This window comes from Ixodes scapularis, unplaced genomic scaffold (genome assembly GCF_016920785.2).
Source record: "Ixodes scapularis isolate PalLabHiFi unplaced genomic scaffold, ASM1692078v2 PGA_scaffold13__105_contigs__length_92229423, whole genome shotgun sequence".
Lineage (NCBI taxonomy): Eukaryota > Metazoa > Arthropoda > Arachnida > Ixodida > Ixodidae > Ixodes > Ixodes scapularis.
In genome coordinates this window covers 25,659,050-25,887,262 of record NW_024609839.1, presented here as the reverse complement: position 1 = coordinate 25,887,262, position 228,213 = coordinate 25,659,050, and the positions used below count along the sequence as shown (strand labels likewise).

The 228,213-nt window shown below is 47.1% G+C and overlaps 3 protein-coding genes and 1 non-coding gene across 4 annotated transcripts; 1 reads left to right on the top strand and 3 right to left on the bottom strand.

Annotated features, from left to right (window-relative positions):
• Positions 1–6,902: 6,902 nt before the first annotated feature.
• Positions 6,903–34,132, bottom strand: LOC8034148 (protein ABHD18). The gene is made up of 12 exons (XM_029995790.4): positions 33,945–34,132; positions 31,721–31,825; positions 31,536–31,620; positions 28,422–28,522; positions 27,435–27,516; positions 26,308–26,392; positions 24,951–24,978; positions 24,680–24,818; positions 21,911–22,000; positions 21,680–21,784; positions 17,371–17,753; positions 6,903–7,633 (listed from the first exon to the last, which is right to left on the bottom strand). The coding sequence occupies exons 2-12, from the start codon at positions 31,813–31,815 to the stop codon at positions 7,489–7,491; spliced, it is 1,338 nt and encodes a 445-aa protein (XP_029851650.2). The 5' UTR covers positions 31,816–31,825; positions 33,945–34,132; the 3' UTR covers positions 6,903–7,488.
• Positions 33,487–33,646, bottom strand: LOC115333170. Its single transcript, XR_003920717.2, has one exon. It is a non-coding gene; the product is annotated as a small nucleolar RNA SNORA79 (small nucleolar RNA).
• A 227-nt stretch (positions 34,133–34,359) lies between the features above and the next one.
• LOC8034149 (ubiquitin-protein ligase E3A) lies at positions 34,360–80,088 on the top strand. Its single transcript, XM_029995789.4, has 17 exons — positions 34,360–34,615; positions 38,921–39,144; positions 41,198–41,356; positions 45,484–45,642; positions 48,380–48,562; positions 52,430–52,751; positions 54,798–54,950; positions 55,647–55,950; positions 57,537–57,704; positions 59,214–59,528; positions 61,424–61,568; positions 63,399–63,604; positions 65,059–65,226; positions 71,114–71,269; positions 72,944–73,017; positions 74,457–74,600; positions 77,619–80,088. Exons 1-17 carry the CDS (start codon positions 34,551–34,553, stop codon positions 77,737–77,739), a joined length of 3,066 nt encoding a protein of 1,021 aa, XP_029851649.2. The 5' UTR covers positions 34,360–34,550; the 3' UTR covers positions 77,740–80,088.
• Positions 80,089–80,640: 552 nt separating this feature from the next.
• Positions 80,641–187,462, bottom strand: LOC8037623 (multidrug resistance-associated protein 1). The gene is made up of 24 exons (XM_040207238.3): positions 187,440–187,462; positions 182,366–182,536; positions 180,117–180,294; positions 176,458–176,712; positions 174,693–174,758; positions 170,856–170,993; positions 167,573–167,719; positions 164,246–164,330; positions 159,946–160,139; positions 158,677–158,853; positions 156,793–156,960; positions 151,904–152,112; positions 147,806–147,884; positions 142,206–142,301; positions 122,588–122,832; positions 119,864–120,029; positions 110,018–110,217; positions 109,279–109,405; positions 108,643–108,744; positions 102,201–102,347; positions 101,580–101,738; positions 100,783–100,949; positions 99,975–100,169; positions 80,641–81,396 (listed from the first exon to the last, which is right to left on the bottom strand). Exons 1-24 carry the CDS (start codon positions 187,460–187,462, stop codon positions 81,294–81,296), a joined length of 3,597 nt encoding a protein of 1,198 aa, XP_040063172.3. The 3' UTR covers positions 80,641–81,293.
• Positions 187,463–228,213: the final 40,751 nt, after the last annotated feature.

The window sequence follows — 228,213 nt, the reverse complement described above, 5'->3', positions numbered from 1 at the left end:
ACACTGAGCGCGAACATGGCGACGCCCACGAGATGACCTGGGAGCGTAGTGTCGATACTCGTAAGGGGCTCTATCCAGACCAACAGCCCGGCTAATGGCCTTCACGACTAGTACAAGTCGTGGGGATCGTGGCCACGGGGGGGCTGGACATAGTACAGGGGAGGCCAAGGGAGATGAAGATGGGGACGGCACGGTATGGCGAAAGGTCGAGGTACCGCCTCCAGCTCGTCCAGCTGCGAGACGGTAAATCCTTCGTACCTTGCGTCGTGCAATATCCTTCAGGGCGGGGTCCGATCGGGCGCTGGCCAAAGGGGACGACCACGAACACAAGTACGAAATAAACGATTTGCTTCGCTCTTTATTGCACACACAGAACCAAACCACACAACAACTGGCAACGACGGCCATAAAACATGGCATATCGGAATCAACATCCAAACACACTTGCACCCAAAAGCAGCAAACTACAGCTGAAGTGTAAAGCATACAGCGTTTTTTTTTTTTTTATACATATATATTTACATATATTTTACAGACGTGCATGTACTGTCCAAGGCCTCTTATTTACACGATTCTGAATCGTCCCTTAAAAGCTGAGCGGTAGGAACATTCTAAAAAAATCGCCCCAAACAGAGCTGTCCATTTAGCTTTTGTAACCGCAATCGCCGCAAGTCGCTGCTTTGATGCGGCAGCGACGAGCACAAGATCAAGAAATGACAAGCAAGTGATTCCTCTGTTGCCTTTTCAAAGCTCAGCACTTGTGTGACTTAGTAAAATGGCGTTTGTAGATGGCGGCCGATAATTGAAGCACCCGACCAATGGCAGCAGAGGAATTTGTAAAACCTTTGAACCTGAGATGAATCGCACTAAAAAAAGCCTGTTGAGAAAAAAAGATACCAGAGAAGTTTGTATTGTCAAGGCTGGTTCACACAGATTCGTTCTACTGCCGTCAACTGCTTCATGTTCTCTTACAATGACTTGCAACAAGGGAACACTGGTATCATCTATCGAGTACCTCTGGAACACTTTCGATCTCCATACGTTTGTTTTCATTCATACCTCGTGCCCAAATAAAGGAAAATATTTTTACAGCGAAGGTGTTAAGCTGTAAAGGGCTAGTCTCCCCCGGATCGCGTCGACACAACACTCCGGACAGCTACTGCCATCTATGAGCGACGGCGGCAACCAGACAACCGGCTTAGAGAGAGATAGGTGGCTGAGTGGTCTAGCGCACACCAGAGCCCTATATGTAGAGTTTGGTCATTAATTCGTTGAGAATAGAGCAAAAATAGGGGCATGCCATTGGCCGAAATTGTTTTAATGACCTTGGGCGCAATGACTGACAGCTCCTGTGACCAACAACTAGCCACAAATATTACCCTAGCGGAAGCAATGGGCTTAACAAATAGCTCCGATCACAATTTCTAGGCAAGGAGGCATTCAAGTATTTCATTTCAGCACGCTAAAGTTGACATTTGCAACTCTTCCTAACTGAAAGGGCAACGCATGTGACGCTGGTTGTCGCACTGACTCTCAGAATGCACTCCATCTCTCTCTTGATTGCGGTCGCAGCCGCGGCAACAACCGAGTGGACGGTGAAAACCGTGAACACTGTTTTCGCCATCCAATCCCCGAATGCGCACACCACGTTTGCATTTTCACCTCATGTTTCAGAAAACGTTTCTCGTCAATGTCACCTTTCGTGCCTCAGTAAATGCGCTCGGCACTTTGGAACTTCCTATTTCCACCAATCTCTTACAAATATCCGTACAAGTACTTTCAGCATCATCCAGAAACAAAAAAATACCTGTGGCGCGGTGTGCGGCTCCTTCAAGGCCATCCCAGCGCATTCTTACTTTGCAGGATCATGACGGGGGGAATACTGTTAAACCTGGATGTAACGAACCTGCATACAACGAAATCCTCTATTTAACTAACATTTTCAATTTCCCGACGCGATCTTCATAGAAGCGCTTGTATTTGTGAACTCCATGTAACGAAGCGCTCGCGATGGGTAACCTTGATTTAACAAACTCGCTCCGCCGCAATCTCCATTTTTTTTTTTTTTTTTTTATAAGTGCCTATATTGAGTTACCTACAATGCAGATATATTCTTGTCCAATTGCCACCAAAGGCGTGCAGCCGACCAAAAGACGTCGGTAATGTCAGCGAGCAGGCACGGCGGAAACACGCCGTCGCGCTTTCCGGGCGCCGCCAGACCCACAGCCTTTCGACGTTGCTACACAAAAGCCACCACGAATAAAAGCCCGACTTTACTTGCTACAATTTTGCGACGCGACACTACTTCAGGGACACGAAGAGCAGCTGACAACGTCCGATTTGATCGTTGTTTCACGAGCACACATCGCCAGAGACATGTCCGCTAAAATGTCTCGCCGTCCCACAGAAAGACCCGCGAAAAAATGTGACTCACGAGACGTAGCAAACGGCGAGCAGAGACGAACGCAAAACAAACAGCTGCAAGCGAATCCAGCAGTCCCGAAAGTTGATGCCGACACCGACAGTCGTGTTGCTCGCCAGTGTCGCAGTTTGACACCAGGCGACGGTACGATCGATCTAGAGAATCTAGGGATCTTTTGAATATTTTTTTCCCGGGGACAAGTGAAGTCAGCCAGTGAGTTAGTATACAAGCACAGCATCGTTCCATCAACGTTCCACCTGAAGCATGAGCTCCACTACTAAGAAACGGAAAGTTCTGCCTCTTGAAGACAAAGCCGCTATCCTGGATGCGGTGTGCGAGGGTGAAAGAAAAAAGGACGTTGCAGCCCGTTTTGGCATCCCAGCGAGCTCCCTGTCAACAATTTTGGGCTCAAAAGATGCAATCTGGAATGCAATGGAAGCCGGCACAAGCTCCAAGAAAAGGCTGAAGTCGTCAACCTATGCAGACGTGGACAAAGCGGTATTCACGTGGTTCCTAGACATGCGTGTGCAAAACATTCCTATTAGTGGAGCAGTACTGCAGCAAAAAGCAAGGGATTATGCATGCATTTTAGGCTACAATGATTTCAGGGCAAGTAACGGCTGGTTACAACGATTTAAAAGTCGACAGGGAGTTGTCGGGAAAGTTATCAGCGGAGAATCCGCATCCATGGACCGAGATAGTGCTTTTTCCTGGGTGAATAATGAGCTACCGAAGATCTTGGATCGTTACGAAGCGGCTGGTCTGTAAAACGCCAACGAGATGGCCCTCTTTTTCCAGATGCTTCCGAGCCGCACGCTCACGTTAAAAGGAGACTGCTGTCATGGAGGCAAACAAAGCAAACTCCGGGTGACGGTTTTGCTTTGCACCAACAGTGACGGATCGGAAAAGCGCGTGCCGCTCGTTATTGGAAGTTCCTGGCCCAGGTGCTTTAAAGGAACATAAGGAATGATTCTAAAGTATTTGGCAAACTCGAAAGCGTGGATGATGCGGGACATTTTCTGTGAGTGGCTAAACGAGTTCAACGAAGCGGTGAGGAAGCAGGGCTGCCGGATGTGTTTATTTTTAGACAACTGTTGAGCACACCGTGTGGAAGGCCTCGTGTGATCGAACATTGAGTTGCAGTATTTTCCGACCAACTGCACGTAAATTAAGTCAAATTCGGGGGTTTTACGTGCCAAACCAACGACGGGCATCTGGCACGCCCCAGCGGAGGACTGAGGATTAATTTGGACCACCTGGGGATCTTTTCAACCGAAAGCTCGGTTACCACGGCGCCTCCTCCGCAATAAACCTCTGTTAGATCGAGGGCACCTCGGCCGGGATTCGAACCCGCCACATCAACCGCACGTCATTGATTCAGCCCCTCGACAAAGGCATCATCAACAGCGTAAAGTGCGCCTACCGATGTCGGCTGATTGCGCAACTGCTCCTGAACATTCGCCTCCACCGGGAGACTAAGGCTGACATCTTCTGAGCAATTGAGATGCTTGCGGCGTCTTGGCAAGAAATAAAAACGCAGACTATCGTCAATAGACCTTTTGCAAAATCCCCCATGCGCCCCGGCCCACGCGCGAGGATCAGTGGGAGAGACTGTCCCTTGGCTGGCCGCTCTGCCTTGATATTGCATTGCCTTGTCGCTTGCCTCCTCTTAATCCTCTGTCTTTCGATTCCATTACCTATTTTTATCTATATCAGTGTATTTTTTATTGCTTCTAAGTGTTTCTATTCTCTTCTGTGCACAATATTTCTCGTATATATATATAGTATTTGTGTCTTCATTTCGCCTTTTTTGACGGGAGTGCCGACGGACAACTTACCGCTTTGTGCGACATTCCCCGGGTGAGTGCTACCGTTGCTACCGATTCCTAAAGCACTGTTAGCTGTTCATTTTGGTTCATTTGACCCGCGTGCAGTCAAGAGGAGCCGTTTATAAACACCCACACACCTGTCATAGGGGTAGGCAGAGCTCTGAATCAACAATCGTGACGCGAGAGTTGAGTGCGCTGTAATTTGGCCGCCTGCGCTCGCTCCGTTGACTCGCACTCTAGCATATGCCTTCGAGTGCCCCTTACTTGACCAAGATACAGCATGCCGCTTTGTCACCGCGAACCATTTATCCGAATGTTTACGAAGCTGAGCCATATGCAACGCTGCGGCGCCTGACAACTGCGCGCTGCGGCGCGATCCCTTCACAAACGCCGTATGCACTTATGGCTTGTATGCACTTATGGTATGCCTTCTTAATCTATCTGCTAAAAGTTGTCAGTTGCAAACACCCTTTTTCAAGTGCAGAGATGTTCTGTCACCCAGGCAGTCACCTTGAAACTTGTAGTTCCTTGGATATTTTTATTTTTCGAGTCGAGATGTCAGCTGATGCTTGAGTCAAGATGGCAGCAACTGACAACCGCCGAGGAGACTGACCATGAGTGCATGCCAAAGGCGCATACAAGCCGCGACGTTGAACCGCCGGCGCTTGCTAAGGACTTGCGCCACTGCGTGCAGTTGTCAGGCGCCGCAGCATTGGATATGCCGAACGGTGTTACGGTTTCGCAGGCATTTAGACAAATGATTCGCGACGGTAAAGCGGCGTGCTGTATCTTGGTCAAGTTAAGCGGCACTTGAAGGCACACGCTACAGTGCGAGTCGACGGAGCGAGCACAAGCAGCCAAATCACAGCGCACTCGGCTCTTGCCTCGCGATTGTTGATTCAGAGCCCTGCCTACCCCTATGACATGTGCGCGGGCATTCATAAACGGCTCCTCTCGACTGCACGTGGGTCAAATAAACCAAAATGAACAGCTAACAGAGCGATAGGAATCGGTAGCCAAGGTAGTACTCACCTGGGGAACGACGCACGAAGCGACGTGTTGTCCGTCGGCACTCCCATCGAAAAAAGCAAAATAAAGACACAAATACTATGTATATACAAGAAATATCACGTGCAGAAGAGAATAGGAACACTTAGAAGCAATAGAAGATACAGTGGAATAGATAAAATAGGCAATGGAATCGAAAAACAGAGGATTAAGAGGAGAAAAGCGACAAGGCAGAGCGGCCAGGCGAGGGACAGTTTCTCCCACTATTCCTCGCGCGCGGGCCGGGGCGCTTGGGATAATTGCAAATCGCCTATCGCTTTAGGAAGGCCCAGATAGTCGAGGACATGCGTGTCACGACCAATGACAGTGAAGAGGAGCCGTCAAGCCTCCCCAATATCACTGAAGATTGGAGTGCGCTGTGCACGAACGGAGTGGTTCCTGACAGTGTCCAACTGAGTGACTTCTTATACGCGGACAACTGTGCCGTGTCTACCGAGGAAGCATCGGACCAAGCCGTGGTCGAGAGCATACGAGACGTCGACGACGATGGCGAATCATCGGAAACTACTGAACCGCCTGTGGTAGGTCTTGGACGCCATCGATGTATTACGCCGGGTCTCTGGCTCCCAGGACGACGACAGCACTCTGGTGTCCTTTGAGTGCTGCGTGCTGCCTTTGCTCATGCAAAGACACAATGCAAGCTTACAGACTACTTTTCCACTAAATAAATGACATGGGGAGTTTGCCCACGTGGACTTTTAATTTTCGCTTTCTTCCACGTGTCCTTTACGAGTTTTTCCGCGAAAACTGCATGTAACGAAATCTCCCATATAACGAATTATTGCAAACTTTTATCAATTTCGTTATATCCAGGTTTAACTGTATGCGGTGCTGGCAGTGGCGAAGCTTTCGCCGCTCCTCCCATTGACCGAACTCTCAATAAACTGTTCTGGTGCACACCAGCCACGCGGAGCAGAGCCATGTATGGAAAATGTTTGGTCAGTTTATGATCTCATCCGCCGTAACGTCCCTCTTTCGAGTGAGCCAATCAGCCTGCGGCACAGAGAGAGAGGCGTGAGTGCATGGGTGTGAAGTCTCGGCTGCTCCCAGCTGAGTGGAGAGGGCCGCCATTTTCATTCATTCAGCTGGCATGGGATTGACATTCAAGTTTCGGTTCTTTACTTTTATTTGGCAGGCTCTGGCAAGAAAATGATATAATGTTATTCTTCGGTGGCTTAGAAAGCAAACGAATTAAGTTTCTCCACGTTTGAACGCAAACTTTGAGTCAGGTGAAAATAAAATAAGCCCGTAGCAGATGACGCGTAGCCTCAACAGTGCTCCGCGCTGACAGTGTTGCATCAAAATGGCGCTCGTGTCCGCTTTGCTCCCTTCTTTCTCTCTCGCTCCTTCGGCGCTCTCCTCCCTTTCCTTCACTTGTCTCCTCGGTGCCTTCGTTGCCACACCCACTGGTCAAACTCTCCAAATATATCGCTCTGACGCGAAGCAAGAGCTCTTACTGCAGAACGCACGGCTTCTGGGTTCAATCCCCACCCCTGCCCGTTTCGATCTGGATGAGCACCGTACCGGCATGTGATTGAGTATCACTACTACGTGGTGCACGGTAAAGACCCCAGGCTGCTCGGCACAGCTGAGACACCAGACACCTATTGGGGCTGACTGACTTCTGGCTGTATAAACATACACACAACACAATCATTACTCGTAATAATTCTGACGTTATAAGCAACCACTTTTGTGGATAGTGCGTATGTTTGATATCGCAAATACTACCGCAAAACCTCAAACGAACGAAAGTATGTCTATGGGCAAAAAAAAGATGGATGCACTATGTCATGACCTGACAGAAGAAGAGAAATTGAAGCGTTTAACCGTGGCCCGCATTCTCCAGATCTCGGTCCTTGGACTCCCGCTACGGAATCGCCCGTAGACTTGGTCTGTTCATGTACATATTTCGGCTTGCCTCGGGAGTTTACAGTTGCGGGTGCTTTGTCCCTTTCTTTTCTGAACTGTTTAAAATCCAACAATATGTGGTCAATGTTGGGTGGCGTCCTTCCTTCGGTCTAGCGATACGCATTTCCAGGGCTACCCTCATGGACAGCTCCTGCGTGTTCACTTGCAAGCAGGTGCGAGGAAACTCGGCCAATGGCAGTCAAACGCAAATGTGCGAACCAGCCTTCATACCCGTGGTTGTGGATAAAGTCGACGTCGTCAGGCTCGCGAATTTTCGGCGCTTTTGTTTAGTTGAACGGGCGCCACAGAAACGGCGCCCTCCACGGCCGATTCTTGGCTCGGGAAAAGCGACCTTCCGTAGTACTTGGCGCTGGTCTTGGCGAGCGAGTCCACGATCGCTTTCCTGTAAGAAAGAAAACAGATGCAACAACTGCTAACGACTTAAAACGCGGGGCGTGGAGAGTTCCAAGCTTCTTGTTACCGCTCCATGGCCAACGAGGTTGTGGCATTGGCCGACAAGAATGCCGAAGACAAAGTGGGCACAAAGATATTAAGTGATGCCCCGAGTTTCTTCTGGCAAAAATTTTCATAGTTATTTGCTTCGAAATTGGTTTGATACATAAATATACACGCCCAAGCTAGTAGCCCAAATTACGAGTCACTATTTTTTTTTTTTTGCAAAGTTTTTGAATTTTTATTTTTGGTCCGATAGGCCTTACTGGCAGCACCAAAAATGCATGCCGAATGTTGCATATAATCGCGAGAAGTTTGTTGGTGTGGAACAAATGCTGGGGAAGCTTGTGCTGGCAAAACATACAAAAACGCGCAAAACACAGGGTCTTCTAGACTGCCTGCCCCACTCGCGAGTCATGCAAGATCCGACACCACCCCACTGGAGTGTGCAGGAAAATTCTAACGTTGGTTTTGGCTTAGCCTTTATTTGCCTTTTTCTCAATAACTTTTTAAAATTAGAGATGACGGATAGCGAAAAAAGTACTCCGCACAATGTGTTCGTCGGCAACCATTTGCGGCTCCGACTGTCCACATTTGGTGCCACTCGCTTTTCAAAATGGCGGATATAGTAATAGTGCGGGTCGAATATACATGCTGGTGTACCTGCTGCCGAGCCTGTTTTTTGTGCTGGCTTCGCTGAGGGACCAAAATTATTCCCGCATGTACGAGGAAGCTGGGGTGTCACGCATGCAGGTCACCTCTATCCAGAAAACAAAAAAGGATGTTTAGCGCAATATTTACGCCGGGCGACTCATTTTAAGTGAGGAACGAAACAAATTTCTATTTTGGAGTTAATGTCTCGATTTAAACATTAATTTCGGTTTCACTCCCAACTCAAGATGATGCATTTCACAATGTAATTACTGACTGAAAAAAAAATTGCCCGAGGCAAATATATTTTTTGGTGCACATGTCCAATCCAAAAACTTCAAAATGTTTTTTTTTAGAGTTCAATGTTTTTCTTTATTTTGTTTTTAAATAAGACAGGGTTTTTCATACACCTAGAAGTAACAGAAGATTGTTTTTGCTGGAAAAATCAGCCCCGATAATAATATTTTTTTTTAGTGTTCTTGGCTGCGTTTACTCACTAAAATCATTTTCTCGTAAAGTAATGAATTGCAAGCCCTTGGCGGGTTTTTGGTAGGGGTGCATGAATACTGCAATTTTCGAATATAAATCGAATACGAATATGGAAAAAAACTAACTTTGAATATTGAAGATGTGTGCAGCAATAAAAAATGGCGACAACCCTTGTTTATTGCAAAAAGGGTTGCTTACTGTGTTGAACCGTATCGTGTAGGTTGACTCACCGACGGCCTGCTTGCAGCGTCCTTTTCATATAATTCCGAATATTTGCACACCGCTCTTGAGCATTTAGATGGTTAATTGCTTTAGCATTATTCACAACACAAAAATAACAAAATGATCAAAATTTTACAAAATATTACCATGGGTGACGAGAATATGTTCACAAAACATAAATTAAGAAACACTGTTCTCACTACATTGACCCCCAAGACGGAATCCAAGACAGGCAACAAAAATGTTTTTTTTTTAAAGCAACGCTTCGTGCATGGAGCTGTTTATTACATCACGTGTTTTTGCCTATTTTGATAACAATGTTATTCATGTGCTAAAAAAAATTAGACCTTGCTGTAAAGACTACCGTAAATTTCAGAGAGAATGGCCACCCCCAATAGATCGCCCATCCAGTTTTACTGGCTAAATATCTAACATTAAAATTCCGAAACATTGTCCACCCCCCATTCCTGTCGGACATCATGCGATGCCTGAAAGGAATGCTTCAACTGCGCAATTTGCTGTACCGGCACGTCTGACAAGCGAGTTTATCGCGGGTTCCTGCATTTTTGTCTGAGATCTCCGCGCACGATATCAACGCCCATAACATGCGAGTTGTTCCCGCGTGTATGATGTGCCGTGAAATGCGAATCTGCTGTGTCCACAAACTGCGGTATTCGTATCCGTGACAAAGTTAGCAACGGAATCCTGTGTTTTCCCCCTGATCTGTGCGCGTGATCTCGATTCCACGCTAGTTGGTCCCGCGTGTATATTGCATCGGGATATGCGATTCTGCTGCGATATGCGGTGTTTGCTCCCTTAACATACGAGTTTGTAGCGGATTCCCGAGTTTTTTCCTGCGACCTGCGAGCACGATATCGGTTCCCGTGACAGGCAAGTTTGTAGTGGGTTCCCGCGTGTTTATTGCACCATAAAACTTGAATCTGCAGCGTCCGAGAATCGCGGTATTCATTCCCGTGAGATGCGAGTTCTCGGCGTGTTTCAGCGAGTCCTTCGCACGGTAAAACGTGAATCTGCTGTGTCTGCAACCTGCAGTATCCTTTCTTGTGACGCAGGAGTTTGTAGCGAATTCCCGTGTGTTTATCGCATCGTGAAACATGAATTTGTGGTGTTTGCGACCTGCGGTATCAGTTCCCGCGTCACAAGGTTTGTAGCCGGTGCCAGGGTGTTTATCAATAATTTCTGATAAAGTTTTGCTCTGGCATTCCATGTTTTTCACAATTTATCTCTTCAGTTTGGGGGGGGGGGGGGGGGGGGCGTTCTTTCGGAACTTTACGGTCTTATGGCTTTATTTAGTACTTTTGTGACTGTGGCGTTTATTGGGGGCCCACGCATTATCGCAATTTGTATTGATAATGATAAAATTAACAAATCTTAATACATAGTTTTTCATGCTCTATATTATAATTCCTGACTGATGATCTAATTTCAAATGTGCAAACAGCAATGGCAATTTATGCGAACAGCTATGGCAATCTAAAGGTGGCAAGTTATTTTCACGGGTGCCAATGTATAATTTTTAATTAACGAGTTATAAAGTAAAAAATAGTCTAAAATCAATGGAAACTCTCTAGCTAGAATTTCTGCAAAATGAAATCAACTGTGGGCAAAGCAGTGCTATCAAAGTCGCCACCCTTAAAAATCAACAAAACTTTGCCATCCTTTTGCCAATCTCGGCATTTCCCATTCAAAGGGACGCGCAGCTGCTTGCACGTATGTTGACTGTGGCATGTTTCGTTGGCATTGGAAAATGGTGAAACAATAAGGTTCAAACCCATACATGAGTCGCAGCAGTACATGAGAACAGCGAAGAGAGTTGTTTGCACTCAGAAATGGCTGTTCGTGAGCCACGATCGTGAGCAGTTTCGCCATGCCCTAGAACCGGGGGACCCTCGCTGGAGCACTTCCCGTTTCCACTGCGACGGGGCGAGCAACGAGCTGGAGGCGCGAATGGGGTCGTGCATTTTCCAAGTTTATCTTTGAACGAAATTGGAAGGTGTTTGTTGGAATTTACTTTTTACCACAAATTTGGAGTTCTGTGGAGCGTACTTTGTGGTACACAAAGTTCGGAGTTTTACGGGCTTAGCGTTTCGGAATTTCAAGTTTTACGAAAAAAATCGTCTTTGAATACGGAAATTAAAAGTTGCTTAAGTTTTTATCATGCAGTCGATATTTACAAAAATCGGCGGAAAAATTTTAAGTCATTTTTTGGGGGGGATGCTTACGAACAAAAATGAAAACAAAAGGAGAATCCTAAAAGTTGTCCGAGGATCCCACGAAAACACGCAAATCGGTCACATTCTTGCAACGAGCGTTCGGGACGTGAGCAGCAAAACGACTAAGGATTTCGACGGTGACAGACATATCCGCCTGACGCAATAAATTAGTTATCTCACAAATTGATTGCTTACACAAACTAATTGCTTACAAGCACTCCCTGGCAGTGTTCTCGGAGGGAAGGAAGCCTCTGGAATGAACCACACTATCACGTCGTCACATCCTTCTCCCAACCCACTAGATCTGACGCTCTCTTGGAAGAGTGCTCTAGAGCCCGCTAAAAGCACCACACGAATTCACCATCAAGGGACACATATCCTTGAGAGACAGTAGAGGAGCACCTCCCGGTCCTGCTGCAGTGCAGAAGCTTGTAAACAATGGTGCACATATGGAGGGGGGGTGTTTGTTACATACAGGTGTGGGACGGACCAAACTGGTTTTGGAGCAATTTTTGGAGCAGAACAATCTACATTTGAGAGCAATTCAGTGGCAGGAAAACCTGCATTTTGAAGCAACTTAGGAGCAGAAAAATCTATATTTTGGAGAACTAGGGATAACAAATAAGTTTTTTGGAGCACCTCAGGAGTGTGACATCATTTTAAGAAAGCATCTTAGCCAGTTATACCATGAGTTGCGATTCAAGCAAACTAGCTTTGTACTACAAGTGTTGGAAAGTACTGAGTAGACCTTTACCGTGAAATATCTGAAATTGCTCACAGAAAGGTACGAAGTGCGATGTATGATGCAATGCTATGATGGTTAGGATTTATGGATGCATCGATTGAATCAATTGCATGGACAGATGAATGGACAAATATTACTGAACCAAGGAATAGGGCAGCGGCTTACGCTACCTCGCAATGGAACACCCAAGGTTGTTGACCAAGAATTCACTTACTGCTAAATCTAGCGTCACCGTGGCCTTTAGCGCAGCGTGGTGCAATTTTGGTCGATTTCACGCTTTTGGAGCCACTGGGCGTAGGAAATCTTGAATGTATCAAATTGGTGCAATTGCCGCAGCTGCCTCACCCCTGCACATAGTTATGCATCAACGGATGACTCAGATCTTCCGAAACACTACTTTGATTGGGAAAACACTTCAATCAGAGGCAGGGACGGCCGAGAAACTTTGGGGGCTGGGGGGACCCCTCAAGGCTGCTGTGGGGAACCCCTGAGGGGTGCTTTGGGGAGCCCCTGAGGGGTGCTTTGGGGAGCCCCTGACGGGTACTGGGGGGGAACCCCTGAGGGGTGCTGTGAGGAGCCCCTGAGGGGTGCTGGGGGGAACGCCTAAAGGGTGCTGTGGGGAAAACCTAGGGGGTGCTGTGGCGAAACCTTGAAAGGTACGGTGGGGAGCCGGTAGCCCTGCGAGTTCCTGGGAACCCAGTTTTAAGGGGGGATACGGCCTCGAAATTCCAATTTTTTCCGAAAAAATGCATTTTCAAAAAATACTATATTTGGGTTCACTATGTTCTGAAGCATAGTTTCAGAAAGTTTTATTTATAAATGCGCAGTATTTATTTCGCAAAAAAATTATTTTCGGCAAGCTCGCCGCCGCGCGCAGCGACCCGCCGAGCGAGCAGACGGCGAAGTTCAGCATTTTCAAATTAGGCCTACTCCGCGCTCGTTTGACGCAGCCGAGATATCTTACCCTCGTTGGAAGCGCCGTTTCTTCTAGCTTCTGCCCATAGAAGCTTGCTACGTTTGAGACTATCTGTGTCCCGGGAGAACCCCGTACATACAAGCAGAAAAAACGTGGGAACTATGATACCAGCAATCCCATTGGTTGTGACCCGAAACAGGGCTCACGATTGGCCGCCTGCGTGCGCTATCGGCAGCTTCTTTCGCTTCTGATCGTATCGCTAGTTCGCCGCTGTTTAGATTCGTTTTCCCTCTTTGTTCCCGGTAGTTTTTCTGCCGAGAAATGCCTGCTTCCGAAGTTAGCACTCGCAGTAGGTTTGGCCGGCGTTCTCAACGGCGAAAACAAAAGGCCGGCGGAGACGGGGACCCGTCTCCGCCGGCACCATCGTCGCCGTCTCCGCCGCCGTCGTCACGATCTCCAAGCTCAACTGGTGCTTGGCGGACATCGGAGCCTACAGCTTCATCTCCGAATCGGATGTGCTGACCACGTTCGAGAGGAAGCTCAGCCTGCACGATTTCGACGCGGGGATTACGGACGACCCGGAGCTGACAGACGCTCCCGTTGAAAAGCCCCTGAACGGCTCCTCAATGTGTCCGCCATGCAGACTCTTGTTGCGATTTTACTCTGCCTCAAGTGCCACGGAAAACTACTGAGCTTGCAAGAAGAAATTGGCATCAACCTTCAGTTTGTTGTTAGCTGCTCGACTTGCGGAGACTTCGTCGCGACACCGCACTCACCATATCAATCGGCAAGTTTCGAGAGAACGAACTCGCGGTACGTCTAGGCGTCGTTGGAAAAGACTTTGGCATCAGTTTCACAAAGCTCACGAATCTCTTCAGGGGGCCTCAACGCACTGCCCTCCTCATGCTCATGTAGTTGAAGGTGCCACCAATGACTCGGGTAAATTTCGAGTTTCTGTCATCGTCCGAAAATAAAATAAAAAACAAGTTGAAACTTCAAACGCAGTTTTCTCAGTTTCACTTTTTGGCAGGAATTCTTGTTTTAGGAAAGCTATCGTTTGACATTCTGAATACAGAGGGACATCATTCAAGGTTTTCTGGGACTGAAATTTTCTGGGGAACAAGATAGACTACTTTACAGTTCAAAAAATCTACTCCTTCATAAAAAAAAAAAAAAAAAAAAAAATTTTAAACAACAATTTTACATTTTTTTTTAAATTTTGGGATGTTTTTATTTTTGTTATAATTGAATATTTTGCAATTTATTTTTTATCTAGGTTGCACTGTGGGTATTGTTCTTCACATTAAAGCAAAAAGTTTGCCACCAGCTAATTTTATTTTTCTACGATAGACTTCCTAATGAAGTGTCTTTTTTCTGAAGTGCGAGAACTGTAGCATACTGTAAAGTTGACCAATAATGTTATAACTTTGCAGATTATCCTTCCTCATAGTGCTGAAATAACCCTCAAAATTTGAACCAAACTGGGTGAAGGGTTCAAAAGTTGAGCCTCCCAGGCCATATCCCCCCTTAAAGGGGCCCTGCAAGGACTTTTTACTGTTTTTTAATTTGCACCGAACCTGAGCGCACTGAACGTAGTAACTTGGTGAAATTTTCCTTTCCGCGAAATTCGCTTTATTTTAAAAGTTATAGGCAATTTAGAATTACAAAAACAAGCAAAAAATAACCTCCTTCATGACGTCATAGGTCCTGGCTTGAGTGGCCGTGAACTAGAGGAGGAATAGTGAGCTCATCGAGCGCTCACGGCCGCCGCACTCCGTGTCGACGGTGCCAGAGGGCGCCACTAAAGCATGTTCTGGATAGGCTGTATGCAGCGGGCAGCCAAAGCGGCTTTCATTGCGTTTGCTAATTCGGCATGACACTTTATTGGCCACAAACGACAGCAAACACGGGGTAAAAATATGTTCAAAATGGGAGCCCACTTCGCGCTGCCATACCGCGAAACGGCCAAACCGCAAGACAAAGCCTCTCGCGGAAGGCCTTGGGAACGCTTGGAGCTGGTCGGATCCTCCTGTCCATACGACTGCAGCGCCACCGCGTACATCTGGGATTTTTCCGTGTCGGCGCCTTATCCCACTACTCTTTTCTAGCATGCGCCGCCTTTTCCGCCGCTTGGCGGCGGGTATGTTGACGGTTCATTTCTTGTTTCCGTACTTTATAAACTGCATTAATTTTTTTCACCTATAATATTGAACAAAAACTACTTTTATAAATAATTGAAACGGTTCGCACCACTTATATTTTGTATTTCGACCAAAAAGAAGTTTTTAGTGGCTCTGACCAGTAGTAAGCCCAGGACCAAAGACGTCACATTTTGCGCGCTTTCGGTACCGTGGGTCGCCCTCGTCGGTGGAGGAGGTTTTCGTGTCGTCCGGTTAAAATATGGCGCACTGATATTTAGCTACTCTTTCCATGCCTGCTGGCTTGCCCGAACCCCAAAAGACGTGGAAACCGCATAAAAGGTAGACGCTGAAATATGATTGCACACCCCCTAGGGGGCACACCCCCTAGGGGGTGTGCCCCCTTAAAACAGACCACGACGATCAAGAACGCAGGATCCACAAACACACGAGAAGAGCTACAACGGCCACGATTCTGCCGACCGAGCGAGCTCGGCAGAATATAGTAGGCCTAGCAGCAACATCGACTCGGCGCACCGTTGCTCCGGCGGTCCTTGGCCAAGACCGTCAGTCCATGACCGGCTGGCCTGCTGAATGGAATATGCCCGCGCGACCCTTGTGGACCCTTACCGGATGAGTAGTTTGATCCCTGAACTAAATTTCAGAGGTCAATATTTTCCTCTTGTCATCTCGATCTCCTTGTTTTCCGAGACAGCGGTGACGAACGCTGTCGTCGAAAAGGGACTCTCATTGATTCTATCTCCTTGTTTTGTGTGATATAGAGCTCAAATAAACGCCATTCGGATTACCTTCGCAATTCGGTGTGTACACTCTGTTATTACTATGCCATTTTTTTTACTCGACGCTACGTCACTGTCGAGCTATAGCAGTTCGTGGGAGCTACGCGATGTCGGTCTAACCTTTCTTTGCCGAGTGTCATGTCAGTATCGAGTTGCAATCGTAAAAGATCGGTCCAGAAGCGCTTACCGAAACGCGGTCTAACAGAGCGAATCCAGCACTTCGATCAAACGCGCGTGTCCGCTCCGAGTGTGAACAGGTATTTGCGTGGCTCTTGCTGACACCCTCGTAGTTCAAACATATCCTTTTTAACGTCGGCTCGCAGCTCGCGACTCGCAGCAACTAATACCGGCCGTGCCAGAAGCATGCTCGGGTCGTGTCGTGCAAAGAGCCGTAACGAGAACGAGCTCACTGTGGCCAACTACGCTTTGGCTTTCTCCGCCAAGGCTTTGCAAACGCGTTCAGGCCTAGGCGAATTCTGCCGGCACGCCGTATTGCCGCAGAACGGCGCTGCTATTATGCCGCAAGTGATGTCACGAGAACTTCCCCCCATCCACCAGATGAGAATTTGAAATTGTTTAATTATGTTTAAAATTAGTTCTCCTGTGTTTTACAGCGCAATATTTATATTTCCGAGGTGGTGCCTGTCCCTAGCCCATATTTATGCAACAAGATCGGCGCTAAAATTTCGTTTCACCACCCCTTTAAAACCGATGGTCTAAAGCAGGGTCTCAAACACATTTCAATGCAGAGGCCAGATAGCCCACCCCCTAAAGGCCGAAGGCCAACGAAAGCGGGGGGTGTTTAAAAGATTTTGAAGAGAAGGGAACTCGCAGCTTTGCCAGTGACCTCTTTAGCTTTGATTTGTTTATAGGACTTCTTTGGACCCTCACTTGCTGTGATAACAAAAATTAAATGACACTGCTCCGCCAACATGTTCACATTTTCAATAGGACAAGCGAGGAAGCACACTGTCTTTACCCTTGCTCAATTTACTCGGAAATTAAACAAGCTTATCAAGACTCTAAAAAACTGCTAATACGAGAGTTCTTGCTTTCCCAACGATTTTTACAACAGTCTGCGAAATTGCTTGTATTTTAATGGTGACATTTTTTTAAGGCAAGAATCTCAAGCTCATAGCTTTATTTGTGACAGCTGCTCCTGCCGACCAAGACTTCGCGAGCCGAGCTGCGTCTTTGCGTCTTTCAACAAAGAGCTCGCGCTTGCAGCAGCGGAATTGTTGTACAGCTGATTCCCATGACAAATAGCTAAGAAGTGCAGAAAATACTAAAGCAAAACCCAGGGCAAATAAACACAGCTTAGAAAAAACTATGTAATTATGTTTAAAAAAAAAAAAGAAAACAGAGCTACGTTTTGAGCGAAAAAAGGTAAGCAAAATGAGATGACTGTGGCGCACGCCATTTCTAGCGCTAGAGAAATGGGCCGCGTGTTTAAGACCCCTGGTCTAAAGAAATGTTGAAGACAGTTATTTACCTGAACACGTGCTGGCTGAAGAGGAAGGCGGCAACATGGCCGCAGTCGACGTAGCGCACCTCACAGCCGGGCCAGATCTCGGGCAGGGACTTGATCCCTTCCCGCGGCACGTAGGCGTCTTTGGTGGCCGCCACGCAGACCGCCAGGTCCGGGTCCACGGGCCGCGCAAAGTTTTCCAGGTGGGTGCACTCGTCCATGATGCCCCGCATGAAATTGAGCGCCTCCACGGGAGAACGGGCAGTCTCCGGCGCGGCGGAAGGAGACGATGACGGCGACGAGGATGGAGGCGATGAAGACTGCAGTTCCCTCGAGATCTTCCGGTAGCTCTCCATGGTGTGTGGGAAGTTGCGGGCAAACTGCTGACCGGCCTTGAACGCCGCATTCTGCGGAGAGATGACGCGTCACTTAGCTTGGGTAGGTTGTTTAAACAGAGAGCTCCGGCAGTTTTTTGAAAGCTACCCAAACTATAGACAGATTTTCGGAATACCCAGGCTCTCCTCCCCCTGGCACGCTATTTACTATCTCCGAATTCAGAATATTCGTAGAGAAAATAGAAAATAAAGGTCCTGCTAAAAAAACGGTATTCAAATTTTCACGAGTCTCCCATTGGGGCGACGTCACGTGTTGTATAACGTGCAAGTCAAGCGGGCAGCCTCAAAAAACACACTATTTCGTGCACATTTTGTTTTTGTTTTGCTGGCAAGAGCTTAACCAGCATTTATTCCACGCCATAACCTTTTTGCAACCCGTCCGGAACAAGCTGCGCTGCCCCCCTATTACCCCATACTACCAACATTCGATGGATGGATGGATGTTAATGGCTATAACCTTTGTAACGGGCGGTAGCTTGCGCCACCTAGTGCCTGACATCGCGTTTTTAGCATTGCCAGTAGAGCCTGCTACGGTTTCAATGCATATACGAGCTTTAATTCAATAGCATTTTCGCTTAATTCATACATATCTTCACTGCAGCGGGTCAGCCCGCTGCAATGCTTGGTCAGACCGCGATTATGCAAGCGGAATTGTGCTGACAACCTGCTTTCATTATTCGTGCTTGTCCTTTCTTAAATTTTTGTGAGGATGTTAAATTCCAGATTAATAAATATTTGCATATAGCAAGAAGATTTATAAACTCCCTCGATTAGGATAGCTTGATCTCTCTTTAGGATTAATTTTATGTTAAACTGTCATTTACATGCCACCCAACTGTAGGCATCAATCTTTCTGAGGCCACGGTTCATAGATATGGTTATATTAACTAACTGAGCTTGGAAGTGGACAAGCGGAAGGGTGTTAACAACCTTCACGAGTTCAGCTGAATTTTTTTATTTGAGCGTGGTACAACGGTAGTACAAGGCTCGGAAAAACTATTCGACTAGAAAACGTTAGACCAAAATCACTACTCGCTTCGAGCTTCATCAATGTTTTAAGTGCATGCCTGCTTATATACGTAGGCCTGCATAGAGGAAAGTGCAAAAAATCTGCTTGGTATGTGTAGCTAATCCTACAGCAAATCGCTACTTTGCCCGACATAATATTTAGATGAATTTCTGATAATTCAAAATTCTGATATTTCAAACAAAAGTACCGTATTTACTCGCGTAATGAACCCACCTTTTTTTCTAAAAAGTTAACATCAATTTGGGGGAAGAATTCATTACGCGAAAAAAAAAAAAAAAAGAAGTTGCGACAGATCTATAAGAATTGAAATTTCATATCACGATGTAGATAGGAAACGCGCTATTAATTGAAACCTTACTTTTTAAAAAAAGTAAAAGTGCATGCACAACATATATGTAACCTTTTTTTATTCATGTCACTAGCCGGCCATTTGTTGGTGCTCCTACTCGCAACTACTGTCACTCTCTTCACTGATGTCGCTTGCTGCTTCGTCGTCATCCTCGGCCCACAGTGTATCATCTTCTGTACCATCTAGGCTGTTTGAAATGCCAGTCTTTTTGAAGCTGCGGATGATCATGTCGCCGGGAATTTCGCTCCACACCTCCAGAATCCATCTGCAGAGCATGTCGACGGACGGCCTCCTTATTTTCCCTGCTGGAGTAAGGTTGTGGTTCCAGTCAGCCATCCATTCCGTGTACAGCCGCCGCACACTGTCCTTGAAAGGTTTGTTTATAGAGACATCAAGGGGCTGGAGCATAGACGTCAAGCCACCCGGGATCACGGCGATGTCTGTGCTAATTTCTTCCATTCGGCGCCGGACACTTTTCTCCAGATGGCTGCGGAAACTGTCGACGACAAGCAGTGACGGCAAAAGAAGAGCCCCCGGACGCCGTCCCCAACTGTCTTTAACCAGTCCAACATCAGCTCCGCGGACATCCAGCCCTTCTCCTGAGCACGGACATGAATGCCAGCGGGAAGAGAGTTCTTGGGAAGCGTCTTCTTGCAAACGACGAACGGCAGCAGCTTCCTGCCATCAGCTGTTATCGCCAACATCACTGTGCACCGTTGTTTTTCGGTGCCCGTCGTCTTCACAAGCACACTTTTCGCACCTTTCACTTCCACCGTGCTGCTTTGCAGCATGTCAAAGTTGAGAGGAGCCTGATCGGTGTTCCCAATCTGGGAGAGAAGGAACTCCTTTTCCTGCCGTATCCGAATGACAAACCGATGGAAACCTTGTATTTTGATTTCACAGTCCGCCGGCAGTCGTTGGCATAACGTCGTGCGCCTTCTAAGGCACAGCGCCCATTTCGGCGCATGAATCTCGTCGTCCAACCGCTGCTGGCTTTAAAATCGCAAGCAGGAATGCCGTGATTTCTGGCTGTGGCCCGCGCGTGGTTTTGAATCAACTCGTGGGACATTGCACAGCCTTCACTGCGGAGCCTCTTCACATAATCCAGAACTTCGTTCTCCACGAGAGGAAAGTTGCCTTGTTTTGGCCCTCGAAATGCGCGGCGATCCTTTTTTGTAGCGCGAAGCTCTTCCTCTTGTTTTCGCCAGTAACGTACACGCACTAGATCGACGCTGAAATGCCGTCCAGCCGCGCGGTTCCCATGCTCCAACGCATGCTCAATGACTTTTGTGCTTAAAACCAGCCGTATAGCTAGCGTACCGGCCCATCGTAGCTTTCGCAGAAGGTGTCCAAGTTCTCCGCAAAACAAAATCCACACGAAAACAGAAGCAGCGATGAAATGGCGGCAACTTTACGTTGTTTGTTACGGTACTTTCATTACATACCGCCGCGCTTGTATGGCGCTATAAGCAAGGAGCTTTCCGTTGCAATCGACAGATGGCGCTCCGCCACAAAGAGGCGCGATTTTTAAACTGTAACTTGCGTCGTTCGGGCTCGTGTCGCGGGAGACTGTTTAGCATGGTTCTTAGACGTTTTGGCATCGGTGCTTGATATATAACGATGTGACGTTACATTATTGCGATCGTCTACGGCACCGGCGATCGCACCATCATAAAGTGAACAAATATTACACACCAACTCTTGAATTGGGGTGCTCCCCCCCCACAAACACACACAAAAAAAAAAAAATATTTCCTCAAGGACAAAAGTAGGGGGTGGGTTCATTATGCGAGTGGGTTCACTACGCGAGTAAATACCGTATGCGGCTTCCTGGAGTGTCAATTAATGAGTCGACTGTATTGTGACTTGTGATCTGGTTTTAACTAGTTTAGATGTGCTTATCAATGTGTCAAACCAATTTTGAGGCAAATCAGCGAGTCAAAATTTTTTCGGAACTCCCCTTTGAGTCGAGGTGGTCAGACTTTTTAATGGAATGCGTTCAGGGCTAAAACTTCATAAAGAAGATCTCCCAAAAAAGGTGGTACACGATCATGCCGCTAAATTTGTCCCCTATAAGACTCCACGCTTGAGTATACCTCTATCTAAACATAGTGAAAACAGTGTTTACCATAAAATAGCAAGCCCATGCTGCAACGAGTGCCTACCCCTTTTTAAACATTTGAAATGTAAGCGGAGGACATATCAGGCACCCACCCCAGCAAAGTTCCGAGCCAACCTAAATGCTGCTCCATGTCAGACGCTCCTCCGAGCACGCCAGTGAAAAGCAGCTAACCTTTAAGCGCGCACACAGGTGCGAAGCAGTGAAGCTCTTGCGCACGCGCTGGAGCGAAGTGTGAAGGTAAGAAAGCCGGTGCAAAGTAGACGTGACGTAAACCTTAAAAATTAAAAACCACATTAAAAAAAAATTTTTTTTTCCTGTTTTTGAATTTAAGAAGCACCCATCCCCCATTTTTTTTGCGATTAGCTCAAACGTTTGAGCGAGCGCTCACTCTGTGTTTTACGGTAGTCCACCAGAACTATTGCCACCGGTCAACATACCTCTTCGGGTGAATGGATCATCTGTTCAATCTCTTCCCGAAACACGTGATCCGAGAAGTACTGGCTTTGCAGAAGCTCCCACGGGATGGCACCACTCATCACCCCCTGCAAAAGGACACCCCGACTTAGTATTTCCTCGTTCCAACTGCCCGCAGATACAGAAGTTGGAGCGAAAACCGAGCAGACCGCTACCGTTCGGTTCATCAACAAAAGGTGCACTCTTTCACTTGCCTGCGTGAAAACGCAAGATGCCGTCGTCCAACTGAGGCACGGGATGATGCCTAGAGGCTTGTGCCAGTTCGCACCGGCCAGCGACGCCATCTGTTGTTGGATACAAACCCTCTTGTGAAGTCGAAGAATGTGTATAGGGTAATGCAAACATTCTAGGATTATTTGCATTAAAAAAAATGGATCACAGCCATTGACAGGACGAAAATAGCGGGGCATCTCCTTCGAATGCGTGACCTCAGGCACACGTTCGTTGCCTTCTGCCGTGCTTCGGCAGCGCATGCACACTCAAGGCTCGCGACAAAATGAGGACGTCAAGACCTCCCTGCCGTTCTTCTCCTGTTAGCGACCACAGTAAATACCGCATCTACTCTCATAATGAATGTACAGTCCAACCTCGTTATAACGAAGTAGCATCGGGCCCGCAAATTCGTTCGTTATATTCAATATTTGTTATAAAAGTACTCAGAAAAATCGTCTGCCACAGGGTGTGGCAGATGATCTCGTGCCGGTTCTTAAAGCGCTGAAGCCAACCGCTACTTGCCCTGAAGTCATGATGCCCCAAGAGGCACGCTAAACTGACGGCTTTCGTTTGCAGAAGAGCACCAGACACCCGCAAGTTTCGCGCTCTCACGTCCTTGAACCAGGAGAACAAAGCCTCTTCCACACCGGGGTAATGAGAAGGCCTGTCACGCTTTCTGTCGCCTTTCAGAGTGCTGTTAAAGTAGGTCTCTTCAATCTTCTTCCTCGAACTTAAGAGAGTAGACAATGTGCTGGGTGGGATCTTGAAGTCCTCCGCAACATCTTTCTTCTTGCGGCCGCTGTCAACTGCTCTTAAAATTTTAACTTTCGTCTCGAGAGACAGAGCTTTGCGCTTCAACGTCGCCATTTTCTGCTCCCAGATTGACTGACTGCCGTCGCTGTCGCTTTGGCACTCTAAATTTTAGTGTTTGATGACGCTTATAGGTGGCGCCGCTGGTGCACCATCTTTTAGGGTTTATGCACCCGCTTCATAGGGCGCCAGTCACCTCCCAAAGTGCTCGTTCGAGCGTTGGCAACGTTCGGTATCTTGAAAATCGGCACTGAATTTAGGTACATTGCCTTTTTACATGGTAATTTATAGATTTTATTTCTTTTTGTTTTGGTATTGCACATATTTCGAGCCGTGCGCGGCCGAAAATAATTTCGCTATAACCGATACCGCGTAGGATTCCGTGGTTTCGGTTTCGTTTTAAAGGTCGAACTTCCATTGAAATAAAGCATAACCAACCAAAATTTATATTTACTTCGCTATATGCGATAATTCGGTATATCAGTGTTTGTAATAACGAGGTTGGACTGTACTCGCATAACGAACGCACCCCCCACAACGGGTACCAATATTTGGACTTTTCCCTCCCCTTGCGTAATGAACGCACCTCCAATCTTCGGCTCCGCGAGTCTCGAATTGCGCCCAACTTAGCTAGCCACCAAACCCACCAAGCCAATTTTCTTTTGCCGCCCAGCGGTCAGGCCAAGTCAAGCCAAGCCAAGCCGCCCTCGTAATGGCTGCAAGTGAGTTGTTGTGGAAGTGATCAACCGTGAAACCGGGCAGCACGCACACTTGACGAAGCTTGGGTCGAGGAATTGCCCAGCCCCAGACATTTTTCACCTATCAGATGCATTGATGTCAACAAACACACCGTCGTCTGAGGTCTGCTTTCAGACAGTGAAATTGTGAAAGATGTTAGGCCTAAGAACGGTTGCTTTGCTTTCCTTGCTGAGTGAGCTTCGTAGGGCGCTTTTCCTTCAGCAAAAAACACGCCAAAGCACCCTAAAAAGGTTCGGAATTTATAAAGCATGGTTACTGTGGCGTGCCCCCAACCAGCCGTGAGTGCGCCTTCGTCGGGAAAGACTCGCCGCAGTAGCTTGCTGTGTCATATTGGCACCTAATATGATATTTGCACGAAGTGTGTAAATGCAAAAATTTTACCCCGCATCATGAATGCACCCCCCAAATCAGTCAACTTTTCGGGAAAAAGAGTGTGTTCATCATGCGAGTAAATACGGTAAGCAGGAACAGCAAGAAAAAGTGAAAGGAACTTTTCCTAAAGTCAAATCAAACGGTACATTAATAACAGCGAAGCCTTACAAGTTGACATTGTCATAAAATGAAGCTAAAAAAATTCCAAGCACACCTAAGCACTTCTTATGAGCTGTGAATGCGAAAGCATTAATGTCCAACTGAATGCCGCCGAGTGCCGCAGCGCCGGCAGGGAGTGCGGCGTTGCACCGCACAGACTGCCCTGGCTCACTGGTGACTGCTGCGCTGCTGGGGGAGGCAGCGGTGGGAGTGCGAAGCCCGGTGCGGCGCATGCTGAAATCGCGTGTCCTCTCATCATCGTCCTAGCTGCGGGCACCAGTTGACAACGTTGGGCCTCAAAGCTTAACGCTATGCCTAATGCTAGGCTTAACATTAGGCCTACACGTCCCCCCTCCCGTTGCACCGCCAGCAGTTCAGCTGGCTCCTTAGCAACAATGACGCCATTGCTACGGAGGCACATGCACTCCGGCGGTGACATCACACTGCCTCACTGCGCAGGCGCGGCGAACCCCGCCGGCTCCACGGCTTCCGTGACGATGCATCTGCGTTGCTGTGCTTTTGGCCAATGGGAATTTAACTGCCGTTGCGCTGTTACAGACAACGCCGCCTTTGCTCCATGGGACAGTGAATGCTTTCAAATTAAAACACAACTGTTGCCGCCCAGAAAAGAACCAGCAGGAACAACTCACGTGACCACCCATGGAGATGCCCGTGATGCCCAGGGGTCCAAAACCCTCCCGCTCGCACCAGTGCAACAAGGCGAGCGATTCCAGCACCAAGCATCCACCCATCACAAAGATGTCCGAGACGCAGTGGAGATTGGAGCGCCTGCGGGCCGTCCGAAACGTTTCATTAAACAAGAGCTGCTCCGGTCGAAAACAAAAGTGTGCCTCCGTTCCAACACGCCAGAAAAGTTTCCATAATTTCAACGAACAGTTCAAAAATCCAGTGCATACTTACACCTGTTCCTTGGGCTTTCTTAGACCATTTTTTACCTGTCAAGGAGCCTAACCGGTGACACAGACACAAAGCTGTTTTTCCAGAAAATGCTCCATGCAATACACGTGAGGGATTTCTCACTCAGGTTGTACACACCTGAATTCTTCCCAGCACTTCTTGGACAACATACCGTCCGATCAAACTGCCCCTACTACAAGCAGATGAAATTCTGTGACTGATACGCCTGCCTTAAGTTAGTCGAAATGAAAAGACATCCAGCACATTTGTCTACGACCGAGACCATTCAATCGAGCAAAAGTTTGGTCAACATTGTGCCATTTTCTTAGTTATACCAGAGTCCTTCAATATGCTACTGGTCACAAAACTTCGGCCAAAATTTGGTACAGGGTCAAAAAACAAAAAAAGCACTAGGAGTGTCACTGTCCAACACTGCCTAGAGGACAAGGCTATAGTGCTGCCACTTTTGCATCACCAGCGAAGGCCAACGCTGGACTCATTGGAAACAAATGCTGCGTCAGTGCTCAGCTTCAAGTCAAGTACAGCTGAACGTTGACGCAATCGTCGTGTCCAATCTGTGCCCAGCGTTGGCCTTCGCTGATGACGCATCTCTATCGTTACTACAGCTTTGTTAGGTGTTACACTGTCTCGAAGAGGGCATTTTCATTTGGCCACTCCAAATTTGCAATTACAGCTAGTTTTTAGAAAACAATTTCTCGCACAACATTTTTTTTTTACGTCTGGAATTGAACACTGTATGCAAGCACCGGTCATTTTTTATTGATCTCTAATAACAGAACTTAGAAAAACGCTTATTTTGTTTGTTTCAAACAAAACTGTCTTTTTGCAAGGGAAAAAGAGCCAGACAATTGAGCATACAGGTTCACAGTGCCTCTACTTGATGGCGCCACTCGTGGCGCTGGAGTTTGATGGCGGTAGCGGTACCGTGGATTCATTATGAGACAAGAGGAGGAATGAAGAATGATTATTTTGGAGCATGTTGCAAAAAGGATGTCTGATCAGTTCACTGACTGTAGAACACTGAAGACACTTGCTTCAACAAGACGTCAGTGCGACGACGCATCACCAGATTCTATTGGTTGCTTGTTCAGAGTGGGTATGAAATTCCGATACCACTTTCTGGTTGCCAGACTTCCTCCAGCAGTGCTGGCTAGATTGGCAGCTCCTAGCCACCTCGTCGTCGCTAGCACCGCACTTGCTCGCGCACCAAACTCTTCCATAGCGTTAAGGAGAAGTTTCAAGAACAGTAGCATAATGAAAGCCTTTGTTTATACTCTGGTAAGATGCAGAAACAATTACTAAAATCTCACACATTCCACACAAGGGCATAAAAGGATATAAAATGGGTTCTCGAGGATTATCGATGCAATGCCGTGCTCCTTCAACAATGGCCTACATATTAGGGTCCGTCTTCTCCAGAAATGCTGCAAAACGTTAAAAAAGAGTCACACGGATCAAGCGTGATGCTCAATGCAATGCGGCACCTTTAGGACAACTAAGCGGAAGTTACTTTTAGAGCTGCAAAGCCCTCGACCCTCCTTTATTGTGCGCGACAACATGCACAATGCTTATACTCTGTAGCAGGTTATAGTAAATTTTTCAATGAGGTTAAGAGGGTGAGAGCAACTTCTATCAAACGAATAAATCGAAGCATTGAGCCCGAACCGTGACTTAGTTTTAAGCTCCTGCTTTATAGATAAAACCTTGCTCTTTTGGGTGCTCAACTTCAATGAAGGAAGACATCAAAGCTTCACGGCTCTGCGTATTTCCTGCGGTCTGGCAGTTTTCTACCCAATCCGCTAAGGCTACCTAATGATTCTGATAAACCATAGACAAGCAACTGTGGAGGTCTAGTCTGAGAAACCCAACTTCTGACACGTGCAACTCTTGGCATGCCTGTGCAACTTTAGATGAACCTTCCAGGCAGCACGCCAGAGAAACACATAACTTGGCACGAGTTTGGCAGTCCTAGGGGCCCTACTTGGAAATAAGGTTTTGCTCCGAGGTGTTAGTGGTAAAGCACTTTTCTCTGGTGTGCCACATAGTAATTGCCAAAGAGCCAGACATGAGCTAGACGCCACATATGAACCAAACAACCAGCAGCTAAGCAGAATTTTGGTGCTTCAATTTAGGCTCAAAATTGCTAGATGAAAACCAAATAATTAGAAGTGAAGCCTAATCCTGGTATTTCCTCGAGAACAAAGGCCAAAGGAAGCCGGGTGATAATCGAACAGCTGGGCAGTGAAGTCTTAATTCTGGCATTTGTTTGCCAATTTAGGGCCAAAATACACAAACTCTGCCCAAAAAACATCGAGCTTGGTTACACCTTGGCCTTCTGTGCTTTCAGGCCCCCTAAATTACCAAACACAAACAAAATTTTGGTCCCAAATAATTGTGCTACTAGGGCGGACGTAGAACTTCACAGGTGCAACTTTAGGAAAGTGCGACTGAACTCGTACGACTCACATGATCCCCGGTTCCCGCCAAGTGAATGCAGACGGGTCGTAAGGGCTCTGTGACCCACCGCCTGGGCAACAACACTTGAAACCTGGACCCGAGGGAACAAAGAAAAACGGGTTCAGCAACTCCACTCGTTTATCAAAACTGCCACCAAGTTGCGACGAGCCAAATACTCACAAACAAACAAGCGTGACGGGCTATTTCAACTTCTCATTGTCCTCCAAACTTGAGCGCACATTATTTGTGCGTTAAAGTTTGGAGCGATGGAAGCGGCATTTGACCTTCTGTAGCGGGTTTTGTAGCAGGCAGCCACTGACACTTTTGGGTCAGATGGCAACATATGTTAGCACGTCACTTGAAAATAGAAATGTGATTGCATCGCTAAATGAGTTCTATCTGGTAATGATTGAGGCTTCTTTGACACCGAAGCATATTAGTTATTATCTTTTGTGGGAAGAATAGATAGGACGCAAAGAGAACACACGGACTGGACAGGTTGCCGTCCGTTTTAATCATTGCGCCTTACCGACATGTCCAAGCTTCCATTTTGAAGAGACACCAAGCCTTCTTTTTTAAAAAAAAAACTCAGGTCAGAGCAGGTTCGGTTACAATGGGTATTAAAATTTGCTTAAAAATAAAGCATAGCGCAACGCGTCTGTTGAGATAAAGCCCCTCTTTCTCCCTCCCTCTTTTAAACTTTACAGTTAATTTAGCCCGTAGATATAATTCACGCAAAATTCCGGCACGAATTGGAACATCCACTAAAACATACATCAATAAAGATACGCCCCCCCCCCCCCCCCCCCCTTAACTTTATGAGCACCGAAATCGAGATTCTAATATCATAAACTTCAAGAACAACCACCCACAGATATTATAAAAACCTGCAGTCGTTTTGTCACCAGGCTTGATCTCCATAATCACTGCAATATTTCATTTTTGTTTATTTTCTTTTTTTTCTTCCGAAGGTTGGTCGTTACAAGTTGTGCTCACCATGCCTTGTGAGACTCCTTTGGCACGACTTCGGGGAGGTACTGCACTAAAGGACTTATCAGGTGACCTTCGAGGATACGGTAGCTGGTGTGCTCTTCCACCTGCGCCGTCAAAAAAGCAACAAGAACATTCGTACGAGAAAAAGGAAATAATGAGCTCCACGCTCGGCACCAAGCTGCCTCAAATTTCAACCGATACGGCGACCGACGAAACTACAAAGGCGCTCCCACGTAGGGTAACTCGGTGCTTATGGGTTAGTTTCATATTGCGAGACTGGACTTCAAATAGAATTTTAACATGTAAGGGACAGATTTGACTACAGATGTTGCAAATTTTGTTCAACCCAAGGTTACTCGGAGGTTCAACTGATTTGGAGAACCTTCAAAGTTGTAGCAAAGTTTGATGAAGTTTGATTTATGAACCGCATTGCCCGACTTTTACACAAGAAGTTCAAGTTTTAGGAAACAAAAAGAGCATGCCGTAAGCTCTCGTAAGGGCGTTCTCCCCCGAGAAGTTGCCCAACCAGTTTTTCTGGCCAAATATCTACAACACAAAAATTCCGAAATATCGCCAACTGCCTATTTTCGTCGGACGTCACGCAGCGTTTGACGGGAATCACATTAACCGCAGGATCTGCGGTGCTGGTATGTGTCACAAGAGTTTGTGCGGGTTCACGCGTTTTAGTCCGATATATTCGTTCGTGTGACACGCGGGTTGATCCAGCGTGTTTATTGCATCGTAAAATGCAATGGTCATTGAAGCACCCATACAATATTAAAACTATAAAATAAATATGACACCCATTTTTTGTGGCTTCTAAAAGGTTGCGAATATGCCGTTTGGAAGAAAAAAAAGTTGCACAGCAACATGACTTCGCCAACTCTCTCCCCCTCTGTACCTCCCCACTCCAGTTTCAATTTCGGCTTCGAGCAGTTGCATTATTTTTTTACTTTATTAAAAATATATGTGATGCTATACACTCCGTGCGACGCGACTGGCGCGCCGCCGCGCGGCCGGTACCGAAGGTAGGCAGTGAGAACCCCAGAGAAAACGAAACCGAAACCACGCTGCGTATGTTGGTACGCATTGAAGTCGGAGTGGTGCGGTTGCGCTGGGTTCACAGCATGAAGTGCTGCCTGTGCTGCGTCATTAAGTGCTTCAATAGTTATGCGTCGTATCTCGTGGAGACAAAGTTTCACAGTTTTTCACCTCGCCGATGTTTTTTGGGACAGCGACAACGATGGAGCCGTGCCGTACGACGCGAGAAATTTAATCTCCTGATCATGTCTGCCACTGTGTCGGCGCGGCTGACATATTCTACACTGCCGCTTGGCGCTCTGCGTTTGTTTTCGTACCAGTAACGCCTACATGTGTAAGCGCCGATGGGACGAACTGAAATGCCATCCCACACTTGCGGGTATGAAGTGCCAATTTCATTGGAGAAATGCCCTCCAAAGAAGTTTCGTCCCCATCGTACGTGTCGATGATATTTCCGGAGAAGTATGGCACGCAATCTGTACTTCATGAAGAAAGATTCGAACGGTAAAAAAAGTGACAAATATAAATCTAAAGAAAACAACAATGAAACTCGGAATCACTGGAGAATCAACGTTTGAGTATGGAAGTTTATGTGGTGCGCTTTCTTTCTGGATCAGCCTCCTTTTGGATGTGGAGACGCTGACGCCCCGAGTTCTGTAGACAACATTTTTTTTTCTTGGCTTTAGGGCCACCTATCGCAAAGTGGTTCGAACTGGAAGTACCGTCCACTGGTCCCTTCCTACCTGTAAAGTGTGCACCTCCCACGATCAGTGGTATTATCTTGACAGCCTTTGACGGTCAAAACTGGTTCCCATTTAGTTACGCCACCCAAACTAAATTTCAACCTGGTTTCGCTATGCCAACTCTTTTTGTTATAATAAGTGTTGTGCCAAGTGACGGTCATGCCAAAGTACCTGTACGCCGAAAATCAGCACCTCGCACAACAGGTTATTACACAACAGCTGACCGCAAAAGCCCTTGGCGGCCAAACCGTGTGTTGGCCGACAGCTTTGTTTTCTCGGCTTTGGAACCACCTTTCGTAAAGTTGTTTCACTTGGAAGTACAGTCCACTAGTCCCTTCCTACCTGTAAAGTCTCCACCTCCCACAACCAGTGGTATTCTGTTGACAGCCTTTTCATGGTCAAAGCCGGTTCCCATTGAGTTACGCCGCCCAAACCAAATTTTCACCTGGTTTCCCTTTGCCCCTTTTTTTTATGATAAGTGCTGTGTCATGTTACTGTCAAGTCCAAGCACCTGTGTGCTCAAATCTGCACTTTTCACAGCCCACTATAACGCAACATTTTGGGTCCAATATTGGATATCTCGTACAGCTTTATTTCTTTATTCGTTAGAAACATAACTTTCACACCTGCTGTCTTAAGAAACTTGGCACTCTTCGTGCACAAACTTAGTGAACATCTCACTCGCTTCTGAATATCATCGTTCCAGCAGTCCTAAGTTTACAGCGACGAGCGAAATAAATTTCCCACTCAGAGCAATTATGGTGGCGGCCGTCTTGTTTTACGGAAAATTGCTCCAACTCCTTTTTCGGCCGCAGCTAGAGAAATTACCCCTAATAACGACTCAAATTTAATATATAAGAAGTGGAGAACAGCTAAATGCCCTTCTGCCCCAGCACTCATGCAACGTCACCCTCAACTTATCGGCTTAAAAAGCAAAAGTTTCGTCCGTGCGCGCTTTCGCCGCCACAGCTTGGCATGCGAAAAGGCACCGCAGGCTGCTGAACGCGCCTCACAGTCGAACGCCAGCTCCTCCGCTAGTGGCGCTGCGCGCGTTTTTCAAAGCGCCCCCTATAGTTCCCGCACGGAGTGTATAGCAAAATATTGATTGCATAGCCCTCCGACACCATAATAAATTGCCTGGCCAAAAATAAATTTTGGGGGGAGTCAGTGTCTCTTTAAAAAATGCAGGGAGTTCCATTATCCCTTTAGAGCTAATCAGATTACAGCCTGGCCGACAAGAATTCCCAAGAATGATTCACGAAACAAGCCACTCCCTACATTTCTTAGTCTGTCAACGACTACAATTGAAAACTGTTTACAGAGGAATACGGACCTTGTCAATCACAATGGGGTAGTCGGAGGGAACCAGCTGACTGCAAGTGTCCCTAGCCTTCATCAGCTTCTTGAAATCAAAAATCCTGTTCAGACAAGAGCCAGTCAAAAGGTTTTTGTTATCAGCGTTATTATGATTATCACTACTGAAAATGTTTCTCACAATGGTCGGCAAGTGGTTCTTACCGTTTGATGTTGTCCGGCTTTCCCCAGCCCTTGATGAAGTATTTCGACAGGAGAGCCGACCTATAGACAGCATCGAAACGACTCGCGCTGGTCATCTCAGTTTTGCTGCGAAAACAGATTGCATGCAATGGTGAATTCAAACTAAAATCCATTAAAATATTAACTATGAGGCATGTTTAAACTGCGAGATGAAAACCTGCCCTCCCATATATTGCTGCAATGGTTTACAAGATAGTAAACACCGTAATGATAAACCAGAGACTGGAAACAAGAGACAGACAACTGCACATACTGGTTCAAAACACAGCTGCGTTTTGAGATTGTGTGTGTGGTTGTTCATACGTTTGTTCAACATCACGGGTTTATCATTACGGAATTAGTTCACCAGCTTGCCTGCATTTTTTTTTTTTTTCGCTTTAATAGTAAGACATTTTGATAAATCCGTCAACATAATACAAGACAGACAAAAACAAGATGGAGGGTCAGGAACAGTAGAAGAACATATCTAAAAATAGCCCATCCAAATGTTAAAACTTAAAAGCTCAATTCATATATGGCTTAAAGGGGCCCTGCAATCATATTTAAGCGTCTACCTTTTTTGCGGTTTCCACGTCTCTTGAAGTTCGGGCAAGCCAGCGGGCACGGAGAGAGTAACTAAATATCAGTGCGTCATATTTTAACCGGACGACGCGGAAACCTCCTCCACCGACGAGGGCGACCCGCTGTACTGAAAGCGCGCAAAATGTGACGTCTTTGGTCCTGGGCTTACTACTGGTCAGAGCCGCTAAAAGCTTCTTTTTAGTCGAAATGCAAAATATAAGTGTCGCGAACCGTTTCAATTACTTATAAAAGTAGTTTTTGTTCACTATTTTAGATGAGAAAAGAAACAAATGCAGTTTATAAAGTACGGAAACAAGAAATGACCCGTCGACATACCCGCCACCAAGCGGTGGAAAAGGCGGCGCATACTAGAAAGAAGTAGTGGGATCAGGCGCCGACACGGATAGGTCCCGGATGTACGCGGCAGCGCTGCGGTCGTATGGGCAGGAGGATCCGACCGGCTCTGAGCCTTTCGAAGGCCGTCGGCGAGATGCTTTGTCTTGCGGTTTGGCAACGCGAAGTGGCTCCCACTCTGAACTGATCTTTACCCTGTGTTTGCTGTCGTTTGTGGCCAATGAAGTGTCATGCCGAATTAGTGTTTAATCACGTAGCAAAGGCAATGAGAGCCGCTCTGGCTGCCCGCTGCATACAGCCTGTCCAGAACACGCTTTAGTGGCGCCCTCTCGCGCCGTCGACACGGAATGCGGCAGCTGTGAGCGCTCGCGATAAGCTCCCTACCCCCCTCTAGTTCACCGCCGCTCAAGCAACCAAGGACGTCATGAGGGAGGTTATTTTTTGCTTGTTTTCGTAATTTTGATTTGCCTATAACTTTTAAAATAAAGCGAACTTCAAGAAAATAAAAGTTACACTAAGTTACTACGTTCAGTGCGCTCAGGTTTGGTGCAAATTAAAAATTAGTAAAAAAGTGCTTGCAGGGCCCCTTTAATAATTCCGGGACCCGTCAACATAATACAAGTAAGACAAAAACAACATGGAGGGTCAGGAACAGTAGAAGAACGTATCTAAAAATAGCCCATCCAAATGTTAGAACTTAAAATTCATATATGGCTTAATAATTCCGGGACCCAACGTGAATGTAAAGCGTGCTCTATTGTTTACAAGACTTTTTTTTTTTTCTTAGCCGCGTGGAAATAAACACTATCAGCAAATGTCTGGATCCGCAAAACCAGAATCTACAATTGGTGCAGAAAGATAAAAAAATATCTTTCTTGAGTAGACCCTGGGTGAAAAAGATCCAAGTTTTCGTTTCCGATAGCGAAAAATCTGCTGCCGACTGCTTGGAGGCAACAAAGGAACATGCTATCGTGACAACTCCAAAAAGATCAACTATATATGTATTTATTATTATTTTTTTTTAACGTTATTTCAGGATTGTCACTACACGTCCAAATGGGAACGAATAGCTGGTTTGACCTTCGATCCATCGGTTTGTTATCGATAATAAGTACCTTCGATTTATCGGCTGATATCGATAATAAGTGACCCTAAATATTTAGAATATGAGCCCTATGAGATGTTGGAAGTTAGATAAGGCAACGAAATGTTTCACCGATTCGAAGCATCGTGGAAATTCCAGAAAAAACAAGCTCACGCCACAACTCACCGAGATACAGAAACGTGGAAGACTTTGGGAGCGTTTCGATTACGACTAGAAAGTTATATTACTGGCAAGACCTGTTACATTTGTCCAGATGTCCCGATGACGCCACGCCTTCACTTGCTGCGTTTGAGAGCGAAAAACTGAATAAATGAGGTAAACACCCGTAAACAACATTCGACATTCGATATGCAACAAAGAGAAAGGGTGTTTTTCTTTCTAACAAGCCACTCATTCTGAGTTCATACTTTTGTCAATTTCGGATAGTGCGCACCAAATATTTTTTATTTTCTACGCGCAAGATAAAAAAATAATGATATAAGTACAGCTATTTTTTTTATTTTTTAATTAAAATTTATAAATCTAACTCGTGAAGTTTTGGAATAAAATAAAAACGGATTTCGGAACCGCCTGGTCGCCTGCCGCCTGGTTGCTCGTCCGCTTACTTGTTTATTGTAGCGGGCCAGCAGGAACACATACACACACACACACACCACACTGTCACCGCGGTAGGTTGGTCGTTGGTGTCGAAGCTTTTGTATCAGATGCCCGCAAAACCAAGTGTCTTAATGAATTAAAAAGCGAGCAGAGTCCACGAAAACAGAACAATCTATGAATCCGAACAAGCTGCGGGACAGGGAGACTGGCCATGGCTCTGGGGCTCAGGAGACTTCGAAGTAAGTACTACCTTTAACGTTTAGGCCTAGGACACCGCGCAGATCATTTGCTCTTGAAAAACCTTTGCACCTGACATTGCAAAACGTCCGGTAGTTTTTGTTGTATGTTCGGTTGCACCGAGGCACTAAAGCAACGCTTCGGGATAGCAGCGCGGAAATGTTAAAAAAAGAAAAAAAAAAAAAAAAAAAAAAGGTGGTTGTGCTAAAGTTATCAGTGGAGGTCTTCGGTACTGAACATCCCCTCGGTATTTCGGCAGTGTCGTGAATCCCGGTAAACATTCGAGGTTTTCGCAGTTCATTTATTTTCTCGGCTTCGCCGAAGCGTGTGTAACTTCTAATTCCTAACCATTTTGGTGCCAGTACAAGCGCTTACGTACGCCCACATTTTTCTTTTTAACTACGCGAATTCCGAAATTTAAGTTTTCAAGACGCGTTCCAGTTCTCGTTTTCTTGTTCTATTTTTTTTTGTCACTTTTACTGCGAAGCAGTGTTTCGGTCGCCTAGTACAACATCTGCTCGTGGAGTCCTGTTGCTATTTCATTACAAGTCTGGCGTCCTTGTTGTAACATTTTTTTTTTTTTTTAACGCTGATAATCTTGGGGCAGCTTGAGTGAGTTAAATGTAACACGACCTTCTTCCAATTGAGAACGCTTAGGAAAATACGACCAGGGTTCGGCTCAAAAACCAGACTAGTTGCATTAAACGTCCTTCTGTTCAATTTGTCTTTGATTGAAAATGCTCAACTTAGTCTTCCCTTGATGAGGGCCAACAATCGCCTTAGCATTCTGCAACCATAAAAGTATATTATGTGTGTGCCGACCTCCTTCACAAATGTTTCCCACCAATTGACTTGACATCTTTCTGGGCGGGGGTTCCGCTAACCTAGTGGCGCAGTGATAACCACAAGTGACCCGGTCGCATCAAGATAGCTGCACACGAACATACGTGGCCCTGCTCATTGAGTTCCCCTCTTCATGCTTGCTAATGTGCCAATGTCTGGTTTTCTTGGTAGACTGTTTCCGTTACAGGCTGACAGTCTGGCTATTCAAAAAGAGTAAAGCTAAATGCACTACGTTGTGCACCTTGACCGGAAATGGCTATACGCACGACGCGGAGAGCTCGCGCCATTTGGGTTACCCTTTTCGGATGGCGTGTGTATCACTGGGGAGCGTGTTAAGGCAACCCCCTGCCTGCGTTCACGCCGCTTCGCGGCGACAGTGTGCGGCTGCTAATTACAAAACTAAAACTACTTGGCTCCCCTTACACGCTGCTTTGCACCGACCAGCCGGCAACCCAAACCCCGCTGGCACCTGGAAAGGGAGTCCCATACTATTTAGTTCAGCAAAGTTTTGTCAACAGCAATTTTTTTTTTTTTTTTTTTTTCAGTGTTAATTGTAAAGAGAAACGTTGTAAATATCGCCAAATGCTCAACAAATAAATGTTGTAGAAAAAAAAAAAAAAGAAAGAAAGAAGAAAGTAAGCCCACACTGTGGATTCAACCGGGGTCCGCTGCTTATGAAGCAGACGCCTTACCACTAAGCTACGCTACCGCTTCGGAAACTCGTAACCATTTGTTTTATACGAGCTTCGCGTAGTGCATAGCCATTTCCGGTCGAGGTGTACGACGTAGTGTGTACAGCTTTACTCATTCAAAAATTGAATTTTAGCAATATACTTTTCATTTTTTATTCGAGCAACAAAAGGTTTTTAAAAGCTTTGTCCCAGCACATACTTCTTGAACTTCTGTCACACTTTAACTGCACATGTTGGCAAGATGCCTAAGCATCATCGAAGGCAGAAAGTTTGCACTAAAATGGATCTTCTACCGCAGATTTTAATATTGCGAGAAACTATATAGTGAAGTCCAGTTACTATGGGAATTTCCGATCGTCTCGAAAATCGGTTGAAACGTGAGTCGTTCGTAAGAACCAGACAAAACTGCAAGTGTTTACCCAGTGCGTCCCCCAAAATTTTGCATATTGAGGACGAGATCTTTTGGTAGTGCAACCTGGCGGGCGCGCTCGTACGACGTAATGAATAGGATTCTAGCAGACGACGCAACAAGTAGTCGCACGGAGGGGGTTGCGTTTGCTCGCTTCTATGCCGATCGATATCGGTCTATTTATGTTTATAAAGGCGTATGAAGTTTCTGCAAGTTCTTACTGTAATACAGCTGAGTCACTTTGTTTGATTCAACCTTTAAAATGTTCAAAAACAAGCCTGGAGCTTGACATGACAGGTTAAGCCATGTGCATCAGGGCTGTTCTCGGCCTCTCCGATTCTTGTTTCGTTAGATCTTCGGAGGGTCGTGTAGAAAATTTTGTTTTTCCTTGCCAATGTGTAGGACGTGCTGTTGTATCGGCATGTGCGCATGCACACACAATGTTCTGTTGCATTGTGCTGCACACTTGTTTTGGCTAATGAAGCTTGCCAATACCGACGCTTATGTCCAAGTGTGATATGACATTTGCTGGCTAGCACTTGTATGGCAGCCTGCGGACCAAGTTTAAGTTTTTGTTGTTCTTTTGAGGTGGTCTGGTGTTTCCTTTCTCTTACATTGAATCTGCGGTAAAGCTATTTGCCAGATTGTGACTGCTCAAAGAAAAACTGAAATTCTCCAAACTTTATCAATTTCCAGGTTGGGCCTTACAAATTAAGGCAATTGGTTCATTTGTTTTCTCCAAATTTTCCTAGAAATTGATTATAAATTTAAACGCCCTTCACGAGGAGCGCACAAGAAGTTCTGTAGAATTATTTGGGTCTGCAAAAACAAACAAACTTTCGTAATCCACAGCAGGTGTCAAACTCGTGTTTGGGACGCTGAGGTGTAACCGACTTATTAGATATTACGGGCGTCGATTGCAGAAGTAGTTCAGCACGTCTCTCCTCGACCGGGTGATTAAACAGGAACTTGGTTGAAACAACCTCTGGAGCCAGCCACCGCCTCTTCCAGCCAGTTGTTTCGGAAAAGCATTTGTTCACTGGTTAACAAAATGCAAAAGGGAATCAACTTGAAATAATAAGAGACCAGCACTCACAGAAGGCAGTGGAACCAACAGGGCACACAAAGTTGCTTTCATTGAAGCGTTTACCAAACATGCGAGAGGTTCTCAAGTTTTCAGCCTGATTCACCATTCCTTTCTCATTTTTTTCTTCGTCGAGGTAATGAGAATTGTACCCTGTTTACCGTGGTATGTGTTTTAATGCGGTAAAATGCTGGATATGTTTTTCTTTGTTATCCAGTGCTTCCATACTGTCATAGCGAAAAGTATATGGAGCATTCACTGGCGGCCATAGCTGTGTGCGGGACTCCTGAGCGTGTGCTGGTGGCGAGCTTCCACAGTTCTTTTGCAGCATGCATTCCACACTTTCAGGAGTGCAGGTCTTAGCAACCTATTAATGTGAGCTCGTTCTGAGCATGCACTCTAAACAGCACCCACAAATATGGCATCCAGTGAATACTCTCTATACCACCATCCGTGAACTTTGACATTTAAACAGTAGCGGCAAAAATGCTTGCTTGGCTTGACTACTACTTGTGCCACGCCTTCGAGCAATAATAAAATGCCATACCACAAGTATCCTTTAATAAAAAAACACGGGAAATAGGTATCGTCAAATTACCCGAACACATGAAGTGAGCTGCGCCGTCTTCTGCTTTCCTACTTGCTACGTCAAACGATGATGGTGATAGCTAGAAAAGCAGCCCCTGTAGTTTGGGCACGCCGCCAATATAGTGTAGTATTCTTACATAAACTGGGTCCATATTAACGGGACATGACTGTACCTTTTTGATCTTTTTCAGCCATGCTTTAGTCTTCAAAGTAGCTGTGCATTTTTTCAATTGTTTATTCATGTGGGTGGGTAGGTGGGGGGAGGGCGCAATGCTAGTAGGTTTTGTCTGAGGAGATGTGGATGTGCACATAATTATTAGACCCGGAGCTTGAATCCTGGCTCTTCCGAATTTTTGTCTTTCAGTGGCTTTGTAACATTTATTCCATGTGATTTGTAGGTTTAGACTTCATCTCAAACATCTGTGCTGCAGACAAAGGCATGAGCATGTGGCTTTGGAAAGAGCCTCCTGTGCACAAGTTTTTGTACAAACAAAAGCATTCCGCTGGGCTAGAATCGCGCACCTGTGCCTTTGTCTCTACTGCAGACATTTGTGAGATGAAGCATAGTTCATCTGCCTCTTTCAACTATAATTATTTGGGAAAACATTGTACAAAACCGTGCCAGGACGGGGTAGGGATTGGCGTGCATTGCTTGGCGACACCCGTCGTAAATGTCTGTCGTCTGTCGCAGGAAGCTAGCTGTGAAGGAGCTGATAGAGCGCTACTACTACCAGCTGACGGACGGGTGCGGCCGCCAGAACTGCCCCAATCAGCACTGCGCGTCCAATGGCCGCCTGGGACCCCTGTCGCCCAATGATGCGGCGGCGCGCGCGCTGCAGCTCGTAGTTGCTAAGGCGGAGCTCTGCGTGGGAACAGCAAAGTTGTCGGCAGACCTGCACAACCGCCAGGCTCCCTGTGAGTGCATTCTCCACGTGGCTTTCTGGTGCCAGTACGTTGCCTGGGGTCCGATTTCGGTCAAGACGAGAGCGAGAGTGTTCTTGGTCTCTGATTGGACGTGATACCACAGCGTGCACGCAACCGACCAATGAAACATTTTCTCTCCGTTTGCGGGTTCAAAATTGTGCAAAATTTTGGCAAGGCTCACCAACTCCCAAGTACTAGTAAGAAAGATCTCGTGACCTCTCATGTGCTTTCAACTTTCAACTTTATTGTTTCCCTCCAGTGGAGAGGGGGAGGAAGAAAATAGGAGCAGACTGTTGTTGCTTGACTAAGTTCCTTCTCCCTAGCCGCAACAGGGTAAAAACTCTTATACGGAGTACTAAAATTTGAAAAAATGCTCGCACAGAAATTGAAAGCGTACTGACTAACATGACAAGGAGACCCCGACACAGAGCACTCGTCGTGGTAGCAGTTTGGCGAACATGACATAAAAAAACCGACACAGTTCACAGAAAATATCACTTTTCCTTGGTGCTCCTTCATCTACCGGTCACTGTCAGCTTGTATGTGGCAGCAGAAAAACTTTAGGCTTGCAAAAGGTGTGTGAGTTTTCAATGGCTTCCAACATGAAATAGCAGACAGTTACTATTTCTGCCCTCATCTGATCTCACTCTGCCACGGTGCTCATTTCGTAGCAGACGATCAACATTTTTTCGGTCCATTAGCAGATGACGTACAGTGTTTTCTGTTCTATTTGTCTGCGAATGGCGCTCAATTGCAGATGAACTGCATTCTTTGCTCATGTTAGCAGACAAATTGTCTACGAATGCTCTCTTTGCTCACTTCGCAAGAGGCAAATTAAATCTTGCTGTGACCAAAATCGGACCCCTGGAACTCGTCTTGGACTGGTGAATTTTGCCTCCTATACAGCCCATGCATCAAAAATATTCGCAAAGTGGCAGGAAATGATGTGGAGCCAGCATGTCATGTTGTCGGATGTTGCAGTCTCGGCAGAAGTTCCAACAAAAAAGACTCGCAAATGCAAGTGTCTCGATCGTCGTGGCGTCTAAGCTCGTTGCTGCCAAAGCTTTAGTGGTTTGTCGAGCTGAGAGTTAAACATAGAAGAATAGGCGTCTGCCGTATCTGTCGCCGTGCCACAGCCAGGATCACAGCAGGCAACACCATAACACCCCTGTGATATTGTGAGGCAGAAATCGAGGGGCCACGTTTGTGGACGCAGTACACCAGTTGGAGACGCGATTAGGCACCGTAGCAGCAGCACTGCTGGGCATGCGTAGAGCGTAAAAACTTCCATAATGACACCTGATGGAATGTGTTGGGCCAGCTGAATACAGATTGCACCACACTCAAAAAAATACACCATTCACACTGCAGGACTTGCAACTGTTTAATGCTCCACTTTTGCAAGTCCAGCAATGTAAATTTTTTTTTTTGTGTGGTGTAACCTTTGTTCATCTGGCCCATCGTAAGCAACAAACAAACTAGCTCAGCTTAAGCCCATGACCTGACAGCACCACAATTGAGCCGGGGTCAGAAACACTGTTTTCGACCTCACACGCGTTCTGCGTGCACTGTGGCACCAGTTTGTACGGAACAGCCGCCTTGATATTTTGACGGGATTGACCGAGTCTTCTATAGAAAAGCAAAGAAATGAAAGATGTGGTTGTGTTGTCCCTGTTTTAATTGTTTTATTCTTTCTTCATCCTTGAGAAAAGCATTGTGTGTGTCGCTGGAGAAAGCGTACGCTCCGAGGCCCGCCAAGCTAGAGAGTAATTTACACATTTGCATGTAAGTGCGATCGACTGCTTTGTAACTGCTCACGTTGAGAGAACACGCGCACACCGGTGCCAACTATTGGGCAACCCTGGTACCCTTTCGACCTGCATATATTTTCTGATTTTTAGTACAGGTAGTTTTTTTGGCTCAGAAATATGAAAAGAGGGGAGGGGGGGCTCATGTGTGGTTTAGTTTTCAGCCTAAATAGTGCAGGCTACTGCCTGTTAAAAAAAGGGTGCAGCAGTAAATATCCATTCGTCCATACATGCAGTCCGGTCCGGCACGTCGAGCACAGACGGCGCAACGAGTCGGGGCGGCAGCTTAGCCGTGCCGACGACAGCGGCGTCTTGCAACAGCACTCTTCCGGAGATGGATCTGGACGACGAGTGTACTTCACGTGCAAACGCCATACACATTAACTCAACAAAAGGTGAGGTACTGCGTTCATGCCAAAAAAAAGTGTCCTGGTCAGAACTATCCTGCTCCAAGCGTTGTAGCAACGTTGCTCGTTGGGAGTAGGAATGCCTTCGGTTCTTAGTGTCATGGTTACTCATATCGCGGCAAAACCAAAAACTGCATGTACACAACGCAAAGCTGTCCGTTTTTTTCTTTCGATTGCTATCGATCTACACACTCGGCCTCTCTACTGAAGGCCGAACAAACTTTCCGCCCATGAGCGCCAGGATAATTTTGACTTGGATGAAATTAGTTTTAGCTTGCTACGTGGTCATCACTTTAATAATATTCATAAGTGTGTTAGGTATGCAAACTACGACAATGCGACTAGAACAAAACACAACAAATTCACAATGCATCATCGCTTTAATGCAGACTCTTTTAGGAACTCTTTTTTTGTAAAATGTCGACAAAAAAAGGAGAGCGTAAACAAAAGCACAAACCAGAAAGCTGGTGGGATAAGGAGGTCGAGGCAGCCATAGCACGACGCCAAGAGGCATCTCGGGAGCACAGGGGGTCGTAGAAAAGGGAAGCCATTCCAGCAGAAGTTGCGTCCAGATGGGAGAACTTCTAGAAGAGAAAAAGGGAGGCATCATCTTTATTACAGGTCAAAATCGGGGGTGCAGGAGTACAGTAGTTGATGGAGATAAATAAGAAAGACAGGAATGCAGCGAGAATGTTCTGGAAGCAGATTAAAGCACAGGGGAGAAGATGGGTTATGGGGGAAGAGGCACGAGCATATATTAGGCGGTCAACCGAAGGGACTTTTTCACAGCTTGAGTAGAGGGAGTGTGGAGAGCTCGGAGCACTGACAGCAGCAGCGTGCAGAAAGAACAGAGTAGTGTAACATGGGAGGCAACCACAAGGGGAATGGGATAAGGCTGAAGGTGAGGTTCCACCAGGTACTGTGACAGGCCCAGATGACAGACCCACGAGACTCGTAAAGACCCTAGGTGGAACAAGCAAATCGAAGTTAGAGCATGTTATTGACCAAATAATTATTGGAGAAGGCATACCCAACGATCGAAAACTAGGCACAATGAGACATATATAAAGGCAAAGGAAACAAAGAAAACATCAAGTTATACTGCCCAATAGCAGTAACGTCAGTTGTATACAGATTGGCTATGCAGATAGCAAAGCAAAGGTTGGAGGAATGGGCGGAGGGAATGCCAATTCTGGGAGAGCTTCAAACAGGGTTCCAAAGAGACAGAAGGCGAGAAGATAACCTGTTCGTCATCACTCAATGTATAGAGATAGCAATGAAGAGCCAAAGCCCCTTTATGGTTATTCTTTCTGGACATCAGGGGAGCCTACAACAATATAAACCAGAAAGTCTCTGGGACCAGCTGAAGTGGTAGATGCAGATTTGGTTAGGTTTCTGCAACAGCTGTACACAGACAACGAGGTAGTTATAATGCGGGAAGCAGAAACTACATAACCAGCAGCAATATAAAGAGGGTTGAGACAGGGCTGCCCACTGTCACCCATGCTCCTCATGATATACCTAAGTGAAATGGAAAAGAAATTAAAGTGGAGCAATTTAGGTTTTGACGTACGTTACCTATATGGAAGGAGGGAGAAATGTATTACAAGTAATTCCGGGGCTAATGTACTCGGAAGATAAATTACTCAGGGCAAATGACCGTGATGCATTATAGGAACTAACTGGAATATCTGGAAAGGTAGGGGACAGCTTGGGCTTGAGTTTTAGTAGTGACAAGTCTGGAGTAATGACGTTCAACGACGAAAAGAGGGAACCCTTGAAAATACAAGAGAGCGAAATAGACCATGTAGAAAAATATGAATATCTGGGAGTCTGGCTCAGTGAGGAGAGAAAGTTTCTAGATGAACATGAGGAGAATAGAACTAGAAGTGGGAAAAGAAATTTGGGTATTATGAAACTCGAGGCATTATGGAACTATAATACATATGATGTGGTTAGGAGTAATGGTGCCAGGACTGTCTTTTGGCAATGGGGTACTATGCACGAGATCAGAGGTTCAATCAGGATTGCAAATTCGACAGAGAAGCGTAGGCAGGTTGGCACTGGGAGCACATGGAAAGACGCCAAATGAAAGCCTACAGGGGACATGGGCTGGTCGTCCTCTGGGAGCAGAGTGGCAGTTAGGAAATTTAAATTTGAAGATTTAAATATGAAGAAAGGTTAACTGAAATGGATGATACCCAGTGGGCACGAAAAGTGTTCAAGTATCTACTATACTCTAAACCAAACCTGTAAGCTGACAAATACCTGCACACTAGTGAGGGGGCTGAGCAGACTAGTTCTGTGAAAAAGGAAGCGAAAGAGAAAGAAAGGAATAAACGTTGAACAAAAATTTTCAATGTTATTTTGACGTTTGTGATGCCACTTCCTGATATTTTCAAAATCATTTTGATATCCCCCGTCAAAATATTTGTTTCTCCTTATTTTGACATCTCAAACTTAGAACTTTGGAGCTTGGGAGTTCGGACTGGAAAGTGATCGAAAGTGGTGTTCAAACAAATATCATCTTGCTTGCAGGCAGTGTCGCTGTTCAACATGCATTTTCTGGAAACAAATGGGGAGTCGACTGCAGTTTTTATGACCTTTTCAGTAGTGTGGAATGCAAAAAAACTGCTCAAAGTACATTATCAGCTATCAGGCCACACATAACATTCGCTTGGTTGTGCCCAACGTTGCAGAATGCGGCACCGTTGCTTTTCACGTTTTATTTAGCGTGTTTTATATATACAAAGGAGCTGAATGTCGTGTCATAAATTTTCAGTTGATTGGAAGATCTGCGTATCTCGTACAACCGCGCCGAAGGCTTCGTTCGTTTGCACCGGACAAGAAACATCAAGGAGGCAATGTTTGATTTCTCGCTGTAACGTAGAGTAGGCACTTACATTTGTTACGTATAGGCAGGAGAGACGGATATTCAGCTTGCCTTTGTTGTAGATTCAATATTTCAAGTTAGATGCGTGCTGAAATCGCATACGGGCGTGTCACGTCCAAAAGAGTAAACTGTCGAGCCAGCCCCTCACACATGCTGGATAAGACATTTCCACTGCCACGTATTTCTTTTTTTATGGGTCCGAAACTTGTTAGGCATGCAACACATGACTCCGTCAACATGTCAACACTACACTGACAACATTATCAGAAATTAAACAGAATAAAACCGCGAAACTTCTACCGTGGCTGCATTGTCGGGGGACGTTGAAATAATAAAGCCACTATTTTGATGTTCTACTGAAGTGACGTCGCGGACGTCGAAATGATTTTTAAGATGTTCTGATGTGATGTTGGACGTTGAAACAGTTTCTACCGTAGGAAAACGTAGGAGGAAAGAATGCAAGAAAAATCAGCTTTAACAATGCATAGGCCACAAAAGCATGACATGAGAAAGGAAAAGGTATTTTATAATTTACATGGAACTCTTTGGGCCGTTTGAGGTGAGAACGGAAGTTTTAAGAACATGGGGCTAAATTTCGAGAGATAGATACTTTATGTGCCGTGTGCCATAGTGAGACATTAGAACATTTGGTTTTGAAGTCTTTGCCCCACCCTTCCTGAAGGGATAATGGATCTGGCGGGGTTGCTGGGTTTTGCTGGTGAGGATGGAAGAATGGAGGAGAAAAGGATTTCAGTCGCAGAGAGGAGGTTCGAAAATTGATTGAAATTATCCAGGGAAAACTGAATCAAGTAAAACTAACTAGCATACCTGGGGACAGGTGGGACAGAAGAAAATTGGCAACTCCCTCGCCGGGGGCAGAACGTTTTGAGGTTTTTTTTTCTCTATCCTTTAAATGCCATCCTGGCGATATCCCACACTACCTGGCGATAGTTACAAAAGAGCAGAGAGGAGCCAATAAGAAGGGCGAGGAATAATATTTATGGCTTAATGGCTAGGTGGTGCAAGGTACCGCCTGTATAAAGGCTACAGCCATTAGCATCCATTTATAGTTACCAAACGAGGAAGGGTGGTTGTTTTATTTTTTTTTTGCCCGACCCCCAAAGATTGTTCATTATTTTTTGTACCACCTGTTAAAATTAAAAAGGGTGCAGAAAAAAATATCCATCCATCCGTCAGTCCGTCCATCCATCCATCCATCCAGGCCGATCCGGCACGTCGCGCGCAGACGGCGCAACGAGTAGAGGCACCAGCTTAACCGTGCCAACGACAGCGGCGACTTGCAACAGCGGTCTTCAGGAGATGGATCTGGACGACGAGTGCACTTCACGTGCAAGCCCCATACACGTTACCTCAACGAAAGGTAAGGTACTGCATTCGTACCAAAAAAAAGAAGCGCCCTAGTTAATACTGTTGTCATCCAAGCGTTGTAGCAACATTGCTCGTTTCGAATAGGAGTACCTTCGGTTTTCGGTGTCATGAATACTCTTATCGCGGCAAAACATTTATGAAATTGAATGCATACAATGCAAAGCTGTTTACCGAAGGCCGAAGAAACCTTCTGCCCGTGAGTGCCAGGATAATGTCGCCTTGGATGAAATTAGTTTTAGCTTCCTACGTGGTCATCACTTTAAGGGTATTTACGAATGTGTTAGTTTCATGCAAACTATAAGAAAGCAACTAAAACAAAACTCTTCAAAATCATTAGGTCTGTTCGATTCGGCCGGAAAGCTCTGAACTAGTTTTGCCCGAGTTCAGAGGAGTGCAGGAGTCGTGCAGCGGCGGCGCAGAACCAGTGCAGCCGCCGCGCTAGGACTGGCGCTGTGATCGGCTTTCCGAGCAGAAGCGCAGGGTGTCGTCTGCATCTGTTGGCTCTTGTTTCTCAACGCCAAGTTGTATGCTGCATTTAATTAGTCGCGGTTTGATGAGTCCATTCGTGTTTCCTTAGTTTTAAAGTATAATAACAGAATCTTTTCTGTGAATATTATTTATTCGAGTGTACTAAAACGTTTTCTGCACGAAATGTGTTTCTGTCTGCATTTTTAATGGCCGTTCGGTTCCTATCGTTTCCATAAGCGTTTGTGTCCTTCACATTCATTTAGCCATAGTAGATTCATTCCATGTCTCTAGAGTTTCGCATTGCGACGATAGGTTCATGGCATCAGGATGATTTTGCGTCGGGAGTCACTGGTGGTCACTGGCGGCGGTAGCGCGCGGTCGGTAGCGGTCACCTCAAAGACGAAGGCCTGACGATAGCGTTTTGGCCAAGACAGTTATCGACCTTAAAGGGGCACTGACACCCCAAAGGTCGTATTTATTTTTATTGTCTAAAACGATGCAAGTTGCAGTTATAGACACGCAAAAAAAAACGCATCGCGAAAAAAAATTTTCCCACGCGCGCGCGCGCCTTTTTATTTTTGGCGTTTGATTTTCCCGCCTCTCGCCTCCTCGCTTCTTTTGATCGGTGACGTCAAAAATCAGGAAATTTAGAAGCTTTGTAGGCGACATCTCTATAACATTTAATTACGGCAATCGTAAAACATGTTTTTTAACGCAATTGCGAACGCACTACGGCCCTTCTTTTTGAAATACCAAAAATCGGGAGTTCGTTGTGGTGCCGTCTCCTGGATTTGTATCCTCCAACGGAAAACAGGCGACACCGCTCAAAACCGGTCCGCCGGTTTTGAGCGGCAATCGCTCCTTTCCTCCTCGCTTTGGGTCGCCATGGCAACAACAGGGAGTGGTGAAAAAAAGTCGACTCTCAGGTCTCCGCGATTTTTGACGTCAAGGCACCGGCGCCGATCGCGCGGGAACTTCGAATTCGGCATTTGGAAATTGTTTTTTTACTTCACAAATACTGAACTCCCAAATTTCAAATTTTGAGGGTAATGTCCCGGCATCGTTTTCAATCGTTTCGGATAATAAAAAAAAATATGATTTTGATGTGTCAGTGCCCCTTTAACTTTGGCGTCAAGCTGAACCGTTTATTCTGGTTCTCAAAAAAGACCTGCGTGGAACTACCAAGCCAATGCCAATTCTCGGCGTTTTTCCCAGGCCCGTTAGTGGGCGTCCACACATACCAGCGGACAAAGCATGCAGTATTATGCTCAGCTACGGGGCATGCGAGGGCCAATGTACTAAATCCCAGACTTCTGCAAGTACCGGAGTCGTCAGTATGCATCCAAGAGCAACTGAAGGCGGGGACTATCAAGAGTGCAATACCTTCCCGTGTCTGTAAGGAAGAATGTTAACACTGTGGATCCCCACATAGCATCAAAAAGAAACAATTTACGTGAGCCAATATTTTAACACTTACCACAGGGAGTTAACCTACGCGAGCAGGTGCCTAAAACGCTTTCAGAATATCATAATCAAGCAAATTCCTACCCTCTGTTATGATCTCAATTCCGCGTCCACAGTGGGTACGTTATTATCATAAATGAGAGGAAATGCAACCTCCGTATCGGCTTAATTGTTAAACATCGCAGACATCTGAGCAAGAGCTGCGAAAAATGGCACTGCGAGCAGAGACGGACGAGGAGTGTTGTCTGCTTCTGTACGGACTCTGAACGCTGAACTGACTCCGGAGCCGGTGCAAGATTTTGAGGAACTGGGTCTGAACTCGTTCAGAGCTGGGATGAATCGAAGGCACCGGTGCAGCGGCCGTGCAACTTCCGGTTGAATCGAATGCACCAGTTCCTGCACTGCTGAACTAGTTCAGCCAGTTCAGGTGAATCGAACAGACCTATTATGTGTCGTCGCTTTAGTGTACTCATTTAGGAACGTTTTTTGTTAAATGTATCGACAAATAGAGCTTTCTCTCAACAAATGCTGTAGATAGTGTAAATATAGATAGTGCAAGTGCACATGCTTTTTTCGATAATACGCATTATGTTTAAAATGAATAAAAATAAATGATTTTCTAGGGCGAATCCTCTCGTGAATGTTTGGGCCGGCAATGTTTCAGATTTTACGACGAATGCAAGATCTTTGTTTCAATATTTGCGCTAATTGAAACAATCTTTCTGGGGCTAATTGCCACACTGTGGCCGTAAGCCGTTCTGTAAGCCTAAGGTCGAGGTCGTCCTTTTGCATTGCAGCCAAGCAGTCTGCTGCAAATTGCGGGGGCGTCGGCGCATCGTCAGCGCCACAGCCCGGCCTAGCGAATTCGCAGGACATGGAGATAGACCTGTACTGCACCTTCGCGCCAGCAACTCCAATCATCTGCAACCAGCAGACGCCTCCGGAAAGCAAAGAGTCTCCTTCACTTCAGCAGGATCGAGGTACGAAACAAGGACTGCTTTCTCAAGATCGTGGGTGTGGCACGAAATTCACCTCGATTATACGCCATTTCTATACAGTATAGACCACTTACAACGTAACCGCTTATAGTGCAGGACCGGGTATAACGCGGTTTTTTTAAACCACCGGTTCGCCTCCCATAGAACTCCATGTATTTACATACCGCTTAAAATGCAGGCGCGCGAAGGGAAATACCGGTTATAGTGCGGTTTCTGGCACAGCCCGCCGGTCGCGCCGACGACCGGAGCAGCGAGCGCGCTTCCCTGTGCGACACTAGATAACGGCGCTGACGGCGCGAGCAGCAAGCGGCACTCGCGTGGCAGTTGCTCCAGAGCCGAGTTGCTCGAAGAAGCGGGAAGAAGCGAAAGGCTTCAGTTGCCATAGCGACGGAGGGACGCACGCACGTGTCGTTCACGTGCGTGCGTCCCTCCGCTGCGTTGGAAACAAACAACCGCAGCGACAGACCAATCGCAGGTCGAGGAGAAGTGTTGCGCGCATTACATGCCGGTCGCGGGTCGGCTGCTCCTATCCGCAAACACGGCGTCGGTTGTGATCGTCGTCGTAGACGGCGTTCATCTCATCGTTCCGCGTAAAAGCGCTATCCTTGACTGTGAATTTTCATTGTGTGTCGCTAGATAACCCAGCACGTACTAGAAGGGAAGATCCACCTACTCGTGCGGCGATGTCGTGGCGGCGCTCTCAAGACGGCAGAAACGCCCGTGTCGTCGTGTTTGTTTACTTCGACTACAGTGGTGATTTCTAAGCATTCGTGTCCTCGAACATCGCCCGGATTTCTTATTTGGCGCATTTCATGCGTGCGCTCAAGTTCAAGGTATTACTGGCGCGTACCGTGTGAAGGATGCGAATTTTCACGCGTTTTCATCTCCGGAGAAAAGTGATTAGGGTTAGCAATCCTGAACGCTCTCAACGTCCGTCCGCAACCCGCGACGCCGTTAAAAGGTTGCGCCAGGCAAAAGCTGCTCATTTCTTTCAAAATGTGTAACACACTTGAGACAGAACTGTACTAGTCAGGTGAAATAACGACTTTCCTCAAACTAAGCTTTATTTTTTATCTAACATAAAATAAATTCTTTTCACAAGTGTAAGTTGTCTCATGGCATGTATTTTGGCCTGAAAAATTGATGTTTTGGTTATAGTGCGGTACCGCTTATAGTGCGGATTTTCTCGACTCCCGCGACATACGTTATATGCGGTCTACACTGTATTTACAAGTCCTCGGCCAAGCGTGCAATAACCACAGCCCCGCACACACACTTTCGTCGCTCCTGGAAGCGAGCAAATCGCAAGTCGTACGCACAAACACTGGAAATGGAACCATCCAGGAGTCCTTTTTTGGAAAGGTCCGTAGTTTCGGCATGCACTCCGTGATTTCCGCCGTGCTTTGGTCATGTGCATGCGCACAAGGTGCACGAGATGCCAAAGCATCGTCGAAGGCACGGCCGAAGCATTGTCGAAGGCAGGAGGCTGGAGGCAGGACAGCTGAAGCTCCTTGCTGTTGTTCTCGTCACCTTATCGGCGACTATGGAATCGTGCCACTGTGCCACGCTCCTACATGGGGCAGTCGGAACGGGAGCCTAAAATGCACAAATGGTACATGGGGACAAACTCTTCTGCTCAGTCGTAGTTCTCGAATGGATTCCTCAAAACACCCCCTAGGGGTGCCAGGGAGTTTGCATGTTCCTCAGGTACCCGAATTTCCTTTGTTATTCCCCTCACCAAGTGGAGGGCATCTCCAGTTTGGGCACATTTTAAACATGCAACGTCAGAGCTACCGTAATATCTGAATCATTGTCCACCCCTCTGATGCCTGAAATTCATCAAAAAAGTGGGGTGGGCCATGTCTCGGTGGGTAAGCGCAAAAAAAGTTTAGAAAAAGCTAAAAAGAAACGGCCATTGTTCTGTACTTAATTAGCGCGGCTGCGCGAGAGATACATTAAACTCAAAATTCAAATTAGTTTCATTGTTTTGTGCAGGAAATGCTCATGAAAGAATGTTTTACTATCAAAAAGTCCCCTGCTTGCATACGTGCGATGAACACTGCCGATCGGCATACAGCCCTAATGATTGTTGCGTAAAAGCTGATTTCAAAAATCGCTAAGTTCTCATTATTAAAAAAAAAAAAAAATTCTACAAGGAAATAAGAAGGTTAATTAGGTGCAACAAGCGGGCAAAAGAAGCGACGAAGAGTGATTCTGGAGAAACAGGAAAGCCGGCGATTGCGTTGGCAAATACGTTGGCATCGGGCCAAGTCTGGTGACTTTTCATTCACAAGGAGCAGGCTGCTCTTGTGCAACTTTATTTTTTGGTGCATACATATTTGCATCCGTGCGTGGCTGCTGTGTGGCGTGGATGGCACCACGAACACGGAGCTCGAAATGGGATGCTTTACAAATGTTTGTGTGTGGCATTCTAGCAAATCTTTATTTACCCTTTGGCTTTGTCTTGGGTATTCACGGTGACCTTATTTCGGTGCAGACCGGCTTTGACCTTACACTCCGGGGTTACATTCCAGGATATGGGGCGTAAGTCTGTACATAAACTTCTTGAGCGTTTTATTGTAAGGGGCGTACAGGTGAGGACAGGTGGGGAAAGACGGTGTCTTTCTTGGCGGCTAAGGGGAGAGTTCTTCGAGACCAGTCTTTATGCTCTTCGTCAAGTTTTCTGCACACCGTTGGCATAGGTTTTGCAGTGCTGCACGTCGGAAACGGAAAAGGGTTCGAGGAGGGGCCTCCACCCTTTCCTTCTCACACTAGGTGATGCTGATACAAGCCATAGAGAAGTGAAATGGGAAGTGCCTCTTTGTCTCTCCTTTTTCTCCATTTTATATCTCTCACGTTTTCTCGGAGCATCTTGGAATCTGTGTCAGCCCCGCCAGCGTTGCGCAGAAGGGTCGACCCGGCGCTTAATTTCACACCTCGATTCACGTTGACAGTCTCGCAGAACTCGCGCATTAGAGTAGCAAAAGTAGGAAGAGGTCCGACCCAAGAGGAAACGATTTGCATGGGTCCATTTTGGTCGTCAGTCCGACCTTAAAGTATGGCGCACAAAGCGCGCGTTCGACTGACGTGTTTAGCGTCCCATTCCTTCCACACCTCAAAAGTGGTCCTGAAGCGGCAACAAATCGCATTGTTTCGGCCAGCGCGTCGCATCGTCGGACGTCGCAGTCTTGGCGGTCAGTCGTAAAAGTTGGGGCGAAAAGTAGGAGCGGTCGCGACTCGCCATCGTCGTGGTGTCCCGGCTGCCAAAGCGTCTGCGAAGCCGAAACGCGACCCACGTCAGAACGGGGCGTTGGCTGCATCCGGTTCCGCCAGTGTTTCGGCGGGCATCGACAAAACACTTCTACGACGTCGTCGGGTGGAAGTTGAGGTACCTCGTAGGAGGACGCAGTAAACACACCGGTCGGAGACGCGTTCCAGACGCCGTACCCCACAGGCAAACTCCGATTGTCCGAGCCAATGCCGCCCTGAAGACGAGGTCCGCGCACGCCGGTCGTCGTGCCCGAGGCGGCAAATGCGCCAGAGCTCGACAAGAGCACGACGCAAAGCGACGGACGTGCGCATTGGCGTCTCAATGGGCCAGCGTCGCGCTCGTCGTGAGATGCCGCGTGGATTTGTTAGCGACGGCGTTTGGGAGGCCTCGTCTTCCATGGTCACCGGCAGTTTTTCCGCCTCAAGCGTGACCTGCCTACCTTCGACGACGCTTTGGCGGAAAAGCGCGGCGGAAAGCGCAAGGCGTGCGGGGGAGGCCGGGCATTCGAAAGACGCGCCCCGCCGTTTGGCGCAACCAGCGACATTGTTGGAGCTCCCGCCTCGCTCTGTCCTCTGCAGGGCGGCCGAAGCGGACGACGTCACGTGGTGCGCCCCGCGTCTGCCACATGCTCACGTACGAGCTGCTGCTGGAGCTGATGGAGGAGTGCGAGGCCCTGGGCAACTACACTCCCCTGATCCACGCCCTGGGCCAGGTGTACTCGCGGGTGGGCTGGCTCAAGCGCAGCTTCCCCAGGAGGCCCCAGGGGGAGCCCTCCGGGGGCGGCCTCACCAAGGAGGAGCTCAGGGCCATGGAGACGGACATGGACAAGGACGAGGACTGCCAGGAGGCCACGGAGGCGGCGGGCACCGGGAGCCCCGGCACCGACGACTTTGTGTCGCGGTGAGCGCCGACACGGTCGTTTAGCTAGAAAAAAAAAAGGTTCACGCGGTTTCTTTTTTTTTTTGCAAAAATGGACTACGCATTGCCAAACGCTTGTTCTGCGGCCAAACGTAGCCCCGGCAGTTCAAGCCAGGGGCCAAAGTTTCGGAACTAACCGTTATCTTATTCGAAAGTTATAAAATGATTTTCTGAAAACTTCAATGGGAAAATGGTAGCCGACGGAGTGCTCGAATGCACAGAGCTGAATGGCACCGGTTACTAAGAATGGGCTCCATTTCCCCCCTGAAATTTTCAAACAAATTGCGTAACTCTTGATTAAGAAGATGGTTAGTTCTTTAATTTTAGCATCTTGTTCGAACTGCCAGCGCCATGTTTGGGCAGACTGTGAACGTTTGGCGATGCATCATTTATTTTGCGATGAAAAAAACTTCAGTATTTTTTCAGACGTTCCGTACTTACAACATTTTCTGGACTGTAGGATCCTTGCACATGATATCACTTCCTAACATGCTACCAAGCAGCGTGTTCGAAAACTGTAAAATACAACGTCAATAGACCATCTGCCCCCTTATAATGACACTTTCCGCTATTTTCCCTATCCGCAAGCACATAAGTGATTCTTCCTTAGCATCTGTTTTTATGTTGGTAAAATGCGGAAGCAAGTGGATGGCTCGGTCAACGACGGAACTCAAGTACAATAGAAGACATATTTGGGACGCTTGCACCAAAGCTTGCTTTCTTTTTTTTGCCTGTCGACGTGCGAACTCGTTGAGTGCTGGCTCGTCTGAAGCCCAAATAAGGACGAATAGGTATAAAACAATGAATACCAGCAGACATTCTTTTATGTCCTGACAAGCTTTGCCTGGCACAGTCGATCGTGACGCGAAACAACTCGAGTGATCTGGAAAACACCACTTTTGGATCGTTGAAGAACAGGGTGGACATAGGACGAAAGTAGACGGATCTCACCGACGTGTATTCCGGCTTAGATTTCGAGCCGGAAGCAGCTTTGCACTATGGTCTCGTGCAAGCGTGCCATAGTTCACACCTTGAGAAATGCCTACTTCATTAGATCACAAACAAGCTTGTATCATACAGAAATCATCGTCAATATAATTTGTCATTCACGAAATTCGTTACACCTCGTCATTACCTAAAGCATAATTTTTCTATGGCGCCCGTTTCGCTTAAATTGGTGCTCCATAAAACATTAATAAGACCTAAGCTAGAGTGTGCAGCCTCCATCTGCGATCCCGGTCACAATACCCTCATCACTGCTTCGGAATCCATTCAAAATAAATCAAACCGTTTCATTCTATCAAACTATCACCGCACCGCCAGAGTCGTCAATGAAAAACAGTTTATCTTTGCCATCTGTTTCTCTTAGTTGATCACCAACACAAAGTTGGAGTCCCAAACTCGTTAACCAATACATTTCATTCATCTTTTCTGCCATGCACAGTTGAAGAGTGGAACCACGTTCCCGACTTGATTGTTCTATAACTGACTCTAAACTTTTTCGAAATGCCATTATACTACCATTTTTGCACTGACTTCTGACCTGTTCGTTTCACTTATCATTATGTGTTTACTGTATTGCTGATTTGTTACATCTTCCTTTCCTTCTATACGCTCTCCCCCTCTGTAATGCTTTGGGCCCTGAGGGTGCAATGAATAAATCAATAATGAAAGATCCAGGATAAAAATCATTGTATAGCCCTCACCCGTAGATAGTGTGCACCGCTCAAGATTCCGACTTTGAAACGTGTATAGTTAGGAAAATCCGGTATTGGTCACGGAACTCTAATCCAGTGCTGGTCTGGAAACTTCGGCAGTTTCCAGACCACCACAAGGAGTCCTGATCCATGTAGAAGTAAAAAACGTTAAAAGAAAAGCGTAAAAAATATGATTACTAGGTATCCTATATAGATGGGGTTTCCAGTCGCCCATCTTTTCGACTATGGCATGTTGGTTGTCAGAATTAGCAGCACATTGCGAGGCAACCTTACGGGTGAGTGAATGTCCGACTGGTTCGCACTGCCGCAGATTGAATGGCCCCGTGAACCAGGAGATCACGGTGGACGTAGAGTCGGTGCGGCTGGCGTACGACGCGCTCTTCTCGATCCCGGACCAGCCCTTCTCCAGCGCCCTGGTGCACGCCATCATGATCCTCTGCGAGAACCTTGAGATTGGACTCAGGTGAGCCGGTCCTTGCCACGCCTCCAAAAGGCGCCGCCCTGTCGGAGTCCCCCCTTGCTCTCGCTCGCCGAGGTCCGAGACAGGGCAAAGGAGCAAAGAGTTTTCAGTTCGAAAATGGGACAGGCTCAAGTTGGTCGGCGCTCTGGGTTCCGAATTTTGTAGAACCTGCCGGGGTATCGAATAATGCGTCTCGGATTGGCTGTTCTCCGTCGTGGGCAATTGTAGCAATGTGTTAAGAAAGGTCTGATGGATGAGAATTGCCCGTCTCCCACTCCCCTAAAGTCGCACGTTGACACGTTTCGATTCGGGGATCGGCTACTCATGATCATAATAGAACTGCGCCGTAGCACAAGTACCATGGACAACAATTGCCGGTCTCTGGCTCTTGTAAAGTTGCTCCTCTCAAAATCTGTCGTCCAAAGTGGAACATCTAAGGTTCGGCTTCTAGGATCCGCCGCCCGCAATCGCGGCCGACCATAACGAGAGAACGCTGCGACCACAAATTCCACGAGCAAGGTTCACCCGTCCTGCGAGCCGATCGGCGCCGAGATTGGCTTTCGGCACAGTCTTCCCACCTGTCATCGCAGCTACCGCCGTGCCGCATTGTAATAGAAGTAGCGCAGGCGAGAGCTGCTCATCTCGTGGCATGGGCCCCGATCAGCGCCGTGATAGACTCTTTCCACGATCTCCTCGCAGGTACCACGGTGCCTACCAGCGGAATCCCTCTCTGCTTAACGTGTTTGCCATCCTGCTGGAGCTTCCCCTGCTGGAGGGCCCCTTCTGCTCGGGCACGGTGCAGGCCCTCTGCCGGGCGTGCGCCCTGCTTCCCCTTGAGGCCCACGAGAGGTTGGCGCGCCACTGCGGCTACAACTGCCCTCCCCACCGGCTGCGCAACGTGCTGAACGCGCTGCACCAGGTGCTCACGACGCGAGTCATCGAGGGACACTTCAGCCGGGAGTTCGGGCCCGGGGACGACGAGGTCATCGTCGTGGCCACCAAGGTACTGCGGGGAGCGACCTAAATTACGAACTGCAAAAACATATTTTCGTGAAATCTTTGAATTTTAGGATTTGGTCTAAAAGGCTCTGAGGCTCTACCGGCAATGCTGGAAATGTGACGTCAAATATTACCGTATTTGCACATATATAACGCGACCACGAATGTAACACAAAAGCAAATTTTGATGCCCTCAAAAAAAAAAAAAAAAAAAAAAAATATTACTACAGTTGAATCTCAATTTAACGAAACCCGATTTTACGAGTTTCCCGATTTAACGAACAAATCCGGATTCCCCGCGCAGCCTATCCCGAAGAATGTCTTTCTCGACTTTACGAAGTTCCCGATTTAACGAAATAATTAGGGGGTCCCGGTGACTTCGCTAAATCGAGGTTCAACTGTATTACAACGCGAGGCCGCGTAAATTTCCCACAATCGGGGGCATAGCAGAAGTGAAAATGCATTGGAAATAGAAAAAAAAACAGTTTGTTTTGACTGCACTGCTCAGGTCCTTCCGTTTACAATCCACTTGGCAACTACGCAGAGATGCACAGCACTGCACCTCTTGTCTGGTAGTTCCTTTTTCTTCGGTGTGAGCTCCCGGCAGCCCACAAGCAAAGCAAAGCAGAAGGACCAACACACAAACACCAGACCACTCTGGAGCACAAACAAAAAAATGCACAAACAGAAAAAAGACTGCGGAGTTTGATACACGATCACACTTATTCTTGTTCTAATCCCTCCGCATAAACAAACACCGTGTTGCACAATTGCTTAAACACAGTCTGTGGTCTTGGCTTGGCTTGTGTTGACTGGACTTGGCCTGGCTTGGCTTAGCTTGAATTGGCCAATACCCGCATTCCCGAATGGCGCGTTGCATTTCTGTGGCGTGCGTGCGTTTTACAAACACAAAAGCGATAAAAATGTTTGTCTCTATTTGCCCCTTCACATAGTCCAATAGCTAATAAATTCCCTCGCACACCCCCCACTTCTTTTCCCATCCAATCTCCTACATCGAGCCGGAGAGATGGCTTTCTTCTCTGGCTTTCTCCAGACTCGCGCGCCTCTTGGCTGAACTCGACTCCGAATATAACGTGAGGTGTGTTTTGAAGCACGTAATTCCGAAAAAAAAAAAAACTTGAGTTATGTTCGTGCAATTACTGTAATAGGGGGGCAGTACAGCTTGTTCCCAACAAGTTGTGAGGAGTTTGATGGTGCGAAATGAATGTGGGGGACGCCTTACAGCGAGAGAGAAACGTGCAAAATACCACAATTTTTAGATAGCCTGCTTCACATGCAGGTTGTATACCAAGTGACGTCACCTCCCTGAAGAGTGCGGGAAAATTTGAATCTTGGTTTTGGCAATACCTTAACTTGACGTTTTCTCAATTGCAATTTTGAATTTAGAAATAATAAATAGCGTACCGGGGAGGGTAAAGCCTGGGTTTTCCGAAACAAAGTTTAGTCTAGGAAGCTAACAAAAACTGCCGGAGCTCCATTTTAGTATTTATCACAGGATTCGTGCATGGTTTCTGCCATCGGACTTCCCCGTGACCTGTGGTTTTGGTCCCCACTTTACCACCTGCACAGACGATGAAGATCTTGTTCATGGCCAGCGTGCTGGGAGGCCAGTTGGAACAGTCTGCCGACACGGTGGACGAGGATTGTACAGACAAGGACGAGAACCCTCTGCTGGCGGCCGACAGAGATCCCACGCACCCCAAGGAGGATCCTCTCTGCGAGCTCCTCGGTGTCAAGGTATGTCATCCTGACACATCCCGACTAGGGTTTTTTTTGTTTTACAGCGAAGCTGTTATGCGCTAGGGTCTGGGAAAAAAGCTCGAGGTACATCTAAGCATTTCTTATGAGTGTTGAATGCGAAAGCATGCAAGCCGCTCGTCCGTTCCCTTTGTCGTCTGCTCGTCCGCTCCCTTTGTCGTCTGCTGCGTACCAGCGCACGTGCGCTTCGGGATCTCGGAGGCCCCAATGGGAGCGGCCAATGGGAGCCCCGTCGATGCGCGCCAGCCAATGGAACCGAAGGCGCGCGGAAACTAGGAGCCGTTTTCGCGCTTCCAACTAATGACGCCAGCTCGCTCCATGAGACAGCTAATGCTTTCGCATTAAAATGCGTCCTCACATGCCGACAGAAAACTCTCCATTGGTTGTGGCAAGTATAAATAAATAAAAACATAAAGGGGGATCAACCAGCGTGAGTCAGCCTTCCCTGGCATTATTAGATAGTGAGGTCCTGATCCCTTGTTATCACCTCTAGGCATCATCCTTGAGGTCGTCCGAGAGGTTGTCTTAGACATTGTCCTAAATGTCATCCTAGACGTCATCCTTGGGGTCGTCCTAGACGATGTCGGAGAGGTTGTTTGAGAGGTTGTCCTCTCGGCGTTATCCTCGGAAGTCTGTCCCTGAAGTCGCCATAGACATCGTCCTCGAGGTCGTCCTAGAAGTCGTCCTCGGGGTTGCCATAGACATCGTCCTCGAGGTCATCCTAGAAGTCGTCCTCGAGGTCGTCCTAGAAGTTGTCCGAGAGGTAGTCCTCTAGGCGTCGTCCTAGAAGTCATTCTTGAGGTCTTTCTCGAGGTCGTCCTAGTCGTCCTTGGGGTCGTCCTAGACATCGTCCTCAAGGTCGTCTTTGAAGTCATTGTCGAGGTTGTTTGAGGTCGTCCAAGGTGTCGTTCTTGAGCTCGTCCTAGAAGGAGTCCTTGAGACCGTCCTAGATGTCCTTGAGGCAGGGATGGGCAAAATACATGCAAATATGTATTGAAATACAAATACAAAATACTTCATTAAAAATGTATTTAATTACAAATCTATTTACATTTCCAAAAAAGCATTTAAGTACACGATACAAATACAACGGCGAGATTCTAAATTAGCTGAACTCTCCCAATATACGGCTCCGACTGGAACAAGGTCCGTTCTGCATAGACGGTTGGGTCATTAGATCGAAATACAGCTGCCAATTATTTGTGCAATCGTTTCTTTTATTTTTACGGGGATCTAATTTTAGCCAGAGACGGCCTGGGCTGTTCTGCATACGACGGTTTGGTCTTTAGATTGGAATACAGCTGCCAATTATGTGTGCGCCAATTTTTATATCTTTACAGGGTTTTTATTTGAGCCAGTAACTATCTGGGTTGTTCTGCCTATGGCAGTTTTGGTCGTCAGACCAAAACACAGATGCTAACTATTTGTGCGACCTTTGTTTTTACGGGGAATTAATTTTGTCCCGTTAACGAGCCCCGTGGTCCCCAGGTGACGGACTGCCGCAAGCCGCTGATCCCGTTTGAGGAGTTCTACAACGAGCCGCTGAGCGAGCAGCTGGAGTCCGACCGGGGCTTTGTGCACTCCCGGGGGGCCTCCAAGGACGGGCAGTTCTCCTTCCTGAACCACGCCTTTGTGCTGACGCCGGCCGTCAAGGCCCTGGGCCTGTACTACGACAACCGGATACGCATGTACAGCGAGCGCCACCTGTCGGTCATCCAGATGCTGGTGGGCGGGGCCCCCGCCAACCCCTACCTGCGCCTCAACGTCCGCAGGGACCACCTCATCGACGACGCCCTCCACAAGGTGAGCGTGCGCTCGTCGCCGTGGTCGAGCGTGCGCTCGAAGAGCGCTTTTTGGCGCAGCGGGAAATGGCCACGCCCGTCGCTCTGAACGACATTACTAGATCAAATTCGGTCAATGAGCTTCCTAGAACGCCTGCGCCTTTTCGTGGTGTGTCTGCCTGGTGGTGCTCTTTACGCCATTCACCCGCACTACGAACGGGAGTGGCGTTGTGGGCGTTACCGAAAAAAATAAACAAAATACTGTAAAATGGAGAGGAAGCACCCGCTCAAAATTCGAAGATAGACGCGAAAAAATAGGGGATAGCATGTGAGGTCATCAATTTTTCATATGTATGTACTGCACGTGTTTTTTCCGATGTTTCAAATTTTGGAAGTGGGCGCTTGGTGCGGAATGGGCGGATGCACAGCACTCTACGGTGTGCTACTCGCTACTTGCAAACAAAGGGAATGCTTTACCGACTGACGTTGCCTCAAAATAACAGAAATGAGTTACCGATAAAAAGTAACGTGCGCTACTTTTGTTTTACTGTTGACTTTACAGGTATGCAGAAGTGCCGTATATTTCGAGAAACATTATGTCCATGCAGAAATTTGACATAATTACCTTAGCTTTTTTTACGAAAACCGAAATCTCGCGAGAGAGAACTAAAATAAATACGAGAAAAACAAATTTATATGACCTGGCTCTTGAAAACATGAAAAAAAAAAAAAAAAAATTAGATTTTTTTAACTTGCATAACTTGGTTAGTCATTACTCGAAACAAGTAGTGCCCGTATGTTGCCCGTTAACGTTTTAAAAATGTTACAAGTATGTTACTACATTACCATGAAGAATAGCATAAGTCTGTTATTCGTAATGCATTACCATTAACGCCAGACAGAAGTTGGATGCATCTAAATGGTTTTGGTGCACACGTCGAGAGAAGATACATGATAGAGTGCGTTATCCTGTATCTTCTCTCTTTTCTATATGTGTGCGCTAATACTGTTTAGATGTTCAATTATCCAGCTTTTTACGTTGGATGCACATCACCTGCGATGGAAAGTGACTGTATTGCAGTTTTAATGGGGAAGATAAAGTTTTTTGAAAAAGGGCATCGTTTGAAAACTGTTGCTCGTGGGAGCGGCACCGCAGGCGGCAATAGGATCTCCATCTTCCCGTACCTGCTCGTCTGTGGGCAATAAAGAGGACCGCTTCCCAATGACGGTCATTCGTAGAGCTTGCCAACGGACAGGTCTAAGAACATTAGTTTTGAACGCGTTCACTCTGCTACAAAATGTCTGATGATTAACTACGGAGGCTATGGGAGCTGGGAAGGGGTCTCATTCCAAAAATCTTTTCGGGACAAATGAGTGTAAGACTCGGTATCCTAATTTATGCTAATGGTCAATGCTTGGCAAATTATAGAAGGCTGAAATGAAAAGTCGCTGGTTTCAGTGTGGGTTGCTACATATACCTCTTGCGAAAAAGACGAACAAGAGACTTTATAGCAGAAGGAGAGGTTAGCCGAGGACCCATTGAGTTTCACTGAGGTTATGTTTGTGGCAGAATGAGTGTTACCCAGAATAAACGAGCTGCAACAGTTCCAAAGGAAGAAGCATACCCTAGTTTGGAATCAACGGGAGCTTTACGCGAGGTCAATCCCTTGCCTCGTCTTGCGAGACAAAAGCGTTCTTGGGTAACCCCGGGTGTGGTTGGCATGATTGACCAGATATGTGTGCAGGGAGACATTTCGGGGAATGTGGACACTCAAACATGTATAAGAATCAGCAGAAGACTAAGAGTAATTTCTAGGACTAATCGAACGAGTGCTTGTTTCCATGTTGGTGGGTAATTAATTGTATTGTTTTTTTTTATTCCATTCTGGTACACTAAGAGTGGTCGTTCTCGCACAGCTAGAGCTGGTGGCCATGGAGAGCCCATCCAGCCTCAAGAAGCAGCTGGTGGTGGAGTTTGAGGGCGAGCAAGGGATCGACGAAGGGGGCGTGTCCAAGGAGTTCTTCCAGTTGGTCGTGGAGGAGATATTCAATCCCGACATTGGTAGGTTTTCAATGTTTATTTGTAAGAGAAAGCGATAGTAGTTATTGGTATTTCTTTTTTTTTTTTTTTTAAGATTAGTGTGTTTTGGTGATCTGCTTCGGACAGACGCTAAAAAGGGTGAATGTCGGTGGGAAAGAACTTGTGAAAGGCTGAGAATTTTTGGTTTGTGTTTTTCCGTTCTTGTTTTAACCTAGTCTCGGGTTTTCTTTTTTTTTTATTATATAAGAATTTTAGTTTAAGTTGAAAAGGTTTACCATAATATCCCGAGTCATCGCCCACCCCCCTACCGCCTGAAATTCGTTAAAAAAGTGGGGTGGGCCATGTCTCGGTGGGTGAGCACAAACACTTGAAAAAAAAGCAGTAAAAACCGCCTGTTTTTCTCTGCGTATCTAGCGCTGATGCACAAGAGATACGTCAAACTCAAAACTCGATTTAGTTTCATTGTTTTATAGAAAAAAAATGCTCACGAAAGAATATTTTACTATAGCGAAGTCCGTTGCTTGCATACGCGCTAGAAACACCGCCGATCTGCATATAGCGCGAACGTTTGTTCCGTGAAAGAATGTCACCACTATGTTCTCCTAGTTAGTAAAAAAAAAAGAAAGAAAAGTCTACAAGAAAATAGAAAAACCGACCAGGCGCAACGAGCGAGCGAGCGGACCAAAGAAGCGACCAAGAGCAATGCTCGGAAAGCGGGAAAGCCGGCGGTCGCGTTGGCAAATACTTTGGCGTCGGGCCAAGTCGGGCACCTTGTCAATTGCAAGCCCTTGCGCAACTTTCTTGTTTGGTGCGTACATACGTGCGTCCGTGCACGGCGGGCTATCAATGCACGGTTGGGGCGCTCTGCAAACGTCTGTGTAGGACGTTCCAGCAAAGCTTTATTTACGCTTTGGCTTTGCCTAAAATATTGCACAAACGCGGTCGCGACGGGCGGGAAGAAGGAGCGGGTTCGCGGTGACCTTACTTCGGCGGAGACAGGCTTTGACCTAACTCTCTGCGGTTACATTAACAAACTCTTATTTTGTTATCTCCATCGTTTTCTTTTCGCACGGATACACGACCACTTTGGGGTCGCTCACGGAGGAAATGCGTAAACAAAAAGAAGTGTCTTTCCCTCCATCGTTTTACTTTGTCACGGACGTCCTCCAACTGTGAGGTCCGCGGCCGCGTCATTCGGGTAGGATGAGTGTTCGCGGATCGCAGAGTCCGCGCTGGGGTATTTGAAGGGGTGGGCGATGACTCGGTGTTTTTTCGGAAATCGATATTGGCCCAAAAAATGGGGTGGGCGATGGCTCGGGGATGGACGATGACTCGGGATATTACGGTAGTACTTTTGGCAGGAATTGATGTTTATAGGTATTTTTTTTTGTTTGAACCGAGTTTGTATTTTTGACACCAACGGATGTTTCTTCTGTGAAAACCGGAAAGTCTGCGGCCTAGGTATGAGTGACCGTTTCTCATAAATAGCACATGAATTTGATCTTGCAAATAATGTTTGTTTATTTTGGGCCGAAGGGTCTGAAACCTTCAGCCTAGTTATACGGGCTTCCTGGGCTACTTGTTAAGATTGTCCCTGCATGTTGTCTCGTCCATGGCAGTTACGAGCAGTCATTGTGCGCTGGGTCACATTCAAATGCAAAGCAATGCTACAAAAGCAATGTCTATTTTAAGAGGCAGAGCGCAAGGTATGTGTCCGAGTGCCAAAAGCCGCATTATTACGGCTCGTCACGACGGATGTTTCTAGCCGGGGAACCGGTCACACTCGCGAAGTGACCAAGCGGGGAACATGCGAATCATTGGGTCTGTCTTTCTCTCTCTGTCTGGCGGCAGCCATGTTCACGCTCAATGCGGAGACCCAGACGTACTGGTTCAACCCGACGTCGTTTGAGAGCGACGCGCAGTTCAAGTTGATCGGGATCATCCTGGGCCTGGCCATCTACAACAACGTCATCCTGGACGTCCACTTCCCCATGGTCGTCTACCGCAAGCTCATGGGGAGGAAGGGCACCTTCTACGACCTCAAGGACTGGAACCCTGTACGTCTTCCATTTTATCCCTTCTTTTTTTTTCTTCTTTTTTTGCGATTGTGTTGGGAGTTTGGTGGCGTTGCATAAACGGAAGTTTGCAAGTAAAAGAGTGACTGTCGAGTAAGTTGTTCCGGAAACCTTGCGAGTGGCGCGGCACTATTTTGTTTGAATGATAAAATTACGAAATTTGTACGGAGATTGAAAGGGTTACAGGCTTTCTGATATATGGCACCAGTGTGCCAATCCTTGGATGCCCAAAACTTTACTCGAAATACTGGAGACTTACAAACCTGGCGTGGTTTTAGAACTCGCATAATAAAAGAAACCTGGTCTCAAGAAAAAAAAAAAAATCTTTTATTCTTAAACAGGTAATAGAACATTGCTCGTGAGCAGCATTGCGCATTTGTAGCCCTACTTCACGCGGAATGACTGAAAGCTGTTACGAGTTAAGGGGGGACACTGTCTAGAGATTAAACTTTTGAACTACTCAAGTGATCCGAATGAAATTCGCAGGGGAGATGTAACGTCTGATGTAGGTGTACTGTGCAAACTTTTGGCTCTCTAGGACAACTTTATGTACCTGCATAAGATGTCTCACTCTTCGTCAAGAAATCTATGACATGCAGTGAAGCTATTAAGCACCATCTTGACTGCTAAAATATAAAGTGGGGGATGTGGGACTGGGGCTATCTAGATTTTTTTAACTCGAATGTAATTATTTCAGGAAGAGTTATTTCCTCAAAATATGAGACGCATATCCGTCCTATGTCAAGGTTTGAAAACGCAGTGTTTCTTTCAATGAGGACTTCAATTTAAAACAAAATAAAGTAGATAGCGCAATTCCCCAGTAAATTTCAGTTCGGAAACATCATGATTGTGGTATCGGAATAATTTTACCTTCGAACAAAAGATTCCTTTGTATGAAATTTGCAGCAAAAAGTGTAACTGAGAAAAATGCATTCGAACATTGAACTCCTTTACTTTGTTACTGCCTCACAATGTGTGGAAAATATTTTATATCGACGTAACTTTTTGGCATATGGTAATCGAATTCAGTGTAAGGGTATATAACTAGTCTCTAAAACCGAAAACCTCATAACTCAAAAATGATTTTTTTCAAAAAAATTTGAAAGGTGGGAGAAAGGTGTAGCCGGATCGACCGTGTTTGCACCCGTTCTTCTTTTCGCTGTACCGAGGCATGCAGTGCACACCATCCTACCTCACGTCCACCGCCCATCTTGGTTTTAGTGGACGAGCGATCAGTTTCGGAAGATGCATTTTGATCCTATGCCGCCAAGTGCTGCCCTGCCCTCGCAACAGACAGCGCCAAGCGCACGGAGGCGCACGTGGTGTTGCTCCTGGGCAATGCTGGACATTAAAGGTTAAGAGAGCGCAACGCACTTGATCACAATGTAATGCAAATGTGCGAAGCAGCATCGAGAGCAGAGGTCCCTGTGGTGCAGGCACTGGCTTCGGGCCTCCAGCAGCTCCTAGACTACAGTGGGGAGGACATGGAGGAGACCTTTGTGCAGAGCTTCCGCATCAGCTACCAGGACGTCTTTGGCTCGGTGCTCAGCCACGACCTGAGGGAAAACGGCGACTCCCTCCTGGTGAACCAGGACAACAAGTGGGTGAGTGCGGCCCTTCGGCATCCGGCAGCTCCGGCTGTTCTCTTGGCTTTCGGAAGCTGGCAGACCGTCGGAGCAGTTGGTCGTTTTGAAGGTAAACTAACATTTTGGAGCTCCGCATATCAAGTGTCGCATGCTATGGTGGAAGTTGAGCAGCTGCCAAGAGTATTCGAGATGACGGAAAGAGAAAACGGAAGAGAGAGGGGAGAGGACGCCGAAGACGCTTTGAAAAGTCTTCGCCAGCTGCCAAAAGCTTTTGAAGCAGCGAGGAAAAAAGAAATACCGTAATTGATTTTACTTTTTGGGGCTCATTGTTTTGCGAATTTCGCTAAGTGTCGGTTTTGTTGATTTTTCGTGGGTGCTCAATTTTATGATTGGGGGTGATATGCTATCGATTAGTTACAATGAAATAATAGGGATGCCACAAACTTTTTTCGAACCGAAGGTTCACAAAAATCAAGCGGTTCGAAATGCTTCGAATTTTCTAACTTTCCATATCGAGGAATTCTACGGAAGTCGAATTTTCGAACTTGTTAAACTAAGAAGTTCGACGCTTTTCAAAATTTCAAACTTATTACGCTGCAAAATTTGATGCTTGTCGAACTTTCGAACTTGATAGACTAAAAAATTCGATGATTTTCGAACTTTCAAACTTCTTGCACTAAAAAGCTCTAAGCTTTTCTAACTTTCAAACTTCCTACGCTAAGAAATTCACAAATTTTCGAACTTTCGAAGTTAATAATTTAAAGAATTTGAAAATTGTCGAACTTTCGATTCCTGAAAAGTTAAAAGTTCAACGAATTTCAAACTTTTAGGGTAAAAGTTCGAAGTTCATCGAACTTCGAAAGTCCGGCGGGGCGGTTTCATTTGGATTCAAGCAGCTTCGATTTTTTTTTTTTTTTTTTTGCGCATTTTTACATGCGGTGTTGCATTCCTTGCAAAAGACAATACCGTTTCTTTCAATCATCTGGCATGCTTGAGTTTAGAAAAATAGATTCCCGAAGGAGTGAGAAGGACGACGGTTTTTGACAATTGGCGTTTGCGCCATATGTGAAGCGCGCTATAGCCGAAGATATTTATGGTAGAGATGTTAAACTTTTTAAGGTATCTATGTATACAGAAGGGGACGAACACAACACAACGTCGTCCCCTTCTGTGTTCCTCCTCGACCTCATGTTGTGTCGGCGTTGAGACGTTGTGTTGTGTTCGTCCCCTTCTGTGTTCCTGAGTCTCGGGTTTTATTACCATGAATCATCACCAGCTCGCTTGTTTTTTAAGTAGTATTATTTCAGTTATCTATGTATAGCCTAGGTAAGTGTCGTCTTAAGATATGATTATTGTTGTTCAAGATGAGTTTCGAAGAAATATCCAAACATGTATCTACGGGCAATTATACCCTAAACTTGGAAATTTTTTTCATCTAAATTGTTTGCAATATCGCATTTAAATTAACACCGCAGACAGTACATTACATATCATTATGATCTGCAGAATACAAAATAATGTATTTATTGTTTTGTTTTGTTTTTTTACGTTGAGGAATAAATTAACTCATGGGGGAAGATTTCCGAAATTGTTCCATTCAGCACGTCATAAAATAAAAATAAAAAAAAATCATTTTATGTTTTTGGGACGTGTTTTTTTTAGCCTGTACACATTTTGGTAAGAGAAACTTGTTTCGTAGTTCTGGGTTGCTCAATATGCAAGAATATAACACTTCCGGCAAGTTCTTGATAGTTTTTTTTAGCTTTTTATTTTTGCATTTATTGTTATGTTTATTTATTTATTATTTTTTACCAGTGGCACAGTTATTTAGGTCGAAAAGTCGTAGCTTTGAACTTCCGAACCACCGAGCATGTGACGAGTATTGCCTTCTGACAACGAGTTTCTAACAATAACCATTTACGCTATCTTTTATCAAGTGAAGAGCGACAGTAGGTATACATATGCATAAATAATTTCAGATTAAAATAAGCTCAACCATGCCCTCTTACCCCGTATTGTTTTCTTTGACAGTCCGAAATATCTGGGGAAGGGGGGGAAAACTGGAACCCCCCCCCCCGTTCTTTCTTTTCCGACGCCACTGGTATGGTAGAACGCTCCTCGACCTCATGTTGTGTCAGCTTCTGTGCTTTTTGCTCGGCGTTTCTTCTGTCCCGGACAATAAACCTTCAAAGCAATTACAAACTAAAAGATTGTCAAGGTGCAGGTTAGCTGGTGTATGTTGATCATGATGAAAAATCCTGAGACTGGGAATGAAATTCGAAAGAAATAGTATAAGAAGAAATAAAAAAGGGGTCAGGACAGCGTCTCAAACTCAGCTGAATTGAGTTTGAGACGTTATCCTGAGCTGAATTTTCAGCTGAGTTGAGTTCGAGACGTTGTCCTGTCCCCTTTTTTCTGTCTTCTTGCACTTTTTCTTTCAAATTTCATTCCCAGTCTCAGGATTTTGCATCATGTACAAACTAAACTTACTATATGCCAGTGTCACTTGGGCGGCGTTGGATCGGATCACTACCAGCGTGCAAGGGGGTAGGGAGGCAGTTTGGCAGATTGCTTTAAGGTTTTTCTGTGCTTCAACCACCTGCCTGCCCCTGGCCGTTTCGAACTGGATGAGTATCGTTAAACAGTGCGTTCGCGTGATCACTACTTCGTGATGCACATTAATGACCCCCCTGGGCTCGCATTCACAATTACAGATCTATTGTAACGCGTCACTCTGCACTGGCAAATATTTCAGCTCATCCGGGACACTCGTCGTCTCATTTAATTGCTTAACCAACTTCGCGCAGTCTAAATATTACACCCAAACTTTTTTAAACCTGATTTTGTAAAAACCAATGAGGCGTGAAAACGTTGTTTGAAACTGAAACTGTGGCAGAACATGAAAACCGGACTTCGACCTTTGCGCACTTGGACTTAAAAGAAATTCGAAACCTTCAAAGTTTTTTTTTTCCGAATTTATCCCTAAAAGAGAATCGAAACCTTCAAACTTTTCGAACTTTATGTAGAAAGAAATTTGAAATCTTTGAATTTATCGAACTTTATTTCTATAAGAATTTGAAATATTCAAATTTTTTAAATTTCAGATCTAAATAAATTTGAAACATTCGAATCTCTCGAATTTCAGGTTAGGAAGGAAAGTTCGAAATCTTCGAATTTCTCTAACCTCAAGTAGAAAAAAGTTTGAAATAATCGAACCCGAACTTTTAGGAATCGTGAAAGCTTCGAACTTTTTAAATTCGAAACTCCATGGTTTTTTAAAGTTTAGTTTGGTTCAAAAATATTGAAATCTTTCGAATTCAAACCTAGGGTGGTTCGCGGCATCCCTATAAAATAATATATTCTGTTGGTTTTTTTTTTTTTTTGTTTTTTTTTTTTAAATTTGTAATCTTTATGTGGTTTACTGTAGTCAAAGGGAGGTCTTTGCGACGCCGAAAAAACAGCAGCATAATCCAGGAAGGCCAAGACTGGACCTTTGCCTTTTCTGCTTTCTTTATAAAACCGAATTCTTCATATGATGGTTACATCGATGGGTTGAAATACAGCCATTAATTTTTTCGTGAAATCAAATAAGCAGCATCCTTCGCGATATCTCCGGAGGTCTTCAAGAGTCGTCGATCCGGGGACCACACTTGCCAGAGATGGTTGTAAGTCTCAAAATGTCACCAATTCCCAGAGCCAACTGATACAACTTCGATAGAAGTGATCGACAGCTATGTTGCGGAGTTGTGAGTAGTGCTGGAACTAACGTCCAGTGTACAAGCACAGCTGGGACTGTTAGAACTTTTCTTGTTTTATCTTTTTTATTTCTTACTTCAAAATAAAGCTGCAAGATTTATAACCCGGGACTTCTCGCATACTTCCATTGTAAAACGTAACCTCAACCTAACCCAACTGCTGTACGGAAGATGTATTGCTTGCAAGTCATTTTTCCACAATCTCTATCACGGATCATCTCCTCTCGCGGAGTATAGTACTGCTTTGTGTTATGTTTTCATCCAGTGTTCTTGTTATTTTGTTTATTGCTTGTTTAACATTGTTATGGCAACTATGTAATTTTTGTTATTTTTTCCACTTTACCCAATTGTATAAAACTTTGTATCATCGCTTCCCCCTATGTAATGCCCTTTAGGGCCTTTAGGGTAAATAAATAAATTTGAGTTTGGGTGCCATTAGGCTTACTTGAAAATAAGAAGGAACAAAAACGAGCAGAAACTGGCGTGAGGTGGCAGTGGTGCAGACTTCTCCCAATATGACCGCACTTTAACGCAGAATGTGTTCTAGGCTGGGTTTGCTGAAGAAAAGTGACAAGTTACGCCCGAACAACGAGCTTGACCGACACACAAATCAAGGTGCCACCCGTCACCCTTCCGTTAGGACGTCATGACATCACGAGGTCACGTAACATGGTCGCAGAAGGTCACGTGACCTCACAACGTTACCTATACACATCACGTGCCCAGCTAATCTGCAACACATTTTGTAAGTTCATCAAATATAATCAAGACATGCTTATTACAGCAACAGCTGTTAGTGGGAACCTCCCTGGGGAATAGCGTTGCTGCTTTCCCCCGCTACTTCAAGCGTGCATGCGCAGTCGGAGCATGCGTCAAAATGCACCGAGCGCGAGCTCGAGGCCAGGCATTCGAAAGAGATGCCCTCCCGTTATCACTTTTGGCAGATTCGGGTGGTCATTTCCAAGCAAAGCGTCTTGCCATGTCTTCGGCAAGGGCGTTTCTGTGGTCAAAGGCTGGCGAGTGCAAGTTGTTTAAGTTGCAAAACAATGCTCAAATACTCTAGCCCTAGTAAAGTATTTCCAATACTTATACAATTAGTAAAGTATTTGCAATACAACAGCGGCAAATAGTGGGTTCGAGTCGCAAACGAATCATCAAAACACACTATTTTGTGCTCCAAGGCAAGATAACAAAAACAATGACGATAAATATAATTAATGTTTGAAAGGAAGCAAGCATTTTTGGAAGAATTTGTCTAGCTTACACTAGGTCAGTTTGCTCTGGGACATGGGCTGGATCACTATCCCTACATTATTTTTTTTACTACTGCGTAACAAAACGTTATTACACCGCCGGACAACAAATACTGTATGGATGGGGATGCAGTTCAACACTTAAACACACATTACAATGTCAACAAAAAAAGGGGGGGTTATGAAAAAACAAACGGGTTACAATAAAATATGAAAAGTGACGCTGGCATGCCTCCTTAAGATCCTCGTATAATGGATGGCAACAGTTCCTTGAAAATCCAAGCAAATCACATTGGAATTTGACGCGTGTGCGGGCAGCACCACATTAATTGATTAATCTGCCCTCCCATTAACTTTAAAATTCAAGATCCTGTAAGCTGCGCAGACTGTGGTAATGTTAATATTTCGAAAAATATTGCGAAGCAGCTTGTGTTTATACACATTTCAGAGAGTCAGATTTTGTGTTGTTGACGCATAAAATATCCTCATTGTACCATAGGTTAATCGAGGAAAAAGTTAACAAAGCTCACGTGCAACCCAGGCAAACAAAAACATCAGTTGCCGCTGCTTTGTGTTCAAGTGGTCAGGTGGTGCGTCACCAGCTCGTCTTTGGTCGCCTGTGCGACCGGCAAGGGCGCACCGGCAATCGACCACCCGAATTCGCCCTTTGACAGTGGCTGTAGCCGACACCCCGCTGTGTCGGCGCATGCAGACAACCGTTTAAGCAGGCGTATGGCACCTCGGAAAGTCCATAGCCTTTCCAAAGAATGCGACTTTCAGTTGCGGCATGCTGAGGACATGTCGCTGTGACAGACATTACGCGATAGGTTAAGTGCACTTGGATTTTTTCTGCAAGCCGGGCATCATGGTCACGAAAGGGGGTGCCTTGGTACGCAGGAGTTTGTGGACCTGTACGCCGACTTCCTGCTCAACAAGAGCGTGGAAAAGCAGTTCCGCGCCTTCCGGCGCGGATTTCTCCTGGTCACGGACGACTCGCCCCTCGAGACGCTCTTCCGGCCGGAAGAAGTGGAGCTGCTTGTGTGCGGAAGCAAGGTAAATGCCTCGTACTTGCAGCTGGTTAGAACTCGTTTTTTTTTTCTTAGTCTCTTTCTATTTCTCACTTTGTCTACCCTAGGTAGAGTGGAAATTTTCTGCTTGGCTACCCGCCGTAGAGGTCGTCCTATATTCTACAGCACAAGTTCTCAGGCTGAATTCCCCAGAGTACCCTCGTAGGATCCCCCGGGCTCGCAAATTTCCTAGTTCATCCCCGCCCCCAGTGAAGTTACAATCCAAGCGCTATGTTAGCAGAGCCATCCATCTAGGCATAACTACGAGCCAAACACTCCCTGGTATGTGGCTCATTGTTTACAAGCTTTGTCAGCTTCTACACTGCTGCCTTCTTAATGTCAACACCAATACTATTGAGGGTTCTTTGTTGTTGAGCCAGACGGGGGTGTTTTGGGACTGAAATGTTCGCGAATCCCCAGTCTACAACGAAGCACCGTAGAAATGTGACCCTGTTTTGATTAAAGCCAATAATGTGCTCCTCCAGACTGCACTTTGAGCCGGTAAATATGGTGCTTGTCACCACCTATCGCAAGTAAAATGCAAAACAGCATTGATGTCGTGTTTGTGTTGTGTCGCGCAGCGTGCATTTATGTAAACCCCGGAGTTCCGTAGCAAGTTTACTATATGTGGACATAACTTCAGTGGTATCAAACTGCCGATGCAAGGGACCAGTTTTGCGAAGCAGGATCGTTATTATAAGTCTATTTCGGTTATACGGAATGTATACATTAATGCTGTTTTAAGAGGTCTATCGTAAAGGACATTTTGTCGCTTTAAATCCGTACTAGCGCAATATTTTGTCGTTTATCACAGCGGTAGCTGTGATAAACGATGCTCATGTACAAAAAAGCCTCACTCTATGGCAGAGGCACCATTCTCCCACCCCCATCGTTCCTCACACATGCTCGTTAACTGCGGCGAGGTTATCTCTCACTCCCTTCCCTACCACCCTGTAGTGCGCCATTGTTAAAAAAAAAAAAAAACACAGGATCACGGGGAGAATGTTCCCTGCCCCCCCCCATCACTCTTGCTATGTCCAGATACCCTCCGGCAACACTCTCCCCGCCCCTCCGGCAGCTGCTATTGCGAAATACCCATGTGGTTGTGCTGTGCGGACACGCTCGCTCACTGCCCCACTACCGCCGCGCAGCTTCCGTTCTCACGTGCTCCCCGCGCCTCTACAGAAATGCTTGCACGTATAATTTCGCTTCTTGCGCCGCAGGCGCGGTCCCCCCCCCGTGCTAAAAGAAAGTTTTAGCAAGAAAAAAACGTGTCTCCGTGTCTTTCTTTAACATTGACAACATCTCGCACAATCATTCGACTAAAGCGCGCATCTCCTCACACGTGTCTCCTACATCAATTCCACTGAAAGCGAAGAACCCTTGCAAACATCATACAGCATACTGTCTGGAGGCAAATCTCCTTCAACGTGCCTTTCCACGATGCAGCGGCTGCCGCTGTCGATTCCAGCACACTTTGTGTGGTCGTTTGCAATTTTTTTTTTCTCGTTAGTATGAAACTAGTGCAGTACTGTGTGGTTGGTTGTTCTTCCAAGTCATGCATGTTCTGTAGCATCATTTGGGCATGCCAGTCGGCTGCTGTGTTCTCAACTTTGGTGTTTTTGTGCATCGGTGCTTTTGCTCGCTTTTCTCTCTTCAGAACTTTGACTTCAACGCTCTAGAAGAATCCACGGAGTACGACGGAGGTTACTGTGCAAACACCCCCATTATCAGGTGCGTAGCAAAGTTCACATAACCTCCAACTCCAGCAACGTCGGGTTTTTTCGTTGTGTATTTAATTTTAGCACCTTTTTAGTCTTTTTTTTGTGGTGGGTGATAATGAGAATTTTATTTTTTCGGTAAATACCGATAAACCCCGAAAAGTAATTCCCGGGTGGATTCGATCGAACAGAGATAAAACCGAAAAACCTCATATTTGAGCTCTCCTCAAGTAAGAGGTACCCAAGCTTCGGGGGAACCTAATCTTCATTCTTTGTATACTCAAAAGAGAGCTCCCAGGGGTGGTTTTGCTGCTCCATTTGCACCATTTCAAGAGATCCCTACTTGCCCGTGCCTTGCTGCACCCAATGGGAAAAGCCGTTAAAAAGTGTGCCAGACCGTTTATCCGTGTACAGGTTGGTTTTTGGGAGGGTTTGGAAGTCAAATAATTAATTAAATTTTGATCATTAACTTTTTAATTAGTGAAAGCAGACATGGTTCCAATTAGAAACTTGCTGAGCATCATTGAAATCCACTAAATCAGTAATTTTTTAACGTAGTAATAATGTGGAAATTTCTTTTTTTTTCTTTTTTGCATAATTTAGACACTTTTCAGAAAAAAACACTGAAAAGGAAAATTTTTAAACACCCTAGAAAAATTAAAAACCATAATAAATTTTCCGCAAAAAAAAACATTTTTATGGCCCTAGACTTGTTTTAGATGAAAGCTTTCAAAACGTGCGTGCAAAAAAATGGTACATAACGTCGCCATATGTGCACGCCAAAGGCAGCGTTCTCACTGACTACATCTCCTTACCTCTCAGCGGTCCTCCTTTCCACTTTTCTCGCGCATGTAATTTCGCAACGCGGAGTAGAGGTAAGGAGAGGATGCTGGCCTTGGCGTCTTAAAGTGCATGCATTTGAAAGCTGTAAAGTAAAACGAGTCTAGCGCCGTAAATAATATTACAAAAATATTTTTTTTGCAGCAGATCCTTTTGTAATATTTGTGATTTTTCCAAGTCATTTAATAACAATGATTTTTTTTTTTCTTATCAATGTTTTTTAAGTGATAAATTTAGACATCACCAAAATTAAAAAAAAAAAAAAGAAATGGAGTAGGCATAGGTTTATGTGGCCCGAATACGCCTTTGGTCGTGCTTACCGAGCCATGTCATAAACTTGGGCGTTTCATCAGCACCAAAAGTGACGCCAATAGCCGACAGTCCGCACGCAAACTAAGGAAGGTGGTGACGCTGTTCATCAATGCGGGGGAATGTGGCTTACCGAAAGTGCGAAGGCACTTTGGGAAGCTGTCTTCTGCCATCTCGTCGGGTCAAACGGGTGACCGTCCCCACTCTTTTTGCGACCATCTCCGTCCGTCGCGCAAGTGCTCGCTCGGCGTCGTCCGGCAAACGAGACGCCTCTTCATGGAGCGTCTGGCGGGGGCTGCGCAGGCACTTCTGGGAGCTGGTACACGAGTTCAGTCAGGAGCAGAAGCGCAAGCTGCTCCAGTTCGCCACGGGGAGCGACCGCGTCCCCGTCGGGGGCCTCTCCAAGCTCAAGCTGGTCGTCGCGCGCCACGGCACCGACTCCGACAGGTACGCACGGGGTCGTCGAGGCGGTGCGTGGCGGACGGCTTTCTGATCGTAACCGTGCACTTTTCCCGCAGGGCGAGTGAGCCTCGGCATGCGCTAGCCATGCTTGCTTCTTTCGTGTAAAAGATTCGAGGCGTGTCGGGAGTGCACGGCGCCATCTGTCGGGTAGTCGTGGAGCTGCGTACAACTAGACCGAAGGGGTTTTTTTTTTGCAGAGTTTGCGAGGTCAAATCTACACGCTCTCTGTGACGAGTGGTCGCTCATAACTAGGGTTCCTTTTTTTTTCTGATAAATTCATTAAAATCCGAAAAACGCTCGCTGGTAAAATTTTTTGCAGTTCGGGTTTATCCAAAACTCTAAATTTCAAAGTAACGATGGCAAAATAAAATAGGCAGTATTTTATGAATAAAGAGTGTCAGAGCAAACTTCTGGCAAAAAGCAATTCATTTTTTTTTTTTTTTTAAATTTTGGGCTATTGTTAAAAGTTTCTTGTTTATTCCGTCAAGGTTCGTCGAGTACGATGGGCCAATGTACTTTTGAGCCTTGACGAAGGCCGCTGGTCCAGTTTCCAGTTTGGACCATACTGTTTGCGCTTAGAGGGAGGAGGTGTTGTTTTTGTGAAACAGTGAATTTCATAGGGTGGGTTGGGCAGCTGAAGGTTGTGTGCTTGTTGGGCTATTTCAAGGTACTGAAGTTTATTGAAGCAACACTTGCTTTCAAGCAGCTTTGAACACATTAAAAACATGGCGGGACAACCAAAATTTTGAAATTTGTTTGAATTAACCGGAAGTATGAAATATGTGAGTGAATTATTGCGTGCCTACTGTAGTACTCTTGTTTGCACGGGTGCTTTCAAGTGCCCGGACGTACATGAAAAATGAGAAAATGAGCACTTTGTCCAGACGAGTGTTGAAAAACAAATTCATCTTGGAGTGGAGTGGCGCGTAGTCAACACCGTAAGCAAGACGAAAATGCGTGCAGTGAAGCTCGGCACTGCCTCCGTCGCGCCGCTTCTGTTGCCGCTATGCCATGCATGCTCGGTTTTGGGTCCAGATATTTTGCTAATGTGCAGCCTTGTGTCTAGATGGTGCTTCTTGACTACGTTGCTGCATACAGGCTTTTTACGCAGCAACGTGGTGCGAGCAACCGGACGCGACGCCTCGTCTTTTTCCTGGGACCTGTGTTTGAAGTTTTTATTTTCGATGCAAGGAAGGTGAAAAGGTAGACGGGTCGAGGAATGCGGACAGCAGCCGAATGTGGCTGGAAGCATTTCAGCGTGGAGAAAATCCAGCCAATTAGAATATCTGGCTGAAAGCAGTGTCTGCTGTGCTTGTACAATGCTGTAAAACTACTCTTCGTCGTTTGCGCAAAAGCCGCCACCGAACGACACACTTTGCCACCACTATGGAATACAACAATTCCCCTTCGAAAACTGTTGCACAAGCTGTGTGAAGTGCTATCAATGGTATAGACGTGCGGGCGTATCACTGTGCTAAGCTTTGTTTGCGCGAAAACACGCCGAAAGAGCACCTTAAGGTGCGCGCTCGAGTCCATGCCTCTCACATGCGCCGCGTACAACTAAAGTGTAAACGTTTGCATATTCGTCGCCGTTGTCCAATCAGTGAAGACGGTTGCCTCCGAGCACATATGCAATCACAAAGGCTAGGCAACAACAATTGTACGAAGCAAACAAATAAAAAATTATCCTTTATCGACAAACACAAGATACCCCGAGAAAGACACTGCCATTTGGAGGGCCTGCGTGACTGCTTTTTTTGGCGGCGATGGCGACCGAAACGCAAGCTTTCTTCTCCGTGTGAATGCGCCTTAATTGTTTGGACCTGAAACCGAGAATAACATGCGGCGCAATAATGGTTTCAACCGTTGCCTTTGCCGCAGCATTCCTTTCCTCTACACCGGTCACTTGCGGGCAACGATTTCTGTGAAACCGATAACTTCTCACGTAGAAAATTCGTGATACTAGTCATTTTTGCTTCTTGGGGTGGCGAAATCGCTTCGTCAAACAGAAATATTTGTTAAACGGGAATTTGTTTTAGTGCTCAGAGAAGCAAATTGAATACGTGGAAGATTGGCCAGGACTTTATCTGACTTCGCTAAACGGTTGTTTTCGTGGTTGAGGCGTCGGGTATAAAGGCGTCTGACGGAGCCCAGAACACTCGGGCTTTGCTGTTCCTTGCGTCTCGAAATGTCTTGTGCTGCATCAAAAAGCAGGCACGGTCCTCGCGGTTGTCGAAGAAGCCTGTCGCCCCCGTGCGGGAAGTATCTTTTTCGATGCTTCCCGCACGGGGGCGACAGGCTTCTGCGGTGGTGCGGCCAGTGCCTGAAACACCGTTTTAACTTCGAGACGCGACACGGCATGACGCCACCTTCGCGTAAGACCCAATGCGTATCCGCGCAAACGTTGACGCGTCGGCTTTGTTCGAAGGACGATTGGGGTCGACGGGCTTATTCGCGTTCGTGTGAACGGGGGTGCTAACGTTCCCGAAGGACGGAAAAGCGTTTCGTGCAACGTCGGATCGAGCTTCGATAACTGGCAACATTGACTTTAAGCACCAAAATGGCACAAGTGTAGTTACTCTAAACCGAATTCTGGCTAGCTCCTTGCGGCTCTTTCAGGGACCCAGGTGCGGCTCGTGGCTCCGTGGTAAGCCTACCCCTACCCCCCCCAACAAGGTCAGAAGGAAAGGAAGACATATAGAAAAAAATGCAGCTTGTGTTTTGTCAGCTTCATGTCATAGTATGCACGTCAGACGTGGCCCTCGTTTCACGAACGGGGACTCGCGACGAAGAAACCTATAAAGTAAAGTTTATCGTGGCCGCCAACTGAAAAAAAATTAAAGGAAAAGTGCCACACCTCATTTTTATTGCGACTCTTCACTTGGAATGCTTCCTTTTTATGGCTCTATGAATTCGTCTGCGTGACCGCTCGTGCTCTAGAGCGTGGCCTTCTCGTCTGCTTCGGGCACGGCGACCAAGCTCGGCGGGATTGCTCTCCTCCAGGTTGCCGACGGCCCACACCTGCTTCAACGTGCTGCTCCTGCCCGAATACTCGTCCAAGGAGAAGCTCGAGGACCGACTGCTGAAGGCCATCAACTATTCCAAGGGCTTCGGCATGTTTTGATGCTCGGCGCAGCCGTCCTACTTGTACCGCCCCACTCCACCCTCCCGCATACTTCTCCGTCGTGTCCGGGGACACCGAGCGAGGGTCGTTGCTCCGGGGCTTGTGTTGGCGGCACCACCCAGAAGCTGCGTTGCGAGAATCTGGAGCAAAACTCTTCGCTTCCGCCGCGAACGAAACGGAGTTGGAAAAGGTTTTTTACGGGCTTGGCCGTTATTGTTTCCGTTGAGTTGCATTTCGATTTTCCCAGAGTTATTAGGGCCAAATTGGGTGCGTGCTAAGATAACCGACGCTTAAAGTGGCACTACAGTGGTTTCTGAGATACTCTTGGTGATAATGCAATGTACGTACGTGTGATCTCCCTTTTCAATACTGAATCAAAGATCACAATGTGCCCGTTCCTTTTTTTGCGATTCGGCGCAAAAGTTGGAGGATGTCGTTGGACGTGCGACAGCTAATTGCGAGTGATCGCTATTGCGCGCGAATAGCACACATTTGGAAATCGTTTTGCCATTGGACGGCCCCCATGCCGCGTGGGAACCGATCGCTCGCCATTGGCTGTTGCACATACTATGGTGCCCTTCGATTTCTGCGCCGCATTGCAGAAAAATGGACTAGTCACGACCTTTGATTTCACCTTTTAGGGGGGACGTGGGCCTAAATTTTAAATTTTTTTGAAAAAATTCATTTTTTAATTTTGAAGTTTTCAGTTTTAGAAACTAATTATACACCCTTGCACTAAATTCGATAACCATATGCCAAATAGTTACGTAGATATAAAATATTTTCCACACATTGTGAGGCAGTAACAAAGTAAAGGAGTTCAATGTTTGAATGCATTTTTCTCAGTTCCACTTTTTGCTGCAAATTTCATACAAAGGAATCTTTTGTTCGAAGGTGAAAGTATTCTTATACAGCAATCAAGATGTTTCTGAACTTAAATTTACTTAGGAATCGGGCTATCTACTTTATTTTGTTATACGTTGAAGTCCTCAGCGATAAAAAACCAAGTTTTCAAAAATTGACGGAGGACAGATATGCATCTCATAGTTTGAGGTAATAACTCTTCCTGAAATATTTACATTTAAGTTATTAACACTAGGTAGCCCGAGGTCCCATATCCCCTACTTTATATTCAAGCAGTCAAAATGATGCTTAATAGCTTGATTTGCATATCATGGATTCCTTAATGAAAAGTGACACATCATCTTATGCAGGTATGTAAATTTGTCCTAGAGAGCTGAAAGTTTGCACAGTACACCTACATCTGAAGCTAAACCTGCCCTGCAAATTTCATTCCAATTACTTGAGTAGGTCAAAAGTTTGACCTCTAGCCAGTGTCCCTCTAGCCAGTGTCCCCCCTTAGAAGGAAAATCGGACGCATATCAATATCTCGGGTTTTTTTTATAATGCTTTCAGCCCTTGGATTGTGTTATGACCGTAAATAGACGGTCTCAGAAACCACTTTAGTGCCCCTTTAAAATAAGGAAGCTTTGGCAGTTGTCATTTTGTTGTTTTTGTCTGACGTGGCGGAGGCAACATTTCGTTGTCCCTCTGATGTTTGTTTGCAAGCTACGGCCAGAGAAAAGTGAAAAATGCTACTTTTTGGGCTCAAATGCCAGGCACTTTGCAGTGCATTTTTGTGCGGCCTCAATTTCTTCCACTGGTCTCGTTGTTTTTAGCGAAACCCTAGGAGGAAAGGATTCTCTGTGTAACAAATTTTTTTTTTTGCCCCTATATATATATATTTTTTTTTTTTTATGCCAGTCATTTTAGGAGGCAGCGAAACTGTGAAAGAAGGTGCTTACCAAGTCTCGAAAGTGTACCTTCTTTATTCGTCTCGTGGCAGCGTCTGCTGCGGAAGCGACGGTAGAGTGTCTGGGGTAAGGGGTTATGGAGGGCGTGCTGCAACCCTCGGGGGCTCCCTCTGTCTGTGCATACGGATATCTTGTAAATACGGGAACCTTCCTGTTGCAGCGGGAGCTTCACGGTGTTCTTTTGTATATGTTCTTGTCGTTCGATGGCCGGTCCAAGTCGGTTTTGTGCGGGCCGTTTCCTTTTATATCCCGAGACGAGGCAACCGAGGGATGTGCAGAAAGGTAAAAGTAACGAGAGAGAGAAAAAAAAAAAAAAGGAAATTGCTGTGTCCGTTGTGCGAAGGAGGAACCCAATTTTTCGCAACAATTGTGATGAACAAAATGAGCGACGCATCGAGGAGCTGGCATCGCGGTGCGCCTCGGGTACGTCGAAAATTTTGTGCGAAATTCGTTTAGGATCAAAATGTAGAGTTTTCGGAATTATAGGGAAGCTTTGTGTAAAGGCGGGGTTTAGCAAAATAAATGTGCAAACGTTTTTGTTTTTGCGATGCGAATCATGCTTGAGGGTATCGGGAGTTGTGGGGTGTGGGGTAGGGAGGGGGCGGGGGGTGGCGGGTTGCGCACACGCGAATATACAGAAATGGTTTGTAATATTGAGACTAGTAACTCGGACAACTTCCTGTTGTAGCGATTACCAGACATATAATGGTATGAAGATTGTACTGCCTGCTTGTTGCCACAGTCCTTAGATTACCTGGTCTGGAATCTTTCCGTTACGCTATGGGAAAGTTTTCTAGGGACAAATGAAAGCCCCGGAAGTGCGCTGCCGACGTCGGAAGTCGACCAGTCGGATCGCTCGGAGAACCTGATGGACGAACGTGGCTTCGGAGGAGCCACCGGGGAGAAAAGCGCTGGATGCGTGTGCTCTTTCGTAAAAAAAACCCCGCCGTGTCGAAAAGGTGGACGATTGGAAATGGCCATCTATACTGGAGACGTAGGAGTCATTGTTTCCGAGTGATTGAAAAGTGCACATTAAGGATGCTACATATCCTCTAAAGTTATTATCAATAATTTTCGAGACAATTTTTGTTTTCCTTTTTGAAACTTTTATTTGTTTCGACGCCACTTGTGGTGACACAGTTTACCATGGGGGAAACCACCGAAGCTTCCAGATCAGAAAGCAGTCTATCTAATGACCGTGTTATTACAGGGGTGGGGTGGGGGGAGGGGAATGATGGCTCGGAATCTTCGTCATCGTCCCAATCATCCTGGCCTTGCGGTGATACAAGTCTGGCAGCTCCAGCCTTTCTGTACTACACCTTAGGTATGGTGTCTGAAACACGTCTCCAACTGGTGTGCCTACCACGTCCTAAAAAGTCATCCCTCAATTTCCGCCTAATGACGTCAAAGTGCTGCTTTGTCACCGGCATCTTCCCGGGCTGTGTCACGGCAGCGGACATGGCAGACGTCTCTTCTGTTGTGGGTTGCTCTCCAGCTGCACAGTCACGGAGTCTTCGGCAGCCGGAAGTCGGGACGCCCCGACGACGGCGACACTCGCATTCCCCCGTGCTTTTTTTTTTTTCCAGAGCTTTGACACTTAATTACCAGGATCGCGACATCTGACTGTGTGACACTCCAGCCTTTGTGACGTCGTTCGTTGCCGTTGCGGGACCGGTCTCGATGCACCGTGCAATACGACACTAAACGCACCGGACGAAGACTGGGTCCGGGCACTGTAACCTAAGACCTGAGAGCCATCCTCGAGAAGAGGCCATCTTTTCTTCGAAGCAGTTCCCTGGGGGTGCCTTGCTCAGCCACTTTTCCAGCATTCATCAGTAGGATTCTGCATGAGAAAAGTCGGCTATTAAAGCATAGCACTGCATCTAATGTATGCCACATACTAGGTGCATACCATATTGATTTGCACTTTATTATTTCGTAGGCACGTGCGAATAGTAAATTTTGAGTTGGAAGTGGATAGTGGGTTTGGCCAAATATTTTCTAATTCAATAGTTTCTCTGTCTTCCACTGCCGTGCTCCGTGCTTAAACAAAAATTCGACTGAACTCGTGAAGGTTGTCCACTTCTAAGCTCGGTCGATCTTCATATGTAGGTAACTATATGAACCAGTGACTGATTCGAAGGGGGGGGGGACTTGATTTGAGCCCCACCCAAGGCATATGAACCCCCCTCCCCTCCCACCCCCCGGTGATGCTGTGCAGACTGCACACAACAGAACCTGGAACGAGACTTTGATGAATTCTAAACATTCTTATCCGAGCTCAGAAAATTCATACTTTCAAAGTTCGTAATTTGAACACTTTACAGTCAATCCTCCGAGCTGTTTGTCCAAACCATGTATAGGTGTATTTTCCTGCGACTTGCCAATTAAGATTATAAGCAGGGGCCCCCAAGCGTCAAGGTGCACCTGCATCCCCGTGACAGCGCAGCATCGAAAAAGACGACAAGCCTGTTTCTATTTAACAATGGACCTTTTCCGAGAAGCATTTTGCGCACGCGCGAGCGCCGGATGCCAAGCGGCGGAAGTCGGAACGAAAAATCGAGGAAATTCGGAAGGAGGCTGTATATCGGCGAGTAGAACACGTAACTGCAGCATATATGTATAATTGTGTTACACAAAAAACGAATGTCGACGGAAAGGAAAACACGACGTTTGGGTGGACGCCACGGATGCCCCTCTTTCAAGTCGCGTTGGGCAGGCGCCGCTGCTCAGAGAGCGAAGAAACTGGTAGCGTAGCTCCTATTATCGATTGGTAGCGCAGGTAGGTCACTTCCTCGATTTTTAGTTTGTGCAGCCACTGCCTGGTGCCGTCGGTATGTGGAAAAGGTCCATTGGCTTTAGAGTAGCGACGACCTTCACCGTTGTCCTCGAAGGGCTTCACCCGACCTGAAGGGATTAAATGTCACCATCTTCAAACAGAAAAAAGGATGTAGAAAATAAGCAGATTTGAGCACGACAGAAATAGGAAACCCTTTGGAAGGCGTCTGGGCGATTGATCTTTGAGGGTCATTACTTTCCTTCGGGCACCCTGTCCAGGCGAGCTGCCTCCAAGCTACCATTAGCACTTCAGAGTGGGAAAGGCAACGGGTTATCAACTTGGAAAACCTTTTGTTGCCATTCCCGAGAATTCAGTCGGAGAGGTAAAAAGAGAGCAGCTAGCGTTAATAGGAAGTTTTCGCAGACGGTTTTCGCCGTCCTGCAACGGTCTCCGCAACCCGCCACGATACCCGGAACTCTACAGTGAAGGCCATCGGCTTCGTTGCGGAGGGCTTAGCGGAGGGGGGAACGCAGTCTACAAAAACTCCCTATTGTGAACAATCTCAACATTATTGACTGTCACTCCGATCTCTTCGGGTCCCTGCATTGGGACACTGAAAAATTGGCTTAGACGAAGGTGCTCAAGCCTAGACCTTATGGCCACCCTGAATGGCAACAAGCAATTGAATTTGATTCCCAGGATTTGTGATTAGAGTTTGTTTCTGTATAGTGTCTGAGCCTACCAAGTCTTGCTTGCCCGTTTCTACCTTATCGGATACATCACGTGCAGCGCAGCGAAAATGGTAAGCCTTCTTATATTGCCCTTAACTAATTTAGTGCTTGTTTTTCTGGTTATATGTTGAAACAATAGAGTCAGGCTAGAAGTGTACTCGGGACATAATTTGATAAAATATTCTCGCTTCTTTTGTAGGCCAAGACCTTATTGTAGCACGCATTCTGGTGTAGAGCTTTTTGGCAAATGTTTCGTCACTTAATAGCCGACGCACAAATTTCTTGTGGCAGTCTGAAAATCTGAAATTTATTACGAGGATCCGAAAGAGATGTCTAATTGAACTCGACGCCAGTGATCAGAGGTTCTGTCGCACATGAGTAGGGTCGAGTCTTTTTGGTAAATAATGAAATAGCCGAAAATTAACTTCCAAACTAATTTTATCAAAATAAAAAAAAAAAAAAATTAAAAAAAAAGTGAATTTAAGATTTGTAGGAAGAAAACCCGTACTACAGCTTTATTTTGTTTTGAACGGGAGCACCGCCCACACTAAACTGTCCAAGAGGCTGCTGCTCGTATCGGTACTGGATTCACGCATGCTCCATTGGAGGTAGGAGAATCTTATGCCCTTCGTTAACACAAGTCCCGATAAACTCCGATTGTTTTCTCGAGTCGGCCTGGACAACCTCCAGAGCGCCGTCTAGCTAGAGCTTTCATTGCTTCGAGCGCGTCTCCACGCATTGGTGCTGCTTAGCTCATAGGTTTGGTAGGGTTTCGTGTTCTCGGTGTTTATTTTTGTTGAAATTCGTGGACGCTTTTTCAGGGTTCACTTTTTCTCGCAGATTCGGTGTTCTTTGGTGACAAATTTTAGTGTTGGCCAAAAAATGGGGTTTGTCGGATATTATGTCGAAGAAAAGGGGGCATGTGGCTTCCCAACCTCCGCAGAATGTTCGCGTGACCAAAATAATCGAAAAACTTCTCCGTACCGAGGAAAAAAAGAAACGAGAAGTTGGGAAGCAAAAACCAGCCTCGCGGACAGTTCATTTCAGGCAGTGTTTTGTGCCAAACTAGTACTAGATGAAATTTTTTTTTAGCAATGTTTTTTTTTTTTTTTTTTATTCAAGGATAGATTTCGATAAAACTGATTCGGGGGTTAATTCTCGTGGTTTATCTGGATTTACCAAAAAACAGTGCTAAATCGGAGTCTGCGGTCATGCGAAGCGAGCAGAGTTAAATCAACGCTCCATTATCTCGCACTTCGAAGCGGGAGATATCGCAATCGCGTCTTGAATTGCGGCACTTCGTGTCGCTGAGGAGAAAAGACCTGTCTCTGCTATTTATACGTGCGTTCAGGCAAAGATCAAACACGCAATGATGTGTGCTGCGGCTGTTCCCTCTCTGTACCCCCTTTCCATGGGGGAGGCTCCTCTGGATCCGCCCCCGATGTGAACTATAGCGTGTATACGACAGGTTTGTCGCAGCTATCCTAATCGAGAGGATTTATAAATGTAATTGCTATATTCAAATACTGATTCGCCTATTTCGAATGCGACAACAAAATAAATGGAGCAGTCCTGCGTTCATCCACAGTATAGTACGTTACGGCAAGGTCGTTGGGCACTGTGTTTGCGCTTCATGGGGTTTGTGAACAAAAGCGTATGGAATAAAATAGACATCAGACCATTTTGTTTCGAAGGCTTTTGTTTCTTTTTTTTATCCAGAGTGTGTGAATGCGCGCCTCTTGGCACGAGCTCTTGGCATTCAAGTGCCACAAAGGCATTTTGGCATCTGCTATTTCTTTTTTTCTTAACCCAGGTTTGATTCCCACAGGCAGCGGGCAATCTTTTTCAAATGCCCTACGTCGCCAACTACAACATCAACAGCAACTTCTACAACTACAACATGAACAACTACAACGTCAACAACGGACGTTGTTTCCAGTGGTTGGAAGAGCTTATAACAACCGTTGCTTTAAAGGGACACTGACATTCCCAAAATTTCTTTTTCCATTTTTTGCCAGACGCTTCATTATGGTGTCGGAGGACTGCCCAATTAATATTTTGCAACGGAGTAGCGTACTTTTTAATAAAGCCAAAAGACGCAACTGCTCGAAACCGAAACCCGACGGAGGTCGGAGAAGTGGAGAGAAGAGAGTGAGTGGCGGAAGTCACGTGACTACACCCGACCGTGCGTTTTTTTTTTTTTTTTTTTTTTTTTTTCTCTCTTCTCCGTAGCAGACGACACGACATGCGGCGTACGGGACCCAGCTGTTCGCTTTTGCAGTTATGATTGTTCCGCTCGTTGTTCTGAACTCCAAGATGAGTTGTTTTGTACATTGAGGAGTTGGAGATGAGTATTGAGTGCCCGTGGTGAATTTCCATGATCGGCTCCGAAAAGAATACACCCAAGATGTTGCGTGAAGAGCTGGCTCACATGTCCTGCATCCGAAAAAAAAGGCATTGTGCGGCAGAGTTTCCGAAAGATCAACGGGATCGGGACCAATGGCTGGCTGCAATTCCTGTAGAACATTTACCGGCACCTCGGAAAGCGGACGCTACCTGATTTATATGCTCCTTGCATTTTGTGGAAAGTGATTACATTGAGTTCGCAAGTGTCAAAAAGGAAATCCCATACCATTTAACTCAGCGAAGTGTCGTCCACAACATTTGTTTTTTTTTTTTTTTCTTCCATGATAATTGTAAAAAAAAAAAAAAAAATGTGTAAACATCGGAAAATGTTTGAAAAAAAAAAATTCACGGGGGATCGATCCCGGTCCTACCGAGTATGAAGCGGACGTCTTTTTTACTGAGCTACTGTGGCACTTTTTTTTTTTTTCTTTATTGCATGGAAGCACAGACGGTGGGCACATAGATCATAGTTACAGTTTTGAAACGAGAATGCACTGAGATTATACAAGCTTATTCAGATACATTTTCACCAGCACTTTTACAATTCAGACAAATTTGCATAGCTCTTCGGGTGCGCAGGACTGACTCGGCTGTATCAGAAATCAGGAAACAAAAGGCACTTTTCAAGTCGCCAGTACCATCTTGGCTTTTCCCCGAGTTCATCAAGGACACTTATTACGTGATTGCATGTTTCGATAAAATTTGATTTGGTAGTTCTTGGTGGTTCAGCGTTTCTGTCTATCATGCGAGTCTTCCAGAGACTATGCATACCAAGCAAAATAAAAAAATCTGAGGGAAATGTGTCTGGATCTTCCACAGGAAGAAAACGAATAGAGTATGCGTTGATATACAAGTCCTTTTTGATAGTCCTTTGAAGCATATCCCAGAAAAGGTATGCATCTGTGCAAAAAATAAAGCAATGCTCAATAGTCTCTGGCGTGTTGCATAAACGACAGTTGACCGACCACGGTACAAAAATTCCTTTGTCACGTAGCCATGGTTTTACGGGTAATGTGTTAGTATGAAGCTTAAAGAAAAATGTTTTTGCAGTCGGGGGAACGCGCATCCTGCGAACTCGTTTTAAAACATCTTGATCGGTACTGTTTGGATAGTGGCTGCGATATAAAGGGTCTGGAAATAGCGAATCTATTAGGTTATGGTAGAGCTCTTTTTCTGGAAACGGTGAATAAGTAATCCAAAGAAAAACGCACTTTCAAAAACTCAAAAGCTTCGACAACTTCTTTGAGAAAGCCAAAAGGTCGCGGCATTGCCACATGATCGGATGAAACAACGAGGTCAGGGAGGAGATCCATCAAGTGAGTTTGGAGAAAGGTCCTAATGAACGGGTGGGAAGACGTTCTGAGGAACATGAAACGTGAAACAATTATCCGTACAAATAAATGGGTTAAGCCTAGTCCTCCCGCTTCGATAGCCCGAAACAGATTGTCGCGCCGCATTGGCTCCCATGAAGAGTCCCATATGAAGGTCGCAAATATCCTATGGAAACGCTGAAGGTGTCCTCGGGCACAGTGAATAACCTGAAGCACGTACCACAGTTTTGCGACTAGGAAAATGTTACATGCAGTAGCACGGCCAAACACCTAAAGATGATTAGGCTTCAGCATGTCCGCTCTGCGCTTAAGTTTTTTGACACTTTCTGTCCAGTAGCGTGAGCTATTTCGAACACATTCTAGTGGCGCGCCAAGGTAAGTAGTTGGCACGCCAGACCACGCCATTCCTGCATAATCCGAGGGAGTTGTCCCCCAAGCCCCATACCAAAGTCCACAGCACTTGGAGGTGTTAACCAGCGCTCCAGCTGCCTTACAAAATTGCTGGGTTAATTGTAATGCAGCGTCGATACTTTGCTTATCAATACAGAGAAAAGCTACATCGTCGGCATAAGCCAGAACTTTCACTTCATGAGATAACAATTTATAACCTTTTACGTCTGTACTTTTCAGTATACTTAAACACAGAGGCTCCAAATATAATGCAAACAGAAGGGGAGACAAGGGACATCCTTGCTTTACAGATGAATGAAGGTGAATTGGTTTGGAAGGAGCCCCGTTTACTATTAATCTAGTTATTGCTTCGGAATAACATATTTTTATACCGTTAAAGGGATACTACAACGAAATTTCGGCGCTCATTTTTTGGTCTATTGGCCTCGAGATCGACCTAGAGGTGGCGTTACGGTCGCGCTATCATCATCATCAAAGCGGGGATAGGAGAACGGCCGCCCCATAGGCTCTCCACCAAGGAGGTTAGAAGTACTAGGAGGGGGCACGTTGCAATATTGGTGAAGCCTAGTCATAAAAAGTTTAAACGATTTTGTGCCCAGCGTGACTGCAGATCTGTCTGGTGATTGGTGCGCGTGACATGTCACGTGTGAGATGGATGGTTGATTGTAGAAGGACCCCTTCCAAGCTTGCGCGCGCTCCGTCCGGTAGGTTTTATCAGATCGAAGGCTAGACTGTGGTGTATTCTAGCACCCCATAGCAAGACCAATGCTAGCTACGGTCACGTGATGTGGTCACGTTGGCATGGTAAGTGAGGAGAGTAAGGAGGAAAATGAGAAAGAGGCGAGGCGTCAAGGGAGCATGGCTTGTGGAGGCTACGCGGCCGACGTCATGCCCTCTCCTACCCTTCTATCCTCCTTGTGGAAAGAGAAATCCAGGAGCAAGATGGCGGGAACTTAATGTTTCTACCTATGACTGGAATAATAAAAGTTGCGCACAGGCGAGCTAGTGGAAGTTAATCTCATTAATCTATTTTTTTTTTTTTTTTGTAATGCTATTCTCCGTTTTAGTTTAAATCGGGAGTAAATTTTCGTATCTATGATGCAATGAGACATATTTGACTATGACCGAGAAAGCAAAGGTAATTCAACAGTCAGTGCAATGCTCACAAAACCTATATGAAGGAAATTACCCGTGCCTTAATTTATGACTGGCTTAATTATCTCACAAGAGATAACCTGGCGGCAGCCAAAGAGCTGCTCCATGAATGAAACAGCACAAGCAAGGGTGGTCGCTGACTCAAATCTGGGACGAAGCTTTGAAGATGACGTAGTAAATCAGGCGAGCTGAAGTTAAATATTTCTAAAACCCAAGACGGAGGCTACAAAGGGGGGACAAAGACGTGACGTCTTGTGATTGTCCCCCCTTTGTAGCCTCCGCCTTAGGTTTTAGGGGCTTTAGAAATGTTTAACAAAGTTTTGCCTATCGAGCGCTATATGCTTTCCGCCACTCCCCGGCGTAGATTCTTGCGTTTATTTTGTCGCATACTATCGCTGGGAAAACAATTCTAGCGGAAAAAGATGCAGTACTGTTCGGTGCTTCAGTGAAGATCGAATCGGTGTTACCAGCGTGCGGCCCAAATTTATATAATCGCTTCTGTGGGTGCGTCGCCTGCTCTAGGCAGACGCTGGAAAGCATGGATCACCACGACTAATGCCTGTCTCCGGCTGAACTGGAATATTTATGTTAAATATTTGTTTCTTTTAAAATGAATGTATCGGTTCATCAACGTGGGAATAAAAAAAAAATAAATTCCAACCCAGATAACATAATACTGGTACTGTGAAATCGCAGTTTCTATGCTTTTTTTAACGTCTACCTTTTGCAGTAATATAAATATTTAGAATGAAGATAAGTTAGCGCTGTATTGGAAATTACCATGCTATTGAGTTCCTCTGCCCTTTTACTGTGCCATAGTGTGGGTAACTGTTTTGGAGTCTGAACAAATCTACTGCGTTGCAATGAGGAGAGAGTGTCTCTTGTTAAAATCTGCAAACTGCACGGTTAGCAGGACAACTGAAACAAGTGAAACAAACTGTTCTAATATATATGCCGTGACTGTAATAAACGAGTGTAACCGAGCAACGCAGCAATGTTCCTATTATTAAATGCTTTTCTCGGTAGTGTGGGTTCACCCGCTTCGATTTTCTTGATGAGGGCCGCGGATGTCAAGAGGCTTATACTATACATTTCTGGCTAAATAATCTTGCATTCAAACACGGTAGACTATGCAACCCAAACAAACGACGCGCATTACGACACAGACAGAATCGGCCGCAGTGATACTCTTTTACTGATGAGGGCTAGCGACCTTCACGATACTTTTCGATCACCCTCCGCCCTCACCTGACGTTAGTCGGGACGGGGCAGTTCAACGATTAACCTTTACATTAGAGTCATGCTTTAATTGCAATTTTTTTGCCGGTCAATTGGAGTCTTGTGCTGGAAAAAGTCAATAAGGACTAAAATATGCCTGCTGTAATATTTTTGACGTCTTTACTTCTTTTGTGACACCGGCTTGCACGGTAAACCACTTCAGCGTGGTTTGCCGTTTATCGTTTCGCCGAGGGTGATTATACTGTTTGAATAATAACTTAAAAAATACTTCATTTTAAAAGGCTTCCCGTGTTCATATTTATGTAGGACTCACAACGTGAAGTTTAGAATGGGAATGCAATATGCCATTTATGACATAGTAAAACCAGTAAAACAATGTGTAGTTTTAACGTCTTTCACGCAATATGACCGGGGCAAAATCAACGTACGGATTTATTGATTGATTAGTCTATGGAAGGATAGCGATCAGTCGGGTTAATTTTCTAATAAAACCACAGACCCACTGAACATTCAATGCTTTATGAAAGCCGCGGTTTGTGCGAGATAACAAAAATACGTGGGACCAGCGATTGTATAAAAAACAACACACTAAGATTATGGAAGCTTCTGACTTAATAATAATCGCTTTGCTGAATTTCTACGCATGGCAAACGATACAACACAACCTTTAGTAAGAAGAAACGGCAACAAGAACATAAAACATTTAATCAGGAATGTCAAGCTCAGCCTAAATCGGGCTTGCGTCGTCGAGATCCGTGCTTCTGAGCGCGCGCCCGTAGCAGACGACGCACGGCGGTATCCCCGCATTGGCGCGTTTCCAATTTCGGCCGCATGGTGGCGGCACGGTTCGATCTCGAGGCGAATATGTGTTCAAAAGAGCAGTATCACATGGAACATACCAATATCTTGTTAAAAAAGTCTCGAAAAGGAATTTTAAAACGAATTAAACGATTAGCAAAGAGCACCTGGTGGATGTCGCTAACGCCTCGTTTGTAATGCTCGTCTAGGAACCTTGACAGCTAGTGACGGAGGTTTTCTCGTCTCCGGCCACGACGAGAGAAGGGGGCAAGGAGGAACTCCCCTCTTCCCGAGAATCCCTTTTGTGTGTCGCAGAAGTCGCTATTGTCCCCCTAGAAGATTATAGAAGATTAACCCGTCACTCAAAATTCGTGCAAAAGCAGCCGCTTTGGTGGCTGGAACGACTAGGCCATCCTCTCGACGTCAGCCTCGCCGTAGCTTTGCTCGTCTTGAGACGACCTACGTCACGATTGCGTTAGATGTCACGTGCTCTAAGCTGGGCCTTCCCCGAGCGCTTGCCGGAGTGGGCCGTTTATAACGGAAAATACAGCCGCCAGGATCAAAATACAAACGTGCGATTGTCATTTAACGGATATTGTGGATCATATTCAACCTATTTTTGAACACGACGGGAATATTTCAAATTTCGTTGAGGTATCCCTAGGAGGACCTTTCCTACGTTTATGTGTTCTAAAAGAGCAAACAAAAAGAAATGGCTTAGGCGATCGAAAGCTTTCGCTAGGTCAATTTGAAGCATGGCTACTTGATCTTGTAAACTGTCGCAGCAATGAAGAACTGATCGCGCTACGTGAATGTTTGTCTGGATTGTGCGGCCTTTAATCCCGCATGTTTGATGAGCTCCAACCACTCTTGTAATGGCACATTGTAAGCGTTTAGTGAGAATTTAGGCAAATATTTTGTGATCGACATTGCAGAGCGCTATTGGGCGATACCCTTCAACAGTCCTTAACTTGTCAGAGTCGGAGCTTTTTGGTATTAACACGGTGTGACTTTGATAAAACGATGGAGGTAGCCTGCCATACTTAGTGAAGCTGTAAAAAGTTGAAGGAGGAATGGGCATATCATGTCTATGTGTTGCTTATAAAATTCTGCTGAGAGGCCATCTGGTCCAGGTGCCTTCGAGCTAGGAAGAGACCCCACGGCCTGGCATATCTCTTTGAGAAAAAACGGTCTAGTAAATAGTTCGGAGTCCTCGTCACTCAATCTGGGCAGCAGTGAAACGAGAGGCGTATACTCTTCATTTGATGAGGGGGAGACCTGACCAAACAAATTTTGATAGTGTTGTGTAAATGTGGTCATAATGTTGTCGGTATTTCTTGAGTAAGCGCCGTTACATAGCAACTCCGGAATTTCTTTAGCTAAAACGTGTCTGCGCTCGTCATCTAAAGTCTTTTTAGTAGGTTGTTCGGCCGATACAAGGCGTTGACATCTTGATCGCACGGCCGCTCCTCGGTAACGCTGAAGCTCGTGGCGTTGGAGCTCAGATTTGAGAAAGCAAATTTCCTCATGAAAACTACCTGGTTGTTCGCATTCCAGCTCATACAGTTCGTGAAGGCTATGTGTAAGTGCACGCCTGTCAGCTTTCTCATGATATGCCTGAATACACGCACACTCAATTGCGATGTTTTTAGCTTCTTGCTTAAAACTATCCCACTGTGCAAAAATGGAAAGATCGGTATTACTATGAATAGCCATAAAACAGGTGATTAGTCTCTCATTAAAGTCATTGTTTTTAAGAATTTTGCTGTTTAACTTCCACAGCGCCCATTTTGGTCTAGACATTTGTTTGCGTTTCTCGCCTAGCCTGACAGTTACAACACAATGGTCAGAGAAGGATACCGGCGTTACCAAATATTCAAACGTGTGTTCCAAAAGACAACTAGACAGGTATATTCTATCAAGGCGTGCATGGCCAGAACTTTGCAGGCGCGTGAAGCGATTGATGGACGTTCGAGAAGCACCGACGTCACTTAGGCAATGTTGGCGCACAAGATTCTCGAGAGCGATACTGCTGTTGTCGCGTCTCAGACTGATCGTCGAGCGGTCGTGGGCTTCGCATACACAGTTAAAGTCGCCAAAGAGAACAATACATTTGTCGTTGTCAAGAGAAGCATCTAAATTTTGGAAAAATGAAAGTCAACTAGAAGAGTCATTATAGGCATAAACGCAAATCAGCCGCCAGTGAATTCCCTCTAAGTAAATGTCACAACAGATAAAACGACCTTCAGTGTCAACCGTGCACGAGAGCGAGGTGTAGTTCAAGTCTTTGCGGAGAAACAAGAAACAACCAGCCGATAGCCCACAGCGTGACTCACACAAACTTCATACCTGTGTAGAAAAGGCTGGAGCGCACTTGTTGTGGCCTCCTCCGACTCTATCTTTGTCTCCTGAATCGCAACAATGTCCAGCCGCTCACTTTGCAAGAGCCGACAAAGTTGCACCTGTCTCGCACGAGATCTTAGACCTCGGACGTTTAGTGTTGTGAAATTTAGGGGAATATTCTTAGCTTCTATCCGTCCTCATAGAGGCCGCATTTCAGCGTTGAACGTCACTCGCTACACTTTAGGTAGCTCCTGGCTTCGCGTTCGGCTTGGCACGGGACCCCGATGCCTTCTTTTTGGCGACGTCTCCGTCGCCAACACGGTTGAGTAGTGTTGAGGACCCGCTTGAACGCGAAGGTGCCTCTGTGTCAACCGGTGCCGGTCGCTTCAGTGGTTGGCTGCTGCTCGGGGAAGGGCCGTCCTCGCTAACTGCGTGCTGAGGTGTAGTCGGAGCCTTGGAGACAGTCGGTGGTCGGTGCGGGAGTCGCATCAGGTTCCGCGTGCACATTCTGTGTGGTGCTGGTGTTTGGGGATGCTGCAGGTTCCAACACTGGAAATTCTTCATTCTTGTCGATGTTCTGTGATGGCTGGGTGTCTGTACTGTCCCCGGGCCGTGCGTCTCCTGAAGGATGGGTCGATTCGACGGGTGGCAATCCCCCGGTGACGTCAGCTACCTCACTGACGTCCATTAGGAGCTCCGCCGCTGTGTCATCTTCGTGTGTTTGACGTTGTCGTAACATATCAGCATAGGTGGCGCCGTTGACACACTCCTCAGTTAGGTGACCATACCGCCGGCAATTGGAGCACCTCGGTGTTCTACAGTAGCGTCGAATATGTCCCACTTTGTTGCAGCGCAAGCACAGCGGAGGTCGGCCAGGAATAAGGACGAGGCTCTGGCATCCGTAGACTTGAAGGAGATGTGGTATCTGACTGGCATTGATACCATCTCCTAATACCAGTACTACCTCTCTATTTAGAGTCTCCATGTGCTCAAGCTCGCTGCACCTCCATTTTTTCTCTTTTGATCGATCGCACTTTGCCAAACGGGGCGAGAGCTTCGATAACTCGTCGATCCTCTAGATGCTGTGGAAGCCAAAGAAGCTTTGGGTTTACTTCTTGCTTGTCCGGGTCAATGATGAGGCACTTTCGGCCTTTTACGCGAAGCTCTCGTTGAGCGGCGAGCTTTGCCTTGGTAACAGCGTTGACGCACGTCAGCATCCAGACGTGAGACATCTGGAACTGTCCGAGGCTCACAACGTCCTTCAATTCAACGATGCCACGTAGGGCGTCTCGAAAATCAGGAGCTCGATACGGGCGCGCCGAGAGGTCCCTATGCAAGAAAACGGAATTCAGGCTCAGGTTGCCTGATGTCAGACGTGGCAGGATTATCCGGTAGTCTTCTGTAACGTTATCAGTGCTACGGTGGAGGTTCATCCTGTTCGTTCACCCTCGACAGATGCTACCATTTCTATATTTAGGACAGTTTTCGCCCAACATGGACTGCCTGACATCATCGTCTCCGACAATGGACCAGCGTTTGTCAGCAGCCAATACGCTGATTTTTTAAGTCGGAACGGAATCCGTCGAATGCTGGTTCCACCGTACCACCCCGCCTCCAATGGAGCAGCAGAGCGAGTGGTACAAACAATCAAAGACAAGCTAAAGAAAAGCGCACCAGGCGATTTCAAGACCCAGGTGGCCAGAGTACTTTTTCATTACAGAACGACGCCGCACGACTTGACCGGCCGCGCGCCCTGTGAGTTGCTTATGGGCAGGAAGATAAAGACGCCTTTGGACTTAATGCATCCAAGCCTGAAAACTACCGTTCAGTTGAAGCAACTCAAGCAGAAAATACATGCTGACCAAGGATGCCGTGGGGTATCACTGATGGAGTCCGGGACAAAAGTGTACGCAAGAAATTTTAGACCCGGACCACCTTGGGTGCCCGCTTCCGTTTTTGGACCAGTGAGTGCCTCCTCTGTTCAGCTCAAACTTCCAGACGGAACATCTTGGCATCGGCATGGTGACCATCTTCGACCAAAAACCATGCAACAGCCACCGCAGCCAGATACCCATCCTCAGGAACAGTCTTCTGTGCTTCAACCGACGGAGCCGACTTCGCAACCGACGGAGCCGACTTCACAGAACCAGGCTCGACCCGACGAGCAGTCTACATCGACAGAGGAAACCTACCCTCCAGGGAATCAAACCATGGTCGACACACCCGTCATGGTTGAACGGATTCCCGTTGCTCTAAGACGGAGTGCAAGAGACAGACGGCCCGTTCAGCGTTACTCCCCATGAGCAATGAGCGAACACTTTAAAGGGGGGAGGAATGTTAAGAGCCTACTAGCGCCACCAGAAACCATAGTGGCGAAAACTGTCCTAAATACAGAAATGGTAGCATCTGTCGAGGGTGAACGAACAGGATGAACCTCCACCCACTTGGAGAAAGCATCTACCATGACGAGAAAATAATGGCCCATGAAGGGGCCTCCAAAGTCTACATGAAGCCTAGACCAGGGCTTGTCGGGAAATGGCCATGGAGTAATTGGGATGCCGCGAGGTGACTTGTGATATGTTTGGCAAGTAGCACAGTTTTTTACTTGGTCTGTGATGTCGCTGTCAATTCCAGGCCACCAGACATGGCATCTGGCAATCATCTTAGTTTTTTCAATTCCAGGATGTCCAGCATGCAGTAGTTGAAGGACTTGAGCCTGCATGAGCTTGGGCACGACTACACGCGATCCCCACAAGAGACAGCCCTCGTGCAGGCTGAGTTCATTGTACCTTGCAGCAAATGGGACGTAGTTTCCTCTCACTGGCAGCGGCGTTCCGGTGAGGACAGCGTGGACAACCTGGGAGATCACGGGGTCTCTTGTTGTCATTCGAGCAATAGCTGTAGCTGATAGAGCATCAGGGTAGGCCCTGTCAAGCATGAACACGTCGGCTGGCGTCGAATCAGGTCTTTCGTTCGTTGGAAGAGGCAGCCTGCTCAGGCCGTCGGCATGGCCTACCATCCTTCCAGGCTTGTAGGTTAGCTTGAACTGGTAGCTCGAAAGGGTCAGCGCCCACCTTGTAACTCGTGGAGACGCTTGACATGGCACGCCTCTGTCGGAGTTCAACAGTCCGAGCAACGGCTTGTGGTCGGTCACTGCTGTGAACGGTCTTCCCCAAAGGTATTGGTGGAACTTGCTTACACCGAAAACCAAAGCCAGGGCTTCTCTGTCCACTTGACTGTAGTTCTGTTCAGCAGGAAGTAGCCGTCTTGAAGCAAACGCTACTGGTCGCTCCACTCCATCACTCCCGATGTGTGCCAGCACAGCACCAACGCCATAAGGCGAAGCATCGCAGGTGAGTAGGAGGTCCTTTTTTGAATCGTAATGCACAAGAATGGGTGCAGTTGTCATGAGTTTCTTGCTTTCAGCGAAAGCTTGCTTTTCTTCCTTTCCCCACGACCATTTCTTGCCTGCCATCAGTAGAAGGTGCAATGGCCGTAACGTAGACGAAATGTTTGGCAAGAAACGTCGGTAAAAGTTGAGCAGTCCAAGGTAGCTTTGAAGCTCTTTCACGTTGCAAAGAGCAGGAGCGTTGACGATCGCGTCCACTTTGTTTGGGCTTGGAGTGAGTCCCTGCTTGCTAATGATATGACCAAGGTACTCTACTTCAGGCTTGAAAAATTGGCACTTCTCCAACTTCACCTTAAGGCCAACATCTTGAAGCCTCTGAAGAACAGACTTGAGGTTCTTCACGTGGTCTTGATCGTCAACTCCCGTGACAATGATGTCGTCGAAGTAGACCGCAACGCTTGGTAAGCCACGGAAAAGATTTTCCATTTCTCGTTGGAATATTGCTGGAGCAGAAGAAACTCCAAACGGAAGTCTTGTATACTGGAAGAGACTCATGTGGGTGTTGATGGTCACAAACTTGCGACACTCTTCAACCAGGGGCACTTGCTGGTACGCATCTCGCAAATCCAGCTTTGCGAACTTGGTTCCCCCTGACAAAACAGCCCACAGTTCCTCGACGCGTGGAACTGGATAGGTCTCTAGAAGAGACACAGGATTGACTGTTACTTTGAAGTCCCCACATATCCGCACTCGACCATCCTTCTTTTGAACAGGGACGATGGGAGCTGCCCAGTCAGATGTCTTCACTGGCTCAATGACACCCTCACGTTGTAGTCTTTGGAGCTCTTGGGTGACTCTATCACGTAATGTAAATGGCAGTGGACGGGGCTTGCAGAATTTTGGCGGAGCCCCTGGAGTCACAAGGATCTTCGCATAAATCCCCTTGAATGTGCCCAAACCTTCTTCGAAAACTGTAGAATACTGACCTATGAGGTCCGCAACATTAGACAGGTTGTTCACTGGCTCAAGTCCTTTGAGGCTCAGGCCCAAAGCTTGAAACCAGTTGCGACCAAGCAACGTAGGTGAAGTACCAGAGGTGATAAACAGCGGAAGAACCTCACTGTGACCTCGGTTACTGACGTTGACATTTGCCTTGCCTTTCACTTGCTCGAGGTCTCCAGAAAATCCTAGCAGAAGGACGCTCGAAGAATCTAACTTGACATTGGGAAATTCTGCTTGAAACTTTTCTGCAGGCATCACCGAAACGCTCGCACCGGTGTCTAATTCCATGGAAATTGGTTTACCGAAGAGTTCAAAGGTGACCAGAAAAGGTGGTACTGTTGATGCTGTACCCAGGTGCCACATGTCGTAGGCGTCAGCTTCCACAACCTGACAAAGATCTTGCGGGGACATGTCGCCGTGCAGTGTGTTCACCCGAGCAGATAGAGTTGATCTTGACTGATCCCGATGAGCTCTTCCGGAAACTTTTGAATTGGGCGGGTTCCCACTCTTCTTCGAGTTGCACACAACAGAAAGGTGCCCTCGCTTCTGGCAGTAGTGACACGTAGAATGAATGTGTCGGCACCGAGATGCCAGGTGGCGTTTGTCTCCGCAGCGATAACACGATGTGTCTTTCGCCGCGTGCATTATCTTGTGTGTGGAAAGAACGCTTGTACTAGCTTGAGCTTGACAGAGCTCACCAGCATCTTTCTTTGCAGATTCCATGGCGCGTGCAGTTTGAACAGCAACTTCGAAGGTGAGGTCCGGAATTTCAAGAAGTCGAGTCTGAATCACGGCGTCATTTATGCCGCAAACTATTCTGTCTCGTAGCATTTTCTCCAGCTCAGCACCGTAGTCACAGTGCTCCGATAAGCTCTTCAGCGCTGCAATGAAGTCACTGACAGATTCCGTTTCGGAACGAACCCTTGAATTAAAGCGGAAGCGCTGAACAACGGAGGACGGCGTAGGGGCATAATGCTGGCCGAGAATGGCCAGGATCTCGCTGAGGGTCTTGTCTTGGGGTGCCTGCGGCTTCACCAGGCTCCGAAGCAAAGAGTAAGTCCTCGGGCCGCAGCAGCTCAGGAAAATGGATCTCGTCTTTGCCGCAGGAACATCGTTGGCAAGGAAGAATTCGTGAACTCGTTCCACGTATGCAAGCCATTCGTCGCCTCCCCCCTCGAACGGTTCGATCCTGCCGAACGTCGGCATAGTCCTCTTTTTACCTCGTCGCCATTTTGTTACGAGTGTGGGAAGAAAAGAACACACGTCTGAACCCGCTGACGGTCTGCATCACACTACCTCTTTTTCTTTTTATTGGCATTGTTCTCTGCCACTATAGTTTCTGGTGGCGCTAGTAGACTCTTAACAATCAGACGTCATAACGTTTCCTCGGCCAGCGGCCGATAAATTTTCCCCGGAGAACATGGAAAACCTGGCCGTTCGAAACGACGTCTTCTTCTTTCTCCAGCTACTGGGGCACCTCGCTGCTGGAAGATCTCTCTCCTTAGTAATGATCGGTAAACTGCAAGTTCGAAAGTTTGCTGCCGATTTTCCTCTAGCAAAAGCACTCCCGGGCCGAAGTCGGGAAGCACCACGCATTGGCGACATTCACACCCAGTAAAGAAATCGTACGCGTGCATATTCAACTCGAAGTAGACACGTCGTGCTCGACGTTTGCGCGAGCGATGTCTTCAGCCACGAGAAGGGAGCGACGGCTCGGCGACGTCTTCGTGCAAATCGGCTTGGTGGTCGGGCGTGTCGTACGGGATGAATACCAATTCTTTTGATCAGTCCCAAATTTCTCTTTTAAAGGTAGACAGAATTCGCCGGTACCGCGAACAACAGTTCTGAAATAAAGGTCCCAAGCCGGTCGTCCGCTGCCATCGCCGTCCCCGCGAGTCCCACGATACGCGAAACGACGAGCGCACAGAATGCTTCCGGTTGTCTGTGGAACTTTTTTTTTCAATCAACGTATCTGCAGCTTTTTAGAAGCCACAAAAAATGGGTTTCATATTTTTTTCTATTTTTAACATTGAGTGTGTGCCTTCAGTGACCCACGACTTTGATTAAATTTGGTGGTCGGATCGATACCTTAGAAAACGGCCCGTGACCGCGGAAAAGAGAGTGAGCGAGACTCGAACCGGCCAGTTCTTGATCGGCGGTTTTCGGGCGGAAAGAAACCGAATTTCGAGCCGCAAATTCTGTTCTGGGTAGTTCAGCTCTCATATGTCACGTACAACTAAAAACCTCGGCGGGCATAAATACCCTGTCAGTGTCCCTTTAAAACAAACACTAATGATGAATGTTGACTGTCAAGACATCGCCGCCACCTGACACATACTCTGCCATAATTGCGGTGGGTTACTCCTGTTGAGTGCACTTCGCACCAAGCAAGTGTGTACTGTGGAGAAGTAGTATCCGTGGATCCCACGAGCACAGCGGCTAGTGCTTCTCCACACCGGGTAATAACTCTGTGTGAAGCGGCCTCGACGGAGCAAACCCGCCACAATCAGCACTTCAAAAATTATGAGTATCGCAGTTCACCTCGAAACAAATATTGAGTTATCCATTATTCAAAACTACTACTACTCGAGTAGGATTCGCGCAACACCATTATTTTGATGCAGCTACCGGTCACTTGGAGGTCGGTAGATGCGTCCACCTTTCTGACATACTCTCTTTTGAGCTGAATGCACCCGCTCCATCGGTGCGGCAGCATTTCTGTACGCCCCGTGGGAACCATCTTTTTTTTAATGCGTCGCATCCACGCCTGGAAGACTGCTTCCAGCTCATCGGTGACCCCAAAAAGGGGTTCTTGTAAGGTTTTTTTTCGTGTCCCCGCACGGGGAATGATCACTGGGTGAAGGAGGTTTGACTCGCCTGTCGCAGTCCAGGACCGTGTGAACCGTGTGCGCGATGGTGACGACGGTGGTCCCTCGGAACTCGGTGCGAATGGTCTCCGCTACGAGGTGGCCCGTTTCCAAATCGACGGACGACGCCGCCTCGTCCAAGACCAGTATTTTGCTCCGCCTTAGAAGAGCTCGGGCGAGGCACACCAGCTGCTTTTGTCCGGCACTGCAAGACGCAAAATTTTCACCCAAGCTTTCTGGACATTTGAGATCTAACTTTTAGAAATATCGAGGAGTACAATAACTATCGGCGCCGAGTTGCTTCGGTACCACCCCTTTAAGCCTCCCATCCGTGACGTTTTGAGCTATGATCGGGGCTAATTATTGTCCCTAGCGAATGATAAGTTCTGCAATGCGTGAAAACATGCTGGAAGCTCGGATTCATCGCCTTCTTAAACCGGCACCGTCACAATTGACATTTTGTCGACGAAAGCAGTACGAATTCCTCTTAAAGGAAATCGAGCCGACCACAGCGACGCTTTTGGTCGCGTAGGTCGCCAATGCTCTGTCGCAGCGTAACTTGGCAAACAGTGAAAGCTACGGCCCAGTACCGGAGCATTTGAGCAGGGCACTTGACATAATCGTCGGGGTGCACCCCTCTTGCAGAAAGCGGTCACATAATAATAATAATAATTTTATTTGCACTTAAAAGAGTGCAGGTTGGCGGTGTGCGAGACTGGACAGATAAGTGAGAACCCTTACGATAAGTGAGAACCCTTACAATTTACATTGTTTTCGAAGAACGCCCGTCTGCTGCAAATGGAAGTTTGCAGTGTCACCTTAAGTTGTTCCCGCTCTCGGTCATGTTGCAGTCGAGGTTAAGATTTTGGCCGGCGAGGAAGCGCTTGAGGTGTGCCCGTTCCAAGGCCTCCCACAAGGCGGCATCCGTGTGTTTGCCAAAAGGGTCTAGATTCCAGCGCAGAGTTCCAGCAAATACCACCGGGTCCTGCGTTTTGGATAAATCGCACAACGAGCTGCTACACTTGAGAAGGTTACGAAGAAGGAAAAGGTATTGGCGGGAGGTTGTGTTGGCACACTATTTCAGTGTGCCGGATGGTTGTGTCTCGTCGCTACTGGCGTTGGAAAGAGGAAACAAATTACACTCCGCCGCTCTTTTACATTGTTTCGAAAGCCCGATTAAATTAACGCCAATGTCTAGAATAGCCTTCTGTAAAAATTTAGGACAAATGCCACTTCTTGTATTCGTATGAGGCAGAAGAAAAAACTAAACATTCCTAATTTCATTTAATAATTGTCCTCCCATTCTCATTAAACTGGCTTTCTGGAATTGTGAGGGGTAGTCTATCAAGGCATTGCGTTTTCATCAACATTGTGACTCCTACGCTTCCCGTTTAAAATTTATTTTAGGCTATTTTGTGTCGGCCAAACTTGAAACCATGATGCAGCGGGAAGAGCATTCGTCGCTCGAAGGGTTCACAAAAAGGAAATGTTCTTAACTGGACCAATGTCTATTTGGCCGTCCAAGTATTTTAATGTGCATTAATCTGCCAGGTGCACATGAAACGGGCAAGCCAAATAAATGTCGCGCGGATCCTGCCCCACTTGTTTCTCTTACCTGGGGAATAATTGACATCTTTGAACGAAGGTCGTGCAAGCCGATCTGTGCGATGTCTATGCCGTCAACAGTGATGGACCCAGACTTCGATTCGATTAGTCTGAACAGTGCCAGCGCAAGGCTAGACTTTCCAGTGCCAGTCCTTCCTAGAATACCAATCTGAAACAGAGTCAATCTCTGATTGGACTAGTGGATGTGGTCACTTGTAGTACCCAGCTGACCCAAATCAATATTTTTTTTACGGGTAATTGTTGATATTTGCAGCTATATTTTTTATGTTAAGCACATTCCTGTGACTTGTATTATAAAGCAGGGGGCTTTAAATACAATTCTGCGAAGATAATTATATAGCTTGTTTAATGCAATTGCATTTCGAGTTATTCCACCATAAGAAATTGTTTGATTACCCGATTATCAGATGAAATTTTGAAGTGCCATGCTTCAATTATTTTTTTTTCTGCTTCTATTTTCTACAGAGACTGGTAGAGTTATCAAAAAGCTGGAGTTCAAACGTTCTATTGCATATTGCAAATGCGACAAAAATGTACAAGCACACTGCATTTGATTCGTGGCAGTTTTGAATCCGTGCGTGAAAGTTCTAAAAAAAGAAACACTACACACTTTTTGGCAGTCGGAGATCTTCAAGCTGACTCCTTGAATCACAGGTTTCATGTCGTCCCGATAGGCAGCACTATAGTTTGTGAACGTTATATCGCCCCGAGATGGCCATCCAATAGGGGGCTGAGCCTCACCACTGTTCCATGGTGCCTGCGTTGAAGTTCGAAAACGTGCATGTTAAGTTTTTTAAATTCTGGGGTGCTACGGTGGTGGTGTTTAGCGCCTCTTTTGGCTGAATACCGGCGGCCAGGGATGGCCTTACACCATCAAGTGCCATGGTCAAACTCGGGCATGGTGCCCCCTCTTTTAATCTTTTTTTTTTTATACACTCCTATCTACTATGTCTGACATAACGTTATTAGTAACATGCGAGTACTGGCTCAACACGAGCAATTTATCAGACACGAACCGCATTTCAAAAGGGAATGTCAGGCGCCGTATTCAAATAAATCTAAGTTAAAAAATTCAAAAAAGGGGCATGGCGGCGCCCCCCTTTTCATGGCGCCAAGCGAAGGCAACGCCAGGCGAGGGGAGAAAGGGCAAGCACTAGGGAGGTTGGGGAGGAGGAGAGAAAAGCTCCTCTCCTCTCTAACATTCCTAGTGCTCTCCCTTTCTTCCCTCGCCCTCCTCCCTCTTCTTCTTTCCCACCTTCCTAGTGTTCTCCCTTTCTCTCTTTGCCTGGCGTTGCCTTCGCCTGCACTGCACACAACTAGTGGGACGTAGCATAGTGCCGGCCCTGCCAGCAGTGTCCATACAAAAAAACAACAGCACGTGATCCCGGGGAAAGAGTGATATATATATAAACTCCCTAATAGGGAGTTTTCGTAGATTGTTTGCGCTGTCCCGCAACGCTCTCCGCAACCCGCTTAGATGTCCGGAAGATTAGTCAAGGCCATCGGCACGCGGGGCTTCTTTGTTGCAGAGGGCTTAGCGAAGGAGGATACGCGGTCTGTGAAAGCTCCCTAATAAGCAGTTTTTGTTGATTGATTTCGCCGTCGCGCAACAATCTTCGCAACCCGCTACGATACCTGGAACTCTACAGTCAAGGCCATTGGTGCGCAGGCGCAGTAGCGGCTCTTCGTTGCAGAGGGCTTAGCGGAGGGGGAAACGCGGTCTGCGAAAACTCCCTAATAGGGAGTTTTTGTAGATCGTTTTCGCCGTCCCGCAACGCTCTCGCAATCCGCTTAGATATCCGGAAGATTAGTCAAGGCCATCGGCACGCGGGGCTTCTTTGTTGCAGAGGGCTTAGCGAAGGAGGATACGCGGTCTGTGAAAGCTCCCTAATAAGCAGTTTTTGTTGATTGATTTCGCCGTCGCGCAACGATCTTCGCAACCCGCTACGATACCCGGAACTGTACAGTCAAGGCCATCGGTGCGCAGGCGCAGTAGCGGCTCTTCGTTGCAGAGGGCTTAGCGGAGGGGGAAACGCGGCCTGCGAAAACTCCCTAATAGGGATTTTTTGTAGATCGTTTTCGCCGTCCCGCAACGCTCTCGCAACCCGCTTAGATATCCGGAAGATTAGTCAAGGCCATCGGCACGCGGGGCTTCTTTGTTGCAGAGGGCTTAGCGAAGGAGGATACGCGGTCTGTGAAAGCTCCCTAATAAGCAGTTTTTGTTGATTGATTTCGCCGTCGCGCAACAATCTTCGCAACCCGCTACGATACCCGGAACTGTACAGTCAAGGCCATCGGTGCGCAGGCGCAGTAGCGGCTCTTCGTTGCAGAGGGCTTAGCGGAGGGGGAAACGCGGCCTGCGAAAACTCCCTAATAGGGAGTTTTTGTAGATCGTTTTCGCCGTCCCGCAACGCTCTTGCAACCCGCTTAGATATCCGGAAGATTAGTCAAGGCCATCGGCACGCGGGGCTTCTTTGTTGCAGAGGGCTTAGCGAAGGAGGATACGCGGTCTGTGAAAGCTCCCTAATAAGCAGTTTTTGTTGATTGATTTCGCCGTCGCGCAACAATCTTCGCAACCAGCTACTATACCCGGAACTCTAGAGTCAAGGCCATCGGTGCGTAGGCGCAGTAGCGGCTCTTCGTTGCAGAGGGCTTAGCGGAGGGGGAAACGCGGTCTGCGAAAGCTCCCTAATAGGGAGTTTTTGTAGATCGTTTTCGCCGTCCCGCAAAGCTCTCCGCAACCCACTCAGATACCCGGAAGTTTAGTCAAGGCCATCGGCACGCGAACACTGTAGGGTGATTCCACGTCAATTCATGCAATGATGGTCCGGGTCATATTTTAGATATTTTTGTTAAAAATATATATGAAAGCCATGTTTTTGGGAGGAACATTCAGCTATATATGAACGCCGTACCAATTTTTTTCGCTGAGATATAACATAGAGAAGCTTGAGGCGTGGAAATTGAGAAGATTTCACAATGCTACTTTGCACAGTCGTCATTTCCTTATCGAACCTTTCACGGCACCATAACTTTTTTAATAGGTTTTACTAAGGTTATACAACAGATACATAAAAAATTAAAAATATCCATAAAATATTTCAATGCAAACAAAAATATCAAACATGGCACAAAAACGCGTTTTAGAGACATATTCACAATTTTTTTGCAAATAAACCATCTTTCATAATACTTCACAAAACATATCAAAATGCGCGTATTTAAATATTCTTTACGAATATATAAAGATAATATGCCCACCCTTAAACATATTTTTGTTATCAACTCGGAAATTCGGCTGATTTCTCAAAATGTGGCAAGATTGGGCGTCGATATTTAAAAAAACTCCATCTTTTATTTTCTTTAAACTCCCCTTGGCACTTTGCAGTGACTTGAACTAACCTGTGATGGCAAAAGATTGAGTAACATATGACCTCCAAGCGGGAAAAGCTACGACAAACCTTCACTTGGAGCGAGCCGACGTCTTCGTCATAGCGGCTTTGCCGCACAGCACCAAACGTTTTGAGCGTTAGTTATGGCATGTATTTTATATTATTAAAATTCTTTTTTTCATAAGGGCTGAGTATTAGTGACGCGAAAATGGACTTTCAGCTGGAATACCATTAATTAGCTTACAATTCACAGGAACAAAACGGCCCCACTGTGCGAATTCGCTAACTATGCATAGATAAGCTTAAAACTCTCAGTTATTCGAGTGGCCATGTATACATCCGGCCTCTCGGCATATGATGACTTCCACAGATGAGAAGCCTGGATTCCTCTCACAGGTTTTATGGTGGTCCACTCTGCTTGCTTTACCGCACGAAACTCTCGAACCCGTTCCACAGACAGGTGGAACATGCAGACATTTGTTACTTTTTTACGTAGCACTTCCACAAAGTCTTTAGCGGTGGCAATCGTTGAGTTGAGCGAAGGTCTCAACTTGGTGAGCGTTGGTTCTTCCACCTACTTCATCACAAGCGCTTTCTCCGTGTCCAGTGGCTGAAAAGATCCGTCTTGCCGAAGAGTGCGGCTTCCGAGACAATTCGTGGAATTGGAAGCGATTCTTGAAATGCGCCGCCGCTCCGTCTGATACAAAAATTATTTCAAAAAGGACTGGGAAATGAACATTAACATACTCTTTTATGGCCTATGTGGCTAGAAGAGCGTGAGCTGTGTCATGTGTCGTGTACCATCGGTGACAACGGCAAAGCTTTGCGTGCCTTGCGTGGACGTAACCACACTTGTGGAGAGAGACACTTGAGTTTTTTTTCAATGAAAACTCTGCACTTAGGTTGGAAAGAGTACTATCCATTTTTCCGCAAAATCGAAGTGGAACATCACTGCCTTGGGTGGTAAGGCGGTTCTTGTGTCATGTATCAGGCTTCGTTCAAGGTCAAGGATGTAAGAATGCCTCATATACTTTTCGCTCTTCTAATGCCGCAGGAAGGCAGAAGTGTCCATAACCTTTTTGACGAGTTCGCCAGCGTCCCATAACGCGAAACAGATCTCTTCGTCTTCGTCGAGATGAAGCGACTGCAGCGAGATGCTCTGCGTTTTTGGGCACTTTTCGCAACGGCGCAGAAAGCAATCGTTCTGTGGAGCGCAGAAGAAGTAGATGCGCTTGAGGTCGTCTTCAGTAAATGTCTTCTTTCGGGCATTTGTTATTGCCGTTAAAAGCAACTGAAAATTGACGCAATATATGCATGCGCACACCTCGTGCTCGGGACTTTTTTTTTTACCCATTTTGGTCGTAGGGAATAAAATTTGGAGATGCCTAGTTAGGGTTGGGGATGGTCCTTCCTAAACAGCTGGTAAGTTTCCTTAATAGAGCGGGTCATAAACCTTTTTACGACTTTGAACATGTCGTTGATCATGGCTTTGACGACGTCCTTTTTGTCGGGGCTTTGAACGGAGCATGCGAGGTCGTCGCGTGTGTAGTACTCAATTGCAACCCCCACGTCTTCGGCTTTCGCCTTTTTCCCCCATGTAGGGATCAGGGGTTGCCCAAACACCACCTTTGCGCTTCAGTTTTCATGTTTGATCAATCATGTAGGCAGTCGCACCCGACACCAGACGCAATATTGTTTTCTTCAGGATGATTGGTGGCAGAAGCACGTACAATCGCTTGCGTTCCTGGTGGGAACTACATGCCTTCAGCACTTCGCAAAACGCGTCAAATTACTCTGCGCAGTGCTCACAACTGTCTTCGAGTTCGAGAGTTTCGTGCGGTGAAGCAAGCAAAGTGGACAACCGTAAAACCTGTCAAAGGAATCCAGGAAACTCATCTGTGAAAGTCATCATATGCCGAGAGGCCAGATGTATACATCGCCATTCGCGCAAGTGAGAGTTTTAAGCTTATGCATGATGCATAGGTAGCGAATTTGCAGAGTGGGGCTGTTTTATTCCTGTGAATTGTAAGCTAATTAATGGTATTCCAGCTCAAAGTTCCTTTTCACGTCACTAATACTCACCGCGTATAAAAAAAGAATTTTAATAATATAAAATGCATGCCATAACTAACGCCCAAACGTTTGGTGCTGTGCGGCAAAGCCGCTATGACGAAGACGTCGGCTCGCTCCGAGTGAAGGTTTGTCGTAGCTTTTCCCGCTTGGAGGTCATACGTTACTCAATCTTTTGCCATCACAGGTTAGTTCAAGTCACTGCAAAGTGCCAAGGGGAGTTTAAAGAAAATAAAAGATGGAGGTTTTTAAATATCGACGCCCAATCTTGCCACATTTTGAGAAATCAGCCGAATTTCCGAGTTGATAACAAAAATATGTTTAAGGGTGGGCATATTATCTTTATATATTCGTAAAGAATATTTAAATACGCGCATTTTGATATGTTTTGTGAAGTATTATGAAAGATGGTTTATATGCAAAAAAATTGTGAATATGTCTCTAAAACGCGTTTTTGTGCCATGTTTGATATTTTTGTTTGCATTGAAATATTTTATGAATATTCTTAATTTTTTATGTATGTGTTGTATAACCTTAGTAAAACCTATTAAAAAAGTTATGGTGCCGTGAAAGGTTCGATAAGGAAATGACGACTGTGCAAAGTAGCATTGTGAAATCTTCTCAATTTCCACGCCTCAAGCTTCTCTATTTTATATCTCAGCGAAAAAAATTGGTACGGCGTTCATATATAGCTGAATGTTCCTCCCAAGAACATGGCTTTTATATATAATTTTAACAAAAATATCTAAATTATGACCCGGACCATCATTGCATGAACTGACGTGGAATCACCCTGTAGCGGTTTCTTCGTTGCAGAGGGCTTAGCGGAGGGGGAAACGTGGTCTGCGAAAACTCCCTAATAAAAGGAATGCGTTACCGGTCTACGTTACCCCAAATAAAAGTAAGGCGTCAACGATAAAAAGTAGTGCGTGTTACCTTTGCGTTATTTTTAATAATGTTAAAACATTAAACATTCTGTCTTGATGTTACAGCATCATATTTGAAGAAACATGTCCATGCAGAAACTTAACAGAATTACTTTGTCTTATTTATGGTTCTAAGTTCCACCTGACTTACGACATGTTTGCTCAGAACTGGACAGAAGAACCGGCCTTCCGCATTTGCACAAATTAAGACCAGCTGAGTTTCACAACATACGGAAGTACAGATCATTGCTGTTGACAAGTTGCCCCTTTGCTTGAATCATAGTCTGCTGTGATACTTTTTTCCACATACTACTTTCAAATTTTAAAGATATTTGAAACGAGTGCAAAAATACACTTGACTTGGCGCCTAGAAACAAAAAAGGAATTGAAGCGGAGTTCAAGCCTGTAACGAGTAACGCGACTATGTTGCCCGTTACTCGAAATAAGGAACTTAAATATGTTATCCCTAACGGATAACATATTTATGTTACATTGTGATGCACGGTGTTTTCAAAATGTCCACCTTGTATGGTCGTTTTAAATTTTTTTAAAGAGAGAGAGGGAGCATTGCAGGGTAAGTCGCAAAACGGCAACAGGCAGGGTTCCATGTAGCCTACACTGCTGTCAAAGTGAGTGATATGGAAACATGCCATTAACTCAATACCTCTTGTGGTAGGTTGAAATACTCCATGACTCTCTCCACCGCCACTAGGCTCACTTCCAGCATGACAGCCATCGTCAGTAGCATCGACATACCTCCCGACATCTGAAAGAAAAAAAAAAAAAAATGACGCGTTTTGTGGGAATCCGCGGTACAGTCGCACAGCAACAGCTGCGGCACCTTATTGAACCCTAATGCATCCTTGTGTATTTTGCACCTAACGCGGGCAAACGATCGCCATTGCCTGTTTGGAGAGATGCACTCATTTCTATCACGGAACATCATGACATCACGTTACACAGTGACGTCATGTGACATGGTGTCATTACGTGACATGGCGTGACATCATGATGGCACGTGACGTACATGTCGGGAGGCATCGTAACGTCACGAGACACTGCAACGTCACATGAAATCATGACGTCTTGTTACATTGTGGCGCACGGTGTCGGGTCAATATAGCGACAAGGGAAAAGCTCAACAACTATCGCTGTAAAAAAAAAAAAAGACCAGGCATGCTCAGTGCAGGTTTTACAGCCCAATAGACAAAGATAGCAGCATGCAGAAGACTGTTATTGGAGGGATTTATATGGCACTCACAGAGCAGACAGAGAATTAAAACACACTATACAAAACTACCTGCAACGTATAGGTGAGCGTCATGCCGACCATCCCGACGTCAAGAGTATCCCTTCCGAGTACCGCAACCAGAGTTGAACCAATGGACAGTAACAGTGTCAGGACTTGAACAGCGACCGTTCGGCACCTTTCCGGATATTAACAGAAGCGACATCGTTAGAGAAACACTGGAATTAAAGCGGTGGCAAGCAATTCGTTGAATGAGGCTTCATCGACAGATTGTTTCGTAAACCCTGCGATGTTCATCGGCACATCTTGCGAAGTTTCGTCGAAGGTGTATTTCCGTGTACATTGCCCTAGCTGCCAGATCGATGGTAGCCTAGCTTGCCAAACCTGGGATCATAAAACTTTTCCCCAAATGGAGCGGAGCGAGGGGTGACTGCCTGCAGTGTACCACATGGTCGTGCACGTGCTGTCAAACAGACCTAGGATTAAAGCTCGTGAATTTGTTTTGGGTCTAATGGAGCAGATTGGAAATGTAGACAGTAATCCAATCCAATCCACTCGTTTAAACAATATGCTGACAAAACATCGCTCACAATATGTTATAGTGTCGATGAAACGTGTGTCAGTGAAAAGTCCACGGAACATGTTTGCGCAAAGTGATACGGGCTCGAATTCAAGATCGTTGGTTACATGGTTATAGGTACAATCCTCAAATTATTATATAGTGGCGGCGCCTACCCAGTACTCCTCGATCGGTTCTTCCGCATCAGAAACGAAAGTGGAAAGGACGCACCCTTCAAGAGCCGCGAAGTGGACGTTGCAGTTGATGTAGTCATCGAGCCGTCTCTCGAGGGTGTCCATGAACGGTTTGGTGGCGCCGAACGCACGAATTGTGTCCACTCCGGACACGGTCTCCCCGAAGTGGGACAGGACAGGGGAACGGCTCACGGATTGCAGACGACGCATTTGACGGAAAGACGGCAACGAAAGCCACTGGAAATAAATAAATAAAACAGAAAAACCCGTTGTGCTGAGATTTTATTTTGCATGCTTAAAGTCCCAGAATACCAGCCACTGGTTTCCCAGGTTATTATACCAGTGGGAATGAAAGTAAGTACAAAACGACCGTGTTGGTAACAGTAACCAATATGAAGGTAGAAGGGGACGTATCTTTCCCCCCCTCCCTCCTTTGCCTATGCTATATATGCGAACTTCGTGTCAATACATATTATTGCAAGTTGGAAGTCATTGTCCTTCCCCTTGTCTGTGTTTCCTTCCTTGTGTTGAACATTGAACATAGTTTTTATTTATCACGCAAGTTGACAAAAAGGCATTAACGAGCCGGGTGAACCCTCGGGGGCTTGTGTGCCTGGCTCGGCGGTTAACAAAGTAAACAACAAAGAAAAAAAAAGTACACTCTAACAGATCTGTATAATCTATAAAGTACCAATATAACTGGTCCATGCATAGATAAATTAACAGCAATAACACCGATATCTCCGGAATGCAGACATGTGGCACGTTAAAGACCCCAGGCTAGCGGTTGTACTGCACTGGCTAAATTGCTCATCTACAGCGTGTGACTCGTCGCAACTTAAATGGCAGACCAACTACACGCTGTATAAATATCCCCACAACCCCAATTATTATTATTAGACATGTCTTGTAAAAAAACAGCTAAAGGCAACAGGAATGTACATTTCATTGTTCGAGGTTTCTAAGCGATTTTTTTAGCTGTTGTTTTGACGTTAAATTTAATGTATTATCAGGCAGGTTGTTAAAAACCTGTGGTACATAATACATCCGTGTTCGTTTTGGAGTAGCCGGCGTCATTTCAAGGCTGCCAAATTTTCCATTGCACCATCTTTTTTCTTCTTCCGTATTCGTTCACTATATTTGGTCCTGATATGGGGTATATGAAATCTAAGTGATTGCCTCATTGGACGCTGTTAAATGTAGGGCGTTTTGAAATCAGAGGTCCAGAATTGTCGGAGGACCACCGCTTCTCTTCAGCGAAGGCTTTAAAAAGTTCCTATAGGGTGATTTCAGATATGATCGACCAAAGGGTGGCTGGTCGACATTTTTAAATCATCTGATGTTTTTATATGCCATTGTCTAGAGTCTGGCATAAACCAGAACTGGCAAAATCCAAACATAGTTTTGATCAGAAAAAAAAAAAAATTGGGGACACGAAAAATCGTAAGGCACAAAGAGGTGGACAGTTGCATTAACGCGCACGGCACGTTTGAAAGTGAATAACTAAACCAATAAAATTTAAAACATTCTGGTACTTTCTAGAAACAAACTATGGGTACAGATTGCAGATTGCTTGTAATATATAGTAATTATATTTATTTTAGTTATATTTCTTTTTCTAAAAATTGCCAAACATGCCTGCTCGAACGACAAATGGCAAAACTTGGAGGCCTGTATCTCATGAAATAATGTAATCATTATCATATACTTGCGAGGTATTATTCCACTTATTTATGGATATCATTTAAGGTATATATTAGGTATCTGAGTGATACGATAGTCGTGATATATTTAGGCAAACATGGTGAAAAAGCCAAACAACGAAAAATTCCGATGCAAATAAAAAAAACATCTTCGATTTTTTTTTTTTTTTAAATTTGGGTATTCTGTGATACTTTATTTCGGGCATTCATTTCTATTAAAACATGTTGCAATATTTTATTGAGAAAGAAGACACAACTCCCCAAAGTAGGGTCCTTTTTCAAGCCGGTCGAAACCGGAAGTACTTTAGTTTTTGCGCTCGTTACGTCGAGGAGGCCTTCATGGAGAGAAACAACGTTTTAATTTTGATATATGATCTCCCGTTATTAACTAAACGTTTCATGAGCGTATGTACGAAACTGCACCCCGAATTTCGCCAGTGTCGATGGCTGACATCCGTAGCTGCTGCGTGACGTCACAAAACGCAAAGGTTTGTCGGATGGTCGGGACAACAAGCGTTGGTCGATGGATGTCTTGTATTTTGTTTCGAATTATATAGACCAACACGCGGCCCTGACGTCACGCAGCTGCGGTGGCGCTTTCGACGGCACTGCTCATGCGCAGATGCTTCACTCCTCCCAAATTTGGTTTGCGCGCACGCGCAGTGCCCACACCTGGTGTGGGCAAACGCGGGCTTGTTTGTAAACAGCGTGTCGGTCTATAGTCTCCTAGGTCAGTGGTTCTGAAATGGGGGTCCGCGAAGGCCTTCTAGGGGTCCGCGAAACCCTTCCTCATCAGTCAAGCCCGGCAATAAAAGTTGTATATTTTTTTTTCAGGTCGAAAAGAAATGTTTCAGTTTTCGGGCGAGATCGTGTGAACGTCAATAAGAGAGGTCTACTTCACCCCAGCCCTAAGTTATATCCATTCATTAAATCATTATTATATTTAGCCTATACCTTTCCTCTCCTCTCACCATGAACGGGGTCCTTCATCATTTCCGCCGAACCACAAGGGGTCCGCGAAACATCGATGGTTGAGAACAACTGTCCTACGCTGTACACTACTGAAATACACTTATTTTATCGCAGTTCCCAAGCGTGAGCAAAAAAAAAGTCACGCCTTTTGGCAGGATATTACTCGAAAACAGCCATAAGCTTCGAGCAAACGTATGCCGTTTCGCGCAAACACAACTGCGACGGCCACCGATCGAATTATGAGCGCTTGCAAAGCAAAGGATGCAGATTTCGCCTCTGAAGCGGCACCTCGGTACACGAAGCGGTATCTGGGTGCACATATCGGCGGATCCACTGGATCGGTGATGAGGCTGCGGGTCTTTCCCTCAGAGGCGATTACCGCGGGTCGAAGGCAACCGGCGAATCGTTCAAACGCATGTCGTCACTTGACTTGGACGAGCTTGGTGAATCGTAGCCACGCTCCATTTGCACATACGGGTCAAACAGAATTTGGCTGCACGCGTGCTAAATACAACTTCTGGTATCGTTTCCAGGTGGTCTAGCTGTTGGTTTCGGTTTCGCTGCATAAACAAATTGATTGACCGGATTTGGGCGAGTAGTGGATAGACTTAGTTTAATATCGTTGGCACAGGCGTTCACTCGCAGGTAAATGACGAGACAGAAATGACAGAAATGCTCGCTTTGTGTTGTGTGACGTCAGAGCTCCCATGTTGCCACCGAAAAAAGCGTTTACGCTAGAGTGCGATTGGAGCAGTATAAATTCAATTACTCATGCAGGAAGGCATATAAAATTCAGATATTGCACGCACGATACGTCTCGGGGCAAGAACAATGATATTCAATTGTTTTCTCGAATACAAAATTTGACCAGACAACCCTTTAACACTCCGTGCGACGCGACTGGCGCGCCGCCGTGTGACCGCTACCGAAGTTAGGCAGTGAGAACCCCAGAGAAAACGAAACCGAAACCACGCCGCGTACGTTGGTACGCATTGAAGTCAGAGCGGTGTGGTTGCGCTGGGTTCACAGCTTGAAGTGCTGCCTGTGCTGCGTCATTAAGTGCTTCAATAGTTATGCGTCGTATCTCGTGGGGACAAAGTTTCACAGTTTTTCACCTTGCCGATGTTTTGTGGAACAGCGACAACGATGGACCCGTGCCGTACGACGCGAGAAATTTGGTCTCCCGATCATGTCTGCCACTGTGTCGGCACGGCTGTCATATTCTACACTGCCGCTATGCGCTCTGCGTTTGTTTTTGTACCAGTAACGCCTACACGTGTTAGCGCCGATAGGACGAACTGAAATGCCATCCCACGTTCATTGGAGCCCTCCAAAGAAGTTTCGTCCCCGCCGTTGTTGGCCCGAGATCGTTTTGATATGCGAGCGGTGACCAATGAGAGTGGTTTCGTTTTCGGATGGATCCGAGGTTCGGCGGCCTTCAATTACATTTTTATTAAAGAAATAATCACCCTAGGACTATATTTTTTGGTTTTTAGGGATACTTAGGGCGTCTAGATTCAGTTGTCATCATCAAAACACGAACTCAAAAACCACTTGAGTGCCCCTTTAAAAGACTTTTGAGTCCTGAACTTCTTATCGCAATGACCGGACGTTTGGTCTACGGGCCGCTGCATCGTTTGAACGAGCAGACGACAGCAAGCTGAAACGTTTGAGAGCAGGTGACAGTTCGAGCGATCTGGCGGCCGTTCGAATTGAAGACGCACTGAACGTAGTCCGCAGGTGGTCTGTACAACTTTGCGGTTTTCCCGCGTTCATGTTGGAACAAAACAAATAAATCTGACGGCCACAAGTATCCGTGAATTCAACTCAAAGTGCTTCCCACACAAGCAATCGTGGTCCGACAGCGTCTGGTTTTCCTTTTTAATCCACGTTTTCGGACGAACCGAGCAGGCAGAAAACAGATGGAAATTGACCTTCAAACCTTTTCCGACTCTTTTGGCCCAGTCCTAGCCTCGGTGTTTTGACGAGAAGGCAGGTTTTTGTCTGGTTTCTTCAAAAACGACGGAGGAAGGCACGTCTCGCATGGTGACTTCCGCCCATAGCCCCAGATCGGAAGTGCGCCCGACGCGCCACTACCGCGCCGTGGCGGAACAGAGTTGAGTTCGTACCAACGAGGTAGAGGGGCTTAGAGTGATAAACCGGAAGTTCGGAAGTAGCACCCCCCCGGTTGCCGCCATATTTTACGCAAATGTGACCACTCGTCACGTGACCTCCCAAGAGCCGTGACGTCACAGGTAAGATGGCAGCGCCCAGAGCTGGCGGATGCGAGTTTGTTCGGTGCGCGGTAGCCGTGATGTGCAGCTGCTTTCCGACGACTTCGGGCTTTTCGTGCTCGCTGACGCAGGTATAATGTGAAAATATGAAGGAATGAGACTTTATACCGTTTTTCCGCAAGATCGCTCTGGATCATCTGGACAGCATCAGCTCTGCATCGCCGTACCGGTGCTCGCATTCCGGGATGTGTCCGAGGACCGATAGAACTTTGAGTGCTTTTAACATGAAATTTTCGCATTCTCTTAGCTTTGTTTGAACGTTGAAATATCTGAGAATCTACGCGAAATGTATACGTCGCGTTAGGGCCTATGGGAAGTTGTTTCAGCCCTCCGTCACCGAACAACCATAGCAACTTTTAGCGAGGAAGCTCCTGCGATTTTAACCTTTTGTGCTAATCCACGATTCTACATTCGATCGCTTTTCTTCCTTTTTTTTGTGTGTGTGTGTGAGTGCGAAGTGCACCCTTATTTTCAGTTACGAGGATGGCGTTTTATTGAGTATGGGGAAGAATAAATCGTTGCAGGCGCCTGCTTCAAAGCTATTCGACTTGCTATAAGAACAACTGTTTTGGTGCATGCATAGATTAACTCAGCATTTTTTCTGTTTTGTAGGATTTATTGCAGCTATACTCTTTTCCATCAAGAGTGCATTGTATTAGACGGTCAATTATTTAATTGTTCTAATTACCTGGATAGGATGATTCATATTTGTGTTCATCCCTTGCCTGGAGAGCAGTCTTGTTAAAAAATGTTGACTACCATTCCTTTCGGTCTCTTCAATAGATTCTTTTTAAAAGTGTGGGCTGTCTATACTTCGCATCACCGTAACTTGGAAAAGGCCAACCGCCACAGCCCCCTCGAGCCAATCAGAGAGACGGAGCGAAGGTGTGTGACAAATCTGTGAAGACGAGCACTCTGATGCTATGTTGTCATGTTCCTCTCTCCAATGTGTGTATTGACTCACCGAGACCGTAGCCTTTGCCGTCTGCCAAATTCTGATGAAACAAATTACTATAGCTACTACTCTAATTACCCCAGGCTTTCATACTTTGGGCATTTGTTCGACAAGAATGTTATGTCGGCCATCCCTGTGAATTCGGCTCAGCACCTATTGGACTCGAATGCTGCATTAACGTTCGACGTGAACTGGGGCCCATTGGTGTGCTATACGCTGAAAAAAATGGTGACAGTTGTGTTGCTTGATAAGGTTCTGCAAAGGGACTATTGTGTCATACATATAAGAAGTGTCAAGCTATATAACAATGCATCAACACATACTATTAAACTATATGCTCAGAGGTGTGTTTGTTTTTCCAATTAACAAGTTACAGCAGTGTGCTTTAATGCTATTATCATGTGTGTAGTTCTAAGTATCCTCTTTGCAATGCCTACGAAGGCCCCTGGAAGGAATAAATTAATAAATAACATTTTCACATCACTGGAGTTGGTTTTCGGATGCACCACATGTTCAGGAAAGGTTGAACGAGTGCAGTTCCGTGCAAGAAGTCTGCCAGTCTGGTATGACCTCTTAATTAATATTGAAGGGTCAGAGATGCGAGTGTCCTCGTAATGTCCAGAGCGTGCAGTGGACACAATTCTCGGTGTGTAGACTCTCGAGGCATGAAGGCAAGCGGAAATATGTTTATCTGGTTAGTGTATCAAATATGTTTATTTCCACTTGATTACATAATTATTGATTCTTAGGAAATGGTTCCATAAAAAGTTCTTTCTGCGACAGTCTCGTGTCAGACGTTCAGTCGTATTATGTGTGGACCTTGTTGTCGGATGACGCTCCTGGCACGTCGGTGTTCAGTTTGGTCGAGTGGCAATTTTGACCGACTGATGTCTTGTAATCATACGTCATATGCGGCCACTGACGTCTGATGCACTGAAGCTGCAGGGCTGGCTTCTAATCCGAAATATTTCCTGGTAGTTTTCGGCATCAATGCAGCAAGCTCGGGCATGTATTGCTTACGTGGCTGTGCCTCTTGCTGTACCGTTGACTTGATAGCTGGCAACAATTTTTGTTTGCTATCTAAATCTGGTGATGCTTGCAGTTCAGTTTTGAGAGCAACCAACCATTCTATTCCTTCAAGTCAGGGGTATTCTCCCTCAAAGTTGGAAATTGTGTGCTTCGTGGAGTGGACACAGAAAATTGGTGTCAGCAAATTTTTAGGTATTGTCCTTGGACGACAACCGACACCAAATCCACTGTCACTGCATCGCCGTTAACCTGCTTTGTCGTGCTTACCTCTTGCTGAGGTGATGGACATGAGGAGCTTCGGGGTAATCAGGGATTCAGAATCTTCGATTCAGCGCCTTCGGCATCAGGGACAAAGGTCGCCGAAGGTAATCCTTAATCTCCCGTGGTCGCTCCTCGAGACGTAATCGAGGGTCGTTTGGCACGAACCCTCGCAGACCAATTCATTGGTACGGGCTGCTTTAAAAGACATGGTCGGCTTCATGCAGTGGTAGCAAAGTGGTTTTCGGTCGCACATTCGCATCACCTACGTTTTCCTTTGTGTACTTTGTTGAGCACAGACCTACACACGATGTCGGGAATGCTTCGGTGTTAGAGTGTCTCATTGAATTGGCATTGAATACTAAGGGGCAGCCGGTGGCGGTCGTCGTGCCATTGTGGCGTAAGTTGCCCTTGGTTTGTCAGATGCCGCTTCGCTCGCAGAAGTCTCGGTTGAAATAGCTGTCAAACTTGTTCCCAAACAATCTCGGCAATCAAAAGAAAAGCGGGGCAACTGATGGCAGGAAGTGGCTTCCTGATCTCCTCCCAGACAACGTCGTGGATGATATCGTGGATGCCTGGGAGGCTGGCGTCGAAGTAGTAGCTGGACAACTCGAGTGTCGAGACGCCGGGAAGTTGTTCATAGTGGCAGGCTTGGGCATGCAGTGCACATTCTATGTTGGAAGCCTCGGTGATATGAACACTTCGACTGTTGTTGGGGGGTTGCGGACAAGGCTGCCGAAGGTGTTGTCCCTCACGTGAGGGGCATGGGACTCTTAGGTTCTTGTCTTCTGTAGCATCAAGGTCGGCGTGGGCGTGGGCGTGGGCGCTCGATAAAGCGCAAAACATCCTCCACGAGTGCGGTGGCGCTCTCGTGGGGGCAGTGTCCTGGACAGAATCAAGAATGCGGCTCTCTCTCGTTGATGTTGGCTGACGAATGCGCGCTTCAGTCCGATCTTGCAAACTTCCCATGACGTTAAGGAGGATCCATGGTTCCCAGACCAGCGCCAGCAGTTTCTTCCACGAGAAGTATAGGTTCTGCTGGAGCTTGTTGTCTGTCCACCCAATGTGGCGGGCGACACTGTCATATTGTTCAATCCAGTCCTTGACGTCTTCATACAACTTGCGTGAAAAAGCGTCGGAGTGTGATTTGCGACGGGCATGCAAACAATGGTGGGAGGGCACACAGTTTGCTGCTACAGGTTTGTCATTGTTGGCTTAGTCAGCTTCGGATTTTCTGACAGGAGACCGAATTCCGGTTGTTTTTCCTGGTAGCAGCAACTGGCTCGGATTTCAGGTGCTTCGTGGTGTATTTCCGAGGTTACTCCTTGTGGTACTCGGTCGTCTTGCGGTTGTTCTGCCAGGCTCGGGTCAGGACTTTGCTTACGGCTCGACGGGGGTATAAGACACAGGATAGTCCGCCAGCCGTGTCCCATTATCGGGTAACTCGGCTGAAGAGCCGCCGGGTTCACACAGAGTGTAGGGCTATGGGTAAAGTGCCCAGCACCTCCACCAGAACATACGATTACAGCTGAGCATGACCTGCAGTGTCCCAGAATAGTGAATATTGATAGAAGATAGGACTGGAACAAGGATCCGTGACAGTATAACAAAACTCGCAGAAGAGAATCTATCCTGACCACTGAAGAAGCTGCATTGCTTTAGTGGCATTCTGTCCGAATAAATCCTCTCCTTCGGGGTTTGGCGACTGCCGTGGGCGTACTGAACTGAAATGGATGTGGGACCACTTTTCTGGTAATGAGCCACTGCAGATTGTTGCCACTAAGCGGCGTGAGCTGGGTACGTAGCACGCTCGATGAAATGTCCGGACAGCTTGCATTTTGCGTAACGAGTGTGGATGAAACGTTTGTGTTGACGAAACGTGCGACAGACCAGCGGGATCAATACCACCTGCAACACCTGTGCTCCGTGAAAGTGCACGTCTACGCCGGAACAATTTCGGAAGCAGCACAGCATCACCTAAAGCATGGCACAGGAACTACCAGCTTGAAGGCAGCTCTTCGGTGCGCCGCACACCTGTGCTCCGTGAAAGTGCACTTCTACGCCGGAACAATTTGTAAGCAGCACAGCATCATTCAGCACGGCACGGGAACTACCAGCTTCAAGGCAGCCTTCCGGTGCGCCGTACAACCGAAGTGAGCCCTCAGTCATTTGATCGAAGCTGCACCACGATTGCACACCGCCAAGCACGACTCACGCAATTTCCGTCGCTAAACTGTGTATCCAAATGTATTGCACACGCTTCACTGCAAACCTCGAAGATTCCGATGGTCAACGAGAGCACAGAAACGTCGCCTTAAATTTTATCCTAGCGGTATCCGAATCAATCCGAGGTTCGAGCAACGTAGGTCAGATTGTCTCTTCCGTGGCAATATCCCGGTCGGTCACCAGCGAAATGCACACCGTTCCTCCGTATTTTCACGTTATACCTACGTCAAACACCATTCTGAACTCTGAACTCGCTTTCGACCGGCCTCATATGACGGCTTCCGCGTCTGAAATCAACTCGCCGAGACGAACGACAACCAACAAAGCATCCGACAAGCTCCGGCCCAGCTGGGGCCAGCATAGTCACTTTCGAGCGCAGACCGGAACCCCGGTTTACCGCTCTAAGCCCCTCTACCTCGTTGGTTCGTACCGAGGAATAATCTTACCATGAGTCCCAGAAAGAGGATCGTGACCAGCAGCATCATGAGCCCGAAGTAAGCGGACGGTAGGCAGACAACTACGGCAAGGATCAGCATGGCCACCAGACAGTTCATAGTCATGACAGCGAAAAATGGAACGTCCCTGTCTATCAGGTCGATGTCGCGGCTGAACCTGGGATTAAAACAAATCGAATGAACTGCAGAAAGGCCAAACGGGAAGTTCACGCACAATTTGAAGTAGGGATCTGCGTCGACTCGGACAAGCCCGAAAACGGCGAACCCGACTCGACCCGATTTTCGGGTCGGGCTCGGACCAATATATGAGCGCATCGTTCGGATTCGGACTCGGCCGCATTAATTTTGAGGTGCTTTGGGCTCGAGTCGGGCTGGGATCGAGGTGTCGAGACCCGCAACCCAATCTTGCAAACTCTAAGAAATGCTTTTAGGAACTGCGGTAATCAACTACAACGTCTTTGAACATCATGCAAAATTAACGAAAAGCGAGTGCAAGTTTAGACACGGAAAATGCCGACAAAGGTTAATTATGGTGGCATGTAAACGCCATTATAATTAATATTCTATAACAAGTTTGTTCCTGCGATGTGTTTTCTCACAGATGTTTCGGGGAATTATACTCTCATGGCTTGATTTCCGCAGCCGATGAGTCAACGACCGCTCAGTATAAGTATTTGTTTGTGGCCAGCCTGTTTTCGTTTCTTGTTAATGATATATCGTATTCTTTATTTTATTCGCTGGAATCATCAAATGATGGTAACTAAAAATTTCTGCAAGTTTTTTTCTTTTATTTTTTTTCTTTCCTAAAAATTCGCTTACACTAAAATAAATTACGCTGTGGTTGCACCCCCTTAGTTTCAGTGACTAGAAGTCAATGAACCCACCCCTGTACCTGTCAGTGATTAGGCCAACAATATAAATTTAAGTACATAAATACAAAATCCGAGGACACCTAAGGACTTCTTATGAGTTGTGAATGCGAAAGCATGAATGTCGTTCTTCCGCGCCCTCAGTTCATCTGCGGCGCACTGGCGTGGACGGCCGCGTTTCGCTGCTGCCACGGTAGCGGCCGACGGCCGAGCGCGCGCTCTCGTGAAGTGGCCACGCCGCGCTGATCTCGGCCGCGCAGCCTGTTTGGAGTTTGCCCGTGCGTGCTCTGCAGCCAGGCACTCCCTCTTACCGGCGGCCGGGCAACTGCGTATGCTGCGCCGCCATGGAGAGGGCTTCTCTGGTGGCGTCCTTCGGAACTACGCCGCGCGAGAGCCAATGGGAGCCTCGTTCCTTGAAACTGTGACGCGTGTTAGAAAGGACTCGCTCCATTGGGACAGGGGAGTTTAAGTGCCGTTTGGCGCGGCTTCAAAAGCTGATGATGTCGGTTCGTTCCATGGGACAGTTAATGCGTTGGCATTAAAAATAAGAACTGTATGATGCACGAACACGCCGACAAGAACAGCACCAAGGCCGACACTCCGTCACCACCATATCCGCCGCAGTCTCCGCTCCTCTAGTTTTTCGTTCGTCCGCCGGAGGGCGAACGGCGTGCTGGAGTTGCGAATACCTTTGGAAGGTCTGAAAGCGGGTTAACTAGAAAATAAAAATTGCAAACGACCACACGAACTGTGCTACGATTGACAGCGGCACCTGTTGTGTTGTCGGAAGATGTCCTTTAGGTGATCTGCTTTTAGCCGATGACTTGGGGCTCGGTCTTGATGCTTTTGGCATATGCTCTGCATCTCGTGCGTGATAGTAGTCGGGGTCCTGCGCCCTTTGCTGTTCTAGTGCTGCTGCGGCCCTCCGTCTACTCTGCCATAGCCTCCTATGTACTGACAAAGCCTGGCAGATTGCCACGAGAAGCGGCCGCCGAAATGGAAAAGGGGGAGCACCAGACGACGGATGAGAGGAGAACCACGTGACTGGCGTCCCGCTGCGGCGAGACGCCGAAACGCACTTCTCCCGAGCGAACAAGTGTGTTTCGGGTCCTCGCCACTGCAAAAGCTGTGCGCTGACGTCCGGGTTTCCTTAGAGTTCCTGTATAGCTACCTACGGTAGCAGAGTTGCGCATTCAGCCTCGGGGCGTGACCGTGGCGCCGGCTTTCCCGCACGAGCTGGATGCTTTGCTCCTCACGTGACTAAATTTGGCGAATAGCGGCGCCGCGCGCCGCCGCGCATGGAAAACAGGAGAGGAGGAAAAGGAGGCGGAAAGCAGGGAAACATACGCCGGGGCAAGAGAAACGTCGGCGGAGCGACCGTAAAGGTGGCTTTCTTGCACGCCACCGGATGCTTTTCTTCTCACGTGATGAATCTCGGCGAATAGCGGCATGGCGGCGCGGGGAAAACAAATGCGCAACTCTGGCTCCCTATACAGGAACTCTAGGTTTCCCGAGAAAGGGCCCTTTGATGCTCTGTGCTACCAGATCCTCGCCCTCCAAACCTGCGACCGGGCGGGTCCGTCGTCGAACTGCTAGCTATGACTCTGCCTAGCGCGGCGAGCTTGATATTCCTGCTCCTCGGACGGAAAGCAAATCTCGCGTAATCCGGCATTTCCTTTTTCTTTCTTTTTAAAGAAAAAAATTAAAAATAAAGGGAAAAGGTGTACTGAGCGATCGCTGCCCGGGTTCGCGCCGTTTACCGCGGCTTTTAACCGATCCTGGGTTAGCTTTCATGGTGCATGCAAGTATCTGCGTTGATCGATAGGTAAATAGTCAAACTACTCACCTATTGACGAGCCTTCCCACTGGTGTAGTGTCAAACAAAGAAATCGAAGAATGGACAACGCTTTCAAGGAGCGAACTGTGGAACGAAAAAGCCGCTCGGAGGGAGCCGAGCACGAAGGAGAGCCACGCAATATAGCTCAAGCCGCTTGTGGTTGTCAGAAGCCCTCCGTAGCCCAGCATGTAGCCCAGCCTCCGAGATGGGTCCGGGTTCTGAGACCAGGCGGTCAGCCACAGGCTCGAGCCATACTGCGGTATGAACAGATTGTATTAATGTCAGTAATTTATTCGCACGATGGGTGGAATCAGGGAAACGAACAGTTACATATTACGTTTCGAAAAGTTTTTTTTTTTTTTTTTTTTTTTTTTTTTTTTGTAGAGTGTTTAAATAATCCTTTTAAACCGAAATCTATACAACTTTTGTTTCGGGATACGCATATCTCTGTATCAAATACACTTTTTAGACATGATGTTGTACATTTCAAACATTTATTTACTCGTTGTGAAATCACTGAAACATGTTTTATTCAGTCGACATTGAAAAAAAGAAATCCAAGATGATTGACGATAGGAAGAGTGAAATATCGCCACAGGCGGCGCAGGGTTGTACACCGAGATAAAGTTACGCGAAGCGTGATTTTTTTTAGAAGGATTTTCACCAAGACCAAGAGTGGTTGGGTGCGTTCCCTCCTCTATATCTTGGGGGAGTGTCGTCAGACAGCTTTCGTTTCCGCATAATTGTTTTTTTAATTGGTGAAACCCCACCCTCGGTTAGTGTGATTAGAAACCATCAGATGGTGATGGGATCGTCTTCCACGCCTGTGCATGAACGCTATAAATTGTGTGTAGTGGCGCTTCAGTACAGTTGGGGTTAGAGAGCGTTCATACACAGGCGCCACGTCTGTCTTAAGCCTGGTTTAGACAGTTGCGTCTGAGTGCGTTTGACTATGTTGCGTCGAGAACCGAAAGCGAGTCACCGGCACATCTGTGCTTCGTATGAAGCGTGGAATCCAATTCAAGGAATCATCTTGGCACGCGACATATGCAGCAGGGATGTCTTGGTTTCTCGCTGCCGCAACGCAGTCAAACGTAACTGTCTGAACCAGGCTTTAGGGTAATGGCATCTCGGCCAAATTTCTGCCCCAGAATGCACGTGCTACCGCCTCGTTCGAAGCAAGCGCTTAGCTCTGCCCGGTACTTTGGCGCCATTTTAAGGCCCATTTGGCACGCGCAGACAGTTTTCAATACAACAATGGGTGTCTTCACCCTGTGACAGACGCACATTGAGGCACCCTATTCGCAACTCCAACGCCCTATAGGTGGCGGGACGGTAGTTCCAAAATTTCGGAAGAGACGGGGATAGATTCTCCAGGATATCCCGTGCGCCTGCTCGCTGACGCTGTTCAGCGCGCTAAAAATGATTTATTTGTCTACCAATGCGAAGCGGTTAGGGAGGAATCATATTACAGGTGACGGAGATGTGTATGCACGTTAGGAAAATTAGCATGCTGTTAATTAAAAGTTGCAGAAACCTCAAATTGCGAAGCTTTGTGGTGAGCGAGCGCGTTTTAGGCACCGGCCACGTCACTGTTTGTGGCAGAAGTTTTGTCAGGGTGATGAAGATATGTTTGCACTGTGCCTGGCCCTTAGCTCTCTAAATATGAAGCCGCGAACGGTGACCGTCAAGCTTCGGAAGAGCAGCGTTCACAGCATTGGTGTCTTCGCATCCCAGCCTCATAACTCGCTGCTCACCGTCTCGGTTTTAGTGTTTTGCCACACGCAAGCGAACTGCTCTATGGTTATTGATAGAACGTCTATAACCGCAGGCTACCGTGCGGTGTAGCATTACAACTGCAAGCTCGCGCTACGCCTTTGAAGCACAATTCTCAGTGCGCTCCGGAAGCGTTGCCGTGCTCATCACTCTAAAAAAAAAAAAAAATAATGTTGTAGTTCTTATACCCCTTGTCACATATACGACACTCCAAAACTTCAGTTTGCCGTGCAGCCCACTGACGTCAAACTGACGGCCCCAACTTTTACGAGAGGCTTGATGACGGCGCAATATAAGATATTAAACAGTTAAAGTACGCATCAAAGAGTACCGAGAAAAAAAAAAAAAACGCCGAGGTTTTGCAGTAAAGACCAGAAGACCCCGATTACTTTTTTTTTACAGTCCTTTACACTTACTTTAAAGGGCAACTCCACTCCATTTTTACCATTTTTGGGTTATGATCTGTTTAGTCGAAGCCGGCGACCCTGAATCACGAGATATAATTTGTTTTTCGGTAGTGAGTATAGTTTTGTAGATATCGCGAATGCAAGAATCGGTCCGTCGGCACGGCGAAACCGAAACTACCGGTTGAAGCAGCTTGGCAACACTGATACTAGTGGCGCGTTGTCGGCATGACCTAGTTCTAGTCCCGCGCTTCTGAGCCGACGCGCCGACAAGGTCGGCTCAGTCGCACGTGGAGTTTCAAAACAGAAGGTTAGATGCACATTTTCTTTTTTTACCGCTTCACTTTGTTAATATGCACCAAATGTAGTAATTTTTAGTGTGTATTTATAAATTTGCCGGCCGAAAAGCGAATCCGACTGCTATAAATATGACGCGGTCGGTGCCAGCGCAGCGTGACTGTATTTGTTTCTTGCGCGCGGACCGAGAAAACGAAATAATGGGAGATAGATGGACAGATCTATCCACAAGTGGTCTAAGTTGTTAAAGCCAAGGTGCCTTTATGTGCACGCTAGTTAGATCAGCCGCGACCTGCTGCGTCCGGCCGATCGTGCTGGGGCAGCCGGCGAACGGTACGCGAACAACGACGGCACCGCATCGTTCTTCAAAGACGCCTGTTTTGCGGTGAAACCCGCAACAGTCAGCAGCCGCAGATCCCGTGTGTAGGTGTCTGACGTAAAGTGCTGGGAGCAGAGCTTCGCGTTGGAGCTCGGAGTCAACGGTCTTCCGAAGTCTATCCGGCGAACGGCACCGACCCACACCTTATGCCTCTTCCGGTCTCTTCGGAACTGGTGGAACCGCAGCTCCGAGTTGCACACCGGGTTGTTGGTAAAACCCACAGCACTACAAATCCTTATCGACATTGCCCAACGCGAGACCGGCGAATCTCTCCGGCTCCACGACGCGCGCGTGAGCGAGCAGCACCGCTTCGCTCTCTTCCGCGCTGTCGCGGAAGCAATGCTGGAATTCAAGGAACTGCCTGGACGCTAATAAAAATAGGAGAACACAGGATAATGTGGAAAACACCTCGTGCCGTCAGCAGAATCGCAGAATGCCACGGGAAACGAAGCGTTCGCAGCGTCCGTACGAGAGCGTAGGACTAGACCTACGTCATTGCCCAGTGTTGCTTCACTAGCTCACCCGGTGCCAGCGTTGCTTACCCGCTTTCGGGCCGCTAACCGAGCCGGGAGAACATTTTTAATATTGGTTTTAATCGGTAACGCGGCGTCGGTTTGACGTGATATTTTGGGTATGACCGTATTTTGACCTCCTAAAGCGATATCAGTCATTTCGATAGGGTCGACTTTTTGAGTGGAGTTGCCCTTTAAGCTATTTTAATAAGTTGCACAACTCGGCTATCAAGCCGCTCGTGAAAGTTGGATAGCGCCGGTTGAAACTCACTGCGCTGTACGTTGAACTAGAGCTTAGGGGTGTCGTGCGCTATGCAAAAACTGCCTGTTAACATAATCGGCGCGTTTATGGGTTTTATTTATTGCTCTATTAAAAATCAATATTTTAATATACCATACATTTTTTTGTACCGTGTTATTTGCAACATTGCGGTCCCTCTGGCCAAAACTGCGCGTTCTAAGCTCTCGTCACGAACGGCTGGCTGGCTAACACAGACGCGCTCAAAATGCTTCGATAATTTCTTTTTTTGCTTTGTGATTTCCTGAAAGCAAGTACGGGTATTCTGTCTTTTTAAAGTGCTTGGAATAAATGGTCATGTTCCTTGTAACGGCCTTAAAACGCGAACCCATTGCCGATTTGTATTGCTCGACATACCGTTGCGCGACAAGTTTCCTCCTACTTATGGCAAAGAATAGACTTCCGTAGACCGTACTATACAGTTCTTCATTATTAGCGGGATCGTTTTCCGTCACGTTGAGCACAGATTGAGCGGGCAGTCATACACAAGACCAGAATTCCGCAGCGTATGCGATACACGAAAAGTCCCTAATGAAATTAGACATCCCGGTCCTTCGTGCAAGACTGTTGCAAGGCGGAGCACAAGAATTTCTTTTTTAACGCGCTCACTTTTCTAGTCAAAACGGCTTCACGCATCAAGGCCGAGAGTCCCTGTCGACGTTTCCGCGCCGCCGCTGCCGCTGCCGTCCCCGCTCCTCTGCTTCTCCGTTTGTCCGCGGGAGGGCGAGCGGCGCGCTGGAGTTGCGAATACTTCGTTTCACCTTATGTTGTACCGCAGGGAATTCTAGAAGCGCGAGCTCAAAGCGTTGGGAGCTGCTCCGCACGAGAGCTTGTGCTGCAGAGATGTGTTGTAGAGCAAGGAGCCTTTCCTGCGGTACAGCATAAGGTGAAACAGAGTATAGTTGGGGTATTTTTCTTTCTCCTGAAATTGACCTCCCTGGCCCTTCACTTGTTTCCCGATGCGCGAGCTTTTTGTATAGAACACGGCCCGACTGCACCGATTCTCGTGCAAAGGGAGCTCGCGTCTCGAGCATATGTGCTCAGAACAAAACGCGAAAGTCGCTCTGAGCTAATGGCGAGGCATCCGCACGTCAATAGAACCAACTAAAGCCCCTCTATCCTGGGAAAAGTGGCGCCATTCATTGTTGTAAAAATGCTCGAGGCACGTGCCGCGCGCCTCTTCTGGGAAATTCATGGCGTCTGAAATCTAGCTCAGTACCAACGTTGCTCAGTGCTGCGCTGTGCCGCCATGATCTTCCCAAGGGCTGCACGTTTCACGCGCCTCGTGCATCGGTGCACCTTGCGCTACCTCTGAAACATCAAGGGGCTTTAGAACCGACGCGTCAAAAAAATTACGATTGGCGGTGCGCGTTTAGGGTAGCTAAACTCGTCGAGCACAACTTTGTGTCCGAAAGTTGCGGAACGCGCTAATTGGACTCTCGCGACGCTGACGTCAAGCCGAGCGAGGTGTCAATCATCCAAGCTCTCTCGGTGCTCAAATTCCAGCGAGAATGTAAAACACAAAGTCGTTGCGAGCTCCATCGAAGCGTGTGCGAGCAACACCGTGGTGCCAGCCGATTGAACGGCTGCACTGATGACGCCTCGTCCGAGTGTCCCTACATCCCTACGCCGCATTAGAGTCAATGATGCGTAGATTGTACCTAGGCGGCCAGTAAATACTCTGAACTTTCTCGTCGCAAGATCGTCGTTTGTGGAAGTTATTGGTGACGACAAAGTGACGTTTCACAACTTTGGGAAGGAGTTATTTGAGGCCAAAATCTTCGCTTCGGAATCGAGGCGAAGATTGAACTTTGTGATGTTGTGGAGCCGTGCGCGGTGTACGCGGGCGGCTTTATAGAGCTCATCTTCCGCCACTGTCAACAACGTCACCGGGGTCACCCACAAGCGGTTTGTGTAGAGACGTCGGTAATGTCTGAGAGATAAGGGGAAACGATAATAACAAAAAAAAAAAAAAGAAAGCCGAAGAAAGGGAAATAAAAAAAATTAAAGACGTTTACAAATTTTTGCAATGCGAGATTAGAGCTCAACTCTTGAGGAGGAATAAGGGAGGGTACGGAGAGGAGGGTATGCCCTCCCCCTCCCCTCCTCCTCCCCTCCTCCTCCCATTCAGTTTCTCCGCTAAATTTTGCAGGGAAAAGGACATCACATGACAATCTAGCGGAGAAGCGAATTGGCGTTGAAGTCACGTATCTGGGAATTGAATTGGTGTTGAGGTCATGTGACGTCAATTTCGCGCTAAATTTAGCGGGCCGGTTACGCCGACGGCGACGCCCACGCCGCGAAACCCGGAAACGGTCGCCGAAGAGCTGCGCTCTAAAGAAAGAATTAAGGCACGACCAACACACACACACACACAAACACACACACACACACACAAACAAATATGAGTCTCAAGAAGGGCCGTAGAAATTGTTGTTCGGGAGAGAGAGAGAGATAGAGAGGAGGTGATGGTGGTGAAGAAGGGGGATATTCCTTTCCTCTAATATTTTATTATAACTCTCTGAAATGCTATAGTGGTTCGGGGCTGGGGCGATACCCCCCCCCCCCCCCCCCCCCTTTCCACCCATATGCCCCTTGCCCCCTCTTTTGACGCAACTGGGGGAGGGGGGGGGGCTAAATCCCCCCCCTCCCCATCTTCCTGTTTCGACGACCCTGCTTAGATGTGTTCCAATGAGCAATGCCGAGGAACAGCACAGTCTGCAATTTTCGAACTAACGGTTCAAGAGATTCTGGAATTAAAACGGCTCGCGTTCCATGAACTCAAGAGTGGCCATGACAGACTTTCAAGCGAAAGACTCGTGCCAGGGCACGTATATAGTGTGCGGGCGCGTTCAATGACGTCATTTTATAGTTGATACCTTTGACAATGGAGTCAGGATTATCAGTTGTGAACGACAAATTTAATGGTGCGTGTTCAAATCGACAATGTCAAGTTTAGTGTCCTTAGGTTCTTGAAGCATCACCGCCAATATTGAGAACCTGACATTACTTTTATTTCCTTATTTCCGTTGATAAACATACTTACCCAAACTGACTGATCTTCGAATGTCTACCATAAAATGATTTTATCCCGCCGATGAAAGGACAACTGCCCGGAGGCGAAATTCGCCCGAAAGTGGACAACGGTAGTCGGCTGGTTGTGACCTCGCCACGTCGGTTGGCCATATTCGAAAGGCCGAGATAAATCAAAAGAACGGCAGGGACGCTTTTTAGTAAATTCTGCTTTATCGGCGGAAATAAGAACGATACCAGACTATCAACTTCGACGGTGTTGATTTTAAAATGCAATTCCCAAGCATCCATCGTGCTTTTCAGAGACCATCAAACATGACGGTCGCAGCTGATAATCTGTTGTGACGTCACACGTATGAGCCACGGTCGTCTCCGCGCGCTCTCTAGTGCTGCTCTTGTTCGGTGCCTAGGGAGGCGTAGGGATTTTTCGTCCCCTCAACGAAAAACGTCACGAAGACAGACAGATCTGCGGGTTTGTGAGAAAAGAAAACTTCGCAGCAATCTTTCGGCTCCTCCCCCCACTATGTCATAACACGAAGAATATTTTTGTTGACGAGTTTAGCGACCTAGATCTCCGATTCCAATCACACCCCTTTCAACGTGGCCAGATTCGTAAGACGGGTCGGCCGTTTTGTGATGTACTACATGTTTAACGCTTAAAAAAAAACAAAAAAACTTGGTAACGTAGTAGGCGTAGGTGCCTGGAATTCTGGCTTAATGAATTCAATATTTCAAGACGTAAATACAAAGAACCTATTTACTTTTGATCAGGTGTGTCATTTTAGGTCACTGCGATTTTTATTTTGACCGTAAAAGTTAAAAACACACGCACAAAAAAAATTGGGAGCCATTCCACTTTGTGAAGGTGGATGACCAGCGAAGCTGCTTACCAGACGACCCAGACGTGACACAGAATTTTGAACATGGATACGAACACATTTATTGTCTTGATGTTTGGTCATCGTGACGAAAGCGACGCACGCACACGTGCAGCCCGCCGCCACCGCTGACATTCTCGTTGCCGTTCCCACCGTTGCTCTTCGTAGGCGCGTTGCTTTTCGGGAGTTTTGGATTATACGCGGCCTCCCCATTACGATGAGAGAAGTGAAATTGAAAATGGAGAACGGCAACTTATCTTTCAGTTGTTTTATATACATTCGAGTGGACGAATATCGCCTCCCCCAAAGCCGTGTATAGAGAGAGAGTTCGGTCAATGGGAGGTGCTGACAGAGCCAGGGCGTGCACCAGACTCAGAGCGAGGGCTTGACATGCTCTCTTGACCAACCAGAAGCCGAAAAGAATCCCCTAGCGGTTGTAGCGAGAAACAATTCCGATCAAAGGTATATGGTTTTAATAAGCGCGTAAGAGTTAAATGTAGTAACCCTTCATGGTTGAAAATAGGGTGCACGTGATGTGTCGATCCTGATCATGCGGAAAGATGTGAGAAACGAATGTGGCGCTCGAATTCTGTTTTGCTCGGACAGATTCCCGGCCCTCGGCGCCTGGCGTACGGATTATGTCGATCGTTCCGCTAGTCGCGCTCTTCCACAAGGATTTTGGATGACCGTGATTGAAACATCACGTGCACCATATTTTCAGTCACGGAGAGTTACTCCGACGAGCTTATTAAATTTGTTTCTCGCGACCACCGCCAGAGTATTATTTCCGGCTTCTGGTTGGCCACATTCGAATTTCTGAAGGCGCCTTGGAACACGCCCAGCCCGCTTTCAGCCAATGGCGCCTCCTCATTTGTCTCCTATACTTCCCAACGAATGGCCAAACTCTCTACATATACGGCTCTGGCCGCCCCGAGGAGTCGGAAAAAACTCGCGACGGGACCACCACCCCGGGAGAGCGGTAGGAAAGGAAACTACGCACGCGACCGCTTGGAACGACGACAAAGAGAGGGCAATGCGAGCGTAGAGTTTTTGGTCACGCACACGAAAATTGCTAACTTACCTAAGCTGCAAGGAGAATGCAGGGAATGGTGTTCCACGCGCCGCACGAGCACGCCTTCGCCGTATAAAAGATTCGAAGTAAATTGAGGGGTTTAAGCGACGGTGTCACCGCCCTGGCGGACGGTCGCCGAAAGAGAACGAGGGGGATAGGTTCGCTGGGCGTTGGCTTTGTGTATATGCGTTGACCGCGAACGTAGGCTTATAAATTTCGGCAGCAAGAATATTACGCGGGTCTAGTGTTTCGGTACGAGCAACAGAGGTAACACGATCTGCTACGACTAGCTACGACCACCCGCCGCAGCGATGCAGGCGTCGAAGGAGCGCAACCTGTGCACTACGCAGTCGGTCGCCGTCGCCCGACGCAGGTCATTTGGCATTCAGGGCTTTCCGCCCCGGGTTCTTCGCTTGTACTTGGAACCGAGTATTATTTCTTGTGCTTGTGTATGTGCTCAGTGGCTGGATATGGACCTTATAGAGCAGTTCTTCAGAGTCAAGAGCGACTCAAAGTTGACGGCGGAGGGGCTTATAGCAACGCTTTCGGTTGGTGCACGAGTGCGACTACACGGATAAGTTTTAAGATTGCTGCTAGCAAGGTGGGCCATAGTCGGTTTATGTTGACACGATTTTGAGTGTAAGTACTCCGTGCAAAGGCGAATCTATTGCGTTTCTAATCCACCTTTGTTTTTGTTGTTGTTTTTAGCACGTACGGCCGATTGAAAATGCTTCTGTACCGATCACGGAGTGAATGTCTTCGGCCTTACATTGCGGAACTCCCAATAAAAAGTCATACTCGTTCATCGAGAAAACTTCCCTTTCGAGTGACCTTCTTTGATTGATAATTTCGCCGGTACTTGAGTGCTTTAATCAACACGATCGATTAAGTTTGCTTCCCTAGTTAGGACATTTTTGTGCCACATGCGGCACTAATGCTTGGCACGATGTATGCTACTGGTGGTATTGTGAATTGGTTTACTTCCAAAGCTAACAGCATGACAGGTGGGACCATTCAATTTGCTAAAAATGTGGTGATATGGGAATTTCGCTGCATATAACTAGCGTTTTACGTTTAAGACTGATAAGAAACACGCTCATGTGATGATGCATGTCTATAGCATAAGCTTTGCAGATACAGAATGGACGTGCTATAGGCTACAGCCTCAAGATTTTTAATGGACCAAATTGGTGATTACACGGCAAAAAATATTGTGGTGAAAAACTGCCCATTGACCCGGTGACTTTTGATCGTGACCATTGGTGTGCTGTTGGCAAATTAGGTAATGGCACATTTTTTCCCTGACCATCTGGCTTCAAGGGACATTGCATCTAAATGTGCTTAAATAGCTTTATTTCAAGGTTCAGTGGACCCCTCTGCATCATTACAGGAAGGCAGTCTCAAGCCACAACAAACAGCAGAGAATATACAATGTATAATAACAGGCACCAGTGTCCAGCCGTATAGTCCGCAGAAGTCAATTTGAGCCTAAAAATGTTTTTGTTTTGTTTAGATATTTGCATTTGGTGTATAATCCGCAGGGTCCCGATTTCCACGCCCACTGCATAGTCAGCCAAGCTGGTGCGTTGCGTCTTCATACTTTTTTTCCTGGGTAAAATTTTCTTCAGAAGTTCTTCGGCGAACGCTATTGAGCCTGAATAACTGCTCTTGAGGCCCATATCTAGCCACTGAACACACACAAGCACGGAAAATAACACTAGGTGCCAAGTACAAACGAAGCACCTGGGCGGAAAGCCGTGAATGCCAAACGAGCAGCGTCAGGTGACGGCGACTGACTGCGTTGCGCCCCTTCGACGCCTGCATCGCTGCGGTGGGTGGTCGTAGCTAGTCGTAGCGAGACGATCTTCACTTCAAGCAAGAAATCTTGCCATAACATAGTCAAGATATGTGTGCAAGTGTTCGACGACGTGGGCTCTCTCACGTTAGTGCAGTTATCAAGAAAGGTACATATCAACAATGTTGCGTGTTTGAGGCTAAAATTATGACGCATACTTATCTAAACCTAAATTTATCGGTCTGCGGCTACAAACATTTTCGTTGACGTTGCTTAGATGATGTAACCGTTCAGGCCTCGCATTAAATGGTGTTGCGGACTCTTCGGTTGCGTATGAAAACCTATTTTTGCCCTAATAAAAGACATTTTCAAAAGGACACGTGTCTTCTGCTGATACATATCTTCCAATTTACAATGCAGAGGCAAACAAAAAATCAACTGTGTACATCTACCACTTAGCATAAGCACCTTCGGCATTCATTCTTGAGCACTCTCAAATATCAGCTTAGTTTGCTCTTGTTTTAGAAGCTTTGCCCTGTTCTGTAAAAAGAAAACAGTTAAAAAAGCTTTTCCTTCGTTCTCATTCTCGCATTTAATACAGACTTGTTTGCCAGCAGGTATCACCGTGGCACATACAACTCGAATGACCGATGAGACTATTGCTATTACAATAAAGCTTTCCACAAGAGCCAAAACGAGGCTTGTAGCATATCGAAATGAGATTGGCGCTTCCGGGGCTTGTTTACATTATGCGTAAAAACAGGACGATCGGCGACCAGCTGATCGCAATATAACACCAAGGATACCGATGTTTCGATACATAGAACGCAGGATAAAGACCTTAATCGTCCCTTGTATGCTGTAGTTGTCATACTTTCCATCCAACCGCTTTTTAGCACAATTAACTAGAACAACCGAAGAGTTCGCAACACCTTTTAATGCGAGGCCTGAATGGTTACATCATCTAAGCAACGTCAACGAAAATGTTTGTAGCCGCAGACCGATAAGTTTAGTCTTAAAGGCGGGCGCTCAAAATTTTCTTCAGCGTGGCAAAAGATTCCCCCTCTTTTCTTTTTTTCCTCCTCCCCTTTCCTCCTCTATTTTCCTTCTCGCTTTTTACGGCCTCCTCGCATGAGTGCTAATGGGCTTACCGGCCCCCCGACAAAATCTCTGTAACCCTTCAAGGTTCTCTGCTTCAATCCCAAACATCACGGATTAGTTAGTCAGGCTGGATATAAGCTCGGAAGGGTTCGGGCTGGCTCGCTTTTCTTCTTTTTTTGCTCTTTTTGTGCAGCTCTAAAACGCACTCAGATAGTCAACACCAACTAGCCCAACTAGAGTGCCTTCAAAGCGCACATGAAGGCTCCCTAAGCCCAACAACAAGTTCTTTTACATTCAGATACTTTCGCATGCGGCCACACACGCTACAACACCGCATATTTATCTCGAGTGAACGGAACTTGAACATCACAGCAGAAGGAAAAAAAATGGGTATTTTTATCTGAACTTTGAGCTCTACCCTGAGAGTTGAAAATTGGTTGTTCTAACAACAGCACACTGAAAAGTGATTGTATCACTATTGTGTTTTAGTTTTTTTTTGTTTTTTGTACAAGTAATAATCATGAGCAATTACAAGTCAAAGATATTGCAGTCAGAGGGACACAGTGTGACCATTTCTGGGGCATAATATATAGGTTCATACTACAGGTGTTTTCTAGAGTGACGGCCTCCTCGTTGAAGCTACTAAGAAGAGTAAAAACAAACTTCCATAAAAAGTGAAACGGTTTATAGTATATTTCATCTATCTTCAGCCTTTGAAAAAAATTTCTTCGTGGCCAACGTGCATTTAGTTTCTGTCAACAAATGTAACTGAAAGCTCGACAGCCGACAAATATCTTGCGTATCAGCAAAGAGCACGGGAAACACGGAGATTGAACCGCAAAATCACAATTCTATTCGCGTAAAATAGTGCAACTAGCAATAGTAGCATATTATGCCATTTATTAAAAGACAGCAGGTATTACGAAGTTTTCATTCTCTTCTGTTCCCATTTGTTCACTGAGTAAGAAATGGAATGCCCAGATAGCCTCTGCATCCCCTGTATGATAATTTTTCGGGGCTCTGTCAGGGTGGGTGAAGGCCAGCGACCAACTCCAAAAAAACCCAGGAGTTCGGAAGGTGTACTACCGCAAGTTTTGGGGCTGCTTGGCTAATTTAGGCGTCTGGCGTTACCCGCCTACTTAGAAAAAAAGGGAACTCCGGCCAGGTCGACGTCGTCACCAAGCGGGGAATCATGCCGAAATGTATCCTTGAACAAGTGCGAGATCTTTACCCGAACCCAGCCGGGATTCGCCACAATTCATCTATGAAAAAAACTATAAAAAGGGATAGGCTTAAACGATTTGGCAATTTTTGAATATAGTCATGCGGAGTAACTGTCCACAAGTAGAGAAAGAAATTCAGTAGAAATGCAGAGCTCTATTGCGTTCTTTATGTCCATACTTGTCTTTCGTGCTGTACGCCAGTTAAAATCAATTCTGCAATATCTGTAGATTATGCCTGGTTATGAAGTAATCAAGCAAGTTCGGTATCGTGCCACCAATTCGTGCATATACAATTTTATGTGGAATTCAACGTCAAAACAGTACTTCCGCGGGAAATAATGCATCCGTCGTTCTTCGTCTTCCTGAAGCTATGAACTACCGATCTCGGCTACAGGACTTTTGGGTCCACAAAATGTCACGCTCAGTAGAAAATTCGCCTTTTCTACCAAAAGTACTGGAAATTATTTATTTTTCAAACAGGTCGGGTGGTGATGCGTGTTTGGGTGTAGGACCGTTGACTGGGCACTGGTTTGCGCCAAGAGTGCAGTGCTTCCTTTCATGCTGCCCGCGACGAGTGTTGAAATTTGAATACAGTAGAAATAAAATCAACTCACACTCTTAGAATTATTTTAAACTTGGGCTTTCTTCAGGCATTAAGATTTTGATCGTACCTTTTATTCATTGTTGTCTTCGATAAGGGAACAACTTGCCGAGGAGGCCGCGCTGTCCGCGTACGCGGCTTGACAGATAAGGTCGCGAATGCTTTTCACGAATCTTTATAAAAATGAAAGACGCTTACAAATCTCTCTAACGCGAAATTAGAGCGCAGCCACTTTACGCCAATGAAACCAACTTTATGTTGTTAGCAAACGTCTTGCGAGAGTTGCAGTATTTTTAATTATGCCTAATAAATTAAATGTTTAGGACTAAGCACCAACCTTTTTAAAATGTATTAAGAACCGAAATGTCAATTGGAAAGTTCTAGAGCTCCTTGAGAAACACCCGAATTAGCTGTTTGCAATGTGATACGGCTCGCGTGGCTTCCTTCTGACTAGTAATAAAGCTTATGAAACATGACAAAATACCCCGTGATAAAGCGCCCGCCCCATCATAAACTCGATTTGGAATGTCCCGGGATTTGTTTTTATATGCCGGAAAAAAAAAAAAGGGAGATGCATGCAAGACGCGTGCCCCACGCTTTATTTATATAAAAAAAAGAACTGCCCTCTGTTTTATATACAACGTTGTTGTTGTTTTTTTCACCTACTAGATGTTAGAAAAAACGTGCAAATTAACGTTTTGTGGATGTGAGCTATACGGCCAGACGAAGATTGGGTTCAAGAAAGAACGCAACAAAAACCAACTGATTACCTAACATTTGTTAATTAACTTTTTGATTATAAAAAAAAAAAAAACGGGATAGTTGATTTATAAAGTTGTTGGGCATAATCGAAAGCCACCAAATTGTCCAGTGAAAATTAGCGCCATTGCGGTTTGTGTAGGTGAGCTATACGGCCAGGCGAGGATTCGGTTCAATAACGAACGAAACTAAAACCGACCGATTTCCTAAAATTCGCTAATCAACCTTTTAATTAGAAAAGAAAACGGCATCGTGTATTTAGAAAGTTGTTGGCCATAATCGCAAGCCACCAAACCGTCATTCTTAAAAAGATGTAACGCGCGTACACTATTATACGGCGTCCTCCTAATTTGGGCGCGAAAATATAGTTCTGATTTTATGTGGGCTCCGTCTCCGCGTGGCACAGCCCAACGCCATGAAGCCAAAGCGACAAATCATGCGCATCGTTGTGACAACGCCACTGTAGAAGGGGCGAGGAGTGCGGCGGCCGAAAAGATTGCGGTAACACGATTCGCGTCCAAATTAGGCTTTTTAGGACGCCGTGAGCCACTTCACGCGCACTACATCTCTTTAAACATGAATGATTTGGTGTTTTTGATAACTACAGATAAGGCACAAACCGAAATTGTGTAACTCTGACGTCTTTTCTAGTAAAATGTCTAGTCGTTAAAAAACAAATCGCCCTGTATAAGCACGATTGTAAGGCAGTTCTTCACGTCCGGCGACATCATTACGGCATGGAAGGAGACGTTGACCACAGATCATACGCTGCGTATGATCTATGGTCACTGTTTTTTTTCGTACGAGAATGGGCAAACATTTGATACCAAATAAAATAGATTTAGCATTCACCGAATTCGGCTTGTTTAGTTGATTCAAATCAGTATTTGATTTTTATTACACTTATTTTGTGCCCGCACACGCCTACTTTATTCCCTAATGAGTTACAAGTGATAATTACATTATTTTTTTGTCGTGCGAGGTCATCACAATTTATCATTAACAATCGGAACTATGCGATTACGCGGAGGAGGCGCATTTGAAGATATTCAAAATTGTTCTGAATACACAAACAACTTCAAACGTCTTGCTGTGTGGGTCCTTTCCTACACGCAGGACCAATAATAAAGCCAAAACCTCATAGAGGAGACTATCTCTATCAACTCAACACGCAAACACGATGTGAAGCGTGTCTGCGTACGTTGGAAAAGAGATACCGGCGAGCACACCATAGCGTCAAATGTCCATCCATCAAAATGTCCGTGCACCGAAATATCCGCGCACCGAAAAGTCCCACACCGAAAAGTCTTTGCAGCAAAAAGTCCGTACACTGAAATGTCTATGCACCGAAAAGTCCGCACGGAAATGCCATACAGCAAAACGCTTTACACCGAAAAGTGCTAGACCCACTACGGATGGGATCCTCCGGCACCTCTGCCGGTTTACGAACCATAATGATTCAGAACCACTGGTCTATAGAGCGCCATCCCTGATATACAGAAAACGCCGCTCGTACTTCCCGTTGTCGCCATGAATCCGCCTAAACAACGAAAGATGCCAAATCAGATATTTATATTAAAATTGATACTTCAATGACTACTTCTTTGAGCTGAACAAGGTATTTGTGCTCTCACAGCAGCAAGAATCGTCCTCCAAACCAATGGTAAAAAAGAGCCAATGCAACTCGTTGGGAACAGCAAGTGCCAAGCTCGCTCAAAACAGCTACTCGGCTGGTTCAGCTCCTTGTCGCAGGTGTGCCGGCTGGCTTCTGGATAATCTTTTCAAATCCTCGAAGCTTTCAATTCCTCCACCCCAAACTTGTCAAAAAAAAAAAAAAAAAAAAAAAAAAAAAAAAACAGGCAGCCGGCAAAAAAAAAAAAAAAAAAAAAAAAATCGTAAAATGGCGAGGAGGAAACGAAAGGCGATTTCCTCCTTTCACAGTGGCGAGAAGGAAAGTGAGGGTCGGGTTCCTTCTCTCTGCTTGCGGGCCGGCCTTTAAATAAAGTACGCGTCATAGTTTCAACGCGCGAACATTGTTGATATGTACCTTTCTTTGGACCCGCGTACATTCGGTTCAACTTGATGGCAGCTGCACCAGCGTGAGAGCTCACGTCGAACACTTGCACACATATCTTGACTATGGCAAGATTTCTTGCCTTCGACTGGCTTGAACACTTCATCTGTAGCATCACGGTAGGTCTTGGTTGAAACGATGATCGTCGCGCACACGGCAACAAGCAGAGAACGACATGCACGCTTTGTTTTATTTGTACGCTGCCGGTCTACGGGCGTCGCAAATCTATCCCCCTCTTGCCCGCCATGTTAATCGATCGGAGCGCCCCCTATATTCGCTGAAACTCCTCAATAACCAAAATGAAGCGTTGACGAACACGCGCGCAAAATGTCATTTGTTTTAGGGTTTTGTTTTAGAACGGTCGTGCTGCAGACGCTTGCACGTGCGGCGCGTGGGTGCGGTGCGAGCTTAGAGTTTTGGTCACTCACACGGAAAATCCAAGGAACCCTAGCCATAAACAGCTTCGATGTAAAAATGAGCCCGGATATGTACGAGACGGCGCTGCGGTCGTATACGGGCTCGAGGATCCGACCAGTTCCGAGCGCTCCGCGCGAAGGCCTTCGGTGAGCAGGTTTGACTTGCGGTTTGGCCGTTTGGCGGTATGGCAGCGCAAAGTGGCTCCCGTTCTGAACTGATCTTTTCCCCGCGTTTGCTGCCGTTTGTGGCCAATGAAGTGTCATGCCGAATTAGTGTTAAATCGCACAGCAAATGCAATGCGAGCCAGCCTGGCTGCCCACTTCATACAGCCTATCCAGAACATGCTTTAGTGGCGCCCTCTCGTGCCGTCGACACGGAGTGCGGCAGCCGTGACCGCTCGCTGAGCTCACTACCCCTCCTCCTGTTCACGGCCACTCAAGCAACCGAGGACGTCAGGAAGGAGGTTATTTTTTGCTTGTTGATGTCATTTTAATTTGCCTATAACTTTTAAAATAAAGCGAAAATTCGAGAAAAAAAGTTTTATTAAGCTACTACGTTCAATTGAAAACGAACATGTTAGTTAATAGATACAAAACTTGAAAGTATAAAACAGAGAGGACGAGGACGGGAACAGGACATCTTTCATGACCGGTATGAAAGATGTCCTGTTCCCGTCATCGTCCTCTCTGTTTTATACTTTCAAGTTTTGTACTACGTTCAGTGCGCTCAGGTTCGGTGCAAATTAAAAACCAGTAAAAAAAGTTATTGCAGGGCCCCTTTAAGAAAGTGCCTTTAACGCGGGAATAAATAGAGAGATGAAGTGGGAAAAAGTGTGTGGCCGAGAACAGCCGTACACCTCGCCATAAAAGAATAAGTCGCGTATCCACTCAAGTTTTAATATGATAGCTACATTCTGTGATCCAGTAGCCAACGTTTAGGAGGAGAAAACATTGAGCGGGTAGTAATTCTATTTCTGGTGAATTTAGGGCGGTGTCAAAGGTATTTAAAGAAACGATAGTAAATTATGTCAAAAGTGTACTTCACAATTCAGTAAAGGGAAATTCGATGAAACGGCGTCAAGTTATTCGATGAAACGGCGTTCGATGAATCGGCGTTCAATGAAATGTCCACTTATTCGATGAAACGGCGTTCGATGAAATGTCCGGTACCCTAGGACTTGGTACATGCGGGAACTAACACTTTTTAAGCAATATAAGATCAAAAACGACCTTTCAGAAATGACTTTAGTTCTTCTTTAACTTTTTCTCCGAAGCACGTTCAAAAGCGTTGTTTTCATCTTATTCTGAATTTGCGCATTCTTTTATCCTCAAGGTCTTCGAAACCAGTTTTCCACCAGGTGGAGTTCTAAATGAACTAGTGGATTCTGATTCTGGCATCTTGACCACCTTGACCTCAATGCGTCAACAATGTTTCGAGCTTATGCAGAGGGGGCAGGGGAAGAGGGTTGAGAAGCGGTTTTGTGGACACTCTCACGGGTTTCCCTTTTTGACATTTTGTGACTTTGACAAGGGAAATGGGGGGGGGGGGGGGGGGATGTGGTTCTCGCTTTTAGATGTTAATCAGCGACCGAGGCTGTTGTCCTCGAGTCGATGTTTCTCATGAGCGTGCACGTGTTGTTCACTGGCGAAATCATCAACAAATCTGGCTGCCTGATCAACTTTTAGTTCGGCTGCTATGAATATGCAAGGCCGGACTACATGTAAAGTCCCCCACATCGTGGCGGGGCATATTACGAACTTATTGCGAAGTGCATCATGAGCTGAGCCTGCCGTCAAAATAAAACACGTCCTAAAGTATTTCAGCACGCAATATATGTTACATACCCCGAATTATATCAGAGTAAACTTCAATTGCAGCAGCTAAGGCGCTTCTTGAAGGTCGTAAAGTTCACAGCAAAATGTGATTTTCAGAGAAGTAATTAAAAATAGAGCACCCCTTCTTGACTTTTTATTCTTATAGTACCAGGTTGGCGAAACTTGCCAAGTATCTTGCAATGTGATTCAATTACTTTTTCAAAGTAGTTATACTCTACTCAATATGGTTCGTGCTCAAAGTAACTTGAATACTACTCTAAATACATTTTCAAATGGGTATTTTATATCTTATCTTAAATATTTTGTTGAATATTTAGAACAACACTGGTCACTGGGTCCTGTTCCGCAGGCCGTTAACCACTGTTGTCGCGCTGCTTGAGAATAATTTTGACGAGAAGTACGAGCAAAAAATTAGGTCAAAGCAACCCTAAAGTATCGTTCAAATGAGCGAATTAAACGTGACTTGTGAACGATACGCATCAACCTACATGCTACCAACGAAGCGCACAAGTGGTCATGTGAGCTTGGCTACTACGTCAAGACGAGAAACCGTTAGGTTGCACCACTCCATCTTCTTTGTGCCAGTAAGGCTAGATGTTGCCATCGCTTGCTTCTTCCAGCGGCAAAACGCGGTCCAACGAGGCTTCTCGTCTGCCGTCACTTCTGCTTCTCCCAGCGGCCCACGTGATCCAAATACTTTTTTGTTTAGGAATACCTTTTATTCTGCGAATATCAAATGGCCTTGGAGCCAGCAGCTTTTGCATAGGTAGAACGGCACGTCACGCGCACCATCGGTGTTTCGGCATTGAATTTGGAGGGTGGCTTCCACCATCTATCGTCGTGGCCAGCCTTCGAGACAGCGGAGGCAGCCGTCTCTGCTGTGTCGGCAAATCCGGTATTCCGGTGCGTCGTCGGCTTCCCTCTCTATCGGCGCAGCACAAAACGGTAACAGCATGGACAGCGCGAAGCGCGTGCGTTCTCTCAAACGTCTAGTGCAGAGGAGCCTGTGAGAGGCATAATAAAGTATTTGCGTAATTAGTCTCTGTTACCGCGCCTTATCACCTCGTCTCGTAGTCGAAACTCGCTCTCACAGGTGGGAAGAAACCGTTTTTTTTTAACGACTTGCTTAACGAATTCCGTCCGCGGTTGTTAAGAGAAGGAGAGGGAGCTCACCTCGAAGCCACTGCCAAGGATTGCTGCGAGCAAGGCGGGAAGAAAAAAATTCCAGCCGACCCTCTTCACATATTCGTAATATGTCTGCCAGCCGACCTGAGGAAGGAAAGTCGCGACACTGTTTTCGATGTTTCAGACCGGCAAAAAAAGAAGAAGAAAAAAAGAAAGAATGCATTTGTGATATTTAATTAAAATTCTAAATACAAAATTATATATCTAGAAAAAAAAAACGTTTAAAAATTTATTTAAGTAAAATAAATCCGAGTTTTTCTATCTAGATAAGAGTGTCGATCTTTCTCTCCCCGTGGATTTCGAGTTAAACCCGTAACAATTCGAATTCAAAGACGTTTTTGTGGAGATTACGCATTGAATGCCATTGTCAGACCGCTAATACATCATACAAAAGGCATCCTGCAGACAATATCTGAAGTGTATTTCTTCTTTGTATTGTCACGAAGGACGCGTGCGTGGCCGAGTGGTTATCGCGCTTGACTGTCGCGCGGAAAGCCTGGGTTCGATTCCTGTCAGTGGAATGCTCTTTTATTTATTCTTTCAACATTGCGTTCTCGGCAGTTCGAGAACATTCTCGTCTGATCAAGTTCCGAATGTTCCAGTCGCCGAACATTCTAGGCCGATTATTCCAAAAGCCAACGCGCGTACATAAGGGACTCCGCGTGGCGATCTGCAGTCAGTTTCGCCCCAGCGTTCGACTCTGCTCTTTCGCCGACTTCGACGCCCACGACGCTTTTGGTTCCTTTTTATGTTTGGGCACAAGTTCGCCCTATTAAACGTTTAGTTCCTTCAGTTACTCGCCGCCTCATCACTTGTCCTTCGTGACATTTTGGTGCAGGTGCTGGGTAGACGTCTTTCTTCGTAACCGCGTTCAGCTGGCGGTAGTCCACGCAGAACCTAAGAGTTCCGTCCTTCTTAACCAGCACGACTGGAGAGGCCCACGGACTGCTTGAAGCAGTCCGTGGGCCTCTCCAGTCGTGCTTCACAGCATCACAGCATCACAGCATCACAAGCTTCACACCATCTCTTGAACTTGCTGCTGGATCACCTCCCTTTCCTTAGCGGAGACTCTCTACAGCAATCGATGCACAGGGCGCGCGTCGTCCTTGGTAACGATGCGGTGCTTCGCAACGGCGGTCTGGCGCACCTTCGACGACGTCGCAAAGCAGTTGCGGTATTCGTCGAGGAGGTTAATCAGCTGCCGTCGTTTCGGGCCCGGAAGCTTAGGGTCAATGTTGAGCTGCGCTGGCGGCGTACTGTCTTGCTGAGGCGGCGAGGATTCGTCAGTAATCGCGGCGGTTTCGGCGGGGTTTCGGAGTTCCTCGACGTGGCCCACGGCTGCACCTTTCGTGAGGTGTTCCGTTTCGTTTCGGAAGTTCGTCACGAGGGCCACAGTCCACCCATCCTGAAGTTCAGCTACTCCCCTTGCGACACCTATTCCTCTTCCCAGGAGCAATTGGCAGCTTCCCTCGAGAAGAACTTCGCCGCAGGAAGCTTCATCGATCCCGACAAGTACGAAAACACTTGACCGCGGGGGTAAGTTTACGTGGTTTGCGAGGACTCGAACCGCGGGTGACGCCGCTTTGGGTTCCTCCGCTGGTGGAGCAGGTTTTCGTAGCGTCAGCCGGTTTGTTCTGAGGTCGATGACGGCGCCATATTCGCAGAGAAAGTCCATTCCGAGGATAACGTCCCTTGCACAGTCTTGCAGAACGATGAACTTGACAGGGCACGTCTCACTGTGGATTTCAACTCGAGCAGTGCACCTTCCGACAGGCGTAATGATGTGTCCTCCAGCAGTTCGAATCTGCGGCCCCTCCCATGGCGTCGTCACTTTTCGAAGGCGGCGAGAAAGCCTCCCACTCATGACTGAGTAGTATGGTCCGGTGTCCACGAGTGCCGATGCGTCGTGGCCGTCGATGACGACGTTTAGGTTGTTGGACACCGTTGCAGGATCGTCGTTGCAATGCGTGGCGTCGAGAGAGTGGGAGCGCTCCGGCGTTCTTGGAGGCTCTTTACTTGGGTCGTCTTCGGCAACGGCAACTCCAGGCATTGCCGCACTTAGTTTTCCCGACGAGATAGGGGGGACAGGCTGTCACGGCGCGACCGACGGAAAGGCAACGCGGAACGTCGGGGGGATGGAGAACGGGAACCTCGTGGTGCTGCTGGGGCTGGTGACGGAGGGCGACGGAGGTATTCCTCGATGTCCCTTGGTCGTTCTCCAAAAACTAGGTCGACGGTCGTTTGGCGCGAATCCTCGCAGGCCGAGCTGGCGGTAGGGGCACCTTCGGTAAACATGGTCAGCCTCCCCGCAGTGGAAGCACACCGGGCGTCCGTCATCCGTGCGCCACACGTCGGTCTTTCAAAGTCCGCGCTGCTCTTGGCGCGGCGCGTACTGCGGCGAAGAGACTTCTCGTCGGGGTGCAGATAGGTACTGCCGGGCGACGACGAACAACGGCGGCGTAGGTCACAGCTGGTGGTTCCGGTGCGGCGTCGGCGAGAACGTCTGGCTGGAGCGCTTGCTGGACCTCTTCTCGAACAATCTCGGCGATCGAGAGTGAAGCTGGACGTTCGGCGGTAGGTATCAGCTGCTTCAGTTATTCAAGGACGATGTCTCGGACAATTTCTCGAATCCCCGGAATATTGGTGCTGAGGGCGCAGCTTGAAGGCGTGGGTACTGCGACGGCAGGAGCTCGATGGAAGTGAGCGTCTCGTGCTTGCAGGGCCCGTTCAATGTTGGTCGCCTCCGTTACAAACGTTTCGACGGTGGTCGGCGGGTTGCGGACGAGGCCTCCGAAGATGTCATCTCTTACGCCTCGCATCAGGATCCGCAACTTCTTTTCGTCGGTGGCTTGAGGGTCGGCGCGAGTGACCAGGCGCAGGACATCCTCGACGAAACTGGTGATGGTCTCGTTTGCGCCCTGGGTCCTCATTCGAAGAAGGTCCTCGGCCCTCTCCCGTCGATCCTGGTTGGTAAATGTTCGTCTCAGCTGATTCTTGCATGCGGTCCACGAGATCAACAAAGTCTCGTGATTCTCGAACAAGTGCATGGCCGTTCCTTCGAGCGCGAAGTAAAGATTCTGCAGGCGCTGGTCGTCCGTCCATCGGTTGGGCTGGACCACCCGCTCGTACTGTTGAAGCCAGTCCTCGATGTTTTCATAAGTCTCGCCATGGAAGGACGCGGGCGTGCGAGGAGCGACGGGTAGGACAACGACGGGTGGAGTGGTCATCGTCGCGGTCTCCTCTGGTTTCAGTGGCAAGGGTCCGAGTCCCGGAGGTTGGTCTTTGGTACGGCGGGTTGCTCGGACGTTGGCGTCTTCTGCGAAGGGTAGCCTTCCGGGGCTGAGCACTTCACTTGGCCAGGATGTCTTCGTAGGTGTACGCTTCACGGGCATAGAAAGCGATACCCCGCACCTCCACCAAAAATGTCAGGAAGGACAAGTGATGAGGCGGCGAATAACTGAAGGAACTAAACGTTTAATAGGGCGAACTTGTGCCCAAACATAAACAGGAACCAAAAGATAACAGCAGCGCGTCGCGGGCGTCGAAGTCGGCGAAAAAGCAGAGTCGAACGCTGGGGCGAAACTGACTGCAGATCGCCACGGGGAGCCCCTTATGTACGCGCGTTGGCTTCTGGAATAATCGGCCTAGAATGTTCGGCGACTGGAACATTCGGAACTCGATCAGACAGAATGTTCTCGAACTGCCGAGAACGCAATGTTGAAAGAATAAATAAAAGAGCATTCCACTGACAGGAATCGAACCCAGGCTTTCCGCGCGACAGTCAAGCGCGATAACCATTCGGCCACGCACGCGGTCGCTCGCCGACGAGCGTGGCAGTATAACGGTTCTGTCACATTGGTTATGAAAAAAAAAAAAAAAAAAAAAACTGGCTGCAGACAGGCTTGAAGTGGACACATGTACGAAACAAGGATGCTTCCAGCAGCTTCAGGAGTGCTGCGGATGATTCTGTTATCATGCGTCTGCCCCAAACACCGTGACTCATGACTTTTGCATGACGTAATCAGTTGGAAACAAATCCTTAGGGTCCAAAAAAGAAACCATTGCCTGCCGCTGGCGTCACTTAGTTTTTGTTTTTTTTTCATTTGAGACTTCCAGTAACACGGTGAGAACAGAAATTGTAAATTCGATAACGTCGCGAAAATAAAATTAGTTTGACCTGATATTCGGAACTCTATTTCAGCAAAGTGTGTTGGTGTCTTTAAGAATTTTTTTTAGACACATCGGGGGCCACAAAGAAGACGCCGGAGTACCCTTTTAATTAAAGAGTGGCTCCGCCGGTGTTTCCGTGGTCACTGATTTGCCCCGAAATTTGTTCGATACAGCAGGAGATAGATTAAAAAAAATGAAAGCCGTTTACAACTCCCTGTAACGCCAAATTGGAGCGCAGCTCTTGAGGAGGAGGAGGGAAGGGTAGTGAGGAAAGCGTATATTGCTCCTCCCTCTTCCTGCCTCGTGACACTGCCTGCTACTCCTCCTCCCCCTCCTTCTCCTTCACCTCCTCCTCCTTCTTCTTCACCCCCTCTCCTCCCCTCGTCTCCTCCTCCCCCTCCCCCTCCTCAAGGGGGGGTCACGTGACCTAGGTTAGAGGAGTCACGTGATCTGGGGGTGTCACGTGACCTGGGGAGGGGGTCACGTGACCGCGGGGGGGGGGGGTCACGTGACCTGGGGGGTCACGTGACCTTGCGGTTACGCTGACGGCGACAGCGGAGGCGACGGCGACGCCACTCAAGCTGGAAACGGGCGCCTAAGAGCTGCGCTCTAAAAAAAGTATTGGCGAAGTTATTGCATTTTTAAAATTTGTCGTCAATGTTTGAAAGTGTGTACGGGCAACAAGGATAGAGATAAGATAAAACTAAGTATCACGTTCACTATTTGTGCATTAGAACTATACTTCTCAATGGAGTACAAGAGGTTTGATGGTGCGGGATGAAGGCCGTGAAAGCTAATTCCTGCAGCACTCGCTGAGCAGCCATGTTCAGGTTTTTTTTGGACTACCTGCCCCACCTGCGAACTTTCAACACGTGACTGTACAAAGCACGGGGACATATGAATGTGTGTTTTGGCATCACATTCACTTGCCGTTTCTTTGATGGCTATTTTGAGCTCAAATGCACTAAACAGCGAGCCGGGAACATTAACGCCCGTATATACCAAAAATGTAATTAGATTAGGCAGCTGAAAACCACAGGAGCACACCCTTTGGGAACGCTCACTCGATAGGACAGTTATGTTTTACTCTGAAAATGACAACTTTCATACTCCTTTGCGGTCTCCTTACTACAGACGCAAATGACCAGTGTATTCTAATTGCGGGACAAAACGGGGTAGTAAAAATGCGATTGAATAGAAAAATTGATCCAGTTTTTTTTATATTTTTGTCGCATTTTTTACTTATTAGAGAAGTCGTTCGGCTGAGTGTAATTTTCTGCACGCTCGTGATGTTTATAAGCAAATGAAACCTGAATCTAGTTTTGAACACTTTGTTAAACTGTTGGGGTGCAGCAGCAGCAGGTACGGCGCCAAGGCGCCAACTTTCGAACTTTTTTGAACGATGACGCCAGACTTACATTTCCCGTGTTGGCTCTTTCGTCATCCGCAAGCTTGCACTCATCTTGAGCGTCTTTTTCCACAAGCTCGTCCGTTGGCCTAAGGATTAGTCGCAATGAAATCGTCAGGAGCATAGCAAAATAAAAAAAAACAAAAAACCTCCCCCCCCCCCAAAAAAAAAAAGAAAACAATGAGCGCTTGTTTTTTTATATTTGCTTCTCGCTACTCTTTCTACTATTTTTATTCTCTCTAAATTGGTCACTTTCTTAAGAAGAAATTGAGCGCATGTGTAAACCCTCGTCATGTTTCCCAACTATATTTTTTTTTCATTGCAGTTATAGGGATCTGACGCATGAGCATATAGGGCAATGCGTTGTGTATGGTATTTTGGCTATAAAGATTTGCAGTACACTGGTAAATAAATAAAAACAAAAGTACAGTTGTCATAAATGGTGTTTCACACACGTGTTTCTGGTAAGCAAATTTGTCACTGGGCGCTAAGTCACTGTTTGAGCGGTACCGTTTCTTTCTTGTGAAAATCGTGACTTGCAATTAAGGCTAGTGAGAGTAGGTGCGACTACAGAAACATGCACCCTAAAGAAAATATCTGCGAGTTCATTTTCCTGCAAAACACGTAGACAACCAATCACGGCGGACCAATAGAAGAACCCCAGCGAATAACGAAGCGGAGACTACGGTTAGATTTAGGGTGGCCACCCGTCCCGCGACTCGCGGGACTGCCCCGCATTGAGGGCTCGTATCCCGCATCGCGCCAGAAATTCCCAAATCTTCTAAATGTCCCGCATTTCACACTGTGATAAAATTCCCTCTGCAACTCATGGTGCTGCCGAACAACGGGGCACGGGGAGCGCGGAGGTCACTGGTAATCGTATGAATCGCAATGGTACGCCATTTTCTATAGAAGCATTGCGGGAAGCGACTGTCCTTCTTGCAGGAGAACCGATGCGCATGCGCCGCTGTGCCTCTAGCTTCCCTTGATGGCAAAATATTATAAGAAAAATTGTTCGCCAAAATTTTAAATATAAATTATTGTAATTCTATTTAAATCGCTTTGTCAATGCGAAAGGATTGCTGCGGAATTTGTTTTAGTGAAGACAGCCATACAAGGCAAAAACGCCTGAAACTCACAACGGTCAAAAAAGAACATAATGTTAAAAATTGATAAAAGCAGCTTTAACAGGAAACAATAACTTGAAAAAAGATTTACTGTTTCTTATTTCCATTTGATGCATTGAGTTCTGCCGCAGTCAATTTTTATATTTTCAACTTCGACACATTTAATGACCTATTTAGCATAAAAAATACATCACTGGGAGTGAACATTATTTGAATTGCTGCTATACAATTTGCAGGTGTGTAAACAGCACAGGATAATGTGTTAACAGAACCTCGGTTCGTGCTGTGCTCGTTAAAAAATTTTGTCTAACTCCCCCCGTCCCGCGTGTCCCGAGTGTCCCGAGTGTCCTGCGTGTCCCGCATTTCGCTAGCAAGAAGGTGGTCACCCTAGTTAGATTTGAAAAATGAAATGTACGCCGGGACAATAGACCCTTTCCGCAAATAAGTGCCACATGGTGACGAAAATGGCAGTTTAACTTTTAGCGTACTAATGCCGGCAATGAAGCTGTAGTCTGCAGTATTTCATCGGCCACCGTTTTTCTCGCAAGTCAATGGCGAATGAGAATGTGCTCTTCGATCACTGTGCAGTTCTTTCTTGATCTCTTTCAGTGTGGATGGTTACAAAGATGCAACCAACCTGAAATTAATGCCGACCCACACCGACACCTCGACAAAACTCTATACGTCAAGCAACTTTGAGGCCGATTGTGTGCTACTAACAGACTGACCGGGCCCGAGTTAGAAAGGAACGCTTTCGCAGCTCTCGCGATCGGGTGGTCATCATTTGAGCCCGTTCTCGTTTCGACCTTCTCACTTGGCCCTTCTCAAAACAACCATTCTCAAAAAGATCTTCTCTCTTGGACCTGTCGCATTTGGTCCTTTCCCGTTTCGTCTTTCGTATTCCAACCCTCCTCATCCGGGCCCGTTCTCGTTTCGCCCTTCTCACCTGGCCCTTCTCAAAACAGCCATTCTCAAAAATTTCTCGCTTTAACCCTTCGCACTTGACTCTTTCAATACCAGAATCGTTTTTTAGGGTAATATTAATAAATACATTGATATGATTTGTGTGTGTGTGTGTGCCACGCTACAGCCATACTCTCTCTGCAAAGGATTTTAGCAGTGCGTCGAGGTCATCGTGAAAAGCTACTAGCTGACAATAAAAAAGACCAACTATTTATCGCAGCAAGATAATATTCCGAAATGTTACGTTGTTGGAGGTCTCTCGACTTGGGAAAACACCACCACTTCTATAAAGCAGTGGTTCTCAAAAGGGGGTCTGCGAAGGCATCCTACCTGTCTGCTAAGACCTGTCTCATCAGTCAGGCACGGCGATGTTAGTTGTCTTTCTTCACGTTGAGAAGAAACATTCCAATTTTTGGGAGAGTACTCTCGTGTGTATGTCACTGAGATAAGTCTACTTCACACTAGCAATTCGTTATATCCATTTATTAAATCAATATTATGATAACCTATACCTTTCTTTTCCCCTCACCCCGACGGGGTCCTCTATCATCTCCGCCTTTCTACAAGGGGTCCGCCAAAAATCAATGGTTGAGAACCACTGCTCTTATATATGCTATTTCTGTTCAAACAAAGTTTCCAAATAAAATGTTCATCGCTTTTTTTTCTCATTTGCTTAGAGGAAGGGAAGCAGGCGTCAATGTACGATTCTCAGTGCGTACCTCTACACATAATATATGTCTGATGGTATGTTGGGGGCCCAAGCAAGGCAAGGCTCATCAACAAAGCCGCGAAGGCATAACGACGTTAGAAGCATGCCGAACTAGTGCCACCCGGTCGTAGCGCGAACGGGCGAAATGAGAATGAGTCCAATTGCGAAAAACACAATTCGGATCTTATGAGAAGGTTCTAATGAGAAGGACCAAATGAGAATGGGTCAAAATGGGCAAGGTTCAAATGCGAATGGGACGTTTTGAGATACACCCCTAGCGATCTATTCCCGCTTCGCGCCGTGCTAAGGTCTCGGATCTAAAGGCCTCGAATCGACAGCTGAGGAACATCTCCAACTTTTCATGCGAAAGCATTAACCGTCCGATGGAGCGAGCCGACGTCATCAGCCGCGTCAAACGACAGATGAATTCCCCTCTCCCAATGGAGCGAATTGAAGCCGCGATCTGAGGCATCCCAGCTTTGAACCGCGCAAAAAGCTAATCCAAACGGCAAATAAATTCACCTCTCAAGTGAAGCCGAAATCTCGTGGATAGGGCTCCCATTGGCAGAGGCGCGCGGGTTTCAAGAAGATTTACCTCATGGCGCTACGTGCCCGCGTTAGATAAAGCCGCGCCAGAGCGCGCCGGGAAGAGGAAGAGTTTGGCTTCTTTTCCATACTCCGGAGCGCGGCGCGGTCACTTCACAAGAACGCGCGCAAGAACGACATTCACGCTTTCGCATTCACAACTCAGAAGAAGTGCTTAGGTGTACCTCGAGCCTTTTTCCTTCATCAGTTATCCGAAGACCGCCATCAGTACGGAATATGCACCTTTGTTCGATGACGATTGTGATCACAGTGGCCAGACTGAATTTCGGAAATGGTACGTTAGCATGGCGCTTCAATCGCTTATCATCCCCTCGCGCAATGCATTTTTTTTTTAAATATCCAGTCGTATTGTGAGCCTCGCCGTTTGCTTGTATACTCTCGTATTGTCGGGCCGTGATTGGCTGTCTACGTGTTTTGTAAAAAAGTAAACTGGGATACTTTTTTTTTTTTTCAGAGTGCATACACTCCGTTTAACGCCGAGACCGGCCGCAGCCGACTCCGACTCTGCGGAGCCAATCGTGCAGCTATAGATCAATCACGCTTTCTTCTGCGCGTGATTGGTTAAGATGGTGATAGGAAAAGCACAAGAAACGATCAGGGTCGTGACGATGAGTTTTTAGCGCCGCTGCAGTCGGACTCGATGCAAAACAGAGTATACTACATGTTTACATTATGGTAAAACGTACCACTCGCTCTGATATACCTTTTAGCGGTGTCCTCCGCCACAGGCCCCGAGTCGTCTTCGCTATAATTTCTCGTCGAGTGATTTCGGAGGAACTTTGAGAATTTGTTTTCCGTTCGTGCGAGCAGCTCGTGGTACGTGCCCTGCTCCCCGACTCTCCCTTTGTCGAGGAAGACGATCCAGTCGACGGCGGGGAGGTAGGCCGTGCTGTGCGTCACAAAGAGCCTCGTCTGAAATGTTTAAAGCCAACGTTTTAGGGACAATGTCCCACTGCGTCACGTCATCATCCCACTGCGCCACGTCATCATAAGAAAAAAAAGAGCCACCGTGTACGCTGCACACATGATGACAGAACTATCTGCGGATACGTCTTAGGCATCATCGACAGTGTTAGGAAGTACTTTAGGTACTTAAAATACTACTTCAAGTATAGGTTTAGGAAACTTGTACTTTACTTTAAGTATATTCTCCGAGTATGTACTTGTACTTTTTTTAAATTGTGTTTTTCTGGTACTTTCCGAGGAAAGTACGATTCCCGACTTCAAAGTATACATTTTCCAAATTTGGTTTTGTTAAATTTGCCTCACGAAATGATGCTTTGTCAACTCCGAAGAAAAACCTGGGATGGATATTCCACTCCAGAAACGTGCGCAGACGACGCATCGCTCCATTCGCTCTGGTAGCGGCTTTCCCGTAGGTTTTTCAACTTTCGCTACTTCTCGGTCGGTCAGCGCAGGCGAGGAGGTTTAAATATATTAGGAGAGGAAAATTAATCATAATGTAGCACCTGAGACTGTGGTGGGGAAGAATTAAATTTTTAATGTTGAAGTAAAAGACAACAGGGGGGAACGTCACAATGTTTTGAGACATTTTCTTCTATCTTTTCCTTTTATTTAAAAGTTCCTTAATTTTTTCGCACTCCAATCTCAGGTGTCACATTATGATTAATTATCACCAGCGCGCTTGCACGCTCACTGTTTTTCGCATTAAGGAGGGGACACTCCTCTATGAGAGGATTGCTTGTGGAAGCTACGAGGCTGACGTCATGCTCTTTCCTAGTACAATTAGCCCCCTTGAGTGCAACAAGCCAGTGCAAGCGGCGCCCAATTCAGAAAAGGGGCTTCTGAATTTGGCTCCATTCATGAAAATAACTACTCTGTGGTCACTTGACTTTATCATATATTCGCCGCTGTTTTTGAAAATAGGTCATGCACCCCTGATTACCGCTGGGCCCCGGGCAATGCGTACCAGTTGAAAAATCACTGTATAGAGGAATGAAAGGGCATCATGAAAGATTGTGTTAAAATACTTGTACTTTACTTTGAAAGTACATTGCATTTATAGTACTTTACTTCAAGTACGTTGCACCCAATGTACTTAATACTTAAAGTACATCACGTCTGATTCGCTTTGTACTTCACTTGAACTAACTTTTTAGATGTACTTTACCCAACACAGTTCGACGACAGAGCCCTGGAGTGGCCGGTCGCAGATTTGGAGCGCAAGAATCTGGTAGCACAGAGCATCAAAGAGCCATATCTCGGTGAACGCGGATGTCAGCGCACAGCTGTTGCAGCGGCGGGGGCACGGGAGGAGTGTGTTTCGACGTTTCGCCGCAGTGGGGCGCAAGTCACGTGGCTCTCCTCTCATCCGTTGTCTGCCGCTCCACCCCTTGCGGATCGGCGGCCGCTTCTCGTGGCGATCTGCCAAGCTTTCTCACTACATAGGACGCTATGGTCATGGACAGTGTCTTCAGGCTGTCTTTTGTAACATCTTTAGTAGTGCGACCGCGGCTATAAGATCGCAAAAAATAAAAATAAAAGAGGCAGGCTGGAGACAGTGTTTGAGGCAATCCTTGTATGTCGTTGGTCATATAAACAAACTATCTGAAGACATGTTCGAAGCATGTATGCAGCAAAATTTATTCGAACATGCGCAGATAATTGTCATCATATGTCCGCGGAGAGCAAAGTGTCATTTTTGGGCGATGTATATATACAGTGAGACTGTGGCTTTGGGGTGACAAGATGCAATGTGCAATAGTGCTCGCAGATACACAAACCTTCAAGGCCCTCAAGTTTCCAAGTTCGAGTTTAAAACGCACTTTCTATTCCAAGCATGTCGGCCACGTGAAATGTTTAGTTTATTTCATTTTATTTAAAGAAATATTACCCTGAAACACACGTATATACATGTTATGAAATAGGTTTAACTATAGGCGTTAAGAAACGCGGGGTGTTTCGAACATCTTAATAATCTTTCCGCTGCCAACGAGATGGTGGCATTAGCCAATAAGGCCGCCGAAGAAACAATCGTCAAGCGAAAACCGTTTGCATAATTTCTTTCTTTATTTCTTATGTTTTGAGTGGCTATACAGGGCGTGCGCGCCACTTCCGGCAGCCGTGACAGAGGGACAGAAATACTTCCCCTTCTTGTATGTTTACCTCGTGTTCGGGTGGGTGCGCTACGAGCTGCTCTAGACATGCCCCAGTGTCGAGCTTTTAAGTGGGCGATGCGTACCGGCACGAACAAAATGTCACGAGTGAAGTTGTTCGGATTACCCGGAGAGGAGGGACGCCACCGACACCACCGAGCCCGGGTGATCGTTGGGCGACGGCATTTTCAGACGGTGTTAGCCTACATCGATTTGCTGCCGACAGATGGCGCAACGCGAGAATGCAGTGCCGGCACCTGGATGGACCATCTCCGTAAAACGATTGACCATTACGGCACGTACAAATGCAACGTTCACGGTTGTCTGGGAAAGGAACCGCGAATACCAAAACCCAGCAGTTGAAAACACTAGAAAATAAAGTCGCGTCACGCTAAAGAAAGCGTAATAAAATTTTTCGAAAGATTGTCTTCTAAAAACCCTAAAACCGAGACCCTTCTAGGCGACCCCTGCGAGGAAGCTCGGCAGTTAATGTTCGGCGTCTAAAGGAAATAGGTACCGCCGATGTCAATTGTCGTTCACGAAGTAATTAAACGCGTTTAGGGATTTGTAGGTTTTCATTCGTTCTCATATATATCTGGACCAGGCTTGTCGAATCAGTAGTCTTGAAGATCCGCCCACGATACCTTCGGCAGATTTGTAATTTTCTGGAGGAACAAGTGCCTTTTATTTTCACCCCAGGGAACAGGAAGGGATTCCGATCCCGTATACGTAAATTTGAGGAAGTGCCGAGTTAGCTATCGGCGGTGAGACTTTTAAGGTATGCGGTACTCATTAAGGGTCCTCAAAATCAAGAAAACACAATAGCCAACCGGAACTAAAATACTTCTCCCGAAAGACCGCCCAATTTTTGTTTTTGTTTACCTCCGCACAGCCTGCATAGTTGTGCCGTCAACTCTAGCATTTGTGATAAAAAGCCGTTAGCTGTGGATTTTCTCATAAATTAAACGAGAAAACCTGCGCGACAGTTGCATTCCTTAAAATGTGCCATATCTAGTTTAATCATTTTGTCGCAACTGTGAGAGACAATTAGCTCGAAAGTGTTCGCAAAATCGGTTACAGAAATCACCAAAAGACACAATTTTTTGTATTTTTTTTCACATAGAAAAGAAAGAAAGACTCGCGCTTATTGGAGTTGGCTCCCGTGGGATATCATCCCCTTCAATGAAGGCGTCTAATACTTGGGCCACACGGGCAACTCGAATGCCATTTACAACGAATGACATTCGTGTGATCAACGAATTGGCTCGCGATCGTGGAACGGCCCACGCTCCGAGTGTCGCGCGCTGATTGGCCGATCGTTCAAATGTCATTCGTTGTAAATGGAATTCGAGTTGCCCGTGTGGCCCAAGTATTATATTTCTTACTTCTACAATAAGCGACAGCCGATGAGACTCGTGGCGAGGCAAACCCATCTTACTTTCGAACCAATCTTCGAATACGGCCTTACATGATAAGGATGCCGAAACAAGAAGCCACACTCTACGTTTCTTACAACGAGGTAGAGGGGCTTCGGGCGATGAACTGGTATCCCGTTCACCAGGCAAAAGTGACCCCCATTTGGCTGCCGCCATGTTGTACACTTTTGACCACTAGACACGTGACCGCACCAAATCCCGAGGCTTTTACGCAAAACTGAGCCGAAAGTCGCATGGCGATCGCTGTAAAAAAATACGATAAACTAGTTTTTCAATACTATTAGCCCCAGAGATCAGTGTCTTGCTCCAATAAAAACCCAAAATACAGCACCGCGGCTGACGGCATCTAGCGGAGGCATTGCGAAGCTGCCCGAGTTTTTGTCGTAAAAGCAGATTTTAAACTTAAAACAAACGAAACATAACTTATCTCGTCGGTACTGCTATCAAAGTTCAATAAGCAATTATCTGTGCGCGGTACTTCGCTAAAATCGAGACGTAAAACTTTAAGATCACGTGTCTAGTGGTCAAAAATGTGCAACATGGCGGCGGTCAATTGGGGTCACTTTCAGCTGCTAGTTAATCTCTCTAAGGCCCTCTACCTCGTTGGTTTTTCAAGATGTCCTTACCAATCCTGAAAGAGCTGAACGAGTTCTACCATTTATTTTTCTACAATATAGCTTGGCGGCATCTTTGTTGACTCGGGGATTATATAATATTGACCGAGGTATAAAAAGAAACATTCGAGATTAATTGTGATCTCGTATATCTATGTCAGCCGCCTCGGTGGCTCCGAGGCGAGAGCACCGGCCTACGGATCCCCATGTGGCGGGTTCGAATCCCGGCCCACGTCCCCGCATAACTGACGGAGGCTTATTGCGGAGAAGGCGCCGTGTAACCGAGCTTTCGGTTGCACGTCAAAAGATTCCCAGGTGGTCGAAATTAATCCTCAGTCCTCCGCTGGGGCGTGCTAGATGCCCGTCGTTGGTTTGGCACGTAAAACCCCCAAATTTGACTTTCGTACATCTATGTCGAAGCCTTACCTTGGACTTCAAAATGCCAGCCGGCCCCACCACGTGTTCAAAGAGATGCGAAGCAACGTGCGCATCGACCGAGCTGAACGGATCGTCCAGGAGGTAGACGTCAGCGTCGTGGTAGGCTGCGCGGGCCAGGCTGATCCGCAATTTCTGGCCGCCGCTCAGATTGGTACCCTAAGGAAACGAAGGTTCAGAATTCCCTCCCATAAGCTTATTAGAGCTTATTTCAGAAACACGTCGTTTATTATGTTCGTGCCTCTTGAATCCTTCTCTGGCGTGCTTATCGGCTATTGGCGACGAGATGTTTCGGTGGCTCCGTCTTGTGGTTCCTGTCTGTGACGTCACGACCAGAGTTACGAATAGCCAGAGTCAGTGCACTTCAAGAAATGCCTGCGCGTTTACTTACCCGCAAAACACTCAAATAGCCAATCGCTGGAATCTAGGAAATCAGATCAGCGAATGATGAGGCTGAACATCTGTTTATACCTCAAAATGAAGTCTGCGCTGTGGCATTACGCAACGCAAAGCGTCATGCTTGCACTGCGCAATGCCACAGCGCAGACTTCATTTTGAGGTATAATCAGATGTTCAGCCTCATCATTCGCTGATCTGATTTCCTAGATCCCAGCGATTGGCTATTTGAGTGTTGTGCGGGTAAGTAGACCCGCAGGCATTTCTTAGTGTGGGAAAAAGCACGGTGGAAGGTTGGAGTCATCGCGTCATTAAACCTACACCTTCGGAGTTGACAGTCTCTCTATAATCTTATCGCCATTAGTAAAAAAAAAAGTATAATTGTTAGTAAGCGTTTGGGCAATTGTGGAAGGCCGGTACCCCCCCCCCCCCCCCCCCCCGCCAAAAAAAAAAAAAGTTATTTTTTGTTTTGTTTTTTTACTGTCAAAATAAATTCGCCGAACGCTTATTCTCGGCCCAAATGTGGCGCTGCGGTACGCACTTGATGCCAAAGCTTCGGAACTAACTAACGATTCAGATGAAAGGTTTTGTGTGATTTTCCGAAACTAACGACATTCAGCTCCCTGTGTTCGAAAGCTCTTCGGCCCGCCATTTTCCCATTCAAAGTTTCAGAAAACCGCTTATAACTTTTGCATAAGATAACAGCTAGTTCTGAAACTTTGGCATCTGGATCGGGCCGCTAGGCCTACATTTGGCCGGAAAATGACTGTTCAGCGATGCATCGTTTCACTTTGCGGTGAAAACAACCTTGTAGTTTTTTGAGGCGGACACTCGTTCCTTTAGACAAAACAACAATGCCCTGCCCGCATGAAAAAAAAAAAAAAAAAAAAAAAAAAGCGCCACGTTATATTTGATTATCGCAGTTTTCAGATCTAATTGTATTTTGAGCTTTGTCATTCGCTGTGACCCTTCTATAGTTTGCCGTAATTGACTGTCTCCGTGCTCAAAAAAAAAAAAAAAAATCACGCCATTTTTTTAAGTGTGTCCGGTTTTCTTGCTTGAACTTCTCCGGCATGTCAGAACATCTACTTCCTTTATTGCAATAATGTATAAGGTTTCACGGTCTCGCTGGAGCTGACTTCCTGACATGTAAAAAAAAAAAGTGTTCTATCACTTCGCTGGCTTCAGCTTCCGGCAGCCTTAATAATCTATGTTGTCATTGACATCTTAAGAAGCGCAGGGCATGGTGAAATCCCGAGCGTCTTATTATAGTTTCATATCCAAGATTGCTGCAGTACTTGTTAAGAACTTTAAAGAGCGAACCACGCGGAGCAATACGCCCGAAGATAATGCCGAAGAACGAATTGCAAGAAGCTTGGACATAATCAGAAACGCCCCACTTTTCTAAAGTTTTCATTGACTATAGAATCTATTAGGCCTAAGCGTTTATTTGTGCATTACACGAAAACAAGTCCTCACCCTGTCTCCGACATAAGTGGCGTCCCCCTCAGGGAGCATATCCAGATCAGGCGTGAGGGCGCAGGCCTCTACGATCTGCCGGAATCTGTGGTCGTCGCTAGGGTTGGTAAAGACGATGTTCTCCTTCAGCGTCGCATTTTGAATCCATGGCTGCTGTGCGACGTACGCTAGTCGACCCTTGGGAAACAGAACGGTATTTAAGTGAAAGTGAACTCTATGCTCGGGTTGCAACTCATTGTGGCATTTCCGACGAGCATAGGTTTATTCGGCGCTAAAGCATGCGCTACCATGCTTTGGACTGCAGAGCCACATAAAGCTGTCCCCGGGTCTAAGCACACTAAACGTGCCACTTGGGGGCTTTTTCTTATTACTTGTTAGTGTTATAAACAGTATTCCTAGAGAAACTGTTTGAGCTTGTTATTATGCACCGGCAGTATATCGTTGCTGCCGTGTTCGGGGCATCTGAGCAAAACATAATATGAAATGAACAAGGAGATATGCAAAGCGAGCATAATTTACAACTTTAAAATAGCACGTTGAACGTATCACCTTTTTCCGCGTTTTCCCCGAAATGTAAACCGAACAATGTATTGTGTGGCATAATTAAGCAGAGAAAGTTACACCAATCGTTCACCATCTTTGGTTTGTTATGCTAAAGTGCGATGCAAATAATTTTGTTGATTACGAGCTCATAATACATTGAACTCTAAAGGTTGCTGGCCCTTTCAGGTTCAGACATTATGAACTACTAGACATCTTGAAGCTTCATCCCTCTGCACCGCTGTTACCTGATGCGTTTTGTTACAGCTCCAAATTACAATCCACCTTTCCGGAAAATCCCACAAATCCTTTCGTCAATTCTTCATTACTACGCTCGGAGCGGAGAATTGTGGGGCCGTTCGGATGTACGCTCGGGCCGAGTTCAACACTTCATACTTCTTGGAAGTGGCTAAATATCTTCTCTCTTTCCACTCCGAGTTCAAAGCGAACACACACAAAGCCGATACGCCCTCTGTTTTTTTTTTTTTTTATCGTCCGGCTTTTTTTGCGTTTTGAAATCGCGAAATACTAAACCAACATGAACTGCGCCGTATACCGAATAACCGTAGTGCGCCGAGAAGACGATCGAGGCGCTGCGTATCTCCGGATTGGTCTAGTGGAAATATCACTAACGCGTGCTAGAGTTCTTGCTAACATCTCTGGATGGGCCGTGCCCTTCCAACTCTAGCCCATCTTGAACAAACGGTGTCTTCGCTACGGGTCACCCACCTTTACATCCACAGAGCCCGATGTCCTCTTGATAGTCCCAAGGATAGCAGAGAGCAGCGCCGACTTGCCAGAGCCCACAGCTCCCACAATGGCAACCAGGCTACCGGCCTTGAAGTTAAGGTCTACGTCCTCCAGAACAGGAGTGTCGTATTCTGACAAACCAAAGGTGGCCCGCTTCACGGTGATGGCGTCTCCTGAGCATAATGCACCAAAATACTCTTTAATTGCAGTCACTGGCAAGATAAGAACGGCACGAGTCTCTTTCGAATTTCATGCTTCCAGCACGCGCTCGATGCCTTGCGCCGTGTTTTGGCAGCGCGTTCAGGCTCGAGGATCACGGAAGGCCAAAGTGCAATCAAAAGTGTACGGAGCTCACGCTGGAAGCGGGGCAACAGAACGACATCCTTGCCGTTCTCACCTTCTCAGTGACCATGGTTACAGTTTACTGGTTGCGTTCGTAGAGCGAGTTCACTAACTGCGGTTAACACTGACGTGGACGGAGGGCGACGGAAACGGAGGGAGAGCGCGAGGTAGATATTTAAAAGGATAAATATACACAAAAAGAACAGTGGGAAATGGAGGGTTGGTCGAGTTGGCTCTTCTTACTTATAACTTTAGTGCGCAAGAATAATTCACGCTGAAACATGCACACCAGTAAAATGCATCACTCATCCAGCTCTCAGTATTAATTCAGTGTCGTATTTCGTCTTCTTCTACACTTCTGCACATCAGCCACTATACGTTATGTTATCTTTGTTGGTAAGTAAGACAACTCTTTCTTGGATAAGGAAAAGGTTGTCTTATTCAAGAAAGAGTTGTTTTACTTAGCAATAAAGAAAAAAATGTATTCAATTGTCCGTGTTTCAGCGAGAATTATTCTTGTGCGCTGTAGATTATAAGACAGCAAAAGTGTGTTAATAGGAATAAAGCTAAGTTAACGCGAAAGTAAATGGCAGAGAAGAGTCGAAGAGAACATGGAGAGTGCTTGTCAAGAATTTTTACACGCGCGAACTAAACTCCGTTTCGTGCCTAATGTAAAACGCTATGAAAGCCACTGGCGTGAGCGCGTGGCTTGCTCGATTTGCGGGGAGAAGCTCGCCTAAGGGCGCTTCCCTTTTCTTCACTCTGTGTAGTGCATGTCCTACCCACGCGGTTATGTTTAAAATTTCGTAGTGCATAAAAGCTAGTCGTCGCGCGTGCTTGCACCAGACTAGGTGGAAGTAATCCTCACTGTGGGGGGGTTGTGAAAAACTTCCACCAGGCGGCGATACCCGAACTTCTCGCCACGCGTATTCACTGAGAGGATTAGAACGGCAGGTAGGTATTTCAGTTGTCCGCGCCTTCAGCACGAGCATCGCGTACCTTCGATAACGCTTCGGCGTCTCGTTGAACCTCGAGCATGCACTCGCACCTAAAGCACGACGGAAGGTAACGGGGAAGCGCTGGAGGCCGGTCATTGGAGAGAAACGCCCTGCCGTTCATACCCTATTTGAGACCATTTGCGCGCGAGCGTAGGCTGTTGGATATCGAGTCATCTGCTTCTTGAATCCGTTGCGTTGACGTCAGAACGACCTCGAGCTCTGATTGGCTTCGATTGAAAGGATACTGGGTAGACCTCAATGGTAGATGCCTTGAAGTCCACCCACTATTTTGTTAATAACAGCTCGGCATTCTGACATCATCGCAACCCCTGTGCAAGAAGCAGACGAACTTGCGCTCCGCACACTTCGTTTCACTTTAAGCGCAACCGAGGCCGAAGCTATAAGCGCGAGCATGTGGCCCTGAAGCGTGCTTGCACTGCACGAGAGCGCGTGCTTGGAATGAGCGCCGAAAGCCCGGGGCTCGCTCTTAAGCTTACCGCGCTCACGATAAAGCATAAAAGTTTGGGAGGTCCCTGGAGCCATTCTAAACAATCGGGGAGTTCTCCTGTCTATTTATTCAAAGGCCACGGCTGTCTTTAAACGAATCGAGACCGATTCTTTTTGTCGTGTTTGATTAGGAGTATCCGATTTGGCTAAAGGCTTCAGGAGGCTTCCATCGTTGTCTGACACCTACAGGGCTCCAAGCCCAAGTTTTACTCCCCCAGTTTTGCCCATAGGGCGAATATGATAGTAATAGAATGAAGAACGCGAGCTTTTAAAACGTCACCGAGGGCGCGAGAAACGCAGGGCGTGACCTTTTACGCTCCTTGCTTCGGCATTGGTTGTTGAGCTTTTATGTTGGCTGCCTTCTCATTGCTGCCCCTTCGGTGCTGCCCTCTCATTGGCTGCGAAGCAATATTCAGATGCTCCGGGCTTGCCACGCCGTGTGTTCCTGAGGCGGTCAGTGACTACGTGAATACTGAGGTAACCACAATGAAACACCAACACACTATCGACAAACAAGTCCGCGTCTGCCCACACCGCGCGTGGGCACTGCGCGTGCGCAGCAACCAGTTCCGCGTCAAGCGACTCTTCTGCGCATGAGCCGCGTCGACAGCAGTGCCACCGCAGCTGTGACGTCAGAGTCGCGTACGTGTTGGTCCGACACACTGATCTCCATGGCTGTGTTCGAATTCGTATACCCAAATAATCCGAGCTATTCCGGCGGGTCGTGTCACATGATAACACAGAAAGAGTGAAGCTGGTAGGTTTTCGAACGCAAGGGTGCAACACACTTACCCTGGAGCAAGATCGAGTAAATTTTGAAACACAGCCCATGGCAATTGCTGGATCGCGCTTCCCCGCTCCGCGAATGCAGTTATTGGACGGCCATCTTGGGACACGGGAAATCGACCTTTTGGAGCGTTGCGAGGCTGGGCGACAACGTGCTGAAGGCGCGTTTTCTGCTCGTTTCTTCGTCATTTGCCAAAGACGTTTTTTAAAACCTTGTGGAAACGGTGAAAGTTGTCTTTAGGAACACGTGAGAAGTTTTAGGATAGCTCGGCACCGCAGTAAAAAGAGGCAACTCGTAGAACGCAAGTCTCGCCAATCACTTGGCGTGATCAAAGCTTCCTTTGCCCGCCGAAGTGCTACGTCTCTGTGCCTTCGCACGCTTGGATACTTATCAAGAATCGACGCCGTAGAAAAGTTTTGAAGGTGTGTCGCGCGTCGATGTCTTCTGGATCGCCCAGTGTTTCCGGCGAATTGCAATCAATAAAAGAAAACAAAAATCAGTGGTTGCTTTTGTGCACGATAAACCATGGCTATGTTCCAAACCTACTCGAATGGATCACATGAGGGCACACACAAATAGAGCAACGCTGTGTAGGAAAGTAGGTTTTCGAACACAAAAGTATTGTACAGCGAGATCGAAATGTTTTTTAAATGCGGGCCATTTGCTCGTGTGCAATCTGTCGCCGTCGCCGTACCCCCCTACCCCTCTTTTGTCGCCACTGGGTCAAACTCGTTTCTGGACCACGAGTGCCGCAAATGACAAATAGAGCCCTAAGACAAAAGTAAACCGCTGCCTCTAGGGCAGCGGTTTACTTTTGGTTGCCCTCGCGAAGCAAATCCCCGCGGAGTCGATTCTTGATCGGTAACTAAGCGTTCGAAGGCAGAGACGCAGCACTTCGGCGTGCCAATGAAGCTTTGATCACGCCACGAGACTGGCAAGACTCGCGTTTGACGAGTTGCACTTTTTCTCTGGGGTGCTGCGCTTTCCTAAAACTTTCCACCTGTTCTCGAACGAAATTCTCACCGTTTACACGGTGTTTTAACAAACTTCTTCGGCTAACGACGATGAACAAGTAGAAAACGTGTCTTCAGCACGCTGCCACCTCGCCTCCGCAGCACTCTAACACGTCGATTTTCCGTGTCCCAAGATGACCGTCCGGTTGCCGCACTTGCGCTGCAGCGACCAAGCGGGGATGCGACCCAACAAATTGTCATGGAGGTCAGTGGTTTGACAGGTGTGTTTACTACGCCCAAAAAAATGTTCCCTCAATTCCCGCCTGGTGACGTCATAGAAGTGTCATGTCGTCACCAGCCACGATCCTGGCGGCGTCCCAGCAGCGGTGGTGGATGTAGCAGACGTCTGTATTCCTGCGGGTCGCTCTTCAGCTTGGCAGTCCACGGAAGCTTTGGCCGCCAGCAGTTGTGACGCTGTGACAAGAGCGACGCTCACGTTCGTACGAGCTTTTCGCCAGCAATCCTACGTCCAACCGCCAGGATCGCGACATCCGACATCATGACACTCCGGCTTCTGTGACGTCATTTGTTGCTTCTTCGGGACCACTATTGATGCATGGGCAGAATAGGACGCTAAATGATAGTAGTCGAAGACGCGCTTTAGGCACCGTGCTATATATATATAAAAATACCTTTCTCTGGGTTCGTTCCTACGGCGTCGTCGTCCAGTTCCTCTGCATCCAGGAATTCGGAGAGCCTTTTCAATGACACCGCAAACTGCGCGTGAGAACAGAGTAAGTTCCGGTACTGTACATGGCTTGTGAGCGACGTCATCGCACAATGCTTGCGGTCATTTTTTCATGTTCTTGCGGAGAACAAATTTTGTGGTGCGAGGTGTATGCTTCATGATAAGGTACACTCTCAAGAAAAAAGGCTGTAAAAGGGTGTATCGTTACACCCTTTGTCCCATATAATACACCCCAAAACTTCAATTCGACCGTACTGAGCCCTATACTCGAACAGGCGGCCCCATATTTTAGAAGGGGCTTGATACCGGTGCGATACAACTTTTTTAAATAGCTAAAGTACGTATAAAAGACCACATAAAGAAAACACCGAGTTTTTACAGTAGAGCCAAGAAAACCCGGATTATTTTTTTTTAAGTCAGCAAAACGTACATTAGCTATTTAATAAGTTGTACCACACAGCTATCAAGCCCCTCGTAAAATTTTGGACTGTCTGTTCGACTGTATGGCGCTGTACGTAGTATTGAAGTTTTGGGGTGTATTATATGGGGCAAAGGGTGTATTATGCACCCATTTACACCCTTTTTTCTTGGGAGTGTACGCGCTCAGCGTACCTTATCATGAAGCATACACCTCGCACCACGAAATTTGTTCAGAGCGACATAGAGAAAAGGTGTATATAATCCAATAGACCGATCTCACCAAGCGTTTGGCGCATGCGTGACACCGCCATAACTTTAGTTCGCAGGAGACGGGCAGCAGTGCACGAGACGGCTCGTGCCTCCTCATGCTCTGCATGCGCTGAGCTCCAGCCAGGTTGTCGCACGTGCAGAAAGACTAAAGTTCCCTCGATGCATTGCGGCAGCGGTGGCGTAGTCAAACTGGCTGGTGAGATCGGCCTATTATATATTTCTTATTGCATATCACGACTTCACCTGTTGCACATGTGCGCCCTTGTGACAGTGTTACGAAGCGCTATTCCTATCGGATTAATGTTCGCCGTGATCAAGATTTTTCCACTAGTTGTCCTAACTGCGGATGGAAGAGATCGATATCACTAAGCGTCGGGCGCGTGCGTAATGCCGTTATAACTTTAGTTCACAGGAGGCTGGCGCCAGTACCTGAGAGGCTCGTGCCGTCTCGTGCTCTGCGCGCGCAGAGATCCAGCAAGGTTGTCGCCCGTGCAAAAAGGCTAAAGTTCCCTCGGGGTTGTGTGGATATTTATACAGCCTGTAGTTGGTCAGCCATTTCAAAGTTGCGACGAGGTCCCTCGATGCATTGCAGCAGCGGTGGCGTAACTAAACTGGCCAGTGAGATCGGTCTACTTTGCGTTTCAAACGCATAGATAGGACCGAGTCCCACTAGAGCGACAACCGGAAACAACCAACACCGACAAGCCTAAAAAAAATCATATGAAGAAATCGGAGGACAAATTGCAGAAAAATCATCAGTAAACATTATAGAAAACATGCCACTAAACCTGTCGAGCACACATATCAGGAATTGTGTCACCTGGTTCATTTTTAAGCTAAAGTGAAAGTTCGTCACGGGGATTCATTACATTCCAAAACCATTTGGGATTATTAGTTAGCATGACTGGGAGGCACTCCTTATAAAAGTAATATTTAGCTTCTCCAACTGCGTTTTTGTTTTCACTGGCTGCAATGTTATAACTTGCCCAATATCCTTGCGTGTTAGTGCGCTTTGCGTTTCTGAACAAGCGTTTCTTTCTGTTCGAGAGCCTTCGAAGACGAAGAGTGAACAACGGCGATTGAGCGTTTGAACAGAGTGGGATGTGCTCATAAATCAATGAACTTGCTGTGTCCTTAAAAAAATCCCAATTAGATTAAAGAGAACGCTCTAGAAATTGACAAATAGAACTGACAATTGTCTTCATTTTTGGGTTTTGGGTTTCTTTCCACACTTTTTACGACGTGCGGTGTGTGAAGTTCGATTTCAAAATCGTTTCATGGTCCATTTAAATACTGAATCTGAATATTTTTACTCAGCAGAGCTATGTACAGACTACCTAAAATGGAACAGTCATATAGAACGAGCAATAGTAAAAGCTAATTAATCTTTTGTTTTATGCGACGAAATTTTAGATCTTCGTCACACAACGTTAAAGAAATACTCTACTTTTCTTTAGTAAGAACGATCCTAGATTAAGCGTGCGTCGTGTGGGACTCGTTTCACGACTTTCTTATTAACAAACTCGAGAAAGTTCAGAATCGGGCAGCGTGCTTTGAGCTTCACAATTATGACCCTTATGCGAGTGCTGCCGAAATGAGGGATAAGAAACGCTCAAATGTTGAAGAAAAAAAAAAAAAAACTAAGATTAAATTTTTCAATCGTATATATACAGTATATATAAAAGGGATTGATAAAACCGCCTATTTTCTGGAGCCCATCCTACGTCTTCTCCCGGTGCGATCATTTTGAAAGAGGTTGCTGTACCTGACAATTTTGCCTATTCATTCCTTGTTAATATCGCGATTGAGTGGAACGAGCTTCCGGACAACATTGTGTCAAATGACGATAGTGACTTATCCTTTTCTTACTTACCACACTGTATTCTAAAAAAAAAAGACACCTATTGTGATGCTTACATTTTGTATTTCGCCCAGTTAGGTACTTTGTAAACAAATAAATAAAGAAATATTCTTTTAGAAATGTCGGTACTTTTTAAATAAGTAAATAAATAAATAAATAAATATTTGTAGTCTACGTCGGGCGCCGTTTTCCCATTGAAACATTCTGAAAATCGCCTATAACCTTTGAACGAGGTAACGACAAGCTTCAAAACTTTCATCTGGTCCGTACCGCTAGCGATTCACTTGAGAGGAGACTACGCGTTGGGCGGTGCGTAGTTTACTTTTGCGGTAAAAGCGACACTATTTTTTTTTTGGGGGGGGGGGGGGGGGGGTGGTGGACACTCTGTATCGTAGAGTAGACCGGGGTGAGGGCAACACCACCTAAAATAATCAATCTGCGCACCAAAATGGAGTCCATCACAGTGAGATCGAGCGAAGGTGCGGATTGGATACGAGTGCTGCGTCAGTGTTCGGCTGCGCCTCGTGACCAATCAACGCGTCGAAAGACCCTCGGCTTCAGGCTCGGGTCCGATTGTCAAGTTGGCGCCCTCCGACTGTAATGGCGTTCCATGGAAGCGGGGGAAGTCGCTCGCAGACCTCTATTATTTTCGGTGTGGGTCAGAACAACACGTTAAAAAAAAAAAAAAAAAAAAAAAAAAAAAAAAGGTTATCGTCTTACCCGGATGAATTTGGACACGATGTCCGGCAGGGTGTACATCGGAAAGCGAAGAAGCAGGAAGAAGGAGAGGCAGGGGAACGTCAGGGAGGGCGTGAGCTGGTGGGCGGGGCTTACCAGCAGGAACGTCACGAACATCGCCCACAAGGCCTGAAAGCAACCATGATCGAATCATGAAAAACGCTAATATATATATATATATATGATTCATTGCTCCATTTTTTTTTCTTTGTTATAATCAGCTTTTTTTAAGATTGTGCATTGACTCAGCAATTTTAACCGATTAATTGGTGACATTTAACTGAAACGTTAATCGGTTAAACGGTACGTCATGTGAAGGCTTATAGAATTATTAAAATATCGCTGAATTATAGGTGTAACACTCTATATTTTGGGGATCACGATTGCTGCGATTCTTTTATACTCTTGACACTGTAGGATCAGTACTTTTAGCGAAGCAATTTAATTTATTTGTTTCTTTGGCATACATTTATGCAGTCAGCGGGTGACGCAAGAGGTGATAAAGAAATATTTTACGAACCTTAAGTTGCCCGCTGGGACAGCACAACTGAAGTAACTGAGAAGCGTGATATATGTATTATTTACCAATTAAGATTTTTATATAAGTAATTGAAATGTAAAGTTCCGGATTTTAAATAAATCGCCGTGATATTTTACCGAGGACTTGATGTCTCATACATCATGCAAAAGAGACGGTGTTCGTTGCAGATATGATCAGAGAACTATCTGCAGACAGGCTTTAAGCATGTTCAAGCATACGTACGTTTGCTTGAACATGCTTGAACACTGTTTGTATGACGATATATCATCCTCTATACTCACAAAACCTTGCAGTTTGACGACGGAGCCATAGAGTGCCCGGTCGCAGATTTAGAGCGCGAGCATCTGGTAGCACAGAGCATCAAGGGACCATTTCTCCGGGAACCCGGACGTCAGCGCTCAGCGTTTGCAGCGGCGAGGACCCGAAACACGCTTGTTCGCTCGGGAGAAGTGTGCTTCGGCGTCTCGCCGCAGCGGGGCGCCATTCACGTGGCTCTCCTCTCATCCGTTGTCTGCCGCTCCACCTTTTTCATTTCGGCGGCCGCTTCTCGTGGTGATATGCCAGGCTTTGTCAGTATATAGGACGCTATGGTATGACCAGTACCACAGGACCGCCACACAAGAAACAAGCACGCCTCGGACTGTCTGCATGCTGTCTCTTTTAAGCTGTATTAGCAGTAGGACTGTGACTTTACCTTAAGAAACGGTGGCGCGAGAGACGTGACAGAACACCTTAATTGTCAACGACGCCTTTATATTTGAGTGATTAATTCCTCGATGTTGAGCTTGATGTTGACGAGGGTAATGCCCTTCAGAACTTCACAAAATGACCCACTTTTGATTGAGTAAACGGTTGAGACTTTAATCGGCGGTTAGTGCATTCATCAAATACTACACTTTAAAAAAAGTTTAGGGCGTCTTCTTTTTTTCAAAGCAATTGGGAGGATCAATCGCTGCAATGTAGGGAGCGAGCTCGGCGAGTGGCGATGCTGGAACATGTCTAAAACTAAAAGATAAAAGAGAAACAGTGCTTTGTTGCATTCAGGTTCGACCTTTCGCGATGCTCAGTGCCACAGTGTGGACTATTCTTCAGGTGTAAACGTATGTATGTTCAGCATCTTAGTTGGCCGAGATTCCTCTACAGATTGCAGTGATTGGCTCAATCTGGTGCATTGCGGAAAAGCTCCATACTTCTTAAGGTGTACACTCTTATAAAATTGCCCGTACGTCTACTTTTCCGCGGAGCACTCGGATAATCAATCACCGCTGTTTATGGAAGGGGTTTCACGAATGGCGGAAATGAAAATAAGTTTAGACCTAAAAGCAAAGCCTATTATGTGACACTGCGCATTACGTGAACATGTCAAGCGTCGCGTTGCTAGTTGTACGTTAGCTTGAAACCTTCCATAAGCCTTTGCGTGTGAGTGGAGGCAATGTAACCATATAATGTACTATCAATTAGGGAAGATGGAGCGAATCACAAGATGCTAGTCTACAATAGATGGGGTCTGCAGTGTCACATCACTTTATTTTTAGGTGAAAACATATTTGCAGCCCCGCCATTCTCCAACCTTCTTCTGTTGACCGCAGTGTTTTCGCTTGACTGTGGTTAACGTGCTAACCACAGTCGACGTTAACATGACGGTGGTTAACGTGTTTGCGTTTGACTGTGGCCGGCTGCTTTGGAATCGCTTGTGAGTGCTTACCACGATAGAACACACACTGGCACAATCTATCGGGTGTCCCTGGAACATTTAGGATCTGCGAGTATTTTATAATTTTTTATTCGTCATTTGTTTTTACCATGAGCCTGAAATATTTTTCGACAATGTTAATAAGCGACCATTTCTCCTAGAGAGTGCGTAGATTTGATCATGGAAGTACGGCAAAACCTTCGGTATAGTTTTACCCAAATCGGAAATGCTCCAGGGCTATCCCCTAGATAACACCAGTGTGCCATGGCACGCTACAGTGTCATCTAGCAGTGAACTCACTGAGGTGAGTTCACTATAGGGTCCAGATCGAAGAGGGGGTTCATCTGAAACCATAGGAACACTTGCAGCTTAACGGCGGACGCCTCTTGCGGACATTGGTCTGAATTGCGCATGCGCTGCGTTTTCGCGTGGCGAGGAAAAAAGCGGGCGGAAAAGCGGAGACGTTTACAGACGATCAACGATTTCGTCACCTCCTCGCAGTTCTTATTTCATATGTGGCCCATAAACCACGTGTCTCCAATCGAGCAGTGGGTAACTCTATGCGATACAAGCTCTCCAGTGTTCTGTCGTCATAAGCAGTCGCGAGCACTTGAAACGCAGTCTTTCACACGTGAGCACAAATCGGTGAGCTAGCCTTGAGTGTCTTTTGGGAAAGGAGACGCAGGGACATTTTTGTGTCGAGCGTATATGATTGATAATAAAGTTGAGACTTGGGCGAGTTGATACATACTCTGGAATTAAGAAAAAGCGCAAAGAAACGAGGACCAGACGAAGAAGTAACACGGAAGCAGCGCTGCGTCGGTATTACTTCTTCGTCTGGTTCTCGTCTTTTTGCGCTGCTTTTAATTCCAAAAGATAATTGATGACTTACCTGTTGATACAATTAATGACAACGGACTACGTTTCGAATATCACATTCAAATGCCCACAAAATCACGTGCTTCTTTGTACGTGCGTGCCGATCATGCTTTGACAGCTGTTTAGCTCGGAGCCGCTCTTGATTCACTTACCATGTTTGGAGTGAAGGTCCAGAGGAAAAAGAACGCTGACTGAAGGAGCGAGAATGTCCTAAGGTGGGAGATCTCGTCCGCTCGGGTCTCGTTCACCTTTTGCATGAAAGGGTGCTCCCAGGCATTCAGCTTGATCACCTGCGTTCGTATTAACCGAATGTTCGTGTTAAGTGAGAATGTATGTCGGAATGTCCGAATAATTGAAAGCATAACGCGCTGGGAGGTACCACGAAGTTTTGAGGCTGAGTGGTCTGAGCGAAGTCTGTTGGGGCATAGCTCTCTTATCCTGAATGATAGTGGCAAGTATCATAAGTATTTTATTTATTTGGGTATGTAAAAATTTGTCATTTTCGTTGGCCGCCATAGCGGAAATGACGCAGGATGTGCAGATTATGCAGATTGCAATGACAAAGTTTACACGGGCTGGTGTGTCGGCCTTGCAAAATAGACTCCGTAGTGTATGCCGGTTTATTTAATTAAAAAATAGTAATAAAACTGCACGTGTACGCTTAAGATTGCTTACGTGTAGGAAGGCGAAAGGCATTATAGTCCCGCGTAAGAAATGTTTTCGAGTAATGTTTCTACACGTATTAAAGTTTAGGACGACGTATAGGACGACGTCCAGGACGGCGTTTTGGAGATCGACGCTAAGTACGGTGTCTAAAACGACCTCTAGGACGACTTCTAGCGCGACCTCTAGGACGACCATAAGGACGGCGTCGAGAATGACGTCTAGAGGACAACGTCGAGAACGACGCGTATAGGACGACGTATAGGGTGACCTCTAGGACGACGTCAAGAACGACGTCAAGGACAACTTATAGGACAACCTCTAGGACGACGTCAAGATCGACGTCAATGACAACTTATAGGACAACCTCTAGGACGACGTCAAGAACGACGTCAAGGACAACTTATAGGACAACCTCTAGGACGACGTCAAGAACGACGTCAAGGACAACTTATAGGACAACCTCTAGGACGACGTCAAGAACGACGTCAAGGACAACTTATAGGACAACCTCTAGGACGACGTCAAGAACGACGTCAAGGACAACTTATAGGACAACCTCTAGGACGACGTCAAGAACGACGTCAAGGACAACTTATAGGACAACCTCTAGGACGACGTCAAGAACGACGTCAAGGACAACTTATAGGACAACCTCTAGGACGACGTCAAGAACGACGTCAAGGACAACTTATAGGACAACCTCTAGGACGACGTCAAGAACGACGTCAAGGACAACTTATAGGACAACCTCTAGGACGACGTCAAGAACGACGTCAAGGACAACTTATAGGACAACCTCTAGGACGACGTCAAGAACGACGTCAAGGACAACTTATAGGACAACCTCTAGGACGACGTCAAGAACGACGTCAAGGACAACTTATAGGACAACCTCTAGGACGACGTCAAGAACGACGTCAAGGACAACTTATAGGACAACCTCTAAGACGACGTCAAGAACGACGTCAAGGACAACTTATAGGACAACCTCTAGGACGACGTCAAGAACGACGTCAAGGACAACTTATAGGACAACCTCTAGGACGACGTCAAGAACGACGTCAAGGACAACTTATAGGACAACCTCTAGGACGACGTCAAGAACGACGTCAAGGACAACTTATAGGACAACCTCTAGGACGACGTCAAGAACGACGTCAAGGACAACTTATAGGACAACCTCCAGGACGACGTCAAGAACGACGTCAAGGACAACTTATAGGACAACCTCTAGGACGACGTCAAGAACGACGTCAAGGACAACTTATAGGACAATCTCTAGGACGACGTCAAGAACGACGTCAAGGACAACTTATAGGACAACCTCTAGGACGACGTCAAGAACGACGTCAAGGACAACTTATAGGACAACCTCTAGGACGACGTCAAGAACGACGTCAAGGACAACTTATAGGACAACCTCTAGGACGACGTCAAGAACGACGTCAAGGACAACTTATAGGACAACCTCTAGGACGACGTCAAGAACGACGTCAAGGACAACTTTAGGACAACCTCTAGGACGACGTCAAGAACGACGTCAAGGACAACTTATAGGACAACCTCTAGGATGACGTCAAGAACGACGTCTAGGACTACTTATAGGACGACGTCTAGGACGACATCGAGAACGACGCCTGGAGGGGGACACTTAAGGAGGCTGTGGGGTATTTGCGTGGGCAGCCCCGTTTGCTTGCGGAAGCCACCGTAGATGTAGACTCTGCTGCCGATATCGAGGCCGTAGATGTAGACGCGGTCGCCTCACAGTCCATCTCACGAAGCACACAGCGAGCACAGATGAAATCTGAAGCGCACCTTTTACACACGGCGGTCTGGGGGTGACATCACGTTGATGATGTATGATGACGCTTGATGACATCACGCTGATGACGTGTTTTTATGGACATCTTTCGGTCACAGTGCGGACGGACGCGGCTTGTTTTTCACGAACTGTGAAGTGAGGTCGTCCTAGTGGTCTGGGGTGATTTCTAGGACGCGAGTGCCTTGCGACGCGGTTTGGCTTTGGCAGTGCTTTCTTTTAAAGGTGTATCCACACGACGGACCAAATTGCTGTTTTGGTCCGCGGGCCGCGCATCACGTGATCTTACGTCACCGCTTTTCGAGGTCCGCCGGCGGTCCGCGGCCCGCGCTTGTGAGAAATGCCAAGCCAGTTTTCTCGCCCGGACCTTGGCGGCGGACCGCGGCGTTTTTAGTATAATTGAAGTGCTAAGTCTGGCAACAAGCTGACTTTTGTTTGGATTGGAATCCAAATCCAAAGTCGTGTTCTTTTGGCGCCAACTGTTGAAGACGAAGACGACAAACCTTTTGTTGTGCGACGATGGCGGCATGGTGCAACGATGCAACTTTTTACTTCATTGCGCTCGTGGAGCGATTTCCCGCTCTGTGGGACAATAGATGCATGCCCTTTCCGGTTCACTTAAGTCCTCCTCGTCTTCAATAGTCAACGCCAAAGCCACCGCGGCCAAAAGTCTCTTTCGTTCAACCTCCATCTTGGCTCCTTACAAATAGCCTCAAAGCAGCTCGTTGCACGCGTTTGGCGGAGCTGTGAGGTCGAGGGTTAGACCGGCCCGTTCACTCTGTCGTCTGCTCTTTTGGTCCGCCGTGTGGATGCTCATTGCAGCCGGGCGGCCCGCGGGCCGCGCATCACGTGATCTATCGGTCCGCGGCCCGGTCCGTCGTGTGGATACACCTTAACCAGTCTCAACTGAGACGCTGTCTCAAGCAAGTCGGCCCTGGTCACTGAACTCCCCAATTTTCTTAAGCGCCTGAACATGGCATATCTGTTACAAACAAAATAAAACGTCCCTGAACGAAAAAAATATAGCGTAATATTAATATTGTGATACTCATTTTGAGTCTCGCGCCGTTTTTCTATTCGTGCTTGTATTTAGGGTTGACGTGCCCAAATAGAAGCACGTTTCTTTTTGTGACATAGGTGTAAAATACTGGCATTAAAATATATTTAATCGGAATGCAGTGTCCCTAAGGGCTTTTTTGAAACGTGTTTTTATTTTAGGGTGACGTGCCAAAATAGAAACATCTTTCAGAGCTGCTCCTAAATAAAAATGTGTCTCGCGATGCATATATTCCACTATTTGTTTTACTTTATTTTGGGACATACGTGCCCTATGCAGGCAGTTAGCAAAAAAAAAAAAGTTTCTAGGAGGTCAGTGCTCCTTTCAGTGCTCCTTTTTTTTTAGCCGGATTGTTTTACAAATTACCACAAAACACCGAAAACCCAAGTTATGAATGAAGTTGTTATTTTCCCAATGTGATATCCAGACAAGGTGTGATAATAGTACCTTAATCCCGTTAAGAATTTCGGTGATCTGTCGCAGCCGGGAGTCCTTGCAAGTCATTAGTAGTTTCTGAAAAACAACAACAAAAACATATATGTCCAAGCCGTCGTCGACCCTCAAGCGCCCCAGGAGCAACTTTTTTGTTTTATGAAAAAAAAAAGAACGACATGCACCTGATCGTTTTAGGGAGAAATGTTTAGCTCTTGTTGAAATGAAAAATATTAGGTCAACAAACTAGATTTGGGCAACGCTTCTCCTGAAACGTCAAATCTCTCTGCAAATCTCTCTCTCTCTCTCTCTCTCCGCTCCTCCCTTCCCCTTAATCCAAACACCTGCCTTGGCTAGCAGTGACATTGCACTGGATAAAATTCTCAGCTACAGTGTTAAGCAGTGTCGTCATACCTGAAAGAGAGACCGACCTTACGCTAGCTAAACGCGAACTTTATTGTGGTCAGCTAGGGTGACTATTTCAAAAGTTTACCTTTAGGTTTTAGGTAATTCATTTTCTACGCATCACTTTACACTCAAAGCCTGACGTCCGCCGCGATCGATACTTTCATCCCGAAAAAAGTAATTTTTTTTAATGTTCCTTTCTTCTTTTTTTAAGGCCGGTTCACGTAAACATTACAGCGCTAAATGAACACTAGAACCAGCGCCGATGCTGCGCTAACTTGAACGTAACTTGGCACTGATGCAATGCCGTACATCAGTGCTGTATCAACAATATAGTGCGTAGTCAGCTCTGTATTAGCAAGGTCAGCACCCATTTTCAGCGCTGACTAGTAGCGCTGAGATGCCGTGTTGGTGTACGTGCGATCAGGTCTTTAAATGATTCTCCGTCGTTGGTGAAACACCGTGTATATGAGCGATATGTCTTTGCCTGTATCACTCTTGTACATGTTGCACGAAAAGAGTAACCGATTACAATCACAATTGCTCTTGCATAAAAATTCTTCAGTTAGATTACTCGATTACTCGAGACGAAAAGTAATTGGCCATATCACTTAAAAAAATAAGCGTCACGTCTCCGATTTCTTCAGATTTTCAAAACGTCAGTTTTCTGCCAGTTTGAAAACGGCTATTTCGCACAGTCCATTACTGGATTAGAATCACCGAATCATGAACTACTTATCTTCTTAATGCAGACATTCAGGGAAGCCATCTTTCTTTCAAAGGTTTGGTTCAACGACTCCTTGGTAGGAATCATTGAACAAAAGGGCGCCATCAGAAAGGGGAGGAAAAAATGAAAGCCGTTTACAAATCCCTGTAACGCCGAATCGGAGCGCAGATCTTGAGGAGGAGTAGGGAAGGGTACTGAGGGGGGTCACGTCACCTGCGGGTAGTCACGTGACCCCGGGGGGGGTCACGTCATCTCGGGGGAGGGGGGTCACGTGACCTCGGGGGGGGGATCACGTGACCTCGGGGGGGGGGGGGGGATCACGTGACCTCGGGGTCACGTGACCCCCCCCCCCCCCCCCCCCGGTTACACCGACGCCGACGCCGACGCCGCTGAGGCTGGAGACGGGCCCCTAAGAGATGTGCTCTAAAAGTAACGATTACAAGTGAGTGTAGTACCTCTAAAGGTAATCAGATTACTATTGTGATTATTTTCTAATAAATGTAACCAGATAAATAAAAATTACGAAAAAGTAATCGATTCCAAGTAATTTGAGTAGTTGTAATTCGTACCGTACCAGTCTGGCCTGTATGCATATATTTGTGAAATTGATGCACTGGTTTACGCGCTACATTTTGTTTCGTTACGTACCTGAAACTTGTCGCAGTAGTACCAGATGCAGGCGGATGCCAGTAGGCAAAAAAGCATGATGACCACTAGAGCGAAACAAGAGGGACCCAAGTAATGCCAGAGGAAGGCAAGTGCAGCGACTATCTTGAGCGGCACGCTCCAGCAGTTGTTGACGGACGTCAAGAACTGCCCCACTTGCGTGACGTCGATGGACATCATGTTCATGATCTGCCCCGCTGTGTACTGCCGAAGGGAACCTCCAGATGTACGTAGAACCTGGAGCGGAGGGTTGATTAAAGTATGCCCAACGGCATTTCGATTAGTTAGTGAATTGTTATTTGGGGCATCTCAGGCTGGGGGGGGGGGGGGGGGGGGGCTTTGATGCCTTATTCAGTCCTTGCTATGGGACCCGTATAATACCCCATTTTGCGGGAACTTAAAAAGGCCTTCAGATCTCGACCCTGCGCGTCATTTCGAGCTGACCACCTAGACACTGCGCGTCGCCATTGACGTGCCCTGGTTCACCAACTTTTAAAGGGGTTCGTTCTGAAGGTCTTTCAAGTACCCGTCAACCAGAGCTACCAAACGAGAATAGAGTTTCAAATAAGGAAGTAAATTGGTTTTGAATAATTAATACCCTATTGAAAAATCTCATTTGTATGAGAAATTTCGGTGTTCAATAAACACGTATGAATCATACAAGATATATGAGAACTATATAAGATATATAAGTACAAATAAGAACCACATAAGAAACCTCTCACAAGTTTCTTATATGGTTCTTATATATTCTTATGTTCTATATATCTTGTATGGTTTATATGTGCTTATTGGACACAAGAAATTTTTTATACAAATGGCTTTTTCACTAGAATATTCATCAACTAGTTAGGAAACAAAAGTCATTATTACGGTTAAGCGATTGTTGCCGGGCGCCATCAAAGCACTAAAGCAAACATTGACAATGACTTACGAACGAGAGCGCTCGACTTTATTAAAACAGTCACACGCAGGGCGTTGAGAGTCCCGAGCACCTTATTAATGCACATTACAGGGAAAAGCTGACGGCGTCCGTCTCTAGACAAAACAATGGAAAGGGAAGCGCGCCGCGTAGAGAGGAGGAGAGTAGTGAAGGACAAAAGGGAGAGGGAAGCTAAGTCAGGGGGCGGAAACCAATGCGCGCGCGGCGAGGCGAGAGGGAGGTTACGTCACGGAGAGGAAGCCAATGCCCGCGCGATTTTAAACCAATAAGAGCCGAAAAACGGTACATGTCTAGCTACTATTAAGGCGCGTTCACACTCTTGCAACCGAGTGCGACCGAGAAAGACTTCTTGAGACCGGATGCGCTGAGCGGAGCTGGTCCTAAGAGATCGCAAGAGGCTTAAAAACCGGTTTGGTATCTCTCGGTCGTACTCGGTTGCAAGAGTGTGAACGGGCCTTTACCCTGTTAGGAGCGGGCCCAGTGCAGGGCTACCCCTACCTAAATTGAGTCTACTCACTTCGAACGGCGTAAATATTGCTCTAATATTTTTAGTGAAAAACTATTTACCTATAATATCATTTTTAATTAAAAACATGTTGGTGTTTTTTTAAGTTGTTTGCGACGATAGACAACCACTGAGGTAACAAATGTAGCTTTTAAAAATACACTAAAATAAAAAATAAAGGGCTTAGTTGTGCTACGTGATTTTTAAATTTTATCCACGAAACAATTTTTTTTGCGCAATAATTTTGTTTTCAGACGAAATTTAGGTGAAAGTATCCCGCCCTAGGCCCTACCCAGGAACGTACTTGACTACGCTACATTTCTCGGTTCTCATTGGCGAGAGCGATAGGTGACGTGTGGAATGTTCGTTGTAAAATTGCTTCTCCGTGCAGTGTTAGTCTTTTAATGGAACATTTTTTTATATTTGAGAAGCAAATAATCTAGATAGAGTCAATATACTTTTTTCAAAAAAGTCTTGAGATTGGTTTTCCGGCGTCCGCTTCGGTTTCAAACGATAACAAACATGACTGACGGCGTTTGTGGCGTGCTCAACGAACCTAGCTAGTTGAACTTATTCATTTTTTATGAGCGCGAGTCGTTCTGCGTTCATCGAAGTGTTTAGAGAGAGATCTCCTCAACTTACCTAGTAGTCTGCAGCAAACAATAACTGTCCCAAGTACGCGCCTTCGGGCGCTGTGCCGGTGCTTGTTCTGGTAGCGGGACTGGTCTATAAGCCTAGTGTCCCCCCCACGCCTAGTGTCCCACGCCATCTATGTTGCTTGATCTGGCTTGACTTATTCGTTTGCGAGTGTAGATGCTGAATAAAGGTGTTGGTTCCCGTAAAAGCGGCCTAGCTGCTCTGTAAATTGTGTATCCGTCATGATTGCAACCATGGTTTTAATACCGAGAAGACACTAAAATAAAAAAAATAAAGTGCTTAGTAGTGATACGTGATTTTTAAATAGACACAGGTAAGAATTTGCGAGTCATTTTGGCGGAAGGCAATCGGGCGTTCGGCTCACATCAAGTTTTTTCAGGTATGTTCCCGCCATTTCGCTCGAAGGGCAAATAGGCCTCAAGTTTTGCCGTGCACCTGGCCTGCCAAAACGATTGATTTTTGGTCGCGTTTTAATTGTGCTCCATGACGCTCGCCGCCCTTGCTCGCAGATGCCGTGCGAGAGGGAAAAAAAAAGAATCAAGAATAAAAGAGTTGAAAGAGCTGCATATTTATTTCCTTAATTTTTTTTAGTCCTGTTGGTGTCTTTACCGCACATCGACAGACGCTGGCAGACACGTGTATTAGACCATGGCTGGTACTTGATGGAACACTAGGGATTCACTAGGGTTGACCAAACGCCATTTCATTGAAACATGTTTCAGAGAACGGGCACGTTGTATCGAAGCTCGGTTTAGAGAATGTAGGGCCTCAGTTTAGAGAAACGCCACTAAAGCGTCTACCCTACGACCGAGCTTACCCAAGCCTTGCTCCCCCCCCCCCCCCCCCCCCCCCTCCCTACCCGCCCCTGTAAACCAGGCGAGACGCGAAAATTCTGCGTCGCCAAAGCCTGAATTTTTTCAATAAAAAAAGAACTAATGCGCGAGAAGGATTGCTGTCACCATTTTCTCAAAACTGGGTTCCTCTCCAAAGGAATTTCGTAAAAGGGGGCCCCTAAACCTGCGTCTGCTAAAATAAGCTTCGGTAAAATAGATGCCTCCGGAATGCTACAACGCCGCTTTCATGGTCGCGTCTTGCGAGCATTGCAGACGACGATGGACGGTGCTGGAATAGCAGACGATGCTGGAGGCTGCCACGCATCTGCTTTGACGACTAGCAGGCGGTGTCAGACACCAGACTAGACGCACCGAAACGTCTGGAGCGTCAACTTTCTCGCAGCCCACTTTGGATAGCCAATCGCTTTGGTTCACGGAGAGCGCTCTGCGAATGATAAGGCTGGGAATATGTTTCGACCTAAAACAAGTCTGTGCTGTCACTGCTGTGGCACTGGGCATGATGTTTAATGCGCTTACGTCGTGCTGCAGTGTCACTGTGTGGACTGATCTTTTAGATCTAAAGCTTTAAATACATTTTCAGCGTTGTCCTTGGCCTCCCTCCGTAGAAGACAACAATACGTGTTCCCATGTGCTTTGCGAAAAAGTAGACCCTCCAAAGTTTTAGGGCGAAGAAGCGCCTTACCTTTTTGTACAAGGCACAGGTAAGAGCCGACTGGACCTTGAAGGCACCGATGCTCATGAAGTACGCACTGTGCGCGTTCGTTACGCCTCCAATGAACTGCGAGAGCCCGTATGCCGCGGCGTACGCGAAGCCGTGCCAGCCGTGCTCTTTCTTGTCTCCGATGTACGCTAGAAGATAGCTGGGAAAACAAGCAGTGTACAGCGAGCGTCGAGCAGTACCAGGGAAAGACATACGCTGTCCCCAATGCGGAGCGCAAGTATCGTCTGCTACTTTTGCAGGGGTTGTTGTGGTCACGTCAGGACGCCGAGCTCTGATTGGCTTTGATTGAAGGATAGTGGCAACGTTATTAGATTTGCTCAGTTACGGAACTGGTCATAGACGCTGCTTGCACGAGCATGCAGTACCCCCCATCACTCACCACGACTCGCCTCCCGTCGCTCGACGCGCCAACATCTGCTGTGGTAACTGCAGTATATTCTATGGAATACATACGATTCGCAGCATAGCGTCTAGATGGCGTTCAAGGTCTGCTCTATAGAGCATACAGTTATGAAACGCAAATCTAGATGGCGCTTCAAACGACGGGAGGCGGACTGAAGTGAGCGAGGGGGGAACAGAGGTAATCTTGTAACGTTGGATAGTGGGTAGACCTGAAGGCAACTTGCTTTGAGGTCTACCCGCTATCCTTCTATCGGAGCCAATCAGAGCTTGGCGTTCTGACGTCACCACGTCCGCGAGAAACGTAGCAGACGATACTTGCGCTCCGCATAGACAAGCGAACGTGTGATGTAAATTCCTGGAATATCTTTCTTTTGAACTGGCAGCTTCACATACGTTGACTGGAACGCGTCTTCGACTGGTCTGTTTAGTGGCATGTAATGGCCATACGTCAAAGGTGGACCCGAAGCGGCAATAAATGACGTTCCAAAGGTCGGATATCGCAATCCTGGTAGATAAAAATAAAAATACCGGCAAAAAACAACAACAACAACGAGCGAGTGTTGTTGTCGTCGCGTATCGCGGATATTCAGCAGCCGAACACCCGAAGTTTCCATGGACCGTCAAGCTGGCGAGCGACACGCAGCACAACCGGCGTCTGCGACATCCGCTGCTAAGACACAGCCAGGATCGGGGCCGGTGACAACATGGCGCTTCTGTGATGTTTGGTGACGTCATGGGGTGGAAATCGAGGGACAATTAACTTTTGTAGCGTGAGCTACACTGGCCGAGGTTGAGCAGTTTCGCGTGGCTCGCATCATGAGCCGTGCTCCGCGCTGCGCATGCGCTAGGAGCAGTGACGTCACACGGCGCACAGCTGGCGCGCCGAAGCCGCCGCCGCCGCGCGCTCCGCCGCGCGCTCCGCCGCGCGCTCCGCCGCGCGCTCCGCCGCGCGCTCCGCCGCCGCCGCGCCCGCCTCGCCGGTCTGCGCATTTCAGAGGATTGACGTCAGAGCCGCGGCAGACGCACTGACGCCGCCGCGTGCCCAGCTGTGCCCCTCCGTTGCGCAATAGCCAAGTCTGGCGCTGCACCGGAGCCGCTAGATAGCGCCTCTCATTTTGTGCGCATAAGCTCACGCTACGTATATCCGGGCATAGCCGAACTAAGCCACCGTAATTTTTTACGGGGATGTAAACACGCCAGTCGGATACGCATTGCAGACGCCGTATACCATCGCACCCTTCTTTCTTTATATATTTATAAGACTGGTAACCCCCTTTTGGAAGATTTCGCAGGAGGGGTTAGTACCATTTACTACGGATAGAAGTTACTCAAAGAGCATAAGGACGGGTATTAAATATGCAAATTAATATGAAAATGCAACATCATCGATAATACAAGAAACACATAATCTTGAGTTTCTTTCGTCTTTTTTTTCCCCACAGAGTACTACAAAAAACAAATAATCACGATATAGAGGAAGATAACTATAGGTGAATAGCGAGGCTGAAGAACGCGTTCTTAGCAAAACTTCGTCTGCGATTTGATGTTCCACGCACTCCCATTAAGCCCATCGTCTCATCGGAATTTCATTTTTACGCCGACACGTTTTTCTTGGCTAAATCTGATCCTCACAACGGTCTGCGAAAAAGCGGACCAACGGTTTCTTTTTCTTTTTTTTTCAAAGTTGGAGTAATCATAATTTATTGAAACGTAACAACTAGAATGAGTGAATAAATATGGAATAAATTTGGGGCAGAATCCGGTAATGTGCCCGTCGAGATATTGATGAGTGTGCAGATGGTACTCACCCGAGCATGATCGGTGGGACGAAACTAGACGCGATGTTTGTGAGTTCCATTAGCGCGGACACGAACGTCTCCCAACGACACATTTCCAGCACAACCTCGTAAAGCTTCCGTTTCGTGTCACGTGTGGCACGAGTTTCCGTGACAAAATCTCCACTTTCGTTTACTAATGCCCTTCACTCGGGAGAAAGAGAAAAAAATATATATATCGAAATTAGAACATGATGTTTGCAGGTAGCAAGGTACAGTTAGTACTGTAGTATCCGATGGTTCAATAAACGGATGCGTGGCCTATAATAATCATGCTTCTAACTTTCCTGATCCGTTCTTCGGTGTTTTTTTCTGTCCAAGCCGCTCTCTGATTGGCTGCGAAGCAATAATAGGTTGTCTGGGACACACCACGCCAGGTATTTCTTATGGTATCAATGACAGCATAAGCATTTAAACAAACATCAAGATTTATTTGTAAGGATAGAAAAAAAAAAAAAACAGAAAGAAGCCCAAAGAAAACGTCTCGAAATACATAATAAAAAATAAACAAAACTAAAAAAAAAATTAGGACACAGAAGATTTCAACACAGGACATTGCCTATACGCCCTGTCCAGTGTGCCTCTTTTTTGTCCTCGTTTTTTTTTTTTTTTGGCGTATTTCGCATTATGTATTAACACCAACTAGCCTCACTGATTTTAAACAGCGCACAAAAAGTCGGCGGAAGAGAAAAGGACAGTAGAACGAAAGAGCGCTGTTCTACTGTCCTTTTCTCTTCCGCTGACTTTTTGTGCGCTGTTTAAAATCAGTGATGTACCAACTAGCTCAAATTACCACTTTACCAACTAGCCCAACTCGCAGTCTTAATACGCCTCAAAAGGCCAGCAATAAATACGTAATCAATTATCGTGCAAAAAAAGAAATCTTTGCGTGTAAAAAATAAAAGAGATTTACATTTTGAACAATTTTCACTGGGGGTGTGCGAATAGTGCGTCGAATCGAATAGCGCAGCGGCGTCCCTATAGCTTTTGCACTGCTGAAAGAACCGGCCGTCTTGGACAGGAATTCACACCCTTGCATTGTCAAGGGTGTGAATGACGCAGTGCTATTCGATTTGAACCACTATTCGCACAACCCTAATAGACAACTTCAATAAACCCCTGCATGCAACACTACAGGCGTTGCGCTCTGGGAACTCTAGAGTGGTTCAAGTCACCAGGCTCGATCTAAAATGGACCGTAAAAATCGACACCTGCACGTAGCAATCTAAACTTTTCGTCAAAGGTCTTATTCACAGGTGGTTTTTTCTTGTAAAATTACAAAGCGCAGTTCTCTTTCTGTAAGAAATAAGGCCAAGAAACTTGCCCGGGTCTACGGTGGGCAGCCACGCTGACGACAGGGGTCCGGTAGTGGGACGTGTTAGGCGTTCGTATTGATAGTTGGCGCTACCTGCTTATCGCGACGGCTCGCAACCACCGTGGTTTATTAAAATGAATATAATCTTTTTGAAATGTACCTTCAGTTAAAAAAATAAATGCGAACAATAAAAGCAAAACTTAAAGTAAAAAAGTCGCGTCTGCATAACGACGGCGCTTTTGCTGCCGACGAATTTCATCAGCGTGTCGTCTGCTATCTTTCATTGCACCTTCCGACGCTGCTCCCGACGCCATCTATCAATACGAACGCCAAACACACCCCGCTACTGGACTTGGTCGTCTGGGTCGCCGCCCGCCGTAGACCCTGGCAAGTTTCTTGCCCAAATTTTTTACTAAAAGAGAACTACGCTTTGTAATTTTACAAGAAAAAACCGACCTGTGAAATACACCTTTGACGAAAAGTTTAGATGGCTACGTGCAGGCGTCGATGTTTACGGTCCATTTGAGATCATGCCTGGTGACTTGAACCACCCTATAGTTGGCCAGGGCAGGGAGGGGAGTGGCATGGTTTCGGTTTCGATCGACAAGTCGAGAAGATATACGGAGAGCGTGGACTATTAACGACCGTTATCTCATGCTTTCAGGTCCCGTAAGCGTCATTTGTGGTCTCGAAACTGACCTAAATGGCCAGACCTCGAAGCTTTAGCAAAAGTCCGAGACGTATAGTTAGTATTAACACATGCTTGTTGTATTTTTGTACTCGAGCCTTTCTGTAAGCGTTTCGAGGAATGTGGACTAGCCAGTGCTGGGAATCTCGACACTGCGAAGCTCGGTGTCTTGCTTGTGTACGAGCTAACAAGCTGTAACAACCAACACGTATGCATACATCGAGCTCGCACCTTTAGATTAGCGTTGCCGGTCAGGAAGTTTGTTTGCTTTGTGCGTCCATAGACGAAATATAACTTTTTGCAATTGTTATTTTTCGTAATACGCCTGAATACGTAAGGTAAAACTCGGAGGCGCCATTGAAAAACTCAATTTGAACACACTTCTTATCTCTTATCTGTACTGACCCGCAGCACTGCACGAAGCAAAGTCCCCACCCGCTTGCATTCCACTAATATTCAAAATCCCGTATGCGAATGAAGTTCATACAAACCGTTTTAAGAAAGCAGAAGTCGAGCACTTGTGTAAAAAACGTCGCACTGTTCCCCGGAAGGGCGCCGGACGTGCGTGAACTCCTATGCGGTGTGCCAAACGAACGAAATTATTCAACAGGCATTTGACGCTCACTAATGGCCATCATATTTGTTATGTGTTCGCCTTCTTCCTGACTATGCTGAGATAATTTCAGACACACCGTAGAGACACAAATCTTGGGCGTGAGTAAAAGCTCGTCCAAAACGGCTTAGCGAGGAGTAGAGGGCACTTGTTAGGGCCTCTGTCGTTGCTCGCCGATCTCAGTGTTTGCGAAAACCTAATCTCCTATCAGCATAAAATTTGAGTGGGAGATTATGGTGACTCGAGGAAGACATCATAGTAACTTTTGTGCAGTAGTGAGGTCGAATTTATTGCGTTTCCTTAAAAGTTCATGCGTCAACGCTGTGCTCAAGTTTGATACCGCTGTGGGGATGCGGCTTGCTTTTCGCCCAATGAACTAACAAGAAGCAGACATTTGGCAAACAAAATACGAGTAAGGCTCAAGATGTTCAAATTTCAGTTGTAGTTCACTAGTACTAGACGGGATTATTTAAATGTAGCTCAAAGATGCACTCGTGGGGTGAGGCGACTAAGCCACGTCTTACTACGTTTGCATACACACGCACAATATACGGTGTTTCGGGAACCAAGGAAAGTGCTCCGGTCTTTGTTTTACATCGCTCGAGAATGAGAATATTGTGCATTACTGAAAAGTCAGATAATTGAAAACGCAAGCTGCGCATTCGGTCATGGCGTCTTAGCATGAAATGAAGCTGCGCAATCGAAACCGAAACTGAGGTGCCAACTAGTTTCCAGAGTGCACTGCGTAGTATTTTGCCGCGATGGGGCGCTTCGATTTTTGAAGAAGTCTATTCTCACCTCAACCTGTCTTTTTTTGTAGTCGCCAGATGGAATGCCGTTGACACCGTAAAAGCTTTTAAGCCCGTACAGAGCGCATTCAAGGATGGCAACTCAAGCTTGTTTCGAAAGCCAAGGACGACGACCCTGAAGAAAAGGAAAAGTGCCATAAAGTCAATCTGATGTTTTTAGAGCGCAGCTCTTAGGCGCCCGTTTCCGGCTTGAGCGGCGTCGGCGTCGCCGTCGCCGTCGGCGTAACCGCGAGGTAACGTGACCCCCAAGGTCACGTGACTCCTGGAGGTTAGTGACCCCCCAAGGTCACGTGACACCCAAGGTCACGTGACTCCTCAAGTCACGTGACACCCAAGGTCACGTGACTCCTCAAGTCACGTGACCCCCCGGAGGTCACGTGACCTCGGGGGGGGGGGGGGGGGTGTCACGGGACTTCGGGGGGGGAGGGGGGATCCCTCCGGAGCATGTTCAAAAATGAGGGGAGGAGGAGGAGAAGGAGGAGAAGGAGGAGGGGTCTACCCTCCCCTCAGTACCCTTCCCTCCTCTTCAAGAGCTGCGCTCCAATTCGGCGTTACAGGGAGTTGTAAACGGCTTTCACTTTTTTGGATACATCTTTCCAACTCTTATCGCCCGGAATAAACGCCGAGTCGCTGGACTATGGGCCCAGGCGCGGTGTCCGATATTCTACAGAAGAGCTACTGCGCACGCTCGAAACGCCTTCCACATCCCAAGAGACAAAGATAGCAGCGCGGAGGAGAAGGCTATTAAAAGAATCCACATACTCGCGAAAAAAGAAATATATATATATGTATATATACACCCCCCCCCCCCTCCCCCAGGGCCGGGGGGCGGTGCCCTTGGTATCCCTCGGGCCCCGCCGGTCAGTGTTTGCCATGCCAGTGGCGGCTGTTTCAGGGAGGAGGGGGGGGGGGGGGGGGGAGGGGGCAAAACACATGCCTGCCCCCCCCCCACCCTGAGAACTGGCCTCCCAGTTGGTACGCCCATGGTGATGGGCCTTCCAGGGAAGAAAAGAAGGGCGCGTGAACGGCACCGCCTACGGAAGATTCGCTCTCATTTCTGAAACATGCGGCGAGATGGCGCCGCATGTCAGGAAAAAGCCGCGAAGCGCTCGACCGCTCCTTCGCGCGCTTCGCCAGAGGGACAGATCGCGTTTGTGCACTCCGAAGCCGACGCTGAATAGCTCAGTCGGCCAATAAAGAAAAAAAAAAAAAAAAAGCTCAGTCGTCAAAGCACTTTGCTCACAGTCTCAAGGTGGTGAGTTCAAATCCCGTTGGAACAGACTTGAGCCCCTTTATATGGTTCCCCAACGCTTTTCGCTGTATTTTTTTCGTGAAACCCGGCAGCTACACCCGGGTGTTACACAGTCAAACATTAGAGAACTCAATAGAAGTCAGCGGACAAAACACATCTTGCGTTAAAAAGATTTCCTAAGGATGCACTTTTCGGGTAAATGACGCTCGGCCCGACTTCTTGATCTTCTGCTGATGTGATAGGTGTAACGACGAAAGCCTCACCTCCATGTGTAGGCGAAGAATGTTCTTGGAATCAACGGCCATTCTCTTAAAACGCACTGAAACTGAAAGACGAAGCAGTTAAATACCACCCAAATAATATCGCTTACAGAGTAAGAAGGATCGAGGTCATGGTCTTTTCTTCACACGATCTCTAACACTCTCGCCACGTTATTGTTGCTGACAGCTTCAGGAGCACAGGGCGTCGATTTTTTATGTTCACGCTTCTTGCGTCATAATTCGTTGTTCGGCGCTCTTATTGACTAAAGCCTCAACCTCATGGGCATAAGACCAATACTACAGCACGTACACTAAAGGCTCATTCAAACTGCCCCATTTTCTTACGTTAAGTTACGTTACGGATAAGTCACCGAAACATTCGTGTGTCGAATGTCGCGTGTCATGCTTTCTCCTTGATCTGGTAGCCTCGCTTAATATGAAGCACAGAGGTACCGGTGACTTCAACGCAATACTTCCTAACGTAACTTAAAGGGGCCCTGCAATGACTTTTTGACTAGTTTTTAATTTTCACTGAACCTGAGCGTACTGAGCGTAGCAACTTAATCCAACTTTTCTGAAATTTCGCTTTATTTTAAAAGTTATAGGTAAATTAGAATTACAAAAACAAGCAAAAAATAACCTCCTTCATGACGTCGTAGGTCCTGCCTTGAGTGGCCTTGAACTAGAGGAGGAGTAGTGAGCTCATCGAGCGCATACGGCTGCCGCACTCCGTGTCGACGGCTCGAGAGGGAGCCACTAAAGCATGTGTTGGATAGGCTGTATGAAGCGGGCGGCCAGGGCAGCTCGTATTGCATTTGCAGCGCGACTAAACACTAATTCGGCATAACATTTCATTGGCCACAAACGACAGCAAACACGGGGTAAAGATCAGTTCAGAACGGGAGCCACTTCGCGCTGACGCACCGCCAAATTGCCAAATAGCCAACAGGGCCCGCGCCGAAGGCCTTCAGAACGCTCGGAACCGGTCGGATTCTTGAGCCTGTATACGACCACAGCGCCGCCGCGTACATCCGGGACCTTTCTACGCTCCTCGTTTGTCGTAGCCTCATCCCACTAGCCTTTTCTAAGTACAAAACGAGCGTGTTGGTAACTGTAATTAGACATGAGGAAGATACACAGAAAGGGGGGACGGACAACGTTGTCCGTCCCCCCTTTCTGTGTATCTTCCTCATGTCTAATTAAAGCCTTTTCTAGTATGCGCCGTTTTTGTTTCCGCCGCTTGGTGGCGGGTATGTCGACGGGTCATTTCTCGTTTCCGTACTTTCTAAACTGCATTTTTTTCTTTTCTGATCTAAAATAGTGAACAAAAACTACTTTCATACATAATTGAAACGGTTCGCGACACTTATATTTTGTATCTCGACTAAAAAAAAGCTCTTAGCGGCTTTGACCAGTGGCAAGCCCAGGACCAAAGACGTCACATTTTGCGCGCTTTCGGTACCGCGGGTCGCCCTCGTCGGTGGAGGAGGTTTCCGCGTCGTCCGGTTAAAATATGACGCGCTGATATTTAGTTACTCTCTCCGTGCCCGCTGGCTTGTTCCAACCCCAAGAGACGTGGAAACCGCAAAAAAGGTAGACGCTTAAATATGATTGCAGGACCCCTTTAACGTGAGGAAATGGGGCAGTGTGAATGAGCCGTAACGTTTTTATGGCACTTCAGATGGCGCGGAAAAAACCGGTTTCTCAACTTATCGCGCTGACATTTACTAGGAAGGTGCAAAAACGTGGAGGGAGCATGGGGTAGAAATATCGACATATTAAATTACCTTGTTCAAGAAAGAAAAGAAGAAAAAAAGAAGAAAAGCCTGTTTCGGGTTTCGGGCGAGTCCGGTTATGGCGTCGTCTGCGAATGCTGCTGCAGATGCCACAAAACTGGTTCTTCTTTTTTCGTTTTTGAACAAGGTAAGCTCATCCGTGGATATGTTCACCCCCTGCTTTCATCACGTTGCACCTATGTAGGAAATCGCAGCGCGATACGTTGAGAAACCAATTTTTGAGTGTCGTCTAAAGTGCATTATAAGCGTTAGTTTCCATGCTGTAGGATGCGTGTTAGTCTCTACGCCCTGTGTTTATTGAGAGCTCAGTGATTCCAGTTCGCCAAAGTACTTTCTTTAAAATACCCGTGCGCCTAATCTTTTGCAAAGATGTTGAAGAGAATTCGGCGAAAGAGAACGCAAAACAAAAACTACACAACAACACGTGCCTAGGTCTAAACACGAAGTTTGCCACATTACACTCTGCATGATGTATCATTTGCTCAATTCACGCTCATGTCACGTTACAGACATCACGTTTAGGCCTAAGTATTCTGTAAAGATCACTGCGCAGCTACCTTCTTGCAGCGCACGCGGTGGACTACTAATGTTGGTGCGCCACGTGGAAAATATTAAGGTGCTCGTATGAGCGAAAAACATCACGTCCACAGCGACAATGTCAGCAAGCGAAACAGCTTGCTTCTTGTCTGCGTGTACATGGTATTACTAAGCCAGAGTACCTTGGGTCATTTTGTTTATTGAATGTGCTGTGCCATATTTGTTTCTTCAGAGGAAAATCCTGGCACTTCCCCTCGAAAATATTAGAGAATACTTAACACCTGGAGAAAATTATTTTCTTGGTGCGGACCCGTTTTGCATGGTTGGAAGGGCTGGATGCACACAGTCTTGTACAGGTTACTCGAAAACATTAATGAATTAAAAATGCAACGTCTTTTGGTTAAAAAGTATTCCAATAGATTACTCGATACTTGAGAAGAAAATAATGGGCCGTTGTTGAAAAAGTAACCTTTACTTTTTTGATGACTTCAAAATTTCACAAGGACACATTTTGTGCCATTTTCAAAAATGGGTTTTCGTGCTGTTCATTATTGAATTCAAATCATTTAATTATAAACTACTTATTTTCTTAATTTACTAATTTTGGTAAACAATCATTCTCTTGGAAACTTGATTCAAGGATTTCATGGTAACAAATTTGTATAAACAAAAGGCGCCATTAGAAAGGGGAGGAAAACCTAGTGATTGTTACAGGTAATATGAGTACTTCCAAAGTAATCAAACTTATCTCGCGATTACTTTTTAATAAACGTATTCAAATGATTACAAAAGTACTCTAAAAAGTAAGCGATTACAAGTGTTGTCGAGACCGGTTGTAACGAAGTCGGTTATAACGAAATAGCGGGTATAGCGAAGTGATTTCTGATTCCCGTTGGCTTTGTTATAACTGGTCTTTGATTGCTTGCAATGAGTACCATACAAATGTGGATGCACCGCAGCCTTGCTGCTTTCCCCTATATTGCTTCCATTTGGGCCCAATACTCGCCAGGCCGGATTACCACACTTGTACGAATCTGTTTTCGGTAAGTTTCTACCAACTGCACTGAATGAAAGTGTGATGAATAAAATTGTTGCTTACATTATGTACGCGGTTTGCACGTGACTTCATCGCACTATATGCTAGGTGTTATTTCAGCGTTTTACTTTTAAGCAAAATTAAATGTGGCGTTTCGAAATGTGCACTGCATAAATGTGCACTGCAGAAGGTACTCGCTCAACAGCAAAAACCACCGCTATGGCCGCTGATGGGACATCAGTTCGAGTCACGTTGCACATGTTCTTACCGTTTCTGCTTGCAATCTCAAATATGGCCATGGCTTCGCGGGCAAGCTTGATAGAATAAGTTGAATTAGGCCCAGAGCAAACAAAGCAACGTCACACAGCGCCCTGGCATTTGGCAGCCCCTAAAAATATCGAAAGCAATATTTATTAGAGAAAATATATTTCATTCAACGCAGCCGAGGGTACGAGCTAACGGGTCGAATCAGACAACGTCCAAAGTATACCATCATGATGTTCATCGTGTGCCTGTCCCAACGAGGTATAGGGCATTAGAGTGATAAACTGGCAGCTGAAAGTGACCCCCAATTGACCGGCGCCATGTTGTACAATTTTGACCACTAGACACGTGACCAGGCCAAATCTATGACGTAACCAGACCAAATCTCTGGCGTCAACGATAAGATGGCAGCGCCCAGTGCGTGTCGGAAGCGTTGTGGGCGTTGATCGGAGTGTGTGGATTTCGTGAGCGGAATTCGGTTTTTGAGGGTTTTGTGTGCTCTCCCGCGTAGGAATAACGTGAAGTAGGAGGGAATGAGGCTTTTCTTTTTTATTTAATTCAGAGTAAGCCAGATTCGGTCCCGTGCTTCTCGTACGGGCTCGGATCACTACCTCGGACATCGCTCGGTCGTTCGAGTTTAATTAAAATATCCGCAATCGTTAACCACGGGAGCTCCTCCATAATCGCTGAGTCGAAGGATACGTCGAACCGATCCGGAACGCGGAGTCTAAAGGTATGTAGGACGTAACCAGAACGCGGAGTTCTAACGGTACGGCGGACGTGCCCGGGCAATTTTCTTAGCTCGACCGTCAAGATTCGCATTTGAAGCAGCGAGTGAAGTGTTGAAATCTCCGAACTGCTCGGTGCTGAGCTAACTACGGACCACTTCACTCTGTGATCCGTAGTGACGTGAAAAAGACCGACGGCGGTCACTCCGGGGGGACGGCGGCTCCCGGCCGCCTGCCGGGTGCCTTCTGTGAAGGGGCGACAGTCGTGTAAGCAGTACTGTACCAGCTTCTCTTATAGTTATGTTGTTCTCGAGCAGCTTCCCGATCACTAAACCCCGCAAACGCGTGCCGAAATTTCAAAAGGTGTCTGCCAACCTGGAAAGCCTTGAACTCCCAGGGAATTTTGGATCATCTGGGAAAGTCAGGGAATCATTCAAAAAGTGGGCTAAATAAGGGAAGACGACTAGTGAAAGCGGCATGGCGGTTGCTCGTCGGCACGGCCATGCTGAATGACATTGCCGAAATGTCATCCTTCGACTCAAAAACTCAAGGAATTTGATCAAAATAGTCAGGGAAAAACTTGAAAAAGTCGGGGAATTTAAAATCAGTAGTTTGTTAGACACAATGTTTGATTTTCTTGGCACTCCACGCGTTTTTACACACGACAGGCACACGCCCGTGTATCACACGGCAGCCAGGCCAAGCGGCTGCCAGCCACTTGTGCAAGGTCGATAAGACGCAAGCGTGGAACGCTTTCGGACTGCTGTAAATACACCAGCGGGAGCGTCCGGCCGCAGTCCGACTGCCCACGCTAGGACACCCAACACAGACTCCGCGTCCTGGGTACGTCTGACGTATCTTTAGATTTTGCATCCTAGCTACGTCAGACCTATCTTTAGACACAGCGCCTGATAATAGTAGTGAATAGGGTCACGTTCAGTGCGCAAGTCACTTTATTACACTCGGAGAGCGGAATTCCATTCCCGTTGCGCAGGTAGTTCCCGAGCTAGGCATGCACTTGAAGACTATGTTTCACTCTTTCATAAAGCAAGCTTTGCGGGACCCCTCCGCCCTTGTGCACCCATTCGCAGGTCGTGTCGCCTTTCTTCACGTAACTCCCGCAGGTTCAGTGAGTTGCCGAGCCACTGCAGCCCTGGCGTCGCTCGGTACATACAAGAGGCGGCTCACGTCGGTCGTCCAGCAGCGTACTGGAGGGACGCAAAGCTAGCAGCCTCCTTGGTGCACGCAAGACGAGGCTGAGCAGAGCTCCAAGCTCTTCTGACGCACATGTGCACTCCAATGAGACCGGTGTCGCACCCCAATTCCTAGAGATGTGGTAGCACTGGCAGTCTTGTTGGTCCCTGGGGGCCGTCGAGGGGTGCCAGAAAGCAAAATTCCATCCTTCTTGCGCAGGTAGTTCCCCAGCTAATCACTTCCTTGACGACGTCGTACCCTCTCTGGAAGCAAGCTTCGGGATGCTCTTGTGCACCCATTTGCAGGTCGTGTCGCCTTTGCTCACGTAACTCCCGCAGGTCCAGCGAGTTGCCGAGCCGCTGTAGCCCCGGCGTCGTTGGTCGTGCATCCTGGTCCCGGTCGTGCATCAACCACCGCTGCCCATTTCCGCTGAGTGCTTGGGTGTGGTAGCTTGACGTGCTTTCGCAGAAAGCTGTATGCCTTTGCCGAGTAAAAATGGAGCGTGAGGGCAAACTTGCGCACATCCTCTGTACATGCGTTTTTGTTGCGCCTGACTCTTTTTAAGACGAGGTTGCGCATTGTGTTGGTGAATGCATTGTCAAGTATGTCAACTGCTGGCTTAGGAAGTCGTTTCCTCAGTTCATGGAGCAGCGTGTTCAGCTTCCTAATCCTGGCCGTCTTCCGATTGATCTTCTTCTTTGCCTGTTTCAACAGTTTCCTCGCCTTCTGCAGCTTTTGCCTACTCGTGGCCAGGACCCTGTGCAGTCGTGGTGACACAGCTGCGTACGAGTGGTCACCGAAGGAAGTGTTGCGTCGCTTGAACACAGCTTCAGGGGGAGTCTCTGACGTCGTAGCCTGAGAGGGGGAAGTAACAAGCTCCAGTTTTCAGGTACTTCGGGCGACTAGTTGCACAACTTGCAAAGGTGTGTCTCTTGTATCTGAAAGTGGTGGTCAACGAATCACTAGAAAAGTGGCATCTTTGGGATCAAGTTGATAGGTTCGAGTAAAACATTCAGGTTCTTTGCAACACTTTCAACCACCACCATTATAATAATTCCATGGCATGCTGTATGCTTTTTACAATCATTCAATCATAAGTGGGTTACGTGTTTTCAGTATATACTGATATACATAAAAATATGACCTCCAAATGATTTTTCTTGAAATCTGCAAAAACCGAAAGAACCCGAATTGAGCTTGCTTTGAAGAGAAATTGCACTTTCCACGGCAGGGAACCTTGATAAACGTCTGTACTTTTGTTGAACCACAACACCGACCGCACTGAACTGTCTGCGAGGCTGCTCTTTTTTCTTTCGAAATTGTTTTTATGTGCTCCATTTAGCAATGAGTAGTGCATATCATGTTGTGTCTCCTAGAAACGCCACAGATATGCATTTGCTTTTACCACATAAGTACCGTGACACTCCGAGTTTTAGTCGATATCAAAAAAAGACACTGATAAGCTCAAAATTCGAGAGAACAAATAAGCACCAAAAAATCACCCCCATTTTTAAAAAAATAAAACTACGAGAGCACCTCAGTTTTCTTTCATGATGTGAGAATGCGTGAGCATTACCTTTGGCCGAGTTATATTGACGTCAATGAGCAAGGTTGACCCAATGAATAGCACACTAGTTTTGCGATCATGAGAGCCTAGGTTCGAAACCGGGCAGGGGATAATTTATTTCTAGGTTTATTTTTTGTTCGATCACGTGAATAATAATTAAGTCACATGACGAAAATGATAACGTGAGCACAGCTGTTTGTTTTTCTCTTATTTTCTTTTTCCTTAGATTGCGTCGCATTGGTCACGGCATTTGGACACAACTTTTGGTTACAGCTTTTGGCTGCACCCCTTGATCACGGCTCTTCTTTTGCTCACTGAGCCAGGTAATACTCACAAATTAAAAAACACCCAAAACATGGAACCCTATTCATAAGCCAGAACTCCCAGCACCCCCTTTTTGTGGGTCAGTGCCAGTTCTGGCCAACGCATAAAAGGTGTGGTCACATATCACACTGCACAGTATAACCTGCCAAGAATGCATGCCCTGGCACACAGTTTTGTGGAATACAGGCAGTCTTGAATGTCACCACTCGTTGTTCTGCTGACAGGTCTCACCCTCCAGAGAGGCAGCCTGGATCGACGACTGATCAGCCAACCCCAGAAGAGGCCCATGCTGGTTCTGGAAGCAGTGTAAAGCTGGTTACTTCCCCCTCCCAGGCTACGACGTCGGAGACTCCCCCTGAAGCTGTGTTCAAGCGACGCAACACTTCCTTCGGTGACCACTCGTACGCAGCTGTGTCACCACGACTGCACAGGGTCCTGGCCACGAGTAGGCAAAAGCTGCAGAAGGCGAGGAAACTGTTGAAACAGGCAAAGAAGAAGATCAATCGGAAGACGGCCAGGATTAGGAAGCTGAACACGCTGCTCCGTGAACTGAGGAAACGACTTCCTAAGCCAGCAGTTGACATACTTGACAATGCATTCACCAACACAATGCGCAACCTCGTCTTAAAAAGAGTCAGGCGCAACAAAAACGCATGTACAGAGGATGTGCGCAAGTTTGCCCTCACGCTCCATTTTTACTCGGCAAAGGCATACAGCTTTCTGCGAAAGCACGTCAAGCTACCACACCCAAGCACTCAGCGGAAATGGGCAGCGGTGGTTGATGCACGACCTAGACCAGGATGCACGACCAACGACGCCGGGGCTACAGCGGCTCGGCAACTCGCTGGACCTACGGGAGTTACGTGAGCAAAGGCGACACGACCTGCAAATGGGTGCACAAGAGCATCCCGAAGCTTGCTTCCAGAGAGGGTACGACGTCGTCAAGGAAGTGACTAGCTGGGGAACTACCTGCGCAAGAAGGATGGAATTTTTGCTTTCTGGCACCCCTCGACGGCCCCCAGGGACCAACAAGACTGCCAGTGCGACCACATCTCTAGGAATTGGGGTGCGACACCGGTCTCATTGGAGTGCACATGTGCGTCAGAAGAGCTTGGAGCTCTGCTCAGCCTCGTCTTGCGTGCACCAAGGAGGCTGCTAGCTTTGCGTCCCTCCAGTACGCTGCTGGACGACCGACGTGAGCCGCCTCTTGTATGTACCGAGCGACGCCAGGGCTGCAGTGGCTCGGCAACTCACTGAACCTGCGGGAGTTACGTGAAGAAAGGCGACACGACCTGCGAATGGGTGCACAAGGGCGGAGGGGTCCCGCAAAGCTTGCTTTATGAAAGAGTGAAACATAGTCTTCAAGTGCATGCCTAGCTCGGGAACTACCTGCGCAACGGGAATGGAATTCCGCTCTCCGAGTGTAATAAAGTGACTTGCGCACTGAACGTGACCCTATTCACTACTATTATCAGGCGCTGTGTCTAAAGATAGGTCTGACGTAGCTAGGATGCAAAATCTAAAGATACGTCAGACGTACCCAGGACGCGGAGTCTGTGTTGGGTGTCCTAGCGTGGGCAGTCGGACTGCGGCCGGAAGCTCCCGCTGGTGTATTTACAGCAGTCCGAAAGCGTTCCACGCTTGCGTCTTATCGACCTTGCACAAGTGGCTGGCAGCCGCTTGGCCTGGCTGCCGTGTGATACACGGGCGTGTGCCTGTCGTGTGTAAAAACGCGTGGAGTGCCAAGAAAATCAAACATTGTGTCTAACAAACTACTGATTTCAAATTCCCCGACTTTTTCAAGTTTTTCCCTGACTATTTTGATCAAATTCCTTGAGTTTTTGAGTCGAAGGATGACATTTCGGCAATGTCATTCAGCATGGCCGTGCCGACGAGCAACCGCCATGCCGCTTTCACTAGTCGTCTTCCCTTATTTAGCCCACTTTTTGAATGATTCCCTGACTTTCCCAGATGATCCAAAATTCCCTGGGGGTTCAAGGCTTTCCAGGTTGGCAGACACCTTTTGAAATTTCGGCACGCGTTTGCGGGGTTTAGTGATCGGGAAGCTGCTCGAGAACAACATAACTATAAGAGAAGCTAGTACAGTACTGCTTACACGACTGTCGCCCCTTCACAGAAGGCACCCGGCAGGCGGCCGGGAGCCGCCGTCCCCCCGGAGTGACCGCCGTCGGTCTTTTTCACGTCACTACGGATCACATAGTGAAGTGGTCCGTAGTTAGCTCAGCACCGAGCAGTTCGGAGATTTCAACACTTCACTCGCTGCTTCAAATGCGAATCTTGACGGTCGAGCTAAGAAAATTGCCCGGGCACGTCCGCCGTACCGTTAGAACTCCGCGTTCTGGTTACGTCCTACATACCTTTAGACTCCGCGTTCCGGATCGGTTCGACGTATCCTTCGACTCAGCGATTATGGAGGAGCTCCCGTGGTTAACGATTGCGGATATTTTAATTAAACTCGAACGACCGAGCGATGTCCGAGGTAGTGATCCGAGCCCGTACGAGAAGCACGGGACCGAATCTGGCTTACTCTGAATTAAATAAAAAAGAAAAGCCTCATTCCCTCCTACTTCACGGTAGTCCTACGCGGGAGAGCACACAAAACCCTCAAAAACCGAATTCCGCTCACGAAATCCACGCACTCCGATCAACGCCCACAACGCTTCCGACACGCACTGGGCGCTGCCATCTTTTCGTTGACGCCACAGATTTGGTCTGGTTACGTCATAGATTTGGCCTGGTCACGTGTCTAGTGGTCAAAATTGTACAACATGGCGGCGGCCAATCGGGGGTCACTTTTGCCTGATGAACGGTATACTAGTTTATCACTCTAAGGCCCTCTACCTCGTTGGCCTGTCCTATCATCGCTAACCAATCATAAACAAAAAAAGGCCTGGTGACTTGGGCTTCTGACGCTGCATGACTCCTCTATTACCTCGTATCGGCGGCTGCGTGCGGACTTGAGGTGAAACGAAGTATAGCTCAGTATTTATAATCAAGAGCAGAACATAATGTTGTTCGAACATAGACATAATACATATCTCGATGACGGAAATAAATATTTGTTTCATTACTCATTCGAAGGAACTCGATAAATGGACTTTAACTTTGTCTTCGAGAAGCTACAAAAGATGGAAAGGAAGGGTAGTGCAGGAAAGGGTTGGCTTTTAAGTAGACATCCGGTTTCATAAGTGCCAATTAGGTTAGACCACGGTGGAAGAAGGAGGATAGTTTCTGAACGACGCCGCCTCGCCACGGAGAAAGTGTGTGGAAGGTTAGCTCCGATTTCTGGTAAACGCCCGTGAGATGGCGCAACATGACAAGAGCTCGAGGAGCCGCCCTTATTCACGCACACGTTTCCAAGGCCCCGCGGTGCCCCAACCCGACAGTGCCCTTGCCGGGAGATGCGCGAAGCCCTAGTGAAATTTCGACCCTATTCCTGGCCTTGCTTCTTCTTTCACCGAGAATTAGAAAAAATTGTAGTCTTAGCTGTACTTCGCTTCACCGTAAGTCAGAGCGCAGCCAACGGTACACCAGCCGATGGGGTCAATGAAGCACCGCCATAAGTGTAACACTACGGCATTTGTCGACCTTCTGTGCCTGGGCTATCGCCGGCTAAGCCACCCATGCACGGTGAAAGCCCCGTGACATTGCAATTTTCGGCGCCTGCGTCTGTGTTTCTTATGTCGTCTAGGGTGCCTACATGTTTCCGCTCCGCTTTAGGGTGGCGCCAAGTTCTTGTTACCCTTTCCCAGATCCTCTCCCACCGCCATTTTGACCCACTTCTTATTTCGCTAAACGTACACAACGTTGAGTTTTCGTAGTTTCGACACACCGGCAACACTGTGACGCCACTTCCGTTTCCGTTCATAAGAGGAGTCGGACGAGTCGGAGGCTCAGCGGGATGGCGGTCGTCGTGGCTGAAACTCTCTTTATTCGGGTGTTTCGTACTTTGAAGTTGCGAGCAGGAAGTATGCGTTGCGTTTATCGAAACGTGAGTCCCCTCGACAAAATGGAACGCAACAGACCGGCATCGGACGCCGAAACCTTGCCGTCGGAACGAGAGCGGCGGGCGCTCCCTAGCTCTAACGAGGATTAGCGGAGTAGCGCGAGCGCACGACTGGCGAGTGAGACAAAATGGTCGACGAAACAGCGGAGGCTGCCATGGTAACGAGGTAGGCAACACTGGTTTGTCGGCAACAGGTATCACAAACGTTGTCGCCACCCTAAACAGCGGAGCGGCGGAAACATGTAGGCACCCTAATGTCGTCTATCCTTCGACTGCTGTCTGACGTGTGGGTAAACGAAGTATAGTAAACATGAATAGCGCTAATTATCTGCTTCCCCGTTCGTATCATCCGAGATATTTGAGGTCGGCTTCACTTACCGAGTCAGCAGCAGCATCGGGTTCCCCCTGGACGTTGGCAATGTCAGAGTAACACGCCGCTCCCCTAGAAACGCTGAACAGCAGCCAGAACGTGGTGACAGCGTCAGACGGTTCGGGCACTTTCTGCCTCCCGCGTATCGTGAGTGACGTCACCAGTGCCTGAAACGTATATCGAAACCGAACATTTCCGACCTCGTGGATGAGTGTCGCTGCGATGACGCGGTCGAGTACTGCATGAATCGCGTTCAAGAACCCAGCTTAACAGTCGTAGCGCACTATGTTACAGGTTAAGAAGGTAGCGGCAAATGCACCTCAATGGGAATCAAATATCCCTCCGCCACCTCCGCATCCAATAGCGTCCCATCGTTTCCCTGACGTCGCGGCCAACGCGCGAGGAGGGTCTTGCCTTTTTGTACATATTTGCTTTATCTTGCGACTTTGACTTAGCATTGTGGAAGCCATGAGAGGGAGATTAGAATTTCCCCCCTCCGATGGAAACAAATACGACTTTCGCGGATTAGCTTCCCCCTCCGATGGATACAAAGGCTGCTTTCAGGGGCTCGATTTTCCCTCCAATGAATACAAAGATCGCTTTTTTAAAAAGTGGGGGTCGAAGACAAGTTGGCACCACTCTGTGGCCATTATCTATCCATTGAAGCGGAACAAGGAGCGTTTCCAGTGAACTCTTCTTTCGACTGCGGAGGGATTTGAAACGGGCGCATCACGCTTGTGGGAGGAGCTTCTCCTACCTTCTTGACTTGTAACCGACTTATAGGAAAATTGTCCGTGCATAGCAGACACACTATACTTAGGGTTGTTCGTTTTCGGGTAAAACCCGATTTTACCCGATTTTTACACCCCGAACATATTTCAAGAAAATCGGGTTAAACCCGATTTCTCCCCGAATTCCAAAACCACATAACCAACCTCTTTATTTTTACGCCGCACGGAGTTTGCCGTGCACACACGCTATCTACCCTACTTCGTGACAACAGTGACCTGTAGTTCATTTCGCAAGCTGCGTGCAGCACTGTGGACCCTACACGGCTCTCAACCACCTGCCCAACGAGCGCGCCTAGCTCACCGTGGCATTCTACGGAGGCCGGCTGAGGAAAAGCGACAATAGGCGTTGGTGCCTCGGAGGGACATTTCCGTCCCCCCGCTGTGCAGGTGGAACCGCCTCGGCACGCCACGTAGCTTCGGCCCTGCTGCACGCAGCTTATTAAATGCTCTATCAATCCCCCTTCGATCGCTGAGGTGTTGACGCCCAACAGGGTCTCTCGGGTAGCATGGCCATCGTGCTGACGTCCAACCTTACTCACGAACAACGTTCGAGCCAGTCAGTCGCGCAAACAGATCGGGAAAACTTAAGTTTATTTCATAGCGAAATATCTGATCGAAGACTACCGTCCCTCGAAGGGTCGGGGTTTTCGTTGGCACCTGAGAGAGAGGAGGATTCCTTGGGCGGTACTACCCTTGAAGCGACCGACGGCAGTCGAAGCTGGAAAACCCCGATGCCCCCCCCCCCCCTCCCCCAGTTACCAGCTAGCTTGAAACGCATCCCTAATTTTAACGCGTTAGCAATCAGCAGCTCGTAATGCCCTCCAATAACAAAAAAAACAAAAATACTAATGTATTATTGAGTACATTCGTGTATTTAACCCGAAAAAAACCCGAATTTCCGAATGTTTCCTCAAAATACCCGATTTCTCCCCGATTATCAGCCTGAAAAACAGCACCCGATTTTTACCCCCCGAATTTAGAAAAATTTAAAACCCGAAAACGAACAACCCTAACTATACTCAATGATAGCCTAAAGGCCACACTGGTAATACATCATACAAAGGAAACAGTCGGCAGAAACTATTTGAGGCGTGTTTATTTCTCGTATGATTGTCCTGTCGGTTTGGACACAAAGCAACTATCTGTAGATATGCCCAAAACATGCATACGTATGAAGCAAGCATGCTTCTAACATGCATCAGGCATGTTCGCGGATTATTTTTTCATCATGCCTGCAACGAACACCATGTCTTTTGTATGATATATGAGCAGTTAGACTGCGCCTTAAGACGCGTCACGTGAGCTTTTTTTCTCAGTCTCTGACGACTTGTTTAAAGCAAACAAGATTGACGAGAAACACCTGTATATACACAAAGCTTAGATGCACTCTGCTAGTCCTCGACGAAATCAAACCGCAGACGTAGGCACTTATGGAGTAGCCCCTCACATTCGGATGCCTTGTTCAAAGGAGGTTGCCGCCTGGGTCCTTTAGCATCACGTGTCTACAAGACCTTCACTGGCCACAGACGTGTAATATGCATAGAGGAAACTGCCTGGAGGTTTCGTGGAGGAGTCCATGTTTCATGGGGGTCAGGGAAGAACGTCTCTGGCGACTGACTGTCTTGCTGAGTTCGTAATGGAATGACTGAGAGCCCAGGAGGTAACGTTCTTTCGATAGGGTTTGTGCGCTAACTAGGTGGAGAAGTAGCTGTAGCCTGTGACAGCTTAAAGGTGCCCTGAGAAGGTTTCTGAGATCGCCTAAATATGGCGATAACTCACTCCGCTGGCTCTAAGCATTCTAGAAATCCCTAAATCATGACCGGTAGGCGCCCGACTTTCCCTATTAAAAAAGCCCTTGAGCCGAATCGAGATGACACCGTAATTTTAGTGTTAGCCGATAAGAACGCCGTACGACGGATAACAAAGCATGATGGTTGAACACAATGAGCCGCGTCCCGCGCGTCTCTTAAACTGCCATTGACTATACAGTACGCATTTAAATGTTGCGCATATTAAAACATTTTTCATCACTATTGTTTTTTTTCTTCTTTTTACTCACTTACAAATTGGTAACGACCTTTATCTTCGAAGTCTTACAATTAGGGCTCCGTGTTTTCTGTAACTACAAATAAGCCCCGAAAAAAACAAAAAAAAAAACAACCCAAGATGGTTTTATCAAAATCAGGAGGGGAAAAAAAAAGAACAATTGGAGCTGTTCTTAAAGGAGAAAAAGCCAAGCTTCACTGGATGAAAGCTTTATATACAGCTCAATCTTTGGTTAACCCGGGAAACACAGCCACCAATAAACTGTCCCCGAAGCTGCTTCTTTAATCAGAACCACACACAGTGCATCGTTTTCTATGCACAAGGACGTTTTCTAAGTATTCGGGTAAAGTGGGGGTCGAAGACAAGTTGGCATCACTCTGCAGCCAATATCTATCCATTGAAGCGGAACAAGGGGCGTTTCCAGCGAACCCTTCTCTCGACTGCAGAGAGATTTGAAACGGGCGCATCACGCTTGTGGGAGGAGCTTCTCCTACCTTCTTGGACTTGTAACCGATGGTAGCAAAATTGTCCGTGCATAGCAGACACGCTATACTCAATGATAGCCTAAAGGTCACACTGGTAATACATCATACAAAAGAAAAAGTCGGCAGAAACTGTTTGAGGCGTGTTTATTTCTCGTATGATTGTCCTGTCGGTTTGGACACAAAGAAACTATCTGTAGATATGTCCAAAACATGCATACCTATGAAGCAAGTATGCTCCGAACATGCATCAGGCATGTCCGTGAATTAAAGCTGCTTCTTTAATCAGAACCACACACAGTGCATCGTTTTCTATGCTCAAGGGCGTTTTCCAAGTAATCGGGTCACATATGTTACCTAAAGGTTGGGGAATGCCATGTGTGTGCCCTACTTTCTTCGACAGAAACCCCCAATAAAACCTCGCTTTTTTATCCGGAACCAAAAATTTATGCCGGAAAACACCAATTCTTTGGGAAAATAAACCCCGAAAAAACACCCTAAATTCATCGAAAAATAAACTCCGAAAACACTGAACCGTACTTATAATGCAAGAAATGCAACAAAATGAAGATGCGATCATTTCAAATTACTTAGAAGACATTTAACCGTCGTTTTGGAGAGTGGAAAAGAAACTATCTTTATGGATTTCACCGGAACATAGAAGGGCAAAATGGAAGCTTAAGTTACGTGGCGTTCATTTCCCCACCCAATATAGCGGGGAAAATAAATCGGTGTGAAACTCTCGTAACGCAAACTGCACGTTCCATCAATATCCTCGCCGACCTTGGTGGGGAAACTCAATTGGTGTATAGATCTCGTGATGTCAGGTCACGTGACCTAAACACCATTATAGTTTCACCGCTAAATTTAGCGGGAAATGCATGAATGTACAAAAGTTTGTTATTGAGGGTTTCGTTAAAAAAGCATTCATGCTTCAAAACATCTTTCATCCCTGTTTTTTTTTTTTTTAAGGTATAGGCTCGGTTTTCAGGTGAAGCGAAGCCACAAAAATCGTAACCGCGATATTTCCCGCTAAATTTAGCCGTGAAAATGACGTCACATGGCTTCACGTCACGTGGCCTATACACAAGTTCAGAGTCCCCGCTAAATTTATCGGAACGATTTAATGGCACGTGACGTGGTTTCGTGACCTATACGCAAATTCCTTTTCCCTGCAAGGTTTAGCGTGAAAACTGGCTTCACGCTGCCTCAACACCGGTTCAGTTTCCCCGCTAAATTTAGCGAGGAAAATGACGTCACATGACTTCGTGTCACGTGACCATACACCAAACCGAGCTTCTTCTCTAAATTTAGTGGAAAATTGACGCCAAATGACCGCATCCCGAAAACTGACGTCAAATGACCGCACGTGACGCGGTGTCGCGTAACCTATACGCAAATTCAGTTTCTCCTCCAGATTTAGCGGGAAAATGGATCTCACGTCATTCCCCATACTGTGGATACAGACCAGGGTGTAAGATAGACAGGTGGGGAAACGAGAGCCAAATGAGCGACCGTATTGTGTCCCCTTCGGGTTTCTCTTTTTCTGTGGCGCCATCTATGTGGAGCACCGCGAACTATCACTCCGGGTGGGCCACCGGTGGCGACCGGCTAAACTGACGGAGATGATTTCTCAAAGATTTTCAATGAAGGACTGTCGTGCTCTCGGTTTATTTTGCGCACTCTCCCATAGAGTTCCATGCAAATCCTATTCCAATTTTTTTTCCTCTCGCCGCAGCGCCATCTGTCGCAAATCGGGGGTACCCGCAAGCAGACGAGTACACAATCCGGTCACGGCGCTGCGGTAGGCTTCTATGGGCCGTTTCCCCACCTGTCTATCTTACACCCTGATACAGACCGACCCGGGAGTGAAAAGTCAGTGGGTCAATGAGCCACTCACTCACTAAGTCAATGGGGGGGGGCAGGGAAGTGGGTGGAGTCAATGGTTAGCAGAGAAGTGGGTGGAGTCAATGGGGAGCAGAGAAGTGGGTGGAGTCAATGGGGAGCAGAGAAGTGGGTGGAGTCAATGGGGTGGAGTGGAGTAACTTGGAGCCCTAACCTGGACACTTGGCGAAGATTTCGGTGAGAAACCCGGCGGCTGTGATTGGCCAACGCCGAAATAGACCTGGTGCCGGCCAATGATAGCCGCCGGATTTCTCGCCGGATTTTTCGCACATTGTCCCTGGGGGAACAGCTCGAGAAGAAATGCCTGGAAATTATTAGCGCTAAACCAAGAATGCTTCAGGTAGCAACACGATTGATGGGTAATTTGAGATACATTTTTTTACTCAATTCATCGTAGGTAAAAAAAAAAATAGAAAAAAAAAAGCTCTTGTGCGTGAAGTGTGATAAGATATTCATTGTACACATGGGGGTAAATCACATCGTCGTTATTTGTTCCCTCCATCCTGATAGTGTAATGCTAAGGCGCTCTCGGTTTATGTGGAACCATCGCCTTTGTGCCCTGCGGCTGCTTTGGCTCTAGGAGTTTTACAGCTGCGCGTTATTTGTTTTTATAGAACAAAGCCTCTAGCATGTAAAAACCATAAAAAATGTAGCTGTTAGAATATTTTCAAATTTTGTAAATGCTGACACCGAAAATTAGATAAATTACGACCACAATTACTATAAGTTAAAAGTAACGAATTACAGTTTGAGGTAATTCGTAAAAAACAGCAATTTTGTATATGTGTATTCGTGCCCAGGTGACGAGAACGTAGAAGCTACACAAAGCCGCGTTGGGTTGCTGACCTCAGCAGGTGCTGAATTTCCTGGATTTCCTCACGTGTAGCATTTCTGCGAAAGGACAACGGCCCCGGGGGCTTACCAGAGTGAGGATAATGGCGGTGATTCCAGATATTTCAGCCAGGTCCGCTTCATGACGCATGTAGGAAAGCGCCGATAAAACCAGCTCTGCTGCGCAGACTGCTAACGTCAGGCCCTGGAAAAACTAATGATCGAAAAAGAAAACACGGGGAGCGTTTGGGTTAGAAACTTATACTTCGTCTCGTTCTACGATGGACCAAAGGCCTAAGCTACGGACCGCCAGGACCAATCACGAGCCACTTAGAAATTGTGCTGTATTTCGCTTCGATACACGTATCGGTGCCCGCGTCTCGGATCACTGATGGGGATTGGCGGACAGTGGTTCAGATCGAATAGCACTGAGTGACTCAACTATTTTACACTACAAGGAATGCCACGACATAGAGGCTCTTGCAGGATCTAAGCTATTGAAATGATGCAGTGCTTTTGGGTTAGGAGCATTATTCGTCCATCCCTAATCAACGCTCATCATGTCATAGTTTAGTGTGGAACGTGATTGGACCTGGGAGGCCCGTGGCTTTGGCCTTTAGTCCATCGTAGGGTGAGACCAAGTATAGGACACGAGCCACGGAAGATCTTAACATTTTTGCATACCAGCGTTCGCCGTCGAAGGTATCAGAGCTTTCACAAAATCTTAAGACTTCATCAGCAAAGTTTTTTTTTAGGAAGAATTTTTTTTTTGATCAAGATAACTGATGCGACAAAAATGCGAATGCATATGTTCGTTATTTCAAGTTTGAATGATAGATTTATTAGTTTGGTTGATCTAAAACCGTTATCATACTGACGAAAAGGCAAACAGCGCACAGTAAACGGGAACTAAAGGAAGTGCAAACTGGACAAGCGCTGACTCTCAACTGAACTTTAATCACATGAAAACAGCTTGCTCGGTGAAGCATGGGAATCAATATGTTGTTTGCAAGGTGAAGGTTGTGTACACGATTCCACTAACGTGTGGGAAAGCCTACGTCGGTCAGACGGGCAGATGTGCTAGTCACAGACTGCGGGAGCATGACTTGTTGCGATCAGTGGTGGGAGCCGTAGGGGGGCATCTGCCATTGCATTGTCATGGATGAGGGTGCAAACCTATCTTCAGTAACACTGGTATCATTGGCATTGGAAGGGACAGAGTGAATAGAGAAATATCAGAGGCGCATGCAATTATCAAAGCAGGCGCCAACTGCGTAAGCCAAACGTCACTGGGCTTGAGTAGTAAATAGATTGTCTTTTTGGACACGTGGTGAATGTGTCATGTGACGTGGGCGGAGTTGCTGTTTTCTTTGTTTTGTTTTAAGCCGAGCATTGTTAGACCATTAAGCCTCCGTTTGCAAAGTACTTGTCAATTCCTTAATATCCCCCTCCATGAGATTCCCTTGCTTAAAAACACTCATAGGGTTGCTCCATGGGATGTTCTGCCGATTTTCTGTGACTGGTCACTTGCAAAATACAGTAAGAGGGTCATTTCACCACAAATCCTCCGGCAGGAGTTCCTCTCCTTGCAACAAAAATATGCAGACTACCTGGAGTTTTATACAGATGGGTCCAAATCGTCGTCTTTTGTAGGGTGTGCTTTCTATTCCGCCTCCTACAGCAAAGCCACACAAGTTGACTCTAGGGCAAGCATTTTCACTGCAGAGCTTTATGCTATTTTACTAGCGGTCGAACATATACTCGACAATAGTATAATGAAAGCTGTAATTTTTGTCGACTCACAGAGTGCCTTATTGGCTGTGTCCTCCCTGATGCCCACAAAGAACCGCCTTGCACAACATCTACATGGTAAGATCAATAGCGCCCTGCGACGCGGTCGGGACATTAAGTTCTGCTGGGTGCCAAGCCACGTTGGGATTTTGGGCAATGAAGAGGCGGATAAATTGGCCGTGTCTGCCCAAGGCTCGTCTATAACATTCAATTGCTTACCTTACCAAGACTTGAAACCACTTCTGAGGAAATCTATTTTTCTCAAATGGCAGCTTGAATGGGATACAGAGAGCAACAACAAACTTCACATTATCAAGCCCGTTCTGGGCGTTTGGGAGAGCTCTTACAACAGGGAACGTCGTGTGGAGGTTCTTCTATGCCGTCTAAGAATAGGTCACTCCCGTGTGACACATCAGTATCTGCTTCGTGGTGAGGATGTTGCACTATGTGAACATTGTGGAGAGCTTCTGACCGTGTTGCACATTTTGTGGCATTGTTCGTCCCATCAACCACTCCGTCAATCATGTTTTCTCGAACTTTTTAGGGATCATCTCCCATTTCATCCCTCTTTTTTGCTTGTTGATAAACCTTTAGTTCCATTCAGCCGTGTCTTAGACTTTTTAAAACAAACTGGATATTTATACCATTTGTAAATATGTAGCCTCAAAGTAAACTTTTGTTATAATATGCTCTAAATACATTAAGTTTGGCGCATTATGGCCCTCGTTGCTGCTGCGCCAATAAACTCCTAATCATCATCATCATCAACTTTGTTTTGTTTTCATGCGATTAAATTTCAGTTGAGAGTCAGCGCTTGTCCTGTTTGCACTTCCTTTAGTCCCCGTTTACTGTGCGCTGTTTGCCTTTTCGTCAGTATGAACCAACTAACCCACATCACCCCCCTTATCCCGTTATCATAGTTTGAAAACACTGGAGGAATTTCGGACGTCCAAAAGCCCGAGCTTTACTTGCTCTAGTTTTATTGCAATATTTTCCGAGCTCAGCATACTACCAAACATATAGTGCAGTTTAAAATCAATTTGTCAATCCTGACATTTGACCTGACATGTATAATCGATCTCAGAAATGCCTGCAGCCCGGATCAAGGCACGAGCGTGTGAACCTAGGGTGTGAGCCTAGCCAAGGCCTAGCTCAGAAGAACGCATGTGCTCGCGGCCGTGCCTTGTCAGCGCTGCAGATGCTAATTAGAAGAAGTATTAGCGGCGAGATGTTTCGGTGGCGCCCTCCTATGGTTCCCCCTTGTGACGTCATTACCTTGCGAACGACAAGTTCGATGGTGTTTGTAAATAGCATGGTGGAATCCTGAAATCATTGCGCTCTCAATGCAACACTGTCAACACCGTCGAAATTAAAGTTCTTTCATTCCTCTTATTTCCGTTGATGGTATACCCTTTCCGACGTCATAGTCAGCTTTTGGGCCAATCGTGGAAGGCCGATTACAGCGACGCTTTCGGTCGCGCTCGTCGCCAATAGACAATCGGCCGATCTCACCAAGCCTTCGGCGCATGCGTGACGCCGCCATAATTGTAGTTCGCAAGAGGCAGGCGGCAGTGTACTGGGGCAGCTCGTGCCATGTCGTGCTCTGCTCGTGCAGAATCGCAGCGGGGTTGTCGCGCGAACAGAAAGACTACAGTTCCTGCGATGCATGCCGGCAGCGGTGGCGTAACTAAACTGGCTGGTGAGATCGGTCCTGGCGCCTCACTGGCGTGCGTTTAAGCATGGGCAGCGAGCGCGTGAACGTTGCAATGTCGAGCATGCAAATGCACGCACTTGCCAACACGAGCAGAAACGTAGTGGCGGCCAGAGGCCCTGCTTGCAATCGTCTATTGGCGACGCGCGCGATCGAAAGCGTCGCGGTGGTCGGTCTTCCACGATTGGCCGAACACTGACTATGACGTCAGAAAAGGAGTTCTTATTGACGGAAATAAGAGGAACTTGAGGACTTCAATTTTGACGGTGTTGACAGTGTTGGTTCAAGAACGCTATGATTTAAAGCTTCCGCCATGCTAATTACAAACACCATCGAACTTGATGTTCGCAAGGTAACCACGCAAGGGCGCCACCGAAACAACTCGCCGCTAATAGACTTTTCGAAAAAAGAGCGTGTGGCAGGTGCCATTTTGAGCGTTCGTGCGTATGGCGCGTGCTTTGCTCGCTTTCCTAAGCGACAAACACGCACGTGCTGGGCCGTGAAGATCGCACACTGGACTGTGATTTTGTAAACATTGGAAAGGTCTATAGATTACTACCTTCGCCTCTTTCTTGATTTCGCAGGGTCACTTTGCGTCTTCGAAGCACGATTTGTTTAGATCGAGGGAGAGCTCACAGATCTTTCCTTTGCACGTATGTCGACTGAAGCCCCGTGATAAAATCCACGCTTACAAGTACCGTCTACTATTGTTGTGGGGACAAGCACGCGCTAAAATAAAGGTGTAGTCCTAAACCAATTTGCACGCCAAAACTTTATTTCGACCTATAGCGCACTGCCGTCGTACTGACACCCCCAACTTTTGCGAGTGGCTTGATAACGGTGCGATATTACATATGAAACATTTAAAAATTGTATCAAAGACTAGAAAAACAAAACACTGAGGTCTTGCAGTAGGACCCAGAAGACCCCAATTAATTGTTCTGTAGACAGTAACACGTACATTAGCTATTTTATTAAGTTGTACCACTCGTCTATAAAGTTGTTCGTGAAAGTTGGTACCTTCGGTTCAACCTCAGTACGCTGTACGTCGAACTAAAGTTTTGGGGTGTATTATATGGGACAAGGGGCGAAAGCACTACACCCCCAACTTCTGAGAGTGCAAGACTCGTGCCACGAGCGGGTGCGCCGTCGCCATTTGCTTCTAGGCTTTCTATATTAGCGGCGAGATGTTTTGGTGGAGCTCTCCTTCGGTTCCCTCTCGTGACGTCATTACCTTGCGAGCAACAAGTTCGACGGTGTTTGTAATGAGCATGGTGGAAGCTAAAAATCATTGCGCTCTCAAAGCAACACTGCTAAAACCGTCGAAATTAAAGTTCTTACATTCTTCTTATTTCCGTCGATGAGAAATCCTTTCATGACGTCAAAGTCTGCATTCGGCCAATCGTGTAAGGCTGATCACAGCGACGCTTTCAATCGCGCACGTCGCCAATACTGACAAAGCCTGGCAGATCGCCACAAGAAGTGGCCGCCGAAATGGAAAAGGCGGAGCGGCAGTCAACGAATGAGAGGAGAGCCACGTGACGCGCCCCGCTGCGGCGAGACGCCGAAACACGCTTCTCCTGAGCGAACAATGTTTTTTTGGGTCCTCGCCGCTTTAAAAGCTGTGCGTTGACGTTCAGGTTCCCCGAGAAATAGCTCTTTGATGCTCTCTGCTACCAGTTGCTAGCGCTCCAAATCTGCGACCGGGCACGCTATGGCTCCGTCGTGGAACTGCCAGACTTTGTGAGTATAGAGGAGGCCATGCAAAGACATACACCGCCTGTCTCATTCTGCCAGAGACAATGCGCCGAGAAACTGAGGGAGAGGAGGAGATGAGAGCGCGGTGTGACGTCAGAATGCCAAGCTCAGGTTCGTGGTGTTGTTCCCGTTACTTGAGAGTTGTAATGGATTACCGTTACAAGTTACTTTCGCTGAAAATTAGTGGATATTCGTTGCGTTACAAATTACTTTCATTACTTTCACTTTACTTCTCACCGCATACTGGTCAATAAAACAATAAAACGATCCGGATGTTTAAAAAAAATTCTGCACCACTACTTTGCATTTTTCATAAGCCCACATTAAGTCCTTGCAAAAATAAAATATTGTATTTAAGAGAAACAATATAAGTGCACTCAAGTTCACCTGTAAGGTGACAGTGCAGCGAAAGCTGATTCACACCCGCCATCCCGCTAGTTTACGGCGAAGGGAAATGATACCTTGAATTCTGCAGAAAAAGCTAGTGGTGCGCCTGCTCAGTAGCAGCGTCTGCCTGCGCTAGGAGATCAAGAAGACAACACCTACTTGGCGTTGTCTTCTTGATCTTTGTTTTCCCGCATATTTGTATATGCCTTGCACGTTTTTGTAGTGGTTCTAGTAACCGATCCTACAAAAAAGATCGTGTCTTTTTTTCGATTATTCTTGTCGTCACGATGTTTTCTAGATTGTTGAACTTGCTATCTTTATGCTGCTGAATTGGCCGCTCATATTGCTCCAGTTTCTGTATTGTGTTCATAGTTTTAAAAACATAACCAGTAATTAAAGTAATGCATTACCAATAGTTTCTAAGGAAATTACATTACAATTATAACTGCCGCAAACAAGTAACATGGCAATTACAGTCACTTAAAAAAAGTAATGGATTACAAGTAATCCGTTACTTGTAACCGATTACTGCCCAAGTCTGGCTGCCTTTGTCTCTACAGCATTCGTCGAACCCGTTGAAACGCGAAACGCTTGCGTCCGGCGTTTGGCTTTCGCATTCAATCGCGTTCGACAAGACAGCCTTTATTGTCTCCACTGCACTCTTCGAAAGCTTTAGAACGCGGAACGCCGGTGTCTGGAGTTGGGCTCTCGCATTCCAAGGTGTTGAGCGAGTGCATTGCAGGCAAAGGCCGCTAGCTTCAGGCATAGCATAGCGACGACGGAGCCAGAGAGTACCTGGTCGTAGAGTTGGACCGCTAGGATCTGGTAGCACAAAGCATCAAAGATCCATTTCTCGGGGATCCTGGACGTCAGCGCACAGCTTTTGCTGCGGCGAAGACCCGAAACGCACTTCCTCGCTTGGGGGAAGTGTGCTCCGGCGTCTCGCCGCAGCGGGGCGCCAGTCACGTGACTCTCCTCTTATTCGTTGTCTGCCGCTCCACCCTTTCCATTTCGGCGGCCGCTTCTCGTGGTGATCTGCCAGGCTTTGTCATTATATTGGTGGCTATGCTTCAGGTCTACCACTAATCATTCGGACCAGACCTCGGCGTTTTGACGTCCCTGCGGTCTCGTCGCCTTCTCTCTCTCACTTCCTCAACGCATAGCAACCACGGGTTGGGGTTCGGCAAATAGTAAATCGGGTGTACCTTTTGCCATTTTGTGTTCTTAACGCGTAACAATTCACGGCCGTCTTTCCATACGATAACAAGCCGTTTTGTGTTGTGTCGAAGGCGGCTACTTACAGCATCAGAAAGGCATGGCGTGGCGATCTGCGAGCATCTCATTATCACCCAGTGGCCAATAAGATTACGGAATTAGCCGATAAGAAAGCTAGAGAACCAACCACGGAGCGTGAAAAAACTCAGCCACGCCCTGATTTTCTTACACAGTCAGCGACTATACGGAGTGTTAGTTCTTCTACTTCTTGCACGGGGTTTGCAGTGGCGTCAGAACGCCGATCTCTGATTGGCTCTGTTTACAGGGTAGTGGGTAGACATCAAGGCAGCTTGCTTTGAGTTCTACCCACTATCTTTTCATCGGAGCCTGCAATCCCCGCGCAAGAAGCAGACGACCTTACGCTCCGCATAGCTATGCGGAGAGCAAGTCGTCTGCTTCTTTTGCAGGGGTTGCGGTAACGTCAGAAAGACGCAGAGTTCTGATTGGCTCTGATTGAAGGATAGTGTGTAGACCTCAAAGAAGGCTGCCTTGAGGGCTGCCCACTATTCCTCAAGCAGTGCCGATCAGAGCTTGGCGTTCTGACGTCACCACAGCCCCTGTAATAGAAGCAGCCGAACTTTCACTCCGCATAGCGGGTCACAAGCCCCGCCCGCCGGCCAAACTCTCTCAATCGGAACTGCTCTGACAGCAGGTGTACAGTCATACCAGCGTTGAGATGCAAGTCCAGGTCCAAGAATTAGTATTCAGGTGGCTCCGTTTTGACGAAGTCACGATCTCGAACAGTCCAATTATCCACGTCACCGAACATGGCAGCCAGGTCATCGCTGTGTTCCGAAAGCATGACGTGAAGTCCGGGATCTCTGTGTTCCAGGAGAGTGTCAAATTCTGAAACGTGGGCAGGAAGGACACTTTAAAGGGACCATGAAAGAATAGATAATTTTAATAGATCGTTCCGATGACTCTGATAGCGATACCCGATACTTCGCAGGTGCCTTTCAACGCCGCATAGAAGACAAGGTCATAGTGCTAACATTTTTTGCGGCTCCAGTGAAGGCCGACGCTGGACACAGATTGGAAACGAGTGGTGCGCCAGCGCCCGACTTGGAGTCAAGTTTGAGATGAACGTTGACACAATCGTCGTTCCCAATCTGTGGCCAGCGTTGTTAGCCTTCGCTGATAATTGCATCTCTATCAGCACTACAGCTTTGTTATTTAGTACGTGTTGCGCCTTTGCGCACGCATAATATCGTAATCGAATATGGTTATCGGGGTATCGGAGGAATCGGAACAATCTACTAAAACCCTCTACAACTGGGTTTTACCAGGTCTGTAGGGCGCCTAGTCACTAACAGGGTGAGGACGGCAGAGAGGTCCAGCATGTGTCACCTCCAGCGCCAGCTTTCTATCTTCATTACCGGCGTGTCATAAATCTCGGAGCGCGCATGCGCAGCCAAAGCACGACGGAAGGCAACCAAGGACACAAAGGCATCGGGCTGGCAGGATGGCGACCGGGTGGCATCACTGGGAAAGCTATCCCATCGCCCGAGGAGAGACTTTTGCGTAACGATTCTATACTCCGTTCACCGCTGAGTTGAGACTGTAGTGGGAGCTAAACGTGCCAGCCGGACCAATCAGCCGCCTTCCTTTCGTCACCTGACCCGGTTCTCTGCGCCTGGGTACTGGAGGGACCGTGATCACGTGTCGAAAGAGAGGCGTACATGAGCCGTCCCATGAGGTACGTAGCCTCATCCGCAGTCTCAGCTTAGGGGTCCGTGCGCACCCTTCCCTCCTCTCCTTACAAAGGCCACTAAACGTTTTCTTCAAACACTTTACTTTTCTTGTTTGTTTTACCTCCGTTATCAATATCTGCTTTGTCTTTCACCTTGTTCTAACCAACTTTGGTCCGACAGTGCGGTGTCGTACGCTAAGCGCCGATTTTCAAGGCGTAGAACTTCCGTTTACATATCCTCCCAACGTGTGTCCACAATCGGTGGAAGTTGACTATAACCGAAATGGAGAAAATAAAACAAAACAATTGGAACAAAACTTCCAGTCTGTTCTCTACCGTTGCAAAGAATTTAAAGCGGATACACGTGTTCTAAACAGCTCTAGCAAAAAAAAAAAAAAACAAAAAAAACACGATTGAAAGCTACCAGTGTTATTTTAAGACTACGCTGTAGGACGGTTTCCCGAGTCATTTCGACGCACATAGTTTTGATATGGACTCTTTGGTGCGATGTTTAGGCACACGAACTTTTAATTTTATGATAAAAGCGCCAAGTACATTTTTTTGCATTATTTCATGAATTATCTTCCCATCGCCAATTTTTATGACGCTGTGACAAGACTACCTTTATTTGTTCAAAGATTTCAAGGTCAAGGTCCAGAATTAGGAATAAAGACCTAAAAAAATATGATGACTTCAGGTTGCAGAGGAACTGGGGCTGTGAGGGACGCTCCAAAAAATCTGGGGTAGGACACCCGGGGTTCAAACCCTGCACTTTGCGCTAAGGAGAACGATACAGAGGCGGTTCAAATCATGAAAATACATTAGGCTAATAACAAGACGTAGCGTAGATTATGTCGCGTTATATTTTACATTAATTGGCATTTACTTCAGTCAGCAAAAAAAGAAACAAAAAAAGGTTTAATGTGAAAAAAGGTTAAAGTGCAGGCCAGCTGGTGTAAGTTAATACATGATGACTGAAAACTTGAGACTGTGGTTTGAGTCGTGAAGTAGAAAGAAAAAGGGACAGATAACGTCTCAAAAAGGGACAGCGTTATCTGTCCGTTTTTCTTTCTACTTCACGATTTTCTGTTTTTCAAACCACAGTCTCAGGTTTTCAATCATCATGTAGGTTTAATGTGCACGTTTTTGGCCGGCCATTTTGCAGGTACATTTTTTGTTCGTCTTACAGGTTCAGATGCAGAGTAAATAAACTCTTCCATGTGATATCACTTATGTCTGCAAGTGAAATTCTTTATTGGGACTTGTGACTGATAACGACAGTCTGATTGGCCATCCTGTCTCGGCGGTTCTGATCACATAAATAACGAACCTGGTTTGTTGCGGAGCTCGACGAATTCACACCAACTAGCAAAGCCACGGAGTTTATTAAGATACGGATGTTTGATCAGGAGTATGTCCCCAATAAAAGAACACGACTAAGGCTGACGCCATAGTCGTCTTGAATCTCTGGCCTACGGTGACCTTTCTTAGTGACGCAGGAAAATTCAGCAACTAGGCTTTTCGACCGTTTTTTGATGGGAGAGACCATTTTCTGATTAAAATAACTCGAGCAATAATCAGATTCTCCGTTTGTTCTCCTTGATTCTAAAAATAGACCAAGCCTGCTATCATATGTGTGGGGTTAGAGAACGCTCAGGGTTGAACCCTAGGTTCCCGAGCGCGGAGCCTTTGCGAGTATTCTCGGACCACACCCTCTTTTTAGTGTGAAAGCGTTAACCGCCTCATGGACCGAACCGGCGTTATCAGCTTTTGAAGCCGCGCACCAAACTGCACCTAAATCCCCCGTCCCATTGGAGCCTGTCGTCTGTAGCAGCGATTTGACGGATAGGCTCCCATTGGCTGTCGCGCGTCATAGTTTCAAGGCACGCCCACGCCACCCCATGGCGCTGCGGGCCCTGCGCCGGCTGTGCGCCGGCAGCGCGCCGGTAAAAGCAACACGATGGCGCGCCCCCGTCCGCTTCTGCTCTTCTCGACGCCAGCGAACATGGCGGCCCCTTAAAGGGGCACTGAAGTCGATTCTGAGATCGTCCTTTTGTGGTGACAACTCAATCTAGACGCTCTAAGCATCCCAACAAACCCGAAATTACAACCATGCGTAGCTTATTTCCTCGTTAAAAGCGTGTTCAAAGATTGCTACACCGCCCTTTCTGGGAAGAACTTTCTTCCGAGTGAGGTGGTCGACGAAGGGCGCTTGTCAACGAGTTGCGAGCGATGGCTTCGCCCGCGGAGAAAGACTCTTTTCGGAACGAGTTATGATCAAATTATTCGGAATCTCCGCGTATTGAACGGCTTTCATTGGTCCACACAATGCAGTTCGCTAAAAAAACGAGACCACATGTTTTCTATTGCCTTGAGATGAATAGGTGGTTTTGTAATATAGGACTTTGCATGTGTGTGAACTAACACATTTTAAACAGTGCAAGATCAAAAACGACTTTTTTTCTTCAAAAAATGACCTTTTAAGCATCTACGTCGTCGGCGGCTGCATCTTCGGCAGCAGCGAAACCTGCCCGTCCACGCAAGTACACCGCAGACGAACTAAGAGAGCGGAATAACGCAGCACAACGAGCGAGGAGGCAGGCAGCGAAATCCACCCTTGTTGTCAAGTCTCCGAATACACGGCGGGCGGAACGAGTAGCGGCGCAACGCGCTAGGAGACAGAACAAAGCCTTTCGCAAGTCTTAAGGTCCATGCGCACATTTGCGTTTGAGCGCGGTGCGTTCCATAGCGGCAAGCGGGCGCGTTGCGTTGTGAAGAGCGCTTGCGCCATGCGACGCACAGTTGCGCTGACACGCAGTCAACCGCAGTCAGGAGCCGATAAGAACGCGCTATCGACGCTAGCGGCTCACCAATAGTAAGCGAAATGCAGGACAACATGGCGGCTCCCAGCGACAGCGCTGAAGTGTTCGATCTTGGGACAATCCCGTTGGCTTCCCGGACATTTTCTCAAACTTTAACATCGCAACCTTGGAAAACCAGTCCCCACCGCTCCCCCAAACGAAAAAGCATTCGAGCGCAGAACCGGATACGTATCGCCGAGTCGGCCGAGTGGTGCGTGCGGACACGTCACCCTCCTCTCCTCTCTCGGCTTCTGATTGGTCGAACGCATTGCAACGCTCTGGAAAGTTGAGCGAGTCTCTACTCGCTCGCATCGCGCTGCCGAGCGTTGCGGGAAGGCGCGCGTCGCACCGCAAGCGACCGCTCCTGGCCGCAAGGACTCTGCAGCGCACTCAAACGCGTTCAAACGCGAATGTGCGTACGGACCTTTAGGCGCAAGCGGATTGCCATTCAAACCGTCTCATGCGTCTAGACGACGAGGCCCTTCGCCAACACGAGGCGGAAGCAATACGTCGCAGGCGACATGCTTTCGCACTCGCAACTCATGAGAAGTGATTAGGTGTCCTCGGACTCTTTAACCGTTTTTGATGGGACAGACCACGTTCCGATTAAGATACCTCGCGAAATAAACCAGTTCTCGAAATGCTCTCCGCGATTCTAAAAATGGAGAAAGCCTGCTATCATATGTGTGGGGTTAGAGTACGTTCAAGGTTGAACTTTATAGGATCCTGAGTCCGACGCCTTAACCAATATTTTCGAACCACGCTCTCTTTTTGGCCATTTTGGATGGGAGAGACCATATACCGATTAAAATAACTCGAGAAATATTCCGATTCTTGAAATACTCTACGGAATTCTAGAAACAGACAAAATGTGCTATCATACGTAGGGGGTTGAGTACGCTCAGGTTTGCCCCCTAGGTTCCTGGGCGCGGCGCCTTTGCCAATACGTTCGGACCACGCCCCCTTTTTGACCGTTTTTGATGGGAGAGACCATGCTTAGAATAAAATAACTGGAGAAATGAACCGATTTTAGAAGAGCTCTCCGGGATTCTAAAAAAAAAAAAAATGACCGTATCTCCACGTGATGAATGATCTTGATTGGGGGCGAAGCTCTGGTGGTACTGATGATACTGATTTTGTTCATAGGTAGTGCTGATGGTGCTGATATTTTTTTTCCATGTCAGAAAGAGAATGTGTGGTATGGAATGTGGTTATATACGTATTTGAGCATTTGACCGCAGCGCCCTCTCGTCTATAAACGTTGAGCCAATGCATGCCAAGTTTAACGCGATTATATACGCATTTGACTGCAGCGCCCTCTCCTGCATAGACGTTGAGCGGCTACTTGCAACGTTTCATCCATCACAGAAACCCCATCTCTTGAGTTACTACCACATCTCAAAGCCCCCTACTCGCCCCGCAGTCTTGGCCGAGTGGTTAAGGCGATGGATAGAAATTCATTGGGGTCTCCCCGCACAGGTTGGAATCCTTTCGACTGCGCAAACATTTTTTTATTTTTATAAGAAGACAGATGGGATGGCAATCGATGTGAGCACGGACGCCGGATGGACAAGGTTAGACCCTAAGAAGCTTCGCCCCTAAAATAGACCAAGCCTTATGTGTGGCGTTGGAGTACTTTCAGGGTTGGACCCCAGGTTCCTGACATAGGCGCCTTTGCCAATATTGTCGACCCACGCCCCCGGTTTCGCCGTTCTTGATGGGAGAGACCATGTTCCGAGAAAATATCTTGCGAAATACTCCGATTCTCGAAAAGTTCTTCCAGTTTCTAAAAATAGACTACGCCTTCTACCATATGTGGGGGGGGGGGGGGGGGGGGGGGGGGGGAAGGGGGGGGGGGGGGAGGGAGGGAGGGTTAGAGTACGCTTAGCGTTAAACCCTAGGTTCCTGATCGCGGCGCCTTTGCCTATATCTTCGTACCAAACCCCCTCCTTGCCCATGTTTTCCTACTGGAGTCGAGCGGCACCACCGGCAGCCATTGTTTGAGACAAGCTAATGCGTGGGACTCTGCGGCGTAAACGTTGAAAACTGCAGTTTCTTACCTTGGTAGTTTGTTCTCGACGATGAAACTTATATAATGTTTTCCGGGAGTGAGAGTTAATGTTTTGGTAGCAAATATCAAAAGCGATACAATATCATTATTTCTTTAAAATAAATGCTTTGTGGTTGAGGGTCGAGGGTCGCGACTTTGTTGTGTGGAAACTGTGATGCGGTCCAATAAGACAAGGGTTGTCGAAAGTCAATGTGGAGTCGCTCGTAATCTGGACGTCATCAGAGCTTAGCAGACGACAAGTAGGCCTTTACGGAGGATATTTGAATCGTTTTAGGTGCTTGCACAGACTACTTCTAGGGTGAGTTTTTGCTTTAAAGTTCAGCGAGGGCTTCTGTGACGAACGAAAGCTCAGAGTGTGTTGTTCATTTGTTAAACGTGTCATTTATTCAGCAATTTGAAGCAAGGGACGTCGGCACAACCGGGTGTGCTCCGGCACATTTTAATTTTTAATCAACGTTCGAAAGCTTCAAATTTACCGATTCGATCTCTAAACCCATGATATAATGTGCGGGCATCTTCCAGCTCCGATTCCCACAAACCCTGTCTCCGGATGAATATGACACTTCAATGCTTCGCTCTCGGCAAAAGGGTTTATTCACTCACTCATTGCCTTGGGGGTTTCGGGATCGGGGGACGGTCATCAGCGAGGCCGGGGGAGAGTCCGCTGCCCGAGCAGCTTCTCCGAGTCCCAGCGGTGGTCGTCCACACCGCGTCCTGGGGACGTCGTCGTCCAGGGTCGCCGTCCGGTCCGCTCGTCGAGTCCGCCACTCGACGTAGTGCCCGCACTCCCTGCGCCAGCGTCCGGCGCCGTCCGAGCTCGCCTCCATGACCGGTCCCTTCTGAAGTCGGCAGCCCAAGCCCTCTTCCTTTGTCTCCGTTCCCCTCTTAAGACCTTCCCAAGTCCTTGTCCCGCCGACCGTCCAATTGGGAACCTTGCTGCGAGCCGATCCTCCGACGTCAGCGCTGGGTGGGGGGGCGCTTGCCCCGTTCCTCCCGGAGAGCTCGGACGTTCCACGACAAAACGGCGACAGGAAACGGGAAGGTCACGGGGAACGAAGGAGCGCCCGACAGTACGGCGGCAGGGAGCGGCAAGGTCGCGGAGAGCGGAGGAGCCAGGGAGAGGGTCCCCACACCTCCCCTCCCTCAAGGCTCGGACCCCGGGGGGCCTGAGGTTGCGTGGTCCCCAGGACCCTTGGCAGGGAGCTCGTTCAGCTGAGTGTCACCGATGACGACGAGCACCCTCGATGATGATGATGGCATCAAACCAAGCAGGTCAGCGGTGAACGTTGATTCACTGGGAAGCTCGTGACCGACGGAGCACGGTCCACGAACTGGTCCGGAGCACCACAGCTCACAACACAGACGGGCACTCAGGCACACACAACACGCCGGCACTTAAAGTTCGCTTCCGTCCCTAATGAAACAGACAGCGAAATGCGCAAAAACGAATAGCGGCACGCTATATCAGACAGCGAGACGAAACCAAAATCTTTCGATCGTTGGACATGCCACGAAATAAAAACAAAACTTTTCATTTCAATACTAACGGGCAGGCAATCATCAAGAACGTCAAGCTACACGTTCAAGAGGTACATAAGAGGAAAACCATTCCTTAACTAAAAAGTATGAGCACTCATTGTATACTCAAATCGTACATACGCCCACTATACAACATTTGCTCCTATCAAACTCAACCGCATTCTTTTAAAACAGTAAGCAATCTACCAGAGCGTCAGAACCGCACACCTCTGACAACAATATTATTCTCCAACACACTCGCGAAGAACGCACAAAACCTCAAAAACTAAGAATAACCTTCCGTAAAACAGAAACGGTCACAAATCCAGTCCCGTTCGCGAGGTGCGACTCGAAAAAAACACGCTGCCAACAACCCATGACGGACACTCATGCACTCGGCGTTCACGCTACCCGAGCTACAAACACGCTACAGCCAAGCTGCGCAGCACGCCTTGATTAGAAGGGGTAATCACCTTACTGAGAGGCCGTTGTTCCGTGGTACCGGCCACTTACACCAGTACAAAGGGAACAGTACCTGGATCGTGCGAACAGCAGATCTCATTGGACAGCCTATTTACAAAGCTATGTCCCTAACGTCTGGGCATCTACCAGACGTTACCGCTTCACCGCTCGGAGGTGACCACCCAACAGGAGCGACGAGCGCGTAACGGCGGTCCGCATTGAACCCCGCACGGGCTCGACAACCGCGACAAGCGCAACGACGCACGTTAGAGTTCTCCCCCGGCCAAACTCCGACACCGCATGACTAAAAAGTCTTCCAGCTGATGTCAAGGCCGGCCGGGATCGAGCAATAAAGGTACGCCGTCAACGCGTCTCGCGACTCTTCCACGTTCTCGAATCGAGCAACGTGTCCACATACAAACGCAGTAGGTTACGCACAAAGCTCGCCCCCAGCCAAGTCAACGCGCCGCATGACTGAAAAGTCTTCTTGCGACTGTGAGGGCAGGCAGGGTTCGAACCAATGTAAGTACCCCACACGCGCACCTTTCAACTACCACACAACGAGCGCGATACCGAAACGCCAAATAATCTAACCGGCCGGTCTTGGAAATGGACGAGCTAATAAACTATATTTGCTCTGCATAAACAGTTTCCGCAGCGTCGAAGTGTCTACAGCATTTACCGCCGCATTCCAACACCCGCTACCCATTCATGCAAAGGCTGCAGTTTGTACAGCGACGGGCTGACCCAACGCACAACAGTTATAGGCCGCCGACGGCCATGCCGCTGCCATAATTTCTAGGCTTCCCGGGCACGTACCCGCCGACGTGAACCGTACGTTTTCCCGGGCCAACCGCGCATCTGTACAGGATAAAACTATGAACAACTCGTCACATCATCGCAAGACCGCCACTCCCCTCGTGCAGGTTTTCACTGCACGAGCCCAGCTCTTTTCTCACCTAGCTGTCTTTTCTCCCCTAAATTTATAATTTCGCTCTAATCCAGGTCTCTGTACGACCAATTACGCTCTCTACGCCCTCGCGTCCCAACGCGAACCCAACCACGGCCGAGAGCCGCACTGCATCCGGCGGCAGCGCAAAGCGCGCGCTAGCCGCCGCTCCTCCGGAGGCGGAGAAAACGAAATGAAAGAGTGACTCCCGCCGCGAGGCTCAACCCTCGATATAGAGGTGTGAGGATCCGGAACCAACTGTGCGCACAATTAAACGGAATCAACCTCACGACTCTACAACCAGATACGCACGGGTCATGCCCATCGCGTCACACTGGACTCCACGGAGCATTACACACGCACAGCCACTGATAAGTGAACACGGAAACTCTGTGGCTTTCGGGATTCCGATGCCCACGCACCGGACATCGCGTACCCGGCACGATTTAGTGGGCTTAGCCCCTAAATGTAGCCTCTGGCCACAAGGTACTCGTTCAAAGCGATCTTGGTCGGAACCACAAGAGCGCATCCGTACCTTAAAACGCTGTCAACTAACGACGCTCAAAACCGCGCCGACAGCTCAAGCAAGGCCAACTGGGAGCTAGCATGCGATCAAACCGAGACGCTAGTCTCCTCCCGGACAAAATGCAATGCGGGAATAATTTCCAAACACAGTACATGCAACCGCCATCCGCAATGGGTGCGTTCTCCACCCGGAGCGATGCCTCTCTAACACGTCCGATCGGTAACAAGCGTTCCAAAACATTACATCGATACGCGAGCAAAAACGGTTAGGCGCGTCACATTCCCCAAACCGTGAGCTGGCATCTTTCCCAGCGGACGTGAACGGCCGGAGGCGTAGGTGGGGGGACGCCCGACACTACAGGCCTCGAGGGGTGCGGTATTTTCGACGCACACAGCGCTCTTGCGCAGCAGGATCAACCTGCCAGCATCCAACGGTGCGCTGGACAGCAAATACTCATGGCGCTTCTCGTAACGGGGGATAAGTAAATTCCTGACTGGCTGGGACAAAGGGTTAATCCCTAAAGACAACGGTCAAGGTCCGCGCCTCCTCGTCAGGCAGGCGATCATGTCAGGGCCTCCGTGCGGCGCTCCCGCAACGAAACTTCGTGCGGCGCTCCCGCGACAAAGATGACCCCCAAAAAGAGCGCGAAACAGTGCCCTAATTCAACCGGAAGCAGGTTGGGAATCGAAATGCCTGCCTGATCGAAAATCAGGCCCCACGTTGCGGCGCCAGTTTATGCGGGCATCTTCCAGCTCCGATTCCCACAAACCCTGTCTCCGGATGAATATGACACTTCAATGCTTCGCTCTCGGCAAAAGGGTTTATTCACTCACTCATTGCCTTGGGGGTTTCGGGATCGGGGGACGGTCATCAGCGAGGCCGGGGGAGAGTCCGCTGCCCGAGCAGCTTCTCCGAGTCCCAGCGGTGGTCGTCCACACCGCGTCCTGGGGACGTCGTCGTCCAGGGTCGCCGTCCGGTCCGCTCGTCGAGTCCGCCACTCGACGTAGTGCCCGCACTCCCTGCGCCAGCGTCCGGCGCCGTCCGAGCTCGCCTCCATGACCGGTCCCTTCTGAAGTCGGCAGCCCAAGCCCTCTTCCTTTGTCTCCGTTCCCCTCTTAAGACCTTCCCAAGTCCTTGTCCCGCCGACCGTCCAATCGGGAACCTTGCTGCGAGCCGATCCTCCGACGTCAGCGCTGGGTGGGGGGGCGCTTGCCCCGTTCCTCCCGGAGAGCTCGGACGTTCCGCGACAGGACGGCGACAGGAAACGGGAAGGTCACGGGGAACGAAGGAGCGCCCGACAGTACGGCGGCAGGGAGCGGCAAGGTCACGGAGAGCGGAGGAGCCAGGGAGAGGGTCCCCACAAATGATCGCAGCCCATCATAAAATACTCGCTTTCGAGGACCCTGTACAATCTTCAAAATTCCTATATTTCGGGCTCCCGATCTGCGATCCAGCCTACTGTACTCCGTTCACTCTTAAGTTGAGCTTAGAAGCTCCGCCTTCGGCGCGAGCTTTCTGCCCTTGCTAACTCAAATGTAAACGCGCAGGCACGCGCAACCAAAGCACTGCAGAAGCCAGCCAGCTCGCGCTGAAGGCGAAGCTTCTTGTCTAGATCTGCCAGTACGGCCAGAAAAGCTGACTTGCGAAGCGACCATCTCGCGCGTGTCGTCACGTGTGCGGAGTGTCCTCGCCGAATACGTGACGAATGGCAAACCTCCCGCAGTTTACGCGGTTTCGTGTTTATGCGTTCAATTTCATGTTTCTCATCAGCGCCGTACGTAGGAAATATGACAAGTTGTCACGAAAACCGCCTCAAAAAACCATCAAACGCCTACAAAATAGAGCGAATTCGGTCCCGCTAAGTTAAAAATTACGAAATAGATTTCTGAAATGCTAAATTTGACAGGCGAGGTATCGCCCTCCAGATTTAGCTCACGATGGTCACGTGACATTACCAGCGAGGTGTGACGACGTTACTTCATCAGCAGAACGTCGTCGCCTGGTACCCACCATGTGACAACGTCCCGCAATATTAGGCAATGCACGTGACTTGACACCATGGCGTGACACTAAAAATCACAATGTCAAGATACTATGACGTCACTCTACATTGTGTCACTTGACGTGACGTCATGGGGCAGCACGGTGCCACACTGTTACATCACAATCCCCAACCACGTGATCATCGGACATATTGTACGTACGAAGGGGTTTGGGAAATCTCATAAACAAACGCAACTCAAAACACGCTGCTCATCTGCCCATTTCGTGTCTTTACTATGCTCAAAAGACGAAGTTGAATTTTACTCAAATATATTATGGTCATATTTAAATAACTCGTTCAAGAACGGCAAGTAAAAATGTATTCACAAATACAGTAAAAAAAAAACAATAACAAATCATTCTAACTGCGCGGTTGAAGTCCGCGTAATAATTTTTCTTTTCGTGTGCGTGGCGCCAGTGCTACTTGCTCGCCGTATAACTTCTAACGCTGAATTTCGCAGTGAGACCTACCCAAAATGGAGTTCTGCAGAACCCGTTCATGATCCCTGTCGTTTGCAGCGTCTCCTGAAAGTAAGCAGTTCTTGAGTGCGTTGCTCACTGGTACGTGCATTTCTCGAATCTTCATACCTGGTTTGCATTAACTGTTTTAGTTTTTTTTTTTTTTTAACTCGGGTACCTTATTTGTACGGCTTGAAATACTATTAGAAAGACGCAACTTTAACTAGAAGCAACAACAACAACAGCACGAAATTGATCATGCTGACAAAGACCAGAAGGCACAGCATTTATCGTGCACAAACCACACACACACCTAATTTTTTCGTTACTTTTGTATCTTTATTTTTTTTTCTCGGGGCGTCTCGCTTACCCACTATATTTAGCGGGGAAACTAGATCGGTGTTTATATCAGGTGACGTCCATTCGCCTCTTATATTCAGCGTGGAAATTGGATTGGTGTTTAGGTCACGTGGCGTCAATTTTCCCGTTAAATTTAGCGGGTAAACTACATCCTATAGAACGCTCCCGGTGTGTCGCTCGTTCATGACGATTTCCACAGAAAAAAATAAAACGGCCCATAAAACACATTTTGTGGTAAAGAAAACATCTTTGCGTTCAAAGTTTTTATCTCGCACGAATTGCCGCCCATCCAAACGGATTCAAAATGTCCAGTTTTAAAAATGCGGCTTAGATGGGTGTCGTAGTCTCGTAGCCTAAACTCCGATTTGTTTCGGACAGATCCAGGGGCCCTTTGTTGCGCTTTTTGGACTCTCACGGCGACTAGGGAGAAGGAAGTGACGTCAACAACGGAGCGAACGCAGATTGGATGTTGATTGGTGAGAGTCGCTGACGACGAATTTCCGCTGAAGAAAACAAAGCTCACTTTCTCTTTGTTTTCTTCTGCGGAAATCCATCATTAGCGACTCTCACCAATCAAACATCCAATCTGCGTTTGCTGCATTGTTGACGTTCCTTGCTGCTCCATAGTCGCCGTGGGAGTCCAAAAAGCGCAACATAGGTCCCCACAGCATCCACTAAGGAATTATTGTGCTACACGGAGCGCAAGTTTCGTCTGCTTCTTGCGTAGGGATTGCGGCGTAGGGGTTGCGGTAATGTCAGAACGCCAAGATCTTATTGGCGATGGAAAAAGGATAGTGGTTAGAACTAAAGGCTTTCAATCAAAGCCAATAAGAGCTCGGCGTCGTTCTGACGTCACCGCAACTCTTGCTCAAGAAGCAGACGACTTGCTCTCCGCATGTGCTACGTATTGTCAAGGATTGAGTAGCACTATATAGTGCCTCGAACGCGCTTCCGTCTGGTGTGCGTAGCGTCATATCCCGTAAGTACATCAAAATTAGCCCCCTACGTGGCAACAAATGACGTCACAAAAGCAGACGTGTCATTCTGTCGGATTTCGCGATCCTGGCGGTTAATCTTTTTTGGGGGAAAACAAAGCACCAGAGAACGCTAGTATCACTATCGTCGCGGAGTCTTAGCTCCTGACGATCGAAGCTTCCGCGGACTGTCACACTGGAGAGCGACCTGGAGCATAGCAGGTGTCTGCCACGTCCATCACCGCTGCTGAACCACCGCCAGGATCGCGTCGGGCGACATCGCGACATATCTATGACGTCATCAGGCAAAAGTCGAGGGACCCTTTTCTTGGACGCGGTAAACACACAACTCGGAGACGCGTTCCAGGTACCATAGCAGTACTGCGGAATGCTATTTGGCAAAGTCGTGCTGTCCTGCCGGTGTCTTCGAAAGCGCTGCGCACAACTCACGAGATGCAAGGTGAGGTCACCTGTTGCCATGTTCCTCAATCCCCGACTAAGGCATTCGTGGAAATGGCTTTAAACCTTAGGCAGTTTTAAATCAGACAAGAAAGTGTCTCGATGTACGTACCTGCGAACAGCGCCAACTCCAGTCGTTGAAAAATACGTGATGTTAGTTCGTACGCAGAAAAACTGGAAGCACGACTTGCAGTGGAGTCATGAGCCCCAGGCGACGCACGCTTATACTGACACACAGGGTTTGGATGTAAAAGAATGAAGTGTTGTACTTTTTCCCAGCTGGCATCGGGAACGCTCACCCCAGAACATGTTGTGGCATGTGCCAAATAGAAGAACAAAAATACATTTTTTTTTATCGGGAGGGAGAGAGTTGAGTGAGAGGGAGATTTATGTTGTCACGTGTACACTCCTGTCTCGCGTCATGGACCATACGTCAAGTGGTTTGCACGTGGCGCCTACCCGCTTTCTATTGGAGACTTCGTGAATGCACGTACCTATCAGTCAAAACGCTAGGTCAACAGATGTGTACACTGCGTGGTAGGGTTGGCAACAAACACGGCGTCGGCGCTTTTATAGGTTTTACTCGTACAAAGAAGCTACAAAGCCGAGATTGTTACTGCCCAAGTTTATTCGCCGGATCGTCACGCACCGCTACGGTGTAGAACGGCTTGTTTATCGTTTGAGCGAAAAACGATAAAAAAAACAGAAATGGCTCGTTTACGTGCTGTAGCTGTAATGTATTTTTTACATTTCCGTTTTATGATGTACTGCTACGATTCTAGCATTTCGACCTTGCTAGGGTAGCTGACAGGTGTTTGTAAGTATATCAAAGGTCTCCAAACGCCTCGACTAAGGGGCCGGATTGGGATCCTCTTGCAGTCTCGAGGGCCTGAAAATAAACAAGCAAATATAAACGAGGAAATACCAAATATGTATAAACATAAATAGGCATCTAAACAAAAAGTATGTTACAGTAAAAATTAAAAAGAAATGAAGGTAGATGAATACATACACTTTCTTTTGAAATTCAATATGTTGCTAATTATGATATTACAAAATAATTGTGACCCAGAAGATGCGCCTATAAAAACTTTGGCGTCTTCACGAGGGAGAGGAGACTATTAAGAACGGCAGACCTGATGATGACTATATGCTAAACTGATGACACGTGACTCTAAGCAGGATATGCAAGATAACGCGAAGAACTTTCAGCAAAGATACACAAACATGAAACAGGGGACTATGAATTGTAATATGTGATGGACGATGAACACTACACTTTTGTTTCACCTCACTTCCGAGCCAAAAAGCCAAATCTTGAGAGTTTTACGTGCCAAACCAACGACGGGCAACTGGCACGCCCCAGCGGAGGACTGAGGATTAATTTGGACCACTTGGGGATTGTTTGTGGTGCAACCGAAAGCTCGATTACACTGCGCCTCCTCCGCAGTAAGCCTCCGTCAGATTGCGGGCAGCTCGGCCGGGATTCGAACCCGCCACATGGGGATCCGTAGGCCAGTGCTCTCGCCTCGGAGCCACCGAGGCGGCTGCACCTTAGGTCCGAGCGTGGCCGATGTTGGGAGCCGAAGAGTCAATCTAACGGCGAAAAAGGCACACCGTCATGGCGTGCTCTCCGTAGTTGATGGGACCAGCGGTGTTCGCCGTCTTTCTGCGCTCGCTCCTCCGCCGGCT

Coding starts and splice junctions, on each gene's coding strand:
- LOC8034148 (XM_029995790.4), bottom strand. CDS start 31,815: ATGACCAGCGCGAGTCGTTTCGATGCTGTCTATAGGTCGGCTCTCCTG. Junction 28,523..31,535: donor ACCCCATTGTGATTGACAAG/GTCCGTATTCCT, acceptor TTGACGGCGCAG/GTGGAAGAGCACACCAGCTA. Junction 24,979..26,307: donor AATCCTCGAGAACCCATTTT/ATATCCTTTTAT, acceptor GACAGGTAAAAA/ATGGTCTAAGAAAGCCCAAG.
- LOC8034149 (XM_029995789.4), top strand. CDS start 34,551: ATGAATCCGAACAAGCTGCGGGACAGGGAGACTGGCCATGGCTCTGGG. Junction 52,752..54,797: donor ACCGACGACTTTGTGTCGCG/GTGAGCGCCGAC, acceptor GCACTGCCGCAG/ATTGAATGGCCCCGTGAACC. Junction 65,227..71,113: donor TGAACCAGGACAACAAGTGG/GTGAGTGCGGCC, acceptor CTTGGTACGCAG/GAGTTTGTGGACCTGTACGC.
- LOC8037623 (XM_040207238.3), bottom strand. CDS start 187,462: ATGACCTCGATCCTTCTTACTCT. Junction 152,113..156,792: donor CTGGCATTTTGAAGTCCAAG/GTAAGGCTTCGA, acceptor TAAACATTTCAG/ACGAGGCTCTTTGTGACGCA. Junction 142,302..147,805: donor AAAGAGCCAACACGGGAAAT/GTAAGTCTGGCG, acceptor TTCCTTCCTCAG/GTCGGCTGGCAGACATATTA.